Source organism: Meleagris gallopavo, chromosome 22, assembly GCF_905368555.1.
Source record: "Meleagris gallopavo chromosome 22, MGAL_WU_HG_1.1, whole genome shotgun sequence".
In the NCBI taxonomy this organism is placed as follows: Eukaryota; Metazoa; Chordata; class Aves; order Galliformes; family Phasianidae; genus Meleagris; species Meleagris gallopavo.
In genome coordinates this window covers 3,847,720-4,070,916 of record NC_139425.1, presented here as the reverse complement: position 1 = coordinate 4,070,916, position 223,197 = coordinate 3,847,720, and the positions used below count along the sequence as shown (strand labels likewise).

The 223,197-nt window shown below is 45.2% G+C and overlaps 9 protein-coding genes and 2 long non-coding RNA genes across 22 annotated transcripts; 3 read left to right on the top strand and 8 right to left on the bottom strand.

Annotated features, from left to right (window-relative positions):
• Positions 1–4,444: 4,444 nt before the first annotated feature.
• LOC109370742 (uncharacterized) lies at positions 4,445–33,293 on the bottom strand. The gene is made up of 7 exons (XR_014887744.1): positions 32,497–33,293; positions 29,903–29,960; positions 28,609–28,969; positions 19,630–25,289; positions 17,549–17,658; positions 16,254–16,415; positions 4,445–5,379 (listed from the first exon to the last, which is right to left on the bottom strand). It is a non-coding gene; the product is annotated as an uncharacterized LOC109370742 (long non-coding RNA).
• Positions 33,294–53,888: 20,595 nt separating this feature from the next.
• DHX35 (DEAH-box helicase 35) lies at positions 53,889–81,597 on the bottom strand. 3 transcript variants are annotated; one of them, XR_014887743.1, is made up of 23 exons: positions 81,498–81,597; positions 79,798–79,931; positions 79,340–79,432; positions 78,481–78,558; positions 76,188–76,292; positions 74,878–74,939; positions 74,550–74,619; positions 73,914–73,973; positions 73,257–73,369; positions 72,139–72,235; positions 70,889–71,047; positions 69,421–69,631; positions 67,848–67,972; positions 67,037–67,091; positions 63,626–63,721; positions 63,096–63,190; positions 62,374–62,451; positions 61,338–61,467; positions 60,588–60,669; positions 60,014–60,085; positions 58,455–58,593; positions 54,132–55,625; positions 53,889–53,987 (listed from the first exon to the last, which is right to left on the bottom strand). XR_014887743.1 is itself a non-coding variant. In XM_003211945.4 (22 exons), exons 1-22 carry the CDS (start codon positions 81,535–81,537, stop codon positions 55,581–55,583), a joined length of 2,112 nt encoding a protein of 703 aa, XP_003211993.1. In that variant the 5' UTR covers positions 81,538–81,597; the 3' UTR covers positions 53,889–55,580. The 3 variants fall into 3 exon arrangements, 2 of the variants coding, with proteins under 2 accessions (XP_003211993.1, XP_010720626.1); XM_003211945.4 differs by having other exon boundaries at positions 53,889–55,625; positions 58,482–58,593; XM_010722324.3 differs by having other exon boundaries at positions 53,889–55,625; positions 81,498–81,573.
• Positions 81,598–81,843: 246 nt separating this feature from the next.
• On the bottom strand, positions 81,844–86,030 carry LOC100545545 (protein FAM83D-B-like). 2 transcript variants are annotated; one of them, XR_014887698.1, is made up of 5 exons: positions 85,394–86,030; positions 84,501–84,668; positions 83,974–84,098; positions 83,246–83,773; positions 81,844–82,747 (listed from the first exon to the last, which is right to left on the bottom strand). XR_014887698.1 is itself a non-coding variant. In XM_085241350.1 (4 exons), the coding sequence occupies exons 1-4, from the start codon at positions 85,835–85,837 to the stop codon at positions 83,383–83,385; spliced, it is 1,128 nt and encodes a 375-aa protein (XP_085097476.1). In that variant the 5' UTR covers positions 85,838–86,030; the 3' UTR covers positions 81,844–83,382. The 2 variants fall into 2 exon arrangements, 1 of the variants encoding a protein (XP_085097476.1); XM_085241350.1 differs by having other exon boundaries at positions 81,844–83,773.
• On the bottom strand, positions 86,029–92,734 carry LOC104914009 (protein FAM83D-B-like). Its single transcript, XM_010722346.4, has 4 exons — positions 92,153–92,734; positions 89,927–90,094; positions 88,921–89,045; positions 86,029–88,561 (listed from the first exon to the last, which is right to left on the bottom strand). Exons 1-4 carry the CDS (start codon positions 92,594–92,596, stop codon positions 87,673–87,675), a joined length of 1,626 nt encoding a protein of 541 aa, XP_010720648.2. The 5' UTR covers positions 92,597–92,734; the 3' UTR covers positions 86,029–87,672.
• An 82-nt stretch (positions 92,735–92,816) lies between these two features.
• On the bottom strand, positions 92,817–142,128 carry PPP1R16B (protein phosphatase 1 regulatory subunit 16B). 3 transcript variants are annotated; one of them, XM_085241349.1, is made up of 11 exons: positions 141,984–142,128; positions 126,843–127,243; positions 107,152–107,222; positions 104,871–105,016; positions 103,793–103,896; positions 103,385–103,509; positions 101,733–101,858; positions 101,317–101,392; positions 100,130–100,259; positions 99,420–99,588; positions 92,817–98,473 (listed from the first exon to the last, which is right to left on the bottom strand). In XM_085241349.1, exons 2-11 carry the CDS (start codon positions 127,087–127,089, stop codon positions 97,952–97,954), a joined length of 1,716 nt encoding a protein of 571 aa, XP_085097475.1. In that variant the 5' UTR covers positions 127,090–127,243; positions 141,984–142,128; the 3' UTR covers positions 92,817–97,951. The 3 variants fall into 3 exon arrangements, with proteins under 3 accessions (XP_085097475.1, XP_010720627.1, XP_010720628.1); XM_010722325.4 differs by lacking the exon at positions 141,984–142,128 and adding an exon at positions 141,568–141,961; XM_010722326.4 differs by lacking the exon at positions 141,984–142,128 and adding an exon at positions 127,342–127,922.
• On the top strand, positions 142,104–146,054 carry LOC146542940 (uncharacterized). The gene is made up of 3 exons (XR_014887699.1): positions 142,104–142,222; positions 142,938–142,984; positions 143,789–146,054. It is a non-coding gene; the product is annotated as an uncharacterized LOC146542940 (long non-coding RNA).
• A 2,911-nt stretch (positions 146,055–148,965) lies between these two features.
• LOC146542939 (uncharacterized) lies at positions 148,966–150,720 on the bottom strand. The gene has a single exon (XM_085241351.1). It carries the CDS (start codon positions 149,939–149,941, stop codon positions 149,045–149,047), a length of 897 nt encoding a protein of 298 aa, XP_085097477.1. The 5' UTR covers positions 149,942–150,720; the 3' UTR covers positions 148,966–149,044.
• A 3,550-nt stretch (positions 150,721–154,270) lies between these two features.
• On the bottom strand, positions 154,271–158,860 carry LOC146542938 (uncharacterized). Its single transcript, XM_085241794.1, has one exon. It carries the CDS (start codon positions 155,259–155,261, stop codon positions 154,365–154,367), a length of 897 nt encoding a protein of 298 aa, XP_085097920.1. The 5' UTR covers positions 155,262–158,860; the 3' UTR covers positions 154,271–154,364.
• Positions 158,861–167,694: 8,834 nt separating this feature from the next.
• ACTR5 (actin related protein 5) lies at positions 167,695–178,747 on the bottom strand. Its single transcript, XM_085241359.1, has 9 exons — positions 178,316–178,747; positions 177,462–177,691; positions 176,445–176,614; positions 175,391–175,608; positions 174,873–175,055; positions 172,270–172,392; positions 171,637–171,776; positions 170,132–170,264; positions 167,695–169,122 (listed from the first exon to the last, which is right to left on the bottom strand). Exons 1-9 carry the CDS (start codon positions 178,694–178,696, stop codon positions 168,865–168,867), a joined length of 1,836 nt encoding a protein of 611 aa, XP_085097485.1. The 5' UTR covers positions 178,697–178,747; the 3' UTR covers positions 167,695–168,864.
• Positions 178,748–178,939: 192 nt separating this feature from the next.
• LOC109370745 (uncharacterized) lies at positions 178,940–183,941 on the top strand. The gene is given in 4 exon segments (XM_019622173.2): positions 178,940–179,961; positions 181,684–181,973; positions 182,993–183,219; positions 183,221–183,941. Coding segments are annotated over 4 exon segments (726 nt in total). The 5' UTR covers positions 178,940–179,837; the 3' UTR covers positions 183,306–183,941.
• On the top strand, positions 183,797–222,545 carry ARHGAP40 (Rho GTPase activating protein 40). 7 transcript variants are annotated; one of them, XM_085241353.1, is made up of 15 exons: positions 183,797–184,065; positions 205,870–206,063; positions 209,840–210,057; positions 211,344–211,419; positions 212,075–212,226; positions 212,686–212,851; positions 213,201–213,292; positions 213,422–213,499; positions 213,751–213,910; positions 214,654–214,736; positions 215,907–216,113; positions 216,382–216,522; positions 217,947–218,107; positions 219,098–219,153; positions 219,932–222,545. In XM_085241353.1, exons 1-15 carry the CDS (start codon positions 183,797–183,799, stop codon positions 220,036–220,038), a joined length of 2,160 nt encoding a protein of 719 aa, XP_085097479.1. In that variant the 3' UTR covers positions 220,039–222,545. The 7 variants fall into 7 exon arrangements, with proteins under 7 accessions (XP_085097479.1, XP_085097483.1, XP_085097484.1 ...); XM_085241357.1 differs by lacking the exon at positions 183,797–184,065 and adding an exon at positions 184,207–184,509; XM_085241358.1 differs by lacking the exon at positions 183,797–184,065 and adding an exon at positions 188,093–188,193.
• Positions 222,546–223,197: the final 652 nt, after the last annotated feature.

Sequence of the window (223,197 nt, the reverse complement as noted above, 5' to 3'; positions counted from 1 at the left end):
TTTCTGCAATTGCCGAAGAGCTGATCACAAGGAGGAAAGCCAACAAACATGTCTTTTTCCCCCGTGACAGGAATGGATACAGCTTCATAGAGCTCCTTGGGCTGCGTCTCCCATTGCAGGCAGATCAAGAAAAACTAGACAGGACAGAGAATGAGTAAAATGATCAATGCTCTACCCCAGAGTATGATAACTCTCATTTTTCAGAAGTCAAGGTTAGCTCAGGGCTTTAACTGCTCTGCAGGATCATCCCTGCCCTTTGAAGAACCAATTCATTTCCTTACACAAGCCTCAATGTGCCCTGACCCATCACACCTCTACATGTTCTACATGCTTTCTGCACACACACAGCCTTCATGCTGAAACCAAGAAGCTTTTCCCAAAGAAAGTTTTATCAGTGAGTACATTTGCTGTTAAAAAAAAAAAAAAAAGTTTAGAGCATTTCCTAATGAAAGAGAAAATAAAGGAAAACATTCTGTTGAAAAATACCAGGTCAAATGGAGAGGGAGTCCTTTCATCTTCCATGCTCTGGGTTGGTTTTATTACACTGTGAAGCCATTTTACTGAATTAGTATCGTAATCATGGCAGTATAATGGGGGTATGGAGCACTGCAGCATGAGCCAGATCCCTCAGCTGGTACAAACCAGCATGGCTCCATTAACTTCAGTGGAGCCAATTTATATCAGCTGAGGATCTGCCCTTTAGTTTTTACTACAGGAAAGCCAGACTACAAATGGGAGAAACCTATATTAAAAACAAATATCTTCAATCACAGCAGCAAGAACGTAGAAAATATTGGCTGAGTCAACTTTTATAGCAATATTTTCTTTCTCTCCCAAGTGCTCAATTTTGAACACTCCCCTATAAAATTTTCCAAGCCTAGAGCAACTTTCCTCCTTCCTTTGGTTAAAACCCACCTCACCTGATGGAGGCAACAAGGCTCTGGAGATGCTCAAGTCCTTTCCAGAGTAAAGCAGGGCTTAGGGAACTGGTAGCATCCCTGCACTGAGCCATCTCAGACCTACAGCCAGCCAGCAGGGCAGTTGGGAAAATGGAGATCAGGCTGAAAAACATCTGCTCTTGTTGAGAAGCGTGACCCTTCCCACAAGGAGAAGGTTACTTTACCAGCCCCTTTAGGAATGCCACTGGGTCCCTCAAATGAAAGCACACTGAAGAGCTCAGGGCCCCTCAGCAGCCTTGCTGTAAGCACCTTTTGTTCAAAGCCCAGAGCTGTTAATTAAAGACTGGTGATTAATGATTAAACTCCACGTGGTTCCCATCTCAGGCTTAAAAAGTCCTCAGGATGCTGACTTTGCTGAAGGTTTCAGTGTGAAGTTCTGGGATGCGAGGAGCTATTTATAGAGAAGTCCATTGGAGTGCTGAAAGGAAGTGCTCCTTCCACATAATTAAGAAGAAAAAAATACAATTTCCAAAAAGCATAAAGGTCAAATATTTAGATTAGGTAAAGATTAGGTAAATAAGCTATCTGCCTGTATGAGCTGCAGCCAAAAATGAGAGACTGTTTCTGTGCGTGCTTTCCCCAGCTGGGCACATTCTGCTCTTGAACTCGGGTTTCTGTAGCAAGTACTCTCTCCCAGGGAGTTCAGAATTCATTGTCCATAAAGATCATGGATCCTCATGCCATATTGCATTCATGAATGATGAATACAAAGGATTTCTACATGCAGGATCCGACATGTGGATAAGGGCAGCATTTATTCAGCTTGTTCACACCCTAGCCTCTCGGTACACCCAGCACAGCCTGAGTGGCACAGGCTGTGGAAATGAAAGCTGGAGATCTTTGAGTTCTACATTGTTGTGGATGAATGCTTTTGGAAGTTTTGAAAACTGTCTGAAGTTTAAATTATTTTAAGACACTGGTAATATAAATAATTTGGGTTCCTAGCTTTTGGGCTTTGCTGACCCATGACAGGCCAGGTTTCTTTCCTGATTATAAACTCTTTCTCTGACCACATTCAATTAAAGAAGGTTGATTTTTCCTATGAATGTTTGGAAAAAACCTCTCTTCTTACAGAGATGTATATACTAGAACTTTCCCAAAACCTAATAGCTCTTCATGGCACTGAATAGCCAAGTACTGTACCAAGTCATACAAATGTTTTCACAGCTCCTCATTTGCTTCAGCTCAGCAACCCACAAAATGTAGGAAATGATGGTTGGAAGGGCCCTCTGATCCCACCTGCTGCTCTGAACTCTTGCCAGCATTAGGCCAGGCCAGGCCATGGTTTTGGTTCCACAAATAAGATGGGCCGCTTTGTCCTGTGCTATACCCATACAGTTATTTCTTAATCAAAGGCAGCTGTGCTGTTCAAGCATGATTTGCCCTTCTTAAACCCATGCTGATTTTTTCTGATTCTCACCTTGTCCTTTCAAACCCACAGGTTTGAAACTCACCTTTGGGTGGATTCTCTCTGACCCCATAAATTCAAATACTTCTCTGAGAAGTCCCTAAACATTGGTTCCTCCACTTTTGGCTGCCCTTTTCCTTCCCATGATGATTTTGACAGTGTACCTTTTCTTTGGTTTTGCAACAAATGTATAAGCAATAAAACCCTGCTGAAACACCGTATTTTCAAAATGCAAGTTAAAACAAATCACTGTCTGCTTACATAAATATTGCCAAGTCTGAGTCCCACTGCCACTGTTTTACATTTTCAAGTCTCCCTGTGGAGCAAAAATTTTTAATTGTGGTTTCGAGTGTTATCCTTCCCTGGCCTTCAATCATACTTATGGGATGCACGTTAGACATACTTCCATTGAAAACTTAGATAGGAAATCTCAGAGCTTAGTTATGCCCTATCACAGCACTGTATATCCCAAATAGCTTGCATAGGTTTCAAGAGATTGCAGATTATTTTTATTCCCTTTTGTCCTCGATAGTTAGCCAAAAAAATTGGGTACTTGCAAGTTTTCCTCTAGTGTAAGGGGAAAAGAACTGACAGTGGAGTCAATGAGCAGATCCTGTCTGTTCACAAAGGGCATTGAAAGTCCCCTGCTCCCTTCCATGGCATTAACTGTGAGAAAAGATTGCCGTGCAGAGCTGCTCACACCATGGCTCTTCTGATCAGCACTCAGATCCAAATCCTCCCTCTAGTTTTTCTGACAATATTATTTTCACAATATATTTTGCAGTGCTATCACTTTCCAATTTCATGGTCTTTCTACAAATATGGTTTATAAACCAGTCCATAGCTTTTCCATATATTCCACATGTGCCTGTTTCATATGCAGAAATATTTTGGGGTTTTGGCTGGTGGCTGCTATCATTTGAGCTATGTGGTTTCAAAAATGTCTTCTTACAACTATCCTAGTGAAGGAGTGGCACTTCTACTTAGTCCGTAATGTTACATGACTGGAATTCATTATATGGTTTTCTCTGCTTTGCTTTAGCTTGTGAAAGAATGCATTTGCAACACAGTGCCCCGGGCAGTTCATCAGCACCAGGGCTCAATCCCAGCATGACAGACATTACAGAGTCATGGAATATTCAGAGATTATATTAAGGTTACAGACACTGTGTATATCCTTATCCATCCTAGTGATAGTTCTCCTGGCTCCATGATTAAGATAAAAAGTGCTTCCAGGGAAAGGAAAGGAAGGAAAGATGCCGTTCGTGGTTAATTAATGCAAGCCTTGAATACTAAAATGGGATGAGTAATGTGTCTTTTGAAGTTCGGCTACATGGAGGGAGAAAAATCTCACATATGGGTTTGACCTGGTTCAAAGCTTTAACTAAAAAAAGGCCTAAAAAGACATGAAATAAAATCCCTGGTCTGGATAAAAATGGCCATTTATGTTTAATCTAAGATGTCACGGGTACAAAATTAGGCACAGGAAGATTCCCTCTTTCCAGTCCTCCAGGACATATGCAGAAACCGAAGTCCTCACTAGTGGTGGAAAACAGAAGACAGAAAACACAATCAAGCTGCTCATTTTTCAGAATAGGTTTGACTTGAATTACTCCTGTTTCCAACAAATAGCTCTGTACTGTCAATAGGCTGATCTATGACCATCCTTTCTGTGGACCCTACAAAAAGACAGCAGGTTTCAGAAGAATGAGGAAGAAGGTCAGGCTCTAAACCTACGTTTCACTCAGACTAGGTGTTTTTGAGTACGGTCCAGAAATGTCAGAAGAAAGGTAACCTACAAGATCACAGCATCTTAATTAGCAAGTCTGTCACATTTTGACAGAGAAAACTATCTGCTACTACTAGTGCAAAGATTCAGAGCTTTGCATGACCCACAGAGCCAAAGAAAGCAAAGATAAGTTACATTAAAGATTTTAAACTGAATGTAAAAGAATAACACTTCACATCAGACATATTCCATGGACTGCCATTCTGAAGTAAATCCAGCAACTCGTTGGAAATCAGCGGGTTACTCCTTGTTTAACTGAAAGAAAAGTTTTGCCTGATGCTCTTAACAGTTGTAGCGGAACACAGACATCTGGGTCCAATTCCCCACTGATAGGAGCCCTTAGTTACCACAACTGTAAAATACCTATTTCACTAGAAAGTTAAAAAGCCTGCATGAAGTGCTTTTTTGTGCTGACAAATGCCATTACAATGAAGTATCACCTACACTCAAGTCTAGCCAATTCCCTTTGTTTCCAATTTTCACACACACCAAAGACTTAAGCAAAACAAGTCAGTAATGTGACAATGGAAGATAAATGTGTAATGCATGAACACCAGAGGAAAAGAGTTAGAAAGCAATTGCAAGTACAACGAATAGGTCCGTTCCAGAATGGGAATAATTAGCCCTTTAATTAAACTTATCTTGCTGCTAGACAAGAGCAATACTCAGCAACACCTGGCCTGGAATGTTCCTGTCTCTGCAGGCAGCAGATGGAGCACACAGACATGATCCACCTCCCTCCTACCAGGTCCACAGTTGCCTGTGCCAGCAATTAAGGTCTGGGACAGTGTCTGAATTATTGTGAACACTGCCAGATATTTCCTTGTCTGATTTGTTTTCGGTCGGTGAAGCAGGTCTTTTCTTGCTACTGATAAGTCTCCTCTTCCTTCCCCTTCTTTCTGCCATTCTGAGACACACTCCTCTTTTCATCCTTGGCAACACAGATATAAACTCGGATTTTGCAGCAACTTGCATGCAAGTATTTCTTCAGCAGGACATTGCTGGAACAAACCTACCCAAGTGGCAGCCAGTGCAGTCCTGAAGATGTTAACCTCCAAGTTAACTGCTTCTTTGACCCTTTGATACACTGATGGGGAAATCATTCAGATGTCAGGCCTTGGGGGTCCTTTTCATGTCCCTCATGAAATCATTACAATTAATGACAGAAACAGGGCAGCTAAAAGCCGGTCTGCTTCTGTGACCTTCCTCCAACAGCAGCCAGCCTGGGAAAAACAATAAGTAGGAGCAAGTCAAGCAACCTTAGCAAGATACATAACAACATATTTAGTATCTAGTGATAACATTATTTCCAGGTATCAGGATATCGGAACCCAGGCAAACTTCCATCTCCCATTACTGCATGGCAAATAGCTCCTTAATGTAACCATATGCCATATGAAAAACTATCATCTTTTGTTTATATTAAATTTGCAACCTGATAAATCATTATGATGTTTTTCATTTTCTCTTGTGAGAAACACAATGATCAATTGCTCCCTACTTGTTTTCTCCTGGCAGCTCAGACTTTTATTCACTTCTATCACAGCAGGGATTCCTTTTCCAAGCTGAAGAATCCAAAGTTCACATCTCCATACAGTGTGACTAATTATTTTGTATTTTTACGTCACCTTTATTTCCCTTTGCTCTACCTTTTCTATTCCCAACGTGTATTTGAGATAAGAGGACAAAAACATCATGGTCTATTCAAACTGTATGCACACCAAAGATTTCTACTTTGAGTTAATAAGAAAGACATTTCTGTGAAAATGCTTCCCAGATCTCTTTCCAGAATAGCAATATCTTGTTCACAGCCCATGACCAAGCATACAAAGATAGGATTTATTTCCCCCATTTCCTTTCCTTTGCACTTAACAACTTAAAATTTTAGCCATCTCTTCATCACCCACACTCAGTGTCCACAAGTTTCCCAATTCTTTGCCTGTGTAATGCAGCAGTTAATCTTAGCACCTTCTCAGCCCTCTTGCTTGGAGCTGGCAGTGCCAGCCGCTGACAAAACAGCTTTCACAAAACAAAACTCACACTGAGTCAAAAACAGAAGGTCACATTTTAACTGAAAATTTCATGCAATGTTTTAATTTCATTGACTCAGAGTTCACTGAGGGAGAAGCTCAGCAAACTGTAGAGCACAATGAATTTTAACCTAAAACCACTCAAAATTTATGCCGTTGCTTCCCTTGTACCAGGCAAAACCAATGCATGTTTTTCCCCCTAAGACATGCAGCTTGGAAAGGCTTCCTGGTTGGTTTGCAGCAAAAACGTGCATGAATAATCCATCCAATAGATCCAATTTTAATGAGTAATGTTCTTTATCTGAGCATTTAGTCAAGAACCAAATAAAAGATTCATCCAACACTCTTAGTATAATAGTTTTGCCTATCCCACATATATACAGCATCCATAACAGTGGGACTTAAGATTAAATGGCACAAGGAAAGCACTTTCTGTGATAGTACCATCAGCACACAGGAGACTCTTAAAGTCCTGAAAAGCCAAAACCTACTGTTCTTAAAATCTAGGTTGCAAAACCAATGAGAAGAAAAAAAGTTCTGTAAGGATAAGAATAGAGACACTGGGAAATGTAAGGCTCACACTAAGGCATTAGAGCTGGTTGAATAATAATAAAACTAGACTCATTAATATGTTCACAAATAAGCATGCCAGATTTCTGGGGTGACATTAATCATGGCTTGCAATTATTCTCTTGAAAAATCAGCATGAGAAAACGAAACACGATGTTTCATCCATTTTAGTACACTTTCATTCCGTGAAAATTCATACCAGAATTTAGTGACTATTATTCTCCTGTTAGGAAAGGTTCTCTCATCCTATGCAGCAACATTGATTTGGAGCCTATTAGAACTAACCAAAAGAGAAAAAAAAATAGTTTTCTTAGGTAAGCTCATCCAATTGCAAGAAAAAAAAGGCATTTTAATAAATTAGAATACTTACCAGTAGACGGAACAAAGCGACTGAATTTCTAACTGATTCTTCACAGGAAGCATTTTATTTAGAGCACTACATATTTTTCAAGCGTGAGACAATCATTGACCATAAACAAGAGTGTAATGGCTAATAAAGTGATCTATAAGTCAACTGTGTCCATTTGTTAGAATATTCTGGTTTGTTATATCCATTGTTTAAAAGGAGGAGGAGACAGATAAAATAAAAGTAGAGAAAGGCTCTGCACGCAAACCAGCAGCTGGAGGGAGGTGGCTGATTTTCATACTGAACTAAATTCACCATTTTGTTACTGTGATGGAGATATTTGCAGTTAACATTTGTGCATCAGCAGCTGCTAATATTGCACCCCAAAGCCCAAAAACCCCAATATTTTCAACTCTCCAACACAAGCATCTGCAAACACCGTGTAGTTGGGAACAGAAGCTGTTAGGCTTTAAGAGAGAAATGTATTTTTTTAAGAATTAGCCAAAGGTGACTTTATTCACAACAAAAAAGGGGGCAAAAACTCAAAACCTACATCTTTCTTCCAAGTATTTCTGACAGTATCCTTGAATCATGATCCCTGTCAGTGGTGTATGACCAACGTTCCTCAGGGCACAAAAGGAGAGCCAGCTCCATATTCATATTATATCCAAAATTCCAGTTGTGCTTCTGGATAGTCAGGAGACAAAAGCTGATACTGATCACCAAGCAATACGGAGACCATGGGGTGGAGGTAAGCAGACGGTCCTATCTGAGAAAAGGACACAGCCCTCACAAAAGCATCTGTTGGATCATGGATCCATTTGCAGTTCAGACCTCGCCTCCAGCCCCATTCCCCTTGCAGTGATGCAGACATGCCATGAGAACAGCTGTGCCTAAAGTACAACCAAGGAGCAAAAGAGTGGATGAACAAACATGGAGCTGATGTGAATATGAGCACATCTCTGGTTTAAGCAAAAGGTCGTATTTGAGAGCAACGACTGGTTTGCCCAAATCCCAGTGGTGAAATGAGGACTTGTTTCCACTCTATGCCACATCTCCCTTCCTCTGGCTGCAAGAGCCTGCAGCAGAACCCAGCAGCCCAAGGAGATACTCTGCCCGTAGCATCCACAGTCTGGGCACAATTAGAAACACAAATTAACCATTACGTCCTTTATTAATCTACTCTAATTTTTATGATGTGAAAACACCTAATTCCACTGCTTTGGCTACTGGCCTCAAACATAACAAGTTACATGGGACTTGTCTCATCAAAGTATCATCATGTCTAAATAGAGAATCTGTCTGAACCACAGTGAAAATGAGTAATGATCACAATTATGGGCCGTATAACAGTCCAATAAAATCTAATTAAAATGATCCACATCCCATCTGCCAACAGCACATAAGCAACACCAGCCATGGGGGGGGACAAGGGGGGAAGTAAATAACACTGTCTTCTTTTTTAAAATACCAAATATTTCAAGATGAAAAAGCTATGTATATTTTATCACCAGCGCCAAACTGTGCTGCCACAGAATTTCTGTGATGACTTAGAGCAATTCCTTGCCCTAAAATTATGAGATATTTGGGGACTGCTCCTTGAGAGAGCATCCCATGAAGAAGTTCTTAAAAACAAACTTTTCAGCAAGTCTGTGCAGTTTGAGTCCCCAGGCATCTTTTCAATCAAATTTAAGCACTGAGAATCCTGGCTTTCAGTAGATCTTAACGACATAAGTACATCTGTACCAGAAATGACTTTGGGGCACCATTCCACTGGTTGTTCTATTCTCAGGACAGCAGGCAAATAAAAATAGCATCATGTCTTACTTTCTATACTTAGTGCATCTCCAAATTTGGAACCTTCCTGGGCTTTCTACAGCCGGTAATAAATACAGTTCAAGTGACTTTCCACCTCTCTTTCTCAGGCATCTGTTCTCTGTTTTGTGTCTGTGAAGCTAATACTATGCTTTCTGATTATACAAACTATGAGGTTACCAATAAGTTGTCAATAGGCAAAACTGTATCACCTTACTACCCAAGAGCAGAAAACATTTAGACTAACAACATGTTCCACTTATCTTCCTACATGTTTAAGGGGACCAAGAACCAAAAGAGAAAGTACTGAAGTCTAGGGAAAAAAAGGGTGCTGAAGTCAGATTTAGGATGGAAGCTAAAATAAGTTTTCTCACTCAGAGGTGCTATGAAGTGCACTACGAAGACATGACTGGAGAGAAACCAAGGTGAGAGTAAACAGGGAGCAAGTTGGAGAACAGGAAGGTGTGCTTCAGCGCACTTGAGATGTCTTCAGGAATGGGGAAGATTACACTCAAAGCAGCACTCAGAGTTTGAATAGTTTTACGTATAGTAAAGAGAAGTGAAGTAAAGGTAGAGGCAGCCTATCCCAAACTGCATGCAGCAAAAGCTCACGGTATGTTTCAGCACATTTGTCTGACTGTAGCTTAAGCTTTGTTACAAGAAACCAACCAGATTTGGATCCAGTTTCTGTCTAGAACCCACTTTGCAACAGACCTAGGGAATAGCAGCATATGTGCACTGCTTTAGCTGAGCTATTCACCAATGCCAAAAGTTAGGATCACTCTCTTAATACTTAGTTTAATTGCATTTGTGTTCTGTAACCAGTAGTTGGATGGATGAAAATTTCTCCTTTTCTCCATAGTGCGGCTGTTCTTTACAGTTGGCTTAGGCCTTCCAGAGTAGATGGTTCCTGGTGATTTGATCTGCACAGTTGACCTGTTGCTGATACCAGCATTCATCCAAGCATGGATAACAGTCTGCAGCATTGGTTCCTTGAAATTAAACCACTCTGAGCGGTTCTTTCTGCACTTACAAAAACAGATGTACAGAAATAGGTGTGATTCAGTCTAGAAGCTGTGGGACCATTCCTTAGTTCAGTGGGAAGTCAGCTTTCACTCCAATGCTGGTGTTTTCATTCAGAAGAAATGTTCCTTGTTACCATAATATCTTCCTAAATGCATCTTGCAGCCTCATCCTGTTATCACTGATTTGAGAACCTCAGCCCTGGCGAGCTCCCTGACTGCTTGCTCCCAGGCTGTCTCTCCCCCAGGAGCACACGTGCTGTTGCCCATCCTCTGTTCTTCCTTCACCTCAACCACAACTACACTCTGTGTGCTATGTCCAAAAATATTGCTTTTATACTTGAAGTTAAGAATGTTATCTCTTGAAATTTTATTCAACAATCAATTTGTATATACAATCTTATGAATATTTCTATGACAAGATACCAAAGCCATCCAAAATTTTAAGTTTCCTGAAGAGGAAAGTATCCAAAATGAAAATGAATTTTCTTCTAGCTGAATACCCCAAAGATGGAGTCTATTTTGGCATGATCTACTATTAGTCTCCATCCATCTGCAAAATGTTTCTGTCACAGCTGCCCCGCTACTGCAGACTTTTAGCACCTTACTGCTTATTTATGATATAGGTATGATCCATTTACATACTTTCAGGCCAAGCTGAAGTAGTGCAATTTTCTTTTAAAGGATGCAGAAGGCTTCACAGCTTTGCTTTTACTGTGCTTGCTCAAATCTCTATAACCCCTGACTGACAAAGAAGTTCAGGAATGCAGAGACACAACAGTGGTCTCCAGCATAAGTGTTTTGATAAAATGAAAGAGGGAAAATACATATTATACACATCACCTCTGGGAAACAGTAATCACAAAAGTTATTAAACATTCTGTCAAAGGCTCTGCAGACTCCTTTTCTCTTTTGGTTTTGTTAGCAATAAAGGCAGGTTGCTAATATTTGTCACTTTCAAATTCATAATTTACTACTCAAAAGGCAGCAAAAATACATTATATTTTCATAAAAGGCTATGAAGTTGTCCAATTTTCCAGAGCTGCAGGAGGACTGAAATGCTGTACGGTGGCACAGGTCCTTTCATGCATTATGAATACGGCAATTTTACAATTCAAAGCAACAGTTCTCACCTTTCCCACTGCCTGGCACCGTTTGGCAATGCTTTAGGAGATGCTGCATCTTTCAGGATCAACAAATGCACACCCCTTATGAAGGCAAAGGGACTGATGAGAGACTGATGGAGGCACTCAAAATGCTGTTACTTGTTTGAGGATGGAATCTGGTGCTTTTGCCCAAGAATCTCCTCTAGTAGGAATAGTAGTACTTCAGTGGTATAAAAAATTGTGTTGGAAATCACCAGGATCCAAGTTTTCACTGCTAACTCTGAGTAAGTAGTCTTCAGCAGGGGCAGGTGAATTTTAGAAACTCTTTTGGTATATATTGGTGGCATAGATGTACAGGTTTTGGCTACCCTAACTTCCACGGCCACAGCATATATTTTCAAGTTGCTCCATGAGTTACCACACCTTACAGATTAACATAATATTTTTGGATCTCCCCATTATAACATGCTTTCATTGTTTTCTGGTGAGGACATTCCTTTTGGCTTGGTCTCATGAAGCCTCTGGTGTAAAATTAGGAGTTGCATTCACAATACAACTCTTTCTGGAGCTAGAATCCAGAACTCACCAGGCACCCCATTGCCATGAAATTTGAAGCAACTTAATATCCTTCAGATCTACACACAGTATATGCTTAAAACAAGCTGAAAAGGATCACCAGTTTGCCTACTGTCTGTGATCAAGCTTCAGCCTTTTCCAGTTCTTGAAACAAAATCTTGCATCTGCACACTCACTGAAGCCAGCTTTGCCTGACACATCAGAGCAGAGAGCAGAATTTCATTTTTTCCAAGCTCAATATAGACATAGAGCACAGTTTCTTACTATGCAGTTAACTCGGATTGGCTTGAGAAAGGTTTATTTAAATTCTTTTAGGGAAATTGGAACCCATAGACACTGAGTTTGCTATCCATATACATTCCAAGAGACATGCCAAGCCTCATCACATCCTGCAAAAAAAGCTCCCATTTGAAAATTAAAGACAGGTTCTGAAAGCTCTCCCTTCCTGAAGCGCTGATTTTGCTACATAGTTAATTCTGCAAGATTTGAAATTTTACTCTCTGCTTTAATGTCCTTCTTTTCCTAAAGCCTTGAAAATGTCCACTGACAACCATTTGTGACGCTCTTTTTCACTATAAATTAAATCTTATCCCCTGTTTTCTCCACTCCCATTTTGAGAGAGCTTATTTCCAAAACTATATTTCGTTAAAACCAAAGAAACCTGCAGTAATTCTAGATCTTAAGTCTGCTCAGTAGAAATATTTATTGATGAAAAAGTTCACTGTAAATGGGTCCACCTATAGAGAACGACAGCAAGCAAACAGCAAACACAGAATGGGCCATATGACAAACATGCATAATGGGAGGGAAAGAAGAAGGGGCTGTAAACAAAAATCTGCACATGAAGGTCCCCACAGTGCCACATAGAGAGGGCAGTGAATCCTTCTATGGCCAGAACTACAGGGGGGCTACAACCACATGAAAAGGATTGGAAAGACCAAGCAGGCAAGGGAGAAGGAAGGTTTATTATATCAAATGAGATTCAATACTAACACAGCTCACTGCTATAGATCCTGAATCCAATATCCTACATGAGACGGATAATGATATAGTCAGTGGGAGGTCCTTCCAAGAAGGGGAAATCTGCAGTTATATTCTTATATAAATATTTTTTATCCCTTTCTATCTTGAGCCTTTGCAGAAGAGATGGGACGTTTGTCTCATCTCTGCTTTTATCACACACACACAAGAGACCAAAGCCAGAAATCTACATGAAAGTGGTATTCTATCAGGAGTGTGAGAATCCAGCTAGGAAGAGGAAGCAATGGAGTTTCCTCAGTCATACTGACTTCCAAATTAATTCAGGTACTAAATAAGTATTCAGGTGTGAAGGGCCAAATTCCCAGCTTGTGCAAATGAAAGCTAAAATAACTGAAGTCAAATTAATTCCACTAATTTACACCTAAATCCCTGATTTATTTCTGACCCATCCACAATGACATTACAGACTGTCTCCACATATTCATATGTACCTTTGCATAGGAATAACAAATTCCCATTTTGTAACAATCAGGACAGCAGAGAGAAGATATCCTCAGGTCCTAATGAGCAATGTTAAGATTACATCTGGAATTTTGATAGATATTAAAACAGGGTCCTTTGTGTACATTCCCATGCAGTTTCCATGTTGGCTCACTGCCACTTTGCAGAAAGCAAAAGCAAAGTAAGATGGCATTGCTCTGATCATCAGCATGAGCTCAGCAACAGAAAGGCTCCAGTACTTCCCAGCACGGATTCAGAAGTACAGTAAATATGACTCAAACAGTGGTTTACAAGTAGTTTCCAGGACAAGTGGATACATGTGTATGTATTACACATCAGTGGTTGGACTAGATGATCGTGGTGGTCTTTTCCAACTTTAAAAATTCTATGATACATTAGGAGCTAACTTAGCTGTGTTCTTTTTACTGTATAAAAATAACCAGCTCTAATAGCTAAGTCACATAATACAAAAAAGAAATTACTCATTAAAAAAAAAAAAGATGAACTTTATCATAATAAAGAAGAATGTCCCCATAAGTTGACCTGTAGCCAGAAGCAAATTGAAACCCTTCCTTTTGATCAGTGCACGCTTGTTTTTAGTACAACATACTAATGTTGGTTTTACATTTGGCATTCCCAAAAAGCTGCATTGGGGTTGCTACTGCAGTAAGTTCTGTCAGCACAAACATGTCTGTCCAATGGCACATCAGTACAAACAGGACTTCTAGCCGCTGCTTTATGGGACTCTGCAGACACCATTGTGTGCAGAGCATAAATATTTATATGTGACGTGTTTGTGAATGCGTGTGCATATTCAGGACCAGCCAGACCTAGTTAATCAGCTAGTTTGAAAACTTCATTGCTTTCAGATAAAAAAGAAAATTGTATTAACATATCAATAGTATATACATGCTGAGAGAGTGATTACCCCTCACATCTTCCGGATATCCAAGCACCCAGACCCAGCTCCATTAAGGCCCTATCTTAGATATTCTGTCTCGGCATCTCTCATTTCTCTCCCACTCTTTCTTCAGACTTTCTTCTCTCTTATCTGCCATTCCTCTTTACCCTCTTCCATCCGTCTCATTTCTCCCCTTCCACTTCCCTTGTTCACCCATCTTTCCCTTCCATCATTCATCACTCCCTTGTCCTCCTTTCCCTTCCCCCTTCCCCTCCCGCTTTCCCTCTCCCATTCTGTTTCTCTCAGCCTCTCTTTGCTTGAAGTTTCCACCTTGTGGTTGTGTACTGCTGACTTCACATTTGCTGTGGTGTGAACTTCACATCTGTGAGTGGATGACAGGAAAGATTAATAACCCCGCGCTCCCCTTCTCCTTGACTGTGGGCCTATCTAATGAATAAATATATAAATAAATAACAGAGCTTAAAATCACTTAAATAGAGACCCAGAGCCTGGGAGAAAACAGCATTTTGCTGAATCTAGACTTTAAAATAAAAATAAAAACAGCACAAAAAAACCCTGCAACCTCTAATGATCTTTAGTTTACATACTCTGCATTTTTTTTTTTTTTTCTGAAATACTTTATAGGGGAAAAAAGAAAAGTTAGAGGCAATGGAACGAGCCCTTCCTCCTGAGCCAATTAAAGGAAGAGTGGTTTAAAGGCAATGATATGGAAGATGTAGGAGAAGTGTGGTAAGTCATCCAGATGCCCTGCAAAACGCCGAGCTGTCACACATGGCAGCAGCACAAGAGCCATCAGTAATGATGCACACTGCCACAGTGCTGGAACAAGGCCTTGTTCATGGTCAGCTTCTCCACACAGGACAGAAACTGCCTTTGGCTCCAGACCTGTTCACACCACACACAGCAATTTGTCCACATAGGTGTTTCGCTTCATGGTTTAGGTTTCGCTACTTTAGGGTCAATTTCTCATTTGTAAGTTGATCATTTGACTAGTTAAGTCTTATTTTTTAAGACCTCTTTTAAGCCAGAGGTGGGCAGAGGGAGGAGCTCGGCCTGCAGCAACTCTTCAGAAAGGTTGGAGAGAACAGAGCGAAGTTTTGCACCTAACCCTTCCGACTTCATCCCTCACTCCTCTTCCAGGGTACAGAAGATCTTCTGAGGGAAGGGGAATCCCACCAGAGGTTGATGTGGGAGGTGTTTTGCAGCTGCAAGGCATGGGAGCAACCAGCCAGCCTCTTTGCATCCACATCCTGCCCCAGCCCACAGGCAGCCCGCAGTGCTGCTGAGGCTGAGCTCTGGCTGCCCCCAGAGAAGCAGCAGCAGCTTTCTCCATCCCAGTATACCTCCAACTTTAATTCCTCTCTCAAGAGTTTTTACTCACACACAACCTGTCTTTTTTCTAAGTGAAGAAAATACCCCATTCTCCCTATTTTTAAGTATTACTCACTTTAAGTTTCACTTTTCATAAATGAAGAATAATCAAGGAAGGCCTTCTAGTTGAATGCTACACAACCTCTCTTGGAAAAAACCCATCTCATCACCTGCTGCCCCCAGCCCCAGGCACAGAATCACCAAGGTTGGAAAAGACCTCCAAGATCATCCAGTCCAACTTCCCACCTAGCACCAATGTTTCCCCACTACACCATGTCCCTCAGTACAACACGTCCACATTTCCCAAACACCTCCAGAGACAGTGACTCAACCCCCTCCCTGAGCAGCCCATATCAGCACCTGACTGCTTTTCTGGAGAATGATTTTTTCCAAATATCCAACTTGAATAGACTGGGGGAATCCCCACATCAGCACCTCTTGAATATGTTGTGGTTTTGTTTTTTTTTTTCCACAAGAGTGGGGGAAGGAGAACAGAGGTAGGAACCGTCATGTTTATATATGGCCTCAAGAAACAAAAAGCCACTGCTTGAAAGTCCTAACACAGCTATAATTCAGCCTCTACTTCTCACAAGCACGCACCCCGTGTTTGCAGCATTACTGCTTCCTGACTCCCATGGAGATAGACCTGGGCTTGGGGAGCTGAGATCTGGGTTACCTTTCAATAGACACCACATCAGCCACTACCATCACACCCCATATCTATTGCAGCAGGCAAATCTTGTCATTCAAGCACCACCTGCATTACTGCAATAAAGGCGGTTATCTTTAACAGATAGCTTCTTAGCTGGAATGATAACAATAATAACAGCCCATGTGACAAAAATAAGCCAACCTACCTTGTTTAACTGTGTTGAGGAGGTCAACCAGGTCCATAACCTGTAGCCTTCCAAAAATCAAAGCACAGAGAAATGGACACAGGGCACATCCCTGCCGACACCTGGGGGCTCTCACTCGTGCAGATTTACCTGCTAAGTTCCCTACAGTCTGCTGGGAAAACCCTTAGAGAAAAGACAGATATCCTGTCATCTTTTCATAAATATGCATGCATCGCACACATTATTTAAATGCTACTTTTAAAATTACTGTTGTTAATGAAGAAAAATACTGGGCCTAATCCTGCAGTTTTCCTTTAGTAACACACGCACAGCCAAGCCCTGCAGGATCAGGCTCCATGCTCTTCATTTCAAAATTCTATTCCTGTCTTCTAATTTTAAAATAAAGCAATTTTTCCCCCTTGAAATTTTGCAATTTATATGAATAATAAACTGCTCCAAAATGATAGTGACCTTCAGGTTTTAAATTTGAAAAGAATTCTAGATGGGAGAAGTAAATGCAGTGTAAATAACCACTGGGTAATTAAATTTATTTTTAAAAAGCATCAAAGTTCAGAAGAAAGAGAATAACAAAGAATCTCTCCTGCAGACATGCACAAAGGCTGTGTCTGTATAATTAGTTATCTAGCAGTAACCAAAGTCTTTTTTATACGGATTGATTATTTTTGAGATTGCTTCTTGCAAATCTGAAAAAGAAATGCTTTTTGTGCAGTGTTCAAACATGAAGATGCCTTTGGTAACACTACAGGCTGAGGATCCCAAATAGATATTTAATTTAGATTGAGCAGGACACTCATGCCACAGCAAACAAATCAGTTTATTAATGAAAGTCTTTTCATTGATGTTTGATGGCTATAATATCTATGGAATTGCTGTTAATCCTAAATAAATGCGTTTAATAATCAATTGATAATTGTTTATCATGCAATAATTGTCCTACTAGATCAGAATTAAATGCCTATTAGGATATGTTAAGTTAAAGTGTAACTAAGACTTTTAAAGAAGAGTATAATTAATAATTCTCTTGCTTCTTGAAAAGGAGTAACAAATTAATTGTCAAAATATTGTAATGTGTGTTGTGAAACCCCATAAACGAAGACTTTGAATTGTTAAGTACAAAGAAGGAATAAATGTTCCTAAGAGCAGATTAAAAATTCTACATTATAATTATTACATTTAGTAGATTTTCTCTTGCTGGATTTTAATAAAGTCTTTTTTTTTTTTTTTTTTTTTTTAATCAGACTATTTGATGCTTCAGAGAAGAAGAGAAGAAGGGAGATGGTAATTCCCTCAGTTACTTGCAGAATCGCTGCTCTCAGTCGAGTGGATTTTTCCTTCCGAAGGCAGTTCTGTACTACTGAAAATTCCAAAGTTTTTTTCCTTCTGATTCCTTATAAAAGCAGGTTTGCTTTCAAAAGAAAAAAAAAAAAAATTAGTTAACTCATTGGCTTTAATTGCAAACACATCCCTTCCTATAAGCACAGCGCTCGATCGAAAGCCAGCAATAAACACGTGAAGGCATCCATCAGTTTCATGCCTCCGCTGCCCCTTTTTTTAATTGTTATTTTTTCCCCCTGAAGTTGCAGAACGCCGCTGTTCCCATCCTGAGGGCTGAGCCGGGCTGTGCTGCTTTCAGGCAGCGCGGGGCCATGTGCTGCAGGGAGCAGAGCCGGCACAGCCGTGCGGGAACGCGGGAGCAGATGCAGAGCCATGAGATGGCCCCGCAGCAGCTGGGGGACACAGCGGTGAGTTGGGGCTGGGAGAGCAGAGCTCCTGCCTTCCATTCTTAATGCTTGTCAGTCATTAGGACTGTCTGAGCACCCCTAGCGTGAAGTGAAGCTGTTTTGGAGATGAACTTGTGTATCACCAAAGACACGCTGGGTTCCTGCATTGCCCCTGGTGCGTGCGGCCACGGTGCTGGCAATGGGGCATAGGGAAAGGACGAGGCAGGGCAGCTCGTTTTGACCTGACAATAGTTGTGCTTTATAGAGGAACCAAAAAGTTGAAGGAAAATGATGCCTTTTTTTATTTGCTGCTGCTCAGGAAGCTGCAGCCTCGTCCACTCCTGACAGTTCCCTCTGTGAGCCACGTTTAGATCCTAACATTGCTCTTTTCCTGAACACTTCAAAACAGAAGAAAAAATTAAGAAAAGGAATTTGGTGCATTTGCAGGTCCTTTCAGGCAGCTGTTGGGTTACAGAAAGAAATAATGCCCACCAGTAAGCGCCCAGTAAAAAAACAAAATAATAACCAAATCTTCACTTAGCTTAGAAAGCCAAACTGAAACAAGCACGGCTCTTTTTTTCCCCTCACTGTTTGTGAGGACTTCTAGCACAGGCATCTCCTGGCACGGATTTTTTAGGACCCACCAGTTTGGGTCAGACTGAGCTGAGAACACAAGATTTCAGTTTGCACTTTTGTCTCCAGGATAGAAAGCACCAGGTGACCTCTGCCAGCCCAGTGAAACGGGGCTGAAACGTGCAGGAAAAGGATCAGTCTTGGAGCAGCCGGCACATAACGAATGGAGAGGCACATACAAACAGCAGCCTGTTCTAACAGCTTGCAAATAGAAAAATTTCTACGAGCAAACCGTTCAGCTCTACCTCAGGCCAGATTTACCTTCTACTGGAGCAATTGCAGCTCCCTGTAAAGTTGAAGGCAGTTCCAGCATCAGGCTCGTTGCTGAGCTCATCACCGGAGACCCACTGCTCCGGGAGCCTCTGCAGAGCGGTTCAGGTTTCTAATAAAAATGTGAACTTCCACAAACGAGAAATGTACATTTTTGTTAACCAACATTGCACACCCGGGCCCAGAAGCATTTCATAAAGCCATCATAAAATGTTCGCTTGCATGGGGTAAGTAATTAGCAAGCCATACACCGGGAGGCTGTCAGCTACCACAATCTCATTGTCCTCTCTGCGTGCAAAAAATACATTTCTTGCCACTTGAAGCTGCATGCAGGCACATTGCTTACAGCCCAACTGCAGCAAGTTGGATGAACCCCCGTGTCCATGCCATACAGTCACAATTAAGCACTCACACCCTGCCATAGCACAGTCAGCCTGCACAGCTCCGGGGCAGGCAGCACCTCGCAGGAGAGCGCACATCCTTCAAGGAGGGGAAGCAGAGATGAGAGAAGGAGGAAAAACTCTGATTTCCCACAGCAGAATATTGAATTTTTCGTTTTGTAATAGATAGATAATTTAGGATTTTAAATGCTGTTGTTTAATTGGAGAATCTACTTTTTTTTTTCTATTGCACCTTGGTTTATATTTTCTCAGCTAAGTGTTCATTGATCAGCACGGATGAGGAGTGCTCCAAAACATCATTTATTTCCCCATGCATAGGAGAAGGCTGGGGCTCAATATCTGCATACAGACCTGGTGAGGGCTGAGCTTCCCCATGCAGTCAGGTGTCATTTAGAAGAATTACACGGTGAGCACCGTCCCTGGGATTGCAGCCTCCCAGGAGATGGAGAAACATTCCTGTTACTGTTGTAAAGATAAAAATAAAAGTTCCAATCTTAAAAAAGCAGAAGTAAATACCTCTGGCTAGCATCTGTAAATTCCACTTTACAATTACGATGTCAAGAATGTTTACCATTTTAAAATGAAGGTAAAAAAAAATTAAACGGAGTGAAAAATTAATAAAAACTGTAATTTCAAGGTCTCCAGACAGCTTTTTACCCGTGAATGCAGGCAGGTTCTCCCCGCAGCCTCAGAGCTCCATCGTGTGGCCCTGCTGCTCTGAGGCAGGCAAAAGAGTTAGAAATAAAAGTCATTTTGTTATTAAATCACTCTCAAATGCAATTCCATTTGCTGGCATCCCATGCAGAAGCAAGGCAGAGAAGAAAAACGGCCAACAAACTGTTTTTCGCTCTATTTTTCTGTGCAATGTCATCTCCTTTTTGCTTAAGGAAAAACTCTCTACTTTTTCCTAACCCGCAGCCCATTGCAAGACCATTGCCAACAGCAGGACCTAAATTAAATAAATCTGTGGTCTGTATGAGAAAGCTGCTGGGCTGAGGAGAGGGGAGCCCAAAAACATGCATGGAAGCCACTTTGGGGCTGTTCACCGCGATTGCTTCGCTTTGCACAAGCACTCTCCTTAATTCTGAAAGCAAAAGGATATTTGGGCCATTCCTGGGTTCTGCAGTCCTCATCTGCTTCTGTTATTTACTATTTTGCAGCCTTTACAGCATGCCATGGAGTGTTTCTGTCTGCCAGCCATGGGGACAGCCTGCCTTGTCTCACCCCCAGGCTGTCCCATCTGCAGCACAGGTGGCCGTGCACTGCTGCCATGGGAAGCTCCAAGTGAATGTGGAGATGCTGAGGGGAAAACAGAGGAGTGACCAAAGAGAAATAAAAATTAAGAAGGCCCAACTCGTCCATCTGATAGAGAAAGCTTCCAACTCTGCCATCAATGGGGCTGTTTCACTATCATGACCTGCAGTTACACTTGGAGTTTACTCAGATTTGGGTAACACAAACAAGACTATTACCACAGACTTTTGTAATATGGATTTGGTTTTTGTTTTCCTAAACCAAGAACAAAGAAATCCCAACTTAATTGTTACTTTCCTACTCTGAAACAAGATCCTCCTTACGCAGTATTGATCTGTTTCCAACAGGATGCCATGCTCAAAATCCAGATCTGCACTCTGCATTCAGTGCCAGCAAGGGGTGTCCCTGAAGGTACAGTTTTGGAGGCTCATAAAATTTTTGAGCCTCATTAACTTAAGCCAAGAAAAAAAAAAGAAAAAAAAAAAGTGAATTCTGTTAGAAATATCTCCATAACATAACAAAAGAGGTGGCACTGGGCCTTTCGTGCTTTCGTGTCAAAACATCACCCATGGAAAACCAAATGACCCCCACCATCACTCAGCCCCAAGCCATCAGCACAGCCCCAAGGACAGCTGAGCAGAAGCAGGCAAACATCCCTGCTGTCCTTGGGAGGGCTGAAGGTTGTCCTAAGGGGAACAGCTGGGTCACCCACAGCTAAAAATAATCAGCATTTTCCTACATACGATAGAGATCTTAGGGAACACATAGTCAAGTCAAGGGAAGGGCTAATGGGCATTTCTCCTCGTCCATTTATCTTCTGTTACTAGGTCATGCAACCTTTACTCACGCTGGCACAGGGCTTTGCTTCTTCAGGGCTTCCACTGGGACTGTTGTCACTCTCCTGGATTAAAATATATATTTATATGAAAAGGAGGGAGCAATAGAACTTTGGGGTGCGACTCCAGAGATGGTAGAGGACATCCACAGAAAGCCCAGGCCACATCACCAACAGCTCAGAGTCCTCCATTAAAGATACAAGACAAGGAAAGGGAGAGTGCAGTGTAGATAGAAAGGAAAAGGGAGCTCTCAAAGTGGTGGGTGTTCTAAGGGAACGCTTCAGAGCTCCAAGGGAGAGGAGTGGAGGCAAATTTCAGGTAAATATGCACACAGGTATGGATTTGTATCTCTCTTCTTCCTGCATTCATTTGTACAGTGGACTGTGTATTTCAAAATACTTTCCATTAAAAACAAAACAAAACAAGAAAAGAACAACAACCAAAGAAAAGCAGGAGGATACAGGAGTTGACTGACATCTTATTTCTCTGTGTTTGCATTTTTTTGCCATGCAGGGCATAATCTGGTTCTTAGGGAGTTAATGCACCTGCCATTCCGGTGCTGACAAGCAGTTTTTCAGCGGAACATGGAATTTTATTTATTTATTTATCTAAGGAGCCCTGAAGATTGCACTCAGGAGACTCCTCGAGTACTGCCAATAACGCACAGGTACCAACACATGTACATTTTTTGACTGCACTATGATTGATGGTGCTTATTTGTGGCTTGCTGCCTAAACCTCTCTTTTTCCTTTGCTTTGTATCTGTCTCCCTTACTAGGGCTTTTCTGTGTATGGTGTTTTTTTTTAAATAATAAAGACACTTTAGCTATTCGGGCTGGAGGGGGAGAAGCAGGGGAGGAATGATTTATCTGGTGCTTCTGTTGTCTTTGAGCTGCTCTGCTCTGCAGAGACTTTCAGAACAGTGGGCGGTTGTGGGGGAAACAGAGATGTCCTGGCAGGAGGGCTTTGGGCAGAGGAACCAGAGCTGGGGGCACGGCCTGGCCAAACACGCACTTTGTCCCTCTTCCTCCCCCCCCAGGGCTGGGGGACAAAGACCCCCTTGCTGTTGGACTTCTTCCACCTCCAAAGTCAGGGGATCTAGGCAAAATCAGCCCTTGTTTCCCTGCTCCTTCCCTGCACCTCCTTGAAGTGGTGAGTCTGGGGATGAGAAGCCCATGGAGAAGACAAACCAGCAGAAGCCTTTGAAATCCCCCTAGAGCAGACACTTGGATCTGTGAAAGGTGGACGGGCAACCGTTCAACAACTGAGCCCTAATATTTCTGAGGCTTACAGCAAACATGGGGACCATGGAGCTGGGTGCTGCTTCTCCTTCAGTCCCACAGCTGTCCAACTGTTCCACCACCCTTCCCAAGCCCCTCCGCAGCTGCTCAGCACACTGGCGAGAGGCAGGTGGGTGTTTTCCATTGCCTTGCATGCAGGTTAACAACCTACTTCTCTTTCAAAGCAAGAAAATTGATCTGATGAGTGCTAAGGCATGAAGTGCCTGGCTCGGTGCCGCAGGGACCAGCTGCACAACCGGATCAGAAGAGACAAACACCTTGTCCGTGTTGCAGCTGAACCCTGAGCAGCTGCCCTCTCCATGCAGGATGGAGTAAAACTGCAGAGCAGAGCTAAAGGGAAAAGGTGGAAGAGAGATGATTTCCTACTTCATCAGCTTTAAAGGGACAATGGGACTTCAGGACAGAAATTCAGGCACAGGCAGAGGGAAGGAAGGACACAACTGAGCATGTCACTGCAAAGAATTGAGGACCTGTACCTTTATAATATCATGCCCAAGCAAAGGAAAACTGCAACAGATGGAGTAGAACCACTGACATGCTATATAAGGCCAGGAAAGATGAAAACTTCTTTCCAGACTTTTGCAGGTCAGGAACAACTCCAGGGCTAGTGCTATGCCTTTAAAGCTGGCTGGTGAACAAGCAAAACACCACACTGCCTATCACACAAACCTAACCAGAAGCATGAAACATGCATATAAAGTTCTCATTGTCCTTTCTTGGCCTTGTGCTCCATCCACCTGTTCCCAAAAGAGATTAGACAACAGCCAGAGTCTCCAGAGCCCTTTCCCAGCTCAGCAGCCCACTGGGAGCTCATTAAGCCCCACAGAAGATCTGGCCATCCTCCCTTGAAGAGGTTTTGAATTCCCAGGGGGATAAGTTATTGCCCAGTGCCCCAGGCCACCTATAGCAATGCTGCTGTTCTGGTAGGGGTCCTGCACACAAATCCCTCCTGTATTTTCTCAGGATGCTTCCCATGCAGATGGCCTCTCCATATCCACCCAGTGCATGGGTGTCCTGTGGGTAAGGCAACACCTTGGCTCTGCATCTAAGAGCAGCAGGTGCAGGGCCAGATTCAGCCCTGCTGCTATGCCAGGGACTGTGCCTGGACATGCTAGTCAGACTTACCCAAAAATCAGCAGTTACCTGCACTGGGTAGCTGCAAAATGGTCAAACAGTACCATCTGCAGGGAGGAGGAAAAGCTGCACAAGGTGCCTGGCAGCCAGGAAAGCTGCGACTTCAGCTGGAGTGGGTTCTCACTGCCCAATTGCCAGCTGGCGTTGCTCACATGAGAACAGGTTAAAGAGAAAAGCTTCCTTTTTTTCATTAAATAACAAGTGGCAAAGCAATCTTTAAAACTTGCTAAAACAACCCAAGTACCAGAAACACAGAGAGACACAAGCAGAGTGCACTGCACGCTGCTCCTAGGACCATGCAGAGGACCCAGCACACTCATGGGAGATACAGTTTGCACAGTAGGTGAGGGCATAGCTGTGCAGGGTTTCAGGGGAAGAAGATTAGAGACAGACAGACTCACAGACCAGGAACATGAGACCAAACATCTGGCTCCCCAGCTGACTGCAAGTGAGGGACTTGCAAGTGACTGCAAGTGAGTTTTCAGAAGCACTCAGATGTCACCTGGGTGATTGGGTCACCTGGGCTGTACACTGGCAGCAAAGGACTCCTGGGTTGGTTTGGTACCTAGTGACAAATTTTCTGATAAAAGACACCTCCTAGGTAGAGAACGTAATATGAACACGGCCATAGCAAGGCTAGTTCATTGCAAATGATGAGATTTATCCCATTAAATAAAACACTTTAGAACCCTGATTGAAAGGCATTTGTAAACTGCACACCTTAAGATGTTGCAACATCATCAAGGTGTGCAGGGAGGTGCCCACAACTCCCCCCAGAAATGAATCTCTTGCTCACCTGGTTTATTTCCTTCCAAGAAGCAGCAGAAAGCAAGCAGAGCCAAACCTGTCACCAGTCACATCAGCTCACCCAGAGCCTCAGCAGGGCTCACTGGGACCCATCAGTAGCTGCCAGTAACCTTCAGAGAGCACACAGCACAGAAATCCCACTGATGGGACACAGAGATGTCAGTGTGACCCCCACCTTCCTTCTAAGCCCACAGACACTACCTGCTCTGTGCAACACATGTATGTGATTTGAAAAAGCTTATTCCAGGGGGAAAGCTGTGTTTTGTCAGATTTACAGTATGTTATCAAAAACAATCATCTCTAATTAGTATTTGAATAGCAAAAACATTTACTGAGTTAAAAGCTAAGGCCCAGGGAGATCAGGTTGTCTATCCCAGCACTACCTGGGATGGGACCCAGTGTGATGCAGCACACTGAGAAATGTCTCCAGCAGTAATAGGGAGACAGCCCTGCAGCAGCTCTCTGTCGAGTCCTTTAATCATAAACACGTGTTTTCTTTCGTCCTGCTGATTTAAGCTGCACATTTACCTAGCAGGGACACACTGCCCTGCAGTCCTCCATAGCCTCAAGTCCTGACCTCAGTGGGTCTGTGGTCCAGGCTGTGTGTAGGTAGAGAGCAACCAGTCTGTGAGCTAATGGGAGAGCCAGAGCCCACACCGCTCCTCTTCCAGGGGAACCTGCTAAGGAGAAAAAGGACACTCATGCTTCATTTGAAGAGGTGAGCAGAAATAGGACCAGGTACAGCAGTGATGCCCCACCAGCAAAGCATTGTTTAGGAATTGGGCAATTCAGGAAAAAGGGATGTATTTCTTAAGCTGTTAATTTGTGGTGCTTCCCCTAAAACCACCACCATAATAATCCTAAATAGCTGCAGCCACAGCATTTATTGCACATTATGGCATTCGAGAAAGTGCTGACAGGGACAGCTGACAACTGCTCTGCGATGTAATTCACACCATAACATCAGCTCCCAGGCTCCTGGATTTCTCATTGAAAAATGATATGATGCTTTTTTGGAAATTCACTGCCATTTTACTGATATAGAGCCTTGCACCAAATAATGAGGCCCCCACCAAATCAGCTAAAATAAAATCAAATAAAGGTCTGTTTCAACTCCTCCACTCACAGTGTTAGAAGTGAGTTAACTCTACATCTATAGGAAATATGTTGTTGTTTGGTTGGTTGTTTTTTTCTACCATCTACCTCTCCCCACCCGAGTAACTCTCTCTCTATGCAACACTGCCTGCTCGCTCTCTCATTTCTGTCCTGAACATTTGTTCAGCTCAAACTTATCCCAAGCCTTAGCAAACAAAGACTCTAACTCCCAGCAAAGTCTTTTTTGTTTCTTTCATTACATAAAATGCATCTGCAGGTGAGAGTCTACCAGAGATTCACCTCTTTACTTAATAGATAAACTGAGATGTTCTTTACATAACATAGTTTATCTAGTCTACAGTCTCTTTGAATCAGAGACCATTCAGTTGCAAAATACAACCCTTATTGTTGGTTTAAGTTTCAGAGCAGCACTGCTTTCCCCATATCAAGCCCCACGTAGGACCTGCCACATCAAATCAGTCTTTTGTTTCATTGGATTATAAATCCTACACAGACAACATGGTGCTGCAGGCACCACAGAAAGCCAGCAACTGCTGCCTTCCCTGTCCACCAGCACATCCAGGGCTGGGATCTGTCCTACTCTGGTGCACCAAGTTACTAACACGATAGTGGCTGTGAAGTTATTGAGGAAAAGACAAGAATGGTGATCCTGGGATCAAGTGTAACCTGTCCACATAGCATCTGTCTTTCATCCTCGTGCCTGCACACTGATCAGGAAATCAAACAGAGCCCCTGTTAGACACAGACTAGCTCTGACTTCATTTTACTGAATCTCATGTGAACAGCAAAGGGTTTCCCTTAAGGAGCACCTTGCCAGAGCTCACGAGCTCTCCCCTTTTTCTTGTCACAGGAGCCATCTCATGGGGTCTGCTGGGAAACCATGCAACCAGCCCAGGTGCTCCTCCCAAATGCATTCAGGTGTGATTTCCAGCTTTGAAAGAAGTGACTGTCTGCTTTTGTAAAGCCGTCTTTTCCTGAGCAGAACTTGAAGTTGCAGCTGAGCACACAGTATCTAATACTAGCTCAAGAAAACTCTTCCTATCGTTATTAAAATTAACAGGAGCAGCTGAGCTTAAGTACACGGCCTGCTGCCTGCTGAGCTGCTGCCCCATCCCACAGTAGCTGTATGGCACTGAGCTGGAGCTGCACTTTTTGGAGGTTTCAAAGCCCACAGCAAATTTCCCTTGCACATGGAATGCAACAACTCTGCAAAGCACATGGAAATGGTGATGCAAAATGGACAAAGAGCTCTCAATGTCCTCGACAAGAAAACCAAGGCACTGAGTGGGATCTGTGCTCCATGCTGCCTTCTAAGGGGTCTATCCCACCAGATCGTGCTATTCTGACACAGTTTTATTTTTGCTATTGAAAATGACAGCTCCCTATATTGACACTGCATAGTATATTTATTCTAGTTTAGCACAGTTGTTTGCTGGTCCACAGCATTTAAAGCTGCAGTCCATGTTCAATCTGTATCAGTTTAACATGCCAGCACCATATGGCATCCTATAATCAGCTGCAGCATTGTACTTCAAGCCCACTGCTGCATTTATATAGTATTATTGGTGTTTGTGCAGCATACAATATTTAGAAAGAAAAATGTCCTTTTTATTGGACTCCTGCTGAAATCCCAGCTGTGAGCCAACACACGCAAAGAGTTTCTCTTTTTTTTGCAATCAAGAAAGAGCCCGAAGCATTTGTAAAAAGTCTTACATCTGAAAGGTACGTTTTGTCCTGCCCCAGTAGGTCTGTATGACTGAGTTAAAATGTGCTTTTTTATTAGATGAACTGCATCATTAAATTACATTATAAAAACTAAAAATGCACCATTAATTTTCAAAAACAATAGTAAATACATCTCATTTCTGATACATGATTCTGCATTTAATTTTTGCCCTGGGCCACATTTTTCTAACGGGCTCACTGTCTCCCATTATGCAGACTATACAAATGGAGCTAAATTGCTGAAGTTGGGGGGGATCTGTTCACTGGGGGCAGGGAGGTATTGGCCAAACGTCTAATGTGAAAATAAATGAATTTCTAATCGGCTGTTGCAAAAAGAAAAATTACTTTTTGATCTCGGCTCAACCAAGCAAGAACCTCCCGAGCTCAAGTAATAAGATGCAATGGCATTGTGTAGGATGCAGAGAGAGACAAAAGGCCAGACAGAGAGACAGACAGACATGGCAGTAAATTAGGTTAGCGCATTCAGTTCTGTATGAGTAGCATTTCTTAATTAAATGGACAGAAGTTGCACGGAATTCGAGCCTCATTGCTGCAGGGTCTTCCCTGCTAATGTAGTGCCGACTCCGAGCATCCATAGATCACTCTTGTTGGGGAGAGAAAGTGAGAAATAGAGGCAGCACATCTGTCTGCATGCTGGCATGTGAGCAAGGGGACAGGAGCAGGAGAGAAACAAAACTTTCAGTTGTGCCACAAACAGGGGAGACAAACTCACAAGAACTCTCATAAGCCCACAAAAGGCAGAGGGCGTGTTTGGTTGCTGTGCTCTGCTGTAACAGCATGCACGTGGCCATTCGCTGAGATGCTGCCTGCCAACTGCTGCCCCTGGTGAAAGTCATCCGTCAGAATGGAGGCTTGGAGTGCACCAAGTCAGTGCACGAGCAGCTCCCAAAGCACATATAACCAAAAACATTCTTTTACTCTGTTGTTATTAGGGAAAGGCAAAGTGCAGGTTTCCTCTGGCTCCTTGTCGTGCCACCATCCCATTGCCTTGCTCAGCCCGATCTCTCTGCAGCTGCCTCACGACACCCCAAAGCTCCCCCCAGTCCCACCCACCACCTCTGCACCACAGTCCTGCAGGGACATGCTATGATGCACGGCCCAGCAGCAGGGATAAGACTGTGCTTTGCTGCATGTTACCTCTGAGGCTGGTGCTTTCATGGCTGAAGGTGAACTGCACCAAGTAGGGCCTGGATGGCCCCATCAGATCACAAGTCTGGGTCCAGCTCAGCAGGTGATGGCCTCATCCCAAAGGGACGCGTCTGTACAGCCAGAGAAGGCAGACCAAGGGAAGAGAAGCTGCAGAGAGAAAATCCTGAGGACCTGGCATCCACACTAGCCACAGCTCAGACAGGGCTCTCCTCCAGATGAGCCCCAGCCTGGCACCGCAGACTAAATGCCCTTGGAGGCTGCAGCCATTAGCCATGCTCCTTAAGAGTGTTTTCAATTTCAGCTGGTTATAAAGCAACTTAGGCCAGGCACGCCGAGATGTGACAGCCCCCTGTAACCAAGAGATGTGTTTCAGAATCACCCTCCTGCTCCAAACTGCACCCCTGCCAGAGAGCCCCTGAGCACCAACACCCTGAGATCCTAAAGGAGATGTTACTGAGCCGTGGGGCTGAGAGCTGAGCATCCCACAGAGGACAACCGGGAAGAATCAGGCTCTGGGTTTATAAAGCCAAGTCCATCAAAAGAGCTTTATGAGCCATTTCTCCTGCTGCCACCTACCCCTAGTAAAAATTACTGTGTTCTTTATGGTAAGAATGAAACCTACCTAGTAAAATTGACAAAAGCTGTGGTGTTTAGGACTGTAACTATAGAATAATGCAGCAATATTATAAGGTAGTTATGGCTCAGTATTGTTTTACACATAAAGAGGTTGAATTCCTGCTTTTCGTAGGAAATGCACACAATAACTGCACAGAATTGTATCAGTCTGTATTTAGCACTACAGTAAATAGTTTACAATTTATATTAGTAATCTTTTTTATTAGGGTAGTGATGAGGGGTCAGTGCAGAATGAGGTCTCATGCAGTTTCCTTTCCAGACTCAACAGCCAGCACAGAGCACTTGGGGGAAGGCAAGGAGAGCACAGAATGTGTGCAGGGTCACCAACCAGCAGACCAGGCTGCCCAGACCCACATCCAGCCTGGCCTTGAATGCCTCCAGGGATGGACATCCACAACCTCTTTGGGCAACCTGTTCCAGTACATCATCACCTTCTGGGTGAAAAACTTCCTCCTAATATCCAACCTAAACCTCCCCTGTCTCAGTTTAAAACCATTCCCCCTTGTCCAAGCACTATCCATCCTTGTAAACAGACGTACCCCCTCCTGTTTATACTCTCCTTTCAAATTCTGGAAGGCAATATGCAACAATCTGATGCAAAAACTCAATGACACGAACAGAATGTTGTAGAGGTGGGCACACTTACCTTGTGAAAGTGTTCAAGGTTAAAAGAAGAAAGCCTCCTTGGTACCTAGGTGAGAGAACTTTAAAAAGGAAAAAAAAGAAAAAGAAATTGAACTTAATGCAAGTTATCTCTAAAAAACATTCCAAGCAAATATATCACTCAAAAGGATCCATTCCTGAGAGAAATCCATGTTGTAAGCTATCAGCATTTCCCCCAAACCAGTTTGGGCCAAGTTGCCTCTGACCAGCTGGAGATGTGATGGAGCTGATGGCTGCTACAGGTGGTGACAAGTCCAACTGTAGTGCCAGCTGGGCAAACAGACCACAGCAGCTGTAGGCAGCTGGGGATCTGGGCGCCCAGGGCTTCTCATTCTCCTGCCCTGACATGGGGCAGCAAGGCTGGCAGTTAGCTGCACCAGCACTACTGCAAACCCAGCTCCTCATCTCTCTATAGAGAGGCACCTTAAACACAGCATCTAAGCCAAATGCAGAGGGAAAGCAGCCTCTCTGCTTTGGAAAGTGGCTGTGAGATCATCTCAGCCGTTCTGTGCATACAAGCTGCCCTAGCAAATCACTCCTCAAAATGCACGATTTCAAGTCGATGGCACCTATTCATTAGTCATTAGTGTGACAGCACATGTACCACCCCTCTTATTTCACAAACGTGAAAGAATATTAAATATGTGAACAAATATATATGGTTTTTTGATTGAAGAAAACCAATTCCAACTGCAAGGCCCCCCGGAGCAGGAATGGCACTGCAGTGAGACACAAGTAGATGCAGCACAGCAATGCACTTGCAAGCATAAGTCTGATCCTCAAATGGATTTTATTTTATTTTTGAGCAGACTCTCTATTTTTAGGATGCATATTAATGACCCTTAAGTAGGTTCAAAATCAACTTGTTTATTATTTCTTTGAATCCTTAATGGCATTACAGGCAAATAAATCCAGTTAATGCAATAAAAGGATTTATCGTCACCCAAATTTACGCCAACAGTTTAATCATAACACCTTTCCATCTGACAGACTTTCTTGAGAACAATTTGCCCCACAATTTGTCAACAAGAAAATGGCCTTGTATAAATGCTGGAAGAAAATAAATGCTAATATGTGGCACAGTCTTTCATTCTTCTAATAGCCCAGGGAGTTTGAGGGAGACAGACTTATTTACTCACAGTAGGAAGTGTGCTGTAATAAATTATCACCATTATGGGCCTAAATAAGTCTCTGACAGTGATAGAGCCAAAGGTGGAAGGGAAGTGAGGGGGAACGATGGCATCCTGAAAATTTACATGTTGCTAAATGGGTGTGCAATGGCATGTGTAGCAACAATAGCACCGAGGGATTAACATTCAGGATCCATACGAGAGCACTGCACGACACTCCTTGCACTTTAAAGGGACTTCCAGGGCTGTCTCTTCTAAAGAGAGGCCATTACATGTGCATCCCCCTTCTTGCATTGCATGCCGGCCGCAGGAGGCTGACCAGCATCTGAAGCCTGCATCTCGCCTCCTCCTCCAGCTGCAGCACATCTGGGATCCCACTGCCTTCAGTATCAGGGTGAAGGTCACCCTCTTCCCAAGGCCAGCTGTACCAGTGCAGCATCCTCCTAATGCCTGCTGGCAGCCAGGGCAGGAGCAGGACTGGAGAAGCCCACTTTTGATTCCCCCCAACATATGACCAATGCCAGATTTGAAAGGTGAGCAGCCCTGTCTTGTACATCCAGATGTTCCTGTGGAACTCTCAGTAAGTGTAAGTGATTGGCTTGAAAATCTTTTCTGCCTGCCTGTAGCCAGCACAGCCAGTTCTTAGCTCTTTCAGAAGACACCTAGACACCATAAATAACAGGAGATGCTGAGCAAACCAGAGGAGCAACAGAAAGGAGCGAACAGAAGGGCAGCATTCCCATCCCCAGACAACTCCTGGGGACCCTCATTGGATGCAAGGCACAGACGGGAGCCAAAGACCCCCAAGCCCGTCCTTGAAATGAGATTTGCTATTGCCATAACAACAGGCTAGTGTTACCACAATAAAGACAAGCTTTGGGTACTTCCTCCCTCCTCCCCTTATTATTATTTCTTTATTTTCACCCTTTTTTTTTCTTCTTTTTTTCCTTGTGCCCCTCTCTACAAAGAACCCCTCATTTCTCTGAAACAAATTGCCCACAGCTTGCTTTCCCATACATCACAGAGTGAGGACCGGGCCTTATCAACATTGCTCTGCTTTTCCCATCTATTACCCGGTTTGTTTGCACTTTTATCCCATCGTCCTTGCACAAGGGAGAAAACATCCATCATCTGTACATCTGCCAGCTGTCACGGGGCTGTCAGCACTGTGACAGCCAACATGACAAAACTGTTGTAACGCTGCAGCGGCTCTGAGACTTTGAGTTGAGATTAAACATCGTGCAAGAAAAAAAGAAAAAAACAAAAAAAAGCAGCAGTCGTAGCTATGGATGGTAAAAATAAATAAATTAAGAACTGCATTTTACTTAAAGAGAAGAGGGGAAGAAAACAGTGAAGAATGAGCTGAGAGGTAGTGCAATGGGCTTTATTTTCAACGAGGAGGTGGCACAGGGCCACCTCTCAGAGGACAAACCATACTGACACAAACCTTTTAGTCCAGTACAGCTACACCCCAAATTTCAGAACCGTGCATCTGTGTCCTGTTTTTAAACAAACTTCCCTGAAGGGACAGACACACTGAAAAGACAGACATACAGCAAAGACTTTGTTCTTTTACTCATTCATTATGCCATAGGCTCCCCTCCCTACTTTTCTTCTCAAGCATTGAAGTTAAGCAGCATCTCACCTCTATCACCCATTTGGCCACTACCTGAGTAGAAACCAGTTATAAATCCTCAAGATGGATGATGGCCTCAGGATGGAGGTGGGAGAAAAATCACCATACAATAACCAGCATATGAGAACCAGACCCTCAGGACATTCACAACCTGCCCTGGAGAACCCAAACACCAGGGGCAGCTCAGAGGGAAGGCCGCAGGGCTGCCCTGCTCCAAACAGACAAACCAGCACTGCTGACATCAGCCATCAGGCAGCACTCATAGCCAGTTTGCTTCCAAACCTGTGGGTCTCTCTTTTAAAGGTAATACAAAAATAGAGCTTGAAAAATACCCCATGCTAGTTTACCAATTGATTCAGAATACATAGGCTGAAGGTTGCAGTCTGGGGATATTAACAAGTAGAGATTTTAGGATGTACTAACATTTCAGAAAGTTTCATTTTGCAACCAGAAGAGCATCTAACCAGGCAAGTGTCATTACTGGCTTCATTTCTTCAGGACTTGTTAGAGGACAGCTTGAAGTAAGCCTCAGCCCAGTACTGATTCTCAGCCAACATTACAACAGTTCCTGTTGCAACCTCCCAAATCCACAGCACGTACACCAAACCCCTTTGGGACCAGTACCTCCATTCCCTTGGACAGCTGTTTGTTGAACTAACAGAAGTACACCAAGGTTCCTCAGACCAAAGAGAGGGGCCAGAGAAAGGCAGATGTCTTCCAGATCCTGGGCACCACATGGCAGGTCAGTGGGCAATAACAGTTCCCAGGTGCTCAGAAGGAAAAGGTGGAGCATGAGGTCAACAGACAGCCAAGCAGCAAGTCTGGAAGTAGGAAAATGGAGACATTTTTGCATCACACAACATGTTAAACAGTGGAAGTTATTCCCATATTATACTGTGGAAGTCACAAGCATACATATGTTCAACTCAATAAATTCACAGAGGAAAAATCCATCAAGGGCCATTAATAATTGTGTTCCTGTTGGCTCATGAGGTCCTGCATAATAGATTGCTGGAAGGATGTACCAAAAGAAATATTATATGCATACAATGCTTATGCTGTTCTACTTCTAGCCACAGTGGACCACAGGTCTGAGAGAATAGCCATGTTTTGGTTATTTTTCAAACTTCTTATTTCCATTATCTCTTTAAAAATTACTTAGAAACAAAAGCAACTCAATTTAGTTTAAAAGTAACATTTCTTTCAATTCACAAAATAAGTATTTAATCAAAATCTTCTCATACACTTTAATATTTCAAAGTGCTATTAAAAACCAAAGTGAAAAAGTAGCTCATTGGAGATGGCAAAGGCCATATCAGAATTGGATGGCAACTTGTCTGTGTGCACCCATCAGTTTTGCAGTTAAGTATGTTCTTGTTTAATGGTTCCACCCAGGCAAGACTGTCTCACATACTTTTACTTTCCTATATTCAGAGACAGGCCAGGCACATTAAGCAGTCCATCTAGCACAAAAAACTTGGTTTACAAAAAGTTAATTAATTAACCAGCTTTTGTCGTATCATGACTCACCCTACTCAGATACAAGTCTAGAAGGACTAGTGACAAAACCTGTCACCAAAGCATATGAGCAAGAGAGAACACCATGGTCTGGTGCCACCACTTCCTCAGCATCCTGAGGACCAAATCCAGACAAGATGCCACACAAACTCAGATCAGAGTCAGGGGTTGGGGACTACAACTACTGTAGTTTAGCCAAAGAGATGCCTGACATGGTGGTTGTGTAGGAAATAAGGATTGTTATGGTTAAGAACGCATAGAAAAGCTTGTGTGTTCCTTTCCCCAACAACTTTTAGTGTTTCTGCTAAATAAAAATCCATTTTTATTCTTAAGGGAGCTGAGCAGAGAGATGTTGTTTTACGTCCTGGCTTTTGCCACTGATGATGTATGTCCCTTTTACAAACTTATCTCTGGGTTTTTGTTCAGTTTATAAGCTAGGAGCAATCTTTCTTTCCTAAAGCTTCCTTCTCTCACAGTCTGGAGGAACCTTGAGATTTCCTGCCGGTGATTTAAAGGGCTATAATACTCGCAGGCTAGATTTGTTTTAGTGTCCATAAAACTCAAAAATTTCATAAAACAATTGGTGAAAATAAAATTACCAAAAAATGATGTACTGCCAGCAGACTGTATAATAGTTACGGGGGAAATGGAGAATATGATTCACTGGGGTATAAAAATGACAATGTATTTATTGCAGCGCAGTGACAAGAAACTAATTTGTCCCTTTTACTTTTCAGACAGGGCTTGAATTCCGATTTTTCTCCTCTGGTAGCGATGTGCTGGCTACAGCCACTCAGTTGCAGGGACAGATGCAAGCTATCATGTTGCTGCAAGAAGAAATAGCAGTAAGAACTGACACTCTGCAGAGTTAAAGGCTCGCGAAAGCTGCAGAAATACTGTAGCTACAAACAAACAACTTGGGCTAAAATAAGAAGGCTTTCATACTCCAAATAAAAAATCAAGTCAGCCTTCTTGGGTGAGTGAAAGAGAGTTCAGCTAACTCTCCTCAACTCCCCTCAACTCTCTCTCAATCTCTCTTCAGGATTGGACTTAAAAAAATATATATTTAATAGATACAGAAAGTTCAAACACCAATAAGGAAAACTCAACACTGGTCAGTAAGAATGCTTGGCACAATCAAGCCAATGGTACAGAGCACACCAGCTTCAAATTCCTTCTTTGGGGGTATTTTCAGGTGACACTTGCTCTAGTTTTGTTCTGTCAAATGCTAATACATTCAAAAGATCAGGCCCTGGAGAAGAGGTGAGTACCTCAAGGCCTTGGACCGTACAGAAATGTTCTCTCTGCCCCACAACAAATATTTATGTCTACATATTTGTTTCCTATCAAACATAGCAATATGTATGTGAATGCAATAGCCCTGGTCTACGTCCCTTTGATAATATAGCCCTGTGCCATAAAGTGCTTCCACTAGCAGGCCCTGTTTTTGAAAGCCCCAGAACAGAGCAGAACTGAGTCCAAGAATGTATAAACGGGGTTTTGCAAGGCAAGTGAAGTGCATAAACACATTGCCCATGTCATTGTCCTAAAATACACCATAAAAATGCCTTAAATTATCTGTGTTTTGGGGATGGAATGAAAAGCTTACATTTTCTTTCCAGCTTGCTCAGGTCTCTGAAGTTAATAAGTTCCTGTAGATTATAAAACCCCAGAACAGGATTTCAGTGCAATTTCAATTTGCCGTTCCATTCCATGCCATTAAGTGTATTTGGTTTTATGAGCCCCCATACTCCCTTCAGTCCCCAAAGCATTGGGCACATCCTGCTGTTTGGTCCTGGCCCATAACACTGTGAGCTCTCTTGGGCCCCACCAAAACCTGTAAGCACTCCCGTGTAACACAAGGCAGTGGACCACTGAACTGGCAGTGAACTGGTTTACAGCCTGATGTTCTGCGGATAGCTCTAAAAACATGATTGTAAGCTAAGGAAATATAACTGGAAGAGGCTCTGCACACCGGCCTGGTGAGCAAAATCTTAATCCACTTATCCAAGAACCTGGTGCTTGACATCACCCACCAACCTCTGTCTCTGCACACTGGGGCTCCTTTCCTCCACAGCATCTTTCCTCATGTGAAAGGCTGCAGATTTTCCTGCTAGAAAATTGCTTACTAGACACATTCATTCAGTTACTGCCCTTGAGATTTTATTCATTTATCTGCTAGTTTTGATTATGTTTTCCACCATAGCCCTATGAGAGAAAAAACGTAATTCCGGTTCTGCATAGGCTGTAACCTGATAAGAGAGCAGCTCATATTTGACATAGGTTGCTACTGCCAGAAGCAAGTTATAAACTGGGGGGAAGGCCAACAGTTCTATTGAACTATGCAGTTTGTGTGCTACCTGCCACCCACATTGCTAACGGATACCTGGCCTAAAATCTAGGAAGGAAAGGAGCAAGATTTTAAAATTAGTTAATTCAGGTACAATACACAGAAGGCAAAAGTCAATAATTTGAATATTACCTGCAGAGAATGGGCCCAGGTACTGCTGATTCCTCCCATGTACTCAGTAAGCACTCTATGGCAATTACAAAAATTATCTAAAAGCATCTACTCTCCATCTGCAATAAACTGTACTTCTGGTATTCAGTACTACTAAGGCAAATTCCTTATATGCCTACAAGAAATGCAGGAATTGCTTCGTGACTGTTTCTAACCAAAGAAGAGATCTAGGCAAATACAGTTTTGCTGTTCCCCGTGAAAAGGTTAAGATGGCTTAACTTTGGATTGAGGATTTTTACTTCATTTTATTTTTATTTTTTAACAAGTGCTAAATTACAGCTGCATCATAGAATCACAGAGTGGTTGGGTTGAAAGGGCCCTTACAGCCCCAAAAGTCCCAACCCCTGCCGTGTGTGGCTGCCCCCCAGCTCAGGCTGCCCAGGGCCCAGCCATGGCCTCAGGTACCTCCAGGGATGGGACACCCACAGCTCCGGGCAGCTGATGTGACCAAGCAAAACAGTTCAGGGCAGGGAAAGAAAGCACTATTAGTCTCCTGCTGTTTCACAGACCTGACACAAAAATACAGTCTGTGTGCGGTGAGTCCATGGTGGATATCCTCTCCACAGAGTGCTGTGGTGATGAAGCTCTCCCTGTGCTCTTGCACTTGGCCACCCTTTCTTCCCCTCAAAGAGGTTTCTCCTCAAATGTTATTGTATTTGCATTATTAATGTCACCGTCTGAGTTCCTCAACCTACTTACGATAGCCCTTAGATCCCGATTTATTATCCAAATGCCAAGAGTCTCATTATCACAAATGAACTTTGGGAAGAAGGAGAATACATACACGATAGTCTGAGCTTATTTACTCAGTTGGCATCTTCTAACTAGTGAAAAATCTTACCTCTTTAAATCACGTGGCCCCAGATACATCTGTCTGCTCACAACCTGGTAACTTTTGAAAAAAGGGTTGGTGATCCTCCCCATCACAGCTGACGGCCTCCAGAATCATGATCTATTCCCTGAGGCTTTGTCTGAAATAACTCAAATTTCTCAACATTAAAGCAAATTTCCATCTAAAATTAAAAGAAAAAAAAAAAAAAGAAAAGAAAAAGAAAAGAAAAAAGGAAATCTGTGAATTTCTGGACTGTAGGTGAATTTCCTAGACCTAGGATACAAGCATATGGGCTTCAAGATTAGCATGCTGTTCTTGCTGCCATCTAACTTTGCTCAAAAAAAGGAATAGTGTGTTTTGATTAGATAATTAAACAAACTACTTCATTAATTTAATGTATGCTACTGTACAGACTGCAATCCCATGACATACGGAGCAACTTTGTGATCAAACAGGTCAGTAGCAGATTGGTTGTGTCACATCATAAATATTAGTGCTGGTCAAAAACTGTGAACGTAATACTTTGATTCACACATGCAAACTATTAGTTTGGGTTATGGAGTACTGCTGCACACAACCTTAAACTTTATAGGAAAAAAAAGCTTTCATACCATCAGGATTTTATAGTCCCAAGTTTCATGGGGAGTACTTGATAGAAAGGCGTGAACACAGCTGAAGCAAATTCACTAAAGATGTTACACACCTCCTTACAAGTGCATGTGTTTGGGAGTTCTGTGCTGGGCTACAGACCAAAAAACAGCCCTAGAAATCCTTGTTATTCAAACTGACATTTTGCTCTAGAGAGTTTTGGTCCATCCACTCATGGCTGGTGGTTCTGAAAGAGATTTGCAATGTTGGAGCTCAGGTCCATCACAAGCATCTTATGTCTCGTTTGTGGACAAGGTCAGCTGCTATCAGGCAGACACCAGGAAGATGGGGTGGAATATGGACTTTTCAGATAATGACTTTCTCTCTCCCTTCTTTTCTGGCCATGTCTCTGAGGAGCTGGGACACTCACCACCGCCCAAACTTCCCATTGTCACATCACGTCCTGTCCCTTCAGAGCCTGAAGTTCATTTCCTTAATTGTTGCAGAATTTCTTTCAGCTGCTTCCAGCCTTTCAAAGTGGAAATAAATTCACCATGAAAAACTATTTCTGCAGCCCAGGGTTCTGCTGCTTTGGCTTGCATTGGATTTGCAGCAAGTAAAGCAATACTAGAGGAGGAGAGCAAAGTTTCAGATATTTCTGTTGTAGCTAATGGCAGCTTTCACCAGTGTCTTGGACCTAAGTTTTAGAGTGATAAAAATACAGGTGACCATCTCTGGTCAAATAGGTGAGTGACTTACGCATGAGTATAAGTCCCCCACAAACAGAAAATAGCACAAGTAGCTAAAAAAATAAAGTTGCTTTTTTTTAAACATAAGTTTTATTTGCCTTCTAGTTCCTGAGTCTTTACAGTGGAGCCAGATCACATTTTAAAGACATTCTCTTGAACCACAATTACTAGAAATGCTTTAAAACAGAAGCCAAGATTCTCCAGCAGCCATGTGCCTCCAGGAGCTGGGACTATAAACACAAGACCAAATATCTTAGGACTCAGTAAAAGTATAAGAGCAGGCAATGCTGTCTCCATTCCAAAGCTTTAAGAGGTATTAAAAGCTCTGATCACTAGAGGATGTAAACCAAATACTAAAGGATCTGTGACTAGAGATCCTATTACACAAATTGATTTGCCCAGCTCTAATTTTATGGATAAAGCTCAAAAAATAAATATGCCATGTAAGGGGCTATTGATTAGCTCACCTGGGGCAAGTAATCCTTGCACTGATGAACACAGGCAGAGGCGGTGTATGAGCCGTGTTCCAGGTCAGTGCAAACCCCAGCAGTCGGGCTGGGCTTTGTGGTTGTGAGATCCAGGCAGGTCTTCTGCTTGACTTCATGGCCAGATCTAGGAAATTGTGCCTGCTTTTTTTCTAACTGTTCCAATTCTCTTGGAAGGGAATAATAACAAGAAAATGGAGAAGGGAAGTTGGCTTTACTGTGACAGTTTCAAACCTGTTCTTAGTTTGCTAAGAACATTGATTTTTGCTCAGTCCAAAACTCCTTAACACCCCAAAGCGCCACAGAAAGTTGATGAATTAATTTGCAGTTCCTCACCCAGCTTTCACTCTGTCTGACATCTCACATGCTCAACAAGAGGAAGACATTTCCTCTTGTAGGGCTGGTGTACTGTGAGGAAAAGTACACTAAGATGGAAGGGTTCAGGATGAGGAGATGAAGGATCAAGGAGCTGAAGGTGCTCAAGGGCAGGCGGGTCCTGCCCAGAAGCCCTGTGGACTTTTAAATGAGGTAGATCAAGAAACACCTTGCACAAGTGCAGAGGCTTTTCTCATTTCTTCTCATCTCCTTCTGCATTTAAACTGTGTGCCATTCATATTCATCCAATAAAGAATGAGCAAAAATACAAGCAACCAAACAAGGAAATAGGAATGTCTCAACACAGATAAATGCAGGCTGAAGTCCTTTTATCTCTGTATATCGAAGAAGCGTTCAGAAATTCTCACCCTTGGCCTTTTAACAGAGGACAAACCTCCCCACTCCTGGATCCCAAATCCTCAGTGCTGTACATACGTCCCTTCATCACCTTATGTTGATATACTAAAATAGTTCAGTTCATTTATTGAATACTTCTTACATTTACAAACCATAACACCAAGATATACCCAGTCCCTGAGCAGAGATGCTCGAATTTGCAGTGCATTCATCTAACTTGTAACTTCAGCATCCTTGGATGAGAAGGAGCAACATAGGCTGTGTACTCACAGCTCTTCCCAAAATACCATTCAATTGAATTAGCAAAGGACTGACTCATGTTGCTCACCAACCAATCTCCGTTTCTAGATGGAAGAGGACATTACTTATGAAGCAAAGGACAAAGGACTCAATCCACCTAGTTGTGGAAGTCTGGGAAATCAGCAAACACTTTCAGCATGCCATACTGCTGTCCTGTTGTGTGTGCTGAGAACTGGAGCAGACAGAAAGCATTGCATAGTGAAATCCTAACTGGCTTTACTTTCCCACTGATGTAGCATTAATTACATCCTGATTAACAGTTGACTTCAAAGCAGTCTTCGCTAGAGGATCTCCAAGGGTCCTGCCACCAGTCAAAGATTGTATATGATTTCACCATACTGTTCTATGAAGAGCAAAAAAAAAAAAAAAAAAGCTGGGGGATGCTGGGACTGTAGGACAGCATAAGGGAAAGAACCTCAGCTCCCAGGTCTGTACAGCATGTCAGGACTTCTAAAGCTCAGCTCATGGCACTGAGAATATGAGAATAAGCAGCCAGCCAGTCCACTTAGGTTGCCCCTGTATGCACCCAGAGTCCTAAAAATAAATCTGCAAAATAAAAGCTCCCGCCTGCTGCACCAAAACACAATGGGCATCAAATTGCATTAGAATGTTTATATTGAGGAAAATTGCATCCTGCAAACTTAAATTATCTCTCTCCTCCCTCTCCCCTCCCACCTGCCACGGCCCATTTCCTATTATATTTTTCTAACGAACCAATAGATGCTTGAAATCACGGAAAGCCATAAAGAATTGGAATCAAATTAAGTCTACATTCTAACTGCATTAGGTGCTGTCAAGCATAGTTTACTCACTTTTCACAGTTCTATCTAGAGGCTAAACAATTTTGTACCCTTTCTCTACTAATCAAAACTGATTACTCTGATAATGGACCCCTGACGCTGAACACTTTATGAAGGTAAATTATGCCATATCGAACAGGAAGGGGAATGGAAAAATCACCCAGAGATAAATAGGCCTAAAGATGCATATATTGATCTCGCACTCATTCTTTCTCTCTCTTTCAATGCCTGCAATGGCTAAAGGTTTAATCAATACTTTCAGTGCTGTAACGCCATCTTTTATAATACCATCATAATTGGCCGTTACCACAGCTTGCCCTCAGATTGGCTTGTGCTGGGGCCTTTCAGAGCCAAGGTCTTTTGTTTCTTCCCTTCCAGGGCACATAACTGGTGGAGGGTTGAACGCAGCCCTGGCATTCTCCAAGTTAAGTCCTCCTTGTGCACCAGGGCAAGGAGAAAAGAGATGCTCAGCCACCAGCTGAAGCTGCTGGGAAATTCAGCCAACAAGCATCTTCTAGTTCACTTACCAAGAAATATTCAAATGAACAGAAATTATGGTCAAGCACCTGGATTTTTGACTCTGAAGACAGAATATAGCTTTACTATTCTGGAACTTCAAAACTCTTCCGAGCCCAAAAAGAAAGAATAGCTTTGGTTTATGAGACCTTCAGCAGCTCACAGGACAGATGGCTCCAGGGAAAGAAATTTTGATTAGGTGTCTGTGTAGGATGAATTTCAATAATTCTGGGCTATTCTGTCAAAGAACAAAACTGTTACCCATCCCCATCCCAGCAACTCCCAGCTTAGGTTCCCAACATGGTACCTTGGTGCCTTTCCCTGCTGTTGTGAAGGCCTCACCTTGCTGAGCACAGCTCTGCACCAGCAATGGAAGCCTTTCTATTAGAACAGCTCACAGAAACCTGCAGCCACCAAGCTTGTCTAGTTCTAGGTATTTAGGTATTGCTCAAAAGAAGAGATGTGGGACTTTTTGAAGGAAATACAGGTCAACTATAGAATGTACAATCTGCTCTTTACTACATGGTTGTGGCCAGGAAAATCCAACTTCCATACCCATATAATCATTTAGGGTACTTGTTGCAAGCGTGCAGCATTTAAAGATATCACAGTTTATTTGTGTGAAATAAATAAAAATATTCAATTAACAAAACTGTATCTGTGCAGATATCAGACTAAGTTCTATTTCCACACATCCAGATTTCTCACTTATGTACATCTCTGTGAAGCAGAGATTAATGTGCCTTTCTCTACCCTTCCAAAACACAGAATTCTCTCTGTACCCTGTAAGCCTCAAAGAGGCAAGATACTTTGCACTCCACCGAAACAGGATAACTGGCTCCAAATTATACTGTAGAAAACCATAGCAGTGTTCCCACTGGGAGATCTACAATACTGAAAAAAAAAAAGCACCTATTACAGCTAGCCTATACAAGAACCATGGACTGTCCAACCCAAACTACTGGCGCAACTGCTTTGATGTAGTCACCAAAGTGCTTGACCAAAGGAAGGCTTGTCGCAAAGCTACATTCCAACTCAGGCAAACATTTCTGCTCCAGATAATCTCAAATCACCTTTAGCTCTAGGAAGAAAAAGTGACTGTTAAATGTGGTTGAACTCACTAGACTACTATGCAAAGCGAGAGATTTGAATTAGGAAGAATGAGCACAACAGCTTGGATCAAGACCTGAAAAATCTCCAGTGTTTATGGCTTCCCAGTGTCCTAGAGCTGGCTTCTCTCAATACAACCAGCTCATTGCCCAGCCTTGACCAATGCAAACGCAGACCATGGCATCACCTCAGCACCCAGCCAGACACGGACATCTGCTCGGCAGGGTGACCCCCACGCAGCCATCCCAGCGCTGACGGCCAGGGCTGCTCACAGAAGTCTGCAAGATAAATGCCCTCCTCCATGAGATGAGACACCTCTCCCACAAATCACCACTCTCTTCCCCAGCACCTTCCCTTCCCTCTAACCCTCTTCCATTACTCATCTACTGGAAGAAAATGCAAAGAGTAATAATAATTAGACAAGTACAAATAGCCGAGCTGTGCCATGGATGGCCGTTGCCATACCAACGGGTGGGCCGAACGCCGGCCTAACGCTGCTCACAGGCACTCCAGCAGTGGCATATCATCTGTTATCCACTGCTCGGCCTGGCCTGGCCCACAGGGCACTGCTGGGTCCCTTTCAGTCGGTTGGACCTGCTGCCTCTTACAGGCAATGTGCCAAAGGTCTGTGCTGGCTGCAGGTCAGGCCACAGCTCAGCTCTGCTTTGAAGGGGGAGGACGGGGATGGAATAAGGCCACTGAGCTGCTCCTGGGCTGTTCATGTCAAAAAACGTTAAAGCTTGGTAAATAGGGAGGGTGGTGTGGGAAGAGCTGGCCAGGGCATCGATATGGCATTGTCCTGATTGTCTGGAATGCCCAGAGAGAGATGGACTTCAGGTCCAGAAGGGTGCATGTCACATCCACTGTCTCACCTGCACTTCCCAATACCCGTACACTGACTGGCTAGACAGGGTTTCTCATGAACAACCAGAAGTTGTAAGACACTAAAAGACACTGATGAATTGGCAGAGAGAAAGCTGGAGAGGGATTGATGACCTTGGCCTTTGAGACAACAGAAAATCTGCTAGATTCCTCACACTTTCAGTCATGGGTCCAGCACAGAAATCTTGCTGAAACTTTAAAATGCTTCATTATGTTGCAGACACAAAAAAGGAGATCAAATAATGTTGGCTGTTGGATCTCTGAGCCCACATAGCTAAATAAAAATCATACGAGGTTGTGTTTGCAAGAACTCAGCTACATGAACATGTGGATGCTCTGGAAAGGAAAGCCTGTTTTAAAAGCAGACATAACAAGCTTTCTCTGTGATCCTGCTATTAAAGTTAACAACTTTAGTTCAGATGGTTTTGGAAGAAGCCCCTTACAGAGGAGTGATGCTCTTTGAAGGTCAGTACACACCTCCTCACGTGTGTGATGCAAGGCATCCCAGCAGGTGCTCCTGCTCCTTCTGAACTTTTCCTACCTCCCAAGTATCTCAGTTGATGCTTTCCAAGGAAATAACAGCATTAAATCCAACAGATTACAATAGCTAATAGTGTCTGCAAGAAATACTTGAGCACTTAGAAGCTGCACACTCAGGATCACCAATCTTTAAAAATCTTGATAATTGTGCCTAGATTACATAATAAAGCCTGAGACATCATTTAAAAAGGTACAATTGTCCGTTTCTGGACTGAGATTCAAAGGCTCGAAGGGGAGGTGTTTGTCCCTAGAGACACACAAGGTCAGGCTGGACGGGGCTCTGAGCACCCAGATCCAGCTGCAGGTGTCCCTTCTATTGCAGAGGAGTTGGACTTGGTGACATTTAAAAGTCTGAAAAGATGCCGTGGTTTTATGTACCCTATTCTATGTACCCCTTCTATGTACCTTTCAATGCTGGACAGCTGACAGCAAGAGGAAAACCTCTGAAATCCTGGTTACCAGCTTTTCTATCATGCAAAGCGACACATGATGGAGAGAGGAAGAAGTTAAACTATGGAATTTAAATTTCGTTAAACTATTGAAAAAGTATTTTGTGAATAAACAGCTGTTCCATCTCATGGTCTGTGAAGGTAATCATTTTTTTCCTCCCGAAGTTTTTATCTAAGATTTTATTATGAGGCTTAGAGTTCACATATTGATTTAATTAATTTAATCTCTCTTTGCTCACTGATCTGTCCTTGCTGCATGTAAAATAGTCAATGTCCCAGTTGAAATTTGCAATACATTTCCAGTGGTAATATTATCCATCACAATAAGCACCATCTTCTGGTTTCAGGGCCTTCAAACGTGAATTTAAGGTGCAACTGTTTCTAGTATCATACAGAAACCTGATGAAGAGAGTAATTAAGTTAACCTTTCTTCCCCATAGCTGAATAAATTTCCTTCTCTGTCAGCTTCCTTCCTTTGCGGTCTCTTCTCTTCCCCCACTACAAAACTTCCTCAAGAGAACCTGGCAGTTTCTGTGCTAAAATTATTCATGGTGCACACGCTTTTAGGATGCTTCATCATCGTGACAGAGATCTCACATAAACCTTCAGCAAGAAAATTGGCATTTGTTTTGTCTTCCTTTCCTTCTTCACTCTGCAAGGGAGGTGGACAAAAGCCAGCAGTACCACTACCAGAGCCAGGGAGAAGGAGCATTGCAGGAGCACTTGTTTTGTTTTGCCTCAATCCTGGGCACGATTGCAACCTGAGGTTCCTGAGCAGACCTATGTTGGCCTCATGGTGCCCCACAGTCCTTCCAGATGCAGCTTGCAGAGCCATCAGCCCTGCCCAGCATCACTCACTCCTTGCTCCCATCTGGGACAAGACCCACTCAATTTGCAACCCCTCTTTTAAAACGACAGCAAACCTTTGTGCATTCCAGCTCCCCATCTGTGCCTTTCCTCAAAGCTTCCTCATCCCCTTTGCACTGAATGAGACAAAGAAGATGGTTAACAAGAATTTTTGCAGATACGTTTTATTTTTACTTTTAAGACCTTCGCAAACCAACTCATCTGCTCTCACAGGCTCCTTGCTGATACGTCTCACTTTATTAGTGACTTTGGCCTTGAGCGTCTCAGCTGTTTGATCAATACTGCAGGAGGTCAGTGATATTTTCTCACTTTTAGTGGCTCGCTGCCTTTAACTTTGTCACCTGATGAACAGCACTACCCCTGGAACGCTTATCTCGTATCGATTTTCTCCAGGCTCCTGCTGCATTTCCAGCCATCCCACCATTTCCCCCCCTGTCACCGCACGCCCATTTAATGTTAACTTATCCCCTTTCTCCCAAGCTCCTCGTTCTTATAGAGGATTTTTTTTCCCCACACACACTCTAGCAGATTGTAAAAAAAATAAAAAATAAAAAAAAAAATTCCTTTTTCCACCTGACTCATTGTTATCCTTCAGCCCATGGTTGTTTGCAGTCAGGCACCCACAGCTCTGCTCTGGAACGGCCCAAGGAGAGGAGCAAAGGTCTCAATGGAAACCCCACATCCTCTGCCTCCCCAGGGTGCACGCCTGCCCTCAGCTGAGTAGAAAAAAATTGTAAGCAAAGGTTTGCCTTCCTTACCCAGAGCAAAACCTTTCTGCTTGCCTCAAAAGCATGGAGAACAAAACAACGCATATTTCATGTGGGATGGAAAACCAAACAGCCCTGCCAGCAGCTTCCAAATGCAGCTCACTAAAATGATGTCAACTTAAACCAAGTCCAGAGGAGATACTGGGGAGCCCCACAAAGTGCAGGGCATTCAGTCACACCATACACACACTGCTCTTAAGCAACTGGGATATGGGAAAGCCTCTCCAGTCAGGCCACTGGCAGTAGGCAGCTGGTTATAAAACTAACCTGGTGCTGCCCAAGGAGAAAGCTTGTCCTGTGTCCAGCATCAGGGCAAGAACACAGGTACAGAAACCACTGTCCCCTCTGTGCTGCCTCATTTGCAGGGCTTCAGGGCTCCTGCTGCACCAGCTCTAGCAGGTGGTAAAGGCACTCACATCATAGAATCATAGAATGGCCTGGGTTGAAAAGGACCACAGTGTTCATCCAGTTCCTACCCCCTGCTATGTGCAGAGTCACCAACCACCAGACCAGGCTGCCCAGAGCCACATCCAGCCTGCCTTGAATGCCTCCACAGGGATGGGGCATCCACAACCTCCTTGGGCAACCTGTTCCAGTGAACCATCCTCAGCTGAGAAGTGATTTCTGCTTAGAGATGGAGAACTTCAAAACAGCTCCACTTACAAACATACCTCCATTTAAAATGAATTAAGAGAACAACACGATTCATCTGGAGTAAAAAATAAACAAAAATCTGTTGCATCCATAACAGTATCAGCGATTTTGCATTCCAACAGAAAAAGACAAAACAAAAAGTTGTTTCCTTTGATATTTAACTTTTAAATTTTCAGCTAATCAGGAAAAGCAAAACAAAACCCCCCACCTTCCCACCTCGATGACTTACACAGCTCTCCTTCAGCCCTGTTAGTGCCATAGCAGTGGGGGGAGCCCTTGGATTTCACTGGACCTGATCGAACAACGTCCTACAGTGCAATCCTACAACTGCTACCGACCTGTGATTTTCAGTCATTAGAAGTCATGAGCTCAGGGATGGTGAGAAGTGATTGCTTACATTGTTCTATTTTTACGGCAGGCTAATGCCTTGAATTTCCCTATTTTTAGGCAAATAGCATGGTGAATTTGATAGAAAACACTATATTAATAAGAACAGTGAATGATGCTGTGCAAAGGGAACTAAAACCAGTGCAGATGCTGCAAAAGGAAGGTGCTGCACTGGGCAACGGCTGGGGCTAGATCATCCCCAGCCTGGGAAAGCCAAAAGAGAGGGCACACATACAGGGCATCCAGCCAAGAGATCAGCAAGGAAGCAGGAGCTCAGGGCAGCAAGCAGGAGTCACAATGAACAATTTCTAGCGTTGAAGGGTTTAGTGAAGCTTCAGTTTCCCACTGTAACGAGTGGGAAAGGAATCAGAAAAAAAAACTCTCCCTGCCAGCAAGAAAATCAGAGTCCTAGGGAGTGGAAGAAGAGAGGAATGGCAGATGGTGACAGAGGGCATCTCTCCTAACACAGAGATGTTTGACAGAGCCTGCCCTCCCAGCTGGCTGATGCCACTCACTCCCTAACAGTTACGGACAGTCTGTCTCTCTCACTTCTTTATTCCTGGAGCAAGTTATGACACCACACCTTTCCGGGGCAGCTGAGCAGCTCACCTCCAGCCTCTAAGAAGCTTTGAAACCCTCCAGGTCTTCAAATGCCCCCTACCTGCCACCCTAGAGGCTTGTCCTTCAAGCAGCTGTACCACATTCCCGTCCCTTGGTGAGGTGTAGCCTTCTCTCCCCAGCATTAGACTCTCAGATTTAATGTACACGTGCTCTTTTATTCATCTAACAAGTTTATTTCTTTGTCAGGTACAGCCTCGTATCAGAGGGCCGCGTCTGAGATGGCTACACAGGGAATTTATTGCTAGAACAGGTTTATTCTTACAACATCTACTCATTTATGCAGACTCCCTCCTGCTTGGCATCCCTGTGCATAGCAGCAGCAGTGAGCCTGCATTGCCCTCCTGCGGCCAGTCGGCTCCGAGAGCCCGCTCATTAATCATAGCAGCAGGAGTGTAAAATTCAATTTTACCTCTCCATTCATTCTGAGATGAGTTGAAGGCCGGCCTTGTACATATAAACCACACTTTACTTCATCAGAGCCCCGGTAACAAATGGAGTGTCTTCTTCGGGGAGTTTAACCATCAAAAAACACCGCGCCATTTAATTCCACGCGTGCCTAGGGTCAAAGCAGGAGCTCTTGGCATCAGCAAATGCTTCAGCCCTCAGCTGTGCAGTAAACTATGTTTTAGAGATTGTTCCTCAATACAAAATGATCAGTCCATTTATCTGCTCAAGCAGCCTGTCTCTTTGTTCGGTCTCCCAATATTTTTTCCGCTGACCTGATCTGGACAATAAACCAGAGTCATCTTAAGATATTCACCGTTCAATTTGTTACTTGAGTGCCCCTGAGCCCGGCTGTCCCTGCTGCCAGCACCACACACTGCCCTGCACCCACTGCCACACCAAGCACCCATGCTGGAGTCCCCTGGCCCATAGGGGAAACAGCAGTGACATTGCCCTTTGTGCCCAGCTTATGAGGACGGGCTCCCCAGTTGCAGTAATTGCACAGCCCCAGCCCCTGCCACATCCCAAAGCCCCCATGTGATGCTCTTCTCTCTGCCTTCCCTCTCACACTGCGTACACAAGCAGCACTCACTCAGGGGATGGGGTCCCTCTGCTCCACGGGGTGCTGCTCACAAAGCTGCACTCACACTCCTTCCCCAGTGCACGCTGGCTATCTGCTACAGGGGAAGCAGACCTGTACCCAGAGGATGCAGAGTGTCCCTCTTTATCTTTGAGCCCCTCCAGAGGCAGCGAGTTTTACCACCTTCTACTGAAGAAGAATGAGAAGCCTCACTGCAGGCTCCTAAGCGAACACATCAGGCATGGAGCCATCACCCAGAGCAGGGATTTACTGCCAGTGCATCCAGTCCTGTAGACATAACGATGAGTCTTCCAGCAGTGTGGTGCTGAGGTACCACAAGCTAAATCCAGCAAGTCTCTCACGTCCTTACAGATCTCTGTACAGCTACTATCAAAGGTCAATAACATGGTGTGACCATGTTTATCTGCCTCAGAAGGACTTTGTAACCTGTGTGCACAACTGTATCTCTGTTGGACATCAGCATGCCACTGGCGCCTGGATTTCCAATTTTGGAGCTGGTTCACAGATGTCTTTATCACCTTACTGGAAGGGCTCTAGAAACTCAGTACCAGAAATTTTCACAGTGCCCCAAAAGCTGAACTCCCAGACAGACTACCACCGCAAACTCACTTTTCCTTGGCTGTCATAGGTGTGTTCCCTATAAGTGGGCTGAATGCCACGAGCCTTATCCTTCGGTGTCAGCAGTCCCTTTGCATTGCACTGAGGATTAGACACCTACACAAGGCTGTGGCGTCCACTGCAGGAGCCAGACGTGCCCAAGTCAGACCTTGCAGATCCCTGACTCACCCCCAGAGCCCTTTCATGCATGTAGCTGTAAATAACTAATGCAAGTTTACACTACAGTGATGGAGGGATTTAATCTTCAGAGATGTTAAAAGTGCATCCAAACCACAGAACCATACTTGCTATTCAGTCAAGAAGTTTCTTAGGGAAGCTGCTCCTCATAATCATTAGTTTTGATTCACTTGCCCTTTTTCATTACACATTTGCCTCCATGTTACCCCAGTGAGGAGTCCCATATTGCCTGTTTGGCACCGTGCAAGCACCAAGATGTTCACAGCAGCCTGCTGATAGCAGGAGCTTTCTCAATGCTTCCCACCTCCATTGCATCACACCAAGTACTTCAACCCAAGCAACACAGGTGCAGAAAAGCAAACAAGTCATGCCTGAGGTCTCACACATGGGTGGCACTTTCATTGCCTAACAAAGGCCCAGGGGGCTGAGTGCTGTAAGCATGCAGGTGTGCACACAAGACAGCCACAGAGAGGAAGCCTGAATGGCTGCACAGTGGCAGAGGGGGGCATAATTGGAATTCTTGCACGAAGCCCAGCCTGCTTGTGCAAAAAAGTACAGATCATCTGCACGCATAGGACCCAATGGCCTCCACCAGGCTGAACTCTGGCAGTGTGAAAATCCACGCTGATCCAACCAGAGCTGAGCAGCCCAGAGGATCAGACACATGTAACTGCTTGGGTAGTTGCAGCACATGGGATCACAGCTGCTGAACACAGTAAACCCTCCATCCCTCAGGATCTGTATTAGATAAGAATGTTTTCTTTCTTTTTTCTGCCCAGAAAAGTATTCATTTGAAGGGTTTGGGACCTTTTTAATTTTTTTTTTTCCCTCCTTTGTGGAAGATTCTAAAGCTTTATCCACATTTTGAACTTACGCCTACCTCTTTCTCCATGAAAAAAACTATGGGGAAGAGAGATACATGGCAAGCTGCTTTCTCCCACCTGGCCACATTGGGAAAAGGAGAGATGGAAGCTTTGCTTCCTCTACTACTTTTCCTCCAGTGACCACAAAGGAGGAATCAAATAGTGACAAGTGCCATAAATAAATGCGACCATCTAAAACAGAAATTAAAGAGAAGGAAAAAGTACTACTCAAACCAAGCATAGCTCATGAAGATCATTCAGCACTGAAAAGTATCAGATGTCAGCAATCTGCTAATTCCTATTTCAGAAGAAAGACTTATTTTCCTTAAAATGTTTCAACCAGCCTCGGATAGAAAACAAACAGCGTGCAAAGCCACATGCCAAAAACATTTCTGCGTTCCAGAAGACATCATGTTGGTGGGTGTGAGTGCATCTGACATTACAACCTCATACTGCTGCAGGAGATACAATTTCACCAATGTTTACACTTCAGTAAAATGAAATACAAGTGAATTTACTGAGTGAGAGACAAAGCCAATGCCAAAACTCAGATGTTCTAGTCCAATCTAAGACTCCAGGAAAAAAAAAAAAGAAAAAAACCAATAATAATAAAAGACATTTATCCCCTAAGTTTGGTAAAAATTGAGAGAACGGCCCACTACATAGCAGTCCGCAGTACTGCTGGACTCCATGAAGGAATGTCCTCCTTGACACTCACCCTTGGGAAGCCCAGCAGCAGTGCTGTGCTCAGGCTGCCTCTGTGAGCTCCACAGAGTGCCACCAGCATGGCTTTGTGCTGAACAAAGCTTTCTTCGCTCAGCTCAACTCTTCCTCCCCTGCAACTGAATTAGGAATTATGGTCAAATCCAAAGTACCTGTCTTGTCAGAAACTATTGCTCATGTAGGTGCAAGGGCTTCTGAAAAGCTTTCCAAAGGTCACTCAAATGGCAAAGGACTGAGCAGCCAATTCACTTATACTGGAGTTACGAAACTATGCTAACAAACACGAGTTCCGAGCTGCCTTCAATGAAGTTACTCAAAAGTGATAAACTAATCCAGCAAATGACACTAGAATGATGGGATGCCAACAGTTACCCATGCACGTTCCTGTTCTCAAGTAGAGAAATGACAGCTAGTTTTAATTGGTAAAGAAAGAAGTTGAAACATAAGGAATGAAACATGTCAGAGTAGAATCACCCTTCGGATCCAAAGACAGCACGCAGTCCCGATGGTCTCCACCTGCAGCATGGCAGGGTGAATTCTCACATCTGCGTTTGTGTCAGCAGCTGTCTAACCTGCAAACAAACAGCACAGCCCTCAGCTCCAAGAGTGCAGGTCAGTGATTCTTTCCCAAGATACAAACGCTGCACACAGGGGACATGCACTGTGATGCTCTCTGCTCATCTCTAATCAGCTTACAGAAGTTCAGTTTCCCACTGGACAAGCCAGCAGCTCAGCCACCAGCAATAGTCAGAGGAGCAAACAGGCAAGGCACTGCTGTGAGTCACTACAGGAACCAAGGATGAAGTTCTGCACTTATCTGCACCTTCCTGCAGATATCTCTGCTGCTCTGCTCTTTTCCCTTTCTCCTTGCCCATGACCAGGGTTCTCCCAGAAGAACCATAGAAGCTGGCCCAGCACACCTTTGCAGTCAAAAATATTCCAGAATACAGCCACAATTAATGAAAACATTCTAGCATGTTGCAGCCATCTTCCCTCATGCACTCTCCCATATTTACATCCCTGCCCTATTTCTCCATTTGCTGGAATAGGAAGCAATTCACCGTTTGCACTTGCCCACGAGTTAGAAAATCACCAGATCTAGACTGAGTCACATGGATCTCTGACTCTGATAAGCTTCTTTTCCAGTCTAAAGACACACACACAGGCTGACTTACCGTTTTCCCATGCTTATCTACAGGATGCTTATTGCAACACATACATAAAACTAATCCATCTTAAAAAATAAGTTTCATATCTTGAAGTTTAGATAACATGCATGCATCAATGAGAGCCAATTCTTCCACTGTATGTGCTACTGTTAGTATTCTACTACACAGATGTTTTTATCATAAAGGACTGAGAAGTGCATATAGCTAAACATTTGATTTAGTTGCTTAAGAACAGGTCTTTCTTCAGATTAAGCAAGCAGAGCTGTCACTGTTTTCCTATCATTTAACAGATGTTTTTTTTTTTAATCTATAAGAAACACATTCCAAATAACACTGTCTTAGTTGAATTTCTATTCAAATTCAGCAACATCTCTTTCTACTACTGACAATCCCAAAGTCACGAGCAAAACACTGAGTGCAGTTTCTGATGGGTTTCTGGAACATGGCTTTTTTGCCACAGTAGTTTGAGACTAACAGATTGTAGGCTTAGATTTGAAAAATACTTACCTCCTCTTCAGTGGTGGCACAACCTTTTTCAAACAGCATTTTAATTCCAGACTGCAGCATTTTAACATCACTCCCCAAAGGCCAGATTTTAGATCTTTAAACTGTTTCATAAACTTCTTTTCATACACTGACTGTTTCTCCAGCAGAGTGCCAACAACAATGCAGGTACCCACCTCCTCCATCAGTTATTTACAGCACAGAGCTCTGTACAGGTCTAGCAGAGAGCTGCAGGTCACAGCTGTACACAGTAAAGATTTTTGGTCCTTTCAAGTTTTGGGCCTCTGCCTCGAAGCACCTTCAAAGGGTGCACGTTTCTGATGAAAGCAGTGCTTTCTCTCTAATGACACCTTATACAGATACTAAAAACACTTCCTCTTTGCCTGCATCTCACATATAAGTTCTATGCATTCTACTTGTGTGTGCACCTCTGGCAATGCCCCACAGTGAATACAAGTCTCCATTTGTGCTTTTGTTAATAAAGACCTGCTGTGCCCATTCTTACACCAGTACAACTGGTCACAGCATGGCATGGAGCTTTTCCATCCCTGGCTGTTCAACTTAGCAAGAATAACAAGCATTCCAAGAAAAAAGAAAAAAAAAGAAAAAAAACAGATGTGCAGCTTTACAGCCAGGCAGAAATATACCTGGAGAAGAGAATCAGCCAGAATCAGTCAAAATTCCCCAAAGCAGCAAGTGACAGTGGCCATCCACCACGTGCCCATCACCAGTACTGCTATGCTAGGGAGTCACCTCTAGTCTTGCTGAAGTGAGGCACTCTCAAGCTTCCTTGATTCAATGCCTTTATTTTTCTTAAAAATACTTCCAGAGGACGGAGGGACATAGACGTTTTAAAAGTCTTCATATTCAGTCCTTTCTCTGATCCTTTAAGAGAAAAGAAAAATAACAAAAAAGGGTAAATTGAATCTTTTTAGTAAGCGCCAACAGTACTCTCAGCTCTGGTTAGGAGACAGTCCCTGCCCCAAAGAGCTTCCATTCTAAAAGAGAGTAATAAAAGATGAGGCTCACAGTGAAAATGACAAAGAAGGTGATACTGTTTGTAATGCTGCTGGTGCCATCCACAGGGACCAGTACATCTTTCTGTACTGGCCATCATGGAGACATTGCACACTGCACATGATGGAACATGCTTTCTGCAGTGGTTGGAAAGGAGAACATAAAGAAAAATCCAGGAAATTTTCCAAGGCAGTCCTGTGAAAAAAGAGGCATTTACTTTAGGTAGGAATTTTTGTCTATTTACATACTTCAATCTCTTTTTTCTTAATTAAAAAAGAAGATTACGGCTGACATGTCAAAAGCATTCATCAAATCAACTGCTTTACAAAAATAAAGTTTTTAGACATGTTTCTAAAATAAATATTGATAGAAAAAAATAAATATATGTATACATGTAAAACACACTAAAATACAGTTCTTTACTGAAAAGTAGCCATGGAATCCTGATTAAATCAGCAAATGTTCAGAGTATTCTTCTCTTACAGAAACACATGTGGTCCCAAGCAGCAAAGAACAAATTCTTAATTAGAAAAAATACATAGGACTGTGGTTTTATACTTTCCTAATAAGAATATTTTCATCTCTGCTGAACAAGAGGCCCAAACCTGTGCTCTCTGGTTTTCAAGCAATGAGAGGTTAACAGTTTTTCTTCTCAAGGGAGAGAAAAGAGTAAAGTCTCAGCCGTGAATTTGAGTAACTGTGAACATGGGTATGCTCCCCTGATTGAGGAAAAAAGTTAATCTTTTTAAAAAGGTTGAGCTACTCTCCCTCCCCTTCCCCAGACAAGGGCTCTCAAATGTTCTTGTACGGAATTGAGACATTATATTTACTGTGTTGCTTACTGAAAGACACGGAGCAAGAGGCAGCTCAGCATCAGGCAAGAGACTTTTACTGCTTGGGAGCACACAACCTGCACCAGTTTGGTATGGTCCAACACAAAATCAGTGTTTCCATGGCAGTCCCTTGCATTTCAAGGGCTGGTTCATTGCCCTGAGCTACCTGCTGTCAGGAGTCAATCTCAGTTTGGCTGGCAGTAGTCACAGTGCTCTAGGTAACAGGAGGCAGGGTACCCTATTCCCCACTCTCATAAGGCAGACATCATTCCAGAAAATCTATTTCCCTATTGAAGGCTTTTTTTCTTTTCCTTTTTTTGTGGTCCTGCATGTCCTCTTTTTTTTTTTTTTTTTTTTTTTTTTTTGTCTATCTATTTAAAAGGAGCAACATGCCTAGATTAACAACAGTGGTCAATTAGGCAAAGAATAAAATGTCCACAATGCAAGCTCTACATAGGTTTATAGTGTACTGGTCATGCACAAATCCCTACAGATCCTGGCAGGCATTTAACATTTAAGTTGATGTAAGATCAAGTTGGTAATGAACTGGCTGCTGGGTGGACTGTAGCCAGCTCCAAATCACTGGTAGATGCAGCGTCTGCCATCACAAGACTCAAGTCACATCACATCAGTGGTCGTCGACTTTAGCCCTTTTTGCTTTCAAGGAGAGATGCTGCAAGGAGAGAGAAAAAACACTTAGCACGTGCACCACAATTATAAAAAAGTTCAACTGGAAAGCTTCCACTCATTAATCCCAAATTAAAACAAATGCAAACATGTCAGACCACCCTTCCCAAGCCCTTGCTTATCCTTGATACAGCTAAAATAAATCCATGAAATCAAACAGCCTCCATGCATCCAAAAGTAACATCTTGGCTTGGTGTAAGATATCTTCAGGTACTTCTGTATGAACTCCAAGCACATCAACAACTCGGCACTTGATGCAGCTTGTCAACAGGTAAAAATGCACAGAAGGGTACCTATGTTCCCAACAGTGCATCTACACAGACACCAGGAACACATAATAATAAAGAACAAGATTTTAACAAATGCATTAACACCACAGCTATAGTTTCATTGGACCATGGAACCTACACGCTCTGAAAGAAAAAGTCACACAGAAACATGGAATGAAAACATGAAAATCAGCTTCTTAAACCACTGCAGAAATGAGACAGAATTGTCTAAAAACATAATCAAATTGTAGGAAAAAGTCTTGACAGAGAGTCCTATTCAGGTTCAGTTGTTTTTGTTTTTTAAAACCCGATACAGGAATTGAAATGATTCATTTCAGGGATACGTTAGCAAAAGGATGTGTCCTTCAGAAGAAAAAGGGTCTGAATTACAGAAATTTAGCAGTTAACTGTTTATTCAAAATTTACACGTATAACTCCGGTTTTATTTCTGATTTTCAAACACTTATCAATACACCTAAGCCTCCTCGCTGATGAGGATAACTGACTAAACCAAAAGAGGAGTTTCCCTCAAAACTAGCTCTACTTCCAATAACTTTCATGCGTTTTAGGATGAAAGTATATATAATGCTTCTGCCATGTTGCAAGCTAAGTACAACTTTGTTGAATCAAAAAGGCTGCAAGCATGAGAGTCAGCTTCTGATGTGATCTTGTAGAAGATCTACAACAGTCGCAGCACTGCCTTGCAAAAATTCAAGGCAACTCTCCTCTTCCAAAAAGCAATTCCAGTTTTGCCTGAATGAGTCACCGACCCACACGTCCCAGCAGCACCTATTTAAAGCAAAACCTCACACCACGTTGTTGCCCATGGAGAGGTTATGTGATAATGAGATGCTGTGTTACGTATGGGATGTTACAACATGTCAATATGTGAGTCAAAAGGACAAATTGTTCCAGTAGCAGATTTGATACAACAGGAATGCTGCCTCATCATTTACCACCACACCTGCAGAATACATCTAACTGCAGCTAAAGGCTCAAGGATGTATCCTGCAGTCATTACTACCTTTGTCAAATGCATATAGAGTAAAAGGCAGAAAATATTCAAGTACTTTGTAAATGTATTTATAGCTGGCCAATGTGTATGCAACTGAGATGAATTCTCAAAGCTCAACATCTATTAAACAAAAAACCCCTGCCATGTTAATTACATGAACACCAGTGTTCTTATAAAATGTATCTATGTGGCTACAGTATAAGATGCTCCATGCAGTAGTGTTTTTCTTTTTTCCAAAAACCCCAGGAAGTGAAAGCAAGCAAGCACGAAATTCTTAAAGAAGTCAAATAGCGAGACAGATCAAAATACAAATCAGAAACAGTATTTTTTGCAGTATGGCTGCTCATATGCTAATAGATGTCTTGTTTTGCATCAGTTTGCTATTCAAGTGCCTGTTTCCCCTCAGCATTTTGGAAGTAGTCCACTAATTCATAACATAAAGCTCAATAATTATTAATATCTCATGGGAAACTCGCATGCAAGATCAGTTCGGTAATCTTGTCTGTATTTACTTACAATGCAGTATCTGCAGCTTCAGCATGACTAATATTTAGGTAGTATTTAATGCCAATCCAGATCTCTCAATTGTCAGAAAGAATAAGACTAAACTGATGAGTTCGCATGGGACAGAGTTGAGAAAGAATAGTAGGGGAAAAAAAAAAAAAAGATGGCAACTGTTAAAAGATGAAGTGAAGAACAGAATCACAGGCTGGTTAAAGTTGGAAGGGAGCTCTGGAGGCCGTCTGGCCCAATCTCTGCTCAAGTAGTGACACCCAGAGAAGTGTGGCCACAACCATGTCCAGGTAGCTTCTGAAGATCTCCAAGGAGACTTCACAGTGGGCAGCCTCTGCCAGTGCTCCATCACCTGCACAGCAAACAAGTGCTTCCTGATGTTCAGATGGAACTTCTTGTGATACAGCTTGTGCCTACTGCCTATCATCCTGGCACTGGGGACAACTGAAAAGAGCCTTGCTCAGTCTTCTTTGTGTCCTCCCTTCAGGTTTTTATACACTTCTCTTTCTTCTTCCTCTAAGTGTGTATACTGCACAACAGAACTTGCAATAAAAGTTGTACAAACAGCAGCTGTCCCTTACGTTTCATGTTTTTAACAGATCAGGGTTGACTTTTTGTAGTAGATAATCAAAAACAAAGGGCTTGGGATTTGCACAAACATTTGCAAATAATACAAAGACACTTGTGAATGACTGTGCAAATTATGAGCACTGTCAGTCACAGTGATGCTCACAGAAGAAACACCAAACACCTATATTTAAGTGCAGAATAGCTGAAGATTTCATCTTTTGAGGGCTATGTTGCTCTGTAATTTCTCAATCACGTCTGTTGGTTGGATAATAGGGCAAAAAGCTTTCATGCATCAATTTACTATTTTCCTTCTTTACAGTAAAATGCCTCAAATGAAAAAAAAAAAACCTATTTGTTTCTACTATTAAATAGATGAAAACAATAACAACAACAACAAAAAAAATCAGCGAAAAATTCGGATACAAGGCTGTTAATACAGCAGTGGTACCGTTTGGGCTTTATGCCGATTCCGTACCGTTCCTTGCTGGTAAAAATGAGGTGCCAGCTCCACGAGCCATGCAGATTCGATGGCAGTTACATCTCTCATGTAGTACTTGGCTGTCTGTATGACTTCGTTGTATACTACCCTAGGAGAAGGAAAAGAAAAACCATGTTTGTGCTATAAGGAAACAAGGGGGAGAGGTGATTAACACCATATTAAGATACGCATACAAGCTGACAGATAGAATATTCACAGCATGAAAAGAAAGTCTGTAGATTATGCAGTAATCTCTTACCTCTTTTTAGGGTTGTTCAGAGTACACTAAATTAAGACAACTTTTAGACCACCATTAAAAAAACTTCACATACTACTAGAACAGACCAATACAGGGTATAAAAAGAGATAATGGGACTAAGGGGATTCATAGCAAATACTTTGGAAGAGAATGTTAGTTATTCTGTGCTGTCATGAGAAAGGATGTCAAAGACACCAAAATCCTGGGTCCATAACAAGCTGGGCCGAAGTTACAGCATGAACATCCCTCGTGCAGACAGAAAAGATAACGATTAGAGCAAGAAATCAGCTTTAGTTGCTGCCAGGACATCCTCTGGAAGAGATGCAGAAACAGCCAGCTATATGGACTCAAACATCTGAGCCCACATGAACAGAAAGGACAACCTATTTCTGAAGACACCCTACTGCAGGGAAAGTCTACCAAGGAAGTGCAAACCCACACTCTGAACAGTTAGTCACCAAAGCCATAAGTCACTATCAGCCTCCTATACACAGTAAAGCTGCCACAAGGTTTGTGGTTTCTTATTAATTGGTATTTTGCTCTCAAAGCAAGGGAGCACAAACTTTTCTTCTCTGCAAATACAACTAAAAAGAAATCTAAGAAAAAGCAAGAAGAATAAGAACAGATTTTATACACATCTGAAACAGATGGAGAACTGAAGCCCTCCATACAGGGGGTGCTCCCAAACAGTTGGAATTCGGGTTGCCAGGTAAGGTAACCCACAGGAATCCTATAGGATTCCATGAGAGAACAGTGTTCAGGCTGGCAGTGGCAATCCTATAGGGCCCTGAAAGACAGCTCCAAGCAATAGTGCTGCCATCAACACCAAACAGGTGCTTTTCAAAGATTTTGAATCATGAACTGCATATGCACATGCCCTCTCCTAGGAAGCCATGTACAAGCACTGCGGCAGCTGCTGGACAGTACATTTATTTATTAGGTCTAATAAAAACAAACCTAGCTCTATCTAGGTATAGAGACTGCTCACAGACCAAGCTGTAGGACAAGACACAGCACCTATTAAGAAGGGTCAGTTTGCTCTACAGCCTCTACAGGCTTTGTGATAGTTAGACATCACCATCTTTCTTTGATTTACTTGGATATTGCCTACAAAGTGTTGCAAAGGAAATAGCATCTGAATCCTCCCTGCGGGAACCATGACTTTCTACATTTATTCCTCCACTGATAAAGAAAGACAATCATAAAAATGTCTGGATGCCAGGAATGCCTTATAAAGATCACAAAGCAAGCACAAGTTGCTTTAACTTACCAGCGTGGAGGTTTCTCTGCATACAGTACTGAAGTAGGGTGGATATGAAGTTCATGGTCATCACGGATAGTCCTTAAAAGGAAGATTTATTATTTAGAATTTGATTCCTTTCATCCCCAGTAGGAATGTTAATAAAAGGCAACAATGAAAGAACTGGAGCAAATTAAAAAGATTTCTATTTAATGAAGAAGCTTTCAGTTGAAACCAGGCTTAAATCCTGGTCAAAGAAACAACTGACAATGTAATGATCTACGTTAAATGAAGAAGCAGTGTTCATTCAGGGTTTTATTTAGTTCACTGGAAGCAATAGAACATTAGTATACATACTACATAGTGCTTGCTTGCATTAACACAAGTTAATTACTGTTACTAACAGATTCCCCGTTATCAAACTTTTTATATTTGACAAAGAAAAACATCAATGCAGTTTGAACAAAGACGTAGTAAATCAATTGCCACATGTTCCTTACTGCAAGCATCCAGAAGCACACTCATCTGTTGATTGTGCTTAGATTTACCCAATCAAACAAGCTTTTCAACTAAGCAAGAGTTGTAATGAAACTACTTATATTACCTGTAAGCTCCAGTAGAGTGGAATTTAGCTGCGTTAGCAAAGAATCCAGAAACTATGCATCTTAGAACAGGATCTGGATCACCTGAAGAAAAGAATTTTTTTGTATAATTAGTCAATGGAAAGGTAAAAAATCCCTTAGGCATCATTTAATCATCACAGACAACTTCTCATGCTGCATCAAGCTCTGATAGCAAATAAAGATGAGCCCTGCAATCTCCTGTAAGAAACAAAAGTTACTGAAGTCTCCAAGAAGACAGATACAAAGTCCTTAGAGCAAACCTGTGTGACAGCTAAGCATTAAGGTCTGATTGTTCAGAGCTGCTAGAAATGAGTGCTGAAAACCAGTTATGGCATTCGTGTCCACACAGCAGCCAGCAATCAGATCTCAATGTCTATACATCATTATGAATACAGTAGAAAACTGTCCTTTTGTAAAGTCAGAAGAAGAAATGAGGTGACCTTTTTATAACTTCTTTCTAGATTTGTCCTTTTAATCCAAGATCAATGTTGATGATCTCTTACTGGAAAAGATAACTAATGAAGGCTGGTCTATGTGTTAATTGTAAAAATACACTAATTTGCTCGTTCACAGTCATTTTTAGGAAAAAAATACATGGCTTTAATTAATGTTATTTTTAGGCCATGAAAAAATACAGGAAAGGCAAGAAGCACACTGGCAATTTAGAGTCTACCCTCAAAACGTGCAACAGATTTAGAAGGAAAGGAAGGAAGAAGGAAGCAAACTTTCACCTTCACTGGACTTCTTTGGCACTTTAAAGCGTACAAGAAGCTTTTTGAGCTGCTCTCTTACAACAGAAGCTCTAACAAGTCCTTTGTAGTTCAGAAAGTGTTCCTGACACCACTGAGAACTTTTGCTGTGCTGCAGAGTAAGGAGAAAGAAATTACATGAAAAGCCACCAGTAAAACAATGAACAATCTCTCACAATCTTATTTTCTTTTGTCTTCTGCAATGCTACTTAGTGTCCTTTTTGCTGAAAATCATCTTCTTACATAGCAGCTATCAAGTGTAGGTAGCAACAGTAATTACAGAGCACGTTTCAAGCAACCTCTAAATGGCAGACAAGTGCATCGTATCAAAAATGAGTCTGTTTTTAATCTCAAAATGTAAACAACATTTTCTTTATACTGTTTTCATTGGTCTCCTTTTCCAGAAGCCAATACTTCATTCAAGAATCTCTGCATTCAGCTGCTTTAAGAGATATATGCAGATATGTCTCAAAATCTGAAGAGCAAAGTTTCATTTAGTGCCTGATTGCTTTGAGAATAGGAAGAGGAAAGTTTTCTTTTTAGAGTGGTTATATTGGTTCAACTCAAGACTTTTACAAACATTGTTATAGAAGTGCTCCATATTAGCAAAATAATGTGGCAGTATTTTATGGAAAGACTGCTACAGCAGGATGTAGTTTATCATCAGTAGAACTCAAATATCTCTATAGAAAGGATGTAGAAACACAAATTTCACTCAAAATTTGAATACTTGATTTTTATTAGACCCTTCCAAAAATCCCCATCTCTCTGAAAATATAGTTATCTACAGATAAGAATCCTGGGCCATATCTGAACTACAGAATTTTGTTCCGTGACCGAAGGAACTACAGAAGATTTGTGGCAAAGCATGACCAGAGTATCTTTTAATGCAGAACTCACAATAGACTTGGCAAGTCCTCAGCTTTGAGGATTCTATATCCAGAAATTCCAGAACCAGAACAGGGGACACCCAGGTTCTTCACATCCCACAAATCCACGTACACTTGCACTGACTTACTTTGACAAAGGCTTCATAAACATTAAGCATAGTGAGATGATCACCTTCCTCCACAGCAAACTTTCTGTGTTGCCTGGCCTGGAGGAAGATAAATGCATTTTAAAAGCAGTCATGCTTAATGACCTCAGTTCCTATCGCCTCTATTTCCTGGTGACTATCATAATTCTACCATAAAGAACAGTTCTTCAACACAACATCTATATTCTACCACCCATATATATTGAGGTGGTGTTCTTAAACTTAAATTAGAAAAATGAGCTGAAAATAAATGCCAAAAATCTAAGAGAGACCCATTAAAATTAGGCTCCTGATACTTATCAAAAGTTCAGTATCACCTAGTACTTTCTTTTCTGTTCTCTGAAAAGGAAGGAGAACTTGTGGAAGTTAGCTTAGTTGCTTGGCTTGTGTTTTGTTTTTTTTTTGTTTTTTTTTATTTTATTTCCCTCCCCCTTCTTTAACAATCTCTCATGCTGGCCAGTATTGGTTTAAAACCCTTCACATTTCTGGTCCTGAGAAGGAGTCTGTTCATAGTAGCAAAGGACACATGGACCCCACTGTTACTCAGTTTCCCCTCTTACCTAGAACCACTAGGTACAGTTCAAAGCTTTGCTTCATTTTCATATGGATTTGCAATCTGTAGCACGCATCAATAAAATACTTGGTGGAAAACTAAAAATATAGAATGTACCAAAAGAAAAAAAAAAAAATGTGACTGAGCTTACAGCTTGAGATTTTTGATTCGGAGGGATCAAAAAGATGTTCTGAATTTGCATCATTGCAGCAATTGTTAAAATCTCCTGGGAGCAGCCAAAATTTCCTGAAAAGCAAGTGGAAAAATTCAGAAAAGGAAATCCTCTTGCATCCAACTTACCACCACACAGAATAGAGGAAAATTAAAAATATATATATAAGAAATATACATGTATATATATATATATATAGTATATAGTATAACAACACAAAATACCTAACTCAGATTTTTTTTTTTTTTTTTTTTGCAAATATAACAGTGAATGTTTTCATGGAAAATTAAAAGGCAATGTATTAATCTTAATTATTCATGCGTTAAATGTTGGTCACTATTAGAGAGGCCCATGAGTTTAACAGCTGTTCTTATTAAACACTACACCAAGACAAAACAGACTGTACGCTTCAAGTTTAGCCTATATCTAATAGTATGCTACTGTTACTAGAGCAATATCCACTACTCATCACAAGACTATGAAGAAAATTCTGTTTTTTCCCCACCTACCTGATTCCAGAAGCATCTTTGCAAACATTGGATTCAGAGGAAACTCTGCTATTCTCATTCCCAGAGGCTCAGTTAAACGGCAGTGCATATCCAAGCCTGCAGCACATTGATAAATGTATTGGTGATGCAGGTAAAAGTAGCACAGAAAGACTTGTTTAGAATTGTGAGCTAAAAATACAGCAAATACACCTAGGAACATTGTCAGTTTTCTGAGTTACATCTGTTTGGGTCCGAGAGAAATAATTTAATAGCATTAGAGAAGCACAAATGATAAAGAGTGTCTGCAGTGTATCCTGCCTGGTGCATCAGTAACTGAGCTGCCAGCCATATTCCAGCTGTAGCCTTTTCACTGGAGCTGGAGTGGTACACAATGAAGGCAGAGCAGCTTGGTTTTCAGAGCATGAGAGAAACCACAGAAGGACAAACCGATGGAAGCAAAGCAGCAGGACAGCACTGCAGACTGCATAAATAACCATGCCAGAGCACACTGAGGAACCAACAGTGGCCCACACCATACATAAACGTGCTATTTGTCAGACTGGGTGGTGGCAAAAAGCCACAGAGAGAAAACCCAAACCACAAATGAAGTCAGAGGAGGACAGCTCCGACACCTCACGTCAGCACACCTAACGCCACAGCTATCTCTGTCAGATGTTTACTTTCCTTTATTACTTGATAAGACTTTTATTGAACTTGTTATGACAATACAATAAGTCACACACCACACCCCTACACTGACACAAGATACTGCACCTAATGTAAAAATGTTATCCTTGGAGACAGGTACAAAATGCATCCTGTGTGTAGTGATGAAGTAATATATTTAAACATGCAGTCAGAGAAACTGAAAAAATTAAGGTATGATTAGTTACCATTTGACCAAGGCTTAAGTGCTATCTTAGAACATGGAGCACCTAATTTAAAGAAACATAACTGGGTTCCGAAGTGGGGAGGAGGAGAAATCATCATCTTTTTAAGTTTCTACAGGTATATTAAGCCATAGGCTACTGACTTCTGCTGAATTCTGTGTCAGTGCAATTGTGTATGGATATATAGAGCTCCTGTGCAGGTGTCTTTGTAGCAGCAAGCCTGCATTTACAGGGAAGAGCTACAATGGACACAAGTTTGGAACAGGTTTACTGAAATTACCTTAGAAGCAACTGCTGTATATAGCTATGAAAGCTTAGATAGAGATATTGAAAAGATTACTACTGAGCATGCTTCAACATCTTGTCATTAAAAAGCTTCAAGTACAATCACTAGTCAGTGATGGGTGAAGGGAGGAAAACATCCGATTTTAAACCTGGCTGGACAGCAACATAAAAACAAATCTCCAACAAAATACTGGCTCTGAAATAAAGCTATAAATAAAGTCACTTCTTGCCTGCTTATCTGTCTAAATTATGCTTAAAAATAATAAACTCCAGCTGACAACTCTGACTTTCAAATGGGCATCAAAGGAGGAGGCTGAGAAAAGGTCCTCCTGATGTAATCTGTTTGCATCACTGCAAAAATAATCAGTCTGAGAACACTGATGTGTTTATTCAACAGAACTATCTCAGCCTGCACAAGCTGCTCCGCAGGGTCCTGACCCTAAGCTGCACATTTACATGATATTACAATGCAAGTGTTGAAATACAGGTTCATACTTGCATAAGAGAAATACAACCCTTACTGCTCTTGCCAATTCCTAGGCAGCTTTATCTCTGTAAAAAAAGAAATCTTCACAAAACTAGCAAAAACCTGAAACTTCAGCAAAAATCTCAGAGTTAACCTGTATCACAGGCATGCATGCATTCCTTTCTATCTCAAACACCAACATCAGAGCTTCTCTGTTTTGCTACAAAAGCTGGACAGCCAACAGAGTAACAGCTCCATGCTTTCCCGTGAAACTCCCGTGAGTATAACACTTATGCCAAAACTGCAGACAGCTACCAGTGAGTTTACTCACTTTTCCTCTCCATTTCCCTAAGGTGGCTTGGGCTGCAAATTCATCCTTGCAACATGCTTCATAGCCAGCACAAAGGCACCTGTTCCAGGCCGAAATGGCTGCCATGAACCTAGTGCCTCAGGTGGAACCCTGCTTTTCAAGATGCAACTGAACCAGCACAGAACAAAATCCCAGCCAACGAGCTACAGCTCCACGAGAATAAGAATTGCACCAGCTGCCACAGATTACAACATAGCATTTGTAAGTGATGTAAAAAATGGCCACAGACCAATGTCAGACGCTTCCAAAATTTACACAAACTCTTCTATACTACCTTTTTCCTCTTGTTTACATTATCAAAGAATCACAGAATGACTGAGTTGCAAGAACTTCACAGCTCCCCCAGCCCCACCACTGCTGTGTGCTGGCTGCCCTCAGCTCAGGCTGCCCAGGGCCCAGCCACAGCCTCAGGCACCTCCAGGGATGGGGCACCCACAGCTCTGGGCAGCAGTGCCAGGGCCTCACTGCCTCCTAAGAGAATCTCCTCCTCACATCTAACTTAAATCTCCCCTTTTATTTTAAAGCCTTCAAAATCTTATCAATGAAAGGCTACAAAAACTCGTATGTGATACCTGATTTGCTGAGCTATTGGGAAGCATGCTTTGTTAGATTTTTGATTCCAGTCTTCAGTGACTTTCTGCTCTCAAACTCAAGCATCAGATTGTACTTACAATGCACAGGCAGAGTCAAGATCAGATAATGAATGGAACACGTTAACAGAAAAACTAAAAATGCCTTCTGTGCTTCTTGAAGTCCAACCAAGGAAGAAGTAAAGTAGCAATTATATTGAATATGATAAATTCTGTTTATTAAAATTAGTCTGACCACAAAAGAGATGTCACACCTTTACTTCCAACTTGTTTTATTCTTCTTTATACTTGTTTATACTTGAATTTTCCATCACTGGCATAGTAACACAAAATGAAAGACTGAATATCCAACAACCTATCCAAATGCACACATGTGAATTTAGTGTCTTACTCATGTACTGGTCTAATTAGTGACCTATCTCCTTTCATAACTTTGTAACACTCTTTAAGAACTGGAGAAACTCAAGATCTGCCCGAGCAAATCAAGTCAACACCCACATCAGCTCAGAGCCCTGTTCCTAGCAATGGCAAATACTTGGTTCCTTTCAAGAAAGCAAAAGGCAATGCACAGAAGATAGCAGTAAAAGCTGCTTTTGCACAATCAAAAACAAATTCTAGTTTATACTCTATGCCATAGTTTTCTAGTTCCTCCCTGGAACTAGAACTTCTGCTTTTCCTTTGCTTACTTGTGTGAAGTAACCACTGAACAAAAGAAAGTAAATTCTGAGGAGGCTGAAGTACATTTAGGAAAAAAATAATTAAAAAAAAAAAGCTTCACCCGAACAACTCCCGTAAGAAAATTGTAGGTAAAACAAAGTATAATATTCTCACCTCCTAAAGCATACAGTAATTCTAAGGCTTGTACCATTGACTGTGCAGGAGGTGGCTGTGGAAAACAAAAACATGGATTGTTTAAAGTTCTCATCATAAAACCTAAGAGTTTTCACAGAAGTTCTTAGATCTTCTTCCACAAAATCATTCTAATGATCTTTCTGCACATACAAAATGAAAAGACTTCTCAGAATCTTCCTGTCAGCCTTTCACTGACCACCAGTGCTGCAAGTCAGAGCCATCTCAACAGGTTCAGGATCATCACTACGACACTCTCAAGATCCTATCAGTATACAGGATTAGGCCAAGCTATAAAAAGCAAGCTCTCTTTACGCAAAAGCAGTGATGACATCAATTACTTCTCAACTTTGTCTTCTACTCTTCTCTTTACATAAGAGTAGCTAGAAACTTTAGAGAAACCTAAAAACTGGTATTGCTCTTTTTAACAAGGTGGATAAATACAGGTTTAGTTCCGTAGATTCTTCCCCCCCACAAATTCAGTGCAAATCAAAATCAAATTAGCTATAGTTTTACAGAATCCTAAGGACATTTTCTTTCCAGACTTTTCTCAACTGCTCCACACTTGTAACAGCAAACTCTAAAATACAACAGCTGTTGTTTCTAAGTTGTCATATATTACTTGCACTAGCTGATTCCCAGAAAGATACTTTGCCACCTGATAGTGGTCAATGAGGTGTAATTCCCAAATTAGCAAAGCAATAGTTACTGGTTCAGTGGGTTACCAACAAGTCACCTAGTGATCACTGTTGGCATTAAAGGAAGATGACAGACTTCATTGCATAGGACTCACCGAAAGGAAGGGGAACCTGAGCACGTTGTCAATTCCCAGAGCTTTCAGCTGCAAGATGACAGGTGCAAGGTTACTGCGCTGCATCTCAGGAACAGTGGACTTGGGCAACTTCTCAAAGTCTTCCTCTGTTACAGGAGAAAGCAAAGATATTTGGGATTGGGTTTCAGCTCTTCCTGTGTGCAAGTCACCATGATAAAACTACCCTTTTCAGTTTAAAACTCTTGACTATGAACACTTCGTAGGTGTTAAAAGAACTCTTTCTCAAAATGACATTATTTTAATGATTGTATTTTCGGTTACTTTAATGTGAAAATTCTATGTTTATCTATACTCGTGATTCTACTTGACCCACATTTCAACTTGAAATATAAATTCTTCACAGAAATCTGGAAATACTTTTTCTTCCAATAGTTTGATTTGTTAAATCAGAAAACGTTCTAAAACACCAAATTGCAAAATGCTGCAAATCACTTTGGGAGAAGGTGCTTAATTTTACTTCAATTTCAAAAGGATAAAGGATCACACTTCTAAAAAAAGACAACTAGGAAAAGAAAATATTTTTTTAATTTCACAGTGTATCAGCAATTGCTCTCAAAGCAGCCAAAGACCTACCCCTGGGAAATACAAGCACATCTCACACAGGTGTGTTATCACTCTGTCACCCAAACCCAATGACAAATTGTTAACCTCCACGATCTAGTAAGCATTTCCCTTAGTCTGCAGGCTCTTAGAGTCCATGGAAAGGTCTGTTAAATTTAAAGCACGAGCAATTACATTCACTCTTGATTCTTCACTAGACACACAAATTTAGGGAACAAAGCACGTCTTTCTTTAACGTAGCAACTGCTGGCAAGCACATACACTTTTCAAAAAGATATGCTTGGTATCTCTAAGTCTCAAAGCTTGATAACATCAGAAGGAACCTGAGGCACACATAAGCAACTGCAGTGCTCAGCTGTAAGGCCTTTTCCTATTCAACAGCTGACAGAAGAGGCAGTTGGATTGCAGCATTCTGAGCACTGCGAGTGGCTGACAGATTCATTTATAACAGTTATTTTTGTACACTGCCAGCTTCAATATTTCAAGGCAGCTTTTGAGGTTGGCACCTACTGCTATGGAGACCACATCAGGAAGATTTCCTCTATCATCTGACAGACGTCTGCAATCCTTTGCAGACACTTTAGTCACAGAAGAGTGTGGCACAGGTGGCTGTTAAGTGATGCGAATCTTTAGAAAACAAAATCACTGAAAGGCAGAATTCTGTGCAGAGCTGTACCAACACAGTTGTATCAACACAAAAGTTTCACTGATTGCAAACTTGCAAACTTTCACTAAGTTCTCTAAGAAACTGCTAAGTTCACATTGCTGTTTCATAAAAGGATCCCATTTCTGGTGCTTAGCAGGTATGAACAAAGCATTTCTAAATAAGCCAGAGGAGTAACGAAGGAAAATAACTATCTCTTGCTGAAAGAAGACGCAGTTTTGTTCTCCTTAAGCTAATGCTAAAGCCACTGTAAAACAAAATGCAAGTCATGTCAGCAAGCTCACCTTCCCAACACATCCCATTCCTGACCTGTATAAAGCCTGTAACATTTCCCAGAGCGGTTCCGGCCTGCACGTCCTGCTCTCTGATTAGCTGAAGCTTTGGACACCGGTACCACCACAAGGCATTCAATGGCTGTTTTTGGATTGTAGGCTCGAAGCTTCACAAAACCACAATCGATGACATACGCAATTCCATGAATTGTGATAGAAGTCTCAGCAACGTTGGTGGCCACTATCACCTGCAGACATGGACACAGCGATGATACCGTGAGCCCTTCAATCTCAACTGTGCTGTCACTAGCACCAGTGCACCAGGGCTCACATACAAGATACTACAAGATATGACAGTTCCAGTAAATGCACTCTGGAGTACAAAAGGATACAGTAAAGGCAGCAGAAATCGTCCTCAACTTGATGTAACTCTAGTTTTTACAGTTTCTCAATCTTTTTCTTATTCAGGTTTATCCCCTCTTCATAAATGCAGAAGAACTTGGCGTGTTTGCAGAGAAAAATGTTATCTAACTGTAAATGAAATGTTCTTAATTAGTGAACTAAAATATTGAATTGATGCTTCTCAGTTATATTGAACTTGTAACACTGGAGCAGGGCAGGAGACAGGAGGAGCAGAGCTGATTCACTGTCCATGTTCAGTATTCCTGTTCTTGTATACAAGTCCTAGAATATTAAAAAAGAATTGCTCCCAAGTGACAGAGGGAAATTTAATCCTTATTTCACATGAAAATAAAGAAGTAAATCTTAGCAGTTAATCCTCCTGGAGAGAAAAGAAGTATTTATCACTCAACAGTCTCCAGCATCAGATGAACACCTTTACCCATTAGACTCAGCAGGCACAAGAAGTGTAACAACTCACTCCATGTAATTGTCAGTTTATCTCGGCCCCAACACAAGCTCTGCTCAAGTAGAAAGCACTAATCATGACCAATTAGATGACAGTTCTTTGATGTTAAACATCTAAACAAGGCTTCCAGAAGTCAAAACAAAGCTTTTTTTTTTTTTTAAACTCAAGTCAAGCAAGGTTTAACTTCTTTCTTACATGCAAATTTACCCACTCTGTCCTTAATTTTTCTTTTCTTGGTACAGAACAGCTTAGTCTAGGTACCTTGTCCACAGAAAGAAATGATAACAGTGAAAGCAGACTTCAGAGTGTAACAACCTACATCTGGACATAAGCAAAACTTGCAAATGGACAAAGATAAATACATGAGGAATGTAAAAAGACTCCTAAAGATTGACAAGCTGAGGTAGAAAGGAGAGTTAGAACTAACATATCTTGCACTGATCGATGATCAAAAGGGAAGGCAGAGAAAATGCTCTGGGCTCACAGTGTGAAAGATGACAGGCACTATTAAGAGATGCAAAAAGTTTTGCTCTGTAAGAGCTCACAACAGTCTCACAATGTGAACATTTTTTGCATTAACCTGCAAAACACAGACAGCCTTCTGGATGGTAGAGATTACATTAAATTAAAACTTTACCTTCCTGACACTGCGAGAAACTCTCTCAAATACTTTCATCTGATCAGGAGAAGGCAGCCCAGCATACATGGGGAGAACACGGAGATGCTTCTTCATTCCAGTGCGAGAAAGGGCCCGAGCCTGTTCTATAAGCATAGAAACAACAGTCTCCACTTCCTCCTAGAAGCACAGCAAGATGAAAGAGCATGAGAGTGCTTTCATTTACAGATATCCTACAGATATCACCTATATGAGACCTGCACCAAAATAATCCTAATATAATTTTAATTTTTCAAAATCCAGAACTATCTGACCAGGTCCCTCAATTTTGCAATATTCCTATATTAATTACTATTTATATTAATGTTGCTATTTATATATATACTGTTGTTGTTCAAGACAGTGTCCCATCACAAATATATGAGAAAAATCGTGAAAGATGTGCTGAACAAAGTTCAGTAATAAAGAAGACCTGTTTTTCTCTGCATCTCTTAATTTGTGAGATCAAAATGAGGGGCTGATCTGTTCTGACTGTGCTGTAGGCCCTCATCTAGAATGACACAGTAACAGCATTAACATCTATTGCTCAACTTAATCTCATAGATCAGCTGTGGCTCTCAAAACACAACAACAAAAAAAGAATAAGGTTTAGATACAATCTCATCAGATACTCAACTCTCTCTTTCAAAGTCAAATCAATAATAAGCACGAAGAATTTCTTATAGAAACATGCAGGATGCTGGTGAGGCCATTCAAGGTAGTCTGTTCTGCACTGTGGAACTGTAAGTGATCTCTAATTTACTCTTTCAATCTGCAATAGTAAGCTAACTGGTACACAGCAGAAAAATATAGTTGTTGGGTTTTTTTTAATCTAATCATATAGCAATTTGTTTCTCCTGTCAAAGACTTCAGATTTTAAGACTAATATACATAAAATTCCATTTGTACTAATTATTAACAGTGACTCACTGTCAAACTGAACAACTTTGTAGGTGTGACTATCACTAAAAAGCACACTGTTCATGTATTAACAAGACCAAAACCACACAGTATTAAAAGAGAAAAGCCATCATCCCTTATCAGCTTTGATAAATTCAGACTATTGCATCAATACATTTTCTGGAAGTCCTTGGGACCAGCCTAATTCTGCTCTCATTGACAGAAGGGTTCATCATCTTAATGACAGTGAAGAAAGGAAAGCAGGAGTCTGAAAAGACTTCACAAAGTCAACAGAACAACACTGTAAAGCAAAAAAGTACTGTTGTCTATACCTGGCCAGTCAAAAATGCCAGTATATCACCATCATTCTCCATCTGGTGAATTTTCATTGCAGTTTCCACAGTTGATTTTACATAATCAGGAACAGGACTGTGGAGAGAGAACATAGAGTATTGTTAGTTAGGGTAGTATGGTTAGGCTGTGGTTGGACTTGATCTTTAAGGTCTTTTCCAACCTCAGCAATTCTATGCTTCTATGATTTTATATCTATTTGCTTTTTAAAAAATAACAAAAATTTAAAAAACAGCAACTCATTTTTTTCTTTGACACTGCTTTGAGTTTAAAAAGTCATTCTGCATATGTTCTGCTGCGATAAGCAACATCCTATCACTTCAAGAGCTTTTTTAATGTCATTTTCTCAAGCAAATTTATTTGTAGTATGCACTTTAGAATAACTCATATGACCATGTGTCTGCTCTAAGAAGAAAAATGTAATTTTGAGGTTTTACACATGCTACAATTTTATTTTTTTCCATATGATGAATGTACCCATCATTAGAAACATTTCCCAGCACATGCAAGAGTAGCATCTCCCAATGGGAAGTGAACTGACACAAGTAGAACATGATTTTCATTTGTACAAATGTGAGTTTACGTGCACAAATTTGAAAGTTCTTTTGAGAATTCTGTTTTAATGTCTTCCATTTATGAAACTGCCTTTGAAATCCTCTGCTCTCTCACAGAAAAGCAGAGTAGAAGTTGGAAGGAACCTTCAAAGATCAACCAGACCAACTGCAAAAGAACAAATCACTTGCAGAATGGAGACCACTAAAAACTAAAGCTGAGGAGGCTTTTGAGAGACTCTATGCATTTATTTCAAAATAAACTCAAGGGTGAAAAAAAGTTCCTTTAATTTGTCTATAGCTTATGATGTTTCATCGCCTTTGTACTTAAATGCATTCCTGCTGCTCACAGAAGTGGAAAATTCATTCAATTTTGTATCTATACTTACGTCCTTAGTTTCTTGGTACCAAAACTATGAAAGTATTTTGGCAAACATAGCCATTCTTTCACACTGAATGTTACACCTTATTACAACTGAGCTGGTACATTATGACACCACAAGTTAGACATTCTTAATCACCACCGAAAAGATCAAACAGAAACACACCTCTGTATGTAAAAGATGTCAACTGGAAACGTCCTCCCCTCCACAGTAAGGATCACACTGGTATCTTTGCTGGGGTCACCAGTATCATTTTGGTTAAAGAAATCCTTGAATTTCTACATTAAAATAAAGACAAATACTTTCAGTTTGGAACTTCAAAGAATCAAGGGGGAAAACTAATGACATATAGCTTTCATAAATTTGAGTCTTTTGATAAAGTTCTAATTTAAAAAACGTAAAAGTTGGATTTTGCTGCCTCAGATTCAGGCAATGAGCCTCCAGGGATGGGGCACCCACAGCTCTGGGCAGCCTGTGTCAGTCTCACCACCCTCTTCGTAAAGGATTTCCTCCTCACATCTTACCTAAACCTCCCCTCTTTTCATTTAAAACTGTTCCCCTTGTTCCATCATTATCTGCCCACGTGAAAAGTTAGCCTCCCTCCTCATTATAAGCACACTTTAAGTACTAGAAGGCTGGAATGAGGTGTCCCCAGAGACTTCTCCAGACTGAACAAACCCAGCTCCCTCAGCCAGTCTTTGTAGGAGAGCTGTTCCTCTCTTCTTCAGCACTCAAACAGGAGCAGAGGACAAACTCCACATGAACAGAATTGGAGCTGTCACTTAGGGTCACTTCATTTTAAACCAAATTTGTGAGATATACCTCTGCATCCAAGGTGGCTGAAGCCACAATCAGTCGAAGATCTCCACGTTTCTTTTGAATCTAGGATCAAAGATACAAAGAACATCTAGAGTAAAAACTGTCTTCTGAGCTATAAGGCTAGACACAAGTTTCAGAGCATCCAGATTACCAGTGACTTCTCTGTAAAAATAGTTTGTGATCAAGACAGCTGATGAACTGAAGCACCTGTCTTGCCCCATGACCATATCAACCTGAGAAATGCGTGTGGAGCCTTTTATATTTAAGGCTAAGAAAGAATTGAGGGTATTCAAATGGAAATCATAGTTTATTCTTAATTTCTGGTGGAAGTCAGATCACTGATGGCTTTAAAGTCAGCAACTCCCTGCAAGGTCACTTCCCATAATCATCTTCAGCAGAAGAAAGACTGTCTTTTTCCTTATGTAATACAAAGATAAAATTCAGTCTCAGGGGAGGAAACAGAGAATCCCAAGTGTCAGATGTGTAAAGTAAACAGCTGATACATACAATGAGCTGTGGGATAAGTGAGGAATTAGAAATCTCCCTCTTTCAAATGAATTCACTAACAAAACATCAGGAGCAGAAGTTTAGTAAAGATGATGACAGTGAAAAGCGTTAAAGACCACATTAAAAAATAACCTTTTTTAGTAATCCAATGGCAATATCTGTATAAAGAGTCCTTTCATGGGCTTCATCCAGCATGAGAACACTGCAAATAAAGCAGAAAGATAAGATCTATAAATGCATGGAATTATGCTAGAATCAGTAACTTCCTATATTAAATATCATTGTTTAAATTTGTTACTGAATTATTGCTTACATAAGAAAGTCAGACTTCCAAATAATTTTCACATTTTTTAACTTTAACTTACACTAATCAAACCTCAGCCTAAAAAAAAAAAAAAAAACAAACCCCAGTTGTTTACCAAGATACACTTCAGCAAATATTCAGTCCACGTTTCCTTACCTGTACCTTGTTAACAGAGGATCAGCCATCATCTCCCTTACCAGCATACCATCGGTTAGAAACTAAACGTGAATGCAAAGAAAAATGGTAAAAAGTCAAACAAACAAACAAAAAAAAAAATCAAACAACAAAGCCTTGGAGGTAGTCCTAATTACACATGTGATTTATTTACTTGAATAATTTTCTAAGCTTTTGCCTTAGAAAATTTTTACTTGCTTTTCATTTTTTCTAATGGTCTATGAAGTTGTTCTATTTTCAGCTATGGAAGCTGAATACAATTCTGAGCTATCCTGGAGATAAGCAGAGAAATTGGTACTTCATCATACTGATTTTTGAGAATTAGTTGTTCTTCACTGAAAACAACACAGACATGCAGCACTGGGATATGCTAATAGAAGTTTCTTCATACTTGTCTGTAACGTGACTGAATTTGCTCTACAAGTAACATTCTCTGTATCAATATAGCTTAGATCCTCTCAAAGTAAATTACTTAAGATCTCTCTCACATCTCCCCAGAACACAAGACTTAACATTACAACAAATTCAATGTTTTAATTTAGTAATTTTTTATTTCTAGCCAGTAGAAACCCACCAGTTTTAATTAGCCCTCAGAGTTTGACCTAGGACTATAAATTTGGTCTTTAATCAGCAAGAACTGATTTTCAAGGTAAAAATTCCAAAGTTTCCAACCTCAAACAACGAATCAGACTCCAAAACATCTGTATTTCTTTCAGTTCTAAAGTGCTATTAGTCTCAAAAAAAAAAAAAGTAAATTGTTTCATTCATCATCATTCCTATCCCAATAAACTAAAGCAAACTCTTGTCTGTCCACAATACAAACAACATTAATATCATTCATAGGGCTAAAGAAAGCTTGCTATTAAATCCACATCAAATTACTCTCAGCCTGCCCATCTTCTGTCTTATCTGCACTTTTAATCAAAACCTATTTTTGGGTGGTGAGGATACTTCAGCTTTGATTCACTGCAGGCTTTCACAATGGCTTTGAGTCAGATGAGGTCACAATGGTGCTGTACCAACAGCTCGCAACAGCTAACTTGAAAATTTAAATTAATTAAATTTTTTAAAATTAAAATCTTTAATTTTACAACAGTGGCTGTCAGACCAGCACAATAAAACATACTAGTTCTAGATAGCCACAACCACCTCAATACACTCCTAGGGTATCCATCTGGAAAACCAAAAAGCTATCTACTCTCTATACCGAGCATCACAACTTTCCCACTGATTTTGCAAAAGTGCTTTAAAAGTTTCAGCTAAACTTTCCAGAATAACCACATACTATTTACCTTAATTCTTGTAGCCTGTGGATCTGTGCAGTCATCAAAACGAATGCAATATCCAACTTCATGACCCAACACTGCACCCCTTTCATCAGCAACTCGGCCTGCAACCTGACAATAGAGATTCATGTCAACAAAAAGCAGCTAATAGCAAAATTCTTCATTACACCCTTGTTTTGTCCATAGAAAGTCAGCATCAAAACAGAAACAAAGCTACTGCTTCTGAAGTATGACTTGTTCTTAATCAAATACAAAATTCTGTTTCATGTCGTAGTGCATGCTGAACATGCAAGTGGTAAACAAACCTTTAAGATCCTTCAGCATAACTTAACCTGCTTCACACTTCTTAAGACAGGTTTAGAACTAATTTCCTGTGAAAAGTTCTGTCAGACCTACAAAGGTTGTCCTTCAACCAGTCACAAAGCTGGGGAAAGACGACACATCAGCAACTGTGAAAGTACAGTTTCAGAACACAGCTGGCATGCAATAAGAAGAGAACACATACGTAGCATGCAGAAGTTATTTGTTAAGCTGGTATGTCCCTGAATTTACTCAGACTTTTACTTTTTTCCTTGTTATCTAAAGATGCTAGTCTCCTTTTCATAACACAGAAATTTCTATGCAGAAAACAGATAGAAAACTGGCAAATAATTAAAAGCAGCAACAATTTTTGGAAGAGAAGTGCCCTGGAACAGTTTTAAGCCAATGGCTGAAATCCTGATTTACTGTTGTACAGAATATTAGGTACTAGCAGGCTATGGTTTCAGCAAACTACAACACAATTAAAAAGCTAAAGTCAGAATAAAACCCCAGAACACACACATTAGTTCTGTTAGAATTCCAGCAGTAAGCTTTTTCAGTCATTCAAATGACATCCTAAACCATACAGATGGGAGTGAATGCATCATGTATCACTTTCAGGCAAACATTCAGAGTAACTGTCAGCCTGGGTAGTGCAAGCAGAACTTCGGGTATTTCTAAACTATGCAAGTTAGCCAACTACTGCTCTTCACTTGGGACAACCTCCACACTCTACCTGAGAAAGTAGGTAAACACATTAATTAAAATGAAAAAGTCTATTTCAGTTCAAGACAAAGCAATAAATCATCAATGTCTCCCATCTCCCAGCAATAGTTATGTGATGCAGGCAGTTTCCAACTACATTCTCAAACAAAAATCCTACTGTGACTATACACTAAGCCCTAGCTGAATAATCCTATTTTAGACTTAAAAGTAGTATGTTAAGACATAAAAGGGAAGAGAGAAACACATTCGTTGTGAGAAATCATTGCAGCATGTGCAGCATCTCCTGTAGAACTGCTGAATGTCAACTGAATGTTCTTTGAAGGGGAGAAGGAAGGACACTGCAGGCAAACTGCCCAAAGCACATGATGCAGATTACTGCAACAGACTGTTTCTTTAATGACAGCGGATGTAGTGAAAGAACACTGGATGAGGTGAACCTCTAAAGTGGACAATTACTCAATCTACTACACTTTTACCAGAAGCATGCACTGATACACTGCAGGTACAGCTAAATATCATTAATTAAAAATAAAATAGAACAGGCAAAATGAGGATTACAAAAAGGCACCTGATTTACTGTAAAAAGAGTAATTGGCAGCAGAAAAGCTTCAACCCACCTATTCAGTGTTTGGTGGCAGTTATGAAAACAAACAGCACTGGCTGCTTTCTGTGCAGATTATTAACACAGAGTGCAAGTTGTTGTCCCTTCTCCCTCTCATAGAACACCTAACTTACATTATGTGCTCCTAGACTTACCAATTAAATGCAAAGATGATAAAACTGGTTTCTTCTTTTCCCCACCCTCTTACCAGGGGAAACAGTAAAAAAAAAAAAAAAATTCAAGAAAATTAGGTATGATTTGCTTGAAAGGAAACAAGTGTACAACCTCCTCCACTGGCCACATTACTGTACACGGATTTGTACCACTGCTTTACTCAGGGGAACAAGTTAGAGACCATACAATCATAATCCTAGCCCAGAGTCAATCACAGCTCAACCCTGCACAGTCCCAACTCCCTGTATAGTTTCTGCTGATGCAACTCAATTTTATTTCTAAACTTCTTCATCTGTTACTCTGGCCTTGAAATTGTTGGCAAGACCTACTAATCATGCTGAATTCAGCATACAGTATCAGAAATTCTGGAAGATGAGCAGAAACCCCTATTCATTCAGGAGCTCAGAGTTGCCATGCCTGTTATTCAGCAAAAACCACTAATAAATGGGAAGTTATAATGATAATTAAGTGGGAAAATCTGGACATGGAGAAACTCACTGAAACAGCAGCAACTCGGCGAGGCTGTGTCACCCCAACCACTCTTCCTTCAGCTGTCCAGCCAGCTTCTGCTAGATACTGCAAACAAATATTTAGGGAAAGAAGTCGTTATGATCAAGAGGTGCTGGCTCTCCACACTGTCTGCTTGGCTCCGATTCTGACACAAGCTTATGCATGATCTCTAGAAAACCAGTTACTTTTTGTGCATTATTTGTCTCACCATTAAAAACAATTTAGGTTTCTATAATTGTTTTTAATTAAGAAAAATACAGTATAATAACTACTTCAAAGAACACTAGCTTTCAGAAGGTATGCTAAAAGCACTTGTTTGAGTCTCAAGTATTAATCTGAATTGCTCCATTTTTTATTTATTTTATAACCTCTTTGAAGACAGGCAGCACAAGTCAAGTGCTCACACTGAAACGGATGGCATTCATCATTAGCTTGCAGTTATTTAAGTTAAAATCAAGAGTCATTCATAAAAAACTTAGGAAACCCACACTTCCTTTCCTTCTCAAAACCATGTTTTCAACAAAATTTTAAACTTAATTCTGATAAAGTTATAAAAGCATTCACTTTAGCAGAGTAGCTATTATTTGTATCAGCATACATGTGTAGGGTATGCTCCTTTCCAGGAGCGAAAGAAGGCTTTCTATCACAGATATGCCAGCTCTTGCTACCAAATATGAAGCTTTACTTCTCTCTCCTTTTGGTCATGCACGCGCGCGCACACACACACACACACACCCAACACTGGCAAATTCCATTCTTACACCATAGTTCTGGGATTCTGGTTTAATATTTCATGCAAAATCCTCTGAGGGAATACCAGATTTTACCAAGCTAAACACACACTTACCTGTGGAATTTGCGTTGACTTCCCACATCCTGTTTCTCCAACAATCACCAGAGTTTGATAGCTCTCCACTAGATAAAGTATGTGATTTCTTAGCTGAAAGACATAACATTTAGGTATCAAAACCAGATCTGTACAAAAATAAGAAAGCTAACATTAGTGTTTACCTAAGCAAAGTCATTTTACAGAGAATGTGCTGTCAAAAGTTAAGAGATTCTTTCAAATCTACAAATATTATGTATACAAAATACAGTAATTAAATTAAATCTACAAAGCCCATAAAACTGTTGGCAACAGCTGTCAATGAGAACGATCAATTTCAGCAAATAAAGAGAATGAGATCACATAACAACTATTCTATGTTGTAAAAGGTTTCTATACTGCTTTCTCAAATACAAACAAAACCACAAAAGCCAGGCACCATCTAACTGATTTCATATCCCCCAAAAGAACTCTTGTACCTTAAAAACAGGCAGCTTTTGTCTCTGTTGTTCAATAGAGAGAGAAGCATAAGGATTATAGATGACTGTTACACCACTGCTCTCTGCAGGACTCTGCCTCTCCTCCGAGACGCTGACGCCAGGACCTTCTGTGCCTACATGACAGCAGTTAACTTTTACAATACAACCAAAATCAAGATGTTCCTTGCAAGGAGGAATTTTATACATCCTAGCATTATATCAAGAGATCAATTTTTCTAGAAAATTAATCAAAAATATTCTGTATCAGTAAACAAGCGAAAATTGTGTCAAATCAAATATCTTTCTCCTGCTAGTTAAAAACCTAACATGAATACATACTAATATCAAATTTTTAAAGGAAGATAAAGGAGAAAAAAAGCATATGGGAAAAATAAACAGCAAGGTCTTAGGACCGTTATTCTTCCATGCAGCAGTTCAGATATAGCTTCAACATCAATCTCAGAAGCATGGCCATGGATTTCAAGCCAGCCAGCCATGTAACAGGACTCCTTTGGACTAACATGAACCACAAAAGCATTCAGCCTTGCCTACTGATGAGATACACCACTGCAGCTCTACATTTACCTCAGTATCTGAAATTTGACTTATTTCTGCTGCGTGTTAAAATAAAACTAGTGACAACCAAAAATTCCAAATAATGCAGGCAAACCAAAAACAAAAACTCATTTCAACAAAGAAATGGATTGTCTCTAGCTGCAAATTCAACTGGAAAAATCTGAGAGCAAAAGGGTTTCTCCTGTTTTGTAGGATTTGCTTGTTTGGGGTTTTTCCCATTGTTTCTGCTGTCAAAAAACAACTCACCCCAAGTCAAAGCTGCCAAGTAAGTGAACCAATTTTAACAGCAATTAGCACTGACTCTGATAACTACCCACTCCCAGAATGGGTGAGGTAAGAAACTGGAAGGTTCAGGACCCACCGCCACTCAGAACATAGAATTGTTTGAGATGAAAGGGACCTAAAAGGTCATCTAGGCCAATTCTCCTGCAGTGAACAGGGACACCGACAGCTCCATCATGTGCTCAGAGCCCCATCCAGCCTGACCTTGAATGTCTCCAGGGCATCCACCACTTCTCTACGCAACCTACATCAGTGCTTCACCATCCTTAGCATAAATAACTTGTTCCTTATATGCAACCTAAATCTCCTCTCCTCTAGTTTGAAAGCATTTCCCCTTGCCCTATCGCAGTAGATGCTGCTGAAGAGTCTGTCCCCATCTTCCTAACAGCCCACAAAAACACCCCTCAGCTCCCTCTCCTCCAGCCTGACCTGCTCCAGCCGCCCCCGTGTTCCACTCCCTGATCTCATTCACGGCCCTTTCCGGACCCGCTGCGTTAAGCCCACGTCTGCGTGATGCTGGGAGCCCCCCAAGCTCCCGACGCAACCTCAGGAGCGCTGCAGGGCGGCTCTCTTCCCCCAGTCCTCTCTCAGCGTAGCCCCCGCCACTCCCCAGCTACAAGGGCACACGGTGCCCGCTGGCCGCAGAGTGCCCCCGGCACGTAGCAGCGCTCACAGAAGCCTCTCCTCCCAGCTGAGGTGCAGAGCGCTCCTCCGGCAGCGCAGCCCGTGCGGTTCCCCGCCACCACCGGGGCCAGAAGCGCTTTAGCCCACGGAGGAAAGGATAAAAAAGGGAAAGAAGGAAGGCGCAAGCCTCCCCTGCCACACAGCCGCGCCGCCCTCACCCGGCTTCCAAAACTTCACCGGTCCCACGGGCGCCGCCATCTTCGGGTGAGAGGGTAACCGGAAGCGGAAGTGCTGAGCCCACGTGACTCGGCGCGAGTTGCTGCGGGCTCATGAAGTGAACGGGGCGGGGCCTGGGGTTTAACGGCGGGCAGGCTCTCACCCCGAAACGTCCGTCTGTCGTTAATTAGCAAAGCTAATTGCTTCCTTACCCACCGCGACGGGTGCCACCCCACTAGTAGTATTGTGGTGACTACAGCAGCGTACGTCGTAATGCTGTAACTCCACAGGCACTCGTTCTGCTGAGTGTCTGCGTAACCACCCGATAAAAACGTTATTCAGTCATAATTAGACACGCCTACAAAAATTTATTTCAATGTCCTTGTTAAACGAAATCCATCCTATCAAAAATAAGCACTACTCTTATCGCAGCACATCACTGTATCAGCCACTGCTGAGAAGAAAATCCTGATGCTGGGACACAGAAATGGTGTCCTGTTAACATCAGGAGATGAACAACAAAGTTAAAAACCTGTAATTGTGAAAACAGACATGGGGGGATGATCACTGTAAGAGTATGATCACACAAAGAGCATTTTGCATAGAGTACAAAACTGCCTTCTTGAGGGTATTTATGGAAAATGTCCAAAATAAGAATAAAAATACATATTTAAATTTGTTTTCATCAGGATAAAAAGTTAACGCTATTAAACTATATAAGCTACTGAACATTTACAAATCAGGAGTCAAAACTATTACACTGGCATGTTTGTAAGCAGAGAAGAAAAAGGACACATTGGCACGATGCACTGGCAGGAAATACCATTTCTGTAAGATCCACATGTCCAGTTTGATGTTCTCCCACTGGCGGTTAGCACAGATCCACATGAACTTCCCCAGCTAAGTTTACAGATTCCCCCTGGAGGCCCAGAATCCGCAAGCACACGTATTGCTAAGATTTCTGCTGCAGCAGAGCCTTAAAAACAACTGCAAGAAATGGCTGTATTTCTGACTTCCATGAGGTTGCCTGTCAGGTGGAAGCTTTTTAAATTAGAAGCATCTTCACAGATTTCAGATCTACACAGCTTTTCCTATAAGATCAGGCAGCGGAAGCAACCGTAAAATATATAATGCAGAAAAGTCTTATTTGGCTTTGCTACTAATATTAGTAGGTCCTTAGTCATATAGCCCCTTGACTGCAGGCATTTAGAATGTGTTTATTGTGACGGTCACAATCCAAGTCTTCTTAGCACTAAAAAGAAAAGATTATTTGAAATTAAGTCATGGCAATAACGTTAATCTGATACATTAAATCGTTCTGCCTAGCTGCTCGGCTTCGAGTAAACAGCACTAAAAGCCAGGTACTGACCTAGTTTCTAGCTTACATCTACTCCCATCCAGTTCTGCATCACAGAACTGTTTGTGGAACACAAGACTAAGCTCTGACTGATTTCAGAGCCGTACAGCAGTCCTGCTATCCATCTTTAGAATCTTAAGGAATGTATTTTTTAAGGAATCTACATATAGAAAATGAGGTTTGAGCTACTGAACTAAGACGTCACCAACCCATTACATTAAAATAATCAAAAATAGGTTGAAAAATGAGAAACTGACAGAACACCAGAAATCAGTAATGGCTTCTCAGGTATTAAAGAGTTTTGTTTTGTTTTTCAAAAGCACTTCTGTGTGTAAGACAATACCATAATTGTATCTGCTGACTGACATTGCAGAGGTGTTCAACTGAACTCACAATTCCAGTATTTCTTTCTCGCAGCTTGAGGTTGCCTTCCCAGCTGCTTGCACAGACATACTGTAAGGCAGTACAGGACATGGACCACAGGACATGGCTTCTGAGGTTTTGCATCTCGCTCTGAGTGAACGTGCAATTCATCTCTCTATGATCCAGTGTGGCCTCATAACTAGAGAGCCATTCCTCTTAGTCAGTGGTGGAGAAACATGCATTGCATTACTTGACACATAGACTGCTTCCCTCGAGGCATGCATCCAGTTTCGCTTCCTTTTTAGATTTCCTACAAATGCTCTAAGATATAAAAACTCCATTCTCAGAAAGTTTTCCCTGGTTAAGTCTCTAGAAGCCACTGTAATCCTGACCAGCTCATCAAACACCTTATTCTTCTTGCTGCTGGAGAACTCGTTGAGGTTGACAGGCTTTGAGTGTGCATAAAGAGTCCGAAATTCCTGGTCAAAGTGTGCAACTGCAGGACCTGACAGGATCAAAATGTTACTGCTGTTCAGCTTCCCATCCATCCATGTAAAACTAGCAAAAGAAGGAGAAAGTTCCAAGTTAGTTCAAAGTAATAATAGATATCCAAGCACTAACTGAAAATTCTCATGGTGGCGTGCCTTATTTTAAGGCAAATGTTACAAGCAATGTGCTAGTAAGGAAAATGGTTTATAAATGTTACTACTATTTCCTGTCTAAAGAAATCATATAAAGAAAAAAAAAACAACACTTACCTATAGGAACCTGTTGTCACTCTAATGCCATCAATTAGCATGAACTTTTCACGGACTTTTCCAACAATTTTGGCACCTGACCTCGTGTAGTATGTGTTCCCAGTGATATTTCGAACTCTCATCAACTGTTAAAAAGATACAGAAAGCAGTAACTGAATTTCAAAGTTAAATAATTGAATACATTTAAAGAAGTAACACGACAGTAAAGATCACTGATGAACTAGCAAAAGTTACTGTATAGTGGCACAGGATTCACCATCTAGAAACAGTTTTGAATTGGCTTAGCCCACAAAGACAAAATGCACAAAGGGGCAGATCTATACACTGATGGTGCAGAATGTGGCTGTTAAAACTGCTGTCTAATCTCAGAGGGACTCAAACTCCAGAGAATCTTGGGAACGTGCTTTCCATCAGCCTTTGCAGTCTCAGCAAACCTGAGCAATTCCACATGCCCTTTTACATACTGGACATTCCCCCTTCATTTTCTTGAACAGTACTTCTGGCCCTAGAAATATTACAAGGCTTACCTTCTCCTGCTCGAGATCAACTCCTAGATCCCTGCACATTTTCAGAAAGTGGGAAAATGAAGACTGATCTAGAAGGATATATGCTTTGACTTGCCGCTGGCTACAAGCTTCCAAGAGGTCCGTGAAGATATCCGTATCTGTGAAGGAATCCATGACCAGGGCAATCATCTGCAACAAGGTTCAGAAGAAATCATTAGGTTCTTTCCACAGTATCCCAAGGCAGATAGGAGGAATGTGACTTTCAATTTAAATATTTCTCCACCCCCCGTAGCCCTTTTTTTCCCTCCTGCCCACTGCACATGGTACAGTCCTCTGCAACACGTTCTTCTGTTGTTCAGAGAACTGATGGAACATTTAAAAGAATGTAAGAAAGAGAAGAGAAGGGAACAATAACTGTGAATGGACTAAAGATCCTGGATGAGAATCGCGTATTGACACAGACGACTACAGCCTACAGTTCACCAACACACATCACTTGTTGCTACCATCTTTTTCACATCCCTGTTTGTTATTATACCCTGAACTTATCACAGACAGAACCCACTGTTGTTTGTCCCTATTTTACTGCTGCTTGTTTTATTTATAGCAGATAACACCACTTAGGATTTTTTATCACCCCCTTGTGGGATTTTCTTTCACTATTTCAGTGGAGCACTACGAAGCTCATTGCCTGGACGTGGATGCGTGGGTGCACTGGGCGCAAACAACCCACCTGGAAGCCTATTAAAGGAGCATCCTTTATCAACGTCAAGAAACTGCGCTCTTTATCACACAGCCTCACCTTCAGGGCACGGTGACACAAATCTGAGCGCCTCCGACTTTCCCCCCCATCCCTGCAGCACTCGGGAGGCTGCGGCGGGCACAGAGGACGTGCCGACCCACGGGGCGCCCACCTGCCGCGCGGAGCGGATCTGCCGCCGCACCGCCTCCTTGCAGCCGTACGGGCTGTCCCCGCCGCCCGGCTGGAAGTGCGCCTCCACTCGCGTCAACCCGCGGAACGCGCCGCTGCCGAAGCCCGGCCAGCCCAGCTCCAGCGCCGGCGGCTCCGCGTCCGAGCGCTCGGGGAAGTAGGTGAGCGACGACGCGTCCAGCGACGCCTCGGCCGCCGCCTCCTCGGCCGCGGCGGGCGGCACGGCGCTCCGCGCGATGGCCTGCACCTCGGGCTCCGACAGGAAGGGCGGCAGCCGCTCCCGCCGCAGGAAGGCGCGCAGCGCCTCGGGGCCGCCCGCCACCAGCTCCTCCAGCGCCAGCCGCCGCGCCTCGCTGTACGGCCCGGGCGGGCGCGGCGGCCACTGCCCGGCGCCCTCCTCCAGGCACTGCGACGCGTTGGCGGCCATGGCGCGGGAGGGCGGGCGGCCGCGGGCAGCGCCGTTACGGTGACTTTATAGCGGGCGCCGCTCCCCGCCTCCCGCCCTCGCACCGCCGCCGGCCGCCCTCCCCGCTCCTGTGGGAGCGAACCGGGAATTGAGCGGCGACGCGGGGTGTTGGGGTGCCCGGTGCCACGCGAATAAAAGACGACTCAGAAAGCTTCAGAGCATCCCGGCAAAGTGAATTTATTTGTAAACAGCGTATCGCCCCGTCAGTACCAAAACAGTCCTACAGTGCAACAAAGTTGAGGAGTACACAAAGGTTTTCGAGTTCATTTTACAGGCATTCAAACGCTGCCCAACGCCAGCTCTTAAACACAAAACCTTGTCAGAGCAGCTTTGAGCAGTGCTTACTGCTGCCCCAGGGTGGGGGAAAGGAGTGGATGATCTGACAGCCCTACAGCAGCACCGGGCCTTCACCAACACAGACTGCAAAGATGGAAGTGCCACAGCTGACAGGATAAAGCGTGTCTGCCTACACTTCCATTGCAGCCCAGCTGTTTTGTGTGTTTTCCCAGTCATTCATTTCTCCTTAGGGAAATGAATCTGACAGTGAAATGTGCCATCTACTGGACAGATGCACCCATAAATGAGGAGGAAACACCTTATGCAGACTGGTTTCACTGCAGAACTCAGTCTGGTTAGTTACCAACATAGTGCTATACAGGTCTAAAGAACAGCAGCACAGGTCAGACCTCAGAGAGGTGATCCATCAAGCACAAACACACGTGCACCCGCTGCAGACATTCAGGCAGTGTCTCTGCAAAGTGACTTAACCCACAGTCCACGTAGTGTTGAAGGTATTTTCATCAGCTCTATTGGCTCTCAGGTTCCCCAAACCAGATTATTAGTGGATAAAATACAGACAGAGCAGGAAATACAGAATACTTCTGAAAGCACAGTTTAAAGAGAAAAAATTATTTGTAAAATAATCATGGCAAACAACCTCTAATATTTTTGTACTTTATTCAAGCAGAGACTTTGCCATGTGTCCTTGGGGATGATCATCTCACCTCCAGCCTGACTCCAAGGAAGGCAGGCACTTACTTCTACCAGTAGGTAAGACACACATCCTAGTTCCAACTGAGACTGTTCATTTTGTTCTTAGCATCTTTTGAAGCTATCTTTTGGTTTAAGAGAAAAACCGTTGATAACACAGTTATGTTATCTCTTACATATACACTTTTACATATAGCTATGTAAAGGCATACAAGGACAATCAAATTGAAGATCTGGTTAGATCAGAACCCACAGCTGTTCCAGACCTTTCACAGCTTCAGAGATAAACACATTTTACTCCTCCACTGGAGTGAGAATGAAGTTATTTTCCCTCATTCTGAGCATGTAGTGGAAATAAAACCCATTATTAAAAAGGGGAAATAAATGTTGATATTACCATTCTGAGCAAGATCTGTCTGACTCAAATTTTTCCAAGGTTAGGAAACTTAAAGCCAGAGCATTAGCAATCCTAAAAACAAAACTTAAATGCTTTCTAAGTCAAATATTCATAAGTACAATAAGCCTATATCACTAATGTGTATAAGGGAAACATGCAAGTAGTTACAGTACATGTGAAGAATCTCACTGATTAAATTGCATAGTAGAAAACAAAGTGCTGGAAAGTGATGTGTGCATGTATTAAAGAAGAGTAAAAGTACTACAAGGAATCAGAAGAATCAGCAGATATAAAGTAATTGCATTTTGTGACCAGAGCTTTCAAGCTCTGCATTCAGTGCAGCAGTCATTTATTCAGAGAAGAGTGAAACATCTCAGAGGCTGAGCAGGCTGGCACTGATGTTTCACCTCTACTTCAGGTTGTACCTTCCCCTGTAGTGGTTCATGTAGCTTTCAGGAACATGTCTTCTCCAGGACAAGATATCCACCATGTGGCTAAGCTTTGATCTGATGGTGGAGTAGTGGAATTGCCTCTCCTTATGCAGTTTTTGGAAATACTCTGCCCTGTGAATGCTAGGGTATTCAAACGACCGAAGAGAAGACAGCGAGCTGGTAGAGCTCGTGCGAGACATGTGGGATGATGATGAAGATAGCGACCGCAGACTAGAATTTGATGAAGACTTTCCAGGTAGAAAGGATTCTTCTTTGGAAAACTTCCTGTAAAGCAGGGGGGTTTCCACATACTCATCTTCCCTTGTCTGCGTCATTGCAGCCTTCAGCAAAACTGAAGTCTGAGTCCCAGTCGTTCTTGTAGCAGTTGAAGTTTGAGTGTCAGCTTCTTCTGTTAAAACATTGGTCTGCATGCCAACATTACACACAGCCACTGCAGGCTGCTCTTCCCATAAGCCAGTTTGAGTCGATGCATTCTTTTGTCCCACTATGGCCTCTGGATCGCTGAGCCACTCCTCTTCACTGAAGTAAGAATGTCCCAGGTCACAAGGTTTGCCTCCTAGAGTATCTTCAGTCACATCTATTTCTTTTAACAGTTTTTTTGGAGTACTAGACAACCTGGCAAATTCTGCCCTCAAATTGCTCTCCACGGTGTATTCTTTAGAGGACTCTGTTCTTTTCTCCAGGTGATTAAATATACCACTGTTCCTACAGCTTGATCGGCATTCAGGACTGATGGGGTTTGACTGGGCATAAAGAATTCGAAACTGCAGGTCAAAATATTCAACCACTTGACCTGACAGTAGCAGCAAGTTACTGCTGTTCAGCTGCCCATCAGTCCATGTGAAACTGTTGAAAACAAACCAAGATCCACAGTTAAACTCCAGTGCGCTTCAACACATAGTAACAGACGGCAAGACTTAGCCTAGAAGTGTTGTGCATAAGGAAGGCATAGACCTGGTCAACCATTCACTCGCTCCTTCAGGAAAATCTCTACACAGCCACAGCCAGGTTCTTTGCTAATGCCAAGACATGCAATACAAGTTTTCCAAAGGTGCCTCCTGTTCTGAGTTAGTCCCACTCAGGTAGCCCACTTGATATTTATTAGCAACAACAAACAGGAGATTTAACACCATCTTTTTACAGAACACCCCCCTGCTTTTTTTTTTTTTAACCATAATTACACACTAATGGATTCCAGTACTTGCCTGTAGGAGCCTGTTGTCACTCTAATGCCATCAATCAACATGAATTTTTCATGGACTTTCCCAATAATTTTGGCACCTGATCTTGTGTAGTAGATGTTCCCAGTGAGAGTTCGAACCCTCATCAACTGTTTCAGGAAAAAAAGGGAAAAAACTAGCATCAAATTTAAGTTTACTTCCAAAAAGTTTTGATCATTAATTCTGCATAAAAGCAACAAGATTAATTGTGGAACATAGGAATGAAACAAGCTTTCTCAAATTGACCTGCAACTAAAGTCTTACTGGTTCCATAGTGTTAACTTTCTGTTAGATCATAAAAGGCTGTAGAGAGTTAATCTGGAGAAAATGGGGAGCAACAACTAATTACTGCCTACAAAGCTAGGAGTGCCTCCCATCCAGAGAAGCACTCACTTGGGTCAACACAAGCCAGGACATAGCACAGTCACGTCAGCTTACATTCAGAGGAATCAAGTAAGCTAGCTGGGTCACATCCTCCAAATCCTGAAGATAAAAGATGTTCCCAATGCCACACCACCCTTGAGCTTCCTGCTTGCTTTCCTTAGAGTTATTTGTCTTGGCAAACAGTTCCTCGAGCCACAGAATAAAGCTACTTAGATCTTGCAAAATTAAACGCTTGGAAATAGCCACTTCTCCAGCAGGGATCGCAGGGATCCACCCAGCACGCTGGGGAGCTGCACAGCATGGCTGTCATTCCTACATGCAGACAGGTGAGGTAGAAGGAAGTGTGAAGGTAAACGTGCCTTTTCTGCATGGTTTTTGATGATGTTGTAAGAAATTTCACCCCTTTGGTTAGAGACCGTACTGAAACCATCCAAAATGGGCCATAACCTTCAGCATCCTCTTATTTCAGTGTCCAAACAGACAGGGTGCTTTAGACTTCTAGGGAAGTCTGAGGATTTGCAGAAAGGTGTCTCTGATGTACAAAACCAAAGCAGTACCACAAGAAGGAAAAACAAAACACCTCCACTCCACCATGGTTAGTACTTACACTCTCCTTCTCAGGACAGACACCCAAGTTTTTGCACATTTCCAAGAAATAGGGTAGAAAATCCTGGTCAAGAAGGATATAGACAGGGACCTGGCGCTTGCTGTAGGCATTCTGAAGGTCACTGAAGATATCAATATCTGTGAAGGAATCCATAACAAGGGCAATCACCTGTAAAGAGAAGCAGCAAGAGTTCAAGAGCTTTAATTCACATAGGACAGAAGTGGCTCAGATGGCCCCCCTGCACAGCTGAACATCTACAAACATTCTTTGTTTTCTCCTCAGGCCACGTAATAGAAAGGCAGCACTGTCCCTATACAAATGACCAAGACCACAGTCAACTGAATATATCTCCTAAGAGCTGGGAAGAGCACATTCTGGGTTTCCATCCAACACCTTCACAAAAAAAACTCACAAGCAGATGCAAATTTGCCATGAGAGTTCTTTTAAACAGACAAGTCAAAAGATGGAAAGATTCTCATTCAGTAGGCCACAGACAAAACATTCTTACACTTCTAAACAGTCTCTCCATTCAGAGCAACACCACACAGCATTGCCCAGAATCCCAGCCCTTTAAACCTGGGAACGCACAGCTGCGTGGGTGCAGACACAAAGGTTAGGCTTCATGACTTACTGTTGTCCCACCAGATGTGCAACAAGAGCTGTTGCACTTACCTGCCCATATCAGCTCTCCTGGCACACACCCCCTGCTGCACACCGAGGCCCGGGCACACAGCACAGCTGCTCTGTGTGTGGCACTGCTGGTGCTCAGAGGAAACATTTCCCACAAGAACAGACTCAGCTGTGCATTCCCACCTGAGCCCTGATCCTTAGGGAGTTAGCACTAAACAGGTGATTTCTTAGTTATAAAACACAGGCGGGCTGCATTTCTAGATGAAGTTAGCTTATGCTTGTGCTCTTCTTGTAGTGCCTCTGGTCTTCTCACTCTGTCACTTCTCTAAGTGCCTGAGCAAGATGGAGAAAATTAAGGCACTGTTGATGAGGTGAACAAGAAATTAACCCCTGAAAACAGAACAATAGGAACACAATTCTTTGGAAATACTGCTGCCTTCAAACAGCCGCTCAGTTAGCAGCACATGAGATCTAATCCCAGTATTAGCAGCTGAAAAAGATAAAAAAGCTGTACTCAAATTAAACAAAATAATTATAGCAGATAGAGAAAACTCTCTTCTCTGTGCTGGGCTCTTCCAGATGTAGAGATAAGGCAGCAACTGCACCCACCTCAGTGATAGAGCATCCTAAGCTGGAAGGGATCCTCAAAAATACAGAGCCCAACCCCCAGCTCCACACAGCAGCACCCCAACCCAAACCCTATGGCTGAAAGCGATGTCCCAGCACCCCGAGCTCCAGCAGCTCAGGGCCATGCCCACTGCATTTTGGGGCAGAGCCTTTCCCTGATATCTCTGCTGTCACAGCTCCACGCCTTCGCCTCAGTTTCAATTGCTGGTCAAAAGAGGTCAGTCCCTCAAGCTGACAGGGAACTCAGCAGCGTTTGAAGCTTTCCTACTCCCCACGTTAACCCTAAGAATGCAGACATGACCAAAAACACATCAGTCATTAATTTGCAGGGGTCTCCCTGTTCTTCACCCACAAAAGCACTTCCCATGCCAGCACCTGGCAGTGCCTGGCTGCTGGCTTGGTGTAAAGGACAGAACAAAGAACAGCTCTTGGGAAAAACAGCCGTTCGATGGTGCAATTCGATGAATCACCAGAAACCTTCGGAGCGGCTCTTCCTGCACAACAGCCCCCGAGCAAAGCCCGTGCCATCCTCACTCGCTGACAGCCTCATCTCGGTGCCACATGGGAGCGCCGGGACGGAGCCGCCCCGCCCAGCAGGGAGCCGCGCTTTTCAATTACAGCGGAGCCAACGGGACTGCGGTGGGAAAGGAGCTCCTGCCGGGCACCGCCGCTACATGCGATGTGCTCGATTAAGGCACCCGGTCACACAGAACGGTCACCGCTCAGCGGGGCGTTCGGACCGCGCTCTGCATCGGCCCAGAGTCACGTGCTGCCACTGCGCTTCGGGCCGATTGGAAAGCGAGGAGAGTCCGGGCACGGCGCTACCTCTGCGCGTAGCGTCCTTCTGACGAGGAAGGACACAAGAAAAGCGAGCCGGGAGGAGGCGCCTACGAGCGAGCCTGGCTCGCAGAGCCACGAACCCGTCCTACAGCGGCTCGAACCCGGGCAGCGGTCCCACGGGGCACCCACCTGCCGCGCGGAGCGGATCTGCCGCCGCACCGCCTCCTTGCAGCCGTACGGGCTGTCCCCGCCGCCCGGCTGGAAGTGCGCCTCCACCCGCGTCAGCCCGCGGAACGCGCCGCTGCCGAAGCCCGGCCAGCCCAGCTCCAGCGCCGGCGGCTCCGCGTCCGAGCGCTCGGGGAAGTAGGTGAGCGACGACGCGTCCAGCGACGCCTCGGCCGCCGCCTCCTCGGCCGCGGCGGGCGGCACGGCGCTCCGCGCGATGGCCTGCACCTCGGGCTCCGACAGGAAGGGCGGCAGCCGCTCCCGCCGCAGGAAGGCGCGCAGCGCCTCGGGGCCGCCCGCCACCAGCTCCTCCAGCGCCAGCCGCCGCGCCTCGCTGTACGGCCCGGGCGGGCGCGGCGGCCATTGCCCGGCGCCCTCCTCCAGGCACTGCGACGCGTTGGCAGCCATGGCGCGGGAGGACGGGCGGCCGCGGGCAGCGCCGTTACGGTGCCTTTATAGCGCCTTTGAATCCAAACGGCGCCGCGCAACGCCGCCACTGGGAGAGCTCCGCTCCGCCCCCCGCCGCCATTGGCTGCCCTCCCCGTTCCGCCGCCATTGGCCGCCCGCCTCGCCCCGCCCTTCATTCGTCACAGCACTCAGCTGCGAAGCCCACAAGAACCAGCGGCACTTTCTGTGTTATTAAAAGAAATTTAATATATATATGTTTTTAAATTAAAAAATTCAATCTCTATTAAAGACGCAGGTCAGTGCTAATACTGTCAGACATACCCTTTTGGCATGAGTTTTACATAAAATTTAAGATTTTATGCGTTGCTTCAACACGTTAAGAAACCATCTCTTCATACTTACAGTAACAATAAAGTCAGCTCCATACAATATCAAATATCCTTTAAAAAAAAAAAGTTTTAAATATATTAGACTCTGATTGCCAAAATGCCATTTTATACACAAAGCTGCTAATACAATATACAGTCCTCACGTTCTTCTTCTCACATAAAGTACACCTGGTCGGCTGGGTCTGTACGCTCTGCAGCGGGTGGATGGGGTGAGGGTTATTGCAGAAGGCGCCCTGTGCTGCAGTGCCAAGGCTGCTTTTGCACTGCTGTAAAACCCGTATCTCTCTCCCGGTGGAGGTCAGTGTGTTGGTGAGGTCAGAACACGCTCCTCGAGCGTTGTCTCCTCCACCACAGCTGGAATGCAGCGTGATGTTCTGGGTCAGACGTTGCCTGAAGAGCCCAGCGGTACCCGGATGATGCGGGGGGACTGCAGCCCAGTGCCTGTTTGGGCAGGATGAACACAGCCAAAGAACAACCGGTTCTGCTGTACGGCCACAGAGAAAGAAAACAAAACTCCAGATATTAACAGCACTCTGAGCACGTGTTGGATTCTGCCTAGGGAGAGCTGCTATACTGAAAGAGGTCAAAAAGATTTGTTAAATTATCCTGATCATTTTCATTCTGGGTATTATGAAGTGATCATGGGAGAAACAAATAAACAAAAGCTTCAATATCTGGCTCTGAACTGCTTTCCCTTGCAATAGCAAACAGCACCACACAGTCACTGCAAGCATTCCAGAGACCAACAACAGAGTAATTTTAGCAAATATAAGGCACAGAAATACCCAGACACAGGGAGGACATCTTCCAGCAGATGCACGACAGTTAATCCACGGCTCACCACAGACCAGTGCTGTTGCTTTCTCAGTTAAGTTATTCTTATTTCAGGGTACTGCCAGCTACGTTTCAGTGTGCAAGATTTGGATAACCAGAGGTCCAAGATTAAACTAAAAGCACACCAAACAAAACTTGTAAAGCCAGCTGAGAGATCATAAGTGCTTTCATCTGCAACCCCATGAAATAAGACCTTGCTCAGTGCACCAGAGAATTCACTGCCTCTGCCACGGATTGCACCGATTCCTTATTGCCACTGCCCTGCCATGCTCTGCTCCTTCCCTACCAGGAGTTCCTCAGCCTCTGGTGCCCAACCACATCTGCTACAGCATCCCACCAGCTGGAGTCCTTTCTTGGCTGAACAGAGGGTTGTAGGATTCCAGAGCACCACAGAAGTGACACTGAGCTAAAATCACATCACTGGGTATGCCAAGCACAGATCCAGGCCTGAAGTCACACAGATCCCAGCAATAGTGCTTAAGCCCTTATCTGACATTTCATTGCTGGGACTTCCTCAGTTGAGCGTAGTAAAACAGAGATGCTATTTTGAGAGACACTTTTTTTGCAGTTAAGTATTTCAACGTAGAAAGCAAGGAAGATTCTGCAAGTAGGGAGGTCATTCCCTTATGCAGCTCCACCTACAGCAGGCCAGCACTGCACTCCTCAGATCTTTGCGTGGCCTTCATGAACCACCACAACCTTAGGCTACTGTTGATGAAAGTGTGACTCTGATCTGACCTTGAATCTGTATTTAGAGCATTATTGAACCTAGAGTCACTGATTATAGTGTAAAACCTCTATATCTTCCTCTCATAAGCCGAGTGCTTGATATGCCAATCAACACAATTCATAGCGTCCACGGCTTTTTAGCAAAACGAAGATCTAGTGAATTAGCCAAAGCGCCTTCTGCTATGTACTTCAGACCATTGCACTAGGATAGCCTTTATTCAAACACAGATACAGAAAGCACTACAGTTACAACACTGCTAAGTTTTACTATTAAGAGCCCTGCTCCTAGAGGTGAGCTCCTACAATGCACATATAAGAACTTCTGCACGTTTATTAATCCCCCCCAAAGTCAGCCTCTCCAAAACACGCTGCCAGAAGCAGGCTGAATACCCGTTTTACACAATCACTCATCCCAGACCTACAACCAGCAGCTCTGCAGGCAGAACTGTCAGCCTTCCCTGAGCTTATTTGCCAGTGCTCCGCAGGCACTGACTGTTACATCCAGAATGTCACTGACACAAAGGTGCTTATCTACCTTAGGTCACTGTTCCACAGTCCTCCCAAATCCTACCCTGATGCAACTTCAGCCCAAAGCCAGAGGAAGATAAAGACGTGGCTAAGAAACAAATCCTGGAGCATTTTTCAATACTGACTGTGCCATCTAAATGAGAACTGATTCCATCCAACCAGACAGCACCAGACTTCAGTGAGCATGTTACCTTGCAGTGGTAATGCTGGAAGAGTTTATTATGGCCAATTTTACAATTGGCCACAACACAAAGCCTAATTAAAGGGATGATGAATAATCTAGAACCTGTAGCATCTTTCTCCTGACAGTAAATCAATTGCTGGTTTGCTCAAGATCACAGTTAGAATTAAGAATTCCCGGGGTTTCACATATAAACAGAGTGAAATAGCAATTAACTAAAATCTATTGGTCTAAAATGGACTGGCTTCCTACAGCTTCTATTTATCAGCAGCTCTCAGAGAAAGCAAACTTCAAACTACTTTGCACCGCTGCATTCAAGCACCTCCTTTTCATTTGCATGGAGTTACAGAGGATTCAATACACTCGATAGTACAAAACTGCTCTGAGAAGGAGAATGGCCCAACAACGAAGGAAGGCATCAGCTGGGCTGAATTTGCACCATGTATTTTGCACCTAGTGAGTAGCAGCACCAAAAATTTGTACACAGTCCAGAATTCTCAGGGGGATGGATGTGAGGAGACAATCCCCAGCACCATGCGAGAGCAGAGGCACCTGAAGGATCATCTTCCCCCATACAGTGACACGCAGCTACACTCGATACCATCTCAGATGGATTTTCTCTAGCTGATCAGAAGACCCACTGTTAATGAAACACAGATGCTGAAAAGTCTGCCCAGTTACCAAATTACCCTCTTTCTACCAGAGAGTGGCTTTTATTTTCCCTTGAAGTTAAGCACAAGAAGTATTTCCTGGTCTTATATGATGTGTTCCAGTCACAGAGGAGCTCAGCAGTGCAAGCTGCCTGGTGCTGTGTTAGAAAAAGCCCAACTTCTCTGTTTCAAACATACAAAGAATCCCTTTGCCTTTAACTGAATGGAAGTTCAAAAAAAAAAAAAAAAGAAAAAAGAAAGAAAAAAAGATGTCAGACCAACTGCTGCAATTTTCCAGTTTGCTCCTAAAGCTGTGGAGGGGAGGAATGTTACACTGATGTCTAACAACTGCAGCTAAAAGGCTGATGGGTGGAAGATGCATTCTCTGTTGCTTGGCTGAAGCACAACAGCACCTCTGCAAGCAGGATTCAATCCACTGCTGGCTTACAGAGACCCAGACAGGCTGTGCTCAACTCGGGATTTCAGCTGCTCAAGGCTACTCATAGTCATGCAGGCAAACACTGATGTGTGCAATAGCTCCTCTGTGCAGAAAGAGGGTTGAACGTTTACAAACAACTGCTCCTGCGGATGGAACTCGTTAGCTCAACTGTGGCCATTTTTCCTTCACCCCCACAAGGTATGCCGAAACTTTCACTTGCTGGAGAAGCCAATACCAAAACTGCACGTCATACCACACAGGAGTTTCTCATGTGTGTCTGAATTAACATAAACTGCATTCAAACACCAGTGTTGATGTGCCCACCTCCCTGCAGCAGAGGCTTCGCTAAGTGCTGCATGCTGACTCCCTGACATACAGAGGCACTCAAGCCTTGTTCTGATGGATGCTGATGACTTCAGCATGGAAGCTAGAAATAAAGGCAAAAAAGTTTCCTGTCCCGCTGCAATGTTCAACTACCAAAGCAATGATTTAAGTTACTCATCAGCCAAAGACTTTAGGTTAACACAAGGTAACACCTACAGAGATTAGAAATGCTTTCAGGCTTTTCTGGATTAGTGTAGGCAAGCCCTTCCTCTTCGCCGCTCCCAAGCCCTGTGGTTCTGGAAATCCAGAAAAGTCAGAACACAAAGCACACAGCCCCAAGTATCTGTGCTGAGCACAGAGATACAGAGAGTAAACAAACAATCAATAGGAAAGTGAGATCAGCAAAAGTCCTTTCAGTTTTAAACAAATTGAAGTCTAAATAGTACAAATAAGTGTTTTAAATTACTTATCCCAATATAGACCTTTGTCAGTATTTTATTGCAGTAAAATTCTATTGCCAGGGCCCCTTATTGCAACGTCAGTTGTAAAGCCTGCTGAGTGACGCCTGCTCCAGGAAGAGTTCTGCTTTAAACCTGATGCAGTCTGCAGCGTGAGTTTCGATGAGCAGAACAAGACCCAGCCAGCACGCAGTTTCTGATGGTGAGCTGTCACTGCAAGGAGACACCCTGCAAACTTCCTACTGCAAGTATAGTATCTACATGTAGTATCTACACTTGCTTGTTGCTCAGCCCCTGTAGATGCAGGATCCAGATGCACGGAAAACAGCTCTGTCCACTTGCAAACATCCCGTAGGGCTGACCTCTCCCTGCAGAAACGTGCATCACTTAAGAGTGAAAATTCAGGTCTGAACTGTTACCCACAGGAAGCTCGGTTGCTTGCAGCAGCAAGAGGCTCAGATGCAAAGATTTTAATTCAGATCACTTCTTCTTTCCAAGCTATCCCCTGACTTCCCAAGGATGGGGAGACAGTGCACCACACCTTCTTACCCAGGGAGAAAGACGTAGGCATCTTTTTTTTTTTTTTTTAAATTATATTGATGCGTATCCCTTCCTCTCCTGAGAGCCTTGCTCCACCTGCATTACTCACTTGACTTCAATGGAAGTAGCTAGCAGGGTAAAGTACAACTCAAGATGAAGGAGACTGCCTCAGTCAGGATGTCCATAACCAGATTCTCCCCTTGGAATGCAAACAACCTGGCCGTGGCGATAGATCCTACAGCCCACTCCCTTCTCGTTTCCTCCGAGGTGAGTAAAGGTGGAACTAGGAAATCCTGCAGCACCCATGCACCTTCTCTTCCATTTCCTCCATGGGAGCTTTGAATTTCAAGAGGGGCGGCTCCCCACTGGACACTGTGTAATACACTGAGGTCCCATTGGAGCTGTACGGAGAAGTCCTGGATGCAATGAGGTGCGACTTGGCCTCGCCCCCGTTCTCGGCGACTCCCCCCGCACCACTGCCAAAGTGAGTGCTGAGGAAGGGGTGGTTGAGGAGCTTGGCTGCAGCCCGCTGCCGCTTCAGTTCAGAGAGCGTCTGGTGGCCCTGCTCCTTGTAGGCACCCCAAAACTGCTGCGCGTCGGGGAGCGCAGGGCTGCCATAGGGCAGCACGTGGCCTGGGTTACCATCAGGGTCGGCGTGCATGCTCCACACATCCCCGTTGGAGAAGGTGTATGGGTAAGTGCTGGCAGAGGCCATGAGTCCATTCTGGAGGGGGATTTCAGAGTCACACTGGGTGCTTTTGTTTGCTAACTCCGGAAAGAGGGAAGAGCTCTCCAGCAGTGAATTCTGCAACAACAAGACATTAAAGAAGAACATCTGCCCCCTGTTCTCCATCATACAGGTCATCCCTGTGATAACTTCCTAAACCAGCTCACACTCACTCTTTCATCCAGAGGTAGTGCAGCAAAACCACTGAATTCACCCACCAACTCTAAACTGCCAGGAGCCCCAGCCAGGAACACAGAAATGAAAAGGCAGCTCTAGAGAGACCTGATTCTGGCTTTTCAGTATCTAAGTGGGGCTGTAAGAAAGGGGACAGACTCATTAGTAGGGTCTGCTATGATAGGATAAGGAAAAGTGCTTTAAAACTTAAAAAAGAGAGATTTAGACAGGTTATAAGGAAAAGTTTCTTACAATGAGGGTAGTGAGCACAGGTTGCCCAGCGAGATGGTGGGTGCCCTGTCCCTGGAGACACCCAAGGCCAAGGGATGTGGCTCTGAGCACTGATGGAGATGTGGGTGTTTCTGTTCACTGCAGGGAGCCAGACTAGATGGCCTTTAAATGTCCCTTCCAACTGAAGGGAAACAATTCTATGATTCTAATTCTATGTCTGCATGGAAGGACTCAAAAAAATATATATATGGACTGAGAGACACACATGTTAATATAGCACAATAATAACTGAACTAAAATTAAATAACTGCAAAGCAAGATAGCAGTTCTTCTGTGATTACCAGTTTGTTACTCTAAGGAGAAATGCGTATGTCACAATAGACTTCTGTTTCTTCTGGACACTCTGGTTCACTGGGGCCATATTTTGAACTTCTCTATGCCACTGTAAATCCAGAGCAGCCTTTCCACTGGAGTGGGATATTCCAGTTTAAACTAAATTTGGTCTTTTGTTTAAATCTGACAGATAGGGCTTAGGATTTTTTCAGCCACCTCCCATCCCAGGAGCAGCATTACCCGCCCTCCTCTGCTGTGACTCCTTAAGACAGAAGAGATTCCTTACGGGGTCTGTGTTCTCCTGGTCAGACCGAGTCTCTCCAATTTCTCCAATGAGACCCGAGTTCCTTCCTTCTTCTGCTGCCCCCAGCTGCTGCCACACGATGGCCTCTTTCTCGCACTCCTTCCTGTAGAGGTTTGTCCGGTCGGAGAGGCTGGCCCTCCTTACCACCTTCCTGTTGGGCAGGGGGAAGGAGCACAGAGCTGTGAGCAGGGCATGCAAGTTCCTCATCCTGTAGCCCTTCTCAGCCTCTCCTCATGTTTCCTAGCATCTCCCACTGGAATGTAACGTGAGTTTAGTTTCCTGGCACCCACGCAAAGCAGACAAAGGCACTTGTGTGGATATTAAAGGTGGGAGGAATTTTAAAGAGTTTTAAAGTAATACTGCAAAGGTGAGTGATTTTCAAGAAAAGATAAAGTGAGAGGTTTTCAAGAACCATGGAGACGTGGCACTGAGAAACATGGTTAGTGTGCATGGCGGGATGGATTGGGGTTGGACTTGGTGATCACAGTGGTCTTCTCCAACGTTAATGGTTCTGTGATCTCACACACTTCATCTAATGGATCTGCTCTGCAACCAGTGCAGTAAATACAGAGGGCAAAGGCCCAGGGGCTGTTTAGGGAGTTCTGTGGTCAGCAGGACTGCTTTGATGTCTAGAGAACATCTTATAAAGACGTTTGCAAACGGTGTCTGAAGATAACATCTTGGCCACTCACCCCCGGCTGCCAGTGCTGGAGGTTCTTCGGCTCAGGGAGGATTTATGCCTCATCTGAGACTTCATTATCACATCGTGCTTGTGTTTCAACTCCAGAAGTAATACTTTGAATTCCTCCTCCTCACACAGATCTAAGGGACACGTAAACCAAGCCACGAGTTAGAGCATTCAAATGTGGTGCCGTTAACACCATGTTAACGATTATGCCTTCCTAGTAAATAAAACTCCAAATGCTCAGAGGAAGGAGGGAAATTTAAGCAAAATGTCTCCAAACAAACGGTGGTAGGGACAATGGTTTGGACACCGAAGTGGAATCAGAAAGCAAGAGCTCTGTAGCTCAGCTTTGCAACGATCCAGCTATTCAGACAGGCTTCATCCTAACTCTGGTAGCAGGCTGTGCCTTTTCCTGTGAATGGGTGAAAGAGACATCAAGCAGTGTCTCAAAGCTTCAAGTGGAAGGAAAATAAATTTCCCTAATTATCAGACCGTACCTCCCCTGAGTGCAGCTTTTTTACTTAAGTCTCCAAAATTAAGGAGAATAGACAAAAGCAGAGCAGGTCAGGGAAGAGACAAGAACTTCTATCCTTCAAAATGAGAACACATGGATTTTTCAGTTAAGACTCAGAAAACCTTTTGGCAAAAGAAAACACGGCATAAGATTATAATACACTTGGCCAGGTGCTAGCACTTTGGCACTTCTACTTCCAATCCATTCCAGGAATTGTGTGTGTTTTTCTTCTCCAGCTTCAACAGGTTGCCACACTTCATTGCATCAAGGCAGAGGTGGAGACATGTCAGTTTTAGGGCTGCACTCAACAGTTTCAGAAGCGGTACTCCAAACCCTGCTGCTGTGGGGCACATCCAACACCACAATGAAGGAGTGGGTAGACTCCAAAGCACAGGAATAGTAGGATGACATGAGCGCAAAAAAGATAAAAACTCAAAGCTCAAGAAATTAATTTTTCTTTTTTTTCTTTTTTTTTTTATGAGTAGGAGGAACTATTTTCAGAAATAATGAATCAGACTCTTTAAATCTTTAGTCCCCCAGCTTTGATTCTAGACATCTGAAAAATGAAAAGCTAATGCTTTTGAAAGCACCATCTGAAGCCCCGGTAAGCTTAAAGCAAAGAGCTTCTGAGCACTTTTCTTAATAACTTTGATCTGCTTTTTTAATCTTAGTAAACTCACCTATTGGCATCTCATCCAAAGATGTCCTGGCACTCAGGCTAGCCCCATGGGACACGAGTAACTCAGCCATCTGCATCTAAAGGAAGGGAAAGAAAGCCAATTGACAGAAGTATTTGAGGGAATCTTTTTTCTGCCTCAAAACTAAAAAGAGGCAACGGCATGCATACTCAACTCGCCTCAAATTATTCTGGTATGTATACAATGTTAAACATAGTTCCCACCATTCAACCACACAGACATACTCTCCCAACCTTTCTCAGCAAGAGGTTCTTTCTGGAGCTCCAGGGCTATCATCTGCCACCGTGCAGCAAGCTCAGTCCTACCACAGATTGCTCCCATTGGCAGAGCGCTCCACAGTCTGTCCAGGCAGAAAGCAATGTCACCCTCATACCTGACATTTGCATCAAAATCCTTACCTGTCCCCAGAAAGCTGCAGCATGAAGAGGTTCCCAGCCATCCCAGTCCTTCACATCCAGGCTTGCCCCCTGGTCAAGAAGGACTTCAGCTGCATGCAGATAACCATTGGCTGCGGCTATGTGCAGCTAGGAGACAAGGAAGAGAGCATGAGCCACCTGCAAGGATCATGAATGGGTGTTTTTTTTTTACAGAAAATTTCAGTGGAATTTTTGTATAGCATCTGAGTCTAAATTTACACAGACAGCACATTTTAAATTTTGCAGAAACATTTCCATCAGGTCAAAAGCATCTTTTTCCCACGACTGAAACTTAGCGCTACCTGCATGTAGTTCTGTTTGGAAAGGCAAGTGCTTAAGATCACTTACATATACGGGTTAAAAGTATACTGTTTTCTATTTTAAATCAAGGTCTCCTAAGTGCTTCCCAGTCTGTAAGCAAACAGCACCATCAAAATGCAAACCTGCAATGGGGAACATCATCATCTGCTGTGAATTCTGCACTCTCCATGCCAGCAAACCTCTTCCCCACCAAGGGCCATAGATGCGATTTGCTGACCAACTGCCCAGCTTGCTTTAGTCAGCGCTCCCTTTGTGCGAGTGCACTTCCAATCTCTTCTGATTGCTTTCACCATTTGAAAATCAGAAACATTTACATCTGTGGCTACTTTAAGTTAAAGGAATCTGACTTTTTCAGATCCCAGCCTCCAGCTACACCCGTCGCTCTGAAGACATCGATAATAGACTCCCATGTTCCATCACACTTTGTGCCGCTGAAAGTCTTCACAATTGCTGCCTGCTGCTGCCTTTCTCAGCACAGCACTGACCTGGGCACTGTTCTGAAGGCACCAACTCTACTCAGAGCTCATTCTTTTTCAGCTGTACTGACAAGAAGCACAAAAGCTTCTTTTCAAGCTTTTCCCACATGGATTCCACCACAGGAAGCTAAACACTCATCTGGAAAAAAATTCTAATGCTTTCTGACCGTTCAGTTGATTTTTACATAAATTTTATGGCACTGGGTCCTGTAGAGGTCATGTGGCTTAACAAGGAGTCAGTTAACACTCAGAAGCAGTCAGACAAGCAAATGGGGGCTTGAATCATAAAATCATAGAAAGGGTTGGGTTGAAAAAGACCACAGTGATCATCCAGTTTCAACCCCCTGCTATGTGCAGGTCACCAACCAGCAGACCAGGCTGCCCAGAGCCACATCCAGCCTAGCCTTGAATGCCTGCAGGGATGGGGCATCCACAACCTTCTAGGGCAACCTGTTTCAGTGCATCACCTCCCTCTATGTGAAAAACTTCCTCCTAATATGTAACCTAAAATTCCCCTGTCTCAGTTTAAAACCATTCCCCTTTGTCCTATCACTATTCACCCTCAAAAACAGCCATTCCCCCTCCTATTTATAGCTAATGATAGATAACTTGTTCCAAAAAGTGCAGGGATAGGCACTAAGCTGTGTTGGCTCTGCTCGTGAGCTGTACTCGTTTATCCTACATGTCAAGACCAAAACAGAGAGAACAATCCAAACAGCTTCCTTGCTCCTCTCAGCGACCTGTCTGCGTTGCTGCTGTACAACTGCCTGCCACAGGGCAGGTTTCATCGCCCACAGACTGCAGGAAGGTGAGATGAAGCCATGCAGTTTCACTCACCAGCGTGGCACCTTGAGCATCAGTCCTGTTCAGGTCCTGGCCAGTCGCAAGTATGTCATGAATGTCACAGATCATGACCTGCTCTGGGGCGGCTCGCATCTCATTGATCTTTTCCTGTGTAATTCCTGTTAAAATTCCAGTTAAAGAGTTGGGAAGGGTCTTTGTCTTCAGTGGTTGAGTAAAACTGTATTCATGACTCCTGGCTGGCTGGCACGGCCTCACGTCCTTTTCAGAGGTGAAGGGACTTCACCATCGTCATTATTTAGGAATCAGGGAAACTAAACAGAGGCAAGTGCCAGAAATCTATGCCAGGCACAGCTTTCTGCTTTTCTTGAGGGGCCAAACAAGAGCTGAGAAGGTAATTTTTAGTGCTACATTGGCCCACTTCTGTGTTCTCAATCTCCTTACCCTGATAGGCCATGCACGTCTCAATGACATCCAGGGTTGGCTCATCCTCACAGAGGTCATAGGGCATGTTGCCATCCGCGTTCACTGCCAGCAGGTCTGCTCCGCTGCGAGGGGAAGGAGGCGTTAACAGAAATGACCCCGGACATCCGAGAGCTGGCAGTGCCAAACACTGAGATAAACACTTACTAAACCCTGGCTGGTTTTTGTTAGCTGCACAAATGGCCCCAACCTTTATGTCAGTGAAGAAAGATTTAAAACAAAGCCAAGGAACTACAGATGGGGAAGACAAATTCTAAATGTGGATGAAGGGCAGCACCTCCTTCATGGCCTGGGGGTACGTGAGGCACTGAGCAGCTCCTGGTCCTCGCTCTTCTCCTGGCACCAAACACACCACCAGCTTCTCAGTGACAGAATGGATTTATTTGCTGAGTTTCTGGATAACCATGCCAAGCAATTACCAGGTGCTTGTTACCTGGGCATCTGGCAGTCCTTGAATGAAAAGTTCACAAGGAATAGATAAGCTGTAAAAGACAAGGGCTGAATGGCAGAGGGAGCCTTCCATCTAACCAAAGGACCGTTGGCAAAAACAAAAAAAATGTAGAAAAATCACCCAGTGCCAGGTTTATTTTTCTGATTTTCCAAAAGCAATTCCCTAAGCCTCTGTATCAACTCTACACCACAGGGTAGAAAATTTCCAGCACCCTCCGAACCACATCATTTTAATTATCTATTAAGTGGTCCTTAGTTGACCTCCGATCTATTTGGACAGTTATGGAAAGAGTATCCACCTGCATTTAGATTCCAGGTCCTTTTTCTTTTTTACCCCAAATTTGGCCAATTTCAGTTCAGTCCCAAAAGCTTCACAAAACTGAGTCAAGCCAACTGGGGTTTTACCGTGTTTCCTCAACCCTCCTGCTCTTCCTCCTCCTCTTCCCCAATGAAGGAAGGGTTCTCATCAACAATCTGGGAGCAGGCAGTTACTACCTCCAAGAGGTCCCAAACAGTCCCAGATTCCACCAACAGAAGCTGTGGGTGAAATCAGACTTGCCAAAAGGGACAGACATAACAAGCCACCTACTGCTGGATGAGGATCTTCACCAGGTTGATGTGACCACAAGTGGCTGCTGCATGCAGGGGAGTCCACAGCTCGTTGTCCTTGGCATTGACATTGGCCCCATGGCTGAGGAGGAGCTTAACAATCTCTTCATAGTTGTCTATGCAGCACTGTTGAGGGAGAGATGTAAACAGCTTGGTTTGTTTTTTTACTTTGGGAAGAAGAGGGCTCATATCTGCTCAGTTGTACCTGGACACAAGGACCTACTCTATGCTGCAGTGTTTGGCAACAAGCATCTCCAACATCACATTTAGCACACCCAGGTCAGAAAGACACTGTGCAGAACACCTGTGATGGATGGACTGAAGGTCACTGATGTTCTACAGGACCTTGTTTGGAGCTGAAGCAGTGCGGGAACAACAGCACATATATATACAGCTGCTCCTCAGGGGCTTCCGTATTCAAGAGCAAACACAGCAGAAATTCAAGGTAACCAGTATGGCCACATACCAAGGGATGAGCTGACAAGCTGACATTCCCTTTTCTTAGGGAAAATCCCTCACAGTGGCATATGATGAGCAGCTCATAAGCAGTTCATGCTTCCCACCAATGTTATCTGAAGATACACAAGCTGATTCCCAGAACTATGAAGGGCTCTATGGGACATCTTTCCTAGAAGACTCAATGCATTCACATCATAGCCCATAGGCAACCTGCAAGAAGGGCCCTGACTGTCTTCCTCTGGGAAAGGTGGAATTTGCTTTGATCCACCTCGTGCTCACTTTGTGACATGAATGTGCCTATGAGACACTAGAACAAGATTTGTCCTTGTGCAGAAAGCCTGCTTGTTGGCTGTGCATTGCTGCAGACCCACACACTGCAGCACAAGGCTGCCAGGGGCTGATCTACACCCACAGCAAGCATCTCGGCAGCGACAAGCACCCTGTGTGTATTTCTATTTCTGTTTACTATTTATATGAGAAAGCAAGGCTAAAATCATGCCTGTCAAGCAGCCAAGTTATCACAGAAGCATACGCTGCATCCTTTCCTGGAAGCCACTGGTAATGGGCATTTGTGATCATTTGGCAGCTTCTCCCTGCTCAGGGATTCAATTAATTCTTGTGAAGGCAAAGCTCCCACCTTGATCACCAAATGAACCTTTACCAAAATTGATCCTTTAGTAGACAAAGCACTTCAGGGCTTCAGGAGCCAGCGGTGGGACACCTCTGGGTGCCACCTAGGAGCCAGCTAGCCTTTTCAGGTCAACATCCATCCAGCTCTGAGGACAGAAAGCAACGTGCAGAACAGATGAAAACCCCAAGTCAGCAGGATTTTTAAATGGAGAAAAGTCACATTCCAGAGCTACACCATTGCTTTGGGTGAGGTGGTGGCTTCCAGGCACAGCCCCATGTCACAGTGGGGACTGTCCCGATGATGGCTTCAGAGCTAACTATTCAACATTTTTGTCTGGCTGAGCTATTCTGCTCAAGGTTGCAGCTCTGCTTTAAGTTCCAGATGTCCCGCTTACTTAGAAAAAAACAATCTTTCTGAGATGGAATGATTCTCTTCAAAGATCCAAGATTGCCATGAATAAGAAACAAGGACAGACATCCTTGAGATGAGGCACAAGTCCAAAACAGCAGAAGGGACTGGGTGTCCTTGTGCCCAAACATGGATAAAGCGAGGAGCGGGACACCTCCCCAAACAACCAAAGACATTAGTGCAGAACGTTCAAATATGTTATGTACCCTTGTATTTACATAATGCTATGAATATGCAGTAGGTAGATGTGACTTAGGTAGGTGTGCACTGAAAACCTTTTGGACTAGAAATAGAAGCCAGTGCAGAAACTCTGCACATCTCATTTGCACACCCTACGCAGAACAAATCAATGACTCCTCTCTAAAGACTTGTCTTTTTGAATGTGTTTTGAGAGATTTAAAATTGATGACACTGAGGCTCTAGTTCTGTGCCCCAAGGATCACAGGCAGAACAAACCCTCATGGCAGGAAGGCTGCGAGGAAGGATGCAGACTTGCAGCAGGATGATAGCCCTGTGCTTTACTGCCACCAGCTGTGGCCCTCTCACACAAACCAGCTCACGTCCCTGAGCCTACAGAGAGCTGTGGGGGCTCCTCTGACACCTCTTCCATCATTTATCTAAGCCCATTCCAAAGCAACGGTCAATAGTCTACCAATGTGAGTTAACGTGTTGGATCTCAGCCCACTGCCCAGAGCAGCGTGGCGAAGCGACCCAGCTCTGAACAAGCAACAACGCCTGGGAACACTCCATCCTGCAGCCTCACCTGGTGCAGCGCGGTCAGTCCGTCCTCGTTGCACAGGTCAGGGCTGATGTTGCTCTTCAGCAGGTAGCACACTGCAAAGAGAAAGAGGAGAGCAAGGTCAGAGCAGGCACCCGCTCCCTCAGCAGCCCTGGGCACCCTGCTGGCTCCATCCAGCAGAGAGCAGCAGCACACAGCTTTCTGCCCAGCCTCCATCCAAAGGAGGCTTTATGACAGCTCCCATTTCCATGTGGGTGTGCAGAACAATTTACGTTTTCATCTTTTGCTTTGCAACTGCACACAGAGCACACTGCAAGGGCTCTGAGATGGTCAGAGAGCCTAAGGGTCTGGGTTTCAACCACGAGAGAGATCTCACTGTGGGAGGATGAGGTACTGCCTCCAGAAGCCATCAGCCTGGTTGGTACAAGGCGCCCAATGCACTCATGGGCCCTTGCACATTAAAATACACCAGGGTTGCTCTGGACTCTCTGCATGAGTGGTTGGGTATTTGAGGAAAGCATGCCAGAGGCTTAACTTTTTGATTGCTGCTGTGGGGGGAAAGGATAAGATTTATTCCATTAAAATGCAAATTTTGGAAGCACATAAAAAGCCATTAGCCCTTAGGTAAGAGACAAAGTTTGCTCTGAAGTGCAGCTCTTGCATGGGGGTAATAGCAATAAGGCAGAGGAAGCAATCTGACAGCAACAGCAGGAACTCTTCAAATTCAACTCCACTGACAGGTCGGGATGATCCACACCCATCCTCTGTTTGCTTTCTCTCTCCTTGCTTTTTCTCCAGAGATTTCACTACCTAATGCTTTTCCCACTCCAGATGTCAGTGCCAGCACAGGCAGAACCAGAGCTCATAGCCGCTCCCCTCGGGACCAATACAGCAGCAGATGCTCCAGCCCCACCTGATCTGCTGGCAAGGAGACAGGCACTGAGCAAAACCAGAGCTGCAAAGTAAGGAGCACTAAAAGGGCAGTGAACTTCAGTGCTGGCAATGATAATGGAGAGCAAAGGCAGTGAGCCCTGCAGCCCCATGCAGCTCTGTTCTGCAGCCAGAGGGGAGCACTGGGAAATGCAGCCACGAGCAGTGGTGATGAACAAAGCTCTGTTCAGCTGAAGGCACACTTGCAAGACAGTCAAATCGAAACCCAAGTGAAATTTTGTGTGGATGCCACTGGTCTGAGGCATGTTTCCACTTGCTGGAAACAATACGAAGGTATTCAGATGTGCAAGAGAAAACCAATACCAAAAAAAGAAACGGCAGCAAAGAACAAAACCCACCCCACGCAGCTGCAGAGCCCGAATCCTGGCTGTTTTTTCCAGCTCGGAGGCAGTGCAGGAAGCCATCTATACCCACGCACCCAGTTGCAATAAAAGCTCTGACCCCACACATCCACGCAGTGAGGGCTGACGACGGGCAGCTGTCCCCACAGCTCTGCTCGGCTGTTACTTACGTGGATGCTCTGCCATTCAGGCTTTAATTCAATCTCAGCCATTGTGGAGGCCCTGCGTACTAATGACACACAGCCCCATAATCATGTTTCATGATTACGGAGATTTGGACAAGAAGACGCTGGCAGATCAACCAGCAAGTGCTGCCCCTCCATGGGGAGGATGCGATGGCATAAATCCCAGCTGGTTATGGAGCAGCTTTGTGTAACTCAGCCCCTTCCCTCCCAGCTTCCAGCCCATGCCAGGCCACACAGGCAGGAAACCCACATTCCAGCTACAGGACATGGATAACCTGACAGCAGCCGGTGGCTGCTGGGTGGGAAAAACCTCAGCACATTGCAGGTGTGAACTCCTCAACCTCAACACTTCTGATTAACTTCTTCCAGGGAGCTCTGTGCTGAAATGCTGAGCTCCTTCAAACCTGTCCTTGTGTGGGTGGGGAGAAGGGGCTGCGTGCAGGGATTTGCTTTGATACAGGTTGTGGGAAGAGCTTTCAAAAGTGCAGCAAATGAAGGCCTGAAAATGATCACAATGAGAGTGGGGTGAACAAATTGTAGTGAATAATTCATTGCAAATTACACTACCCGAAGCATCACTCAAATGCATTTTCCATTATTCTGCCTGCTCTGCCTCTAATTGAGCCTCTCTCACACCAAGGTGGAGTACATCAATCTTCAATTTATATTTGATCATTCACATCTGTGCTGAGTTGCATGGAAACTGCTCCTACAGCAGCTGTGAAAATACACCCGGAGTGGATCGGGCTGTAAGCTCCTTTGTCACACGTCCTGGGACAGCCTGGGCAGCCCCCCCTGCACACAGCCAACCGCTTCTCACAGCCTCACTTCATGCCACAAACCCATCCATCAGAGGGAAAGCAAAATGCCACTGCAAAGGCCCCCCCAGGGCAACGGGCTCTCACCTTACGAGCTATCACAGCACCATCGTTTGTCATTCTGTGAATTCCTGCAGAGGTTATACCAGAAACAGCTGTTCCAGAAAAGTTCCTCAAGCAGACGGAGGCTTTCCCATGGAGAAAAATGCCTCTGTCAGCACAGATCCCCCTACACCAGGGAGCTGCACCATCCAGCTCTGCGTGCTGCCATGCTCCCTTCTGTACCTGGTGCCTGCATACCCCAGGTATTGCTGACTCATAAAACAAAAAGGCAACTGCTACTGTGGAGGAAGGGAAACAAACAAACAAACACACAACACCAAAATACACTTCATTTGGTGAGATTCCACTCAAAAATACACAGTGGCAAACCGTCCAGCTTAGCGACCAACCTGTGTGCTCCAGGCACACGTATGCACACAGCCCTCCACTCTTACAGATCCAGGCTTACACTGGTCCTTTGCACTCAGTGACTTCTTTGTGAAAGTGATGCTGAAACTCTTCTATTTCACCTTCTGGTTCCCCGCTCCTAAAGGTCACTGTTAGAAACTGTTGTGCTGAGATTTCGAAGGCAGTGGAAAGATTCTCAGACATTCATGCCCGCTTTTTCAGAGTAAACGCTGAGATGTTTCACCTGCATTGAAGCACGCTTTTACATTCCCACCCAAACACAGCTCCAACCACTAACACTGCTTAGAACTGCTCTCTGCACCATGTGGGCAAAGGTCCCAACCCTGAGCCTGGCTGAGATGTTTGCTATGCAGGGGAACCTTTGCCAGAAGGACAGCACTGAGGCAATGAGCGCTTTGCCAACAAAGCATCCAGCTTCTAACACAGCACGCTGTGAAACCTCTGTTTATGAGCACTGCTAAATGCAGAGCAGCTACAGGATGAGCTACAGGAGCATCATCCTCCTCTCTTGTAACACACAGTCGGAGCCCATCCCAGGTCAGGGACAAACCCTGAGCTCCCTGAGGCTTTCTGAACCATCAAAAAGATGACAGTTTGCACACCTAAAAATAAACACGGCCCATTTTGTCTGCTGAGCTGAGACATCCACTGCAGCTCAGCCTTCTCAGGAAGGTTCCCAGCCTGCACAGACACCTCCCACCTGGTTTACGGCTGGGCACACATTCCTTCCAACACCCCCACAGAAGCAGGGAGGTTTGGGAGGAGGCCAGCAGAGCCCCGTCTGCCTCGTGCCACATTCACAGAGCAGTGGGGCAGCCACCTCCTGCACAAACGCACCACGGTCTGCTTCCCAGCCAGCCTTCATTCACACCAAGTGAGAGCTGTTGGCAACTTACACGTTTGTTTAATGCATGCAGTCCAATACTTTCTCCCCCTCTTAGTGTCTACTTCAACTATTTTTGCACCATGTTTGGACTCCTATCCATCATCATAGTACCATGCACCAAGGATAACACAGTGCAGGGACTACTGCCCAAAGAGATAAAGCACTCTGACCACTGGGCCACTGCCCAGGCCCTGCTGCAGACCACATTTCTCTTGTTCTGTGTCTTCAGAACTTCAGGCTCACATAATCCATTCAGCGCTAGCGATGCTGAAGCATCTTTCTTTTATGGCTGCCATCCACCTGGGATTATTCAGATGAGTAACGCTATGCAAGCTACCCATCTGCAGCCAGCACTGCACAGAGGATGCAGCAGAAACAAAGCCAAATTCATTCCAATAGAGAAAATAAAAATTACAGGATGCTGCTGTCTGACAAGCCCTCCTAAGGATGCAGCATCACATGAAAAAGCATCCCTGCCCTCCCCTTCTGCTCACCCTAACCATGACACTGGTCCATGCTGGAGATACTAAACACATAAAGGAAAGCTGAATTGGAGATTATTTTCACGGTTTCCATTCCTCATCTGTTATTAGATGAATAAATAAATCATTTTGGTATGGTTTTTAAACTGACGATGAACTTGAAGGGATGAGTGTTTTATATAACCCTCAGGCTCAGCTGCCTTCAGCTGTGGGCAGGCAGCCAGGAAAGCAGATTCCCCAGTATCATTGTGACAGTGACACCTGGGCTGACCACGAGCCTCTCCTCTCTCTAAGAGGCATTTTGGAGTATTTTCTAAGAACTGCAACTATCTGAAGAGACCTTAATAAAAACCTTTAAGTCAGATTTATAGAGCTACGGGTCAAGGAGACCAAGGTGAAGTTCCCCATTAGAAACTCAGAAGGCGCAGCAATGAGCAGAGCAGTGCAGGGCTTTGGGGTGCTGCGATGCTCAGCAGGAGGCATTGCACAGTGTGCAGGTGGGACTGGCCCTCTTCAGGCTGGATATCAGGATGTCTTCTCAGAAGGAGGAGATGCAGTGGCACAGCTGCCCAGGAGTGGTGGGGTCACTGTCACTGGAGGTATTCAAGAACCATGGAGATGTGGCACAGAGGGATGCAGTCAGTGGGCATGGTGGGATGGATTGAGGTTGGACTGGGTGATCCTGATGGTCTTTTTCAACCTATGATTCTCTTTGGAGGGTCTTTGGAGCCAGGTGAGACAGTAATGTCCATATGGAGCTCCACAAGAAGCTGCAACCCACCTGCAGCTGGCTCCTTACACACTGGGTTCAGTGTGCAGACCCCCCTGCTTCAGGCAGTTAGCTGAAAGACACCTACAGAAGCAATAAATGCTTCACCAGAACCTTCTCTTCTCCCACTGCTCTGGGCTCTTCCAGCTTTCTTCCCCCCAGAAATTCTTCCTGAAGCCATGATGCCAGCACAAATCCATCCAGACAACACAACATTAAAGACTTTCATCTGAGCAGCACAGAGGATCCCACTTAAACACCTGTTCAAAGGCTACTTCTGACGTAAGGGACCAAAACCTATCTACTGAGATGTGCAGCAGGCATCGCCTGTGAAGTCTATACTAAGCCTATTAGAAAATAAATCTTTCAGGGCACAACAAAAAGGCAGTAAAAAAATTAATTGGCTTTAATAGCAATTACAGCTTAGGAGGTGTTTCAATAAAAGGGAGCAGAGGTGTCAGGAGGTACATTTCTCCAGCTATCCCAGCACACGAGGAGCTCTCCATTCCATTATCACAGTAGCACAATGGGCAACAGGGCCCAAGGGCAGAACTGCACAACCAGCCCATGCTTTGCACACAAGCAGCCTGCAGGACTTGCAACAGGATACTGCAACCTGCTCTGTGCAGCAGGAAATAGTTCCTATTGCTGTTTTACAGCGTTATTAGGTTCCAGAGTCAACAGCCCATTCCTCAGCTCGTGTTTCAGGCATTTATGGGTTCAGCTCAGCAGCTGTACGCTGACCTGCGCAACAGGAATGCCTTCAAGAGGCTCAATTATAAAACAGGAAATATTCTATTTGGAGTAACAGAAAAGAGGTTGTGCTGGAGGGGAAGCATCCCTGTGCTTTTCAAGCTGTTCTGCATTAGCACAGAGCAATTCCCCACAGGGAAAGCTGCTCCCCAAGCTCAGAGCCCCTTTCTGATGAGCATCTTCAGCATTCCTCTGCCTCTGGCTTTTTTTGCACCCTTCTTCACCCTTCCCAGCACCCACAATGACCTTGATTAGCACTTTTAGGTTTTTTTCTTCCTTCAAAGTTGCCTCCACGTACTACAGGATACCTGGGATGAAGATCTTGAAGACACACCAGATCAAACCCCACACTCATAACACAGTCGCCGCCTCCCTACAGCCCCAGTGCCTGCTCTGTGCAGCGTGCTGGGATGTGCAACGCCACGGAGCCCTCTGACCCAGCCCTGTGCCATGCAGCCACAGCAGGAGCTGCAGCAGCCCCCGTTCCCCTACCCTGGTGCCACCCACTGCTGCCTGCACAGGGACCGGGGGCACAGCAGGAGTTACAACCCGCTGCATCATCATCCCCACCTGACAGCACGGCCTCTTACTGGAAATGCTACACTGCCGGAAAGGAAACAGCTAAGTAGAAAGTCCTTTCTTAAAAAAAAATAAGAAAAAAGATTGTAGTTTCCTTTCAAAAAGCAAGCACTACAGAAAGAACACTTTCACACAAGTTAAGCAGTGCCCTGAACCGCACCAGGGAAATGCCGGCTGCTCCTCTGCAGCCTTCCTGCTGGAGCAGCCTGCAGTTATTCAGCAACGGATTTTAAGTGACGCATAGATTTGAATTTCAGCAGAGCTCTCATCCAGAGAGTCAGCAGTAAGGAGCTCCAGGCCCTCTCCTGGGATTTTACCACCAATGTTTGCCTTGTTTCACAGATGTGACACCTCAGCTTGTGTTAGAGCAAAGGCTCCAGAGGTTTGGCTTTCTCTAGCAAGATCACACTGCAGCCCATGGCACGGCTGTGACAGCACCACGAGCCCCAGCTCCAAGCATGGCAGTGCTCCTTCTGTCCTCTGCTGTTCTCTCCATCGGTCACGTGGTGCCCACAGCATCACAGCAGCTTGACTCTAGCACAGGCAGCTGTCCCAGCCACCAAGCAGCTGCAAAGCACCCGAGCCACCCCGAGTGCACAGCTTTGTACCACTGTGCACTCAGCAAGACTAACTCCAGGAAATATCTGCACAGCCTGTCTCTTCATGCTGCAGGCTTGTTTTCAGTGCGACCAAACCCACTACTAACTCAGCACATCAGCATGCTGCTGTTGGAGGCTATGGAAAAAGGAAGCCATGGGAGAGCTACAGAGACTCCTCTCTGAGCCTTTGGCAACCACAAACCATTGTCAGAGCAGTCAGAGATTATCCCTGAAGAACATCGACAAAGGTAATCAGTGCTGCATGGAAAATGGTTCACATGTTTAAGAGTTGAATCAGAAATTAATACCCAAGCTTGGCAGAAATGCAGCCCTTCCGCAACCACTGGAGGATTTGCAGTGAATGAGACAGACTTGGCAGGAGGTTCACAGAGAAACCTGCGTACTGGCTGCTGCACACAGGGGACACGAGTAACACAAGTGCAGGGCTGAAGTTGGAGACCACTCGCCTTATGGACCCCAAACCTGACCCTGCTGAGGATGCTCTGCTCAATGAAGACCACAGTGTGAACCTGCTGCAGGTTGCTAGCCCTGCAATCCACCTCTAAGCTCCGTTATTTTGAGTATCAATAGGAGAAAAACTTCATTTCCTTAGCATTTCCTAATTTCTTTGCAGAAGGTTTGAACTCCCCTTACATGAACCCTCAGAGACAAAGACAACAGATCTTCAGGTTGTCCCAAAACCAGCAGGCCACCGGCTGGGCTGGTCTCTAATTGACACAGCTCTGCATCCAGACCAGCTCACCTCACGTTTGTGCCACCTGCACGCAGAACTGAGGACCCTCTTGAACTCCTTCTCTCACAAGTTTTGCCTGAGTTCTGCTCCCTACAAAGTTAATAAGCATAACATGAGTGCTCCCAGCAGGGCTGATGCATTATAGCTCCGTGGCCTCCAGGAGGTGAGCCCATGGGGAAGCAGCCTCAAGTCAACTGCCTTCCATTCCCTCTTCAGCAAAGAGTAAGCTCAGAGGAATGATCGTTTTCCTTTCTGCAACGGTGGAGGAAAGCTTCAGTTAGCCAAAGTATGCTGTGTTTCCCAAGAAGATGCAATTTTCAAAATAATTAAGCCATTAAAATTCCCCATCAGCTTTTGCCATTAGCAACAGCAGGACCATTCTCCCCTCCACACTGGTGGAAGAACTTTACTAACTGCTCTATTAAAACCAGCTTTGTTAATGAACCATTTGATTCTGCTCCTGTTTGCGTATAAGCGAGTTCCTTCACCAGCGGATTCCCCACATCAGGGAATTCTCCATTACGTGCTTAATGCTACAATAACCCAAGAGCAACCGGCCCAGCTGGGTGTCTTTCAGCTGTGGCAATACAAGAAATGTGACAACAAACAGTGGAAAGCCCTGTGTGCTCCCTGCACCTCTCACACAGCTCTGGAACGAACGCTTCCGAGATGCTTCCCATGTTCTACAAAGACTGAAGGAAGTCCCATTCTATGCCTCCACTCCCATCCCATCCAGGGCTGCAGTACAGAAGTCTGTTTCCTCCTGTGCACCTCATCACAAAGCGCTGCTCCTGGGGAAAGCAGCCAACCAGAGCAGGGCACCCAGCAAGGCCTGCTTGTCATGCGAGCAGCTGAAAGCGGTACAGCTGTGTAATGGAAATCTGATCTACAAACCTCAAACAAATTCTAGTTATTCCCCTCTGAAAAGAGGATGCATGCAGCTGGAGCTGCCCCATGTGCTTCTGCTGCCGGTGCTTGCAGCTGCGAACACTGCACAGCTCCAAGCCCCACCAGCACATCACCACTGCTCCAGCTTCTAAAAGCGCAGGGGAGATCTGAGAAGAAGATTGCCAGCAAAGAGTGAGCGAAACTGGGCCCTGCTGCACAAGGGAAATGCATGCAAGCTGTTGGATGGAGCACCTGTGCTGGCAGGATTGGCACAGGCATTGCCATGTTCTTCTGGGTAAGGGCACAAGGAGAGCAGGCAGCTGCAGTGCTCCCTTCCACAGTTTGGATTAGGGAGCACCGGAGCAAGGGCTGATGTCCCAGCAAAAAGCACACGGTCCTCACTGACAGGCAGTGCTCCAGGACAGAACAACTGCAGGGCTAAAAGCAGTGAGATGACAATCAGGCTTAGCATGAGCCACATGGTCGGGACAGACCACGTTAATCTCTCCACTGCTGGAGACTCGCTCCCCCACAGAGCTGCTCTTCATGAGGGCCATTGCTTGAAGCTGACCCCAAGAAATCCAACTGGTTGAGCTGCAGCAGTCACAGTGGGGAGGACAAGGGACAGGGTGAGAGACAGGGCCACCTCCTGCGCCAGCACCAGGCTGCTCCTGCACCAGCTGCACCTTGCTGCTTTGTGCCAACAGCAGCAGGAAGAGGGTCTCGATGGAATTGCAGATGATGCAGAAGCCTTGATAAATCACAGAATCGTAGAATGGCTTAGGGCAGGTGGAACCTTGAAGATCATCCTGTTCCAGCCCCTGCCATGGGCTGGCTGGCTGCCTCTCATCAGATCAGGCTGCTCAGGCTCCACAGCCTTGGGCACTTGCAGGGATGGAGCATCCATTTCTCACTGGACATCAGGAGGCGTTTGATGCTGCTGAAGCACATCCCCAGAACGAAGAGCAGACAGGAGGGCAGCCCCATTGTGCAGAGCCACCAACTGCTCCCACCCACTGCTGCGCTACACAGGGCAATGAATGCATCTCCCTCCACCAACACTTCCCCTCTGTGAGTTTGATAAAAACTGCTGACTGTTGCTCACAAAAGCAAAACAAAACGATCAGGCGGCAGGAAGCGGCTGTGTGAGGCTCTCTGGAAGATGATCTCTCTGCATCTGTGTCAGAAACACCAGGAGCACAGCGAGATAGATTTGACATATCACACATGGCTGCAGCCAAGGATAGCTCATCAGAAACTTGATTTATTTAACAAATATATAAGCAGCTTTTCTAAGCCCGGGGACACACGGGAAAGTGGTGCCCACTGCTCTGAGTGACAGGAAGTGTGGTTTGCAGCTGAGCCCCATGCGAGGCACCGCAGCTGCATTTCCCCGAACTGCTCTTATCTTGTCTCACAGGAACAGGAGGCTTGTTCTGAAACTCAGCCCTATGCAAAGCAAACAAACAGCCCACCGCATTCACCAAACCCTGCTGTGTCCAGGAAAGCACAGCAAATCAGTGCACATCGGCAGTGACTTCACAGCACATCAGCACAGATGCTTTGGTGCTCCCAAAGCCAGGTGATTTAAATTCTGGGCTGTCACGTTTTAACCCCGAGCTGGGTTTTTCTCTCTTCTATGCACAAAGATAAGTCCCCATCATCAAGAGAGCAGAACTCATAGGAATCAGACTTCCCATAGATAGAGGATGAGAAAACGGTTTTCTATGGTAAGTCAGTTCAAGAGAGGCTCGGTAAAACATGATGGATAATTAGTGTTTTCCTTCTGACAGCTAGGAGCAATTGTCATCTCTTTAAATCTAGTGCACCTCACCAACATAAAACTAAACTGTCTGAAAATGAAACAAAACACCTAGCAAAAAATAATCCCAGTAAAAACTAGCTAAGATGTACAAAGTCATACGGCAGACTGTCACCTGCGTGAGACAGCTCAGCAGTACTGCAGGTAAAGCCAAGATGGAAAGAGCCATCAGCTGAATGAGCGTGGATGGAAATAGAGCTCCATCAGGCTGGGTTTCTCTTAATAGAGTAGAGCAAAAGAAAACTAACCTGATTAGGAAGGGGAGGGAGACTCATCCAGATTCATCTGGCAAAGCACTCAGTTATAAAGTGACATTTATGGTTGTTATGATGGGGCACAAAGCAGATAGCACATAGCAGCAGATCTGGCCCACATTTACGGGTTGGGGATAGACCCACTGAAATAAGGACAGCCTCCCTCCCTGCAGCTTACTTTCTGAGTCCAAACAAAATAGGCCATAAAGAAGGCCTGAAAAAAATTAATTATGTGGAGTAAGCGATGCCCATGGCTTGCTGGCAGTCACTCTGCCTTTGTAAGGCAGTCTGCCCCATGTACCTGCAAGTTGGAGCCTATGACTTCGGCTCATTTCAGACATCAGGCAGGGCTATGCAGGGTCACTGCGTCAGGTCTTGGCATCCTGCTCCCAGAAAAGCTGTATCTGGGCTGAGCCTAGGCACACCTCAGCTCCCCGGAGCTCAGCACAGGCTGTGTGTGGTGCTGCATTGTCCAGGAGCATAGTGTACGTGCAGCAACAGCACTATGTGTGCCCTCAGCAGGGAGACAGATCCCAGCACCAGCAATGAGAGCCTCTGCCTCCTCCAGCCAACCTGCACAGCCCCGTGTGAGCTCCCCATTACTCACAGCCAACAGCACTTCTTCCCAGGAGCTGATTTGGGTTAAGTGTAACCTCAGCGACTTGCTGGGAGCGCGGGGTCCTGCTCCGCTGGTCCATCATTAACAACATCAATCACAGCACAGCTGCGGTGCTGCCCATTAACACAAGAAGGATTCATGTGAGAAGCACCAAGGTTGAACAGTCCCTGCTCCCAAACCAACAGCTCTCTTCACTCCAAGGAGCAATGGAAAACTGTCACAGATGAGCATAATTTGTGGCAGAAGGCAGAGCAGCAGCTTATTCATGACCATTTCACAGTAACGTGATTGAAGTTACCGGAGATTGGATTTGCCTTGAAAGCACAGAGGGAATCCCTTCCAGTTGCCCTTTTACATAAAGCTCTACCACCACTGGCCCGTCTCACAGGAGCAGGATGGACCGTGAGCACCCACAGCCCGTCCTTCCTAAAGGCTGCTATTTCAGGCTAGCAAGCCAAGATTTGAACAAAATGAAGAGTCCCACTTAGTTTCTGAGGAGTCCTGCTCTGGCCTGATAGTTTGCTAATTAAAGATGCTCTATCTGAAGTGTAAGAAAATAAACCAGGTCAGAAAAGTTCGAAAGCAACAGAAAGCAAAGTAGGTTGAAGCCAGCTGCGTGCAGGAGGCCATGTGCCTGGCCTCACCTGGTCCCTGCACAGCTCACAGCCCCAGGGCTCAGCTGCAGCCCCCAGTTGGATCTCTCCTCTCTCCATTGACATTGGAGACGCCTTGGCACAGGAAAACTGCTGTATGAATATTTTCATTCAAGAATATTTTCTTGGTACAGTTTTGCTCTTTTGAAACAGACATTTTTGACAGTGAAGCTATGGCTGCCCCATCTCTGGGGGTGTTCAAGGCCAAGCTGGATGGGGCCCTGGGCAGCCTGGACTGGTGGGAACAGCCAGCCCACAGTCAGGATTGGAAGTGGATGATCTCTGAGGTCTCTTCCAACCCAACCATTCTATGGAAAGCTGGGCAGCCAAGTGCACAAGGAAACAGGGAGCCGAAGTCAAAGCTTGAAAAACGTGGCTGCAAGGATGGATGCTGGTACAAAGTGCACACTGAGCATAAGAAACAGTGACTTAAGCCCGTTTTCTACATGAATAACACTTACAGCCACTCTGCCTCATGCCATCTAGGGGGTGCAGAGGCCAAACTCAGCAATAAGCAGTTGCAAATTGCAGTTGCCTCAGTGGAAACTGCATCTGCTTGCTAGGAGCTGCACATGGGCTCTTGTTCCCCGAATTAAAAGGAGTGCAGGGTGCTTGATTGCATCTCAGCTCTTGATTACAAAGGCATCAGCAGACAGAATTAAACAGCATCTTCCTGGCCTATTTAGCATCCTTTGGGCGATAGGTTTGAGAGCAGCAAGGCTTAGGATATTTTTAATGGTTGTACAGGAATCTGATTTCCTTTCGTTTTGTCAAGGCATTTGCAGTGGGTGATAAGGTTTCCCAAAAATCTGGCCAGGCTCCAGAGGAAGAACCAAGCAGTGGGAGTGTATGCAAAAGCCGCTCTGCACTGGGTCATAAGGCACTGCCTGCACCAGCTGCCATAGCAACTGCTGAGAGAGAAAGAATTAGAGCATTCTTCACGGAAGTAGGAAAACTCACAGTCAATACACGTAAGGATGGGATGCAAAGCAAAATAAAGAGGATAAATATGAGCAAGTGAGGAGAATATACAGAACTGAGCGAGAAGCAAGAGTGCATGCACAGGTATATGCGCTCTGATGTTGTGGAGGTGCCTATAAATACACTAAGATACCTAACCCCAGCCTCATTAGCAAGCATTTTAGATACAGTTGATCCTGCCTAGGGGCACAAGGTGGATTACATGACCTCCCAGGGCCCGCTCAACCTCTATTTTCCATGATTCTAGGAGGAAGAAACCTACACCAGCTGAGCAGCGCTGGCCCCAGTCCAGTAAGGCAGGAATTTAAATCTGGAAAAAAATAGATTTAATCCACTTTTAAAGTTCTCCTTGACCAGGAGAGGGGGCAGAAAGCAGAGCTTGCAGCCATGCATAGCCACAGCTTGCAGCAAAGGCCCTCCTGCCCATGCATGCTATCCACATATCACGTTCTCAAGTGCAGCAGGATAAAGCAAGCATCAATTGTGAATGGCTTGGTCCTGCGAGAAGGCTTCACCTCCAAAAATATTCATTTCCCCACCAACATTCATTTGCAAAAAAGAGCTGGCCATGGAACTGTGCTTGAGCCCAGACCCACTGACAAACACAGTGATGCTGCAAAACTCCAGGTACCAGCAAGGGATCGCGCTGACGCCTTGCATGCTTCCGACAGAATTGGATTAGATATCAGCACAGCTCTGCAGAGCCTTGGCTGGGGAGGTCACAGCCAACATGGGCAGAGAGCCGACATTTCAATCCAGGTTGCTGCTGCTTATTACGCAGAAAATAGCAGAGGTCTCTGACTGACCTGTTATCCACGCTCTCTTATTTCTTTTTATTGGAGGAGGATGAAACACACAGTTATGTGAGAATAGGAAATGGCACACACCTGGAAGGCAGCCAGGCAGGTGATAAACGCATCAACTGCAAGAAACCCCACGTCACAGCACCACAGAGCCGGGAGCTGAAGCAGCCGCCTCTCAGCCTCACCCTGTGGAAGTCAGACGTGCTGTGTGGCATGACCCATTCCAGCAGCCATCACCCTCAGCCAGTCAGGAGGCAGCAATTCTTCCAGGGAAATCACAAGGACAAACAGGCTGGGAAGCAACCGGTTCAGAACAAGAGTAATAGATCAGCAAATATTAATGGGCTCAGATACGGAAGTTCAGGCTTTGACATTTGGCAGTCCGCAGCTAACAACCACAGTGCAGCCACCCAAGGCTGCCCTGCCACAATCAGAAGCAGAAGCCAGGAGAGAGAACAGAAAGGTTAAACACAGGAGAATCAGAGCTCTGCTGTGTGCACGAGCACCCTGAGCCCCAGCACAGGCAGCCCCAATTTGACTGGGCAGGGTTGGAGGGCAGATGGTGATCCAACATGGCATACCTGCTGTACCATGCATGTGCCAAGAGCCCCAGCTGCTCCCCACCACGCGGACCTCCTTCAGAGCACTCCCTCCTTGCAGGTATATGAAGAAGCAATACCAGCAATACCATCAGCAACACCAAAGAGCTGTGCCAGATTTAAATACATGGCCTATGCAGCCTGGTCTGGCTAAGAGCCATTCACTGCCAGGAAACTGCCTTTTTTAGCACGTTTTTGTAAATAAGAGGGACCTACAAGCAGACAGCCTGTAAGTGAAACCAAAGAGATGGTTTCTGACTTTCACCTCCAGAACACACTACAGCCAAATTTTAGAAGCGGATTAAGTGATTTAAACTACGTTTATGAAGAAACAATTCATCAGCCAGTCCCACCTGGATTCAAAATGCCTTGAATCCAAACAGAACCACTTTCCTAGAGGGACAAGTAGTTCTGATCCAATGCTGGGTGTTTATCTTGTAAGATCGTTGCAAGATATACAAAAAAAAAGACTTTCAGTGGCATCAAAAATGGTAGAAATGCTGAAATGTAAAAGCCAGGAATTGAAACAACACGTAAAAACCACCCATTTCCCTGTGCCGACACACAGCGTGAAGGGGCAGATGTGCCCCGGGAGGTGAGTGGGCAGGCAACATGCACACATTTGGGGGTTTCATTTTGGATAAAAATAAAAATAATAATAAAAATCCCAACGAGGCTTCCTATATCAATGTACCCTAGCATATCCTAGCAAAGACAACCAGGATGCGTTATTACAGAGTACTTTTGCAGTTGTGTTTTCACCAGGAAATACCACGTGCTATTGATACTCTAGAAATATAGAGCAAAAACCAACAACAGCATTTCTGCTCATGTCTTCAACCTTCTGGATGAAAGGGATTTGAAACAAAACATTTCTGTTGACTCTGAAGTTGTGGAGGCGGAACCACCCCGGGAAACCTAGAGATGGACTTTTAAGCAGTAATTCCCAAAAAAGAAGCGTTTGTATTCCTAGCTCTTATGGAAATACTTCTCTCACTTTGTTGAAATTCCAGAAAGTCGTGAGGAAAAAATAAATAAATAAAGAGCAGCCATTTGTTGTGACAACAGAGAAAGTCACATACTCAATATTGCTTGTGCCCCCGGATGCCACCTCGTCGGCTGCCATATGTGAGCCACCCCGCCTTGGCATCAGGTTGGAAGTGTGTGAAAAAAGCCCAGTTAAATGTGGCCAAGTGTGTGAATCTGCTTTTGGAAGACACGCCAGCCGCCATTAACAGAATTAACAAAATCCCTCACTGCCAGGAGCTCCCACGCACGGCTCCTTGAAGGAAAGGGGTTTCATTTCCACACCAGTAGAGTTTAAAGACTCAAGAAACACTTTTGTTGTTGTGCAGAAGGTCTACATTTGTGATTTGAATCATTCCCCAAATGCACAGGTATACACTCAGACTGCTGGCAATAAAAGGCACTTTCTTTCAATGCTCTTCAAAGGGCACAAAACCCAGGAGAAAAATCTTCCAAGACTGATAAATGCACTTGCTCATAGACTTGGATACAGGAACTCCATGTAAAAAGCTTCAGGAGACTAATAATGTGGGTGGAAAATTAAGGCACCTCATAAAAGGTTTTTAGTAACAAGGGAACAGATCGCATCAGCTAGGAAAGGTTAACGAAAGCAATTTATAGACACTAATTAGGGCCTCTCTTTAAAGTGCCTTTGCAATGACAAGGTTGGTTTTATTCCAAAAAGGTGGAAAGGAGCTGCCTGGGGAGGGCTGTGCTTCTCGCACCTGGGGCTTGTCACCCTCGGCATTACTGAGCACTGAGGAGATTTAAGGGTCATTATGAAGGGAAACATGGGGGATGTGCCTGCACAAATAAGCCGTGCAATACTTATACCCTCCCAGGGAAAATCTTCTCAATGAGATGAAAGCCAACCTCAGCCTGCCCTGCACAGCTCCAAACTGCAAGCGGTGGGGTGAGGGAGGATCCAGCAAACCACAAACTACAAATGGAAACCACTCTGCTGGACACCAGGACCAACACTGAGCTTTCATTCCTCTTCTAGGGCATCAACCATAGCATCTGCAGGATTAAATTCCTCCAGAAGCAGTGTTTGACATAACTCTCTGCCCTGACAGAGTTCTGCTTGCAGGAGGTGGGAGCTGAAGGACTCTGATGCTGCCAGAGCTGTGCCCATGGGGACAAGGGCCCATGTTGATGGCGGCAGGAGAAACCAGGGCACTTTCAGCACTGCAGGAAGGTGAGGCTGTCCTCTGGGTGCTTTATTTTTCAGACTTTATTTTTCCTGAAAGGAGCACAGTCTGCCCTCAGCTAGGGCAAACCTTCCAGTCTCCGTTGCTGGGGTAGAAGCTCCCCCTGCATACGGGCTGAGTGTGGAAAAGCACTTCCAGGTAGCAAATGCCACACATTCCCCTAGGCAGCCTCTGGGAGCTCCATCTTCCATTTAAAGATCGCCAGTCCCTCTCCTGCTCCCCAGGACCACTCCCGCAGCAGTTCAGTGATGCAGAAAGCCTGACACGACAGCCTGGCAGCAGCCACCAACCACCCTGGGACTAGCCTCCATCCGTCATCTTGCAGACTTCAGAAGCCCTTGCGATTTCTTGGCAATTAGTACAGTGGCTTGCAAAGCTTTATTACATTATAAAGAATTTCTCCTTCCTAACTATTATAACAGAAGCTAAGCACAACACTGCTGCAACACAGCTAGCCTGTGGTCCTTTCCCCTAGGCTAGCTTTGCCCATCCCCACCCATCTCATGTCCCACAGCAGACATAACTGACAGATCCTTCTGGATCTCCCAGTGACCCCCTCACCCATCCAATCCATCTACGTCATCATCCTGCAGACAGATCAGATTGTGCCTTGGGCTGGGCTTGGGGCTTCAGTGTATTGTCATTTAGAATGGCTACAGAGTGTGATGCTCCTCCAGAGAATGGCCTTCCCAGCTCCTCTGTGGGAGAGCATGGAGTGGGTCCAGAGATCCCTCATTCTTCCCTCAGAGCTGTCTGTAGGTCCTTCAGCTTCAAGCCAAAGGCCCTAGCCGAGGCAGGTAGCAGCCCAGGCCTGATTCTGTCAACAGATCCCAGCAAATTGTTCACAGCAGCTTGTTTGTTAAACCAGGGACTTTTTGACAGATCTGTCACAGGAGATGCTCACAGCTCCTGCCCACACTCCTTGTCAGTGTCACCTCCTTTAGCCCTGTTTCACCACCCTGCTGTTCCAAAATGGGAAGCATGGTGGATTGGTCCTTATCCAAACAGAGCAGAGATGAGGTAGATGACTGTACGCACACAGGAACCCACTGCAATTATGCTGTGGGGCTCCCAGAACCCTGTTCCACACAGACCTGCAGGGCTCCTTCTCCAAGAACTGTCCCACACAATTGTGCTGTATCACACAGTTGGCATAGCCAGGGACTCGGGGCTATTCCAAAGGGCAAGGTTGGGTTTTCTCTTCACAGTCACCACCCCACAGAGCTCAGTCCTCCAGAAGGAGGCCATGTCACAGCACAGCGTGCTTTCCTGAGAGAACCCTAACTGGCTCTTCAGCTCCACTCATCCCAAATTCATTGCACGGTGCCCATGTCACCCGCTTTTCCACCTCTGGAGTGAGAAAGTTGGAAAGTTATAAATAGAGAGAGAATATTAATAAAGGATGGAAATTGCACGCCTGCTCGGAGGTAGCTCAAAGAAATGATGAGTGCTAACGGCACCCCCAGCTCTAAACTTTCTCACACGAGCTTCTCAACTTTTTAAATGATTTATATTTCTCCTCCCCCTGCTCTTCCCACATGGAAACAAAAGATGATTCATATGCTGAAATCATCCCCAGGGACCTCCAGAAGGCCAGGAATTCACTCACTTGGCCTCCAGCATTCAATAAGGAAATACTCCCAGTTTGACACCTAGGTTTGCTGCCATCTCCTCCTTCCCTTTATACCAGTGCCGCAGCACGGAGGGACAGAACCTGCCTGCAGGCTATTTGCAGTTTAATAAACTCGAGCCATCTGAGAAATCCAGCTGGGCAGGGGAATCACCCATGGTTATGGCCTACAGGCACCACCTGGGCCTGCTGAGGGAACGGCCCTCTGTTTCCAAGCAGTGTTGGGATATAAGGGCAAGTGATGGTTTGTGAAAGGCCATCTCAGAAACAGGGACATAACTCTGGGGAGATTCCTCACAAGACAGGTTCTTGCTTTCCTCCCATATACACTTCTTCTTGCAGAAGATGTCAGAATCCAGAGCAACATTCACTGGCAAAGATACAACACAACTGGGTAGGTTCCCAAGGCATCATCCTTTGTCCCTGCAATACCAGTGGATCTAGAAAATCACATCAATTTCACTACCTGGCAGCAATCCCAAAGAGTGCTCCAGGACTTCCCTGAAAAATATTTTTACCTCTCTGTAGAGCATTTGCCCTCAGTTCCCAGTAGGAAGCCCGCTATTTTGATGTGGACTTTGACACACGGTACACAGTGACTTGTTTGGAAACCAGGCAAGGACAGTGCTAATACCCAAGACACAGGGGAAGAGGTGAGGCAGACAAATCTCTCTCTTAAAGGTATCTTTACCAATAGCAAAGCAGGTGGTTGGCCACTGTGTGTAATCAGTGACTCAAGCTCTCCTCCCAGGGAAGATTCCTTGTTAAAATAGTTACTGCATTGGAAGTATTTTGGAAGTTGGAAGTAAAGTTCTCTATTTCATTTATTAAAATCACAGGAGAATTGCAGCGGCCACCGTAGGAACAAAGACCCAATTCTCTCATTTGGGAGAGTAAGAGGCCTCTTTTGCTGTTCCTCCAAACCCAGCAGTAGTGCTGGTGGCATCAGCAGAGCTCAGCTCAGCTGCACCGCTTCCAAACAACTGCCAGAGCCCTGGTTTCCCAAAGCTCACAGGTTTTCCCCCCGTGCACTGCTGAAGCTAATTGGGTTTGGCGTTTAGGCATCTTTTTCTTGCTTTTAAACAAAAGCAAAACAGAAACGGTGCCATTAAACCAATTCCTGAAAAATGTGGAACTTTCTCTTCCACAGGAAGTATTAAGCAAAGAAATGATTTTCATTATGTTAAATAGGGAAAAAAATCTATACACTCATGTAGCTCTCAATCAATCCCCCAAGCAGGGAATCTGAAAAGATTTACACTGACATGTAAATCCCCATGACAGACTTCTGAAAAGCCTCTAAAATAGACACATCCAGAAGGCAAAGAAGCGTTTCTCACTTTCTGTAAAAGAAAAGCGTGAAAAGGAAAGAGATGAAAGCCGCCTTCCTTTTCCCAGATCTCGGTCATAACTCCTGCCCCATCCTGTCACTTTGCACCCACTCCTGGTGTCACTCTAGGTAATGCTGGCGTCTCACATTGCTTTGAATGCCCCGACCCATAGCTATGCCAGAGATAGCAACACTCTAGAGACCAACACCATGCCAAGGGCAGTCCATGGATGTCAACACATTCACATTGAGGAGCTACATGGACGTCACAGGTAGTCAAACAAATGAACTGACAGATGTAAGCTCCCTACCTTCCTCCAAGTCATTCCTCAGAGAAGCCTCCAGCAGGGCAACACTGGCTTCAAAAGACACTTTCTTCCGGTTAACAGCATTTCTCTTCTTTTCATGCTTCCGCTTCTTGTGCTGCATCTCCTTCTCGTACTGTGCCCATTTTTTCAGCTGCTGAGCCCTCCGCTTCTGGGCCGCCCGCAGCCTCTCCAGCGTGGGCACCTTGTCCAGCAGCTGCAGTTCTGTCAGGAGGTCCACGTGGGCATCCATCGCTTCTGCTGGGAAAGAGGGGCCAGAGGACGTCCCAGCTGGAAATGGTGTCCTACCACAGGTCCTCGGGATCGTGGCTGCCTGGTGCTATACCAGCATCCTGGGGCCAATCTGGGAAGGGCCCATCGCAGTCTGATGAGAAGTTGGTGGAAGCCTGAAATGAGAGGTAAGTATGAGGGATCAACTCTCACTGCCCCACGCAGACAAATGATTAAAATCAGCCCACTGGAAAACTCAACAGGCAACACCTACCATCTCAAAAGAAGGTTCATTTAATTGCATTTTCATCACTTGTTTCTTCTCACCGGCCTTTGTGATTCCACCTCTCACCCACTTCAAATACCCAAGCAAAACCCTCTTGACTAAGTAGCAGTTCTAACATACAGTACATTCACGACTGAAGTTCAGGGTAGCCCTCCTTCATGAGCAGAACAAAGCTTAAGTGAACTAACAAGAAGTTCTTCCATAGCATTTCACAGACATCATTCCCTAGACAACTCTGGAGAGACACATCCCCAGGCAGGTTTCTATCTGCCACAAGCATAGCTTGTACCCCATTGGCCCCTTCTTACTCCAGTCTTAACCAAGGGCAGACAGATAGGATGTGGCTCCCGGGGAGGTATTACCTACACTTTAACTACCTCAGCTACTTAAAAACACGGGGTTTGGTGTTCATCGTTTTTCCCAGACATTTTCTCCACGACACCGTAGCCCATTCTAGTTCTGCTGTACAGCCTCCATGCTCACAGCAATGAGCACAGTTATAGTGCAGACCTGGACTCATGGTGCAACCACAACACCAGAGATCACTTAGCAGCAGCACCACAGAGCAGTGAGCTAGGAGGCCCACGGGCAGCCACCATCATCTGCTCCACAGCAGAAAGAAGCATGCCCCAGATTTATGGGTCAGCCCCACAGGGAAAGATGCACAAGAAATAAAGTCAGTGCCACAAGTGAACTGAACAAATCCATTCCAAGTAGACCCACTGAACGCGTACCACACCAAATCGAAGCAAGCTACAAATAACCACATACAATATCAGAGCTCCGAGGAGCTGCTGGGAGATGTCCAAACCATGCAGTACATCCACTGCATCTCAGTAAATGGCACAAGGCAGAGACATCCAGTCCTTTCAAATATTGCCACAGACTTTCCACCGGGGTCTGACCTCACCTATAAATACCTCGTTTCTGACAGCGAGGCATACCACTTCCTCTATGAGATAATTGGTTTGAAAACTGAAAACAAACAAACTCAGCCAGAGCACACAGGCAGGTCACTTCATCCAGCAAAGGGCCAAGAGAAGGCCAAGGGCAGCTTCACTAGTCCCCACAAACCTTATTTTGACAGTTTTGGAATAGACGTGAACAAAAATAAAACTGTTTATGTCCCATGAGAACTCAAGATTGCAAAAGTAAATTAACAATAATAATAGCTATAATAATGTTTCAGTTCCATGCAGGTACAAACCCAAAACCTTGTGAAGTTTATCATAAGAGAGATCCCACCAAGCAATCCAACGACTTGCCCCAAATGCCCTCCAGCAGCAGCACCACATAGTGGGCATCAACAGCCCTCTTCCCAAAACCCCTTTATTTGGAGACCGACACCCATCCCAAGCACAGCATTTTGCTGGGAAGCTCTTCCCACTTCCAATGAACCCAGCTCTGGCCCACGTGGGCGTTCCTGCAGGTATCTTTTCTGGCGATCTCCACTGCAGTAACACGGGCTGCAGATCTGAAGCGCGCTGACAATACCTCGAGTGGCAGAGATAAGGGCAGGAAATGCCTCTCAGCGTAGCGCATCGGCACTCCCACTCAGCGCCTTTCCCAGCCCACTTCCACCATTGTTTGCTGAAAGATGAATAAATACATCTCAAGAGATGTGAAGTAGAAATGATGGCCTAGTTCTGTAGGTTTTTGGAAGCATGTAAACTATGCCTGTGTTTCTCTGACTACCTAAGACAAGTTGGAAGCTTTCCTTGTGGACCGAATTTGAGAGGTGCAGCAAGACACCAAGTTACAAAGCAAGGAGAAGCATACCTTGCTTTGCTTACCCACATTTCAGCTTTCCTGCTTTCACAACAGCAAAAACAGGGAGAGATGAGCTGCCCACAGAGGGGAATGAACAAAATGGCAAAAGGGGGATGAACACCAGGAGGTACCTGCTGCTCCCATCAAGGCCACTTCAACACCAAGAACCAGCCGGTCCTCCAACCACCCAGCCAACCTCTAGAGGAGCACAGAGGTTCCCAGGGAGGGATACACAGCTTGGCTCCCAGATTTTGGCACAGGGCATCAAGCATCCTCCACAGACAGAATCATAGAATCCTTAGAGTTGGAAGGGAATTTTAAAGCTCATTTGGTCCAACTTCCCTGCAATGAACAGGGACACCGCAGCCAGAAAGGTTGCTCAGAGCCTGGTCCATCCTGGTCTTGGGTGTCTCCAGGGATGGGGTATCCACCTTCTGCTGGGCAACCTGTGCCAGTGCCTCACCACCTTCACCATAGAAGACATTTTCCTTATATCCAACCTAAATCTCCCCTCTTTAAGTCTGAAAAATCCAAAAAGCCTCACAAACACCTCAGCTCCATCACTGGTTTCCAGTGACCTGGTTTCCTTGCTGTGCCAAAAAAGTGGTATGCTGACATCTCATCACACACGCAGCACAGTCTAATTACAGCAAAGTTACAGGCCCAACCATTTGTTTACCTGCAAAGCGACACAGAAGCTGGCTGTGTGGGTGGCTGCGGTTTTCGAGGCAGTGCATTTTGGTTTCTGTTTTATTTAAAGAAAGGGGGGAAAAAAAGAAAAAGAAAAAAAAAGAGAGCACTTTGTTGCACGCTGTTTCCATGAGCTCAGCAGCTCGGAGCCGAGCACATCCTGCGAGACGTGGGGCATCAAGGGGAGCCGTGCCAGGAGCAGCGTGAGACACACACTGTTAGACTGCAGCCACAGGAAGGACCTGCTCCAGCAGTGTCAGAAAGTGGTGCCTGCAATGGCATGCAAACACAGGCAAACCCAACCTACCAAAAAAAAAAAAAAAAAAAGTTTGTGCTTCCTGTACAGTGAGGCTCACTTGCATACAAGATGCATCTCACTAAGTTCAAGAGGACTATTTTAGGCATTGGTTTCATTCGCATTACAAAAGACACTGATATTCCCTTGAAGAGAGCTTGTAAGGAAGAAGGGGACTGGTGTTTTACATGGACAGACTGTGAAAGAACAGGGGGAATGGCTTTAAACCAGAAGTGGGGAGATTTAAGTTAGATGTTAGGAAGAAATTCTTCACTCAGAGGCCTCAGCCCTGCTGCCCAGAACTGTGGGTGCCCCATCCCTGGAGGTGCCCGAGGCCATGGCTGGGCCCTGGGCAGCCTGGGGGGGCAAACCAGTAACTGTAGGGAGTGGTACTGGATGATTTAAGGTCCCTTTTAGCCCAACCATTCTATGATTCTGTCACTCTGATTTCAGCTGCCAACTCTGTGCACTGCACCCTCAACTTGCCTTCACCTCCTGTATACAAACATTTTCCCACATCAGATACAGTGGCTGCTATTTACACCCTGGAAAGAGATAAACAGAGCACACTTGTTTTCCTGTTCCAGGGCTGCCCCCCAGTCCATCCTACCAAGCATTCAATGTGCAGACATGTGGCTGCAGCGCTGCTGAGGATGAGGCTGGGTCCATGAAAGCAGTCTGTCACCAGCAGTGGGGCAAGGCAGAGCTAAGACCTGCAAATCCCCTGCCACATCTCCTCAAGGAGCTGCTTAAAGCACAGCATGACGCTAGCAGAGTGTACACTCTTGCAAGAGCCCTTCATGTAAGTGTCATCAAGCGACTTAATTTTCATTCCACTTTATTTATTTATTTATTTAAAGAAAAAAAATAAATATAAACACACAAACTCTGGCAGAGCAAACAGACACGAGGCAGTAGTTTGACAGCCAAAGAATTCCTTAAAGGTGAGCACCTTCCAAGCAAAGGCAAAATGTACAAGAGCAGCCTCTGCTGATGTGGAAGTGATCATTCTTTTTCACTGGACTATTTGAGGGAAGACACCTGCAGGAGTGGGCCCAGAACTGGATGAAACATCTGCATTCACAGCATAAAGACAAGTCAGAGGCGTGAAAAGCGACAGAAATAGCTCTCTCCTCCCCACCTCAAGTTAATCTTCTCTCAACTGGAATTGGAAACCAAGCACAAAAGCCTATAGCAGGGACCTGAGCACATAAGCAGCCTGCAGCAGAGGCAGCTGCCCAATTATTTACTTTGTGTGCATCAACTCCTGCAAGGAGCGGAATTTCCCCTTCACCTTCCCAACAGGACTTAGGCTCAGCTGTGCTGTTATAGTGACCAGCCCATCACAACCTCCAGCATCCAGCTATGAGCACCAGTGAAGAACTCACAGGCTCCTTTTCCATGCATCACCCCCAGCACTGTCTCTGCTCATCAATACAAGGTGTATTCTGCATCACGGCTTAGGTGACCGGTAAGGTTGTCTACATGAGCTGGAGAAAGCAGAGCTGTTCTTCATCATTTGCAAACAGCACGCAGAGACAACCAGAGAGATGCCAGAAAGCCACTAAGAGCGCAGGGTGATGGACTGAAGGACCAATGATCAGAAGTTTTTGTTTGTTGTTTCTTTTTTAAATAAGCATAGGATACATCAAAACAAGAGAGTCTCGTTAGGTTGACCAGAGCCCAGAACTGAGGGTTTCTCACTTTATTAGAGCACTGCATGTCTCACCACTCACGTTTTGGGCAAATGGTTCATCAGAGCATCGCCGATAAGGATACCGTGCCAAGAAATACTGCCCAAACCACTGCAATCTCACATACCTGTAGCAGGGAACTCAGCTGCTGGGTCTGCCCAATGACAGAGGACAGAAGTCCTGACATCAGAGGCCAGGCACTGGGAGTTCAAATCGCCTACAGCTAGCACAGAGATGCAAGGCACCTCCAAGGAATCCCGGCCCCAAATGCTTGCTTCCCCCTGCAATGCCACAAGAAAGTCATATTTCCTACAAACCACAGGGGAGAAGGATGCCGGAAAGCCTGTGGTGAAAGGCTGCAATGCAGCTTCCCAGCCTCACACGGGTTTGCTATTTGCAACTGAAATGTGCAATTCTCCAATATCACACCTCACCAGGCAGCCTGCACCCTCACCCTGGCTGGATCTCCACGCAGCGACGTTTTGGATGCCCCATCCCTGGAGGTGCTCAAGGCCAGGCAGGAATGGGGCTTTGATTAACTCAATCTGATTATGGCTTCTGATAGCTAGTTCTTCTCACAGGCATCAGACAACTCCTCTCGCACCCTGCTGCGAGCCCCACAGCACCTGCAGGGTAACCACACAGAGCACTGAGAATTGTGAAAATCACTGCTACATGACTTCATTTCACTGCTATCTCAGAAGCAAACTGCTCCCTTCCTCACTCAGCATCTACAGCGTTTTAAGCAGCGCACATCTAGTGTGAGCAAATGAAAGGAAAATCAAAGCAGTGAGAAATGCTATTTGAAAGACATAAAAAGATTTCAGCCAAGAGCCCTCAGGGGACACAGCTCCTCCAGGCTGCTCCAAAGCCCCAGTGAGGAAGAGAGGGAATCTCTCTGGGTGAGAGATCTGATGAGAAATGGGGAGTTTCAGGAGAGATTCCGGGCTTTCCCACAGGTTCCTTGTATGCAAAGTGAGTAACTTAATCTGTGCCCCAATTACCTCCTTGAAGCTCAGATACTATTCTACCTGTTTGCAACAAGGGAAGTTCCACTGCTGCTCAATGCAGAGGTGAATTTGGCAGTGAAGGTGAATCAACGTAAGCTATAATTCCTCACTGAACAGGAAGCTCGAAGCATAAAACTCAATTCTTCCTTGGAGCATTAAAAATGTTTGCCTCAGGAGGCTTTATCGCTGGTTCCAGATAATCTCCCCCTCCTCAGCACGTTCCTTCCGAGCAGTGGGAATGAAATCCGAGTAAGGAGGAAAAGAGAGAAACAGCAAGTCCAAAGATCTCCTTTGGAGCTGATGCTGGTAACAGAAAAGTGTAAGCTCCTCACTTCTTCTCCTCCCAACTGTTCCACCCCTAATAACGCTGGCACTTGTTTGAGGAAAGTCCCCTCAATATTTTCACCACATTATTCCTGCGAGTACCCAACCCAGCATAATATACATTCTTTTTTCCCAGCAGCGTTTCAATGCGGGCTTATTTTCTGTGCTTCCTTCAGAAAGGCCCTCTGTGCCAAGCAGCCCTCCCCTGCCCGAGGCTGCATGGGGACACGCTGCTCCTCAGCAGCAAGTGAAACAAGCCTCCCCGGTCCCCAGATGTACACGTGGTGGCCACTAAGCTCCTATAGGAAGCCAGAGCTGCTCTGCAGAGCTTCTCCGTCTGGTCCATGCAGTGCTCCCAAGGCTGCAGCTGGAGCAGCTCCCACCGGCCCTGCAGTACGAAATCCCAGTTGTGCCTTTTGCTCTCAGGTCACTCCAGGCTCCAGCCACCAGCTTGGAGCAGGGACAGGGACACGTCAACCAGCTGGAACACGAAGAACTGAGCCAGGAGTTGGAAACCAGTTCAAATGAGAACTAAGTCCAAGGGCTTGGTTTCAAAGCACACACTGAACAAGCCTTGTGTAATAGAGAAAACTGTTCAATAGCCTGCAAATCTTCAGGGACCACGCACTAATTGCATCAATTTGTCTTCTCCTCGATTAGGGCTGTGTGCTTTGAGCCACGAGCAAAGCCCCTCTGCCCGCAGCCGGGCCAGGGCAGCACGTCACAGCCCCAGAGGACACGATGCTCAGAGACAACGAAATTGTATTCCTTCGGGAATTCATTACACACACCGCTCCCCTTTGCTCTCCCAAAGAAGAGTATCTGCTAACAAAATTTATCTCCAGCATCAGAGGAGCAGCGGGATCCCTGCCCCCAGGCAGAGAAAAGATCAGAGCGGGACTTCTGTGTGCAAACACAAACCCAATCCCAGCTGCCCTCGCATGAGGCAGACCCAGCCCTGAGCCAGGCAGCTGGCAGGGAAGGAAAAGCACGCAGCAGGGCTGATTACACAGAACAGAAATTAACTGGGGGCATAAGTCTCCCATTCGGCTCTCCATTTATTTTTCCACAGCTCATGATATGCGTGCGGGTCGAAACGTGGGGAGCAGCCCAGCCCATCTGTGGCAGCGGTATCACCGCCTCCCATTTGTTTTCCTGGAAAAGCTTCCGCTTCGTACCAGCCCTGCAACTGGAGGATGCACGCAGATCTGCACATCCAGATCCTCCTCGCCGACATCACATGCTACAAACTTGGATTATTTCGAGCCTGAAAACAGCAAGTGCCCACAAATCAGGCTTCAGAGTAAGATGTGGATTAAAAAAAAAATAAGGCTAATTTCCATCAGGACCTCAAAAGCGCCACTGCAGAAGCCCACACCCTTCCTGTAAGATACGGAGTGTTGTTTGCCTGCATGCTGCACTTTTTGACCAAAGTCCTTTTATTGTTTAAAGCCACTCGCACACATTTTGGCACATGGAAAAAAAAAAAAAAAACAAAAAAAAACAGAGGGAACTGCCCTTCTGGGGCACAGCACCGGGTCAGATAAGGGAATGGATTTTCCATTTGCGGCTCCTCTCTGCCCACAGCCACACGGCCCTGGGAGTTTTCAGAAAGAGGCAAGTGCTCTCTGCACATCAGCATGCCCAGCTGCAGGATGGATGGCACAGACAATGACAGCAGCACACCATGGGAACAAAGCAGTGCTGGGGTGATGCAGTGCTTCCAGCTGCTCTGTGATTGGCATGGATGTGACTGATGGGAGCTGAAGGTGCCTGTTACAGATCTACCAGGAGGACTATTGATTCTGTGGGAGACACAGGAGAAGATGCTCTTCCCCACAATCTGATTCATTCCTTTTAAAGAGCACTAGCATTTAATTACTGTTAACCAAATGCCTTCAGCTCTAATGCTGACTGACATTATTGAGCTCATCTATAACCATTATGATGACCCTCGAGGTCTCAACCACACAACACAGAGGAGCCCATACATCTCTTGTTTGTTGGGGCAGGGCTGTTCTCCATCCACCTGGAGCCTGCAGGTTCTGCCAGAAAAGAGATTTGGGGAAAAAAAATCTATTCACACTACAGTGCACAAAATGTTGTTCCATACAGTTCATGCATCTGAGTTGGTGGCCTACGGCACTGCCCTTATGCCCTAGTGAACTCCACGATGACCTATTTGTTCCATTACTAAGCCACGTGTCCACTGTTCCTCCATGCCAAAAATTTCAGGCCCTTGTCCACCTCTACAACCCAATACCCATGGCACAGTCAGGTTTCACTGCAGTAATGTACAGCAGCTATAGGTATCAGCCCATGCACAACAATGGCAGTGAGGATCAGTACCAGGTGATACTGTCACCACTGGGCAACTGTCCCTTTGAAGCTCATGGGAGTATTTCAGTGCATCTTTCAGAAAGCTGCCCCAAAACACTTCCAGGGGATGAGGGCTCCTTGGCATGCAGACCAGCATCAGCACTGCACGAGAAGCAGGACGCTGCTGGTCTCGGCCAAGGGAAAACATCTCCACTAACAGCCCCACCACTGCCTCCCACCTCGGCTCAGGCCCAGCTCGTTTTGTCTCATCTCAGATGCAAACCATCAGATTTAAACAACATACAGCCTTCTGCAGCGCCAGCATCACCAGCTTCAGTCTTCAATCAAACACCCGCCTTGCTTGCTGCTGCCTTGCTTGCAAGGCAGATTTTATGTTTCTAAAGTACCTTATTTTTAGGCGCAGTTATCAAGCCGTACGTCACCATACATGCCCTACTTTTCATGTTTTCTGCATCTACTCATAGCCACAGTCAGAGATGGCACGTTGGCTTGACCTGTTGCGCTGACAATATGGTTGTTCTTACACAAAGTTTCATCAAATGTTTATCATTTATTACTCTGCAAACATGACTTGGGACACTTTTGATACACTGAGTTGACTGCCATCACTGTACCAAAAATGCCTCATCCTCAGTGGTGTTGCTGTTACTTGGCTTCTGCCACTTCTGTATTTACAAATATTAGGGCTCCCTGCTCACGGGTCCCTCTCCTCATCCATCCATGAGCAGAAGGCTCAATCACAGAATATTCCAAGTTGGAAGGGACCCAGACGGATCATTGAGTCCAACTGCTGGCTCCACAGAGGGCCACCCAAAACCTCAGACTGCATGTCTAAGAGCGTTGTCCAGATGCTTCCTGAACTCCAGCAAGCTCAGTGCCATGACTGTGTTCCTGGAGAGTCTTCTCACATGCTCAATGCATGGCTACGCCCTTATGTCAAACAGACTTCCTAAGGGGAGAAAGACTTTCCCAAAATATTGAGATGGAAGGCCCAGACCTCTGCTGGGAAGAACTGCTGCTCAAGGGAGATTTTCTTCAGTTTCCCAGACACCCACTCTGCCATTTCATCCCTACCTCAATTGAACGCTCTGCTCTTTCAAGCTGTTTTATTTGGATGGCAGAAAAAATCCATCTTCCAATAGGGAAAGTCAAATTCAGGCACAGGATTGTCCTAAAGACTGCAATCTGATCCTGCAGATGGTGGAGATGGTCCTTCTGTATCCCACAGACATCTACAGCATGGCTCCCACCAGCAGCCTCAGTGAATTGAAAAAGTCAACAAGCAAAGCCCATAGTGTACAAAGCCCTTCTTATTTCCACGTACCAGAAGAACATTTACTCAAGACCTCAGTAACAAAAAGCCAAGCCCAGTACAAATCTCAGCTTAGTACTAGATAGAGAAAACGATGGTGGCTTCTCAGGCAATATGGGGCACAAATCATCCTTTGTGCTTCTCCTCTGACAGCTATTTGACCTCTGAACTACTCAGCCAGGAGGTCCACACAGTTCACACCTGTGTGATGCTGCCAGCATCCCCTATTGCTATGTGGAACTGCTTGGGGTTTCCCCATACAGACCATTAGAGGTGCCATCACTACACCACAGTATCACACGTGCCATCTGCAACAAAGGGAAGGCAACTAGCATGGATGAGCAGAGCTGTGCACCTCCAGCCTCCCCCCCGGCTGACCTCTCTCTCCTCTTCAGAAATGATGGACTTTCCAGCTCAAGGGCAAAGTGCTGTGATGCAGGGTGCTGAACAGCCCCTCACCTGCAGCACAGCGCTAAGAGCTAACGAGCAAACTCTCAAGGGAGATCTCTTGGCAACACAGGGTGAGAGAAAAGGAGGGGAAAATTGCTGCCAGCTTGTTTGTGTGCACTTAGGGTGGCATTTCCAACCCTATAATTGTTGCATAATGAATTTAGCAATGGAGTTCAAGAGCTATGATTCATCCAGGCCAAAAAAACATGAGTCAGCCCCCAAAGAATCATGAGATGTTAAAATTATATACATTTAACTTGAGCTTGACAAATCCAAAAGAGCAGCGTAACAGCAGAGCGTCTCAGCACAACTCAAAACACCATGCAAAGATCCCCACTCCTCCCAGCCAACACGAGCTGAGCACAGCAAGCAGGTCTGGCATTGCTAATAATTTACACCCAGCCCCAGCGTGCAGCTCAGGTTATCGGCTGGATATGGGCACCTGACACTGTGTGAGCTGTGCTGCACAGAGGGAGCGCAGATCTCTGCAGGGGGCAGCAAGAAAGAGGGCAGATTTATTAGGGAAAAGGATGCCTATGTTAGAGAGGCAATGAAGGGAACACCTCAAGAACAATAAGGTATTTTCCATTGATTGCTTAAAGCATGTCCTCTATTATGTGCTTACAAAACTTTCATATATATGGAAAGAAAAGTCCTTCTGAAATGAGATAGGGTGCAAAGTCAAAGCAGAACAACTATTCTGGGTTACCTCCCCAGGTGGCTCCTTACTCTAGAGTGACACTGCCTTTTTCTAGTTTAATTCACTTTAAAAATAGATTAGGCCAATGGTTCCGATCTGCAAAGCCATGGTAGCCAGCCCACCACTTTTAGAGCATCCTTAATTAGAGCCTGGATACGGGGACATGGGGGGCTCCAGGATGCAGATCTGATGACCCAAATTTGGGAACATTAACTTAGAGCAGAAAAGAAAGCAGGAGGGTCTGCACAGAGACAGGAGCTGCTGTACCATGGCCGCCCCTATAAGGGACATCCTTCAGCTTCTCCTCCCGCTGTACAACAGAACAGCCCATGCTACACGCTGCCAGCTCCAAACCAAACAGCGCTGTAAGAAACCCACAATCCGTGCTTTGCATGGAAGCAAAACCACCTTATAAAGCCATTTCTGTTTCAGGTTCATTGGAGTTTACCACTTATCAAAGTTCTGTTTAGCCTCATTAATCACAGCCTATCAAGCTCTTTCAAATGCAAACAGAAAAGAGTACCCAACAAGCACACTTCGTGTTTCAGCCCTCTTCCACTGAATTACAGAAAGACATGGAGCTGGAATGCCCACCCGCTTGCCTCCTGCTTTGCAACCCCTTCCCATGGGATTCCATCAGCTGACTATTCTGGAAAAAAAACACATTATCTCTTCCTCTCCAGCTAGCAGTATTCCATGGCAGCACCAGCATGCTGTGTGGGAGGAAAGGCAAGGAAAGGCTGGGGCACCACTCCTGGCTGCAGGATTCAGGGCAGTCTCTGTGAGCAGGGGTGGCCACAGAATCTTTGTCAGAGGCCGTGAACTTGTTAGCCAGGCCTCTAGAGCAAGCAACCCTGCAGCTCACCTAATCACATCAACTGATATACGTGTTTGCTTTGTATGGGTATCGAGGCTCAGCGTTCCTGGAGCTATTCGTTCTTCTAGGCGTCTACGTGGCTCTGCTAGCCACTGTATTTACACATTGCTGTGAAATTTGCAAGAAGGTCCAGCAGGAAGAAATGCATCACCCCAAGAAGCAGGACGTGCCCCAGCAAGGAGGACTACCAAGGGCTCCCAATGAGCTCAGGCTGACACTATGCCTGACACTGAGCAGCCAAGCAAGACCCAACACAGGAGCAGATATCAGGCTGCTCACCTTCACCCCAGCCATAAAAGCCCCAGCATCACCTTAAAAATAATACAAAATTATATCTACAATTATTTGCATATATTTATTATCAGGCTTCATATTTATTTTTATATATGCTATACTAGTTATATGTTTGCATAGATACATAGATTATATCCACATAGATAGCTATAGAGATAGATATCCAAGTAGATACAGATCTCCCTCTCTATACACACGCATACATATATACACACACATATATACACACATAAAGCAAACACTACGTTGGAGAGCAAGCAGCAGCAGCGTGCAAAGCAGCAAACCCCAAGCAGGGCAGTGAACCAGCATGGATGCGCAGCAGCCGGCAGAAGGGCGCTGTCGAGATGAATGAGATAGGAGCACGTGGAGAGGAGATGAGGAGACTATAGATTAACAGAAGAAGACAGATTTCTAGTAAGATTGCGATAAGCCTCTTTAAACATCCCTGAAGGAAGAGCCAGCTGGCAGGGCTGCCCACAGAGGTGCTGTAACTCAAGCAGCAGCGCACAGCGAGCGGCTGACCCCGCTCACACGTCCCTGCTCACACCTGCAGCTCTTGGGGCAACGCAGTGCTCCTGAACCCTGCCATGCTCAGCACAGGGTCACATCCTCCCACTGCACAACATCACCTGGAGGAGGAGGAGAGGCAGAGGAAGGCACTGGGATTGTAGCACTTCCAGCTCATACCCTCATCTACAGCTCACCAAAAGAGTTGCCAGCGCTCCATTTTCAGTGCCATAACAAAAATCAGGGGAATTGAAAGCAGCAAGAGCAGCTGGGGCAGGAGAAGGCTTCTACATGAAGAACGCAGGGAACTGGTTTGATAGCAGGCAAGATCTGCTCCTTAGGGCAATGAGCCAGGATATGATTGCCCACTGCATCGCCTCTGAGCGGTTTCAAAGGACACAGCCAGCCTTCCCCTCCTGCAATGGGCCACCCCAAGCACAGCACTGACAGCACAGGATCTGCCACAGGGAGAGGGCAATTCACTGCCCACAGAAAGGCTGACCTCTCTCCAGCCAAGGAAACGAACCTTGTGCAGATGTAGACCCTCCATCTCCTACCTTCATTTATAACCACTGAACACATGACGGCTTCCAAACTTGAGCCACATGCAGATAGAAGCAAAGGAGACTCACACCCAGTATCAGGTTAAGGAAGGTCACAGCTAAACTCCCCTTCGCCTCAAGAGGAGAGGAGACATTTTTAAAGATGGAGATAAGAAGGGAAGGACATCTCAGAGACCTTTCAGACAAATTCTGCTCTTTCACTCATTTACATAAGATAAAAACGTGACATCCCTCCATCCACAAAGGCTCCATTATTTGTCAGCCTCAGACTCTGCAACCAGTATTCCAGTAAACACCGGTTGATGTTTTTCTTCTTACTGGATGAAATGTGCCTGGAGGCAACAGGCATTTATAAATTATTAAACCCAGGGAAAATGAGGTCCCAACAAAGTAGCTGCAGAAGCAATGCGGGGGCACAGGGAGCCGGTACCATTGGTACCAGCACACTCACACAGGGCTGCTTTCCAGCTCAGAGGACCCAACAAGACGACATTGTTAGCAGTGGGCAGGCCGGGCACATGCCCCTGATGTCAGAAAGCAGCAGCAGTATCTCAGGGTTTCATCGCATCCAGCACAGATATCTAAAGTTCAACATTTCAAACCTCGGTTCGGTTATGAAATAATCATATGCGTCTTCCAGGCAGAAGGAATATACGCTTTTCAACCCCACCAGAGATCTCAGAACACAAAGCAAAACCCATCAAAATAACTGAGGAAAAGGATTTACAGCCTCACACACAGTTTTGGTTCCAACTCTTAGCACAGAGATTAAGCAAGGGCAGCACAAATGCAAAGAAGCTCTTCACATTCAGGTTCAGCACAATGAACATAGCATCAGCCCCTCCAGACAGCTTAGTTCGGAGCGAGGGCCTCGTTCTGCTCTGCCTGCAAGGAGCACCAGGGCAACGCAGGTCAAGGTGAGCACGAGGGCAGCCCACCGAGCTGCTGCTCACCGCGCTGCTCTCAGGGTGTTTCTCAGGGAGCACAGGAGGCCCCAATGCAGACTGCTGTTCCCCAGCTTTGTGCTCCCCTCAGCAACGCCGTACCTAGAAACATCTTCGTCCTCAAGCAGAATCACCCTGGTGCAAAAGAGATTTTTCCACAATCATTAAGCAGAGAGCTGAGCGAGAACTGGTTCTCTTGTCAGAGTCACCCCAAGCACATCACACCCGGATGCGGGTGCGGAGGGGCCGATGCTCACAGCTGCCGGAGCCCCGCAGGACTCACACCGACAGCCACAGCCAGCACCCCGGTGCCGTTCCAGCAATTACGGCTGTTTATATTTACACTGCCTCAAGAACATCGCATCCACACCTGAATTATGCCAAAGGGGAGAGAATTTCCAAAGCAACGAGCAAAACCCAATAGCAAACCAAAGCAAGGCGTACCTCCTCAGCCCCTCGGGTTCCGCACGACGACCCCCGGTACGAAGGCACGCTAGACAGCGAAGCAGGTCCCCCTTGGGAGCAAACTGCCTTAAAGAGGTAATTACGCCTTCACCATCAGCCGCGTCCAAGATAAGGTCGGACAAATTCACCGAGGAATTACCGGAGCTCCCGAGGCGAGCGGCACGGCGCCGCTCCAGCGCCCGCTCGGCCAGCCGACTTCCCCCAACTCCGCGCCGTGATTGCGGCCACCGCTCCCGGAGCCCCGGAGCCGCTGGGACCCCTCGGCCCTGCCCCGCCCGCACCTCCCCGAACGCGCTCCGCAGGGGCAGCCCCTCTCCAGGCGGGGGTCCGAGGGGCACCCGGCACAGAGCCCTCCGCAGCGCTCCTCCCCCAGCTCCGCTCCGCTCCGCACTCACCCGCGGCGGCTCCCGAGGCCCAGCGCCGCGCTCCGAGCTCTCCGCCGCTCCGCCGCTCCGGCTCCGCCCCGAGGTGGGGCCGCGCCGCGGGGGCGGGGCGGGGATGGGGGGAGCCGGGGGGGAGCCGGGGGGAGCGGGGCGAGCAGCGCCGCCCGCCCCTGGGCCGGACCTTCCCGGCAGGTGCGGGGCTGTCCCGCTCCGCCCCGCAGCGTTCCGGGGAGATGCGGTGCGTGGGGCCGGTGGGTGATACATTGTAGTTGCCTGGGGGTTTTTTAAGGGTCTTCGGGTTTTGCTAGGAGAACGCAGCCGTCCCTCCGTCTTCCTGAGTCTGCCGAAAGCGGCTGGAGATAAGGGGAAACCCCGGCTGCTGGAGTTTGAAGGGCCGCGGAGGATATCCGGGTTAGCAGCCGCTTCGCCCCTTTTTGGTCAGCAGAAGCAGCCGAGCGTGGCAGCGGTTCCTGTTTGTCACAGCGATGCAGGAGACAGCGGTATTTTTAAGGGGAAACTCCAATGCAGCGTTCACATCGAGCTTGTAAGCTCTGAAACTGACTGATGCTGGGCACAAACACGGCTCCTTTCCCAGACAAAGTGAGGCGGGTCAGAGCCTTTGCTGGTGCCCTGGGAGTGCAGCCAGCAAGCACCGTGCTGCCCAGTTCACCCTGCGGGGCTGATGCTTCATGCTTCCGTCAGATCCAGCCCCGGTGCCTTCTGCAGGGCAAAATGGGTTTCGGTAGGCTTGCAGGATTAATCACCATCGGCCCCATTTCCTTCTGGGAAGCAGCCTCTGCACGGCTGCAGATGACAGAGAGGCAGGAGATGGCTCTGATCAGCGAGCTGTGGGTGTGTTACAAGGGCCTAGTGCAACAAACAGCCTCGGATTGGGATGTGGGTCACTCTTTTGAACTGGACAATGAGGGTTGAGTGCTTACGGGTAATGAATTGGTGTCTCTGCAGCTGTACCGGGGTGTGGAGAAGCATCCAGAGCATGGAAGTGCTTTAAGGTAGGAGTCCCGTCTGATGGCATCTCACAACTCCCGTACTACAGCCCAGCAGAACTGCATTTCAACAGTCACAGAATCATTAGGACTGGAAAGACCCTGTGATCCCCAAGTCCAACCCCAGCCACCCCACCACGCCCACTGCCCATGGCCCTCAGTGCCACATCTCCATGTTCTTGGACACCTCCAGGGATGGTGACTTTCCCACCACTCTGAGCAGCTGTGCCACTGCATCACTGCTCATTGGGTGAATACATTTTTCCTAATATCCAACCTGTACTTCCCCTGGTGCAACTTAAAGCCATCACCTCTTGTGCGAGTCACCAGTGACACATGGAGAAGTGTCTTAATCATACAAACTCATCCGATGGATGCATTTATAAATGCAAACATCTGGAAAACAAAGCTAACGAGAAGGAATTACAACTATGTCCTCCTCCTAAATGCATCCACAATGGTGCTGCAATGTTCAGGCAGGGTGAAGGTGAGTGGTGGCTCTAGGAGCACTCTGAGATCCCCACTTACCCCAAGGTTCAGGACTGTGGGATGCTCCAACGCCAGCAGCTGAGCCCCGGGCTTCAGGAGAGCTAGGAGGCTCAGGATCACGCTCTGAAACCCATAATTCAGTTTGTTTATTGAAAAATGTGTTGTAAGCACAGCTGCTTTCTGAGGCACGTATGGTAATGATGGGAGAGTCATATAAATAAACTGGCTCCGGGCCAGCGCAGTGAGTCAGTGCGGAGAGATGAAACACATCTGAACAGTTGACGGGACTGAAAACACAAAGATTCATTTTCTGTTCTGCAGTGGGGTCTAAGCATTGCTATCAGGAGGAGAAGGGCAGCACTGTTTCTGCAGGCCCTCGCAGTGCCCGGAGCTGAGAAGGTAGAGCAGCTGCAGGGCTGAGGGAGGATGCTGCTCTGTCCCTACTGCTGGCTGCAGATCAAAGCTCTCCACTCATTTGCCAACGTGAAGATATGGAGATAGAATAGATATGCAGCTGTTTGTTTTTTAATGCCATCCAAACTCCCTGCATCATGTAATCTAATGTTTGCAACCAAAAAAAAAAGAAGAAAATTGCAAAGATTTTGGTTCTTCCTTGAGCCCTTGAGTTTCTTTGCTTGGGTAAGTCCTCCATTCTTTGCTGGAAAGGTCTGAGAAGAGGGCTTTCCTCTCATGCTTTTATGACATGCAGGCTGCTCAGGGAGCAGACCAGGCGCCAGCATCCAACTGAGTCTTTGGGAGAAAAAAAGCTCATCAGAAAGCTGCAGCGCTGCGGCAGCGGGTGGAGGGCAGCGAGCAGAGCCTGCTGCACACACAGGAGGAGCTGCCAGTCCTGTGCTGAGGTCAGAAGTGTAGAAGTGAGGGCATGGTAAAACCCAGCCCAAGCTCCATGTGCATGCAGAGCTGGCATGTTTGTTGTCACTGCATCGCTGTACACTCACACAGGAACAGCTCGTCACAGCAGGGAGCAGCCCCACACCCTGGAATCCACAGTGCACCATCTAAAGGCATTGCCCTGCATTCCCTCTCCCCTTTATTTTATGTTTTCACGACTACAGGTTTAATTTCCTAGCCAAGTTTTTTTTTCACGACCTTCTGAGGTCTCTTGATGTGTTATTCCAGGTTGTGGTCGCTGTCACCGCAATGTGAGGCGGATGGTGAGAGGTCCTGAAAAGGCCTCCAGAAGCCCCACGCAGTTGCTGTCTGTGCTGAAACCCACCCCAGCTGAGCACAAATCTCTGCAATGCTATGGGAAGGCTCGTGGTGTCTTACAGAGAGAGATGTGGAACAGCCAGGGCTTGACTGCAAAAGGAGAATTGGAGGAAGGAAATCAGTAGGAGAGAGGAGGCAGGAGGGCACTGAGGGAAACCTGAAAGTGACAGCAGAAATACTAACTAAGGCAGGGACAGAGGGGCAGGTTGTCTGCCTGCATCCATCTCTCCTTGTTTCTGTAGGCACAAAGATCAGCTCTCTGTAAGTAAAACACTTTGCACCAAGGCAACACTTCGAACATCCAGCATTTCCCCAGAGGAAGGGCTACTGCAGGCACAAAAGCCAGGAAAGGGCCAAGAGTAAACTTCTCCAAAGCAGAGAGCCAGGGCCAGGCTGACCTGTGTGTGTGCAGGAAGATTTCACACCCTGGCAGGAATGAAATAGCAAAGACCCACAGCCTACAGGGTCTGAGGAACAGAGCTGCGTGGAGCAAGCACTGACCTGAGCAGTTCTGGGGGAAGACCAGCTGGACAACACCACAATGATCTCTCTGTTTCCAGCACGGTTCAAGGGCTAAAAAGCTTTTGCATTATAACAGCTTTGCATCTTGTTCCTCTCCTCCAATCCTCAGGCTGCAGTTAATGCCTATTACTTACCTTCTGCACAGCAGGGTGGGAAGATTAATTAGGAAGATTGTCTCAAGGTGCAAACTTTGCATCTGGCTGGAAATTTTGAAGGTTAGAAGGAAGCTGGTTTAACCCGGTGTCTGTGTGCCTGGGAGAAAGGCTTTAAGGTTACATCCAACTTAAAGTCAAGACAAAGGCACGGAACGCTTCTGGTGCTGCACAGCCTCGTGGTGCTAACATTAGAGGCTGTTAGCAGGGAATTTAAGATGACAGTTCCAAAGTATCCTCCTGTTCCAAAGGGGCTTTGAATCAGGAGGAGCCTCTGGGCAGCCCAAGGGTCAATGTGTTTTTAGGGAAGAAAGCTCACATTAGTCAAAGCAAGGTGGTAGATTTACTGAGGGATGGTTCAGCTTTGAGATAAAACAGTTATTTTCAGCTGTGTCCACTCCCTTCTCTCACTGAAGTAAGACATTGTCCCTGATAATGGCCTTGAATTTCTCGGGTTTTGTCCTTGAAGAAATCATTCTGCCCGTAATTCTCTTTGTGGAACAGGGGTGTGCTCACTATGATATTGCCCATAGCTCTGCTTTGATGCATTCCACCCAACTGTCACGTACTGACCTCACTAAGAGTCCTCCCTTCTCCTGCCAGACATCTATTGATCAGCAATTTATTAAACTATCTCTGTGTGCGGCACTTGGACCTCATAATTGTTCTCATCCGCGAGCCTTCTCCCCAGTATAAGCAAATACCGTCTGATAAGCTGTGTACACAGAGTGCACGGTGTTTAGCCATAAAATCCCCAGTGGCACTCAGATATTTGACGAGGCTGGATGTTTAAGGGCGTGCCCGACATTTGTTTAATATACAATAGTTTAATGAATGCCATCTGAACTTGGCCTCGGAACCTCTGGGAAGAGAGAAAAAAAGCAAGCATGTTTCCTGAAGCATAACCTAAGCACTGGCTTTTGGCAGACACGTGCTGTAGACCCTTCGATGGGGCTGCACAGGAGTCCCATCCCTCTGGAGCAGCAGAGCATGGGGAGCAGCCAGGGCTGGAACCGGGCAGCACACGTGGCCATCAGGAAACAGAGATCCCGGCGGGCCATGAAACTTTAATGCTGCTGCTCAGCAGAGCGCACATTTGATAGCTGAAGGCATAAAAGCCTCCCCAGGAGCAGGCGTGTCACAAGTCTTTGTCTGTCTTTTAGGGCCAGATCTGGTTTCTGCAGTTAATGAAAGTCGCCCTATTTGTTCTAGCAGGATTTGAATCAGGGCCCAAGCGTAGGAAGCTACAGCTGGGACAAAACAGGGATCGCATCTTTGGGCTCTGAATGCACATTCCATGTTCAGGAATTCCTTCTCCCTAAGAATGGTGGCCCAGCTACTCAGATGCTCAGGCACAGCAGAGGCAGCAGGAAGCCTGCACGTGGATGGCTGCTGGAACACACACCTCGCTCCTGCCACCAGCTCAGCATTTGTTCTGCAGCATCTGAGACTTCTAGTGCTTTCACTGAGCTTTTAGCAATAGCAGAGAAGCAGAAAGTTACCTCCTTTCCCACTGCAGTCAGCCTGGACATGGCTCCAGTATTGCGGGCTGAGTTACATACCTCTGCTTCCATACCCTGGTTAACTGAGTTTGTTAATGTTACAGAAGAAAGGAAAGACCATCTTTCAATCAGATCCTAATGAGTAAGCAAAACCCCAAAACAGCTGTAACAAGAAGTGCTAATGGCAACATACACCGTGCTGTAGTAGTTGCAATGAGAAAAAATTGTTTCTAATCAATATTAATGGGAAGTTTCCTGCTCTGAGAGCTTGAGTGCCTGTTAAGCATCTGTCTCCAGCTGTACCAGCAAGGTAATAGCAGACAGAGCTCTCCTGCAGAGCGCCTTTCTGATACATTCAGGCAGAAGGATGGATTTCACAAGGAGGAGAAGTACCAGGAGGAAAGGAATGAAGAACAAGTTTGTAGCTCTGTCATAGGTGGGTTTTGCTCGCACACACTTCATTTTGCCAAGACAAACCTATTACTCTAGTTCTCCTTAGAAGAATTGCTGTATGATCTGGAAGGGTTTCGTTCCAAGCGTTCACTGACACGCACTGCATCCCCTCTTCCCTGCAGGGAGCAGTTCTGCTGGCAGCAGTGGGGTTTCATCGTGCAGTTACCCAGCTGCCACAGAGGTGACTGCACAGATGAGAATTCATATAGCCAGGGATGAATTTATCCAAACGGAGCCTCTTCCACTCTACATAAGCACTTGCAACACAGAAGCATCTGTCATTCTGAGGGTGCTGAAGGTGCTGACACGTTAGCAAGGAGATAAGAAGTTACTGAACTTCTTGGCTCCTTAAGAAAACACAAGGGCAGAAGGGAAGTCAGCACTATAAAAATACAAAAAGACTTGGAATTGGTTATTACAAAGCACATGAGAAGCTTCTGAGTTTTGATAATTGGTTGGCATTCACATAATCACAGAATCACAGAATGGCCAGGGTTGGAAGGGACCTCAAGGATCATGGATCTCCAACCCTGCTGCCACATGCAGGGCCACCAACCTCCACATTTAATACTAGACCAGGCTGCCCAGGGCCCCATGCAACCTGGCCTTGAACACCTCCAGCGATGGACAGGGCATCCACAGCCTCTCTGGGCAGCTGTTCCAGCACCTCACCACTCTCTCTGTAAAGAACTTCCCCCTATGTCCAACCTAAACCTCCCCTCCCTCAACTTAAAACCATTTCCCCTTGTCCTGCTGTTATCAACTCTTTCAAAGAGTTGATTCCTCTCCAGTTTGTAGGCTTCCATTAGGTACTGAAAGGCTGTAATGAGGTCACCCTGCAGCCTTCTTTTCTCCAGGCTGAACAAGCCCAGCTCCCTCAGCCTGTCCTCATAGGGGAGATGCTCCAGTCATCTGGAGTGGCCATCCTCCGGAGGTGGTTCTGACTTAATGGTGTTGCATCACAGTGAAGCAGTGGTCAGCCTAAGCAGAATGAGAGCCCTTTTTGATATCTGTGTTTATCATTTGCAGTTAAATGCCTTAGTCCTCCTATCTCAAAGCAGTGGCAACTCATCTGCTTTGCATTTTTAAAAAGCAGCTCTTTTACAACAGTGCCTTGTTGAAGACATGTTGTCCCCACCTGCTCCAAGAGGGCAAGGCCGGAGCTGGCCTGAAAAGCAGAGCCCCAGCGGCACCTTCCGTGGAGCAGATGTGAAGGGGAGCTGCCCCAGAAGCAGCCCTGAGGCTCAGCCCGGGTGGGTGGCTGCTGCCGGGCAGGACAGGCCCCGTCTGCAGCAGCTCCAGAGGAGGACAAGCAGCAGCAGCACGGTGGGCTCTGCGCTCCCCAAGTGCCGTGCCAAAGCCCCTCCCTGGTCGCTGGTGGCCGTGCGGCCTCAGGTGCAGCTGCCACACGGCCGGGCTGTGCTGCAGCAGCAGGCAGAGCCCTGCTCAGCCCTCTGCCCCCCTGGTGCGTGCTGCCACGCAGTCACAGAGCTGGGGCTCTCAGGGCTCTGGAAGTCAACGGTTTCACCAGCCGACCTCTTCCTCGTTCCCCGTCCCCGTTTTGCACTGGGATTCCAGGCTTATGGTTTACCTTCCAGAATGAAAGAGACACAACAACTGCTCATTTTAGGGTGCATGAAAGGGTTTATTGAGAGTGCCCAGATCCCCCCACGCCCTCTCTGTGGCAGCAGGGCCATCCCGGCGCCGTCCTCGTAGCCTCACAAGCGAGGCCCGTCGGGGTGCCGCGCGTGCTCTCCGGCGCCCATCTGCCGCTCCCGCGCCACCCGCCTCAGCCATTCGCGGTCTTCGTCCTCCCGCGGCGGTTCCTCGAAGCGGCTGCGCTGGTTGAGCTCCCCGTGCCACGAGGAGCTGCGCACCAGCCGCCGGGGGGACCTGGAGCGGCTGCGCGGCGGGCTCCGTGCTGGGACGCTGCGGGATCTCCGGGCAGATCTCGTGTCCCGCCGCTCCCTGGTGCGCTGCAGCCTTCCCTGGGGCCGGCGGGTCGGGGGCTGAGCCGAGGGGCGCCAGTCAAGGCGCTGCTTGCCAAAGATCCTCTGGCGGCACAGGGGGCAGCTGGGGTTGTTGGCCGTCCACTGCTGGATGCACACCCTGCAGAAGATGTGCCTGCAGGGCAGAGCGCGGACGGTGTCCACGATGTGGTCCAGGCAGATGGGGCACCGCTCCTCGCGGGCCTCCACCGGCCAGACCCACGCCTTGCGCCTCGGGTTGGGAGCCGCCTCCTGGCTCATGGCTGCGGCTGCCCTGGCGCTGTGGGGCTCCAAGGATGGATTTGGAGCCCCAAGGATGATGGATTCGCTGGAGGCTGCCTCTTGCGGAGCAGTCGGCAGCCTCTGCGCCTCCACTCGCAAATCGCTCGCAAGACTCCTCTGTCTCACGCACTGGCAAGGTCTCAGTGTCTCGTGCTCCCACAGGAAGACGCTCACACCTCGAGAGTCGCCAGCAAGACTCAACGCAGGCTGGGCCCGCTGGCTATTTATAGGCACCCGGCGCACTGTGAGGTCACGGGCTGACTGTGACTCTGCGATGCCGTCACCAAGTGCGCACACAGGTGGAGCTTTGCTGTCCGGTTGCCGTGGCGTTCCTATTGTTGGCATTGGCCTGCCCGAGTCCACCCAAGGACTTTCAATGGGACATTTTCACAAGCGGTGACAAATAAAGGATTGATTGAAGCAACCAATGGAATGGATTTGGTGTTGCCATTGATCAGTGCTGTAGCTGTGACCGTGCTGGTGTTTGATAGCAGCGCTAGCAAAGTGAATGCTATCCTGGGTATTTTTCACCAAGAAGTGAAGGGGCAGTGCTTAGCAAGAAGGGATCCCTGTCTTGGTGGGGAAGGAGCAGCGCAGCTTCTCTGTTTCTCTTGTCTCCTTAATTTCTCTCCCCGCCCCTCCTCTGCACCCTCCAGGACTTTCCCTCACATCCTAACCTCATCTGTTCCCTTTTGGGGTGACTTTCAACGTGTCTTGGGTGGAGAGTCATGAACATCAGTTGTGTGTTTATAGCACGTTCCTATTGGAGGGTGTTATCCTACTCAGGGTATGAACTTTAATATTACCTTCAGCCTGCTCCATGTCAGTTGTCAGTCATTGGATCTCCTGTCTTATTTGTTGGTTGGTTGGGGGTGAATGTTTTAATTCCTCTCCCTTTTCTGGCCAACGTATTTGTGGAAGGAAGCCTTTGTTAGTCTTCACGTCCCTTGCCAAAGCCGCCTCCAAGTGTGCTTTGGAGAGCGTTGGCGGCCAAGGGGCTTTTCTGCAGGGCTGCTTTCCAGCTGGTCACTCCTCAGGTGCCCTGGTGCCTCGGGTCGTTCCTCCCCGAGGGCAGGACTTTGCACTTCCCCTTGGTGCAATCCTGGAGATTCCCCTCAAGCCGTTTCTCCAGCCCGCCCGGATCCCTCTGGATGGCTGCACGGCCTTCTGCTGCGTCAGCCGCTCCTCCCAGTTTGGGATCCTGCGCGGCCTTGTGAGGGTACGCTGTGTTCCGTCACCCAGATGGTTCTTGAGGCTCTTCTGGGGGACTGGACCCACTTTTGACCCCTGCGAAGAGCCTGCAGGGTGGCTGCAGTTCTTCCAAATTCAGCAGAGCAGCAGATCTGTAGAGGTGCAAAGGGGCACAGTTATCTCAGCTTTGCATTGTTGGCGGATTGCCCCCAGTCATTTTCCAGGTGCAGGTGAAGTTGTTTCATGGCACAGTTACAACTGTATCCCTGATGGCTACGCTTGCTGATGGCCCTGCTAGCATGTAAGCATCTCATGCTGCCCTCTGAATGTGGTCATCCAGCTTGCAGCCCTGTCTCTCAGCTTCATTTCCCTACCTCAGGTCCCTGCCTCATGTCACAAACTCGCATTTCACTCCTGTAGCCTGATCTCTGCAGTGAATCACTGCATATTAATAGTCTGAAACTTTAAGATTTCCCTCCCCAACAGACTTCCCTGGTAGCGACTCTAAGCTGCATCTCTCTGTATGCTTAGACTCACGTAATGGCTTCGGTTGGGAAGGACCTTAAAGCCCACTCACTTCCAGCCCTTTGCCTGGGTTTCCACGCGGCAGCTCGGGCATCACAGCTCCATCCAACTTGGCCTTGAATGCCTCTGGGGACGGGGCACCCACACTTCTCTGGGCAGCAGTGCCAGGGCCTCACCGCCCTCTGAGTAAAGAGATTTCTCTTTGCATGGAACCTAAATCTCCCTCTGTTTTGCTTAAGACTGTTCCCCCTTGTCCTGTCTCTGTCTGGCAGCGTGAACAGTTGCTCTCCCTCCTGTTAAGCTCCCTTTAAGTACTGAAAGACTTAGAGTCCAGAAGCAAGAGGCATGAGATTTGCTTGTAAGCAGAGCTGGGTACAGACTGCCTGCCTGCATGGGCAGGTGAGCCTTACAAGCAGTAACGAGCCGCTTGGTGGGGCAGTCAGTGCCATGATGGCAGGGGATGGCTGCAGGATGGGCTGGGCTGTGTGCCTGCGGGTTGGAATGCCAAAGGTAAGCTGTTTACAGCCGTGGTGGGAATTACTGTCACTGAATGCAGCGTGAGAGGTTGGTTGAGCTGTAGTGTTTCTTGTTGGCAGTAAAACCCAGGGAGGTTTGCTTAGTCTGTAGTGTGTGTAGGGTGGCACTCACACTGTGCATCTTCCAAGTGTTGTAGCAACAGCAGAGATCAGATTTACGTAAGGGAAGGCAACTTTTCTTACTTTCTGGAGGCAAAAATTGAGGGGAGGTGTTTGGAAATGCTGTTACTCATCGATGATAAAAAGAGGTTGCAGTAACATCATGTCCAAATTTTTCTTAGTTGTCCAAGAAAACCAGATGCCAGGCCTCGTGCTCGCTGTGTTGGATTAAATGCTTATCTTGTACATCCAGCTTATGGCTTACAGTAGCACCTCTGTCTGTTTTCTGGGAGAAACATAAGCCATGTCAGCACTCTCCTGACTGACACAACTGTCTTACTTCACAGAATCCCAGAATCCCAGAATCACAGAATGGCCAGGGTTGGAGGGGACCTCAAGGATCATGGATCTCCAACCCTGCTGCCACATGCAGGGCCACCAACCTCCACATTTAATACTAAACCAGGCTGCCCAGGGCCCCATGCAACCTGGCCTTGAACACCTCCAGCGATGGACAGGGCATCCACAGCCTCTCTGGGCAGCTGTTCCAGCACCTCACCACTCTCTCTGTAAAGAACTTCCCCCTGAAGTTCAACCTAAATCTCAAAACCATTTCCCCTCGTCCTGCAGTTATCAATCCTTTCAAAGAGTTGATTCCTCTCCAGTTTGTAGGCTCCCTTTAGGTACTGAAAGGCTGCAATGAGGTCACCCTGCAGCCTTCTTTTCTCCAGGCTGAACAAGCCCAGCTCCCTCAGCCTGTCCTCATAGGGGAGGTGCTCCAGTCCAATCATCTTCGTGGCCCTCCTCTGGACCCTCTCCAACAGCTCCCTGTCTTTTCTGTAGTGAGGGCTCCACAGTTCGACGCAGTATTCAGATGGGGCCTCACAAGAGCAGAGTAGAGGGGGACAATCACCTCCCTGTCCCTGCTGACCATCCTTCTTCTGATGGAGCCCAGGATCCCATTTGCTTTCTGAGCTGCAAGGGCACACTGCTGGCTCATGTTAAGCTTTTCATCTATCAAGACCCCCAGGTCCTTCTCCACAGGGCTGCTCTCAAGGACTGCTCCTTCCAGTCTGTATGGATGCCTCGGATTCCTCCGGCCCAAGTGCAAAACTCTACACTTTGCCGTGCTGAACCTCATCAAGTTCCCTCAGGCCCACCTTTCTAGCCTCTTGAGGTCCCCTCTGAATGGCATCCCTTCCTTCAACCATGTCGACCGCACCACTCAGCTTGGTGTCGTCAGCAAACTTGCTGAGGTTGCACTCGATTGCATCATCGATGTCATTGATAAAGATGTTAAAGAGCACCAGTCCCAAGACAGAGCCCTGGGGGACACCGCTCGTTACTGGCCTCCACCTGGACATAGAGCCATTGATGACCACCCTCTGTCTGCGGCCTTTTAACCAGTTTCTTATCCATCAAGTGGTCCACCCATCAAATCAACATCCCTCCAATTTGGAGACAAGGATGTGGTGGGGGACCGTGTCAAAGGCCTTGCTCAAGTCCAGGTAAATGACATCGGTCACCTTTCCCTTGTCCACCGATGCTGTCACTCCATCATAGAAGGCCACCAGATTAGTCAAGCATGACCTTCCCCTGGTGAAGCCGTGCTGGCTGTCAGAGATCACACGCCCATCCCTCATGTGATCAAGCATGTCATCCAGGATGATCCGTTCCATGATCTTCTCAGGCACAGAGGTGAGACTCACCGGCCTGTAGTTCCCGGGGTCCTCCTTGCTCCCTTTCTTGTAAATGGGAGTGACGTGACCCTTCCTCCAGTCATCCGGGACCTCACTTGACAGCCCCGACTTTTCAAATGTGATGGAGAGAGGCTCAGCAACCACCTCAGCCAGCTCCTTCAGAACCCTGGGGTGAACGTGGTGTGCACGTGTGACAGCAGGACATGTGACGTACATGTGACACATAACACATCACGTGACTCACACGATACACACATGTCATACACATGACCTGCACATGTCACATGACCCCCACACATCACATGACCCACACATCACATGACACATATGACACCCAGAAGTCACGTGACATGCTTCCAAGGGGCTGCTGTCTGTGTGCTGCTGCACAAAGCCACGGGCACACCTCACCTGCTGTGTCTTCAGTATGGTACTCCATTGTGCCATTTAAGCCCTCCGCCCCCCTGGTGCGTGCTGCCACGCAGTCACAGAGCTGGGGCTCTCAGGGCTCTGGAAGTCAACGGTTTCACCAGCCGACCTCTTCCTCGTTCCCCGTCCCCGTTTTGCACTGGGATTCCAGGCTTATGGTTTACCTTCCAGAATGAAAGAGACACAACAACTGCTCATTTTAGGGTGCATGAAAGGGTTTATTGACAGTGCCCAGATCCCCCCGCGCCCTCTCTGTGGCAGCAGGGCCATCCCGGCGCCGTCCTCACAGCCTCACAAGTGAGGCCCGTCGTTGTGCCGCGCGTGCTCTCCGGCGCCCATCTGCCGCTCCCGCGCCACCCGCCTCAGCCATTCGCGGTCTTCGTCCTCCCGCGGCGGTTCTTCGAAGCGGCTGCGCTGGTTGAGCTCCCCGTGCCAGGAGGAGCTGCGCACCAGCCGCCGGGGGGACCTGGAGCGGCTGCGCGGCGGGCTTCGTGCTGGGACGCTGCGGGACCGCCGGGCAGATCTCGTGTCCCGCCGCTCCCTGGTGCGCTGCAGCCTTCCCTGGGGCCGGCGGGTCGGGGGCTGAGCCGAGGGGCGCCAGTCAAGGCGCTGCTTGCCAAAGATCCTCTGGCGGCACAGGGGGCAGCTGGGGTTGTTGGCCGTCCACTGCTGGATGCACACCCTGCAGAAGATGTGCCTGCAGGGCAGAGCGCGGACGGTGTCCACGATGTGGTCCAGGCAGATGGGGCACCGCTCCTCGCGGGCCTCCACCGGCCAGACCCACGCCTTGCGCCTCGGGTTGGGAGCCGCCTCCTGGCTCATGGCTGCGGCTGCCCTGGCGCTGTGGGGCTCCAAGGATGGATTTGGAGCCCCAAGGATGATGGATTCGCTGGAGGCTGCCTCTTGCGGAGCAGTCGGCAGCCTCTGCGCCTCCACTCGCAAATCACTCGCAAGACTCCTCTGTCTCACGCACTGGCAAGGTCTCAGTGTCTCGTGCTCCCACAGGAAGACGCTCACACCTCGAGAGTCGCCAGCAAGACTCAACGCAGGCTGGGCCCGCTGGCTATTTGTAGGCACCCGGCGCACTGTGGAGTCACGGGCTGACTGTGACTCTGCGATGCCGTCACCAAGTGCGCACACAGGTGGAGCTTTGCTGTCCGGTTGCCGTGGCGTTCCTATTGTTGGCATTGGCCTGCCCGAGTCCACCCAAGGACTTTCAATGGGACATTTTCACAAGCGGTGACAAATAAAGGATTGATTGAAGCAACCAATGGAATGGATTTGGTGTTGCCATTGATCAGTGCTGTAGCTGTGACCGTGCTGGTGTTTGATAGCAGCGCTAGCAAAGTGAATGCTATCCTGGGTATTTTTCACCAAGAAGTGAAGGGGCAGTGCTTAGCAAGAAGGGATCCCTGTCTTGGTGGGGAAGGAGCAGCGCAGCTTCTCTGTTTCTCTTGTCTCCTTAATTTCTCTCCCCGCCCCTCCTCTGCACCCTCCAGCACTTTCCCTCACATCCTAATCTAATCTGTTCCCTTTTGGGTTGACTTTTAACGTGTCTTGGGTGGAGAGTCACGAACATCATTGAGTGTTCCTATTGGAGTGTGTTATCCTCCGTAGGGCTATGAATTTTAACATTAACTTCAGCCTCCTCCATGTCAGTTGTTAGTCATCAGTTCTTCCTGTCTTATTTATTGGTTGACTGGGGCCTCACAAGAGCAAAGTAGATGGGGACAATCACCTCTCTGTCCTGCTGGCTACCCCTCTTTTGGTGGAGCCCAGGATACCATTTGCCTTCCGAGCCACAAGGGCACACTGCTGGCTCATGTTAAGTTTTTCATCTATCAAGACCCCCAGGTCCCTCTCCACAGGGCTGCTCTCATGGCCCGCTCTCCAGTTCTTTTTTTTAATGCCACCAACAGGCAAAGGGATAAAAGCCCCAGCTGGAGAGCCTCGTCACCCCCTGAGCTGCCAGTGCAGGATCCCAGCTGCATTACTGCTGCAGGTTGGCAGGCCTGAACTGCAGACGTGCAGCACTGAGCACAGCCCCGAGGCAAGTGGTCAGCTGCCAGCCCCTGTGAGCCCAGCCAAACCACACCTTCCCTAAGGGCTTTTAAGAGGGATTATTCTGGAGGAGAATGAAAGAAGGGGGAATTTGCAGCGCCTCCCCTGAGTGTACTTAATTTCTTGAGGAGTTACAATATGTTTATGTCACCACACTCAAGAGAAATCCCACTCTGCAGCTTCTCTACCTTGGGAGAGCTCAGGAAGGTTTGGGTATCTCTGCCTCTCCCACCAGCCTGCACAATGATCCCCTCTATCTGACCAGACACTCTGCCATCAGTGTTACACTGCTCTCCAAAGGTTCTTGCAGGGCTTGAAGCAGATGTTGGTCTCCTTGTGCTGAGGGACCCCCACATGCAGCCTTGTCATCTTGGACAGATGCTTTCAAAACCTTCAAAAGTATGGAGATTGGGTGACCCAGCTCCTCTGCAGAAGCCTTTGCTCAGCATTTCAGGATTCTTACAGATAATAGAAAATAGTACAGCTAAGCTTCTTTGGTGAGGTCTTAAACTATCCTGGTGACAGGGGCACATGGAGGGGCTGAAAGGTACCAGTGAAGTCAGAAATGCAGATTTATATTCAATAAGCCTTAAATCATACTCCAAGAAAAAGTAGCAATACCTGGGTTACAGCATTGTGATGCTGCAACAATGGTGCCAAGGGAGGGGATTCCCAGCCCTGCAATATGGTCTCCTTGTGAGCACCAGGACCCGTGAGGTGTGCTGCTGTCACTCAGGAAGCGTAGCAAGGGGTGTGAAAAATCTCCTGGTTCTTTTCACCAATCTGAGCAGGCAGCTCTTGGTTTTGAATGAGCTCAAATGAAGACCCTTGGCTCACAGCCTTTGTGTGCTCTGACCAGTTCAGCCCTATGCCACAGGAAACCTGTTTGCTCTGGATATGTAAATAACCCTGAGGACTTCTCTTCAAGGCTACAAGTGCTGGAGTACTGCACAGTAACAATAACCAAGGTTCAGCTGCATTAACTCCTCTGCAAGCCTGGCAGTGCCTCTCCACATTCTCTCTGCTGTGAGAATCTTTCGCTTTCCCCCCTTTCAAAGTCTGAAGTCTCTCTATACCACACTAAGGGCACCAAATCAGATCTGCAGCTTAAGGTGCTAACACTCAGTGCCCTGTCACCTCCTCCTGCGATCAGAGCAGGGCACCTCCAGCCTCAAAGCTGCAGCAGGACGTGCTGCTCTCAGCATGACTGCCATCAAAAGTGCCCACAGTCAGACATGTCTGTGTAGGTCAACACGGCATACAGACCACAGCCCATCACCAGCAGAAAAAAAATAACTTGAATAGTTCGTTTGTGTCCTCTCCAGCTTCACCCTTCACGTGCATTCATGCAAGACAACAGTCCCTTGCCCTTGGCAGCATCCCCAGGACCGAGGCAGCCACTGCCAGGCTTGGGCTTGGCAGAACAGCGAAGGAAAGGGCTCATCTTTGGGCTGTTAGCATGCCTGAGTGATCCCGCTCAGCCCCAGCACTGCTCCCCATCCCACAGCTTTCAGCAGGTCCCTGCCTGGCACCCAGCCCCAGCTAAGCTACAGCAGTGCTCACTGCTTTTAGACACTGATTCCTTGCAGGCCAGAACTGTTGAAACACTTCCCCTCATCTCCTCTCCTGGAAGGCAGAAAACACTGCCTGGGAGTTGCTATTAAGTCTTTTGATAAATTCAGTTATTGGTTTACATACGCTTGCAGCTTTCTCTCTCATAGCTTTCTGTCTGGAAGCGTGTGGTTCTTACCTAAAGTGAATTCCTTCAGGAAACGCAGAGGAAGTCCACAGCCACTGCAGGGTTGCTGCCTGCAGCTCTGCAGGGCAGGGGAGAGCCCAGCGACACCCACCTGGCCCACCCTGCAGCCATTAGTCCCATAACACATAACCAGTGCTCAAAATCAAACCCTTATGATGTGAAATGCATTACTTAACATGACCCAACAGCATGCATGCCCTTCTCCCCATCCTAAAGCTTTCCTCCTCATCGTATTGCAGCCAGCAGCCCCAGAACTGTCCCCACACCAGGTCAGCCTCAGGACCCCTCAGGGCCCCAACGATGTAGAGTTGGGCCCAATCTCTTTTATTCTACAAGAATTAGCAATGCTCCAATCAAGCAGGCCATCTAATTGCTGTAGCAACGTTACAAAGCAAGGTGGAAGGCTGAGCGGTTCATGCTGCCTTGCCCAATGGAGGGTGGTTAGTTACATTGTTGGGTGATTTTCTTCCCCCTCTCTTTTTTTCTGTGAAAATTTCAATTTGCCTTAAGGCAGCATCAGGAGCAGATAGCTACCTAATCCCTCAGCAGCCCGGGCCTGACCTGCTGCAAATTTCTGCGTCTGTCAGTAGTGCACAGCCACATTCCTCGCCTGAACAATACAAAGGCACAGGGATCCACTTACCTTCAAGCCCTGCTTAAAACCTGTGCTGCAAAGCTCTTTATATAATCACAAACCAAAAGTCAAATCCGTGTGAACCAGCAGGCGAAAATGTATTTTACTTGTTTGGCGAGCCTTGAGGAGCATTGTTAAATATTTTCTATAGTTCTTTCTTTAAAGGCTTACAGTTTTTCCTTCTCCTCCCTTTCCCTGATAGGTTCTTAAATCCTTTTTGCTCAGCAAACATTAATTTTCCTTTGTCCCAAAGTGCTAAAATTGACATCTCTGTTACTCCCACTTCCTGGTACAGCTCATTGACCATTACTGCTAATAATGCCAGCAGAGCTGGGCGGGATGCTGGGCGCTGAGGGACCAAGCGAGCTGCTGCAGGCAAACATGAGTGTGTTTCTCCATTGGCCCCACACAACTGGAGCATATTCTCCTCCCTCTGCATTTAGAAGTTTAAGCAAATAATCTGGAGGTCAAGTTCTCAATCATGTTACATCACCACCCTCTTACTGACTCTGTGCTGAGCTGTGTGCTCCCGGGGGTGAGATGTCAACATGCAGCAGTCCTTCCCTGCAGGGCAGCGAGGGGCAGAAGGAGCGTGTGTGGATGGGATGACATAGCATCAAAACTGGGGACTGTAGCTCTGCACTGAAGCAAACCAGAGACCTGTGGGCAGAACGGCAGTGCCCAGCACTGGGATGAAGACAGAAGCGTGCTGGGGTTGCTTCAACATTTCTCTGCTGAAGTCATTAGTGTTGTGTTTCTTTGTGAGAAGATAACGGCCGGGGCCTGGACAGCAGGAGATGTGCTGTATGGGAGATAAAGGATACGCACAAGGCCTGGAACTTTTATAGGATCACAGAATGTCCCATGAGGATCACCGAGCTCAGCCCCTGGCTCCACACAGCACCACCCTGGGGGCCCACTGCCCTGTGCAGCCCATTCTATGCCCACCGCCCCCCAGGGCAAAGCCTTCCCCTGACCCCCACCTGACTCTCTCCTAACACAGCTCTGCGCCGTTCCCTTGGGCACTGTTGTGATACCAAAGAGCAGAGCTCAGCGCTGCCCTCTGCTCCCTGTGGTGAGCTGTGGCCACCATGAGGCCTCCCCTCAGCCTGCTCTGGGCCCAGCAAACAGAGTGACCTCAGCTGCTCCTCACACAGCCCTCAGAGCAATCCCCAACTTCATGGTCTCATGTAAGAACCCACAGGAGGTATCATGGCAATGTGGCAGCTCCCCAGGGGGGCACAGAAATGCCTGTGGTGCAGTACAGGAGCTGCCATGACACACAAGCATGGATGGCTGCACGACGCTGACGTGCATCGTGGTGTGTGGAAACACCTCCATGCATGCAAACTTCCGTGTTTCACAAGCACCCTCTGAAATGTGCAGGTGCTCCAGCTATTCCCCAAACAAGCCTCTATGCTGGGTCAAAGCATAGCAGAGCATGTCAGAATTAGCAGTCAGGTGCTGCAGTCACACCAGGAGGGGCAGAAGGAACCAGCCCCAGCCATCAGGCATCAGCCCCAGGCCCAGACACAACTGCACAGAGATTCATGTTTCTGTATGCATTTTCTGCTTCCCAAAATAGCTAGTGAACATAGGTGAAAATGGGAGAAAAGAAAAAAAAAAAAAAAGAGGATTTCCTGAGAGCTTTGGCAATCTAAGCCTTTTCAGTTTGGGTACACCATAGAAAGGTGCCGTGAGGAGGAGAAGGACAGATGTGACACAAACAGTTCTGTAACTCTATCCAGGCACATTACAGCTGGGAAAGGGGAGTACTAGGGAGCAGAGAATGGATCATCCAGGTTCCGTTCCATCTCTGCAGCAAAGCATTTTGCATTTCAGGCCCTGCTTCAACCTTATCTATCAGCTTAAACTCCTTCTTCCAAAAGCTATTATTACCAAAAACCTTTCAGTTTTGTCCTTTGAGGAAGTTCTCCTTACTATGGAGAGATAATTCTGTCTTTATGCTTGGTAGGGAAGGAACTTAAACACCATCACATCCATTATGGTTCTGCATTTAGCATAAAGCTATGATCAAATTACATATATGTTTTAACAGTTGTTGCAGTGGTATTAAGAAATTACAGCATTAAAGGCACGTGCTTACATTCAAAATGCTTAAATTACACTGCTCAGAAGAAGCTGATGCCACATTTAGAGAATTACAAGCTTTTTATTTTCAAGTAGAAACACGAATCCCAAGGGGCAGAACACTTTAAAACGTACACATTTTGACTTATTTGTAGGAAAGTCTTTAGGATGCCTAAGAAACAAAACTATGTTTGTTCTCAGCCTAGATTTAAGCCTTCTCTGAATAGGAAGGAAGACCCTGGTTTCTCATCCTCTGGCACAGCATGGGAAGAAAAACAGAGCGGGAGCAACCAAACTCACTGCTCTTGGCAGGACTTCACTCACTGGGATTCCACTGGCCTGACAGGGATGCCTGTGCTGGCCCCAGGCTTGAGGAGCGACTTCCTGAGCCAGAAACCTGGAGCCTTTCTGTGCACATTTCAGGAAAAGACTTCCTTCAATTCAAGAGGTGGGGCAGCTCCAACACTCTTCTGGAAAGGAGAAAAAACAGAAAGCGGTTGGTGTATCTGCTGAGGGTTCTTTCAGTGCAAAATACTGAAGTCAGAGCAGTGGTATTCTGAGATATTGTTTGTTTGTTTTGGGGGCTTGGTTTGTTTGGGTTTGCTTTTATAATATCCACTTCTTAGAGGTTCAGAGATATTAAGATTGGACCCCACTCTGCTTCCTGCACTGGTGTTGCCATGCTGGAAAGCACCTGCACAAGGCAGAGTTCAGCTTGAAGTGGGAACAACATACCAAACCCATCCCACAAAGCCCATGGCCTGAAACAAACCCCTGCCCTGAGCTCCCATCTCTGACTGTAGGGCTGCATCTGATACCTGATAAGAGCTCTTCTTCCTGACAGCTGGCTCCTGTGATTGTCAACTGCTCATAGAAACAGCACTGAATTTGCAATTAAAAGCATCTCGAGCCTGTGTAAGGCATACAGCGTAACCAGGGCTTACACGTATTTCAGATTCCAGCACATAAAAAAAAAACAGCAGAGGAGGTTGAAGGGTGACACAATATTATAAAGTGCATGTTGAGTTGTGTAAACAAGTTGAGGGTTTTACAGCTTCTGGGAATTGACTTCTCTGATGCCTAGGGAGTCTGCTGTGCTGTGGAAAAACAAAAGTCACTGGGATTTTTAAAACGTACCCCAGAGAAAAGCAATCATGAGTGTGAGCTGCCCCTGACAGGTCTGCCTTGCTGTCCCCGCAGGCCATTGTGGATTGCACGCGGTGGGCATCTCCCACCTCCAGCAGTGACCCCACGCCCTGAGCACAGCACAGCAGCTCTGCAGCCTCCCAGCTCTCCTTTCCTAGAAAATCACATCCAGAAGCAGCAGATGCTGGGCATACGTCAGCACCTCAGGGACAGCCCATGACGGCACACGGCTCAACTGTCCTCCCCAGGGCACAGGGAGCTCCATCTGAGCTCAGGGGCATCTCCTGCCAGGCCGCAGCACACAGCGGGCAGCCAAGCTTAGCTTTTCCTGCACCCCCCCCTCCCCCCCCCGAGCTGCATATCAAAGCTGCTGTGAACAATATCGGCCAGGGAGCACAAACAAAGCCAGAGGAGAGGTCACAGCCGTTCCCACAACAAGATGTCCTAGTCACAAAGGATAAAAGCAAAGCAGGAGCCCCCGGCCCCCATTCCTTCCATCCTGAGCACCGTGGTATCCATCGCTGGGAATCAAAGCTTTCCTCTCCCCCATCCCTCCTGCAGCAGGACACCCGTGGCCGCCTGCCACGTGGAGCAGGATGAAAGCAGCCACGGCCCTCACACCCCGCAGGGCTCCAGAACAGAGCTGCGCAGCACAGGGCTCATCACAGCAGCGTCCTCACAGACTGCAGCACATTCACAGCACCTCCATGGCAGAAGCTCATGGCACAGCGTGGTGCTGCCACTCCAACATCCACCTGCATGCTGAGCTCTGTGATTTGTATTCCTTAATCCATCCTGACACGTGGGAAGGGGCAGAGCCCTGTGATGGAGCTGGATCCCATGCAGACAGCTCTGGGCACACCGCATTTCCGTGCCTCGCTGCTTACCTGGCATCAGCCAGCTGTCATTATTGGCAGCCTCCTCTTCCTGTTGTACACACACCACTCCTGCTCCATCCCTACAGGGATGCAAGTGCTCCAGGGCAGTCTTGAAACTGCTCCAGGCAGCTGGGACCACTGTCACTGCTGGGACACGCGTCACTGCTATGTGTGAACACGTGGAGCATCTCCAGGTGGCTGCAGCACACCAGCCTCAGCAAGGCCACCATCAGCGAGCGCTGTGACAAACACAGTGTGCTCCTGCTGCCGTGGGACACCACTGCCCCAACACCTCCTGGGTCAGCACCAGGATTGGGCTGCAGGAAACTGGTCCAACGCAGCTTCATGATCCAAAGAGCAAATTCATGGCTGAGCCTGGAACAAAACTATTTTCATTTGACAGTGAACATTTTCCACACAGACAAGGCAAAATAAAACAATGTAGAGTTTGGGCAGATCGCAGCACCCAGCAGGAAGGCCGAGTGCCAGCAGCAGGAGGTGCCCAGTGCCCTGCCTACACAAACAGATATGAGTTCAGCCTCCACCCAGCAGCTCGCTCCATCACAGCAATACCTGCATCACAGTGATTGAACAAGGAGCTAAAAACTGCTTGCCACTACCAGCAAAAGCAAGGTTTGCCATGTGAGGCTATCTCCTGGAGAGATTTATATCCTAAATGGGGCTTTTCATGAGAAATCCACTTAGTATTCCTCTAAAATTCCAGGAGGGTGAAATCCCCCACTCCCTCATCTCATTAAGATGAAGGAATGCCAGGTATGTGGCAGGAATCTGGGGTGAGAGGAGGAGTGGGGTATATTTTAACCAAGCTGCAGCATGGAAAATGAAATTATAGTGATCTAAGGGTCAGGGCTGGAAATTTCGCAGTGCTGAGAAACAACACCAGCCAGGAGCATCCTGCTGATGTACGTGTTCAACCCAAGGGACATAAAACTGAGTCTAAAGATGACACAAAAAAAGCAGCCCTGCTACATTCAGCAATCAGAGCTGCTTTTCCTAATACTCAACAAGCTATGCAAGAAGCTTACTGACTGCTCAAAGCCAGAGCTGGCAGATGGAATCTACCTGGTAACACCCTTTGTGAACCTAAAAAGCTGTGGCGGAATCCACGTTACTGTGGATACAACCTATAAAACAGCTGGGGGACATTGTAAAGGTATTTTGCCTCTAGAGTGCTGACAACAGATTATAAAGACAGAGCAAACAGAATTATGTCTGGAGCTGTGCAGGGAGCAGTGCGCGTCGCTGCCAGCCCTCAGGGCACCCCCAGGGCTGCTCCTCACCTGATGGGTCAGGCTGCTGCTCAGGCTGCAGAACAAGTGTCAGTGAGTCAGGCTCCATTTCCTGCTTTGTTACCATAAATAAAGTTCAGGTATCACATCCTTCAAGCACAGGGAGCTTGCTTTCCAAAGGTCTCTTCTCTGGAATTCACTGGGTTTGAATGAAGCCAAAAGCAGTGCCCTGAGCTTCCTCTTGGTTTAACAGCCTGAGCACAGCTCCTGGAAGTGCAAGAGTCTGGATGCCTACAAGGAGTCTCACTGACAACATGAAAGATGTTTTCCCCACCAGCACATCACTTCTATTCATTTTACTTCCTGGCAGATAAAGATAAAACACTTTGTTCTCCACCTCACTCCTGAAATAAATTAACAGGTAAAGAAACCCTGTCCCGCACAAGATTGGGAATTCTGAGAGCATAAAAGCTTTGAGTCAGACCATAAACCCAGTTTGTTCCATATTCTGACAGTGATCAGCAGCAATTGCTGAAGAATAAAAGAACACAAGCACAGAGTGATTCCCGCACTACTGCATGCCTCATTCAGCTTCAGGCAGCAAGTGGTTTTGAAGACTCCCACCTGCACCTGGCCCAGCTGAGCATGAAGCACACATGGACCTACTCCCCTGGCTTTTATCTGACCTCCCTCCTTCCCTGCAAACCCCTTTTCAGCCTTCCCACCACCCTTACTGGCTTCTGCAGCTGTTACACAGTGTGAACAGCCTCTACCAGCATGACTCTTGGGTTAACTGCTGTTACAGATGCCGAGGCACAGAAGCAAGGTCAAAGCTAACAAGCACAAACTAGCTTGTCAGGAGTAAAGAGATGAAAATGAAGGCAGGCCTCCTGGCTCTCGATCTAGTACTCTCATAATTGTCTCTACTGCCTTAGGAAATAGAAAGCAAGCCCACTGCTCAAAAAAAAAAAAGGGAAGATCCTTAGGGATGTAGAAGAAACAATGCAATTAAAAAGAAAACAGAAAAACATAGAAACTGGTGGCATTTTGATGTCCGAAGAGCCAAGGCTGGGCTCAGAAGTGGAGTAAAAAGTGTGCAGCAGCTAACCATGGGAAGGTGAGCATCTGAAAAGAGAGAGTAAAATGCAGCGTGCAGAATTCTTGGCCAACCGCACCGGCAAGCCACAATCTGAACCACTTAAGACCGAGCAGTTTGGTTGAAGCTCATGCGCAAGGACTGGCAGTGGGAGTGCATAATGGGACTCAGAGCAGCTGCTCTGTGCCTGACATGTTAAACCAGGTGGAAATCCCACCATCTGACTTGGGGGATAACGTTAAATCCATTACAGCAGTCTGCCTTCCCCTGCTCATCCCACACAAGCTTCAAAAGTTCTGCTACATGATCATTGCAGGCTGCCACTGGAGGGATAATCCTAAATTTTAAGTGACAGTTCACAGGCATCTTCTCTTTCTTCTGAAATACTGTCTTACCCAGCACATCATTAACTATTTTGGAGATTAATAATTGGAGCAAATAGTTCTAACCTCGGTGTCCAAGTGGAGATTTAGCAAAGAATGGTTTGCATTTGAAGTCGCCGTGGCACAGGAAACATAAGAAGCCTTGAAGACCAGAAGCAAGCCCTGCACACAGCCCAAGCGGAAATCTGGGACATGGGACACGTGACCCATGTTTAGTCTCCAGGGCTCCTCACTGACGTGGTGTTTCCACTCCGAGCAGATCTTAGAGACCCTGTGAAAGGTGGAACCCAGTTTGAGCTCTCGTTTAGATTAAATAGACCAAGCTCACCAAGCCTGATAAATTGCAACTTGTACTTTTGTATTCTTTGACCTGAATTAGGTGATAACTCGGTTCTATAATAAGGTTGTGGGCTGCTTTGAACCTCAAGTACTGAGGACCAGCTACAGACCACTCAACCAACTCAGGCTGGCAACCGCACTTGTCAGCCTGCAGGACACCTGTGAGGATAAACACACTGCTGACCACAAGGCTGCCTACACAGCAGCTCTGCCAAGCGCTCAGTGGGCTGTATAAAGGCCCTCACAGCGGCATCACCCACACTTTCCTGTCCACAGAGCTGTATTTTTTCCCCACCAGTAACAATTCCTCCTACAGCTCCGCACACAGCCAGACACCCCATCAGAAAAAGTCAGGAAGGCACCTTGCTGGCCCCCTCCTCCTTTAGGTGGCATAAGCCAAAGCATAGGAGGAAGGTTCCAAGCCCCCCCTGGGTTTGGTGCACCCTACATCAGTTATATGGAAAACTGACACCAAACTCTTCACATGGGCATGAGAAAACCTTGCCACAGAAACATCACCGTGGTGGTCATCCAGGAGAACTTCAACTAACAGTACTGCCAAAACCAGCACTGCTTCCTCCTGCCCTCAGCAGCACACACTCATTCAACCTTTGTGCCACCACCACCACTCGTGTGGCACTTCAGCAGAACAAATCAGGGAAGCAAACTTCAGCCAGTAAAAATCAATCCTGTTTTCCAGCAGCCACCCTTTTAAAATTGCTACTCCAAGCAATTAAGTGACACCAGCATATTTTGCACAGCTTGTGACTGCAATTGTGTTACCCAAGTTCATTAGATACTCCAGTTATTACAGGGATAAAGTAACAAATTAATAGCTAATATTTAGAAGATTATAAAATCCTGCTTCCTTGAAGCAGTCAAAGGAGCTGACTTGGCAACTCTTTACTGCATTAGACAGCTCTACTTTCAATTAATAAGCAAAATGGTTGGAATAGTTTGGCCAAGCATTTAAAGCAGTGTTACTACTCCAGATATTCAACATCACGAGCATTCTGCCCACCACGACAGCTAGAGATGGGTCAGAAAGGGGTCAGACAACAATGGGACACCACCCCACCCCAGCTCACTGACACAAATGAAACCAAAAGAGGTGCTTTGGTGGGGTGTAACATTTCTGCATTTCAGCATAGCATGTTTTTCCACATTCTTTGAACACCTCGAATTGCCTTAATATTCTTGAAAAGCGGTAGGCCTGGAGGCAGTTAGGGATAGCCTCAAATCTGGATTGCTGCTCCTAGCTAGAGGCAGCAAGTTCCCTTTTCCTCCTCCTTCCCTCCAATCAGTTAAGATGAGACCAAAGGGAGAAACCAGTGCCAGGTGCCTCAGGAACCAGGCAGCAGAACAGGCCCGTACCACTTCCCCCATTACACTCTCTGAGCAATATATGAATGCATACAACTTCTGCACACAGCTGCAACCTCAGTGTGCAGGACCTCAGAGTTTGACACTCACCTTTTCTTAAAATCACTATTACAATCAATTAAAAAGGTCTGGGTAAGATTTTTGCTATCAGATGTGTGTATCACATCCTATGGCAATAATCTTACCACTTCAGCACCAACACGCATCTCACACCCTTTGTTTTGACTCAGGGAGATAAGTTATCTCAATGCTCTGCAGCTCTCACAGGACTGACTGTAAGCCACCACCTGCTTACCCTCCTGATATCAATTATGGCCTGGATATTTTCCTTATAGTCTTACTTTTTCCAGCCTAACAGTTTAGGACTCTTGCTGAACTGCAGGTGTCTGGTTAGATTTCAGTCCAGTGTTTACCATGGATTATTCTTTTGGGAAAGCAACAGCAAGTTGTTCAGTGTGAGAAATGAATCTTCAGTTAAATTTCAGCTGGAATATGTTGTGCAGGATAGGGGCCTGGTTGTGTTTTTCAGCAACATACAATCACTCAAATACATGCTTATTACTGTACTCGTTAAAGAGCTCAAATCACTGAAACACAGAGATAAAGCAAGAAGTTTGCTTTATTGCTAACAAGATTTTCAGTGACCACCCTCTACTCTGATTTAGTCACACTGCCAACAGTTCAGAAGCACTCTAAGACAAAAGGTAAATCTGTCCCTTGCAGGCAGCTAACAATCCTGTTAGTCCCAACTACACTCATTTTGGCACTTTTTCTAGTACTGTGAGACCACATTAGGTGTGGCAAGGGACTTCTGCTAGGGGATGATCTGTCTTCTTTCCCACCTCTGTAATAATATAGCTGACATTAATGGTTTCAGGAGAACATACTACTAAGGGCTTCTAACAGAGGAAACCACTGTATTGTGTATCATGAAATATTATGAAATATAGCTACCGATCAGCTGCAACATGCTCTGCGATATGCAGGTGCTCCCAGCCAGCTTTCAAAGAACAGAGTCACACCTGTTGAGAGCTGCCCTGCTCAGCCCCCACTCCTACAAAAATCACAGACTTTATAGGACTCTGCATTCCTCCTGGTCTGTGCTTTAAGGAGGGCTCTTTCTTTCCAGCTGAGCCATGCTCTGTGTGATCAGACCTCTACTTTTAACCAAGATGCCAGCAGCTGACAAATTCAGAAAGTGTCTGAAATTCCACTAATCATGCAGTGGTTTACCAGAAGCACGCAGCAGGACGGACATCAAGCAGGATCAGTCCAGAGGGCCTCAGGAGGAGGCTAAGCAGCCCCTACAGCACAGCTTCACACCAGCTCACTGCAACGAGCAATGGAGACACCTGCTGGACTGACTCATGTAATATAAGCCCAGCTTCTGGACTGTGCAATGAGGGCAGGATACAACCAGTAAATTTTAATGAAAAAAATATCCACAAACATTTTCAAATAACCCCAAGTCTTATTACAGAAGTTCATAAGACAGTATTCTCCCCTGGAATGTGTTTTTCCTGCGTTCCTCCTTGTTGGTTCACATTCCCGTGCTACGTAATGGATTGTGCTGCTTCTGCAGTCACTCCAGCTGATGCTCTAGAGTAGTACATCTCTTTCAAGCAACAGATAAGATGCTTTGCACTCTCAGAGCAGCCAACAAGGTGAGCCCAAGGCCTGTGCTCCATACACAGCTCAGGCTGCAGAGCATAAGCTTTACTCTTTGCACCGTTACCTCCATAGGAGGGACTGTGACAAAAGCTCATCACTTCTACGCCTGCTCACAAGGATTGCCTGTACCAGCTGCCAGTGCCCTGCTGGGTGCTAATGCCTCTGTAGTCCTTGGGGCCTGCTTTGGAAGGCGAATGGGCACGTAGACATTTGAGGCACAGTGTTCCTTCAGGTATTCTCCCCCTTTTTCTTCATAGTCTTTTCTGGTAATCCAGCCTTCCTCACGGCTCATGTGTTCCACTGCCCAATCCCGAGCTCCGTACCAGGCGTCTAAAATGGGACTGGAAGCAAGGTGAACCTGGAAGGAAAATACAAGAACATCAAATGCAGGACAATCCCAGCTTCTTTAAGATCTGAACACAGGAGAGAAAAGCTCTTTTTACCCCAGTTACACTGCAAATCACAACTGCCAAAGTTTGAGCTGGTAACTCAGTGCTTCTGCAAGTAGTATTAGGAAAGGATCTGAACCATGTTTTCACCTTCGGATCAATCCTCCATGAAACTTCCAGAGCACATGCAAGCATCACGTCACAACTAACAGCACTGGCAGCTCATGGTAATGCAAAACAAGTATCAAGTGCTCCAGCAACATTTCCTACTTGCTTGAAGTAACAAGGTGGAATACTGCAGGCTAAGGAATCACACTATGTGGGAAAAGGACTATACATGTGCTTTCCACGTGCTCTTTTTTCTTCTGGAGTAGATTCATGCTCCCATTTGAATTATTCTTATTACTGTAGCATAAAAAGCCTCCTGCTACAGCTATAAGCTGGCTGAAGTAGGCACTTTGTAAGCACTATAAACAATATCCATGAAATGACACATTTCTGATAGAACCACAGCACAAAACATTTTAATGGAAAGAAGAAAACTTATTTTTATAGGTTTTTAAGACCCTTCTTGCTATTCCAGATAATCTTTAGATGTAAGTATACCAAGTAACTTCATTTTCAAGTGAGCACAGTTTTTTCCCCAACAATGACTCCTAACAAAGGCTGATTGTTTCAGAAAGTAACTGTCCCAATTTGCAGACATTTGGCCAAATGTGCTTTCTTGGAGTGCAGTCCTTCAACTGAAGAAACTTTTCCAAGGCAATTCCACTCTTCCTAATGTATTCAGAAAGACCAAGTGCATCATTCTTCCACCCTCATTCTCTTAGGTCAAAAGCTATCATCCACCTCGTCATAAAACAAGCATTCTCCACTCCCATGCTCTGAGGACACCCACTCTGTATTTCTCCCAGCCTGAAATATTTTTTAACACAGATGAACAGGATGTTCATGAAAACATTCTATCAGTATACATACCTGAAAAGATGACTGGAATGGCCTCATTTCGAGGAGTTCTTTCTGGACTCTGGCCTTTAGTCCAGGATACATTGCATTTCCACCAGTAAGAAAAACATTCTGGACAAGAACAGCTTGTTGCTCTTTTGAATACCTACAAGGAGGGAAAAAAAAACCCACAAATCTTATCTTTTTCAGGAACATTACTTCTCTGAACTGAACAGCTACTAGGGAGAAACAGTTTGTCTTCAAGATTCACACTTTGAGAAATTTTCTCCACCTCACTGGCATGAAACTCTGTGTTCATGAGGTTTCTGTAAATTCAGGGGGTGGCAGAAGAAAATCCTCAAAGCACTCTGAGCTGTATCCTCATAAATCAACAATTCAGTAGAGCTGGAGTTCTTTCTTTTCAGAAAATGTAATCTCATATACTCCTAGAGTTTGATAACTTACAAACATCACTGACTTTGGTCTTACAGAGACTGATACCTTACGTTTTTACAAGGGTTCTTTGTTTACCTCTACAACAATTTGGATCAGTGGTCTTCAAAGCAGGATGCGTACAAGACAAAGTACTGCTGTGTGGGCAGAAAGTCCTTTTCACAGAACCATGAAGATCTCTTCCAAGTTCAGTGATTTTATGATTATCAAGTCCAACCATCAACCTAACACTGCCAAGTCCACAACTAAACCATGTCACAGAATGGCCAGGGTTGGAAGGGACCTCAAGGATCACGAATCTCCAACCCCCAAAGCACCACATCCACACATCTCTTAAGTATCTCCAGGGATGGCAACTTCACCAGTTCACACAGTGCCCCGATGCCTAACCACCCTTCCACAAATGAATTCTTCTGATCCAGGCTTTTCCCTGGCACAACTGCAGGCCATTTCTTTGTGTCCCATCACTCGTTGCAAAAGAGACCAACAGCCTCCATGCTGCAGCCTTGTTTCAAGAGGTCACAGAGAGTAACGTCTGCTTTCAGACTCCTCCACTTAAATTCAGTTCCCTCAGCCATCTCTCATGTCATTTTATAGTTCCTTCATCAGCTTTGTTACTCTTCACTGAATGCACTCCCTCAACTCAGTATCTTTGTTGTAGAGAGGGGCCCAGAACTAATTTTTGTAACATTAGTATTCAGTCTTAGTCATATCCTTTTTCAATTTCTACTTTTGTTTTACAATGTATACATACATTAGTTGAGTAGCACATGTATCTAATTTATAAATAAATTGATGTGTATTTATAAATTAGATACAGTTAGATGACAGTTTAAACTCTAAAATTTTTAATAAATATGAGTGAATGATGAAAAGAGTTTGAAGACCATTGACTCAGATGACCAGAAACTTAGATGTGGTTTTCAGAACAGAAAGGCTTCTCTAAACTTCAATGCTCAAGCCTGCCAAAAAAGAACTACTCAAACATACTTTCTCAGGACACTGTTAAATAACAAGTATTGCAAAAGCTGGTATCCAAACAAAGGCTTGTTTGAAGAAAGTGCCCAGGATCTCTGTAAACTCACCTTTCGAGGACATACTGCATCGTTTCTGCTATACCAGTTTGGTCTTCTCCTATCAGGGAGGGCTGGAAGATGATCTCTGGAGCCCTTATTCTTTCAGTGCCAAGAAAAAGTTGGTGGTATTCTGCCAGGTTAAACACGGGCTTTAGAAATAGGAGATTGAAAAGTAGAAAATTATACTAGAGAACAAAGCAAGCAAAGTTTCCAGAGAATTCTCTACTAAAGAGATTGTGATATTCTCTCAGAGAAAGTACCATGCTGCAAAAGGTTCCAAATGGATAAGGAAAATTGACCTTTTGTTACCACTCCTAAAGCTAATTTGTTACCAGTTCTAAAGCTCAATTTCACAAACTGAAAGTTTTGTTCACACTGGAAGGTGATGCAGGCTATGAGTCACATACAAAAGCTTAAGCAGGACTGCTTCCCTAAGAACATGGCACTGCTACAACATGCAGAGAGCTGACTGGGTATACTCATGCTCAAACCATCAGTCATGACTGTGAGGACTCCTGTCTTGCGCACAGTTCAGAGGGTTAAGAATCTCTTTTACAAACAGACAACTCTGTGTGTATTTGGAGAAACAGTCAAACAGCAGGCAGTAACCTCTGACATAAGCTGTAGGTATTGAAGTCAAACCTGCACTGCAGCAACAGGCTTCTCAGCTTCAGGTTGTTCCTCAGCAAATAAAGGTTCAAACTCATTAATGCTTTCAACATCTTCCAGTGACTGCTCGCTGCCTAGTGGATCCAAGTCAGGGGTCTGGAAACAGAGTGTTCAGATCTGTTAGCCCAGATGTGCCAAGCACATAGACAATGCCAATTCTGGTGACACATTCAGAAAATTTAACCCTGATTCCTGCACATCCGAACTCTCTACATGCTTGAAAATAAATGTTGTTCTTCAGAAGACAAATCAGAATGATGACAACCCAGAAAACACAAGTGGAAAAATACACTCAAAGAATAAAAATCAAGCACTTTCAGACTTATTTTATCTTGAAGCCAGCTCAGAAATTAAAAGCCTTAGTCAACAGGTTGAATGCCAGGACCCTGTTAGCATAACAACATATTAAAGCTTATTAAAATAGCTTTTAAAGTTGGCTGAAACTTGGTGCTCTCCCAGCACCTCTAACTATTCTATAATTACCATTTAATTCCCTGCTTTGCTTGTGTGGGATTGGAAAATAAATATTTGCTAGCTAAAAAGCTAGCACAGTTTTTGACAGTTGCCTACTTGTAACTGGTTAGCATTTGCACATGGGATATAAAAAAACCTCCTTGCATTTTACACAGACGTGAAAGCTGCTCCCAAAGCTCCTTCCTAATTGAAAAGCATCACTCCAGATTACAGAACACTGCTGTGAAGAAGGAGCAATTATTTTATTATCTCATTTATTCCTACATTATAATGAAGTAGGTTTCTAATTTCGTCACTAAATATCTGGTTTTGCCTTTTAAGGTAAACATTTGTTACAACATTTAGAAAGCAACAGCAGGATGAGATAAAGCTAGAACATTTAAACCTTCTGAAGCATCTCATTTATCTCATTTAAAAGACAGGCAACTACTCCAAATTGAAGATGTGCTCATTGTTAATGCAAACTAAAGGAAGTCACCTGACATTATTTCCAACATTTTTGTCCTCTAAAAAAACAAAAAATAACAAAAAACAACAACAGAGAAAAGCAGAATAGAGCAGAAGAGCTGGCACAGACCCCGAGACAACATAATTAGCTTTCAGCTCCTTCACACAGCCACAGAGATGGTTTATCTTCACAAATGGATTCACTGGAAACTGTAAGCTTTCTCACAAAGCCCAGACCAAACAAAAAGGCTTGCCAATTCATTCCAACATTTGAGACTACACCTTGTAAACAAGAGGAGTGTCTGATCCAAAACAGACACGTTGGAACTTAGGCACAGCCATCTGGCAGAACTACAAGGAGCCCACAGACATTCACCTATCTCTTTCTAGAACGTTGGTAAAACCCACGATGTAACCCCATTTTGCTCACATGCATTCATTCTGATTCTTACACAAACTTTCTTGATAAGGACAGAACCCAAAAGAACCATCTCATAGTTTTGGCTACGTCCCAGGTTCTATATAAAACATGGGAGTTGCTATTTCCAGCACCACTCTCCTCTCTGCTTCATTCTCCTGTTTTCTTCTCTACCTTTTCCTGAGCACAGACAGATAAAATTGAAAATGATCTTCTGTGACTTGCAAGGCAATTAAAAGCAAATGTAGGAGTAGATTTGGACCATCTCTTAGAAGCAGCTGGTATGTGCTGGGCCTGTGTTAGTCTGGCAAAACAGAAACGTAACTTTCTCTTCTCAGAGAAAACTCCAACAACCGAGCCCAGCACTCAACCTTCTGTATCTGAATAAAAAGAACAAAGCATGCTGCTTGATTGCACCAGAACCATGCCCTAAACAAACCAAAGGGTTGGCTGTTTACCATAAAGTTCTCTGCATCTGAAAGCAAAGAACAGAAAGGCAGACAAATATTTTTAAAAGCATAACAGTTCCATACCTTTTAATGCTAGATTACAAATATTTAAGTATAGTTGTCCAACCTACTACTAAACTAAACTTGAGTTTTAAGTACTTACAGTCCAATGTCATCAATTCTCTTAAAAAAGAAAAAAGTGGACCCGGTGCATTATAGATTATTTCAGCAAAAGGAACGCAAAGGTAAAGACAGGAGTAAGTTTGCAGTACAAACAAGATCAGTATGTTACCTGCTGCATTTACAACCCTATAAGCAAGCCATCCTTCAGCAAGGATGCTGGCTTGCATATGCTGCCAGGAGCAAGTACAAATGGAAGCAGCTGTACCTTCAGATGATCTTATCTTTTAGGGCTGTTTCCTTTTTTCCCCAGTTGAAATCTTTGAGGAAGCTTACTGACTTTACATAACTGTGTACTTTAACCAGTGTCAGCAAGCCTAGAGATTATGCTTAGAATTTTAAGAAATCAAACTGTAAGATATATCCCAGAACACAGTACAAGAACGGTTACTGATCTCAGGCATACTCTTAAACAATCATAACTCTAAATTTCTGGTACTGCATTGGAAAGCCCCAAATGGGAGGAGCAGCTGCCAAATCAGCAAGAAGCATGTTAAAGGGAAACTTCAACCCATCAATAATACAGATGTTTACAGATAGAGAACATTTTAAGACAAAAACTTAACTTTCACAGAGATTAGAATCAGATTAACTTGGAGAAAACATACCTCTGGTTTGCTGTCCACAACATCCACTTCGATATTGACTTCTGCCTGTAGGATTTTTTGTTTTGTTTGTTCAATAGCCAGGCTCAACTTGTTGATGTAAGACTGAAGTTCTTCTGCAGAGTCCATGTTCAGCTCCACTAAAGCTTTGTGGAATTGATCCATTTGACCATCTTCCAGAAGTTCCTACAGACAGATCAGAGCAGGCTGTGATGGATGATACATGGTAATCAAACACGCACTAGCTACATATCTATACCTTGCTCTTGTTATGGGAGACTCTGGATGTGCAGGCTTTGCAGCATTCAAAATACCTCACAAAAAAGTTACTGTTCAGAACTTGCAGGTATCTCCTGCATCAATTAATTCTTTTCTATTCTGCAAGTAACCTCAGAGATCTCATATCAGAAAAGGCAGAGGATGGTTATAGCTTCTTTACAGCAACGCAGGACTTTTTAGAAAAGCTGTGAGGGCAGCCTGCACATCTCCCAAGAGACTTGACAAAAGACTGCCATGATTACCTGTACATAGAGCAGCCTGTCCAGCCTCTCCTGGTCAAGCTGCAGCTTCTCTTCTCTACGACGTGCATTGAGTTCCTGAAGTCTACGTAACTGCTGCTGCCGCCTCTCCTGCTTTTCTTCTGATGTCAGGGTGCTCCCCAGGAGTTTGTTAGAGAAGGGCAGCTGCATCTTGTGCACGTTGTTCTCGTAGTACTCTGGTGACCGCCACTTCTGTAGTTCTGGATATTTGAGAAATAAAAGAACCATTCTGACAGGTTGAACAGGATGATTTACACACTGTACATGCTCCAAGCCACGTTCAGACTTAGGAGAAACCAGGCAACAATCCAGCCCAGGATTCTGCCCACTTCTTGGCAGTCACTCCAAGAATTATTTAGCTTCCTCCTCAGAGAACTGCCTTTAAGTCACACTCAGCACAAATGGTGCTTAGCACTCTCTTCTCCAGGACGCAGCAAACAAAGCACTGAGAAGTGGGAAGCATGCAGCCTCTTCTCTCTTCCCAATTTAAGAGCTCTCACGTGTTTAAAACCACTGCAGGCTCTTTTGCATTGATAAATTGAAGAAAACACTACTTTGTGGCCACTACTTGACAACTGTTGTGGAGATTTTAGAACTTCATTAATTCACAAAGAAGTCATGAGAACTCTCCTCAGCAATTTTGGAAACCTTAAAAGATATGCAAGAACACCACAGAGGAGAAACGTGGTCAGAAACAGTCCTAACCATCTGATCTTTCTGTTGGAAGTACAGAGTAAAACTACTAATAAAATAAAATTCTGACATATTTTCCTCTGTAGAAATCTATCACTCACAAAGAAGTCTGAACAAGGAAAAGATTTCTAAAACTCAGTCTTGTTTCATGAACTCCTGCAAAACTCAAACTGCTAATAAGCTTTTCACATGTAATGGATTACAGAACCCTCGTAAGAAAAATAAAACAGCAGTTGAGTGTTTGTACTTGAATCCAGGTGTAACCTGAACAAGAGACACAAGGCACAGAACTAAGTTTCAGTGAGCACTACTGATCAGTACAAAAAATTACAGCTGGTTCTACCTTCTGTATAGTCCTCCGCAATGTAGCTGTGCTCATGAAGTATTTCCTCCATGCGACTGAGAGTGATGGCAGCAAAGTGCCCGGGGTACTTCAGCTGGAGGAGGCGCTGCAGGTACACAGCTGCCTGACAGCCTCCAAGATTGATACGTTTGCAATTTTTAGCATCCAACCTGGAAGTCCAAGAGAAACAACTGAAACTGAAGAGAACTTCACCGTAACAGACCTGTTCTATTCAGCATTATCATTTTAACGTGGTCAACTGAGGAGATATTTATAAGTTAATATTTTAAGAACCTGAAAGTCTTAACACATCTATTGCTTTTTTCAGGCAGCAACCCTAAGCAATGCATTATTGCTTACAGATGCATTCTGAAAGGCTCTGTTTTAAAAAGCAAACAAATTAACAAACAAGAAAGCAAATAATTTTAGCTACGGCAACAAAAAGATATTGTTCTTTAAGAACTTTAAGAAGGGAAGCTATGATTCTGGGCAGCAAAAATTGGCCCCTCTGGCCTAGGTATGATTCCCAGCTGGCTAGGTCTGAGCCTTACAATTCGAAGCCTTTGCCAGATGTCATAAACCCTCTTTCTGCAGTAAGGATTACAAAAAACAAAGCAAAACTAAACAAAACCTGAGCAATGGGACCAAATAATCAGAACAATGAAAGTCTTGAGGACGGTAGAAATCTCACAGAGTGCTTTTTTTTTCCCCTCATCTGAAAGCAACTTTAAAACCTGATACATTTTTTTTTTTTGTTGCCAGGTAGTACTTAGGACAGATATCCTCACCTACTTTTTAAGTATGAAACTAAAAATAAAATATACAGCAGGACAGCATTGATTCTTCAATTCAAAATCTAAATTTCACTTAACCTGGAGAGGTATTTCTTCTTCAGTATAAATTAGGACCTAGTAAGAATTTGTATTGCAGGAGCTGTAAGGCTGAATGCCAGAGGAAAAGCTATTTTTACCACTGACAAGAGGAACCTACTAGGTACTCAGGATATTAAGAACTCACCTCCCTTCTAGGACTGGCAAAATATGCGTACACTGATAGCCTGAAGATATCACCAACCCACTGCAAGGCCAGTTCTGCCTCCTGTTGTGGTAAAAGCTGTACAAGCTATCCACACCATAGGACACTTTAGGAACTTGATAGCATTCAAAGAGGAGCTCTGACATCATTTGCCTCGAATACAAAGGATTGCACACTGCTTCCGTCAAAACTATTGGATGATCAACACAACCCTGCAAGAGACAAGAGAAAAGGAGGAAAAAACAAGATAAGACGAACAGAAAAATCCAGAGATACCTTTCTTTCTTTTAAGGATCAGCTTCAACTCCTCCCAAACAGCAATGAGCACACGCTTTATGTGCAGGCTACCGAACACTTACGTTACACCCAGTCTCAAGGGGTTAGTACTTGTCTATCGGTGGGATTCCCATATTAATTCAACCAAGGAATAAATCTCCGAAATGTGGAGAAGAATGGATTTTAAAGGTACCCAATAAGTGGAACATGGGAAGCTCCATGCAAACACACGAAAGAACTTCACCATGAGGGCAGCAGGGCCACGGGACAGAGCCTGCTTTCCACACAGGTTGGACTCCAGAGATCCCTTCCAACCCCCACAGTTAAACACCTAATTAACCAAAACCTATACAACATGGAGGCAAAGCATGACTGGAAACTGCAGATTTAGTCCAGCCCTAGGTAAAGCTTTTGCATTATGTGGCTTCAGCAAGCATAGGCACACAAAACGTTATCCAAGGGAAAACGAACGTATTTCCAGTCAAGGAAACCGCGTGAAGTCATCAACGTTTAATTTCTGTCCCAGGAGGCAATCCCAGGACGGTTGACGCGGCTGGTACCTGCGAGGAAACCCCCAGGCGCTGGAAGACGTGGTCGAAGAGCAGCTCCTGCAGCTCCAGCTGCACGGGCACGTTGCGGTCGAAGGGCGAACGGAGCAGCCAGCGCAGCGGCTCGGGGCTGCCCAGGTCGTTGCCCACCTGCGTCTCGGCGCCGGCCGCCCCGCGCGCCCCGCGGCTGCGCGCCGCCAGCGAGCGGAACCGCAGCAGGGGCTCGGCGGGGACCGAGGGGTCGGCGGCGGCCCAACCCGCCCGCGTCTGGAACGAGCCGTTGTCGATCACCAGCGGCACCGGCTGAGGGCTGCGGACGGCCGCGCTCGGCGCCAGTACCGGGTCCGGGGCCCAGCGCGCGTCGCGGAAGGCGAACACCCGCCCCGCCGCCATCTTGGGCGTCCGCACCGCTCCGGGTGGCAACGCGGGCCGCGCTCGGGTTCCGGGGCTCTGCTCTCTTCTCTTAGAGAAGAGCTGTCGGACTGAGCTACGACAAAGCCTGCAGCCCCCCCCCCCCCCCACAGAGAGTGACATAGCACGGTCTCGTATTGATCGCAATTCACAGTAGCACTTAATAACGAGGTTCCAAAGAAGCAGTGAGGCGAGGTGTGGATACGCAAAGCCCACAGGTGGATGGAATAGCACTGATTTCTGCTTGTTTGTCCTCACCTGGTGACCTGGAGGGCCCTCGAGCTCGGCTTTTGTTCATCACTTTTTATTAAGGAATTTTAGCATCTTCCATCACGTGTAGTTCAATTTGACCGGTAAACCCTCAGCTGTTGCACAGCAGTTAACAGAGCAGCACATCTCGGTGCCTGGGGAGAAGTGATGAAAACCAAGTTACCAAAGCCACCTATCTGCTCCTAATTCAGCTTCTGCTGGGCTCCTTTATTAGGCAGTGTATAGAGAGACGCGTGTCCTATGAAGCATATAGCTTGCCTTTCTTGGAGTGAAGGGAAACAGGAAGGCAATTAATATTATATTTTCCAGATGGACTCACTAATAGATTGAAATATGCAGAGAAGGTTAAAAATGGGATCTGTACTAATATGGGACGTATATGTACTCCATGTCAAACAAGAGCACCTGGGATAAGCATTTTTTAACTAGCTAGTAGTTGTGTTCTAAATCTCTGCAAGCCTGATTCTGTGTTACTGATTTCTCAGAAGTTACCTTCACTACCAATTTCAAAGAGCAATTGAAGTGCTTGGTTATACCCTTGTATTAGAAGATATAAGAATCCCTTTAACTACCATTTTAACATCAGCCTTGAAGGCTTTCTAATTTATTCTTATCCTGTAATTACCAGCTGAAGCAGTGACAATCAAATCAGATGTTTTCTCAGGTCTCCTTATCCCGTACTTAATCCATTTCACTCCCTCCCTGCCCTTACAGGGCTGTTCCTTTTGCTATCTGTGCTGAGGATACCCGTGGTCCTCTTGTGCTTAACACAGTGATGCAATCAGAGTTCTAAAAGGATAGTTAGTAAAGAATAAGCAAGCTGTTCTAAACTTAGATTAACCCGAAGCTAGCAATGAAGTATCCTCCAGTTCCTTTGGTGACTGAGCTGACTTTGCCTGTTTTCTTTTGCCTTTCTTTGCCATATGTACTGACACTGATCATAGTAGTGATCTGGCTACGGCTCTTACTTAATGAAGGTAAGTTCTGCAGGTGATTGGATACATGCATCTGTAGAAAGGTTTTGTCTATTAACTTCATCTGTAAAACGTTCCGTAAGCTACTTTTGGCCTAATGCCTCTCATCACAGAGGGAAAATAAGTGTGGTTTTTGTTTGTTGGTTTTATACTGTGGCATACAGAAAATCAAATGATCACACTTTTCTATTGAAATGCTTATAAGAAGACTAACTCCTGCTAGCTGCTTTTTTTTTTTCAGAATTAATTCAATTTAAGAAGGATAAAAGTTAAATAACTTTTGTAGATTTCTATTTAAAAGAAATGGTTCCTAATAATTAGGCGTGGTTTCAAACACCAGCATTATAGTTCATCTTCTCTGTGTATTTCGGGGAGGGAGTGGATTTTGTTAGGGGAGCTGTTAAGGGATTCTCTTATTAATGCTGAGTTTGATTTAAAAACAACAACAACAACAACAACAAAAAACAATTTCTTAAAGGAGCAGGTTGTGCATTTTCATTTATTTACTTTGTATCTCTTTCAGCTCTGCCACTGTTCTTAATTCTAACATGTCAGTAACTAATAAGAAGCTTTGGTTTAGGCTAATAATAGGCTTGCTGATGTGCTCCTGGGCATAAAGCTTGGCTGGTTTTGTTAATCCTGGAACATAAGCAATTGCAGCCGAGGAATCAATCATAAGTTGATTCCAATCAGAAGCAGTAATTCTGCCTTTGAGGGACAACTGTAGGAAGGAAAATAAGAATAAAAGCTGACTTCAACAAGTCAGGTTCTTACTTAACGTTGAGGTACCAGTTCTATAACAGATCCTACAGGAGACAACCAAATGACTCCTTTGGACCCACAGGCAGCAGTGGAGCAGAAAGTATTCACCACAGCTGAGGCTTATATTTTAATCACCTTTCCTGTCCTGCCTTCATGTACGCATGCATTTTTTGACTCTCAACACCTATTTTTCAGTTTTAATGTACAAGTGATGCTAAGAGAAATCTCTGCTTGTTGCTAGCTGTTTCTCTATATATCCAAGTGCACTCTTGTGGATAACCAATGACAGTGACAAAAGAGTGTAGGCTCTATGGAGCTATGATCATGGTACAAACTACCCTGAGTAGCATAGGCACGGCTTACTTCTAATGTCTGAAAAGCAGAATAAAATGACCATGTGTATTGAGTAGGTCAAGGGTAGCTGTGCCTTGTTCTAACATTGAGTTTGGATGTCAATTTTTTTCCTGGACAGAGTAACTCTGAAATATTTTGATGCCTCTATTGATGTAAATTTCTTTCAGGTTACGTGCACTGCATTTACCTTTATAATACCAGGCCCTAGGATGACTGTTATTTGCATCAGGCTTCCGTGATCTAAATTCCCTTTCAATCAATAAGACTACATATATCACTAAACTTTGACATACTCTACCATTCTTAAGAAACCAAATAGAGCTATGCTCTTTTTCATGTCTTCTTGACTAACTGAGTCATATCCACTTATTTCATGCCACTCTACGCTAGGAACAAGTGGGGAATAAAACAAGTGCATAACTCAGCTTTACCTCTAATGTAGTTGATTAAAAATTAATTGGTTAAAATCAAACACTTGTATAAGCCTCTTGCTGCCTAGCTGGGATTGAAAATCCTTAATTCCAGGTGAAAGGGATTCAGAAGAATTTTATCCAGCTCTTAGATAGAACTACTAACTGTAATGTAACAGATTTCAAAATCTATTTCCAGAAGAGATGCCTCCTGCAGAAGAAACTAAGAAACAATCTCTGATTGCTGATGTGTCTCATTCTGAATCTAAATTTGAAGATGAACCAACAGATGATGAAAGCCAGGATGATACAGCAAGTACAGAATTTAAAGAGGACAAACAATCTAGTGGTCCTGTGGGACAACCAAGGCCCAAACCTGCTTATCTGAGTTCAAAGCCAAAAGCAAACTGCGAGCTCAGACAGCTGGTCCCAGAACCAAAGATAAAACCCTCCCACGTGGGAAGGAGTGTTCTCTGTAACATCATGATGGTGAGTGCATGACCAGACTATCTCTTTGCATATCTGTTGCTTTTGTCCTCAGCTCGTATTATTATTTTTTTCCATCTCTGCCTGAGATATCTTCAAGACTGTTCATTAACCAAGCAGAAACCAACAAGAGGTTTTCTCTCCCTGTCATCCCTATTTGGAATGATTTCTGTTGTATACCAACTAAGGTAGTACAAAATTGAACAGAATAACTACCATACGTATGAATAAGTGTGTGTGTGTATTATTAAGATGTGTATACATATTTGCAAAGCCTTTAAGAACTGCATGCAAATTCATACAGATCCCAAAAGATACGTCTGAAAGAGTGGAAGAGATTTGGGTTGTGTATGGCTTCTTTCCTTTCTATTTGCATACCCTGCTGCAGCAGGGGCTCAGAAGGGGAAAGCTAGTTCCTGCTGCCTCTGTCTCTGTTCTGTTCTCTCTACTTACATTGCATGGAATTTTGAATTGCAGCAACAGTTACCTGTGTTTACTTCTACCAACTTTGCTGGCTGCTTTGTTAAACTAGAATTGTTAAGGTCTGGTATTGTCTTAAATTGCTGTATCTGTTTGACTAGCACACCCTGAAGCTGACCTTTAGCATGGAACCAGGAATATCTCATGTTAAATGATCTTTGACATCACTAATACTAACAAGATAGAGCAAGGGCAGGTTGTAAGATTTTTTTTTTAATTATTATTTTTCCATTATTGGTACTCAAAAACTAGAAGAAAACATGCTAAGAATGAGCCTGGAATTGCCTAGGTTACCTTTTGGCTCTCCAAGAACTCTTTGTGTGTGCAAGCATTCACTCATTCAGAGCAGTCTGAAGAACTGGAGTTTAAACTTGTCCCTTGTAACATAAGACCCATAACACCAACAGACTTGTTGGTTGTGTTGGGTGGACGAGAGAAGGGATAACCACGTATGGTCTCGCATTATTTATATCCTACTGAAAACCAAACATCTTCCAAAAATGTGATTTCCATGGCAATTCTCTTCCCCTTTTCTTCACCAGCTGCTGTGCTCCATGCTTTGGTCTCTCATCTGGACTTTTCTCAGCCATTTGCTCCAGATCTGTAATGTCCTGAGGATTCGGCTTCTGCCATCCTCTCTGGTTGTCGATGTGGCTCGGCTTTGTGATTTGCTGCGTGGAAATGTTGTGAAAATCCTGGGCTCCCCGAGGCTACAAAGCAGACGGCTGTTAACTTCAATCTTGGGGATGAGATACAAGAAAACAGAACAGAGTGCGGTTCAGAGGACTGCCTCAAGGTAGAAATGAAGCTGGTAGTTCTATGACCATTAGTAGCAATCCTGTTCAGCATCAGTGAAAGCTACTCCAGCATGGCAGGGAGAGGTTAATTCTCTAATAAAGAAATGCAGTCAGGACTAAGCTGCTGCACTCAAGTCACAGCAGCTACTTTCCAAATAACCAGTATTGACTGGTTGTATGTTATTAAATGGACCACAGCAAGTAGTATCTCACACAGAGCTTGGAAGTGTACTCTGCTACTCTCCTACTGCAAAGTACAAATCACTTTCAGAGTGGCTAAACGCCCTTAGCCTGTATGGAGCTGCGCAGAATACACCCTTTTCAGCACACGAGGTTGGATTCCACTGCCAAAGACAGTCACTGCCAGCTCCGTGGGGCCACGAGGGGGTTCTGTCCCCTGAAGGTTCATGAGGGGCCGTTTGCCCATTGCTTTGATACACGCGTTGCACAACTCGTTTTAAAAGACGAGAAAATAGGGAGTCACAGCCCAGGAAGCACGCTGCCATTTGTCCCTGTTCCTGAGGTGAAGGAAACTCTCCACAGCCCTGCATGGGGAGACTGTGTAACGGTTCTGCTGCCTGTAATTACGAAGCACGCCTTGTTTGCGTTTGTCTTTCCCACAGCTGTCCACGCGTCCAAATATTTATGCAGGGCAGCATGCTTTTAAATAAAACTTGTTTGCTCGGTGTCTTTATACCCGCGGTCATTTATTTCGAGGAGATATATACGGATACGCTATTCAACAGCCGTTTGCTGAGCAAATCGCCTTTACACATCCGCAGAGCTGGGTACCGCACCGAGCAGCGCGGCCGGGCCAGGTGCGGGGGGAGCCGGGCGGCTCCGAGGGGGCGGGGCGGAGCCGCGGGTCGCGGCGGGGCTGAGCGCGCAGCTCGGAGGCGGCGGGCGCTGCGGTAACGCTGTGGGGAGCCGCGGCGGTGCGGGAGGGAGGGGCGGGGGCGGGGAGGGCGGCTGCTGCTTTCGTGCTTTTCTTTCTCCGTCTTTCCTCGCCTTGCCCGCTATTGTTTGCAGAGCGCGTCCGGGCGACGGAGAGAAGGGCGCCGGTTGGTGGTCTCGGTGTTTTGTTGTTTTTTTTTCTTTCCCTTTTCCACGCTGTCGCTGTGCGCGGAAGGGCAGCTCCCGAGCGCGGAGCCGCTGCGTGCAGGAGCTCGGCTCCCGCGGTGGGCTCTGCTCACAAAGGAGCCGCAATGTGCCGGGGCAGCCGCCAGCCCGCGGGGAAGGAGTTGAGAAACTGAGATGTGCAGGTAACCGGTGCCTGGATGTTACTGTTCGTGATGATGCGTTAAAGCCCGGGAACACCAAAATATGTGTTCGAGCAGTGTTTAGGCTGTGCAAATACTCTCGGAATAGCATTCTTGCGGCCGGGCCGCTGGCGCTCCCGGTGTCCCCGTAATAGCAGCGGCTCGGTGCCCGAGGAGCTGCCTGGGGAGGCTGGGGGCACTGCGGGAAACACCGCCCAGCTGAACGTGCGGGTGGAACCGTGCGGCTTCGGGGTGTGCAGCCTGCTGAAGGGAACGCGGCCGGTCACTTCTGGGGAGCGAGCTTGTTTTTTTTTTTCTGCACGGGGTGAATGGTGTGTGAGTGTGACACGGAGGTGGATCTGAGCATAGAGGTGGTTTGAACTCTGCAACACAGATGCTGCGGTTCCTCTCTGTTAATATGGTCTGTTTCTCCCAGGCAGGCTGCAGTGCCTGCCCCTGGGGCTTTGTGCGGTGTATGGAGCTCGCAATAGATGTGGTGTGATTCCTCAGCTCCCTCGTGGGCTGCACCTGAACGGCATGAATCCATGAATTTGTGCTTTGATTTCCCTGTGCGTTATGAGCAGAAGCTGCTTTCTGGGCATCAGCAGGAGTGCTACAGCACGCAGATTTGGGCAGCTGTAGAACTTCTTCCAGTGTTAGCTTGTTGGCAGTGCAAATAGAAACTTCTTTGAAATCAAGGCTCCTCTGTGCATTTGGGTTCAATTCACCCATAAGGGCTGTTCACTTGGGGCAGCATACTGTTTTGTATGCACCCAGCAGCCTCGGTCCTAGGGCACTCCTATTTACTCCCAAGTACGTACCTTCCTTAGCTGAAAGAGTGGCTCCCAAAGCCAAGGGAGGACTTCAGGCGCAGCAGTGCTGGCAGTTTCTTCTGACAGAGTTCCCTCTCTAGCTGTATTTCAGCAGTTTTTTCTGAGGCAAAGCCTCCAGGGAGCCAGAAGCCTGTGCTGCTGTATACCAGATGTAGGTGTGTTATGACCTTTTGCACATCACTTAATCTCCCCCTTTTTTTTTTTTTTTTTTTCTTCCTTCCTTCTTATTTGTAAAGCATTTACTTTACAGGCAAGTTGCAGAGGTGGGGTTGGATAAACATTCTTAAAACTCCATCAGGAAGCATTATGTGTTGAAAAACTTAGCAACCAGTTTTGCTCTCCTCTGAGCTTCAAAGTCTGGAGGAAACTGCCGAAAGACCCAGACTCTACTTTCATGTAAACTGAAGTGACATAATGTGTTTTGGTGGATCTACGTGACAAATGTGTCCAGAAAGCAGTATGTCAGAGCACTTAGGGGTAAGGCAGCTGGGTGCTGCACTTCTCCTGGAGGAGTCCTGGGGTGATTCAGCGGGCTGACATCTGCTATTGGTGCTGAGGAATTGGGGTTTGTGTGTCCAGCTGTGTGTTGGAAAACAGTGCTCAGGATTTGGCTCGTGCCCTAAGAAAGATGCAGCAGCAGCGCTGTGCTTGGGGTGCTCAGGAATTTATTTGAGGTTGTGTTTTTACCATTGAAAGGTGCAATCCAGAAATGTTGTTTTCCAGTGCTTGACATCAGTTGTCAAGGCATTTTAAATTGAAAGAGGTGATGGCCCAGCGTGCCATAAGGAAAGCTATTGCTCTCTGTGAGTACATGGGAGCGCTGAGATGCAGCCTGCACAAGTGGCTCCTTCACATGTCCCAGCTGGCCAAAGCCCTCCACGTCCTGCTCTCACTTCAGTACTGACCCTGCTTTAAGCAGGGTGGGGAAGGAGACGGTGACCCCTTGAGGATCCTTGTAGGAGTTATGATGGTTTGGGAGCTTGCTCTGGCTGGATGAGGAGGGAGGATTCTTTTTAAAATCCTTTAAGACTTGGAGGTTGCAACATAAGACTAAGGTTGAAATATATTCTGCCTTTTTACATCTTCTAGGCTCTTTGTTCAGTGAAACTCTTGCTTACTTGGGGAAGTTATGGCCCACATGCTTCTATTTGAGCAGTTGAAGTGCTGCATAAAAATGTCTCGGTCCTGACATAGGGTTTGAGCTTTCCTGTTGTGAATGTAAAACCATATGGTGTTGCTTCTTAATTGAAACCCGGTGGAGTTATTTTTAATCCTGTAACATGCTATATGAAATAGTCCTCATGCAGCTGACTTGAAAGGATTGCTTGTAATTAGATGTTCCTAATTGGTGTTCCTTTCTGTAATGCTGTTTCTTTCTAACAAAAGTGATTTTGATTTGTTAACTAAAAAAATAGCCTCCAGCTCACCAGTGCCAGGCAGGAGTGCGAGTTCTGCTTATCAGTGAAATATTAAATAAAACAAGGAAATGATAACTGAAAAAACTACCTATATATCAAATATGGCCTGTATGATTTACTCATTACGTTATGCCACATGCTTTAGGTAGAGGTCAGTAGCATGGTTAATCATGTGGATAAGTCCTTCCAGGTCTGTTGTGCATTGAAAAAGCTTGTCTGAACTCAGAACCCATTGCCGGAAAATGTAGGGCTCTAACTAGGTTTTAGGTTTGGATGTTTATAATACTTTCTGGTATTTGCTGTTTGGTAAGACCGTTAGGTCAGCTCGCAGGGGAGCGTGTTCTGTGATTGCAAAGAAGTTTGGAGAAAGAAATACAAAAGCTGATGTAGCTTAAAGCATATTCCCCAAAGCAGATTACTCCAAGAGTCTGGAATGTGTTGGTGGGAGGTTATTCAGTTTTAGTGAAATGTTGCTCTGTGCATGCAGGAGTTCTTCCCCTCCTAAATAATTGTTTCCATCTGTATTGCATATTCCACCGGTGCCTGGGCTGTTGAGGTCTGTGCAAAATCTGAGGCTCTTGTTAAAATGAGGGTCTTCGTCACTAAATCTTCTGAGTTAGCTATGTATGAGTGAAATGTTGTTATCACATGGGAAATTAGGAGGGCAGTCCTCACTGGGAGGCCTTTTGAAGTAAGCCATGTTCTGGTCTCTTTTTCACGTCCTCTTAAAGTTTTAGAGATTGAAGTTCTGGGACCCTCAAATCTTCTTGCATAATGCCTGGCAATGCTAATGTTAATTCACTGGTCTGAGTTAGTCATTTAGTTTTTATTTAACATGAAATTGTGTCCCTTTGTTATAACTGGAGATGTCCCAGACTGCTTGAATACTGTGGCTGCTGATCTGTGAGTTGTTCACCTGAACGTACACACTGCCATCCTATGGCAGAGCCCGGACATAGGAGATCATCCTGAATATGTTGTATAGCTGAGATCCAGCACTTTTGTAACGACTTGGCTGAGACCCAAGCACGTTTCTACTGCAGGAATTCCTATCTGTTGATTGTTGTAGAACTGAAGTGCTGATCTCTGTGTGCTTTTTGCCCTTGTGCAGAACGTGCCTCTTAGGATGATGGACTTGGATAGAAGTGGAGGGCTGCACCAACGTGTTACTGTTAGGTGTTTCAGAAAGGAAGTATTAAGGAGATGAGGAACACAAAGGCAGGGTCCTGTCTGACCATCACTCTCTTACTGTTCAATTCTAGCACAGTGAGCAGCCTGGGCATTGCTGGAGTAGTGACAGCAAGCTCCTGATCAAGTGGTTGTGTGTTGGGTTTTTTTGCTTTTTTTTTTTTTTTTTTTAACAGTTATCCCTGCCAGGTTATCCAATGCAGCACAAGAGACCATTATAACTACAAGCCAGTATGGTGACATACATGGTGAGTACTCATCGTTCCTTCAGCTGAGAGGCTGTATCCCATTTGCACTCTTCTCTCTGAAGCACCTGGTTTCTGACTTATTTGATGCCAATTAGCTGAGGTCAGGTAAGCGCCTGTTTCCTGGAGGAGGTGGCATGGCAGATGTCTTCATCTTCAGTTCTTGCTGAACCTTCACTGGGCTTCATCTGCCAAGGAGAGTGTCTGAAAAGTCTGCTTCCTTGGCTATCCTGTGGTGTGTGGTCTCTGGGATGGCTGAGCAGTGCCTGTTGCCTTGGTTTAAACCCCAGAGGGACTGCTGAATATAACTCGGGTTTCTTGAGTGTCTTGGGCCTAAGGCAAAGAGTAACACTCACAGCTGGGCATTCACACTGGGAAGTTGGTTCCCTTACATTGCTGCATAGGGTGACTTTATAGCACAGAAAGGTGGTTTCCCCGTTGGTGCAGTGGGGAGGGAGGCTGGTGTGATATTCAACAGAACATGCAGCTGGCTAAGGTCATATGTCTGAAGCTTTAATTTCTGCTTCATTGCAGGGCTAAAATAATTGAAAATATCCTTTATCATCCAGGAGGGGAGATGACTGTATGCATTGTGAAGGTGGTATCTGGCTCCTCTGCAGTGCAGGAGGAGTTAATGTAAGTTCTTGAGTGAACAGGAGCCTGTAGCTCTTGGTAGGACCATAGCAGGTGGCCAATATATAATGGAACTGGAAGGATATCCTCTTTTGGCAGCAAATAAATACAGCTTTGCTGATGAAAGTTGTTTTTCTCTGTCAAGGTAAAGCTCAGACAATGTTAATGTTTGAAAACAGCAGGACTAACACAGTGGAAGGAAATCCTTTCATGCCTCATAGCGGAAGGTAGGCATGATGCTGCAGTATATACATCCCTGCAGCTGATATGAGATACAGTTGTTTTGGTCAAATACTCTACGATCCTGGACTGACTCCAGCTTGTGCATAAGAAAGGTAAAAGTAGATAAAGGTGCCAGCTGTATTTAGATGGAGTATTTCCTTTGATTAGCAGGAGAGGAAGAATCTCTCCTGGGAGCATTTATCCTAACGCTATCCCTGATCCAAGAGTTGCAGAGTTCATTCACTCAGCACTTCCTACATTCTCTTGGCCAGTGTGAAGCAGGCATGGAGCTGCCGGATGTTTGCAGGCCAGGAAGAGTTTGGAGCAAGCACAGAGCTGTAAGGTCACTTGGGAGAGCTCAGGGCTTTTTTAAACACCAGGACGTGGTGGAATTATGTATCAGCTAGGAAAAAATATGAACCAGGATGCAAATGAAGAAGTGGAACCAAAGAGAATTTCTTGTTTAAGGGTTTTCTGTTAACTCTGTGCAATTTTGGCTTATGTTGCTAGTGTAAACAAAGCAGATGGCAGAGATGCTAGTCTTTGTGAAGGTTGAGAAGCTGCCACTTTGTTGCAAGCTGTGAGTCTATGAATGTCATTTAACCCTGTATTATTTCTGACATTAATACTGAGCCAAGTATCGTGGTTTGTTTAGACCTCTCCTATACAGGACAACTTACCATACGAATCAAACTTCCATGTCATAAGTTCTTTGGTTGAAAATCAAACAAGGACTCAGTCCCCTTTCAATAGACTGGTTAATTTCCTCATTAGTTGTTTCATTAATTCACAAAATCACTTATTTGTGTGTTTATGAGCAATTGGTTTCCTGCTCATGGTGAGAGCTCATCCTTGCTCCTCTGTTGTGGTTCAGTGCCCCTGCATCATGGTGGGTGTCCTGAGAGCCTTAGCCATGAGGATGCTGCAGGGTCTGCCCTGGGTGTGCTTGAAAGGCTTTTGGGGTAACCTGATGTATTTATACCTTCCAGTGTGGAAGCTGGGGCTCTACCATTCCTGTGAGTTGTTCCAGATAATTTTGAGGAGCTTCTGTGTTGTCAGAAAGTGCCCATCCCTTGCTTCTGCACAGCTGCAAGGGCGGTGTGCCTCATCTCATTGTGCTGAGCATCTGAGGAGTTCTCGTTTTAGGTTGGTGGTGCAGCTCCAGCACTGGTCAGGTTGAACTGTGGTGGCTGTGCACTGTGTGTTGGGCCACAGCCTGAACTGCGGGAGCAGCCATAGCCAAGAAATGCCTTTGTCAGAGAACGCCTGTTGTACGAAAGTTGGGTTGCTTAGACCAGCCTGGTTCCAATGCATAGTCTAGAGTGTCAGTTTGGTTATAACAGTCCATTGGATTTAGTAGAGCTGTGAGGTAATACATAGGTGCTACAGTTTATCTGCTTGTGTGTATGTCTTTAGATTCACCTTTATGAAATGTTTTTAGTTTTCAGCTCAACTGGAAGTCCAAATTGAATGTGTGATCCTTTAATTTGTTGGACTTGACGGTGTTTATTCAGTGGTTGATTTTATGATGTTGACTTTCTGCCTCTGGAATAGCACTGTATTGTTCTGAACTTGTACACTGCGTGTAAACTGAAGAATGAGAATTTATCTTGCACCAGCACTTGATGTTGATATGAGAGCTCTGATCTCTTCAGCCCTGCAGGCAGAGCAGTGAGTCTTTGTATGCCAGTACACAGCACATGGGGGGTTGTTTGTAGGCACTGTTGTGGTCTCCCACTGACCTTTGGGACGGTCAGTGTGCAGTTAACCTGCCCAAATCCTGCATTGCAAAGCTGTCTGCTAAGGTCTGCAGCAAGCTCTTCTATTCCCCTCACTGGTTCTAAAGTCCCAGATCATGTCTGCAGTCTTATGGTTTCCATGAAGACTCATGTAATTAAATTTGGTCATGAATATTTTGGAAAAACAAATCCACCCCTAATGAGCTAATGAAATCTTGACTACTAATAGTTCGGAAAGAGCTGCTAGCTGTGTTGTGAAATCAGTTTCAGCATTCCCAACAAGTCCTGCTCCAGCTGTTGCATCGTTTATAGAAGAAACTAGTACAGACAAGCTCCGTGCTGACTGCAGAGCGAGACTCTGGTGTAGCACAAATGGTGACAGCTGCCATTATTTTTTTTAACTTCTCCATTTCTAAAAAAGCATGCCAGTTCTGTTTCTGTCCCAGCTCTCTTCTAGACGACAATCAAGGAGGATGGCCATAAATATAAATCATGGGATGCTTCCGATCTCCTAGGGATCTGTTGAAGGGATGACAAAGTAGAAGAGAAGCCTGTTAGGATAAATGACGATGGCACTTCTAAGTACAAACACAACTGTTGCTTATGAGTCTAGTAATCGGCCCTTACTATTGTCTACTATTAAAAACATCTGCTCCTAGGCTGTATTAAATCTTATTTTGGAGATAACTGAGTAAGAAGGACCAGTAAAAATGCTGCTCCCTTTGAAAGAGCCGTATTGCTGTGTCCCCGCTGCCCTCAGCAGGGCTTGCAGTCGCTTGTTCTGCAAATGCAGGAAGCAACTCCTATGTCTCTGCACTGGGAGATGTTCCCAAACCAATGGGGAGAAGGTGGATGGCTCAGGCTGGTGCAAGTTCCAGCCCCACTGCATCTCAGGAGGCAGAAACCTGACAACATCATTTGCTCATTGGAGAGAGAACGCAAATAAGCAAAGGAGTGTTGATTAATTCCCAACAACATGCTCAGTATTTCTGTATCCTTCCTGTGGAGGAACCTCTGTGGGGGCCATTTTTCTCTAGATCTTTAGATCTTGAAACAGTTTGAAATACCTAGGTAAGTGGATTTAGTTTTTATTGAAATCATCCAACAAGACAAATTTCAGTAAGACAGGGTGGATTCAAATGTAGTATATAAAATAGTTTCAGCTAGTCTCACCCAATATAAAACATCTGAGCAGATGTAATGTGTTTAAAATACTAAACTAAATACTCTTCCACCCCCTCAAAAAGAGTAAGGAGCCAACAAAACCACACACGCATACACAAAAAGAAGACATAACTTGCTAAACTTCATTTATACTTTGTCCAGGCTTGGACCTGTAGAATTTTGCTCTTAGTCTAACCAACATAGCTGTGTAGCTATGATGGTATCACTCCCGTGTTATTTCTCCCATTGTTTTTCTGTCCTTGCTGAAACTCTTGCTTATCTGAGCTAAGCAATCAGTAGCTGCTGTTCAGCTGTCTCATAACCTTGGTAGCTCTAAAGCATTTGTGCTGATCATGGAGCCACGTGCATGACTTCTTTTCTAAGAGAGTGGATGCTTGGCATTTTTTGGGCAGTAACTTCTACGGGATGCCCAAAAACACACTGACTCATGGTGAGTTCAGCCCGTGGAGCCCATCCCACTGCCTGTGATTATGGTGAGGAAACAAACAGGGTGACGGCCCAGTGCATCACACTTCTGGACTGGGAACTGGGGCAGCAGCTGCGGATAGGAGCAGGATCAGAAATGAGCTATTTGTAGCTATTGCCCCATCCATTTACCCAAAGGGAAAGGGAAATCCAACTGTCAGAAATCAAAATGAGGTTTGTGAAATGGCTAGGGATGGACACTTTGGAATTTGAGCTCTTCCCTCTTCTTTTTCTGTGAAAATAAAGGAGGTGCAACGTGCTCACATCAGCCTCTGCCAGAGATGACGACGATGCTGGGCGAGCTCTGCCGTGGGAATCCAGTCCCTGAGAGCTGGGCTGACCCGGCAGGGCTGCCATTTGCTGTGGTGATTCATTGCAGCCAGCAAAGTCACAGCTGATCCTCTGCCCCTTCTGCCTCCCTCCATCACACCTTACACATGGTGCGTGGCACTCTGTCAGCTGGTTGCAGTGACTGCAGGCCCCCGTGCTTAGAGGAAGTGAACAAGCAGCCAGGTGGTCATTAGTGCAGGGCTGTACTGCCTGTCACTTTTCTGCCTTCAGCATCCACCAAGAAAGACATGGTTTTTGCAAGACCTGGCACCAGCAAGTGTTCAGGCGTGTGTTTGAGTAGGGAGATAAACAAGGTCATCCTCAGAAATCCGCTGTGGTTTCTAATTTTACCCAGTTGAAAATGCCCAGAAGGCAGAAAGATGTTCAATGTATGTCGGTAAGTAGGTCTTGGTTATTCATCAGAGTAAATGTTTTTTCTATTAAGAATAGCTGTTGTGTCTTAGCGCTTCCTTCCATTGTCACAGCTCTTCCTTGAGCAGTGGAAAGGTTTTGGGTGGTTTAAATTACATTTACGGTAGTAATTAGGTTTAAACCACTTTGCAGTTCACTGATTTAAATACACACGTGCATAAACAGTACTGGATCTTTTCCTCTTCCTTTTCTCCCCCAAGCCACGGCAGCACCAAGCAGACAGCAGGGCACTGCCTTCTGTTTGCCTTTTGCCTTTGTCCAGTGGCCACGAGCCCCAGGGCAAGGCAGTAAGCTGCATGCTAGTAATCATTTGGGTTTTGGTGTTTGCAGTGAGTCTTTTTTTTTTTTCCCCAATGTTTAAGTTTCTCACAACTAAATTATTATGCACCATTTAAATGTTTTTTTTTTCCTTTGAATTTTTTATTTTTTTAACATGAGATTAAAAACCATTTGCGTGTCTGCAGTCTCTGCATAGGATTCATCTGTTTGTGCTGTTTGCCCACCACCCAACATCCTAATCCTCTGTTACAACTCCTAGGCACAGTAAAGCTGATTATGTGCTCTGACACAGAGCTCGTGGCTCTCGTGTTCTGTTTTAAGCAGGGTCTGACCTGTATGCTGTCAGGTCTGAGCCATCCTCACCATGCGGGGCAGGGAGGGTCAATGGGTGATGCTGCACGTGGTGCTTTACCTCCATTCTTGCTGGATTGCTACAGGCACACCTGGGGGAGCTGGAGTTTCTTCCCAGCAGCATGACAAATTGAGTCTCGCACTGAAGGGCCTGAGAGCTGCAGTTTCTTGCTGGCTGTTGAGCCAGGAGGAGCCAGTTGGGTCTTGCAGGGCAGAGCAGAGAGCCCATGTGCCTGTTGCACTGTGTTGTGCCCCAGGCCATGGCCTGGGTGCTGCTTCCATGGCAGGCTGAGAGCAAGCTGGGGCCTGGGTAATCTCACTGCCTTGGTGACTCCAGAAGCTGTAATCTGTTAATCTTAATGGCTCCACGTGACGAGTAGGTAATGCAGTTTGAGTATTTTCTTGGTCTACGATGGTGTGGAAGGGGGTTCAAATTACTTTTGAGCTTTCTTAATATTCAGTATTCCTTGGAAATGAACCTTTCTGGAAGGAAAAAAGAGTTGGATGGAAGGGGTTTGAGCTACATTCAAATTCTGCACTCTACTCCAGATCGCAGTGCCATTCTCTTGCGTTCGATTTTCTAGCTAACAAATCACTTTGGGGATGCCTGGCAAATGAAATGCTGCCTCAAGGAGCTGAATGCAGGGCCGGGCCACTGTGCTCCATCCAACCCACAGCACTGCCACCGAGCTCTGCTGGGCTGTGTGCTGGTGCACTGACAGTCCCTGGGATGGCAGAAGGACCTGGAGCCTTTGGGTCTCCAGACATCACGTGTTTTGCCCAGCTGAAATTCCTCACTGTCTGAAAATGTGGGAAGTTATTTTACCTTCTCCTTTTTGGTCCTGAAATAAAATAAATAAATCAGGCTTCCTGAGCAAGTCAAGACACTTTGGTTTGGCAGGATCCATAGATACCTTCAGAAATAACTCATGCGCTGAAGCCGTGACGTTGGCAGTGCTGGGCTGGTAGCAGTGATTCATGTGAACAAAGCGAGTGCTGGGAGTGCTGGCGTGCCTCTTTGTCTCCGTATTTGAGAAAGATGATCTGGTCCCGGTTGGCCTGGCTCATCTCTAGTGACATCAGGAATCTCTCCTGGTGAACTGAAGCTCAAAACAGGAGTTGGGATATTTATCCTCAATTAGAGACTCGCTGTGCCTCTCTGTTCAATTCCTCCTCCTGGCCTCTCAAACCAGGAAATAAACTTGACGATTATTCCTCTGAAATGTCACAAATAACCAGGCTGGTATAAATATACACAAGGCTCCAAGTGGAGAACTGCTGTAGCATGCACCTCATTATCCAATTAGGCCTTACGTTTTCCGTAATGCTTGCTTACTGCTTTATATGAGTAATTAAATGTACTACTAAAGAATTCTGTTTTCATTCTGAATCCTTTAATTTCTGCCTTGCCTTGCAACAAGCCTGGCTGAATTATCGCTGTTGTTTTAGGAACCTGTGACGATGCAGCTAACTCATACCTGTGACTGTCTCAGTCTGTCTGAAAACCTAACAAAAAATCAAAGCAGCTGGCTGGAGTTAGCAAAGGAAATGGGATAAGAAGAAAAAGGGCTGAGGGATAAAAGAGAGGCAGTTATGGGCTGTTGTGCCCAGCTACCTCCAGACCTGGCAGCTTTTGTGTAACCAAGAAGGAACAACCTGAAACACAGCTGCTTGTTTTAGGGCAAGGTGTGCTTGGTGTGAAGCCTTCTGGAGCCAAATGTGCTCACAAATGTTTCTGGCTTTGCTGCTACTTGATCTCTTGTCTCTCAAAAGCTGGGCCATCTGTGGGGTCATGTGGAATCATGGATTATCTGAACTGGGAGGGACTCCTGAGAATCATCATCTCCAATTCCTGACTATAGAAGGAAATAAATACAAGAGTTAAACCATATATCTGAGAGCATTGTTCAAACGCTTTTCTTTACTCAGGAGACAATGTCCAACAGAATATGTCTATTTTGATGTATATACAGTGTCAGGTGTAGTCTACAGCAACTCTTGTCTCGTGTACTTGATTAAAAGCATGAGAACAGCTTTGAAGGCTTTTAGCATGTTAGTAAGGTATTAAGTGTTGGACGTGTTCTGATAACATGCTGCCTACGTGTAATTCAGAGCAACTGTGAAAGCTCATGGATGGGCTTTCTTTTTAAGTGTGGATTTCACAAGCTGAGAGTCTTCCAGGCTGATGGATTCAGTTGTTTATCTTGGTTTGGGCCATACATAGGAAAGCTACATGGATAACCCAGACTGTGAACCTGATCCCTGATGATACTCATTAGGAATGTAAGATAGAATGTAAATGCAAGGACTGTGGAACTGCTGGGGTAGCTCAGCTGTCTGGGATAATCCTCCCGTAAAATGAGTCTGTCTGAAGGGACGGGGGTGGATCTGATGGGATTTTGGGCAGTTGGGTTGTGTTACTTGTGGGACAAATAGGGTACATGCTTGCAAGGTGGGGTTCCAGTGGCTAGGCTAATGCCATGGCTGGGAGAAGGGCTGTATTAATGGGTAGGAAGAAACTGAGATTGCTTCTTTGCATGCTTTCATGAGGGATTGTCTCCAAAATAGCTGCTGCTGCCCTTTTAAGCCATCGCAGGCAAAGCAGGCTGACCCATAGATCCAGTCTTACCAGAGCATTGGAAACAAGTGCAGTTATTACCTGTGCCAAAGAAACTTTGCATGTCTTCGTTAAGGAAAATTTAAACAAATGACTTATTTGTAACTTGGACTTCAGGATGGAGAAGAATAAATGTTAAAGGAAAGGGAAGTTACAGGAATACTGTGAGAGGAGATTTGGTGGGGAGAATGGGAATAGTAGAGAGAGGATAAGACCTATTAGGTACAGCAGAGAGATGGGGGTGTGCTTGTCTTAACCCTCTGCTTGCTCACATACTGCTTGTTGGTGAGGTGCTAAAACAGGATGCCTTCTGTAGGTGTCATGGGTTTATGCTGCTCTTTCAATACCAGTGCCTTCCATAAATCTGTCTTATTCAGTGCCAAACGATGGCAGAGTATGCTGTATTTGCTTTTTTAATAAGAGCTCTTTTTTGTGGTTGTTGTTGCTCAGTGTTTTGTTTTGCTTTGCCGCCTCCTTCCCTCCCCATTCCCTGCCAGATACTTTGGTTTTTCTCCCGTCTCCAGAGAAGTAAGATTTTGAGGAGCAAATATACCAACTCCTCCTCCCCAGCACTGCCTGTGGGAGTTACTTTTTCGCAGAGCTGAGACTCGGTGATTATTGAGCAAGCTCTAGTTTGGAATAGCTTCTTGCTATTCTCCAGTCGTGCCGAGTGCTGGACGCTGGCCTTGTGCCTCGTCCTTCAGCTGTGTTCCAGGCAGGGAGCTCAGCCCTGGCGGGGCTGCCTTGAAGTCCCAGGTGTATTTACGGTGACTCCTGCTCCATCCTGGGGAGGGCGGATGGGGAGGGAGGAGAGGACGTGTGCAGGTACCCAATCAGCTGCACACCTGCCCGGTGACGAGGAGCAGCCCTTGGCAGTTGGTTGCGGGCTCCTTGGCTCGGCAGCGGCGCTTGGTGCGGTGCGGATGGGCTGACCGCCTCCCCCTTCCCACCGAATATGGACAAGCTCGGCAAGAGGGGCTCAGGGTTTGCCAGGACCCGCATCCCGCGGCCCCAGGTGGTGCTGCAGCCGATGCAGCCGGCATGCTGCTCCTGCAGGTACGGGCTTTGGGCTGGGGCACGGCTCTGTGCGTGTTCACTGCGTCCAGAAGGCAGGGGGGAGGTAAGGGCAGAGACCTGTGGCAGGGGAGATGGAAAGGGGGTAGATTTCCAGAAGCGACCTGGTTGTAATATTTTCTCTTAAACTGTGCTTCAACTGCCTTGATTGTGAAAATCGAATGTACTGAATTTTCCTGTTTTGTATAAACCTGATAGTTTTGTCCATCGGTGCCAGTGCAGCAAAGTGTGGGTGGGAGCTGCAGGAGTGTGTTTGTGTTGGGGGTAGTGCTGCAGGGGCTGCAGTGAACATCGTGTGCATCTTCTAAGGTGGCAGTGAAGGTGCCGTAGCAACATGTGTGCTTTAAAGCCTTTCTGGTGACTTAAAGAGCTGTGGGAAGGTCAGAACTGCTTAGTTACAAATAATCTGCAAAACTTGTGTGCTGAGAGGTACAACGACTGCAAACGGAATGACTTCACTTTACGAAGACCCTTCTCTCTGTGCTTACTGGACATCAGCTTTAAGACTGCATCTGAGGTCTGTTTGCATCGGTTTAAAAATTGGCCATGTTTCTGAATGTCTTTCTGGTGCACTAATGGACACGTGTTGGTTTTGTGTGAATGCAACTGCTGTACCCTCCTCTGTGTCCCTTTCTGGCTTCTCACTTTTCCTGGCCTGTTTTGGCTGTGGGTGTAGGAGCAAGAAAGGACGGCTTGATAAGATCCTGGGCAAAGTTTGTGATTAAGAAAAATAATAAATGTTAAGGGGAACAACATAGCAATAATGTAGTAAATTACTTAAATTTATCTATGCGTAAAAGAACTAAACTTACACTATTCCAGGGTTTCTTTCTCCTGTAACAACTTCAGTTCTATGCCAAACAAGCTGAATTTGTTCCAGTGTGTGTATACTGGTGCCAGAGTACCTCTGCAGTCAGATCTGAGGAGATGCAACAGCAGAACGCCCTGTTTGCTCACTAGATTTGACCAGGCCGTTTAACTTCTAACCAGTGGCACTTTGCATCCGTTCATCCAGCCTTAACAGCAAGTGAGATATGTCCCAAGCTTACCCACACTCCTGCAGTGGCACAGATGTGACATATGCCTGTACGATGAGGTGGTTGTGAAATGGCACACGGAACATCCTTGTGGTCTGATTAATTGCCTTTAACAACTATTTCAGCAGCAGTCACTGTGGGATGCTCACTGCTTTCCCAGTCAGAGAATATAGTGTTGTCACATCCCCAAAGATCTCCTGACAAAAGGCAGCTGCTGCCCCAGCATTGCCGGCTGGGTGCAGGCTTTGCAGGCTGTACCCAGCTTGTTGCTGCCGTGGGGGTTCCCTGCCCTCAGCAGCTGCTGCAGATCCACTCCCAGCTTGGCGGCTGTTCTTGGCAGGCTTGCTTTCTGCACAGCCAGCATTTCTTCCTCTCACTACTTGGCCTCCATTTAAGTGCTATTTATAGGTCATCAACGAGTGGAGCCTTTTCATGGCAGTGTAATAGCCAAGCAGTTCATCTTATGCATTATAACTCCTGTGAGAAATCCAAGTGAGGGCTTTGTATCTGATTTTCCTGTGTTCCAGCACCCCTAGGCCTCTTATGGACTAAGTGTAGCTCGATTCTCAACCCCTTGTTCTGTGCTGGCTGGCATCTTACTCTTGTCTTGTCAACATTAATGCAGTTGTAGGATGTTTAGGTAAATTTGTGCTTTTGTAAAAACTCCTTGTTTGAGTGAGTAATCTCAAAAACAAGTCGAGAATGTCGTTTATAAAGGATCCAGACATGCTCTGAAAGCTACTTGGCCACCATCCTGCTCTTCCCTGAATGTGGGAAGCTGAAGTGTACAGGTTGAGCATCTTGCCTAAAGTCACAGGTGACAGGAGTAAAGGAAGTACATCTCATCTGATGTAAGGCAGCAGACACGTGTTTTGAGGATGGCTTTGGTAACTGGGAGGCACTGACTCATTGGAGCCTTGCTGAAGTCCCTGACACTGCAGGGATGTGACAGACAAGTCACTAACGGGCATGAGTAGCTTCTTAGTTAATGAATTTCACGTAAATGTACAACAGATCAGTCCAAAATGGCATTGAGCACTGTAGTGCTGCTAGCTGTTGTTCTGCCCGTGCCCATTTCTGTCGGCAGGATGTCCATGCAATGAAATCCTTTCCTGTTTGGGGCACCTTGCTGAGCAGGGAAAGTGAGCAGGGACCACTATAAGATCTTATGGGAGACAAAAAACTGAGGGCACGACTTGTGGCTTCTGAGGCCAAGGCAAATCTGAACAAGATGGAGCAGGCAGCCAGCTGATAGACTGAACTAAACGTGGCTTTAGGTATTTTTGATTTGTCTGTATCTGCATGGGCTTATCAGTCCCATGTTTGTTCTCAGTTCTCAGTTTCGGGCTGAGAGACCTCCGGGCAAATCTGTAATTACAGGCAAATTTTGCTCTTCCTTGGCTTGCTTATTTAGACACCTACCAGGGAGAGTGGAGATAAGCCTGTTTCAGATTGAGGGCTGGGGTGTCTGTATTGAAATGGAGTTTCTTCACTCTTAAGTACTTATTTTCAGATAAATTGCAACCTGTGCATTATTTGGATGCTATCTCAAGAGCTGAAGCCCAGCACAAGGCATGCTGAGGATGCTGTGCTAAAGCAGTGCCTTACAGAAAAGCCCCAGTGCTGAAGGATTTCAGTTCCTTCACTGCTGGCCAGATAATCACTGTTTTGTCTCTCTGGTATCACTTGGGATGTCCGGACAGGAGCTGGGGAGTGGCTGTGTTGTTGTTGTGGTGGGGGAAAGCTGGACCTGCTCTCAGTGACTCCTCCACGTATGCAGAGCCATCCGGCATGTCCTCGTTATCACTTGCAGAACAGGCTTCTTCAAAACAACCCTAAGTGACACTGCCCCCAGAGCTGCTTGCATAATGGAAGATCTTGATGAACTGATTGCTGTGTTACTGAAAACAAGCTGTAATCTTATTAGTAAATTGTAATAGTGACATCTTAACTATTCTCACTTGCGCTGTAGATACCTTCAAGTATGTCTGCCCTTGGATAAGAAGTCCTTGCTAAAAGGCCTTAGTACAAACATAGGTGGGGTTCGGCAGCAGCACAAAGTGGACTGGGCACTATGGCTTTGTGTGGGAGTACCCTCTGAGATGGGCTGTGTGTCAATGACAGCTGTGTGAGCAAATCCCCCCCGGTCAGAGATACACAAAGATACATCAGCAGTGGCATCTGCTTCTGAGATCACTTTGATTCTGGTTCTTCTAAGCCTTAGCTTAGTTAAGTTAGTGAAAGTAAGGCATGCTGGGTGTTTATTGGGAAAGTTTCTGTTCATCTTTGCCACAGTAATTTGATAATTAGTCTGTCTTTACTTTTTTGGTCTGCTCTAAGAAGCTTGAATAGCACTCCAATGTTGCCCTTCCACTCCATGGATGGAGGAGATGGAGCAAGTTGGCAACTTGTGCTGGAGACTGCCTACAAAGCCTGGGAAATTGAAAGGATGAGAATCAGTCTTTAGAGTTGGACTTTAAAGATTTGCAACCTTTGTGTGACTTCTGAACTGATTTTCTTCTGTTTGTAGAAAAATTACGGAACTTATGCCCACCAGACATCTCTTGTGTTATATTTGCTAACTGGAAATTGTAATTCTGAATGGCATAGCTAATTGTGCATGCTTCATCTGAGGTTTTGACAAATACACTGAATCCTTCAGCCAGGTTCTGTTATCGTATTAATATTTATGTATTTGAAAGAAAGACCGAGGTTTAAAGTTTCAGTTCTTTAAGTAAGATCTATCTAAGTATACCAATCTGTAAGACTTGTGGATTTTCTGTTTGATTTTACATGCTCCTGTGTGTTGTTTCTTAATACCTTTATCCTACTGCTTGACTTTAAGCAAGAAAATTTGTCACATTGTGAACTGTGATGGTCTGACCTTCCGAGTTCTTCAGCTGCATTTAAACTGCTTGCTCAGGAACTTGCAAGCAAATTAAAGAGGGGCTTTTTCCTGCACGTGCCTACTTTCTGGTTTTGTTTTGTTTCCTTTAATCTTGTGCTCCTTGATTGTTTTTGACCTTGCAGTAAATTGAGAGCTGGTAAGATGTGCGTGTTTTCTGACATTAACATATTTTTGTTCTCCAACTCAGTTTCTTTATCCGTTGAAGTATTGCAACAGTTGATAAAATAATTTCTTGTTTTTTTTTCCTTTTAGAAGAGTTTGTGTTTGGTCCCAGGGATCTGAAGTGCACTGGTGTGACTTGGTGTGCTGTTTCTGACTTGCTCTTGAGAATAATTCAGACTCCTTCCATCTGTTTCTTTGTTTCATGTGTGTCTTTGTACTCCAAATCTTTGGAAATGTGCTTAAACCTTGGTGCTTGTGTGCCTTGTATAAACTTAATCCAGTCCACGTTGCCTTTTTTTCACACAAGCTTTTTCTGGAAACAGTACGAAAGGAATTCCACTTTCTTCACTTGTCACCTTCTGCTTTGTGTGAAATACTTGGAAAGAACCTTCTTTATTTGTTCCTCTGCTTGGAGGTATTTCAGTGAGGGAAGGAGGTTGAGCAGTCAGTAAAGTAGCCTAGGCAGCAACAGATCTTAGAGAAGGTCTCTGATGGGCGTGATTCAACCCTGGAATGAGCAAATCCATAGCAACAGTGTTTATTTTATTTTGATATTCAAGAGGTCCAAGAGTTGCATGAGTGTTTACAGTATATTTGCGGTGTGTTGGCAGTATCTAGGAACAGATCAAAACCTACTCTGAAATTTCATATTGCAGTCCAGGACTGGTGAGCTCAGTTGGCCTTTATTAAGGGCTACCGATATTCCAAATGTTACAAATTTGGATTTGTAGAAGAAATGAGAAAACGTACCATAAGAGCTCTGTGCCAGTCTAGATTCATGTCTCATAACTGCTGGTAATATTGTTAAATCAGAGGTAGGTGTGTTAGATGGGAGAGCTGAATGAATTCGGAGCCCTGCTGCAATTTGTGCCCTCCAACAAGAACAGGGTGTTGCAATGGGATGGTCAGTCCTCCTAGAGCTGTTCCTTTATGGGTGCCTTTAGTTGGATCTTTCTACCCAGTTCATTTTTTTTTGCTGGGTTAATTTTTAAAACTTCATAATGTTAAGCTTTTTTTTTTTTTTTCTTGCATTTGCAGTGCATCTGAATGAACTTGATTATTCCACTTACTCTTTGCCCAGTTGCAACTGAGCGATTAACCTTTTAAGCCAACAATCTACACTTTAAATCTAAACTGTTGCTATGCTTATACGTCATGGATTGCCCTCCGTTGACTTGGGAATGCAATGAGGAAGAACAATCTCTTAGGTGCACTGAATCTCAAATGAACCTTCCACTTGACTGGCTGCATTTGTAAAGCAGTGTGTTCAGGAAAAAAAATCATAGACCAGAAAATAAGGCATTTTCTAAATTTTGAGGCCTGACTTTTTCTTTACGTTGCTCTTTAAGACTGGAACGATAGTGTTAGCTTAGGGTGTGTAGAGCTGGGCTTTGGATTCTGGTAAGGCTGTGTAGAGCTGCTTTGTGAGATCAGCATCCTGCACGTTGGTGAAATAGAGTTCAGTGCATCACTCCACAGAGGTGTTGAGAAAAAAGCTGAGATGGCTTTTGGGCTATTCAACCTACAGATAGTTCAGATATAGCTCTCCTACAAGAGGTACAGCATGTGGTTAGCAGGGGAGCTTCTGTGTGCAGGAATTGCCAGGTGATGTGAATTCCCAGCAGTAGAAGGAAGGAAGTTAACAGTGGATAGTACAGAAGCACAGGATGGAGAGGACAGGAGTACTTACAGCAATTCACTGTGGTCTAACAAAACTGTCCTTGGACCAGTATTACATTGTACTGATATGGACAGAAAGTGCTGGTAGATCAGATATAGCTGGTGGATGGCAGAAGTATTGCCTGGTGATGTGTGCTGTAAGGATGCTGGGACCCTTCTCAGACATACACCATGAATCTGTCCTAATGCTTGCTGTGAGTGTGACTCCACGCAGTCAAAGCACTGCTTGGTTAAGCCATGCCCAACATGGCTTATAATGTTGGTAGGTTTTTGTTTGTTTGTTTTTTTCCCAGGCAGATCTGTGGCAGGTGCAGGGAAGGCACTGCCATAGCTATGTGTGCTGCAGGCTTCCTGCTGAGCAGGCACTTGATGTGAGCTGCTGCTTGGTTCTCAGGCAGGTTCTGCCTACCTGGATGTCAGTTCTGCTTTGGCCTGAAACCATGGAGATCTCTGGGATGCTAGATGAACCTGCTCTAAATGGGCTGAGCAGGGAGGAAAAGCACTGTATGCAGCTACTTAGATCTATAAGATCACACCCACTATGGCAAAGTGCAGCATCTTATGACAGGAAGAGTAGTTATGTGCCTGCTAAATGCTCTAAGCAGAACAATTAGGGCAGCGTGTGAGACAGTTCCTTTGCCTGCTCAGTGTTATGCCCCAAGAAACTGCTCTTCAGTGCAAATTTGGCTGCTGTGCTGCTTCTGGAATTGATGCTGGCCAAAACCAGGTTCCTTGATACGATCAAAAATCCTCCTTCTAATCTCATGTTGCAAGTGGTGATTTCTCTTGGCTGTCATGTAATAACATTCTAATGGGATATCATGGCAATGTTACATTGAAATGGGCTTTTTGATGGTGGCAAGGTGACTTTGTTTAAACCTGATCCTCTTCAGGGAAGGCTGTCAGCCTACGCAAGGAGACACGGAGGAGTATTAAAGATGAAGAGTTAATACAAGCCAAGTGATCTAAAATTTTGATTCCTAATCTTAACTGTAATCATCTCCAAACTCCTTATCCTAATGGATAAGATTCGCATGCAAACTTGAAAGGGAAAATCATTATTTGGGATGGTAGCTGTATTAGAACTGTGAAAAATGGTTGTGAACTGTGAGATGGGATGGATAATAAGCAGATGGGGCACCCCTGCCATCGTCAAAGCTGGGCTGTGTGATGTAAGTGCTCTTTTCAATCTTTAACTTTTGTGTCCCTGTAAAACAAACAGAAGACTTCTTAATTGTGTTCTCAGTGCTGTTGCTGGCTCCAGATGTTCCTGCAGTGATGGTTATCACTTTTGGTTTGACCTTTAGAAGAGAGAAACTGCTTACATGCTTGTAAGAAAAATGTAGGCACAGTATGCAGTCATACGTGTAACCAGAAGCACAGAGTATCCTACAGCATGTGCCGTCCAGTTGTTAGGTCTTCAAAGTTAGTGTTTTAAGACTTGAAATGCTTCTCATAATTTAGTGGCAGAACTGCTCGTAATGGCTTTCCAGCACAAAGGGAACTTAAATTTTCCAGGTACTTAGCCACCAGTAACTTTCTTGGTCCTTCTTCAGCTGGGAGGGGAAATTGATTTGGGTGGTGGTGTTGTCATCATGGTTTTTCAAGGCATAGGGCTTGATCTGTTTGTCTGCCATGCAACTGGAAAGCAGTTCTGATCTGTGTTTGGTGGCTGTGACTGTTCATAGGTACTCCTGGCAACATTTTTCAAACCAACCAGCATTGCTGTAGTATGCAATTTCTTGAACTGTGTATCATAAGTTGAACCATAGAAGGTTTACATAAGTAGGGTACACTTATCCCTTCCTTTTTTTTTTTTTTTTCCCATTTAAAAAGCCGTACAGCAGGATTTAAATGAGTTACAGCCCTTTAAAGAGAACTAAAATTTGTTTTAAGAGAGGCATTATTTTATTAAATAATGAGAAACTCACGACTTCCTACAGAGAGGCTGAAAGCCTGGCTGAGTCCCAGTCTGGGACTTTGGCTGGCCATGAATTAATCAGCAGGACAATAAGAAAATGCTGTACCTTTGTGTTTCTGAGGACTCTTCTACTGCTTTGTAGCTGAAAAGTCTGGTCTGGGCAGGAAAAAAGGGCCTCAAACATCTGAACTGTTTATTGCATGAGCTGAACTGCAGTGTATGGAGCTGTGTCCAGTTTTGCATATGGAGGACGATGATGTGTGCTGAGGCTGGGAGCTGTCAGACTCATCAGATAAGCAGAGCATGTGTGTGTGTGTGAAGCTGGAAACGCCTTGGCTGTGAGTGCAGAATGTCTGTGCAAGTTTGTAGGGGGATCCTGGGAGCAAGGCTCTGAATGATGGGAGGTATCACAGGAAAACTTGTGCTGTCACTGTGTCCTCCTGCGGGTTGGGGCAGTAGGTATCTCCCTTCCTCTGGAGGATTTGATCTCAACCTTGTCTGTTATTGCCAAACACTAAAAAAAAGAAGTCTAGCCCTTACCTCTGTTTGGCTGCAGCCATTTAACAACGAAGATTGATGCATTGTGAATGCCTACCTGAATCACGTGTACCTTAATCTCTCTTCCTTATCTCTTCCTCTCTCAGTACCAGAAATTGTCCTTGCAAAATGAGCCAGCTTCCTCAGAAGAGCCCTTTGGCTTCCCCGTTGTCAGAGGACATGACTACCAGGGTAGACAACTTGCCAATGGAGAGCTTTTGGCTGGAAGTAGAGAACATTAAACAGAGCACTGAAGCCGAGCAAGAGGAATGCAGCCTTGCAGATGTCAAAACACAAGAGGGTAGGTTGCCAAAAACACTGGGAGCGAGGGGAGGAAGGAAGGTATTCATCTTCAAAAATTCTCTTATGCACCTGAGTGATTGAAAAACCTGTTGGCACATGGTTAGAATGTTACCTATCAAACCACAGACATATCTATATATAGATGTATATGTTTTTCATTGGAAGATGGTTAATTCCCTACAGAAAAGGAGTGCTGGCTTCATCTACTTTCACTTTCCAATAAAAAAAAGAAAGAATAAAAAGCTGATTCTCAAGATTGGTTTTAAATATGTTCAAGGCTCCAGACTTTTTCAAGCAGCTGCCACTAAGTGTGGGTGCTCTTCTTGGGAGGTAGCTGTGTGGTGAGCACACAGCACAGCTTTGACAGCCAGCAGCATTTAGGAGGGGTTGTTTGTGTGCATGGTTCTGAGACTTCACCATAGTGGCTTTTACAGAAGCTGCTGTTGTGGAAAACAGACTTCCTCCTGTGATTCATTGTTCAAAGAACAAAAATAAATGTCCAGAATTACTTGGGTACATCCACACATGGTATTGCTGATTTATTTTTTTTTTTTAATTATTATTATTATTATTATTATTCTTTTAAAGACCACTTCTTGTACATTGGATGTTTCTAATGGGTTTTCTGTAGCATTGATTTGATTCCAAAATCCTGAAATAATTGGAATCTGGACCAATTGCTTTCTGATATGAGAAGTATATCATCCTGTGGTGCTGTAAGAGCAATGAACTCTGAGCACCAAGTGGTCCCGTGGATTGGGGTCACACATTGCTTGTATCCATTCTGGGCTGTGACTGCAGCTGTGGTTCTGGCCTGAGGAGGATCCATGTGTGTAATGGGGAAGTGTTTGAGTGGAAGTCCTACTGTGATGCCCTTGGGAAGGGCAAACATTTATCCTGGGATCATAAAGGGGCCCTGGAGGATGGGGCAGGAAGGTTGTCTGTTGACCACATTGAGCAAGGCACTGTGAACTTCAAGGCTCACTGCCATTGTCCCTACATAAAGGATTTAAGTGATTTAGAACCGAAGGAGATAAAGAAGTGACTCAGAAACTGAGTGCATCAGGGAGGAGACTCTGGAGAAGCAGCCCCATGCCATTAGATGAAAGGCTGTCTAGGATATCCGAAATACGAATATCCGAAATATGCTAGAGGCAGTCTGTGAGCTGTGTGTAAGCAGGGACACGAGGAAAAGTTTCCTTTAATGCTGTGTGTTAATCTGATAGGTAAGAGCTAACTGGTTAATCAGCAGTTGTAACTGGACAGACTCGAAATAATGCTCCGAGTCACGAAGCCTTCCTAGCAGGCTGGGGAAGAAGTGTGGTGTGCTCAGCCTGTGGGCGCCTTCAGGAAGGAGTTCAGTCAAATGCATGTGGTGCTCAAAGCGTGAGTAGTGAGGGGAACCTTCAGGCTGGTGTACATGCAGGGAGCCGGGCTTGGCTGGTGCCTTCTTGCTTTCACGTCTTTGCAGTCTCCGGTCGGAGCGCTGGTAGGTGGCAATGCAGCATGGATGCTCTGAGCCAAAGCGCTGTGGCTGTTTGCATTCCTCCTGAGAAGCTGGGGCAGCAGCTAGCAGCTCTGTCTGGAGGTGGTAAGGCTAAGGCTCAGTGTGACAAATCCCTGATTGCAATCACAAAAAGGAGACGGCATGGAGGCTGTGTGGAGATAAGGCATCGCAAGAATGCTGACCCAGTTGGAAACGTTGGTCTCCTGCGTGAGCATTGTCAGGGCTGGCACAATGGAAGTTGCCTGTGACCAGTTGTTAGCAGGAGGCAGGAGTGCAGCCTGACTAAACTAGGTCAGCAGAAAGGTTTTGGTGTTTGCTGCTCGTGGCCTTCCCTGCAAGCAAAAAGGAGCCTTTTCCCTTTTCCAAGAGCAGTGTAGTTCTTCCCTACCCATCTGTTCCAGCTGGCTCCATGGTCTGATGGCACAGCAGATTGATATGTATGCACTGTGTGTGGTGGTGGCACTGAAATGTCTGTTGTTACCCTTGTAATGTGTAGTCATGTCTGAGAAGCATCTGCGAAGACCGATTCTCCTCTTCCTTTGAAAAACAAGTGGGAAGTTTCTCTTAATATTGGTCTGATGTTGCAGAATGCTTGGCTGTCATTCAGTTTCTCTGAAGTGGAACATAATTACTATTACAAATTCTGGTTTTGGTTAGCTCATGTTTCAAATAAATTCTTGCAAATGGTGTTCTTTAGTTTTGCATATTTATTCCCAATTGTGTCTCCCCAAATGTTGCTTATTTGGATCTCACAAAGCAAATATTAACGGCCCTCCAGATTTCAATCCACAGCCAAACTTCTGTGGACTTCTTAGTTCAGGCCCGCTCCATTCTGGCTTTCTTCTTCTCCCCATAGATAACCTATTTTAATTGTTTCCCTTTGTGCTACCGGTAAACATATTCAGGCCAAAAATACTGTGTGGATAAATTAACATCTGAGGTGCTTTGGCATCAAGTGGGGCGTTAGGCTCAAACGGATGTCCGATTTATGGTCTTCTGGTTGGTATTGTGTATTGCATTAATTTCCTGTTATGACTGGATTTGGATATTCTCAAAGCTTGCAAGCAATACACCAACTTCCTGTAGTTCCCAAGGAAAAAATAACTGAGAAGTCTTTTGCACACTGAGCTTCTGTGAAATCACGGAAGTAGGACAAAGATCTGTACAGGGAGAATTCCTAAACAGGGCCAGGAGTCCAACCCTACGCATGTGTGAGGGGCTGTACCCAGCCAAGCAGACCTGTGGGGATGCTGTCAGCTTCTGTAGAACTGGACAAGATAAGTAACCAAAGTTTAAGATCACATAGGAAGGTTAGCCAGGTTGCTGCAGGTCCAGCTCTATTTACAATGCTGTGATGCTGAACAGAGTTCTGCTTTCGTGCAACTTGCAAAAAGATGCTGTTGCTCCGCTCAACCCTTTTCAGCCTTCTGAGGATGTTTCCAGGTGCTGTGACAGAACAGTGGTCTCCCCAGAAAAGTTAAATGATTTAATCTCACAGAAAGACCTGCGTGGCTTCATTAGGGATGCAGCAATCATGAAATCGTGCCTGAGCAGCTGTGATGGTAGAAGAAATATTTTCCTTCAGGAAGGAAGAATGGGAATGAAGTATTCCCTTCCAGTCAGTTCAGTTGTGATTTTTCTTTTTTGCAGTATGACCTTGGAGCAGTGACTGAATGTGGTACCTAGAACTGAAAAGAGGCACAGGCCCTCTGGTGTTCACTCTATAAAAGCTGAAGCCTGCTCCTAAATTGCTTCTTTTATCCCTGGATTTCAAGTAACTGCCTTGCTCAGGGCGCTTTCTCACTTGCACAAAAGGCACATCCAATAAGGGAGGCATCCTTCTGTGTTTGAAGTGCAACTTTATATTGAAGAAAGGAGCGAAGTGAGCTTGTTAGAATAATGCTGCTGTTACTGTCTCCAGGCTTCTCACACTTCACTTTGGAACGGGAATGTTCTTTAATTTTAGTGGTGTTTTGAGTAGACGTGGATGTAGAGTGAATGTATGGAGTAAGAATAATACTTCTGCTGTTGTTGAATGACTTTGTGGGTAGCAAAGCACTTAAAAGTGTAACACAATAAAGGAGTAGCGATGGTGCATACAAATAAAATAAAATCTTGGAGAGCAGCCTTGGCATCCCACAGAAGCTGTGACTTCCATTGATGTGTCGCTGCCCCCTGGGGCTGAGCATCTGGTTTGCTGATGTTTCAAGTACTCAAATTGCTTTTCTTTCTCTTCTTGCTCCCATTCCTCATCTGTTGTCTCACAGAGGGAGAGGCTGAAGCAGAGTGGCTCCAGGACGCGGGGCTCTCAGACCTCATTGGGGACCATGCCTCAGAAAATGACAACGCGCTGCTCTCCACCCTGACGAAGACCCAGGCTGCTGCCGTGCAGCGAAGGTTGGATACCTACTCCCGCTCACGGAGGAGGAAGAACAAACCTCCTGTGAGGGATGTCAGAGACATTTTTGGAGTGGTCGGCTCTGGGGTATGTTGGCTGATTGAGTGGAAGCTCCTGAAAGGCTCTGTTGCCCTGTGGTACCTGCCTTGGCCATCTGGGCCCAGGGCTGCTTCATTTCCAAGGCTGACAGCTTCATCTTTTATGCTGAAATGGAGCTGAGGTTGTGGAATTTCTGCATCTAGGTTGCAGCATTGAGAAAGAATTGCTACAAATCGCACAGATTCATATCTTCTTAGAGACCACTGGGAGGCTGCGCAGCTCCTCCAGCACCACAGCCTTGTGGAGCGCTGATGTCGTTTGGAGCCCTCTTGTGTTTCTTTCGTCCCAGTGATGTATTATTCCAGCTGCAAGGCTGTCTTAAGTCTCTCAATTGAAATCCAGAGAGTTTCTAAAGTTGCACATTAAATAGAAGTCTGTTGTACCAGGTATCATATCGACACAGAGATTTCTGAACCCTTAATCTTATATGCCTGCTTGCTAGGTTGCTCATATTTGCACTTAAAAGTCAGAACAACTAAATCCAATCCAATATTCTGAAGTGACTTTTTGGTGCAACTTAGCTACAGATGCTAAATGAGTTGGGAGTTCTTTCATGGTAAGCTCATCAGTTGTGTGGCATACAGTGCACCTTCTCTACAGATCAACTCTTCTGTCAATTTGTGATGACTTATTGCAGGTTTCTTTTAGCTTTCAGTTGTCGGTCAACAACTTCTCTGTGTTATGAACTGGTTCACAGGAAGAGTTGCTTTGGTAACAATATATTTCTTTGCATTCTGGCTAGCTCCAGTGAAAGCAGGATTTTTGTTAGTAGAGTTGATTGCCAAATGTCTGCTTAAGCATTTAAAAATGTGCTTTAGACCTGAGGAGGTAAGTTACCATAAAGCCTTAATGGGAAGCTTTTAGGTGCTGATGTCTGCTTCTGTGTTCTTTAGCATGAAGGAGATCTTGTGGTCAAAGGCAGTGACCAGCTCCTATGGAGTTTGGTTGGTACTGTTAGCCTTGCAATGCATTAATAAAAGGAAAGAAATTGGCTGCTGATTATCTGAAATTATAGATTAGTTTAATAGTGTGGAAAGTCACCTAGTCATCTGTTTTCCATCCGCCTTTCAAGTCACCTAATTGCTATTCATTCAGTAACTGTTGATTTCAGGGCAATCTTACAGTCCTGAGCTTGAGCAGCATTTTCTTAAAGGTGGTTTTTTTGTGTGTGTTTTTTGTTTTGTTTTTTTTTTTGTTTTCCTCCCAAAATCATATTGTCATAATAACTTCAGTCCTGCCTTGTTTAGATGAGTATGTTTTGGTTTACTTTTCAGGAGACGGTAACAGAAAAAGAGGAGCCCAGCCCAGACCTGCTGTTGCACAATCTACAGACTTCAAATGTTCAGAAACGTAAGAAAGAATTTTAGAGTGGAGTAGGATTGGAAGGGAAGCAGGATCTGAAGCGGAGCTGCAACTGGAGGAGAAGCCATACTGTTTGGGTTCTGAACTTGAGCAGCTCTGTTTCTGTTTTTGAAGGCTATTACCATTAAATAATGTGTACTACTTTATGTAATGCTGCTTGTTGTCTGGGATTGCAAAAACATTGTGGTTTTCTTTTAAATACATGCTTATCCACAGCTGTGGGTTCAGTAAACTTCTCCAGCACCTGGTGTTGTTAGGAATTATCACTCACGGTGATGCTAAATCGTCAGCAAATCAATTGAAAGATACAAACAAAATGATACTGGCAAAGAACAGATGAAATTCTATGAACAATGTACACAGTTGCATAAAGAGAAGTTAATTAAAGGCCATAGATATGTCCTTTAACTTAAGGCGATACTCGTGTCTTACTGTTGACCTGATGATTATGTTTATGGCTTTAAACGAATCTTACTGACCTCGTTGACCAGTCACAAGACTGCTGTGACAGCACTCTTTAATGTGATCCTTGTTACCAAAAGTGATTATCCCTGAATCTGTTTAGAACTGCTAATTTAACGCATTTGTTTTCTAAGCTTCACCTTTTAGCTTTTTGAACCTCAAGACATTTTCTCCTCTGTAGTAGAAGCCCAGGATTACTCCTGCACAGTTCGAAACCCTGGAAAAGAGGAGGTGTTCAACATGGATGTTGCCTACTCAGAACAAGCAGCTGTCCTGCTCAAGGGGTCATTCTTGACCGAATCTAAAAGAATAAAGGATGGAAATGTGCTAACTGTAAGTATAGGAATTTTTTGTGTTAAAGCTTTATTAGGTTGTCTTGCCTAGAATGGTGCAAGGTGATTGATTCAATTATATGATTAGGTTTCGGGAACGTCCTCTGTGGTAGAGTTGCAATGGGTCTCTATTGTCTTACTTGCCAAAGGTTTATCTTCTGCAAATGTACTGGACTGCTTGCAAGGTTCAAGCCAATAGGAATGGACATTGGGCTTTCATTAATTTAGAAGACTGAGATCTGAAATATGTTTAAAGAGTAATGCTGAAAAGAGGATATGTTTCTCGAGCGGTGGGTTGAGTAGCAGTACAAGTCATTCTGGTAACTTGTCTAGAGCTGAAAATAGGGGAATGTGTAGATGGCTGGTTGGTGGTACGCAGTGGTAAGGATGCAACAAAAGCTGATAATTGGAAGGATCTGTAGTGCTGCTTGTACTGAACCTTTTGTGTGTTTTCCTTTAGAAATTTAAGATCCCCAAGGGCAGACTAGGAGTGACCAGGATTGGAGATCTATCTGCTCAAGACATGAAGAAGATCCCCACGCTGGCCCTTATTGAACTAACAGCTCTTTGTGATGTTCTAGGCTTTGAATTGAAGAGAAACAAGGCAGCAAAACTGAAAACTACAGGTCAGTTGAACATTGTCTTGAATATTTTTTTTTTTCCTTCCTTTTCATGCCTTTTTTAATATTGGGGTTGTCTTATAAGTTTGCATTTCAAGTGTTAGAGCAGAGAGGGTGTTTGATAAGAAACCTTGTGATAGTTATTTTTGCCTTAATCAGTTTCTTCTGGAATTGCTGGGTTGTGCTACCAAGACCTACAGCTCCACATTTACCTCTATGACATCCACTTGTCTATCAGCTGTTCCTCTTTCTCTCCAGTGCTTACAAAATGTGCTATCTTAGTCTGCAGTGCTGGAAGTATCAGTTACACTATTGTTAATGGTGGTACAAACTGAAAACGTTGTTTCTGTTGTAGAGAAAAGGCTCTTTGGTGTTCCACTCAACACTTTGCTGGAAAATGACCAAAAACTGCTCCCCAACACGAAGGTCCCTCTCTTACTCCAGGCAGTAAGTTTTCTTACCGTTTCATTCGCAATTCTGATGCTCAGAGCCAGCAAGCCTTTGAGACCCTCAATAAGGAGGGGCCGACTTCTCATCCTCTGTGCCTAAGAGCTTTCTTTTCTCCTCTTTTAATAGCTGCTGTCCTGTTTAGAAAAGAGAGGACTTGAAACAGAGGGCATTTTGAGAGTTTCTGGGTCCCAGACTAGAATCAAGGTACAGAACTCTTTACTTTTCTTTGAAAATATTGAAGGTGATGAGGGAGCATGCTGCTGGAGCAAGTTTCCAACAAGAGTCCAACTCAGTCTGCTTGTCTGTCTTCTCTGTACATTTAGAAATGTCCATCAGTGGGAAATCTGGGAGTATCTGCACTGGAATATCTGTGGTCTTTTGACCTAACGGATTCAGCTCTAGAATATAGAATGTATTTAGAGGCATGTAATACTTCTTTAAATTATTATTTTTAGAGCCTGGAACAGAAGCTAGAAAGGGACTTCTATAGCGGCCTTTTCCGCTGGGATGAAGTCCACCAGAATGATGTGTCTGGGCTGCTGAAAAGATTCATAAGAGAACTGCCTGCCCCGCTGCTGACAGCAGAATATCTTCCTGCCTTTGCTGCTGTGCAAAGTAAGTTCCTCTTTGGCTGTTTAATGTTGTTTTGGGGGGGGTTGTGCTTTTTCTGGCTTTAGGCTCTCCTGTCAGGTGTGCTGTTAGCATGTGGATTTGATGGCAATACAGAGCAGGATATGCACTGTTACCATATGAACTCACTTTGTGAGGTGTGACATGCACTATTATGTGTCCACCTCAGAGTCTTTGTTGCTAGTGCTTGGGTATATACACAATTTTTGTGCAGGAATAGTGTCCTATAGCAATTACGTTGCTTCATTTGAGGCTGCAGTGTTACTGCATAAATTAGGCCAACCTGATAAATAAGGACATGAAGACTCAGCTGTGGCAACTGGCCGGAGTGCATGATCTTGGTCTGTCAGCAGCAGTCTTCTGCAAGATTCTTATTTTGAGGCTTGTGCCTAAATCCTCAAAAGATTTAAATGTGTTGAGCCAACTGAGCCAACTTTTATGTATTTTTTTTTTTAATAAAAAGTAGAAGCTGAAGTCTTTTTGATGAGCCGTTGGTAGACTGTGTACTCTAAAGCCAGTCAGTCCTTTAGAACACAGATAATTCGCTCCATAAAGGCTGTATGAGCTTAATTAAGTACTAGGATTTGAGGTGCTGTTTTACAGATGAAAAACACTACCATAAGGAATTACCTTATCCCTGCTCTCAGCCTGTGACTTGGAATCACAGCTCTGTTTTCAGTAAGAGCCATGTCAGAAACCTGAATCTCGTTGTTGCTTTCCCTTTGTAGATATTCCAGACCTGAAGCAGAGGTTGCAGGCTCTGAACCTCCTGATCCTGATTCTGCCAGAGCCCAACAGAAACACTCTAAAGGTGAGTCTCCTTATTCTTGGTTTAACTGGAAAACCCATGTTCTCGTTCCATGTGTTCATTCTCAGATCTCTATCAGCTTTTAAAAAGGGGGATATAGATGATGTGCATTAAGTTTTTAGGTTTCATTTCACTGACTTGAAATGGAAACCCATGATGGGGCAAGGTGGAGCTGGGGGCAGCAGGCAGGTCTCCAGGCTGGGCAGTGAACATAAACTGTAGCACATCTGCCTTCTGGGTGCAAACAGAAGAGCAGTGGGAATCCGTGTGGTCTTGGAGGGATTTTTACACCATATTTGGAACTCCTCCTCCTCAGTGTACTACAGCCCTTCTGTATGGAGTGGAAGGTGTGTAGCTCTTGTATTGTCTGTGATATACTAAGATATAGGGGAGGAGTTTCAGTCTTCTGATTCATGCTTTGTGCTGTTGTTGTTTTCCATCAAAGATGCAGTTTCCCTTAAAATCAAAAAATACTGCGTAGCTTATAACTTCTTAGCCTTTTTTTTAATCAGGACACACTTCAAACCTGTTTTCCTACTGCTTTTTGGGAGAATAATTGCTGGTGGATCAGCTTCTCTGGCAGTGCAGGATCTCTATGGTGCTGCTGAATTGAATAAAAACTGTGTGGCTTCTTTTTACTGCTGCTCTCTTTTTGCTAAGTAGTTCAACTTCTGGATAACGATGCCAAGGCTGACTTAGCACCCTGCAAAGATTAGAGAGCTGGAATACATGAAACCATCAAAGATGACCTGATGTCCATCATAGCTCTGGTGAAGGTGTGGGGCAGAAGAGGTGTAATCCAAAGGGATTTTTTTTCCACATCTAGGAATTGCTTTGGAGGATACTGGAGGAAGAGAGAGGGTTGTCTTTGGATTCTATAACTTTTACAACTGCAATCTGCAAACTACCACTAGTTAAGAAATAAGAACATATCTGTTTCCCAAACATGCCATCTCTTCTGGTTCATGAGTGCTGGACAAACTATCTCCCTGCTCAGTTTAACTATTTGTTGTTATTCTAGTATTAGAAATTGGCTACTGTACTTCATCTCTAGAGAATTGGATTTTCTCACAAGTATCTAGAAAAGATACAGATTGGATGTTCTCAGCAATTGCTCTAATTTCTTGAGTGTTATTAGGAATGAATAACTTGAGTCTCTGCCCTTCTCTTTAGGCTCTACTTGAATTTCTCAGCAAAGTAGTCTCCAGGGAGAACAACAACAAAATGAATCTCTGGAACGTTTCCACAGTCATGGCCCCAAACCTCTTCATGCACAAAGGGCTGCCAAACAAGATTCCTGAAGGGAAGGAGAAACAGCTGGCAGAGGGGGCAGCTGATGTGGTGCGGATGATGATCCATTACCAGGATTTGCTCTGGACAGTGAGTTTGAGTGTTTTGCAGTATGATGCAGCAGTGTCTTGTTCTGGCTGAAACTGGGGTAGGGGAAAGGGCAGTATTGGAAATTCCAGAGGAGTTAAATGTTTGCAGACCAAACCTGTCCAAGGCTACCTGTTTTCAAGGTGTGTAGATGTTTTGTCTATTTAAGCAGCTTCATAAAATGATGACTGAGTTTTTTTTTTTTTTAATGGCATTCTCATTTCTGCTTGGCTTGTTTTAATTCCTGTTTTCTCCCTTCTTTGCTGCTCAGGTCTCCTCTTTTCTGGTAGCTCAAGTGAGAAAACTCAATGAGAGCAATAGTAAAAGGTATCAGTTCTGTGACAAACGGTTAAAAAATCTGCTGCGGAAGATTCATGCTGATAAAGACAAAGTGGAAAAGAATCAAGCAGAGGTGAGATAAGACTTGGAAAAACTGGTTCCTTTTGTAAGTGGCAAATATTTTCTCTTTAAAATCCTTTCATGGGAGCATGGGAAACTTTAAGAAGTGACGCTTTGTATATAGCAAGAGGGAGAAAAATCTGCAGAACCATGAGAAGAAGCTTCCAAACTCTTCAGCCTGAGTTGTACCCACCAAAAACAGATTCAGTATGCCTGTTGTTGGGATACGTTTCAGACTGAGAAACACCTAAGGTGCTGCATATTCTCAGAAGAACAGAGGACCTTTTGAATTATTTTGTTCCATAATGCTGCTTATCTGTATAGAGGAGCTAGAGAATGCTTCTTCTCTTTTAAGAGAAGTGAAACTGCTGTATTCCACCTCTTGTGTTGGTGCCAACTGAGGCTTTTAAATGGGTGCTGCTTCCAGATCTATTTGGATATCAGTTGTTCTTTTTGATTGGCACTATTACTTGAATTAGAGTCAGTCTGTAACAGCTAGTTTACATTATGCAGTGCTGGATTTTAGGTATCAGTAGCAGTGGGGGTGATGGGACACCTAAGGATGTGAGAAACATGAAGCCTGCAAGTAGAAGTAATACATGGAGGGTTCAAATCTGCAGAGCTGAAGAATTTCGATTCTCACAAGGCAGTACATCTGCCACCCTTCTGTACAACTTGGCAGACTGAGAAGTATGCTCCCAGTTAGCCTGGTTAAAGGTGCACGTCACTCTTGAAGGTGCTGAGTGAAGGTACGGTTTAGGTACCCAGCAGATAACTCTGTGCTTGGAACTGTGCTAGCAGTGCTTCCTAATTGTTTTGGTGTGCAGTGCTGTTTTTACAGAAGATCTAAAACTGCAAAATTACCTTGCACCAGACCAGACCCAATTGGAATGGTTCAGTGTTCTGTACAAAAGCTTTGAGAAAGTGGCTCGTGGAAGAGCTGAAGAAAATGGTTTTGACAAAGTGACACTGTTTTATAGTAGTTCAGTGCTTCCCTTCTGAAATTGCCTTTGGTTCTAAAATAGTCTGTAAGACTGTTCTAGTTCCTGAGCTCCTATTCCTGCTTTTACAATTTACGGAGAAATCTATCAGGCAATGGAAAACAGGTTTTCAAAATATATGCTGACCAATCTAATTTCATCAAAGCCTGTAAGTGCCAGTACTGTATCTGAACAGCAGAGAGCACCAGAACACACTGATCGAGATCAGTGCTTTGCTCCCCGGCCACAACACTGATAAACCAGTTCCTTTATAATGCTCACCTTGATGCTTCCATTCTCTGGTATGTGAAATAAGCAAACATAAATGCTCTGAAAAGCTGGCTGAGTGCATTTTATTCTTCACGTTTTCCAGTCTGCTTTGAAACTTGATGTTTTTGCCAATAACCAAGTATTTTTTTTAAGCACTTCACTCTCTGGTTCTGCCTTCCTTGTTCAGCCTTCCAAGGTTGTGAAAGTCCACGCTTCGCTTCTCCTGAAGGATTCCCTAGAAGTGCATTTGAACAATGCTACAAGAGTTGCTGATGTCCTGAAGCAATTTCAGAAGAACCTGTGCCAGAATGGTTGGAATATTGTTAACACGGTCAACTTCCTCAAGTGGCAAGTGGCTTTTTCTCTGCTTATTAAAAACATATAAGTATCAGGTGATGTAATGACTGTATTTTCTGCCCTCTAGTAGAGCTAATGTGGTGACACATTGAGCTGTTAGACTGCTCTCTGTTTTGTAAATGGTGTATTGGATAGGGCAGGCAAATATTAGTTCAGCTGAGTGGTTCCATCACTGTGCTCAAGCTGACACCAGGGTGGTGGTCCTGCCTGCTCTGCTGGAAGGCAAGTGAGCTGCAGCAGTATGTGAAAAGCTTTGTGGGGAGAAAGAAAAGTGGGATAACATTAACCCTGCGAAAGAAACCCTCTGTAGCTCTCCTAGAGAAAAACATCACCTGGGCACATTACTTGCCTGCAACAGTATTTCCAGCATGCACGGGTTAATGTATGGGTTCCCTAAAGGGAGCTCTACTGTTCCCTCCTGTGTTCCAGTGATGAATTGCTGAAATAACACAACAAGGGAACAAAACTTCTCAAGCCGTTGAGCATACAGACAGTGCTCAATAGGTAAAGTGACAGTGCATCCCCTGATATGTCCCTGGGCAGCAGACGTCTTGACAAAGACAGTATATGGGGAGTAGGCTGAATACGGGTCAGCTGGTAACTGGGATCTCAGTAAGAAGCTGCAACAGCTACTGAAGTCTTCTGTGGATGAGGTTCTCTTGAACTGGCCATTGGCTCTGAAGGAATGCTGCCAGTGAATGTTTTTATCTTGTTTTTTATCATTTTTTATCTTGTTGAAAAGCATTTGTATGTAACATGCTTCTCATTACCAACATCTGACTTGTTCTATGCACAACTTTGGGTGTTAGTCCTCCTGAAGCATTCAGTTGACAAGGTTGCTGTACTGCATAGAATTGTAGCTTCCTTGACCATTGCTGACCTCTGTGCTGTGAGCAGTTGCTTTGGAAAAAACATTACTGAATGACCTAACTTGCCTCTCACGGAGCTTTGTTAACTTCAGTGTGTTTTTTCTTTCTGCAGTAACAACTCCATGGAGTGCACAAACTTGCTCCTGTATGAAGTGGGAGGCAATATTGGTGAGTCTGGGTGATAACTGGAAATAACCTCTTTGTTACCTGGTTTTTATGTCTAGCCTGTGGTAGGAGAGAGTTCTGGAAAATGATGAGAATTGGAGGGGCCTCTGAAAGTTAGAAGAAAAGGGAACAAATCTGGGTTAACCTCATCTATGGCAAAGAGCAACTGTCTTCCTTTACAAAGCCAATATCCCTTCCTTTATCGATAAACTTTCTTGCAAAAGAACCAGCTTGGGTGGAAGCTTGTCAAAGTGAGTAGTTAAACAAGCTGATGATGCTCATTAGTCACTGATTTCCTCTGGGAATAGGGTAGCATCATCAAATGGAAAGGAAATTTTAATGTGATTGTAACAGCAGTCAGGTTAGGGAGGTCTGAAAGTAGAAGGGAATTCCTATGTCCTGTTACAGCTGGTTCCAAAGACTGTCCTCTAATGGAGTGATTTTTCCACCTCCTATTTCTCATAACGGTATCTGTGAAAGGAAAACTCCATCGTACTGAAAACAACTTAGTCTCAGCTACTGGATTTGTTCACGTGCTGAAGCGATTGAGTACTAGAGCACCTTTCACCAATTTAAGCTTGGACTTAGTATAGTTTCAAGAAATACACATCCATTTCAATATAAAGAACTGGAACTTTGTCAGATTTGTTGAAGCACTTCTGAATGGTTGTAATATTAATATGAATGTGGACAAATACCAGTTTTTAGGGGGGAAAAGTAATAACAATGGGACTAGGGAGATAAGAAATTCTTTTTTTTTCTGTATTTGTTGTTCTTATAGGTGAACACTGTCTGGATCCTGACACTTACCTCTTAGACTTGTATCATATCAATCCACATGCTGAATGGATAATTAAGCAAAACCCAGCGTATCCTCGGATGTTCTAAGGGAAACACAAGCAAGACAGCATTGGCTGAAGTTTTTGGAAGGCGAGAGAAAGCCATGGAGATGTTCGTGGTACAGTCACAGACCTGGACCATATTTGTGTTTTTTAAGGCAAAAACAGTTTTGTTTCCTAGTTCCAGGACAGCTGGCTGTGAGTACAAAAGCGCACATGTGAACAGGGGAGTCAGTAACAGGCATCAATTATCATTATGCAGTAGAATTTGTGGGATTGTAATTATTCATAAATAAAAAGCCCTCCAAACACCCTGCAAACAAAGCTACAAAGCTACAGCTGTTCTGCAACAAAGAGGAGCAGCACCTCTTGAAGATGGCAAAACATTTGTTTCTTCTGGATTTGCTCTTTCTTTTGATTGCATCTATGAAGGAGGAGAGACAATGTGATGCTGCCATGGTACTAATTGTATTCTTCTGGTGAGATCCATGACTGGCTGTGGCACGTTACCAGCAGCTGTGATCCTGAGTTTCACTAATAAGACTGTTACGTACTGAAGACTGAAAAAGGATGCTTCCAAAAGTGGGACATAAAGCTGACATCCTGTATTTAATAACTGCAGTTAAATGCATCTATGCAACACAAGAAAATGACTTTCCTTGGATAGCAGCCTTTCAGCTGTACAGTTGGATGGGGAGATAGTCCCTTACAGGTCTGGTGGTAATGTAAGAACAAATGTGTAGGTTGTTGTTGATCAGAATAAAACAAGCATTCATTTTGTTGGACAACCTATATATCAGACAGTTAACCAAGGAAATATTCTGAAGGATCTGAGGTTAGTAATCTGATCTGGCCACATGAAAAGCTCTTTCTGGAGGACTCTGTGTGAACATGACTGTCAATTAAGCTGTGTGGTGAAATAGAGGTCTGTGCATCCACCCATCCGGACACTGGGGTGGGTAGCAGACTGAGCTGGTTACTGCTCTGTTTTCAGCCCACACAATGTGATCACTGTGAACTGAAGAGAGCCAAAGGGAGAGCGGAGCACCCGCACTGTGTCACTGCATAGCTGTCATCTGACCTGAGCTCCAGTGAGACTGCACTTCTGGGAGAGGAGTGCAGAAGTAGTTCTCCTTTGCAGCAATGCTGAAATACCTCACAGGAGGGATCCTGCTATGCAGTCACAGGGAGCAGAACACGCACCGCTTCTGAGAATCCTGACATCCCTTTTTTATACTGTTTTTAAGCATTGTTGGATATTTATTCATGTGGCAGAAGCAGGGCTGCCCTGCAAGTGTATACTCAAAGTATTTTGTTTGCCAATTTCTAGCTGCACTAGTGACAAGCTCCAGTGTTATTTCTGTTTAACTGAATTCACTTCCATTGCAGTCTGAGCTTTTCCACCTGTTTGTATTTCTCAGGCTGATGTTTAGCTATCCCTGTTCATTATCGTATTCATTATCTCCAAGCTTTGATTTTTATTGTCAAAGCACTTCATTTTCTGGTTTGTCTGTCTGTGTGGTTAACTTCTCTTGGCAATAAGCATCCATGAGAAATGGTGAGCCATAGGTTGTTCCTTCTAACCTGTTGTGAATATGGTGTGAGTGATGCTGATGTCTTGAAATTATGCATATATTAGAGTCAGTCTACTTGTTTTTTCTGGTTAAGATGATGCAGATGCACTGACTAAAGGAGTCATCTTCATAGTAACTTTTTTTTTAAGAACCTAATAGTGCATTAAAAAAAGAAAAAAAACCTGTCAACACCTTCTCGAGGGGTGTCAGGACTTCTTGAGATGCCTCTTTTTTCTTTTTCTTGTTTTTAAATTGGCCCTAAAAGGCCCTGATTGTCATACTTGAGGTTGGATGCTCTGTGTCTCTTGAAACATGGAGCTGCTTTAAAATTGGGCATTAAAAATCAAAGGTACCTTTTCACCTGTTGCTTCTGGAAGTCTTTGTTGCAGTGATGAAGCTCAGTGAAGAGCAAATACCAGAGATGTTAGGAAATGCCTGATGTGTCATAACGTCTTCAGAAAGACAGAAGAACCTGTTCCTGCTCAAAGATGCTTTGCAGGCTAAAATGCAGCCTTGCAAATCCTTGCATTTTTCTTCACCTATCACGTGCTAAATTTTTTTAAATTTTTTTCTACTATACCGGATGGAAAACACTGCATTGATGCTTCTGTGAACAGCAGTGTGGTTTTGTGGGTTTACTTTCTTTTTTGATCACTAAACAATGTGAATCAGTGCTGTGATAAACATGCTTGGAGAACCTCACAAGACAAATATCAGTTCTTAAATATACATGGAAATGTAAAAACAACAAAACAAAAACAGTAACAAAAACCATCTCTTGCCAGGTGATGGATATCCTTTCTTTTTTTTTCCCCCTGATTTTGTACCAAAGAGCAAATATGGGTTTCAAACAGTCGCTGTTGTGCAACCTGCTTCTGGATGCTGGCTTTTCATAACTTTTTTGGGTTGTCTTTTTTTTACAGATTTTCAATTCTGTATTTAAAATTCATTTAATCGGTGGAACAATAAAAATACAGTCAAACTGCTTGGCTCCGGTTTCATTGGAGGAATAAGTTAGCCCAGTAAATGACAGCAGTCTGTGAATGCCAGGAGGATTTGCCTCTTGCCTTAGGAGAGATGGAGTCTACGTGAGTTTGACTTTCATTTTGCAGCTTCACTTGAAGTTCCTCTTTGGATGCTCCTGCGGGATAGCTGTGCAAGATAATTTTGGTTCAGAAAGCCCAGAGGAAGTTTGTAGCTGGTCTCTTGACAGTGGGCTGAAGTCCCTTTCACAAGCACTAAATGTGAGCAACTTCTGAAGAATGAAATTCTATTGTAAGGAGGGAGAGATGTCCACGTCCCATGAGGAATCTTCCACATTCCCTCAGTCCTTTCTCTGCTGATATGTGCTCGGTTGCACACATGCTTGAGGGACAGGCCATTTTGGCTGAGAACAGCAGGAATGTAGCTGAAATAGTGTAGCTAGGTTATAGATATATTGAAGTGTTTGATATTCAGTGATGAAATATGGCATAAATCCACTGCTATTTATTTTATAACGATAAAAATAGCATTCTGTCCAGTCTTACTGATAGGACAGAAGGACTTGCTGTGCTGTTTCGAGACAAAAGGAATGAGGGGAGGATCCAAATGGCGGTAGAAAGCTTGCAAAGCAGTTATCTGAGGAAAACACC

What these genes read in the sequence shown, in the direction of transcription:
- LOC146542938 (XM_085241794.1), bottom strand. Translation starts at nt 155,261, where the DNA reads ATGCCAACAATAGGAACGCCACGGCAACCGGACAGCAAAGCTCCACCT.
- PPP1R16B (XM_085241349.1), bottom strand. Translation starts at nt 127,089, where the DNA reads ATGGATGCCCACGTGGACCTCCTGACAGAACTGCAGCTGCTGGACAAG. An exon ending in TCCAGCACTGGCAGCCGGGG is followed by an intron (nt 99,589 to 100,129) that starts GTGAGTGGCCAA and finishes CCTGCCCAACAG; the next exon opens with GAAGGTGGTAAGGAGGGCCA. An exon ending in ACCAGGAGAACACAGACCCC is followed by an intron (nt 98,474 to 99,419) that starts GTAAGGAATCTC and finishes TTGTTGTTGCAG; the next exon opens with AATTCACTGCTGGAGAGCTC.
- ARHGAP40 (XM_085241353.1), top strand. Translation starts at nt 183,797, where the DNA reads ATGGGGAGACTGTGTAACGGTTCTGCTGCCTGTAATTACGAAGCACGC. An exon ending in AGGATGGAAATGTGCTAACT is followed by an intron (nt 212,227 to 212,685) that starts GTAAGTATAGGA and finishes GTTTTCCTTTAG; the next exon opens with AAATTTAAGATCCCCAAGGG. An exon ending in GGTCCCAGACTAGAATCAAG is followed by an intron (nt 213,500 to 213,750) that starts GTACAGAACTCT and finishes TATTATTTTTAG; the next exon opens with AGCCTGGAACAGAAGCTAGA.
- ACTR5 (XM_085241359.1), bottom strand. Translation starts at nt 178,696, where the DNA reads ATGGCGGCGGGGCGGGTGTTCGCCTTCCGCGACGCGCGCTGGGCCCCG. An exon ending in TTGCCAGTCCTAGAAGGGAG is followed by an intron (nt 176,615 to 177,461) that starts GTGAGTTCTTAA and finishes TTGGACTTCCAG; the next exon opens with GTTGGATGCTAAAAATTGCA. An exon ending in TGCGGAGGACTATACAGAAG is followed by an intron (nt 175,609 to 176,444) that starts GTAGAACCAGCT and finishes TCAAATATCCAG; the next exon opens with AACTACAGAAGTGGCGGTCA.
- DHX35 (XM_010722324.3), bottom strand. Translation starts at nt 81,537, where the DNA reads ATGGCGGCGCCCGTGGGACCGGTGAAGTTTTGGAAGCCGG. An exon ending in AGTCAACGCAAATTCCACAG is followed by an intron (nt 78,559 to 79,339) that starts GTAAGTGTGTGT and finishes ATTTGTTTGCAG; the next exon opens with TATCTAGCAGAAGCTGGCTG. An exon ending in TCAGGTTCCCCTTCCTTTCG is followed by an intron (nt 67,092 to 67,847) that starts GTGAGTCCTATG and finishes TGTTTTCCACAG; the next exon opens with CCACCTCCTGCACAGTCAAT.
- LOC100545545 (XM_085241350.1), bottom strand. Translation starts at nt 85,837, where the DNA reads ATGGCCGCCAACGCGTCGCAGTGCCTGGAGGAGGGCGCCGGGCAGTGG. An exon ending in TTGATCTCGAGCAGGAGAAG is followed by an intron (nt 84,099 to 84,500) that starts GTAAGCCTTGTA and finishes TCTTTTTAACAG; the next exon opens with TTGATGAGAGTTCGAAATAT. An exon ending in GTGACAACAGGTTCCTATAG is followed by an intron (nt 83,774 to 83,973) that starts GTAAGTGTTGTT and finishes TTCTTTTGCTAG; the next exon opens with TTTTACATGGATGGATGGGA.
- LOC104914009 (XM_010722346.4), bottom strand. Translation starts at nt 92,596, where the DNA reads ATGGCTGCCAACGCGTCGCAGTGCCTGGAGGAGGGCGCCGGGCAATGG. An exon ending in TCTGTCCTGAGAAGGAGAGT is followed by an intron (nt 89,046 to 89,926) that starts GTAAGTACTAAC and finishes TTCCTGAAACAG; the next exon opens with TTGATGAGGGTTCGAACTCT. An exon ending in GTGACAACAGGCTCCTACAG is followed by an intron (nt 88,562 to 88,920) that starts GCAAGTACTGGA and finishes TGTTTTCAACAG; the next exon opens with TTTCACATGGACTGATGGGC.
- LOC146542939 (XM_085241351.1), bottom strand. Translation starts at nt 149,941, where the DNA reads ATGCCAACAATAGGAACGCCACGGCAACCGGACAGCAAAGCTCCACCT.